Source organism: Pelecanus crispus, chromosome 5 (genome assembly GCF_030463565.1).
Source record: "Pelecanus crispus isolate bPelCri1 chromosome 5, bPelCri1.pri, whole genome shotgun sequence".
Lineage (NCBI taxonomy): Eukaryota > Metazoa > Chordata > Aves > Pelecaniformes > Pelecanidae > Pelecanus > Pelecanus crispus.
Window position 1 is genome coordinate 41,572,131 of NC_134647.1, and position 244,964 is coordinate 41,817,094.

General features: G+C 45.1%; 5 protein-coding genes across 10 annotated transcripts; 3 read left to right on the top strand and 2 right to left on the bottom strand.

Moving 5' to 3' along the window:
- Window positions 1–60,300: 60,300 nt before the first annotated feature.
- Window positions 60,301–76,313, bottom strand: MREG (melanoregulin). The gene is made up of 5 exons (XM_075711404.1): window positions 76,213–76,313; window positions 71,478–71,637; window positions 62,726–62,816; window positions 60,818–60,981; window positions 60,301–60,435 (listed from the first exon to the last, which is right to left on the bottom strand). Exons 1-5 carry the CDS (start codon window positions 76,311–76,313, stop codon window positions 60,301–60,303), a joined length of 651 nt encoding a protein of 216 aa, XP_075567519.1.
- Window positions 76,314–84,161: 7,848 nt separating this feature from the next.
- Window positions 84,162–89,501, top strand: LOC104024020 (putative methyltransferase DDB_G0268948). Its single transcript, XM_075711184.1, has 7 exons — window positions 84,162–84,263; window positions 86,124–86,252; window positions 86,541–86,701; window positions 86,978–87,191; window positions 87,845–87,945; window positions 88,690–88,827; window positions 89,411–89,501. The coding sequence occupies exons 1-7, from the start codon at window positions 84,162–84,164 to the stop codon at window positions 89,499–89,501; spliced, it is 936 nt and encodes a 311-aa protein (XP_075567299.1).
- A 6,022-nt stretch (window positions 89,502–95,523) lies between these two features.
- Window positions 95,524–96,744, top strand: LOC142593598 (interferon lambda-3-like). The gene is made up of 5 exons (XM_075711565.1): window positions 95,524–95,682; window positions 95,951–96,028; window positions 96,204–96,347; window positions 96,457–96,537; window positions 96,649–96,744. Exons 1-5 carry the CDS (start codon window positions 95,524–95,526, stop codon window positions 96,742–96,744), a joined length of 558 nt encoding a protein of 185 aa, XP_075567680.1.
- Window positions 96,745–108,034: 11,290 nt separating this feature from the next.
- On the top strand, window positions 108,035–192,954 carry UBE2F (ubiquitin conjugating enzyme E2 F (putative)). Of its 6 annotated transcripts, none has more exons than XR_012831050.1 (11): window positions 108,035–108,090; window positions 110,731–110,864; window positions 120,703–120,732; window positions 123,973–124,038; window positions 132,398–132,465; window positions 138,821–138,891; window positions 145,140–145,197; window positions 158,389–158,421; window positions 160,791–160,853; window positions 188,378–188,455; window positions 191,087–191,110. XR_012831050.1 is itself a non-coding variant. In XM_075710421.1 (11 exons), exons 2-10 carry the CDS (start codon window positions 110,747–110,749, stop codon window positions 176,161–176,163), a joined length of 594 nt encoding a protein of 197 aa, XP_075566536.1. In that variant the 5' UTR covers window positions 108,035–108,090; window positions 110,731–110,746; the 3' UTR covers window positions 176,164–176,173; window positions 191,087–191,119. The 6 variants fall into 6 exon arrangements, 5 of the variants coding, with proteins under 5 accessions (XP_075566536.1, XP_075566539.1, XP_075566538.1 ...); XM_075710421.1 differs by lacking the exon at window positions 188,378–188,455 and adding an exon at window positions 176,077–176,173 and having other exon boundaries at window positions 191,087–191,119; XM_075710424.1 differs by lacking the exon at window positions 188,378–188,455 and having other exon boundaries at window positions 191,087–192,954.
- A 2,522-nt stretch (window positions 192,955–195,476) lies between these two features.
- Window positions 195,477–239,307, bottom strand: LOC104030713 (RNA-binding protein 44). Its single transcript, XM_075711186.1, has 16 exons — window positions 237,802–239,307; window positions 237,622–237,680; window positions 236,236–236,413; window positions 235,345–235,551; window positions 235,241–235,266; window positions 234,203–234,275; window positions 233,789–233,891; window positions 232,749–232,880; window positions 231,958–232,031; window positions 231,789–231,862; window positions 231,079–231,475; window positions 230,159–230,304; window positions 229,898–230,037; window positions 224,574–224,663; window positions 205,458–205,596; window positions 195,477–195,732 (listed from the first exon to the last, which is right to left on the bottom strand). The coding sequence occupies exons 1-16, from the start codon at window positions 239,305–239,307 to the stop codon at window positions 195,477–195,479; spliced, it is 3,600 nt and encodes a 1,199-aa protein (XP_075567301.1).
- Window positions 239,308–244,964: the final 5,657 nt, after the last annotated feature.

The window sequence follows — 244,964 nt, forward strand, 5'->3', positions numbered from 1 at the left end:
TTTTTTATTCTCAAGGAATTAATGAGATTGTTAAATAAAACCAGACACCAACTTTAATCTTTTTACCACTCCCCTTAGTATCTCTGCTTTTCAGTATGGAACAGCTACTATTTCTTCTTTTTCTATGGTTCTTGCATCAGTTTGCTATCTGGATGAAGGGTTTCACATCTTCTCCACTCTAAATGTCTCTTGAGACACCATACTAAAAGTTTTATTCCTTTCACTGCAATGTCACCTTCCATTCGTTCAGGACTATTTGTCCATTTCTAAACCAGGGTTGTGGTTTATTTAATGTGATTAGTTCTCTTCCTGTGTACATGTGAATATACAAAGGAGACTAAAAATGAGCATATAAGCTTAGAACCCCTTCTGTTTCTTGTGCATAGTACTGTTTGTCTCCTGAACTATAATTTGCCCTCAAGGATGTAGCTAATGCAGGTTCCTCCTTCCCACATAATCTTCTCTCTGTTTATGGAGACAGCAGGAGACATGGGCTGACCTACTGGGTTGTGTTGTCCATCCACAGAGAAGAGGGCAGGTTGATCTTGGCAATGTTTTCCAGGACTTTGCTCAGACCACCGTGCAATGACTCAAGCTCAGGCTGTTCCCTTTGAGAGTTGATGCTACCATCTAGCAGATTTCACAGCCAGGACTCATTTTCAGCCCCTGGTTGCTTCTTTGCTCGTTTCATCCAATTCATCCAGGTGCCACATCCCGTTTCCTCACCTTTCAATTTGTCTGATGCCTCCAGCACCTCTAGGACAAGCTGCCTCCAGTTGCAAGCTTCACATCTCAGAAAATGCCCATATTTTAAAAAATATTGTGCACCCAGCCTCTTCCCTAAGGACCAATGAGAGCTGTTGAGTGCTTAGTACATGTGAATCACGGTTGATTCTAAATACTTAAACATGGACTTCAAGCCCTAACTTCTAGTTCTGAAAGTTTATGCTGTAATGTAGGACTGCAAAAGGATTCACTAAAGGAGTTGTCAGTACACATGCATCACCTATTTATCATTTATATATTGTACCAAGCTCAACCCAAAGGAGGCATCCTCCCTTTGTCTCCACTCTCTCTGACAGGCTTGAATACACTATTTCCACTGTGAGTTCATTTCTTCTGCAGGCAGCAAAGTCAGAACAAATTTTGAGAAGACATTTATTCTGCAGTTGTTACAGCCCAGGCACTTTTATATGTGGAGCAACACTGGACTGGCACTTTGGAGGTGGCATCTCTGCTCTTGACTCAGTAACCAAAGTGATGGACGACATTACCTAGGTTGTTTTGCTGCCCCTATTAGACATTTCTGAGATCTGCTAATAAGAAGGGCTGTAGTATCTGTAGTCTGTGGCCATGCAAACATACATCCACATCATATCATATAATGACTTCTTAATGCAAATGGATGCCACCTAATTCTCACAACATTTTAAAATGTAGCATAATTCTGTTTGAATGGAAGTTCTTTGGGGTCAAAACCCTATTCCCATAAAATGAATGGGAATTTCTCCTTTGGCTTTCACAGAATCCACATCTGGCAAGCCATGAATGCAGATATGTCACATTTCTTTCCCTTTCTTCATTAAGTTACTGCGGTTTTTTTTTTTTCCTGGGAATCAGATTAGTCAATTCTCATTTGACCAAATACCTCTCTGAGGTACCTCAGCGAGACTGGAACATTTCCTGTGGCTATCATATCTGCTTCAATATCCTTCGAAGTGAATGTCACAGCCTTAACCATTGAAACAGGCTTTTCTTTCACAGCAGCAAAACAGCAAACCAGCCTGGATAAGATGAGAGAGACACCATAAATATTACATAGGGTCTGAGGCATTTACTGTAAATTCAACAGGAACTTCTCCAGCTTCCCACTGGGAGAGATTTCTTGGGAATAGAAAACTCTCTGGAGTTTGTAATAGCTTCTCAAGTGATACTGGGATTTTTAACATTCCATATTACACAACAGGAAGCAGAATCTTAATAGAAACACTGTACACAGTTGCCTTTAATAGGAAACAGAGTCTATGCAGTGGCGGAAGAATATTTAAAATATTCTTTCCCTTCTTTTCTTTTTTCTTTTTAATTAAAACTGATTTTAGATAATTTTTAATTTACTGAACTTTTTATACTGCTGGATTCAAGAAAGAGCTGTGCAGGGTGAGGCATGACAGCCACAAGGACAGCCTGTTATACTCTACAGGCTAACTGGATCCTCATTCCAGTTCTCTCAAAGCTGCAGAGCTGGGCTGAGAAGCCTGGGAGAACAGACTGTCATACGAGTGCCATCAGGCTTCACCTTTGTGATTGCAGATGTTCTTGTATAGATAGGACTTCAAGCTGAATCTAGATCCAGGCATTTTTTCAATGTCAGCAGGACCTCCTAAACTTCAGGCTGAAACAAGGTGAGTTTCATGTTGAGCCCCTCTCAGAATGGGGGCAAGCTTCAAACTTCAAGTTGGCAGCGTCTAGTTTTGTTCATCTAGAGTATGAGTGTAGGATGCAAAAGCCTGACTAGGAATTGCAAGCACACATAAAGGGAATGTGATGCTGGTTAAATTTACAAGCCAGACTTCTGACTCCTTGCTTATGCTGAGTATCAGAAAAGGCAAGCAGAAAGGTAGGGTCATACCCTCACTGAAAATGCCAAATGCCTCCCCTTCCCATCTACATGCATGAAAAACTGCAGTCAGTACAACATATATAGCAAACTATAGTTAGCAACCTCTTAGTAACTTCTTCACAGAGAATTTACTCACTAAGATCCTAATTCACTGAGGCATCGCTTAGCCTTGTGCTGCTACAGAGGGGTTATATGGTTGTCTGAGGTTGAGCATGTGGTCAGGGTGGTTTGCTGAACAGGTTTTGCTGGTCATACAGACAACAACTGACAGCAAGGAAGGATTCCCCCTGCTCCTCACCCTGAACTAGCTTTGTGCTCTGGCATTCAAGAAATACCCACACCATTCAATAGTCATAAATGTTTTTCCTGACTTTCAGCTGAGAGAAATTCCTTCCAACTGATGTTGCTTTTTTATACAAACCACAGGGTACATGATCTTGAATCGAACCCAGCCCTTTTGCTTTAAGGTAATTTGTGGCTGTTTCTTGGGCCTGAGTGAAGGACGGGGCTTGAACTTCCCCTTCCCCACAAGCAAGTCGCTGGTGAGTAACACTTGTGAGTAAGCCTCATCAGATGTCTGTGCAAATGAACCTTTTCCCCACCCAGTCTGAAACACGTACAAAGTGATCCAAAGAAAGTAGAGGTTTTCTGTGAAAGCGGGCAGCCAGGAGGACTCAAGCAAGCCTTGGCAGTGGAGCTCACCTCCGACTGCAGGGAAGCTCTGACTGGAATCCAGACTCCTTGCCTCACCCTTGCTTCATTTCCAAATTTAAATGTGGGATAATGTTTACAGTAAATACAGGTCACCTCCATGTCTGGGAAGGAATTTCATCTCCATGCACTTCTGTGTTTTCGAGAGAGTTGCATTTTATAGCAAGTCTTATTTATAAGTGGTTGGAAAGGGGCTTGTCTTTTAATAAATGAGTAATCAATGGGTAGCACCCAACAGCTTTCTGTTGGTAGTGTATAATTTTCCTGTCTGTAACGTGCTCAAGGAGCTCTATTGACCATCTATTAACTCTGTGCATCACTTAGAAATCCGATCACGCTGTGAAGTGTACTTGCTTGCTGCAGAGACTGCTGAAAAGGCAAATATGAGGCTATGTATTAAAGAAATTCTCATGCCTGAGAGTTGCACTAGGTTCTGGGTGCTTTGGGATCACACTGGCAGACCACAGTGAGAAAAGGGCTCCTGTGCTTTTTCAGCCTCTCCCAAAAAGAGCAGGACAGACAGAAATTCCGTCCTGGAAGTTTGCTTGCATGGTCATCCCCACAGCCTGGTAGTTTTTGCTTGTGTTTGTAGTCAGTTCCGGGCAGAGCTGTTGTGAATGATAACTAAACTGAGATCTGGTTGCAAGCTACTGAAGAAAGCTTTTTTCCCTCTGTGCCAGAGGGTTGTATGCTGAGTTCAGATTCAGACACACCCTTACCAGACTTCCCTGGAACAAGGTTGGAGGGACAGAGCTGTAGTGGAGGGAAGACTGTTTCCAGCTAAAAACATGATTATAAAATGATGCTATGGTGGGAAGCAGCTCCGGCCAACACAGTGGCTGCTAGGGATGGATCCATGTAGCTCCCTCGGTGCTATTTCCCCTTTAAAGTGGAAGCTACCTCCTTGCCTGGAGTTGCAGGAGTCCTGTCTTCACCTGCTCCACCCTGCACCTGAGCTTTGGAGTGGCGGCCAGCACAGCCAGGCAATGGGCTTTGCAGGCTGATGAGAGGGGACATCAGCCCCAGCCAGAGCCAGGAGGGATGGGAAGGATTGGGTAACTCTATCATCTGCTTTTTGTTGCTCTGTGATGGGGTGTGGGAGGGAAAGCCGATGACAGGTCAGGCCTTTTACCTCACTCCAGCTCACACTCTTTCCTGCAGGCCATGTGTAACCTCAGTTTCAGCGTTTGTGTGCCCTTGGGACCCAGGAGATACAGGTTTCCTTTTCAGTCCCACTCCTGGCCCAGTGGCATGATTGTAAGAAGTCATTTCACAGCTGCCTGCCTTAGTTTCCCCCATGCAGTGAATTTTTCAGGATTAGTTAGCTCTTGCCTATCTCTCACGCCTCTCTAAGGGATGCTGAGCATGAGGTCTATCCAGGGTCTAAGTTACCTGTAAAAGAGATCAAAGAAAGCTCCCGTTACAAAATTAGATTCCTGGTTAGTGGCTTCTGACCTTTCCCATTTCTGGGACTGCAGTCCATTTCTGTTTGCGATTTTGAGCAAGTCTGGACAATTTTGGCAGGTTTGGTGTCAGGAGTTTCTGATCTGGAGCTGTCTGCAAGAGGATCTGGGTGTATTTTTGACTTTCCGTGACTGAAAGCTGCTGTAAGTCCCAGAAAGGCTTTTCCAACATTAATAACATTTTGTGGCTTCTATCCTGAGGCATATTTAAAAAGGTTTCATTTTCATAAGGTGGATAACAAGGTGAAAATTGTCTCCTATTACAATTTATCAAGTCTAGCCCTCCTCCCAGTTAGTATCAGAGCTGCTACTGAACATTAAATTCAACTGCTTAGACTTGGTAAAAACTCTAGGTTTAGCTTCCTGCTTAAAGCTGTGATTTTAGATCCTTTGTGGGTATAAATAGACACAAATACATAATGCAGTTATGCTGACTGACATGAACTGGGAATAAGGCCCAAACATTTATTCCTTCTCTTCACCTCTGCTGTCTGTCTTCAAATGCAGACACACACTCATACCCACACACACACTTGTACAGACCGAGACACGGGAAAGGCTTTTGGAACTTAATCTCCTGCAAAACCTATAGCTTTCCTTCTACTACAAAAATTGATCTGTAGGTTAAATCTATATATGAAATAAAATGGCCATTTTACATGACAGTTTGCAAGAATAAAAAAGTCTGCAAATTAATGTGGTGACCCACCAGAAACACTGGAAGTTTATCATTCCTTCTCCATGACTTTATGTATACAGTGTTCGGAGGAGGACGTTTTTTCTGGGGTTTTTTTTCTGTTTTGTTTAAAGAAGAATAATTATAACCTAGCAAATGCTTTTGGAGTTAAAGGGGAAATCATGTCCCATAAGCCTGGCTGCAATGACTCAGCTCTGTGTTGGGGATCTGCAGTGCAGAAATGAGGATATGAATGTGTTTCTCAGCCTTTTCTCGAGGCATAGCTGCTTCCCGCATGGCCCTGTGGGTCCTTCCTCACAGTCAGCATCCATCCACCCTGGATGAGGGCCATGCTCAGCCCTCAGGGACAGGCAGCAGAAGCAGGAGTCTGTAGAAGCTGTATACGTGCTCACGTTAGTACACATGGATGTACCCGCTTCAGCACAGGCAGATCTGTTTTTCTTGCAGAGCGAGTGAAGGCCACCTGATCTGGGGTCAGCCCTCACAGGATCAGCAGGGCACATTGGCCCCATGTTCATGGGGCACCATCCCAAAGGCTCATTTTCCAGCTTGGCTCCTGCACCTGGAGTTACCAGCCACGAGAAGGCTGTCTGTAGGCAGTGGACATTACCTATCACACATTACCTTTGCCTTCTTCCCATTGAGCTCTGGTTTTGGCAGCTCTCTGCAGCAGCCGGTCACTGCAGCCTATATGCGCACAAAGCAGCTGGTCAGAAATCTTTGGTCAAGGCTTTTGTTTTCTCCTCCTCCATGAAAAATTACTTTTAGACAAACTACTTCCCATGGAGAAATTTCCTTTTGCGTGGACATTCTTGGGGGAGGAGGGGACGCCCGAACGCTGAATTGCCTGTGGAGGATGCAAACATCTGACGATGCTTAAACAGAGGAAAATAAACGCAAACATGTCCATTTTCACTGGACTTGAGTGCTTGAGTGTGTTTTCTCATGGCAATAACGTATGATTAACCTTAAGTGGTTTCCATGACTGATAAGTCCTTTTCTAAGGGCCTGCTCTTCACTGGTTGCTTTGGGCATGAGTTCCCAGTGTTGTCACCCCTGCCCCCTCTCAAGCCTTAAATCCCTCTCAGAGAAGAATGTCTGAGGGGATCGTGCGCATCGGGCTGGATTTATAGGAAGGAGGCAAGGAAGGAGGGAGGATATTTTCACATTCTTTTGAAACATACGTTGGAAAATTTCCCTAGGAAAGAAAAGTGCTTACGCAGCTTTAGTTACTGTACATGTGCTTTGGATTGTGTGAAACCCTATCTGCTTTTTCTCAGCAGAGTCCTGATCCCCACATGAGAGAGGCAGACAGACAGGCAGACCAGCAGACCCAGCAACGGTGACTTGCTGCAGAGACCCTTCAAGATCCCGCAGGCAAGAGCTGAGAAATGCCCCCACTGCCTGCATTTGTCAGTCCAGGCGGGTGGGAGGAAGAGGAGGAGATATTCCTCCTTGGGCTCAGGCCCAAAGAACTTGTGAAAGCAAAATATCCAGGGCATAAAGTCTTTGCTAGAAAAGGTGGCTGTGGCTTCGAAATGCCTCAGACTTTTATCAGTAGATTAGTCTTAACAGTTAGAGGGTCTGTTCCCCTACTTCATGTCTTGATGCTGCTGGTGCAGCTGGATACCCCCTGCCCATGGCAGAGCGTGCTTGGGATGGCAAACCCAGGGCAAAGCCCCTAACAGCAAATATGTACAGGAGGGCAGCGAAGGACTGATCAAGCACTCAGAGCTCTGATTAGTCTCAAGTTCCCAGTACTGCTCCGGCCTACGTGTTGAAGGTCTTACCTCCTGTACTGCTTCTGGGGCTAAATGCTCAGAGAGCTTTGTTTGCCTTTCCTGGAAATGAGGAGATTTCCTCCTCTTCTGAGCACGTGTGTCTCAAAAAAGGGTCTGGGGAAAGAAATGATTGTGGGCATGTGCGTATGTGTGGGGGCAGTCACACTACCAATGTAGAAGCCAGCAAAAATGATACCTTTTTCTTGCTCCTGGCAGGATCCAAGGGCAAAGGTACCTGTGAGAGGACAGAAAAGCCCCTTCATGCTGTAATGGAAATGCAGTGCTGGAGAGAGCAAAGGGCAGCTTCCGGGAGATGACTGGGCTGGCACTATGATTTCTCCACTGCTGCTGTCCATGGAAATGTGTGTCCCTGCAGGGGCTTGGTGTATATGTGAGGAGGAGGAGACAGCTCCCTGAGAGGGGGTAAGACAGGGGAAGCATTGGGAATGTGAATACCACAAAAACAAATCTGTTAATAATCACAGCCCAGCAGTGCTGCTAGCAGCTGCTGCTTTTCAGGCTGGACTCTCACCCTAAACAGATTATCTCAGGCACCCCTGGACTCATCTTCACTGAAAGCTAAGCAGGGTCTGGTAGGGCAGCAACTCTGGGGCAGCTTCCAGTCTCCTGAATCAGCATTTCAAAGGCTATACGTGCTGAGTTACTCACCTTCCTTCCCCCAAAGTATGTGTGTATATATACAGATATAAAATACACATATAGCTATGTGCTAGTACACACACTCCCACCTCCATGAAATGTCAGCCAAAAAATAATTCAAAGATTGCTTGGCCTGGTTCAAATGGTGTTAGGCTTCAGAAATTACACCCCCCTCCAGGAATGGGTAAGAGCTGACACAAAGCAGCAATAACCAAAAATTTCCCAGCTGTTGTGTCTGGCCTTTTGAAAACAGGAATTCCTTGGTACAGAGCCTGAAACCTTACTCTTTCCATTTGGCATTGCCTGAGGGTGCTAGCATTAAAAGGATGTATGAGAAAGGATTTATTGTCAGCAAGGTGCTTGTAGCAACATTATTTTTTTAAAGACCTGAGTGTAGGCAGACGTTAGGAGAATGGGGGGTAACCATTGCTAGGTCTGTTTTTCTTCCCAAGACTGTGCATGGAGAGCCACCTGCAAGAAACATATTATGTTCCAGAGTCCAATGGCCCTACAATACTATCAGAGATGGCTCACAGCAATTCGTGGTTTAGTCAAGTTGGCTGCAGTCAGGGCTAAAGAGACACGAAGCAGAACAGGATCATCTCAGGAGAGCCCCATGGGATAACACGGTATGATATTCTGCTTGGCCTGTTTTACTTGAGTTTTCTCTTGGGACATCAATTCTCAAAGACTGGTGGAACACCACAGATGAATGCAGGAATAGTCTGTGATCCCCTTAGCTGCTGTCAGAGTATATGTAGATTATTCCTAGAACTTCAGGGACCGGGATGGGAAGCAGATTTGACCAAGACCTGGATCAAGAGTGGAAGCTGTTCTCTTTTAACCTCCTGGTGCACAGGACCCGAGGCATGTAGCATCCCCGTGAGACCATCCCTGGCCAGGGCCACAGGAGCTGTCTGGCAGCATGAAGGAGCTTTAAAATGCTCCACTGAGCCCCACTCTGCCTTCCATAGGTCTTTGGTACATGACTTGATGAACTGAAGCTTCAAGTAAACACTCAAAAGCCCAAGATACTACTGCAGGGGTTGATTACATGCTATATCTCACCTTGAGAACATAGAATTCCACAGTTTTTAAAACAGCATACATTTCCTTTAGCTTATAACACTACTGCATCTATTCCCAGGGCAGTCAAAACCTATAGTTTTTTTGACCTGGAAGTTTTCCCTTCATGGCTTGTGACATTGTCTTTAGCTCAAAAGATTGTTTGTAATGTGTCTTAAGTTGCATGAAGCATGCTGCACAGATTTATGCTAAACTTCATGCTTCCTCTGACAAAAGCAAATCCGTGGGAGCTCAGAGCTTTCCTCCTTTCAGTCTCCCCCCAGGCTGTCCACATCTTCCTTCCATCTGACAGAACAAACGTGCAGCTATTTCAGCGGAGACTCCTATTGTTCACAGAGTGCTTTGATGGTAGAAACCAAACTTTGTACTTGGAGTGCTTAATTGGGTACCAGCACAAACTCTGTTTTATAGCAGTATATATAGCCGTGTTCTACATTTTATTAATGATGTGTGCATAATCATGCCACTAAAGACAGACCCTTTCAGTCAGAACTCCATGCATGAGGCTGAATATTGGGATCTGGGCATTGTAATAAAATTTTGAATAATCAGAATCTCAAACAGTTGGAAATCACACTGATGTTTCTTCTACAAAGTGTTACTTTTAAAGGTTTCTTTCAATATATAGGTGTACGAAACAAAATCTGGTGCAAAACACTTAGATTTGGTAAGAATTTTAGAATGAGATAAATGTAAAAAATGGCCTAGATGGAAAAGTGAAAAATACAAGTCATGATTTGTCTCATGGCTTTAACGATTACTTTGATTTTTTGGTAACAAATGCTGCAAATACAAAATCCTGGAAGAGAGAGTTGAAAAGTGCCTCATGCTTATTTTGGCTCTAATAAACCTGGTTTTTGAGGTGAAGAACATCTGCAGCTCCTGTTGATTTCAGAAGGAGGACACTACCTCCAGGATTTGAACAACATACAGTGGAAACAGTTAAACACGAATCATTCATCACATAAGTCAGCACTAAGAAAATGATCTCATATTTATTTATGTCCCTAGCCAAATTTGTACTCATTTCCTTGTGAAAGGTAATACATTGCCTCAGCTAGAGTCTTCAGCATCAAGCTTTTAAGCAACATAATACCCACAATCCCTGTGGCATTGCTTGTAGTCTAAAGAAGCAGCTGAGTTGGACGGGAAGGGTCATTGTGATGGCTCCTACTCACTGCCTTTTCAGTACAACCTTTTCCCAAGGGCTGGTGGAGGCTCAGGACCACTAGTCTATCCCTTCTTACATATCTCAGGAGTAATATTTTGGAACTTGTTCTTCAGTATCTATGTGACCATGTTTCTCTGTGCCATGTTTCTCAAATTATCAAACCTTACAACTATGACACTGGCCAGCCTGCATTTCCCTTCAGCTTTGTTCTTTCAGTAGGAAAGCTGAAGACCTGGGGTCATCCTTACATCAGTGAAGTTAATCTCTAAGTGGAATATAAAGAGCTAATCCAATTAACAGTAAAAATGTAATCAATTGGCACAAGCTATTAGCAAGTCCATCTAATGAATAGGGTGCCTTTAATGAAGGCTTAAAATAATCTCCATCGTTTACCATTATTTTGTTTCTGACCATTAGTAATTCGTACCTATAGCATGTGTACAGTGTCCAATACTCATTTCTTGTTCAGCCATCCAGGGATTCATCAGGGAGCTGGGAAGAAAGATTCACTAGTATATCCAATTCTAAGAGTATTTTTTTCAGATTTTTAAGTTGATCAGTATTTCCAGTAACTGGTAGGGCTGTGTAAGTGGAGACACAGTTGGTAATATTGTAATTATAGTTACATTCCATGCTGTTTTATTTAAACTGACTTTTTTTCTTCTCCAGTCTAAGTAATGTTGCTATGTTATTTTTATGATGTAGTCCTGTGGTTTCTAAACTAAGACCCACAAAATCCTGCAGGCTGACTGTCCCAGAGCTGGTCCATGGGTTGCACCAAACTAGAGATTCAAAGAGGCCCCTTGCTAGCTGACATGAAGCTTTATGTCCCACTGCCACAGGGCTTGGCATGTTAGATGTGTACCCCAGTATGTGGTGGGCTCTGTTGCTGCTTAGTAGTTTCATGCACAAAAAAATTAAAACAGATTTGGGAACTGCTTACCTACTACATTCTTGCTCTCAAAGGAATATGGCTTTGTCAGTATTTTACATACAATTAACCCTAAGGCATGGCCCTGGAGAAAGAAGTATTTAATTGGTTCAGAAAGAGCTAAAACCTGCTCCCATAGCAATCAAAGGAGGTTTTGCCATTGTTTTACGAAGTTGGAAGAGATTCAGAGCATCCTGTGATGGCTGCTTTGGGTTATGGGAGTTATGATTATGGTTTCTGTTGCCGTTCTTTGAGTTTCAGCTTGCTCCAGATGCATGAAATTCGAAAAGTCATGGTTTTGGTGTATGAAATAGAGACAGGCTGGGGAAATGGAGGTGGATGGGATGGGATGGGATGGGATGGGATGGGATGGGATGGGATGGGATGGGATGGGATAGGATGGGGGCTCCAGGTGTGATTTCAGCCCGTGGAGTGGAAAGGATGCATGGTACCTTTCATTTCACCCACTGTGAAGCTAATCTGAAAATCTTCCCTCTATAAAATAACTTGTACTTGCTACAGAAAGGCTTCTTCACGGTGGTACCAATGATGGTTACATTGGTGTCAACCTGTGGTGGGTTGACCTTGTCTGGATGCCAGGTGCCACCAAGCCACTCTATCACTCCCTTCCTCAGCAGGACAGATGGGGAGAAAATGAGATGGAAAAAAGCCTCATGGGTCAAAATAGAGGCAGCTTGATAAAAAAAAATAAGCAAAAGCAAATGCCGTGCATGGAAGCAAAAAAAGAAAACAAAGATTTTATCCTCTACTTCCCATCAGCAGGCAATGTCCAGCCACTTCCTGGGAAGCAGGGCTTTGGTACGCATAGTGGTTGCTCCAGAAGACAAATGTAAATAATGAATGCCCCCCTCTTCCTCCTCCTTTCTCTTAGCTTTTATTGCTGACCCAACATCATATGGTATGGAATATCCCTTTGGTCAGTCTGGGTCAGCTGTCCTGGCTATGTCCCCTCCCAAGATCTTGCCAACCCCCAGCCTACTTGTGAGGGGGAAAGAATGTTGGAGAGACAGCCTTGATGCTGTGTGAGCAATACTCAGCAGTAGCCAAAACACTGGTGTGTTATCAACACCTTTCTAGCTACCAATATAAAGCACAGCACTATGAGGGCTGCTATGGGGAAGATTAATTCCATCTCAGCCGGACCCAATACACAACGCAACTGAGAGCCCCGAGACAGATGTTCTTGCCTCTAGAGCTGCTGGTGTGGCAGAAGGGCATTTTGGCAGGGGCAGATATGGGGATATGGTAACAACAGTCATTTCTTATAAGCAAGGAGTTGTCACAGAGTGCTTTTGAAAGTAGAGTCTGTCTATGTATATCTCCAGAAAGCTATGGCACCCATCTGTACAGTCACTTTTGTACACCTTTTAGAGAGGTGTTCATACATGTGTTTCACTAGAACTGTTCAGGTAATACTTTCCAACAGTGTGAGTCCAAAGGAAGTTTTCATAAACAACCCAGGCTGGAACTGGCTGAGGAGCTTACCAAGCCACTTTCCATCATCTATCAGCAGTCCTGGTTAACAGGGGAGGTCCCTGATGACTGGAGGCTTGCCAACGTGACACCCATCTACAAGAAGGGCTGGAAGGAGGATCCGGGGAACTACAGGCCTGTCAGCCTGACCTTGGCACCAGGAAAGATTATGGAGAGGTTCATCTTGAGTGAACTCAACAGGCAAGTGCAGGTCAACCAGGGGATCAGGCCCAGCCAGCATGGGTTCATGAAAAGCAGGTCCTGCTTGACCAACCTGATCTCCTTTTATGACCTGGTGACCCGCCTGGTAGATGATGGAAAGGCTGTGGATGTCATTTACCTGGACTTTAGCAAAGCTTTTGACACCGTCTCCCACAATATTCTCCTTGGGAAGCTGGCAGCTCATGGCTTGGATGGGCGTACTCTTTGCTGGGTAAAAAACTGGTTGGGTGGCCGAGCCCAGAGAGTAGTGGTAAATGGAGTTAAGTCCAGTTGGTGGCCGGTCATGAGGGGTGTTCCCCAGGGCTCTGTTTTGGGGCCAGCCTTGTTTAATATCTTTATCAATTATCTGGATAAGGGGATTGAGTGCACCCTCAGTAAGTTTGCAGACGACACCAAGTTGGGTGGGAGTGTTGATCTGCTGGAGGGTAGGATGGCCCTGCAGAAGGACCTGGACAGGCTGGACTGATGGGCCGAGGCGAACTGCATGAGGTTTAACAAGGCCAAGTGCTGGGTCCTGGACTTCGGGCACAACAGCCCCATGCAATGCTACAGGCTTGGGGAAGAGTGGCTGGAAAGCTGCCTGGCCGAAAAGCACCTGGGGATGTTGGTCGACAGCTGGCTGAACATGAGCCAGCAGTGTGCCCAGCTGTCCAAGAAGGCCAACAGCATCCTGGCTTGTATAAGGAATAGTGTGGCCAGCAGGAGCAGGGAGGTGATTGTCCCCCTGTACTCGGCGCTGGTGAGGCCGCACTTGGAATACTGTGTCCAGTTTTGGGCCCCTCAGTACAAGAAAGATATTGAGGTGCTGAAGCGTGTTCAGAAAAGGGCAACAAGGCTGGTGAAGGGTCTGGAGCACAGGCCTTATGAGGAGTGGCTGAGGAAACTGGGGTTTTTACTCTGGAGAAGAGGAGGCTGAGGGGAGACCTTATCGCTCTCCACAACTACCTGAAAGGAGGTTGTAGTGAGGTGGGTGTTGGTCTCTTCTCCCAAGTAGTTAGTGATAGGATGAGAGGAAATGGGCTCAAGCTGTGCCATGGGAGGTTTAGGTTGGAAATTAGGCAAAATTTCTTTACGGAAAGGGTTGCCAAACATTGGAACAGGCTGCCCAGAGAGGTGGTGGAGTCACCATCCCTGGAAGTGTTCGAAAAACGGGTAGATGTGGCACTTCGGGACATGGTTTAGTCTAGTCTACCCTTGATTGGTTTAGTGTGGACTTGGTAGTGTAGGTTAATGGTTGGACTGGATGATCTTAAAGGTCTTTTCCAACCTAAACGATTCTATGATTCTATGATTCTATGACTGGTTTGGAAAGCTGGTACTATGAAATTTGTAAGACTATTCCCACTCCCTATTCTGGTTAGACTTGTTTGTATGTAAACTGAATATTTTTGTGCAAAAAAATATGTATTTTCAATTTAAGGAGTCCAGGGGAGAACTCATTTTCATTAAACGATTCATGAAACAAAGGACAGCAGTGGAAAACAGGAATTCTCCCTAAATCACCAGCTCTATTAAAACCTGCTTTTTTCTAGTACACTAGGACAAGGAAGGTGCCAGCCCCATGACAGAGGAGAGGTGTGAGGTGAAGCCACATCAGTGGCATGTGCACCTTCAACCAGGCAGAAAAAAACCCACAGTTCATTTCAAAGCCTGGCATGGGGCTGTTTCTCTCTGTTAGCCTGTACAGCACTAGAGCTGATTTCTGGGTGGAGGGCACTGGGCTGGGGGAAGGGACTTCAAGAGTGTTGTAAAGGCATGTGGCTTCTGGCTTCCAGAAGCTCAGGTATGTTGCATCAAAGCTTTTGTCCATCCCTATAATAATAGGTGAGCAGCTCACTGTCTTTAACATGATCACCTCCCTCAAACCCTATATTTCAGTGTGGAAACAGCAGTAGAAGGTATCTTGTCTCTGGACATATGGGGAACTTGCTGTAAGGACTGAACCTGGGTCTCCCAAGCTCCAGGCTCTGACTCAAATCAGCAGACAACTCCTGCCCTCTTCCTCTGCAGCCGCTGATCCGGAAAAAGCTGTGGCCATAATCTGGTGCTAAATCTCTTCAGATCAAATAGCTTTGCTCTTAACAAAATAATCCTATAGAATGACTTGGCTCTCAGCTGAGAGCAGGAGGAAGATCTGGGCAGTGTATTACACTCAGGGCGCAGCACCAGGAAATTAAGCTTTATTATGTGTGCTCTGGCAACAGAGCGCACATAGAAGTGTTGTTCATGGCACTCGCACCACTGTTCTGTCTCTTATTTCTTAATCCTTTGCCCATCACAGTATGGCTGGGGAGTTTTCTTAGGGGAAAGCAAGGCTAATTTCTAGGCTTACTGTTGAGGAAAAAAAAATCTAGCTGTGAAGTTTTCCTTCTTTCTTTTTTTAAGCTGTCAGACAAGCTGACTGCTCTGCCCTGCCTGTCTCTGTTCACTTCTGGAGTGAGCGTGTCGGGTGAGGCATAAGACAGATGCATCAAGGGTAGGTTCATCACCAAAATAGCTTGATCCTGTGACACCCACTTTCCTCTTCTGCTGACAGTACTGCATGGTCATGAGGCCAAGACCACCAATGTGCCCCTTGTTTGGAGCTCAGGGCAGAATATAAATATTTTTGTGCATCACCACTGCTGCCCAGACCCACAGGGTAAGGGACAAAAGAGTGACTTTGAGACCAGCTTGTCTGCCACATGGCAGCATGTTAATAAGACTGGATTAGCAATGTGGCATTTAAAAGCATTATCGTATTTTTTCCCCCAGCCCTAGGAACATGGTAGTGGTAATGAAAGTCTGAAGCCATGGCTTTGGTTCCATTCTAATTTAAAGATTAGATACCAGACTATAAGTCAAGAGATTTGGTGGCTGGTCTTTAGCTGTACTGGAAATCTTTTTCCATTTCCTCTGGCCAAATGTGGAAAAAAAAAAGCTGGAGTCATGACCCAAAGCAAAATCCCTAGTGGCTGTCAAGTTGCTGGCATATTTCTTTGCCTCAGGGAAACTCTGTTACATTGGTGAATTCCTAGATTTTATTTTAGGGTTTCATAATACTGATAATCAGAAGACCTGTCTCTAAGGATCAGAAATATTCATGATTTTCAGAAGAATACCTTCTCTGTTAACAATAGTGTTTACCGAACTTTCAGTTAGCTTGCATCCATATTTATGAAGTATTTTGTTGAACATGGCCAAAAGGAGGTGTATAAATGGCAGATTGGTAGTTTACAGTAAAAAAGTTTTCCTGAGAGGCTTTTTTGGAGAAAATGAGGAGATGCTTTCAATATGTGAAGCCAGCTCAGCCAGCTAGACACATCCATATTCGAGATACAGTGCAGATATCCAATAAAGCAAAATACAACTCTCCCTAACTCTAGAGCTGCAAATGACACATTTATAATTGGAGCCCCAGGAACAAGGGTTTGCGGTTCAGTCCTACTCGTATAACGCTTCTCAGCCTTTATGTGAGCTTGAACTTTCAATTCATTCAACACATTAATGCTAAATATTGTTGAAACCACCAGGTCTCTCTCCAATGGATTTCCTATCAAAACTATTTATTTTACAGGAGCTCTCTGTTCCCAAATACATAGTTGTTTAAAATTGCTGGAAAACGTTTGGCTAGGCTTGTTCAGAACTGGACCTTTGCTCACTCACAAGGTTCATGAACCTTCACAACTCTCTAGGTGAACTTAGCCTAAGTATAACTAAATCCCAGTCCAGGTCAGTCTCATTTGGTTTCATATTTCACTACAGACATTTTTTTACAGCTCAAGTTTTAAAGACCTGAGCGTGGGACAGATACAGGGCTCCCATAAACACAGGCAATAGCCATGAAAATAGTTGTGCATCTCATTTGTCCTATTGATATTGAAATGTATTTCCCTGTAGCAAAATCCTGGAGTAACTGTGATGTGAATTAGTAGCAAAGCAGAAATAGAAAAGGAGTGTTTATTGTTCATATGTTAAAATAATTCCACCAAAGTTTGATTTACTCCAAACCTCCGTTTGGTCTAAGGCATTGCAAGTTTGCAGAAGTATCCAGAATGTTGAGGGAGGCAGCTCAGTTTGTTCTGAAATGACCACAAAAGGGCAAAAACATTGGCTAGAAATATACACTATAATGCATAGTATATGAAGACTGCCAAAAACTCTGAATTAGACAATTCTCTCATGCTATTTCCTTATAAGAGCCCAAAGAGGCGGTACTTTATGTCAAGAAGCATGAGTCAATCCTCAGAGGAAGATGCTCAAATGGAAAACAGATCGAAGGAGGGCTCTGCAGGCTGTGCTGCTGCAGGTCCTGTCCCTTGAAGTGAAAAGCAGAGGAAGGGAGGAAAACTGAGATCGGTAACAAATGATGTGATGGCAGAGTGTCAATCACAGTGGAATTTCATCCTGGCCTCGTATTACAGCGGCACTGGGAGTGCTGCTCCAGAGAAGGCTGCGTCAGCACTTTGTTTAGCTTATACACCGATTTATTATCTGCCCTTCGGGCTGAGGCTCATTTTTCTAGGAGTTAACCTGGCAACAGTTCTCTTCATGTATTTTCAGCTAGTGTGTAGCTCAAGAGTTGTTTAACCTCTCACACTTGCAGCCTCAGCCCCAGCTTATACTACCATGACACATTTTTCTTGGAGTGACTGGGGTTGTAAGCCTTAAATCCAGGCTCTACAGCAAAGACAATGGTTTGCGCAGAGCTCCCCTGCCCTCAGGAAAGACTTGCACTCTGTGCCCATCCTGTCCTTAGGCTGAAAGTCCTTTGTGGCTGATAGAACTGGTGGATAGATATTTTGGGACAGTTTCCAGCTAGTTTGAATACAATCATTGTGTATGCCAAGGGCAGTGATTTACAATTGCAAGCAGTGGAATTCTCCTGCCTAATTAGTTACTGTCTGTCAGAAAAGCTGGAATAAATGCATCTTCTTCATCCAATTCTGTTGTGAAGTAAAATGCAATAGCTTAAAATTCCCTGTCTTTGTAATGGGACATGAATGCAGTCAGCTTGCCTGGTGGGTGATAGCTTATTAACCCATGATAACTTGATCAGACCAAGCTGAGAGAACGAACGGCAATAAATTGCTAGAATGAGCTGCTATTCTCCTTGAAGCTCTGGTGTTGCTTAGACAGGGAAGTACAGCACTGCTTTCTGTAGTGTGAAGCCTCCTGCTTAAATCAGTCTGTGTGCCTGAAGTTTGGAGTGTGGTAAATATGTCACCAGTTCTTAAAACATCTCCCGGGACCCATATACCAGGAAGCCTGACTTCTATGTCAGACAAACTGGCAGAAATTTTAAAATTAGTAGACACTTGGATAAAACTGATAGATTGGGGAGGAGTTAGTGTGGCATTCGTAGGGAGAAATCACACTTCACAAATCTATTACAACTATTTGAAGTGTCAAACAGCCCTCAGCTAAGGCTGAGCTGGCTAACAGAGTCAGAAGGCTTTTAACAAGACCACTCACCAGGAGGGAAAGACTTTTCAACAATTACAAACTTGTAATAATAGTAAACAAAGAACAGGATGAAATCTTCAGATTTTACAGTGAAGTGTTTTACAAACACTCAGGAGTGTGGCAGGGAAAGTAATCATGTTTGCTAATAATACATAACTATTTAGTACTAAATCTGACTGCAAAGAGATGCAGAAGGATCTCCCAGTACTGAGGAGCTATTCAGTAAAATGGCAGATGAAATTTGATTTTGCCAAATGCAAGGTAAAGCACGCAGGAGAAAGGGACCCCAACTACAACCACACCCAGTTATCACTGCTCCAGAAAGTTTACTATGGATTGGCCTGTACAAACATCAGCTTAGTGTTCACTAGAGACCAAAAGGTAGGACTTTTCACAGACAAATAAGAAGCAGCACAGAAAACACTCTTTGTGATTATATAAATCCCTGGTGTAGGGATTCTGTGTGCAGTCCTATTCATCTTGTCTTATGAAGGATATAGTGGAAAGACACAGAGGAGGAAAACAAGTAAAGGAATGAGTGCCTTGAAGGAATATGAGAGGGCTTTCAATCACACATGGTGTGGAGAATACAACATAGAAACTCCTCATCAGGGACTGAAAATGTAAGAGAATTCAGCACAGTGCAGGTCAGGTTCAGGGAGGAGGAGTCCATCCATGCTGCTAGCAGTCCCTGACCTGCTGGTGGCTGCAAGGAGGAAGGCGTGCAAAGGGAAGGATCCCTGCAGGCTCCCCTCTTCTTGCCCTCACTCCCTAGCTATGGTCAGCATACTAGCTTTGATGGGCCTTTGATTTGACCTCAAAAAGAACTGTTCCTATGATACTTTCTACCCTTGCTATATCGTTAGCTGCCATTAGGGTCTGTTCATATGCTGCTTTCTAGCTGAAGACCTTACAATGCTGGCCTGCTCCAGCAGCTTGCCATGACCATCTCCTAAAGATAATCCTCCCCTTTTCCAGCACAGATTGCCCTTGGTCCTTCTCAGTCAAAGCCATATGTTGGTGAAGTCTCTTTATTTAAAGTCCTTAAGCTAAAGGGCCGTGCTTGCGCTGAAATGCTTCTGGGAATCAGCAAGCAACCTCTGCTAAAAGGAAGGTGGTGAGAAGCTAAAGGCACTGAGGCTTTTTTATGCACAGCTACAGGATGGAAGAGACTTCCCAGAAGCAGGTGTATGAACCCTCACTGGTTTATAAATCAATCCACCTCTTGGGTCGAAGATCCCATTCTGGTAAAGAAGTCTTGGGTTTATTTAAATCTGTGCCCAGTCAGTACTTACTTTTGATTTACAAAATCGAAGTCCATTCAAACTAGGTAAGGTTATCTACCCTTATTCTTAACTGCAACAGTTTAAACACTGCTCCAAGATCCTGGTGGGAAACTTTTTCTGGGAAGTCCTAAAATCTGGTGGCAGATGAACCTATGCCATGAACTGAAGGTGGCTGTTTTTAGAGCAATAAATGAAACATCTCTTGTAACCAATCTCACTGTGAAAGTCCAACAAGACAAGCAGTAGATCTTGAAAGGAGATTTGGCCAGGTAAAAGAGTATTTGATGATGAGGGAGAGGTTTGGGGCTGTAACGGGGGTGGAAATACTAATACAACACTGTACCAGAGAGGGCTATCTTTCTGCTAGAATTCAAGCTGGTTTTGTACTGTCACCCACATCACTGTCCACAGCAGCTCAGCTGCGTACCTGCATACCTCCAAAGTCTGTCACAGTTACTATTTTACAGAGGTTTTCTAGTACTTTTAACAGAGAAGTTTAGCTTTTCCAAAGAAAAACATACAAAAGTTCACCATAAATGACCAGTCCTGAAATACAAGGTTAAATGGCTAGGACTGAGGGGCCTAGTTTCCAGAAAGCAGGTGCTTCAGTTCTGCAAAGGAAAGACACCCAAATTATGAGCTAAGCTGGAGCACTGAAGCTGCACGCAGGAAGGTATCAAGTGATTGTTGGAGAATAGCTTGTCTTGGTCACTGACCAGGATGATTGCATGTTAAAGTTATTGCTCTTCCCAGATATCCACCACGCACTACGAGTCAGTGGCCAAAATCAATTAGGAGCGATCACATCACACCACAGAAGGCAAATATGCTGTCAATCTTTCAATGAGCAACAGTACTGCTTATTAGCTTATTGAGGATGTAATAGGAATAGCAACGGGTGAATTGTTCATGACAGATTATTTATGCATCAGATTTCCTCCCATTTGGTCTGTTTGCAAATTGACCTTGACTTTCCCCAATACATTCATAATTCAGAACTACTTGGTAACTAATTTTGGTGGCACAGCTCATTTGAGAAGGCTCCATTTCAGCCTTCTGATATCTGAAAAGTGGGCTGTTTTTTTTTAATGACTCTTAACTCTCTCCATTCAAAGGTTTCAAGGAGGCCTGTATCATGATAGAGATGTTTTATGGAAGCAGTATGGTGAAATACAGGGGGACCACGCAGCCAGGTGCCAGGACCAGAACCCCTCCACTGCCTTCTTTTAAGCTCAGTGCTTTAGCCCCTGAACTTGGAATTCACATATGCAAAGCCTGCTGACATCCCTGAGTGCCTTTCTGCTGACCCCTACAGGTTTTGGGTCATTGCTGGATCTCCTCGCTCCTCTGTCTCTGATATCACAGCCTGCTTTCATACAAATGAATGGTGAGGTCACACATTCAGGCCCTCAGGTCTGAAAGCACTGAGGTCAAAACTCATTTCAGTCAGGGGAAATAGAGCAGAAAAGTATTTGGCCCTACTCAGAGACAAGGGAGAGGAGAAGATGAGCTGAGCAAGAGCCCACATGTGCTTGAACAGAAAGCGTCTGATGTTTCGCAGACGTGGGGGGGAATGCTTCATGAGATGCAAGGCGCAGCCCAGGCTGGATGAGCTGTTACAGCTCTCGCTTCAGAATAAAAGCCCAACTCTCCTGAGAAAGCCAAGTGCTCACACAGAAGGGACAGGGAAACAAGCCACTTCTAGAGCCTGCCAGTGTTATCAAGTCTCGAGTGTGATAACACTCTTCCTTGGCCTGTGCAGCTGGGCCCTGCAACATTGAGAAGTGGCGAGCTTGTTCCTGACACCTAGGAAAAACCAGCTCAAAGGCGCTCCCAGCACGGGTAGTGCTGGCAGCTTCTGTTGGCGGTCTAGGGAAATTACAGACTAGACACAGCCATTTTTGCATTTTCTAGAGTGTCACAGTTTGGGGTCATTTTGATGAAAGTCTGGTTGCATTCGAAGAACTCTAATTATCCCTTCCAGCATTGTGAAGGACCAGCAGGCTGTCTGCAGCATGTAGAAAGTTCAGGGTCACCCTGACCCAAGCTCTGAGTCAGACTGCCCAAAAAGTGTCCATCTCAGTGGGCAATGTTTTTTGTGATTGCCCTGGTCCAGCCCTGAAGGCAAGTAGGGGCCTGGGACATTCCTGAAGAGGCAGATGGAACAAATGCAACACTCCTGAGGCACTTTCTGAGGTAGCTTGGGAAAAGTGCTTTTGCACTTTGGGCCAAATTGTGAAGAGCAGGAATCTGGCTGAGGATACCTGTCCTGGCTGCTAAATGGGTAGTTGATTCAGCTGCATTAGGTCCAGCCCTCCCCAACATCTCTGCTCCACCACCCAATTAGGCAGCTCTTCTTACAGGGTCAGATCTGCACCTTGACCCTTGGATCCTGCCTGTTCTCAGGAGCAGAAGGAAGAAATAACTGTCCCCAGTGACACAATTTATAACAGGTATTTATCATCTTATGATGCTGGTTTTCCTTCTGTTGTGCTGGGGCTCAGCAGTTGATTTGCAGGTATTGCACCTTTTTTTTCTGCCATCCGTCTTGCAGGGGTTTCCCAGCCAGTCTTTAGTCTGACAGTGAGTTGTTGGTAACCAAGTGGCAAATGTCATAACTGGGCACTTGGGTGTTATAATGAGACTGCTCAGGAGGTTATGTGACAGAGGACTGGAAATTATAGTGTTACTGGGAGCAAAAATAACAATTTCAGTAGGTTACATGAGAGCTCAGAGGTGTTTGGGGGACTAAGAGGTCTTGGAGCACCTGGACCTGACCCCAAAGAAGGCTTGAGTGGTGAGACTGAGGTGTGCAGACATGTATGACTGCTTCTGGGGTTTTGTCTGTTTGTGTCTCTTTTAGTCTCTATGGGAAGACAAAGTTGGTGACTTTGTATTGTGCAGCTTTCACATGTCCTCCATGCAGAAGTGCAGCACTGGTCAAATATAGACACAAAGGTGGTGTGTAAGTGCCAATGAAGTGGAGTAAACACTAGCAAAAGGGGCTGACTGCTGTGGTAGATGTTAATGATAGCCACCACCAGGAGATGGGAGTATTTTATGAAAGGGAAAGTTTTCAGCAGGATTTAAGAGCAAATAAAAGGAGCCCTTGAGAACTCCCAAATCCTACAAAGCTGTAAGTTCAGTGAGAGAGAAAAGCAAGTTCACGTGTACTGTGGTGACAAATCAGATATACGGAGATGGAAGAAGTTGCTCATACTGGCAAGCCCTTCAAGGGCATGTAGATTGCCCAAGCTCTCTTTAAAAAAATAAACAAGCTTTTTTTTTTTTTTAAAAAAAAAAAGCATTACAGCTGTTTTTGCAGGGAGTTTCTCTGTCAGGAAGTAATGAGATCTTGCTGCCTGAATGATAAAACACACACAGGTTTAGAGTAAAGAGGTTTCATCTGTTGTGGTCTTCAAGGCATCACTATATTCTGTAATATTAAAAAAAAACCCAAAAAACAAAAAAACAACAACAAAAAAACCCACTCTCTCTGCTGACTCACGGTCTGCTCTTTGGAAACTGTAGAAACTGTAGCCCTCTTGGCAATCCCCTTCCTTTCCACCCTCCACCCCTGGCATTTTTTTTTTCCTTGACAGCCGCTTTCTGATTTTTTTCTTTTTTTTTTTTTTTTTTACTCAAACTACATCCAAAAGAGTATAGCTTGTTGAAGGCAGTGTTTTGTCTCCTCTAATCCTATTGGGAACAGATGGAAGATTACAGAAAAACATGCCAGTGTGGATGGAAAAAACTCTACAATATCTATAGCTGCCCGTGTACTCTTGTCTTGCACACATCTAGCCATATGCAAGGCAGACCTGAACGGTTTTTTCCAAATTACTCCTGTAAAGTGACCTGAGTTAGGGTGAGAATTGTGAACATTTCAAAACTACTTTAATTTCAAAGCTTTCTGGAAAACAATACAATTTAAAACATTCAGTTGCTGTTTTTCCTAAGCAATGCTATTTTGGAGTGGTTTTTTTCCTATTGCACTGATGTTTTTACTTGGGCTGTGTTTGTAAGATGAAGGCTAATCTGTTCTAATGGTTGCCAAATCAAGACCTCTGATATTTTTCCCCTTTGAAAGATATTATTTTTTTTTTCCCGTGTTCTTCTCAGTGCAAGCTAATGTGGAAAGTGCTTTGCGCATCCTTGGAACATGGTTTGCTCAGGGCAGAAAAGAGTTTCGGAACCAAGTTGTGTTTCCAGAGTCCTCATATCCATGATCTCTTTTCAGCCTGGTCTTCAATGTCTAGTCTATCATTGACTGCTGTTTCCAAAATAGCAAACCTCTCAGTGGTCAGGAATTCCCAGTCAGACTTGGTGGTCTCAAGCATCTCTGCTGAGAAGCAGCAGGGTGGATAAGTGGTGGTGGGAGACCCTTAACCATGTAACATTATTAATGTTTGGGGGACTGGTTTAGAAAAAAAAAAAAAACAACTAAAAAAACCCCCAAAAAACCCCTGAGAAAGCCATAATAATACTTAACTTGCCATTATAATTCGACCATGATTACTTTGCCCTTTTTGAGATTCTTCTTATTCATCACCTAGTTGCTGCTTATCATCCGATACTTATGATAGCTTCTAGTTGATCCCCCCACCTTTAAAAACCCTTTTTCAGTTCATTGTTGTTGTCACTGTGATTATTGTTATAATAACAGCAATTATTATTTTCATAAGCAGAATGACAGACCATCTGGGTAATTTTGGCTTTTGCGATTGTATTGACTAGTTCAGAGAGCTGAACTGAAAGCATAACATCTATTGGGATTTGGAGGAGGAGAACATAATCCTATGTTTTTCCCAGGAATAGCAGGTCAAATGTGAATAAGTGTTGGCCACTCTCATACTGTTGCTAAGTTTTTCTGTATCTGTTGTGTACCTAGCCATACTTTTAAGTTTCCCCTTCCCTTTGATAGCTCAGTCATGTAAGTACTTGAGATTCTGAGGTTTTTTCTTTTATCTTAACAAAAGAAAAGTTTGTCCTCAGTGTTGCAGAGAAAGTCATGACAAATGCAAAAGCAAATCAGATATACTCAGTTGTGTGATTAGGCTGCATAATCAATGTCTTTAAAGCCTGGTGTTGCCAATAAAAATCCTTCATGTATTTTCTTCTAATAATGGCTAAGAGACTGTTAATCCAGTCAGTAGCCTGTTCAACTCAAACTTCTGCTTGATCACTTGACTATTGGGGGTTTCTTCTGTTAGAAGTGTGGTGAGTTCATGAATTCAAGCTGAAAAGAGGAAAGTGATGCTCTCCATAGGATTTGGGGGAGTCAAGTACTAACATATCTACTGACAAGCCTGTTGCAAACATTCACACATGCTCTTTGGTGCTGTAATTTGCCCCTGTTCGTTTCCTGGAATAGTAATTTTATTATGGCCTGGAAATTATAGGATATTTAGGGAGTGGTTGTATTTCTTGTAGGATGCTCAGTACAGACCAATTTTTGTCTCTTAGTGCAACTGAAGTAATGAGGGTGGGGTGAGTTTAGGGTTTTGGGGCTGGTTGTTGTGAGTTTTTTGAATTTTTTTTTTTTTCTGTGGTAGTTAAGATTTGTGATGCTATAGGCCTACCTGGCTTTTTTCCCCATCTGCTTCTGCTTAGCTTGGTGACAAAATTCACATCCTAATAGAAAGAAGGGGAATCAGCAAGAAGCCATTGACTGAAGCTGTATCTTCTGCCTTGTCTCAGAAAGGTTTCTTGTGAGAAATTGGAAGAAAAACAAAGTGGGCCAGAACTGCAGTTTACAACCTGGCCATCCGTGAACTAATCAGCAGAGTTGTTCCAGTTCATACAGGTTTGGATAGTTGAGATTCTGGCCCCAGATCTCTCTTTTCTAGAGCAGCAACAACCAACCTCCTTCAGCATTCATCTTGCATAGGAAATGACACACTTGTTTGGTTTAAGACGTTAATGCTTTTTCAGCCAAGGAGCAGCCAGATGAGCTTGCACTCTCTCTGTACAAAACAGGTGGCTTCTTATAACCATCTTAAGGGAGATAGCTTTATGGGACACTTAAATGGACTGAGAGAGAATAGAAATGTCTCTAAATGGCTTTCCTCCCTTCGGAAAGGGACAGGGGTTTGTGCCTTTTTAGGCTGGTCTTTGCTAGAGACAGAAGAGCAATAGGAAGGCAAGATCACCATCCATTTCTCCAAAACACGGGTGCACCAAGCCTGTGTGTGGGACTGTGTGATGCACTGCTATCGCAGCACCCCAGGAAAGTCACTATTTTTGCACGACCTGGAGCATTTGCCATCTGCCTGTGTTTGTCCCCTTGTGCTGGGGTGCAAGCGTTTGAGGGCAGGCACCATATTGTTTTGTTCTGTTTCATACAATACTTGGCAAAGAGGAAAGAGAAGGGTGTCTTGGCTCTCTACCAGGTCTCCAAAGTGCTAAAATAATACTAACCCTGTAATAAATCCAAAATTTTTATTATTGTCTGACACTCTGCAGCTTATTTTGGCTCTGGAAATCTGCAAATTTGGACATAAAATGTAAAAACTTGTCAATGTGGAGCAAATGAGAGCACCCAGCTTCAGTCTGTTTAGCAAGACACAACTATGAATCACCGCTCCTTGGTGAGAAGAACACAGGATTTCCTGGAAACAAATTCAAGCCTTGACAGAGCTGTTTGATCTTCAATTGATGTTTTGTTTTTGTTTTTTAAGCAGTAATATCATCATTTTAAGCTATAAACAGACCATTTTCCCTTGTCCTTGTAGTGAGTCTTTAATTAGTTAATAACATGAATTAATTACTGCCTGTGCCTAATTAAAGATGCCATATTTGTTTTATCTACTATGTTCTTTCTAGTAGTGCATTCATATTAATTGTCTCTCAATATCCAGTTCTCCTTGTCCCTCTCAGGATCAGCTCTCCCTAAAGCCTGGTATAACACCTGTGCCTGGGGTGTAATGAAATGCAACTATCAAGCTTACCCAGGGATGGGAGATGAAAAATAATTACTTTTGTATGACAAAGAGAAGCCCTGAGAGCTGGGTTCACAAAACGGTGCCTTGTTTTTTTCTTGAAGGTTGGATCCCCTGACTGCCCTGCTCACCATGAGCCACATTGTGATCTTGGGATGGGAATTTCAGTGCTGAGTTTATGGCCTGAAACTTTTCACAATTGATTCGTCGTATTTGGTGGATAAACAAATGGTTTGTCCAATTAATTACGGAGAAGATATTGTTGATGGGGCTGTGGACAGTTTATTGTGAAAAGTTCGTGTGCATATTTCAAGCTGCTAAAAGAGGACACTTAATATGTTCTCAAACAAAATAGAGCTTACTCTTTGACAGAGGTGTTCCTGGTAGACAAGCAGGGAAGAAACAAAAGCCAAGCCAGCCTAGGAGTGCCTGTCCTCTTTCTGGGAATGCAATTTAGTGCTTGGCTTGGGCTCCTTGTGCTTGGCTCTTGCCTCTTCCCTTGATGACCTGTGTCCTGTTGACACGTGCTCTGAATCAGGTGCCATGGTTTGTCCTTTGAACTAAGTTTTGGTAACCTGGTAGTAGCAATGAATGAGACATGCTGCACAGATAACAAGCATAATAACTTCCAGGAACATATCCCTCTGCCAGACTCATTCACCAAACTTGTAATGGTGAAAACCAGTGCTGAAGCAGAGTGAATCTAAAAACCTTTTCCATGCTTCACAGCATCTCTTAGCAGCTCACCCATTATGCCTTCATCGCAGCATACTAAAAATGTCTTTTTTTTTTTCCCCCCTCCAACTGAATGGAAACCTGACAAATTCAAAAGGAAAAAAATTATCTGTTGGTTTCCTTTATTGAAGTGGTAAAACTGCCTCAGTGATTCCAAATTGCTCTGTGTATTTGGGGGATAAATTCTTGCCACTCTTGTGAAACTCTTGGCCAGTCTGGGCATGGGTATGGGTAACGTGTTCAGTCCGACCAGAGTAGCTGGACAGCCCAGGAAAGTTCAGACATCTATTTTAAAAGATATGGCTTTACCAGATTTTCATCAGATCCCTGTTGTCCTTTCATTACATCCTTCCTCCCTCCATGTGGGCCTGGTTCAATTTCCACCAAAGTCTTCCAAAGTTACCTTTGGTAGGTGGGCAGGTGGATCCAGGCCAAGCATGGCCCTGTCCTGGCAGAGACAATAACCACTACTGTGTCATGTGGCCAAGAAATGAGGGGCTATTGCCTTGTTATGTTATGTCTTCTGGGGAAACAATGCATCCCCCATGCCCTAACAGCAGGAGGAGCCACAGATTTAGCACCAAGCAGTCTGTTGATCCCTAAAAGGGGTACCAGTGAGAGTAGGCAGTAGCAACCTGTTATACAGATTGCACATCCAATACTTTGCCCTGTGATTGGCCTGTGGGCATGGCAGCATCTCTACTGGGTGACATTAAAACCCACAGTGGTACTAATCTTAGCTGGGCATGGGTGAGAGACTTTGGCAAGTTTTTCTGGCTGCCTCTGGGTAGCATGGTAAAACACAGGCTATGAATAATAAGATGCTTATAGGTGATGCTAATTCCCAACCCTTCAGCCTGGCTCCTGCTCTGAAGTAGGTGATCTGTAACCTCTTAAAATGCTATGTAACAGAGTTGGGTGCCCTCGCTTTTCATAGCAGTGCATAGTTGAGATCTTGCAAGTGCTTGACTGTAGATGATGTCCTGCAGCAACAGTTCCACTAATGAGAAAAGCATTTCTGGTATTCAAGGGTAATGCATTGTTTTTATGTTTGTGTTGTTTTTTTGTTTCAGCCCTTGTCAACTTCTTCCTATAAAACAAGAAGAACCATTTCCCTTAGATAAATCCAGGCTGAGAAATAGATACTAAACACTTTTTTTGTTTCCTTTCTTTGTATTAACCACTCCTCTTTCTCTCTCCTGCTGTCCCTGAAGTGGAAGTATTTGGGGTACTTTCCTGGATTTAGCCTCTATTTTCCAGACCTACTTAATTCTGTGTTTTAAGTTGTGGTACTTCAAGGTTCAGAAGGTCATAGAAACTTGTCAAAATCCCACCTATGGACACCAGCATTGCTCAGGGCTTGCATAATTTAGTGACACACATGTGAGCTTTGCTCTTCATGTAGCATCATGCCAGTGTTCCTGTGACCATGACAAGCTTTGGGTCTGGGAGCACATCTGGTCCTCATGCAGCCATACTAGTGTGACTAGCTGGGGGCGGCAGTGGGTAGGGGAGATGCTGCTGGTGTTGTGGAGGGGTGGTAGCTTGAAGGCAGTGAAGGGGAGAAAGCTCAATGGTGAGGAAGGGTGGGATCCTGACTCCCAACCATAGCATCTTCCAGAGTCTTGCTCCAAACCTCCCTGCCTGGCTCCTCTTGCCTGTCCTGGACCTTCATGGCTCCTTATTTGTTTTTTTGTTATACTGAAAAATGTGGTGGGTTGTTTTGGTTTGTGATGTGTGTTTGTGGGGGTGTGTTTTGTTTTAGCTTTTTTCCTCTCTACATAACCAAGTGTGATCTGACTCTTGTGCTGTAGGTGACAGGCTAAATCAGAGCTCCCTTCTCCCTTGCTGCCAGCCTCCAAAGGATTTGTTATGCCCAGGAGTACTGTGTGTCAGACATCCATCCAGTGTGAACAGTTAAAAAACCTTCTTCCTTCATGCTTCTAGTGTGTCTCCCCTGGCCCTTTATAGACGCAGATCTCTTAATGCCTTGCTAAATGTGGTGCATGCCCCACACTGGCAGCCAGCTGAGACATATGTCTGAACCAAGCACTTGCTTGCACAGATGTCCACTGGGTCTTTTTTGTTGTAGGGATTTTGGGGTAGTTTTTTTATATATGCTCCAAGAATTGACAAGCTGAAGAAGTGAGACGTGGCTGGTCATCACCATGTATGATTTGTGTGGTCCTTGGTGGGACTGCAGGGAGCTCAAGGAGTGAAGTCCTCCCTCCCCTATACCGCCCACTGAAAGATTCAGCCATTGCACCAGGGTGTACAGCCCTGCAGAGACGTTTGGATGGGATCAGTGAGGGGGCTGCACCTGGAACAGTGCCTGATAGGGCTGCAATGGGGGAGTACTGAGAGGTGGCTGGGACCAGAGGAAGTTTGGGTTAGCGAGGAGGGAGTGGGGCAGCAGTCCAAGCAGATTTGAGACTCTGCCAACTACCAGCAATGGAAATCTTGCTGATAGGTGGCTATCAGCCCATCCTGTCCGGGGTCAGCTTCCCTGCAGGCGTGAGTCCTCCTTCCTGCTCATGGCCCCCAGCACGCTCTGCTCCCAAGAGAGCTGATTGCAGCTTGGCCCTTTAAGCAAGAAGATTACACCAGCATCAGCTGATGTCATCCTCTCATTCCCAAATGCTTTTCCACATGTTTGAGATGTGTTTAGCAGGTAAGGGAGAGCTGGCAACTGTCACAAGTTGCAAAACAAAAAGACTCCTCTGCTCTGTTTAGCTCCTTCCAGTTTGTTTGACTCAGAGCTCCCCGTGGGCTTAGCAAGCCATGCCGGCATCTGTGTCTTCCTCCTGGCTTTGAACCCACCCTGTGAAATGTTAATGCTGGCTTCGCTACCTGGGTGTGGGATCACATTAGCCAAAAGGGTCAAGGCATTGAAAGCATTATGGAAAGCTTCTACGGCCCCAGAGGTCCAAAGGCCACTGACTTTCCTCCATGTGTGGGATAGAGGAGTATTTGAGGGAATTGAAGAGCTGTGTGTTTGGGGTGTTTTTTCTGCTGCTGTCTCACAGGTCTCTTGGAAGATGTACTGAGCCACTCGAGTAGAGGTTGCGACCTATCTGTCCTCTGTAAGAGGCGTGCGTGTTGCCAGGAGTCAACATGGACTTGACCTCTGATTATGAGACCTTGAATGCAGAAGAAGTCCTGGGAGCTGCACAGCAGATACCAATACCCTTTCTCAGCTGCAGCTTCTTCCTCCTCCCCCTCACATCCTCTCTTTGCTCTGGAGGCCGTGAACCAGCAGTGAATATTAACACAACCAGCCCAGTAGCATGATGTTCATTCTCTGTTGTGCCAGAAGCCCTGATGACAGGAGTCTTTTGGTCCCAGCTGCAGGCATTGCAGTGGTCTGTGTGATGCCTCAGATCAACCGAAATAGTGGTGGTTAGGGCCAACGCTTGCTGTTGTTTAGTTTGGTCGGGTGAGAGCAGATCCCCTATTCCCTAATCAAGAGGGCATGAAAAATATGTCCTCATATCTAATTTGAGCTTCACAGCAGCTTGTGTGGTATGTGAGGAGTTTTAGAGGGTGTCCCAGGTGATGTTCAGTGCTTCATGCTGACACAATGCTGCTGTCCCTCATAGGCAGCACTAATCCAGCCAGCTGTAACCTGCTGCAATCCTCTCAAGCTGCGTGTGGGGCATGTGCATGCTATGGGGAATTGGGTTTTGCTCTCACAGTTGGCTGGGAAGAACCTCTCCCGCTCATCACTATGGGGAAAAAATGCGCTTTGCTTCCTGAAACAGTATTTTGCTGGTCTCCAGGGAAAGCTGAGTGTGAAGGACTGTCAACAAGTACGAGTGCTGATATTACTGCCCTCTTCCTCCTGTGAAGGAACATGGCTGTGGGCAGGCCTTGAGTTTGGACAAAGAAGTAGTGAGGACGGGCCTTATTCTCATGTTCTGCTGAACTGGCCCAGTGTGTGGCTGGGGAGGAGATGTGGCTGCATCCCCCTGTATCCAGCCCAGTTGTCAAATGTTATTGCCTCAGGCCACCTTCAACAGCAATACCTTCCTTCCTTGAAGTTCCTCTTGAAGCTTGCTCTGGTCTTAGCTGAGCACAGCTGAAAGCACGTGAGCAACTGGTGAGCTGATCCTACATCTGTTTCTAATAATGTCTTCTTAGAGAGACCACTTCTAAGTGACTCTGGTCCAAGCATGCATGCTAAGCTCAAAGTATAACTTTAGGAGACACTGTCCATATTCACTGCTGCCTTCCCTGTAGACACTCATAATCAAAGAGGCACTGGAGATTAGAGACTTGCATTTCGGTTCACAACCACTAATAGGTGGTACCTTATGTTTCCTCATGCTACTGCAGTATGTAAGAGCAAATGAAGAAATAGCTTATTAAATCCTTCTTAAAAACTTCTTTTAATGTGAAATCCTTTCTAGGAACCTGGCCTCATGCAGCATTTCTAGGCTTAACTCTCAGTTTAAGAATGGCAGAAATTGGGGCATCACTCTGATTTTTTTTTTTTTTTTCCTTCTTTATCACAGATTTCCTGGGTAAACCTGCTCAATTTTGCTTCCACTATAAAATATGAGGAAAGATAATACTTCTGTATTCCTGCAGAAATTGTAGGGGTCCACGCCAGTAGATGCTACTGGTAATGAGGCACTGTGACAATCAGCTGCTGCATGTGGTGACAGGTCCCTAATCAAAGCAGCTTGTTCCAGCCCGACCCAAGTGGAATCAGAAATGGCACTGACCAGGGAAGCAGGGCATGACTGGCTGTCACACTTGTGGGGCTTTTGGACTCAGTGCCACATGCATCTGACAAAATTTGCACAAGGTATGGGCTTGGCAGCTTCTAGGCAGCTCCTAGCAAGCTCTTAAAATGAGAAGGTAAAACAGGAATAAGCAACCTTTCTGGATGAGGGAGATTAGATTAAAAACAACCACTTAGTTCTGCCACTGGTGCAACATGGCTCTGACCCAGGGCTTTTCTTACATCCTCTAAAGCCTAGGTACTTTCCTCTTCCCCATCTTTGATTCTCAGTTCTGATGAGCGTGCCATCAAGAACTCTAATGTGAATCAATAAGCTGTTAGTATCCATTTGATACTGACTTTTCAGGCTTCAGTAAGATTGGACATGCAAATAAAAGTGCCATGAGAATCAAAAGACCTGAGGCTGAAAATACTGTATCACAGAACAGTGTTTCTATTGTGAGTGCAACCACAAAACAAGAAACTCCTCTCATGATGATTCTCTGTGTGGGCGTTCTTGTTTTTAAAGAGATTTCCATATGCAAAGATGTGGGCAGTTCCCACTTCATTTATCTTTGCTATTGAGTTCATGTACAAACAACCCAAATTCCAGATATGTTATTTCATGGTGATAAAGTGAATGGAATCCCATAATAAATAGCTAATACATAGCTAGGCTAAGTGACCCTAAAACTTTGAGGGGCAAGTTCTGAACTGATGTAAACTGAAATTAATGGGATTTCTCCTGACTCTGGCTTTCTGTATGTTGCTTTAACCATGGCAATTTCAATAGAGCTTTGCCTGTTTCTAGAGTATCTTGTTGCCCCCTCTTTTTTTTCTTTCAGCTTCTTTAAAGAAAGTAAATGTCCTGTATATCTAAAGGAGAACAACAAAGACCACCTCCAGTCTGTGGAGAGATAGCATGTTGTGGCATCCTTTAACATGGATGGGGTGGGGGGGGTGTGTGGAATATAGAACAAAAAAAAGCTGAAGAACAGGCTCTGAATTATGTTCTCTGTGTCTAACAAACTCACTCAATCTCGTGAGATATTCAGGGCATGTCTAGGCGAGGGAAGCTGGAAGAACACCTATGATTCTGGAAGAAGTGGTGTAGCAATTCATGCCTTGCCAGCACAACCAGGTACCCCTCAGGATAGCAGTGGCTGGCCATATTTGCTCTATTTCTGTCTTTTGGAAGACAGAAAACCAAGCTCCAAACAGTAGGTTCCTCTAGTATCCTCAGATACTAGTTTTCTATGGAGCATATCTACCTAGCATCAGGCTTCTTGGTGCTGTTTGCAAAACTAAGGGATTTTGTAGGAGGGAAAAAATACAAGGTCTCCTTTTCCGCCATGTTTTTCAAACAACTGGGTAAGGCATCTGAAGTGAGAAGTCTTGTCATAAATTATTGTTCTTGGCTGATTCTCATGATTCTCCAGCATGCAGCTCTTGCTTTGTGGTATGGGTTTGGTTTTGTTTGGTTTTTTTTTTTTTCCTCCTGTATCTGTGCTATGCAGATGACGTTATTTGCAATTAAATGAGAGAATACAAGGAAAAATTTAGTCAGCTGAGTAGGAAATCATATGTCTCTGCCTCAATGCCAGGCAGGCCTTAGTGAGCTTTTGGATCAAGCTATTTCATGGTCTTCAAGGCTGAAACTGGCTTCTAACAATACCCACTCTTATCATTATTCCAATGGTGGCTAATTCTAGGAACAGATGTAGTGGGGGAAAATTGGCTGAAGAGCTGCTCAGGAACATCTCAGACATTCACGCTGTGGATATAGGACTCATCAGCATTGCTGAAAAGCAAAAAGCATCTCCACTGTTATACATTCTCTTCCACAGCAGCTTTCTCTGAAACAAGAGAAACCTGAATTGGACCACTGGTTTAAAGGAGTCTTTTTCCAAAGCACAATGGAAAGGCAGGGAGGCACATGGGGGAGGAAGGGGGAACCCAAAGCTTCAGGGTGCCAAATTTAGTATCATAAGAGGCTACTGGCAAGAGGTCTGCTTTCCCCAGAGGAGCTTCCCTGCCTTTCTATGAGTACAGAGGCTGCTTCTCTACTCTGACCTTTTCTACCAACTTCTCCAGCCTGCTTGCTTTTATACATCAGCCCTTTTCAACCTCCCTACCTTGTCCTCCCGTGAGAAGGGTCCAGCCCTGGCTCTAATTAATCCTGCTCATGGCATGCCTGGAAAGGATTAATTCTTATTGTCTCCTTTCCATTCATAGTATCAGTGCCAAGAAAGGACAATTCCAAATAGGTTAGAAGGAAGAAGAGCTTGCCATTAGGTCTTCTTTGAACTGAATGATTGAAGTGTCCAACTGTCCTGCTAGGTAGTTAGCCAAAGAGTGAAAAGGGTTGTTACAAGGGCAGCAAGGAACCCTGTAGAGTAGTTGCCTGCAACTTGAGAGCCGGACATAACACAGAGTTAAAGGACTGGTTCTCAAGCCCTTTGGAGTAATAAAGGAGACCCGCACTAATGGTGGATGCAGCTCTCCATGCATTTGGGCAATAGCCACAAGTCATAGGCAGAGCTGATCTTTCCTCTGTAGTGAAGACTTTAGAAAAACAAAATGCAGGAGTGAGAAACTTAAGGCTTTTCCCCTACTTTCAAAACTAAAACTAAGCCAAGTAATGCATTTTTTCCACTGTATTTTTTTTTAACTGATCTTTTTCTCATAGCTCCATTTCCTGAAGTGATTCCATTCCTCAAGGTCATCCTAAGGCTGCAGAACCTCATGGTATCACTCTTCCAGCAGCCTCCCTGGCCTGGTGGGCCTGCATCTGAAAGTTGTTAGGGAGGGTAAGAAGCAGTGATAGCTTGTCCCTGTGCCAAGCTGTGCTTTTCTTACTATTGCCAGTATTTCCAGCTATCCCCTTCTGTGCTTTGGGGCTTGCAGACTAGCATGTTGCTTCTCATTCTCAACTGAAGATCGAGATTTGACCTCATGTTGGAGGTTTGATCTCACGTTTCAGGGTTCAGAAGTTAATCCTGAGATACTGTAACTATATTTGATACTTCAGGGTCTGTAGAACACCTGGCAGGATGGCATTCACTCCCTGACTGAAGACTACTTGAGCAAGTTTAGCCACTGGAAGGTGGGTGTGTAGTTTCTCCCACTAGTTTAGAAGGCTGGAGCTGCCTTTTGCAAGTGCCAGCCTTCATTCGGAGTGCCAGAAATCAGTGTGACAGCCTTAAAGGACTATGGGCTAAATTAATCCTTCACTGTGGAGAGGTCAGTGGTGGGGCTGAATGGTTTCCTTGTACTCAGATGACTAGTTAACTCTATTTTAGGTTCATTTTTGTTCCTGACTGACTCTTTTCTCCCTATTATTCTACCTTGTTCTCAGAATCAAATGAGTCCAAAACAAAGACTAAAACCAGGAACAGCAGCAGGGGTGAAAGCTGAGAGCATGCTTGGAAGAAAGCTGAGAGGCTGTCATGGAAGAAATCGGTTGGCCTTTGTACTCTTGAGATAAATAGCACAGGGGGATAAGAATTTGTGGCTGAAGTTTGTAAGTTCACAAATGTTATCTGCTTTGAGAAAAGCAAATATTTGATCAATCACACTGGATAGAAACTTTGGGAGGGGAAAAAAATATGTACACAATCTTGAATTTGTGCTGTCATTGTTCTGATGTGGTCAGGGATGTCTCTTTGACTTGAACTGGTGTATGAAGGGTCTAGTCAGCAGGATGTGAAATGCCTCTGATAGAGAAGGGGTAAGAAGTTCAGCATCAAAAAAGAAAACAGTCCCCACTTTCCCCAAAGGAGAAGCCTTTAGCTTCTGCTTCCACAGAGATCTTCTGGATGTAGGTAGGCATAGTGTGTTGGGGGGAGGAGATAAAAAGAAAGGGAAGTTCATAGGGTAAATCCTGCTTGCTGCAACATTTCTATGGGCTGGGAAGTGCTCATGGTCAATCTCAAGGACTGCTTGCAGTGGGAGAAACATTTTGAAAGGTATACAGAATTGCAAAGCAAGAGAATTTTCTTGTGCCTTGTTCCACGTTTGAAAACAAGACAAGGCTGCTCCTTGCACTTTATTTCCTGAAGACATTTCTGTAATGGCTGCTTTATTAGAAAGGAAGCATGGACATTTACAGGAAGGGAATAAAAGCCCGGTCTAATCATCAATGTTTACCAAATGTAGGGATATTGCTAGTGGCTCAGAGCAAAGGTTCATTTTTCCCAGCATCCTTCTTCCACAAGTGACCACTGTTGGATGTGGAGGGGAAGAATACAAGAATAGCACAATTCAGAGTGAAATGTCCATGGTCTTACCCACCCAACATCCACCAGTCCAGCCTGGGAACCTCTGGAGCCCAAAGCCTGTGCCTACATCTTTGGTCTGATTTACTCTCTCATGTATTCCAAGATGACTATCAGATACCAAATTTTAGTGTGCTCCTTTTCTACTTAACAGCATTTTACATACCAGAAATTCTTTCAACAGCATCCTTTTGTAAGGTTAAATATATTTAGATATTAATAACACCAAAATGAGTTCATTGTCAGTTTATTTTCTCCACAGCTTACTAGCAAGAAATGTATACTTTTATTATTACAATAAATCTTAAAGGCCAGATCATTTGTTGTTTTAAATCAGGGTGTTTCCATTCAGAATTATGAGTTGTTCCTTGCTTTTTCTCAACAACATACCATCTGAGAATCAGCTCATGCAACAAACCCACACATGTGGGTGTAAACCCAAAGAGGATAAAAATAGCCTTTTGCACCTCTTGGTGTACAATTCCCTGTTTTCCTTCAGCCCCCAGTGAAAACAAAAATTTAACCAAATACTGTCTTGCCTACCACAAATAGGGACTGGGAACAGGGCTCTAATGTCAACAGACACTCCCTGAGCCCCAGTAACTCTGAAGCCAGCAAATATGTCAGAGAAACAGTGAGAAGAGCTAAGTTAGGATAGGGTTGGTTAGTGGGTGTGCTTGGGAAAGCATCACTAAGATCTCCAATGCCCACCAAGGGTGTTAACTTCAAAGTATGTTTTGCAGAGGAGTGGAAGAAGTGACGGGTGAATCGCAGTCATCTCCCTCCTGTGCAGCTGAAGTGGGAGTCCAGGAACTCTCTCTGAAGTGTGAAGATAAGCCACATCCAGGGAATATTGCAGCAAGTGAATATTGCAAAACATGTCTAAGGAATATGTCTGTAGTACTTGTGGTAGATGAGAGAAACTCAGACCTTGCCATCTGTCTCTAATTCTTGCAATTTAGTGAAAATGGCTCCTGAGCTGATTCCAGCCAGGCAAATAATGTGCCTTGGACACTGTTGCTGCTTCAAGAGTCAACCTATGCAATGAACAAGACATGTATCTGTATTGGAGGTGATTTTCCACCAAGTTTTTTCCTTGACATATTTTCCACGCCAGGTCTCTCCAGTGCCAGAGCTTCTCCTGTGTGTGTCCCCTAGTTGGGACAGCATCTCTCTCATTCCCTGTGCAAAGCCATGGACTCTCTGATCTCACCCTGGCTAGATTATCCAAAATCCAGTGAGGAGCTGGGCCATGTGCTGTGGCTGACTTGGCTCCCTGCCATCAGTCCCTGTGGAAACACACCTCTCCTGGGCAGCATCTAGGCATTTCAGCCTCTCCTCCACCAACATGTGAACTGCTGTCCCCAGGTGAGCTTATGGATACACTTTTTATTCTTGTGAGCTTGATATGCCAGATAGCTGCTCATTAATAATTGCAGGCAAGGTTCCTAGTCCAACATTTGTAATAAGCCTGCTTTCAAGGGGGTTTTCTGCTGAACATGAGCTCTCTGCTCCTACTGAAGCAGTGCCAGATCAGAATTCTACAGTCTGAGGTCTAAGCAAAAAAAGACTCTTTGTCTTTTAGCTTACACATCAGACTGATGTGTAATATTTAATAGTGCCTGCTACAGGACACCAAAGAGTTAAGGTGTTGCTTTGGCTAAAACCTATCCAAGAGAAATGCAATAAATTTAATTCTTCTATATCTGGACTCTATGATAGGTCTAATGGCATGAGGTATTGTGCTGTGCAGCCATGCGGTGTTCATCCAGACTGATGTCTGCCTTACATTTTGAATTATATGTGGTAAGTACAAACATGTGCAGTGCATTTTCTTACATCTTATTCTAATATTTGTATGATTTTTTTAATATACTTCCTTCTTTTCTTCCCCCTTCTGCCATCCTGGGAATCTGGTGCTCTTCTCTTTCTGGCACAGCGGTGCTTTTTGGGACTGCAAAGCTCTTTCTTTGCTTTACCAAGGTCCACTGCAGCCTACCAGGTCTGCTCTTGCAGAGCAGCTTCATCTCACACCCTGCAGCAGGCAGAGGCAAGAGCTTTCTTGCAAAAGGAGCAGGCATTCAGACTGAAAGACGCTCTGTTTCATTGAACACATGTCCCTTTGCAATTCTAAGAGCGGAGTCCAGGAGCATGCAAAATCTGCTCTCTGGCAGTGTCACCAGCTTTTGCAAATCTTGTGTTATTTTGTGCTTGAGGACCTTGAGATAAACTGAAGAGGTGAAAAAAAAGCTAATAAAACCCTAGCTATCACAATTGCAGATCCAAAGCCTGAAAATATAACCCTACTGTCTGACAAACGGAGATGAAAAGAACCCAAGTATTACTACTTGGTAAGCCACTTGCCTCATTTCTCAAGGTTTGCTTCAGGATTGCTTGTAGTGCTTTGCAGTTGGCAAAAGGGTGGGTAGTAAAATAGCAAGTCCTGGTGTGTGCTTCAGGTGTGTAATCATACTCTGAGACAGGCTGTCAGCCTTGGGGCGAGAGTGAGCTGTCCTGAAAATTGGAAGAATTTGTATAAGCAACAGAAGTGATTGAGTGGCTCAAGAGAGACGTCCTCTTTAACTCCTAAATTGAAGATTTATGTGAACCGAACCACTAGGATTGTCAGTTAAGATACTTCTTCATTTGTTTCCCTGCTCTTTCATACACCCTCCCTCCAAAATCTTATGGTGGTGAATATAAGATGAAGGAACTAGTGCTTTGGGGGATGGAGATGCCTGTTCAGAGCATAAAACCCACTTGGGAATACCTGCTCTGTGACCAAAAGAGGCTTAGAGAAGACCAAGGTGGCAATCTGGGCACACGTGTACCAGCATCCATGCGTGCCTGTACACATGTGTGGTTGGGGACAGGGGCTGTTGTGGGCATGTTGCTTGCTTTGTTTTTTTGGTTTGGTGTTGTTTTTTTTTTTTTTTTTAATTCAAATAAACATTGTGGTCCTATTCTTTGATGGGCTGAAGGACATGGGAACCTCTTTTTCCCAGACACTTTTTCTGGGAATCTACGCTCTCTCACCAGAGCGCAGAATAAACAAACTAGAAATTTTGGGTTTTAAAAACAAAATAAATAACTATTGTTCTGCCTTTCCCCCCTGCCTCCTTCCCTTCCCACCATCTCCTCAGCTGCCTTCCCTTGACCATAGCATCCCTTGGGAACTCCTCCGTCCCAGCTGTGCTGGCAGTCCTGAGATAACACATCCCACCATCTCCTCCTGCTGAGATGCAAGGGTAGCACTTGCTATGTCCTTGCCTCCATGTCCAGGGCTATAGAAACCAGCCCCAAATCAGCAAAATGCTGTTTTGTGGTTTCAAGGGCTGCTGCAGCCCATGGATAACCAATATGGTGGTCCAATGTGGGACTGCAGCCTGGGTTAGACCTGCTGTCAGAAGCAAGTGGCAGCAGCCTGATTAGAAAAGGTGAGACTCTGGTGCAGGTGGATGATTTTCCTCTCAACTCTCAGGAGAGTTTATGGACTTTTTAAAAAAACCCTAGTATTAGAAGGACTACAGTTACCAGTACTGGTATCTGTGTTGAAGCAACTTGCAGAGGTTGCAAGGTAACTTGTAGAGTTGATGCTTTGAGTTGGTCCAGTTCTGAGAGTTGCCAGTATCTGAGCCAGAGGGTGAGTGAGATGTCATCAACTTGGGGATCAGATGCTGTCAGTATAATGGAGTTTAGCTGTTGGTGTGCTGCACAGGGGCAAGCAAACTCTTTGGGTACCACTGGGGAATAATGGACGTTGAACTTCTCTGTCTTACTCTTAAATATCATCACACAAGCTTACCCTGTGAAAGCTTTCTCTTGTCAGTGTTTCACACCAGTAGCTATTTTTATATAGTGCCTGGTATAACAGATCTCTTCTCAGGCCTTGGAGACTTGTACAGGACTTGTATTCATGAACTGTTGTGACCAGTGGTTAGAATGGGAGGAACAGGAAATGAGGGTGTCTCTGGTGTGGCAGGGATGGGGGAAAATCTATTTGCCAGAAGAAAAACCTACCCCAAACTACCAAGCCTTGGCTACTAGGAGAGGAAGAAAAGGTAGCAGGGTCTTCTGAGTCCCAGGCAATGCTAGTATGGTGTAGATGTGATGATCATAAGTTGTTATGAAAGCTGGTGACAGCTTTTCACCAAATGTTGCACTTAAGAAAAAAAAATGCAGTAGGGCACTTGACTGGCTGTAATCACTCAAGGCTATTTTGGGTGAGAGCAAAGCTTTGCTAATTCACATTAGTTGTAGTGCAGCTTGGATCCTGTTGGTTATTGCTGGATACCAAAGACATCAATCAGACAGTAGTGGCTGATTTAAACACATCAGCAAAGCTAAGATACACGGCAGCAACTGGAACAATTTGCTGCAAGCATGTACCAATGCCAAGTCTAATTACAATTGCTAACAAGCTTTGTTCTACAAGCTGTGTGATAGGTGAAGATGGGGCATCTTCACTGAGGCCCTTCTATGAATAAAACAGTCAGTGGAGCATGTCCCAACCTGTGGGCTGTGGCCACAGAGACTGTGGGAGAGGAAACAGCAGCTGTGAAATAGGTGGTTGTCTGTAAGTGCCACAATGCCACAGCTTCTCAAGTCTGTGGGCACAAGTGGTTGTAAGGAGCCATGCATTTTTCCCACACCTTCCACTTCTCAGGTGTCCCCAAGCACAGTGATCACGACCAGCAAGTCTGACTCCACACCCCTGCACAGTTCTGGGAATTACAGGGAAGGAACATTTATTTGCAGTCAACAAATGGGACTGTGCTCCCTGCCTCATCCTGGAAAGACTGAGAGGCTGCCAGCAACTGTCAGTAGTTATGCTTCTCTTGAAAATGTAAATAGCTGCAAGAGGGTCTGAGGGAAAGGAGAAGAACTGGATGATGAAGGCAGATGACCCCAAAACAAGGGGAAAGTAGAGAAATACTAGGAATACCCAAGTACAAGCACTATCCTGACCATTGCTCAGCTCCTTTCTAAAGCTCTGCAGGAGCCCAGGGAGATGTTCATGTGCCTGTGGTATAAGAAAAGATGCTTGTGCCCTTATCACAGCTGCGACTTTGTGCTGCCTCTTTAGGAGATGCACCAAAGCATCTTCCCGAGACATCTGGCAGAGTCTGTGGCTTTTTCTTATCTCATGAAGGACCATATTTTTCTCCAAGATAATAATGGGTTCTGATCCCAAAACTCCTTTCCACATGGGGACTCCTTTCATAGTAACAAGCAGATTCGTAAGTGAGGATTGCACTGGTTCTATTTTAAAAAAAAAAAACAAAACCAAAACCAACAGCAACAAAAGCCCACAAATGAATGTCTAAGGCCCCTCACGCTTACTAGGCACAAATCAACCAAAAAAAAACCCCTCCAAAACAAAAAAAAAACAAACCCCAACCATCTTGTTCTTAAAAATCCAGGGAGGAAGACTCCACAGGCAAGCTTGGAGAGCAAGTATAGGAAAGCATGAAAGTATTGCTTCATGTGTAACCAAAATCATCCTTGATGTGATTTAAGCCCATTACTACTTCTACTGTCTACCATGACTGCTGAGAAAGGATTAATCCATTCCTCTTTGTCCTGCATGTATTTGAAGGTCATAACATCCATCCTCTAGAAGAAACAACCCTTATTCTTTCACTCTTTTCTCATAAATTGTGTCTTCTGGCCCTTCTTGCTGTTCCCTTTTGGTCTTTCTCCAGCTAATTCACATCTCTGAGAGCTCAGTGCCTGGGACCGGTCACCATGTTCCCGGCTTCCTCTTTGATGTGAAATCACAGCCTGCATTTGTGAATCTGCTGGATAAAAGCAAAGGTCTGGGGTTACCCGAGGCAAGCATGGGGACAGTGGTATGTAAATTTGCCTCTTGGAAAATGAAAGTATCAAGAAAGAGTGTGGAAGCAATTGCTTGCACATTATTCATATGTTGACCAGTGCTAGTCTGCAGATGTTGGTTGCTAATACAGAGAGCAAAAGTCCCAGGAGGGAGGTGCTGTCCAAATGCCAGCCCAGAAGAAGCATATTCCATAGCAATACAAACTGGCCTCTTGATCAGGATTGCATCTGTGCTGACATCTCTGTCTTATTAACACATAATTTCTGTTTCATAACAGCTTGCACCCAAAGTGTGTATTCTTTTAAGATCAGATCTGTTCTATAGCTGATCCCAGGGGCATGACTAATAAAATCATAGCACCATTCTGTCCAGGTCCTAGTCTTTAATAGTATTTTCCTTCTTCCCCCCCAACCTCCCAGCCTTATCTATCCATTATTAATCTATAAGATAGGTATGCGTTAAAGAAAGACTGTTTTGATATTTCACTGTATGGTTAATGGATCTTAAATCTGGATCACACAGACACGTGAACATGAGCTTAATTGCTGGACTTGCATATAGAGGACAGACTTGATGATGCATGAGAAAACAGCATGATACAGAGATATTGTGGGATACCAGGCACCCAAGACATTTGCCCGATGCTGATGATCTGCATCTGCATTTACTTCGGAAGGAGCTGAGCAGTGGTGGAAAAATCCACCGTGGTGCAGCAGAGGCATGGCCTGTTGTCCCGCTGTCCTTGTTCTGGGAGCATGTGTTCTGCATGGCAGCTCTCTGATATCAACAGCTCTTTCCTCTTGTAGCATAAGGCTGACTTGGCTAAGGTGTGTTTTAAGAGAAAAATACCAAGGTAGAGAGTAAGACTTTTTTTCCCCATTGCTGAGCATTAGCTAATAGCTTAGGTTACTCCATGGCTTTACTTCTAGAAATGTGCATTTTTAAATGTTGTCTTATTTCTGTTAGGAGCATCATACTTACTGAAAGATAAGTATGAAAAAGCAAAGCAGGGGGGTGTCTGGTTTTGGTGACTTTTTCTTTTTTCCTTTTGTGTATAGCGCTGGTTCAGTGGAGATGGAAAAGGCACCATTTTATGCCCTTGGCATAGGACACCTCACTGCCTTTGGGAGCTGGGTATAATAGCGTTCCTCAGCGCTGTCAACCCCATTTAGAGATGAGACAGCAGCCAGGGTTGAGTTATCCAAATGCAGACAGCTCTGCTCAAACAGATGCTCCTTATTCAAAGCCTTGTTAATTTGTCCACCCACTTTCTAGGCCGGGCAGTGGCCAAGCAGCTGCTCCCAAGGGTACCCCTGCACACAGGGCAGCACTCAGTGTGGGTGTCATAGTCCTACCCCCGCACACACCTCCATCAGCCCCAGACAGCATCTTGGTTTGGCAGAGCACCAGCAAACAGCACCCTCAGCCCATGGGATACACAGGGTTTTGTCCCAGTTTGACCAGTGCTGAGCTTTTCTCACTGCAGCATCCTCCAGGTGCAGACAAAGCCCAGCTTTCGTGCCTGGGGTGGCCAGGCCCTCTTTGTAATTGACTCTTATTGTCAATAATCAAGTAAAAGTGCAGATAGGACTTGTTTACTTTATGTGGGTATCCCTACCTGGCTGTTACGCAAAGTCCCCGAAGAGCAAACAGAGGAGAACAGGGCTGTATCAGGAACCGCTGAAATAAAAGCAGGACGGCCACAATGTGTGTTGAGCCAAATGCTTTGCATAGTTGCGCTGTCAGCAAACACAGCGAGCCAGAGGGCAGGGAACCAGCCGCTAGCACGGCTTCTTTCTTAGCTCCTATTTGCCTTTGCATTTGTTATCTTGGACATAAAGAGGTCTGTAAGCCAGGGATTTGGGCAGTTAACCTCAAATAAACCCTAAAAGACCTACTTCAGTGAAGTGTAACAGCATCTGTTGAATTTAATGGAGCTGGGCTTGCTCTCACCAAGGGTGATTTGGACTCTGAAAGCTTGCTGTTTCCTGGAAGCTAATGGCATTTTTTGGGAGTCTCTTTTGCTTTGTGTGCAACTTTGATTACCTTTTTTTTTACCTTGGCTTTATGTCTGGCTCCTCTGCACAACTGAGAGGAGCACTACACATGTGTGAGAGAGAATAGCCAGCAGTGAAAGGATGCACCAACTGTAAAGACAGACATTTGGGTTTGCTATGAAATATCCTTTATACTCAGACAGACAGCAAATATTTGACACCGAGCAAGAAAATCAGGTATGCTGTTTGACAAAGCAGATCGCTGTGGAAAGTGGTGTTGTGACTCACCAGCAGATCATTTCATAGCCTCACCCAGCCCCGTTACTTAAAAATACTGTTCAGGATCAAAGTATCCTGCAGGCAGTCAGTTTTGTTTCTTTAAACAAAACCAAATCATGCTTTATAAGGTCAGCAAGCTCCCAAAGAGCGACTTGGTGGAATACAGCTGCAGATGGATAGCTATGGCATGAAATGAAACTGTTTGGAGAGCCTGTCAGCAGCTGACACCGTTAGTTCGCAGGGAGAACTGGGTGTGGGAGCTCTCTGTTTTCACTTTTACAGGTTGGTGATTCACTGATGGGTAAAGGAAGCTCAGAGAAATTAGAAGCACTCATCTCAGGTTTTGGCAGGTAGGGTGGCATGGATCATTTCCAGCTCTACTCGTTGATTTCTTGAGGCCTTCTGGGTGTTCAGGTGCAGGCTGTAAAATAAGCCCTATCAGGGACTGTTGGAAAGGGAGCCAGGAACTGTAGTTAGATATAGGCTTTGACCAAGCAAAATGTTATCCAAATGGGTCTGTTCTCTTGCTCTGTGTAATTACTAGCAATTGAGAGATCATTGAAACAAAATACAGATCCAGCAATTTGGAGGCCCTGGAAGATAAAAGCCTGACTGCATCTGTTGCATCTCCTAAAAGCACCAAGCTGTTTGATACAGCTTCCAGGACTTGGGACTTCTGATGTGACCCAACTAAGAGCAGCAAACCAGAGGAAATAAAGCATCCTCCACTTTGAGCGACAACTTCTGGACAAAGACCAAAGTGGCCCCACCTCCTATTGGAAAAGCTTCAACAAAGGAAGGCAGGAGCAGAAAGAGTTAAACTCTTATTGAAACCTTATTTTTAATAGGATTGGATCCAAGCCACAATTTGGGAATTCGGAAGGCCATGTCCCATTCTCTGGTTGTACCTGATGTCAAGCAGGATTTCTTACGTACTATTTTATTTATTTATAAAGATGAAGCACTGTATGCTCACAGCTCTTCTGGTAACTTCAGTAAGCCTGGACTGATACCTCTGTAGGACCACAGTGCAATCTAACATATCTCAGGTGTAATTCTCCCTTGCACTGATTTGGAACATTGTAGGACAGTCTCACTACACCATCCCGTGCCTAAATGACCTACAAAGATATGCTGGGTCCCAAACCCCAGTAACCTCAGCAGTGCCTGAGAATTAGGAGTGTGAAACAGCTGTTCTTTCCCTGGTGTCTCCTTGTAGCCTTTCACAAATCCAACAAAAGCTACTAGCGCCTTCCCAAAACCTCAACCATCTATTTGCATGGCATTTCTAAAGAAAGATGCATAAGATCTTGGGTGGTTATTCCTTTTCAAGCAAAGCTCCTGCATGTACATTTGAGCAGATAAGGATGAGGCTTACGCTGTTGCTGAAGAGAATCTGTGCATGCAGGGGCACAGCAAAGCCCTCTTCAACACATACTGCCTATTTTGAGCCTCTGCTGGCTTTCTGCTGCCCCTGGTTTGTTATTGCTGGGTGCACAGTTAAGGAAGAGGTACTGGTGGCTGTGCTTATGGGGAAGTCTGAGAGCTCTGATTTAATTCAGACAGAGCACACAAGGCAGAGTGGTTTCTCCTTCCCTCCCTGCCAAGGAGGGAAGGATGTTTATGTGCTGCTCAGCTAAAGGTACCCACAGCCTGAAAGCGTCTTACTCAATTTTGCCTGGTAATTAGGATTTCTTACTGGCATGTCCAGTATCAGTGGATCCAGCTGAAACCTGATGTCCCTAAACAAACCCTGCCTTCAAAGCCTGGCTTGCAACATCCTCCAAGAGGTTTCTGGCTTGATGTCATCCTGCTCAGAGTTTCTTTCAAACAGTCCCTTGTTAGCCCAGGAACAGGGTGCAATGCCTGGATGCACGTTCACAGCCCCCATCGCTGCTCAAGGGACAAACAGCAAGGGGATTTATGAGACACAGAGACCAGAGACCAGAGGAAAATATTGGGTAATTGGAGAAGTGGCCTCAAGGAGCCAGTTGGGCTGTTTATCTTGCCTTCAGCCTTCCCTGGGGAGGCAGCTGCACCATGTCGCCTCCGTCGCACAAATCCCTGCCCAGCCTCATTCATAAAATCCCACAAAGGCCTTATATTTGCGAAGGGAGCCCTGCCCAGGCTGGGCTGGGATTCAGCGCAGGCAAGCTCTCTTATCAGAGGGAGGCTGCGCCCGGTGCGAAAGCACAGAGAGCTCCTTTATCCCTCCGTGCCCGGATTCAGGCCAGCTCAGCTGAGGAGTGCCTTCGTCTCCTCTCACAGTGTGTGTGCAAGGTTTGGCAGCAGCAGGATCAGGCCTGCCACAAATGCTGTTTGCAGGAGGCAAGCACCAACTGCCAGCAGGTAGGACAGAAATCGCCTGCTACCAACGTCTGGAGGAAGGAGCGAGCAAGGAAATGGTGTGGGGGAGCTGGGAAGCTGCCTGCTCTGAATCAGCTCTGTGTGAGATGGAGGAGGGAGGGCTGAGCAGTTGTTTTTTTGGTGTGTTGGTTTTTTTAATACTATCACACATGGGCCTGTGGATCGTTCCTGCCCTGCAGGAGCAGCACAGCTGCAGGTCAGACCCTCAGGCCATGTAAGTAAGAATGCCCTGCCATACTGGCGCTCGCTCGATTCGGATCGAAAGCATGGTTGCCACCTGCCTGCTTTGTTAACTGGATTAGCCATTTACAGGCAGTCGCTCTTTTATGGCTTCCATGTCTGGCTTTCCAAAACAATTCTTCCTTTCCCTGTCTCAGACTCTGTTGAGTCTGGCCCCTTGCTCTCTGTAATTGAAATATAAGCATTTCTGTGCATCAGACAGACTCAGGCTTTCTTTCATGGTTTTTTTCCTTCCCCCCCCCCCCCCCCCCCCCCCAATCTCTTTCATGGTAACCCATGGGAGTATGGCTGTAACTTTAAATACCTTCCAGCACCACCAGCTGAAATGAGGTTGGGGAACAGGGAGAATTAAAATATGCTTCAAAGGAGTACACAGGAGGAATACAAATAGGAACAGATAGCCTGAATTTAATCTTTTATAGGGTCTTCCACAGAGAATAGTATCAGCTCAGGAGGGGCTAGTGCCTGTAAGGGTAGGAGGAGACAGCCGCCTGCTACCTTCTCCTCTTCCCAAAGTCTTTTATGGAGAGACTGCTGTGCTCCAGGGTGGGCAAATGTAGGGTCCTGGGGGGGGGTTCAGCTGCCCCATCAAACTGTGTTGCCTAAATGCTCACCTCTGCCTGGCAAGGAAACCTTCTTTCCTCTCAGAGCAGGCATGTGGTCCTAAAGAAGACTAAATAAAAACCTCAATTAAAATGGCAGAAACTGTTTGTACCCATTGATGGTCTCCAGCTCTATGTGCTCCAGCTGAGCAAGATGCTACCTGTGCAGTGCAAAGCAAGCAAAAAGCACATACAGCCTGTGAAAACATCACATCTGCCTTATCCTGAGGTGGAAAATCATTCAAAAAAGCTGTAACACGTACTGTAAATTCAAACTGAAAAATTAATAGCTAGGAAAGCACGTTTGCTTCTGTCCCCTTGTTTACTGAAGACTTATATCTAAGAGTCGGAGCAAATGCCCATTGCTCGTCACTGTCATATATCATGTATCAACACAGGCAAGAGGTCACCAGCTCTCAGAGGAAGCCACTGCCCTGTCTCAGTATGAAATCAGTTCTGCATATTCAAGACACAAATCATAGAATTGTTTAGGTTGGAAAAGACCTTTAAGATCATCAAGTCCAAACAATAGCCTAACACTACCAAGTCCACCACTAAACCAATTAAGGGTAGAGTAATAATTAATTTCATGTTTCCTGGCTTGCTGGCTGGACTGTTTTGTAATGAAAGGAAGACTAGGAATCATTAAGGTTGGAAAGGACCTCTAAGATCATCAGTCCAACCATCAACCCAACACCACCATGCCCACTAAAACATGTCCCAAAGTGCCATGTCTACCTGTTTTTTGAACAATTCCAGGGATGGTGACTCCACCACCTCTCTGGGCAGCCTGTTCCAATGCCTGACCACCCTTTCCGTAAAGAAATTTTTCCTAATTTCCAACCTAAACCTCCCCTGATGTACCCTGAGGCCATTTCCTCTCGTCCTATCGCTAACTACTTGGGAGAAGAGACCAACACCCACCTCACTACAACCTTCTTTCAGGTAGTTATAGAGAGCGATAAGGTCTCCCCTCAGCCTCCTCTTTTCCAGGCTAAACAACCCCAGTTCCCTCAGCCACTCCTCATAAGGCCTGTGCTCCAGACCCTTCACCAGCCTTGTTGCCCTTCTCTGAACACGCTCCAGCACCTCAATGTCTTTCTTGTACTGAGGGGCCCAAAACTGGACACAGTATTCCAGGTGCGGCCTCACCAGCGCCGAGTACAGGGGGACAATCACCTCCCTGCTCCTGCTGGCCACACTATTCCTTATAAAAGCCAGGATGCTGTTGGCCTTCTTGGCCACCTGGGCACACTGCTGGCTCATGTTCAGCCGGCTGTCAACCAACACCCCCAGGTGCTTTTCAGCCAGGCAGCTTTCCAGCCACTCTTCCCCAAGCCTGTAGCATTGCATGGGGTTGTTGTGACTGAAGTGCAGGACCCGGCACTTGGCCTTGTTAAACCTCATACAGTTGGCTTCAGCCCATTGATCCAGCCTGTCCAGGTCCTTCTGCAGGGCCTTCATACCCTCAAGCAGATCGACACTCCCACCCAGTTTGGTGTCATCTGCAAACTTACTGAGGGTGCACTCAATCCTCTCCTCCAGATTGTTGGTAAAGATATTAAACAAGACTGGCCCCAATACCCTGGCGAACACCACTTGTGACCGGTCGCCAACTGGATTTAACTCTGTTCACCACAACTCTCTGGACTCAGCCATCCAGCCAGTTTTTTGCCCAGTGAAGAGTACACCTGCCTAGGCCACGAGCCATCAGCTTCTCTAACAGAATGCTGTGGGAGACGGTATCAAAGGCTTTACTAAGTCCAGGTAGATGATATCCACAGCCTTTCCCTCATCCACTGGGTGGGTGACCAGGTCATAGAAGGAGATCAGGCTGGTCAAGCAGGACCTGTCTTTCATGAACCCATGCTGGCTGGGCCTGATCCCCTGGTTGACCTGCACATGCCTGTTGAGCGTACTCAAGATGAACTGCTCCAGAATCTTCGCTGGCACCAAGGTCAGGCTGACAGGCCTGTAGTTCCCCGGATCCTCCTTCCGGCCCTTCGTGTAGATGGGCATCACATTGGCAAGCCTGCAGTCATCTGGGACCTCCCCTGTTAACCACAACTGCCAATAGATGATGGAGAGTGGTTTGGCAAGCTCCTCTGCCAGCTCCCTCAGTACTCTCGGATGGATCCCCCATCCAGCCCCATAGACTTGTGAGTGTCCAGGTGGCGTAGGAGGTCATTAACTGCTTCCTCCTGGATTATGGGGGCTCCATTCTGCTCCCCATCCCTGTCTTTCAGCTCAGGGGGCTGAAAACCCTGGGGATAAGTGGTCTGGCTATTAAAGACTGAGGCAAAGGCGGCATTAAGTACCTCAGCCTTTTCCTCATCCTTGGTGGCAATGTTCCCTCCCGCATCCAATAAAGGATGGAGATTCTCCTTGGCTCTCTTTTTGTGGTTAATGTATTTGTAGAAACATTTTTTATTATCTTTTACAACAGTGGCCAGATTGAGTGCTAGCTGGGCTTTTGCCTTTCTAATTTCTTCTCTGTATGACCTAACAAGATCCCTGTACTCTTCTTGAGTTGCCTGCCCCTTTTTCCAAAAGTAGTAAACTCTCCTTTTTTCCCTGAGTCCCAGCAAAAGCTCCCTGTTCAGCCAGGGTGGTTGTCTTCCCCACTGGTTCGTCTTATGGCACACGGGGAAAGCCTGCTCCTGTGCCTGTAAGACTTCCTTCTTGAAGAATGCCCAGCCTTCCTGGACCCCTTTACCCTGGACCCCTTTACCCTTCAGAACTACCTCCCAAGGGACTTTCCCAACCAGTGTCCTGAACAGGCCAAAGTCTGACCTCCAGAAGTCCATGGTAGTGGTTTTGCTGGCCCTCCTCCTTACTTCGCCAGGAACTGAAAACTCTTATCATACCATGGTCGCTAAGCCCAAGATGGCCTCCATCCACAACATCTCCCATGAGTCCTTCTCTGTTTGTAAATGGCAGGCCAAGTGAGTCACCACCCGGTAGGCTCACTTACCAGCTGTGTCAGGAAGTTATCTTCCACACACCCCAAGAACCTCCAGACTGTTTCTTCTCTGCTATGTTGTATTTCCAGTAGATGTCTGGAAAGTTGAAGTCCCCCACAAGAACAAGGGCTAGTGATTGTGAGACTTCTGCCAGCTGCTTATAGAATGCCTCATCTACCTCTTCATCCTGGTTAGGTGATTCAAAGGTAGTCGGGGACGGAATAAACTGTACCGATACAGTGTTTGGGGCCAGGTCCTGAGACACCTGGAACCAGCAGAGCTGTGGTGATTTATGTGAGTGTACTCCAGGGATGGGCCCCTTCACTTGTGCATCAGTTAGAGAGTTGATCTCACCCAGGAGAGCTTGCCAAAGCCACCGAGGGACAGCTGCATCCTGAGCAACACCCATCTTCTCTGAAGGATAGGAAGGAGTCTGCTGGGATGGCATCCTGGGAACCCTGTTACATACAGGCTTGGGTATTCTCACACCACAGCTCGCCAACCTTTGAAGCTACAGAAACATCTTGATGGTGCTGCCTGCCATGAGTGATGGTGCTCCGTTGGCCTGGAGGATGCAGGCTGACATCCCGCTGAACTGGGGAGGGGTTTGAGAAAGGAATCCAAATGAAAAATAGTTTGGTGCACTTAAAGCAAGAAGATTAACTGCTTCAATCAGGTGTGTTTACAACTTAGTCACAGACATCCATGCTGACCTCTTCTTTACCCACTATTTGCTGTTCCCTGCATGTAAAACCCCCTTTCCATGCAAGATTGTAAGATTAAATAGGTATATTATCTCCTTTTGTGTATTTGGAGGAGATCGCCCTGCAGGACTAGTTCTCATAGTTGTAGCTTAACAAGGGAAAACCCAATATTAAACTGTTTACAACATCAGGACCATTGCCATCCCTCTCCAGCTCACTCATCTTCATTCTTCCCCTCCTTGAAGGCTACCTTTTTATCCAATGCTAGTTCACCAAGTGCAGCTAGTCTTTAATGTAAAAGACATGGAAAAAATGGAGAACAGCATCTCCAAAAGAAGCTGCAAACACAGGAATGAAAAGCTGGGTGGTGTGGACCACTCTTCTCTTCTGGATGTTCCTTCTTCAGTGCTGAGAAATGTGTTTATTTTTACCTAGAAACTGCATAGTGACTACCAGCCCTCCTAGATTTAAGCCTCAAGCTCTCTCCACTGAAGTCAACGGCTGTATTTGCATGAATCATCAAAAAAGGAAAGAGTTTTGTTATCTCTAGCAAGTCTTTCTGCTTAGCACAGTGAGTGGGAGACTCAGTCCCAGGCCGGCAGTTACGTCTGTACCACATATTTCACAGTATAGCTGTAGGTTTGCCGACTGTCAGTTCACATAGTTTCATGGTTACATCTTGCTCTAAATATAGCAAAAGCCTGGTAATTGCTGACGTCAGGCTGTCCTGTTCCCAGTCAGACCCCTACCACCTTATTAACTTTTAAAATAAGCAAAATTCCAAAAACTAGGAAATAGGGAGTTGTGAAATGTAAGGCTCAAAGGTAGAAAACATGTAATGGCAAACCTAACATGAAATAAGAATAATAAAATGTAAGGAAAGAATCTGAAAACAGGGTTGAAAAATGAGGCCCGGTATTTATAACTAGTAATGTAAATTGTCAGCGTTAAGAAAAATGAAGGCTGGGAGAAAAGAAACTGCTGCTCTGATCCTGCAGATACTCTGCAGTAGTGTGAGGCATGGGCATTACTGTTAAATTTCTTGAGACCTTAGATAGCACATACACATAATTTAAAGATAAATTATTATTAGCAAGTGGTATTCATGAGTATAGGAGCAAAAACTGCACTGAGCTTAACTTTGAACATCCTGCTTGTCCGTCGTCTGTCTAGCAGGGTTTACACTGGCTTGCAACCAGTCTGATTGCCCATACAGCCTTTTGAAACTGAGGTTTCTGTGTGCCGTTGCTGTCCAAAGAGCAAGTAACAGTGACACGATGCTGCGTTTGTGATCGTGTTTGACCTTTGAAGTGTGTCCAGGCTGAACTGAGCTTATGGGAGACATCAGGGCTGCAGGGGATTTGACTTGAGTCTTGCTTTCTCCTGGTGTGCAATGACCCAGGTACATAAGTATGCTCATTTCATTGGAGCTGCCCTCGTGGAGACCGGGCTGCAGCTTGCCATGCATCCGGTGTGTTCCATCAGTAGGATAGCACTAACCATCTGAGCATGGGAATGGGTTGTGCAGGTCCTGTGCGACTCCTCAGATATTTAAGCAAGAGGCAGATATAAGTACCTGTTGGGCTTTCCAAACCATTCACCATTCCTGGTATGTTTGCACGTACTTCGGGGAAGCTCCTTCCTTCTGCAAAGCAGAATTAGAGCATAAGCCGCTTTGATACTTTGAGCATGCTGTAATTCCCCTCTTTTGTCATAGTCTTTGGAGAAGTGACACAAACTGCAAACTACGCGATTACCCAAACTTGGGTAATTTCTGTGCTGCATCTTGTCCAAGGAGGTAGGAAGGAAAACTGAAAATCTCCTTCATGCAATTGGGCAAGCTAAAGCCAAACAACGCTGTAAAAGTGTGTGTCTGATTAGTTCAGGACTCGTTGCTATATATTAACTGTCTGTTCAGCAGATCTGCCAGTTCATAAATGTTCATGGAAGCAAAAGGCTGCATCTGCCTTTAATTGGGACAGATAAACTGCAGGCAAGCCAAATTCCTAGGCATGCCTGCACATGTCCTTTGCAGAGCTATAGTCTCTCTTGGTGATCTCGCTTAAACATAGTAAAAATGACTAAAAGATGCCCTTCCCTTATGTTTTGAAAGGTAATTTTCACTTGAAAAATAATCACTATACTACTGACTGCTATTCAAGCACACTTTGTTAGTAGATCTCAAAGCTGTTCTCAAAGGAGTTAAGTATTAGGCAGGGTTAGGATTTAAAACAAAACTAAACTAACTGATTTTCTGTCTGGAAACACTGATTTATCAGAACTGAAACTATTTGTGGGAATAGGTATTCCCCTGAATTAAAAAAAAAAACCCAACTGTTTTAGCACTGCTTTAAAAGGCACTGCTGTGATCTAAATTTGAAGTTTTATTTTCTGGATAGAAACAATGCTTTATTTCGGCTTATACTAAAAAGCTGGAGAGCATTAAAAAAAGTCAAAATTGAAGCAAAACATCTTGAAATTATTATAGCAGAGTCTTTTGGGTAATAGGCTTGTGAACGTTTTAGAGATACAAAGTTTTGCTTGAAGACAGATGCAGAAATATCAAGACCCTGACAATCCCTCCAGCGCAGGAAGACCATTTTGCCATCAGCTCTAGTAGGTACAATCTCCCCATCCTGCACTTGGATGACCTGAAGGGCAGACAGAGATGGGGCAGCCCTGGGAATGGAAACTGAGTTTCCAAATCCTAGGCCAGCTCCCTATCACCAAGATAACACTGTTCCCTCCCCTCCCTCCCCCTTCATCCCCAAATGGCTCAATGGGAACTGCTGACTCCACTGGTGCCGCTGGCTCCCTCCTAACCAGGTCACCCCACTGGGCACATCCCAGACAGGGTGAATCACCCCACATGGCTCCGGGCTCCCATCACTCATCTATCTGGCTCCTTCACCTAAGGAAGAATGGAAATGAATGTTTAAAGCTAACCCTGGTCGCTTGACTTAGAGGTATCAAAGGAGTATTTCATAATGGATTCATTCATTCCAAACCTGCCCTCCAGCTGAGTTTCACAAATGCTCTATTTCACCTTTTTAATTTAAAAAAAAAAGTTTAATATATTTCCTTTGTACCAACCACTAAGTCTTTGAAGTAGGTGAAATATTGTGTATGCCAATAATGTTTTCCATACAAATTGCTCACACCATTTTCAAAAGGGGAGAGATTATTTCAAGCAAGAAGGAGGTTGGCTGAGATGACCTCCTCAGGTCTCCTACAATCTGAATTTTCCCTGTAATCCCTTGGCCATGAGAAATGGTTTGGGCTTTATTTTCTTCCTCCAGACAAGTACAGGTAGCTCCTCTCATCACTTGTGGAAATCTGTTCAGAAACCATACTTGCTATTTTTGAGACTTTGATGCAGAAGAGGAATAGATGGGCAGCTGGCAGAAGTTTTGTTTTTGATTTCAGTGGTGTCTGGACTTGCCCTGGTGTTTGTGTCTCCAAAGTCTGACTCAAACCCAGTTCAAGCCAATGGAAAGAATCTGAGCAGCTTAACAGATACAAAGTTGCCACTCAAAACTCTTGGTAACGCATTGTTTCATAAATATCTCTTCTTTCTGATCTGCTGGTGAGCTATCATCAAATGGGGTTTTTAATGATGGTTATTCAGGCATACACAAACACATTTCATGCTGCTGGTGCTACCCAGATGATGCACTCTGCCACACCATCACAACATATTTTGGCACCGACACCATACCCATTGCACACAACTTTCTCCACCTGCCAAATACTCTTTCCTTTTCTTGGGCAGTGGCTGGGCTGTGCCTATTTGCCTCCGTTTGCTGCCCCCTTGTCTTTGCTTTGATATGGCTCTACCTCTTGGTCTGTTTGCTAGTTGGGCTGCCTAAATCTGTTAATTGTAATGCTGCTGGGATCCTATCATGTCAAGGGTGCCCACAGCCCCCCACGGCATCTTCCTTTCCTAATCCAAGTAAGACAAAATAGCCACCTGAATTTATTACCACTTTGCAAAATGACTGTTCTCCTTAAAGGGTAAGGATAAGGCTTATGGGGAGAGGTGGTACATTCCATTAGACCAACCGATAGAAAAAACAGACAAGCTTTTGGCCATGCAAGTCTTTGCTTGGGGCATTTAGGAGTGGTCAGTGAGCAGATTTCTCCATGGCCTCCCTTGTGCAAAGGCAGCTCCCCTACGGATGTGTCCACAACATCTGCAATTTGTAAGCCAAAGAAATGTTTCTGATAATCCATAACTTGCCTAACAAGGAATCCCCATGCAAAAATGGTTGTTTGTCTTCAAAGAAATGCTTTTGGAGAGCTATTTTGTGGCAAGTCACTCAACGTTACTGATCCTCATTAAATTAGAAAAGTACATGCTTTCCCTCCAGGAAGACTATCTAAGTGTTGGAATTTCTAACATTAGAAATTATTGAAACTGAGTGGTTTGAAATGGTAATTTTTCCTATAGCTGACATTTAAAAGATGACATTTTTCTTTCCCATGTCCAGTCTCATTATTTATCAGAACTTACGGCATGATTTACATCCATAGCAAGTAAAATGGAAAGCCTGACTCCTTTCAGGCCACTGCCTCCCATCTCCTTCGCCTGCTGCTGCTGCAGCCTTTACCAAACACCTACACTGCCACCTTCTGCCTGTCTTACACATCACAGCTGAATTTCCACCGTCATTTTTTTCCTCATCTTGCCACAGTCATGATGCATGTCCTAGGAAAATTTGGAATATAAAGAAGAAACCGTGTGTCCACATGCACAGTCAAGATGGTCTGTAAATTGATTTTTGTTTCTAGCTGGTCTCTATTACAGACAGCGATTGCACTATACCTAATTCCTAGCTCTAATTTAGAGGAAGGGAACCCTACAGTGTTGCTCCCCATGACCCAAAAACCTAAAATACTTTGCTCAGCCACTGTTAAGCCAACATATTGGCCAACGATTAGCAACAAGTGTTTTTCCAGGTTTGCTCAACAGCCTGATTGATACAGGCAATGTCTGAAATAACCAAACGGATGCTGGTGGAAGACAAAGCTTAGACCATCAGTTAGTATAAATCAGGATTTCTCACTTTGGAGAAGCTACCCTGATTCATACCCAATCATTATCTGTTTCAAGTTATCGCATGAACTGTGCTAGTTGTGTCTGCTTCTACTGTGGCCTAGGAAAAGGAAACCCAAGTGGTGCATGTCTGCAACTTATGGATGGATGAAAAATGTCCTTTTTTTTTTTCTTTCTTTCCAGTTGAAATATTAGCTAAATACAAAGTCAATCTAAGAAAAAAAAAATAATCTGAAAGCTAAGTGAACCCAGATGTACTTTAAACCCTCTCACATTGCTCTTTTTAAAGAATTCTTGGTATTTTTCCTTTCCTAGCGAAGGAAGGGGTGCCAAAGTCCCTCTATCTAGGAAAAAAAATGTCCTTCGTGAACATGCAAATTCCTGCAGCAGACAGCCCCACACTGAGTAGCAGCACTTCCAAGCAGGAGCAGAGTCCCTGGCCCCAGCCATCTGAACCTTTGAAAGAGACATGGGCTCACCACTGTCTCTCGGAAAGTGCCAGACCAATTATTAAATATCTAAACCCCAGCCTTTAACAGAAAGCCAGTTCTTGCAGCTTTCAGAGACTTGATGCTTGCAAAAAAAGGTTGGAAAAATTTCCCCTGCATTGTAAACATGATTTCCCTCAGCATGCTGCAGCATGGCTAAGGGAACAGTGGCACCTGGTGTTCGCTGAGCTCTCTTACAGCCACCGTTTCCCAGGTGGGTGCTGGCAGGCTTTGCTGGGCATGGGTGGGATTTGCCTCCCCACATGCAGGTATCTAGTGGCACCTGAGACCTGTAGGACATCAAAGACATCTGTACAAGCCTCCAGACGTGATACAGGCCACATGTGAGACTCAAGCCCATCTGAATGGCAGCTAGAGGTCTGGGTGGTGCATCCAACAACAGAAACCCAAACTTGCTTCTAGTGAAGAAGGTAATCGCTCTTGTTGAGGGATGAATTCCCCCCACCCAGGACCATGGCGGTGATGCAGTATCACCAGGGAGCCTTTGACTTGGATGCTGTTTGAGATTTATATATTTTATGAAATCTTTTTTCCATCTTTCTCAATGGAGAGGAATTCGCTCCTTAATGAGGTGCCCCAGTCCATTTGGTGAGGTAGCCTGTCCACCCAGAGGCCTATGATACTTGGTCCGTGCTGCAACAGCTCCAGGGTGTGATGCTGCCTGACTTTCTTTTACCATCTGAACGTGTCCTCACATAGGCAATTTGAGACCCAAAATGCAAGTGCTGCCCAGGAGCCTTTCCCCTGCCACGGATTTTTAACTTGCCCAAAATCTGGAAAGAGTTTCACTGGGAGATGTTTGCATTTCTTTCCCCATCTTTGTTCTTGCGCTTAAACAGGACAGTCCCACTATATCTGCTGTATAGATGTGGGTAACTTTTCCTGTGATAGAGCCTAAATACATCATTTAAACACCTCTGGCAGGTCAGTATCAATAGGCAACTGGGCAGTATCTGAACCTTATGGAGAGTGTGTGCCATCTCTGGGTTCCAGGTGGAGGGTCCTCTACTGCTGGTCCCCAAGACACAGCCAAAGGCTTGCTTGGAGACAAACTAAGCTGTGTTTCCTTCTCCTGTCAGCACAGGAAGCCCAAGTCTGAGCAAAACAGAAGTTAAAGATGTGCATCTCCCTGGTCATTTCTATGCAAATTAGAAAAGGCAAATTACTCTTCATTTTACTAACTGAAATTCAGTTTATCAGTCTTCTACCTCAAGTGCATGAAAGACAGGGCACTTCCTACTGAGATAAACAGAATGATGAACTTGAGCTTGGACCTCTACGGAAGCAATTTCTGCTGGTTTCTGTAATTTTTCAAGTGCAGATTTTTAGAATTTCTGCATCCTAATACTTAACCAAAGGCTATTTTGCAATATTTGCAGGTTCCCCCATGACCAGTTTTATCTGAGTGCTGGGACTGACAGACCTTTTTCTGTTCATGTTGTGATCAGTACATAATTTGATGCACAACTACCTCACCCTGGTTACTCCTGCCTGCCATGCAGAAGTGAGCTGCTCCACTCTGATCCAATGCTGCTGTTAATTCCTGCTCCTCCCTGTGGCTATGCTTAGGAACTTGCACTTCCCCTGCACAGGGCCTTACTTTGGTAGCTAAACTCATTCAGAGATCGTAATTATTGTCTCTTCTAGGCAGTTTCTGTCCTATTCAGTTACAACAAATTGCATTTTGTTGACATCAGAACCGGTTTCACAGCTACAAGTGACAGCAAGGTGTTTCTGTAAAGGCACCGCTTAATGGCAACCTCCATTGCGCAAACACTGCAATACGATGTCTCTTCTCCTTGCCCACGAGATTTAGAAACTCATCAGGTGGTTTTACGTAACATGTAGTACTATAAAGTGATAACATCCCAAGGGCTGACTTTTGGGTGGTGTTGTGTACTTTGGCACAGTGTTCCTCAGACCGCTGGATCTCTGTTCTGCAACAGTTTGTTCAAATCAAACCCTGGAGATGCCATGCACTGAAGTTTATTTTCTATAAAAACATCGGACGTTTTCCAAAGCACAGCTGACCTTCTGCTAAAAAAAAATCAATGGGAACTGGACACCTAACTCCAAATCCCACTGAAATTAAATTCAATCCCCATCATCTCCTATGAAGACTTTAGTCCTAGGCTGGCAAACGACCCTACTCTGACAAGTCAATGGGTAATTGTAAGTGTACGGAGAACAGGTTGCAGAGGCATATGCTTTACAACTACCCCAGCCCTTTTGCTATCAGCAGTCAAGAGAAATGTTGTTGCCTGAATAGGGTTACAGAGAGAGTAAGAAACATTGGTTTTGTAATGTGTTTTGTTTATTAAACTCAGTTTTCACTGATGTCCTGAGTTGACAAAAATGTTTCCCAGGAACACTGAGAAACAGAAACAATTCATAAATATATATATTTTTTTTTCCAAACACTGTAGGTATAAACAAATAAAAGCTCTGTTTTGCTATTTTGGGAGGTCCTCTGTAACCAGCATTTTCAACTGGCCAAATAGCAGCATGTGTTAATCAGTGAAGAACTTCCACTTGTTTTTAAAAGATCAAATCCAGTGTTTTAAAATTATTGCTCATTACAAGACAAAACCCCAAGATATCAAGGGTGTTCATTAAAAATCTTCATTAACAGCAGGGACTGCATATATTGACAGTACATGCAGCCTTATAGTGGGGGAGGGAGTTATGCAATTAAGACCAAAAATTTCAGAAATTAATTAAGATGTTGGGCAACCAATCTGAGGATATTACAGGAGCCAAATTCTCAGCAGGTCTGACCTTGGCACCTTCCTAAAATCTACCTTCTTTTAAGATGTCAGGCTGAGCACCCCCCGACACAAAAACCTCCAAACCACTAATGGCAGGGGACACAGCACCCAACTGCAACACTGCTCCAAGGCTTTGCCGCCTGGCACTAACTCCTCTCCTGGCTACACGCTGCTCCTCCCTCTTTGCCAAATCCCCTGGGACCTGCCTGGTGGGGCTGCCACGGGCTGGGGATGAGGAAGGGGACCAGTGCACAAAGAAACATCACAGAGTTGTAGACGACTGAGGTATTTTTCCTTCCTCGCTGATTCTCCCAGCTAGCAGGGTCGAGGGAGCAGACAGCGGCAGGTACCGGTGGAAACATGGACCTCCTCACAGCTCTTGTAACTAGAGGCATCTCAACTTTTGCAGCTACTGGTAGCAATGCCTGGCATGGCAGGTTCCCCTTCTGCCTACTGCATAGACGACTAGGCTAGCGGTCTCCCACCGGGGCTATGCTACGGCAGTTCTTGCTCCCTTCTGCCTGGGAGCACCTCGGGGCCAGCATCTGTCTTCCTGTGCCCTCCTGATGGGGCATGGCTCACTGACCTCCTTGCTCTGCTCCGGCTGGCCCACTTGCTTCTCTGAAGGAAAACAAGGAGTGGCACTACTTGTGCTAACCCTTCGGCAGAGGAGCCCGGTCCCGGAGGGAAAGAAACCCACTGTCCATCTTGCACCAGCAAGGCACGTTCCTCAGGGCATCATGACAGAGATGCACTGCGGGGCCTTCTGGCTATCGTCCACTCTTTCCCTGCTGGGTCTCTTTGGATACACGATGCTGGCCATCCTGAAGAACTCATCCGCAGCATCCAGAGCTATGAGCCGATCCTGCCAAAGCAACAGGATTTTACAGTCACTACAGGCTGCTTTGGGCAGCTCCTTGGTCAGGGTCCTCCCTCTAAGGCTGCTCTCAGGTTAAGCCAGGCGTTAGGTCTAATCTTTTCCCACTTCATTAACAGGCTGCAAGAGTACCCAGTTGCACAGGCTTAAAGGAACTTGGGGGGGGGGGCAAATTTACGGTACTACAGCACTGACATTTCCAAGGAAGCTGAACAGCCAAGCTACAAGTGCAACATCTGATGGGGATGCCCCAGACGCCACCATGTATTTGAGCATCCTCTGGTGCAGTTCACCTATCTGCTCCCCTTCATTTGAGCTCACTTGCAGAGATGGGGGCCACAGGGAGGAAGGCACACTCAGAGCTACTCACCACCACGAAGAGGTAGCGCTCAGAAAGCTCCCAGCTGGTCGGGAAGATGTTTGTCTCTTCAGAGAGCTTTAACAGGATGTCCCGGGCTTTGCCCATGTTCTGGGAGTCGCTGATGATGCTGAGTTTGGTCACGGACAAGAGGGAGTCCGCTTCCTTCTGGAAACCTGGGAAAGAGATGTGTTACAGAAGCGAGCCAAAACATGTGAGCAGGGTCATCCCTGAGCCCTCCAGGCTCTTGCAAGGTTCCCTATACCCCCTCCACCTTGGGCTGCTGCGTTCCCTGCTTGCTAAAACAAACTAGCATCTCGTTGAGGCACGCTCCATGGCTGCACTTGGGGCAGAGCTTGCTGTTGGGGAAAAAAAAAATATAAACCTATTCAGAGCAAGTTTGTTGTTCCAGGAAAGGCATATGAACATCCACCCCCAGGGTGCTGATTCAGCTTTTGTGTGTTCCTGATGCTGCCAGAGCTTTCATGGCTGGTGAGGCTTCCTGAGCACCCCAGCAACTAAGCCTATAAGTTGTTGGGAGGTAACAGTAATAAAAACCTGCAGCAGTAATGAATGCATGCGTAATTGTTCCTGTAGCAGTCAGCATGTCTTATAGGAAGGGTATCCAGGGAAGGAAAGGGGGAAAATGAATGCAGGGATCTTTAAATGTAATGGCTACCATTAACTCCTTGTTCAGCTCCAGGGAGCTGGTGGTATTGCGTCTCACCTGAAAACATTTATGGGGAAAGAGTGGTGGTCTTATGATTAAAGCACAGGTCTAGGTAACAAAAGATAGCAGGTTTCACATCTGGTTGCATGTGTAGCTTCGCTAAGGCCAAACGATCCCCGGCCTTGAGCTTCCCCACCCTTTGCAAAACAGCTCCGGAGCCATTGCGGACGTGAGGGAGATGTGGGAGAGCCTTTGTCAACGTGCAGTAACAGATGTAAGGATGTCAAATGATCCCTCCCATGGTTGGTCTGTACAGGCTGTGCGAGCACCTGGGTGAAGATGAACGCTGATACCTAGTTATGAATTTATAATGTTCCTCCCCTCCAGATGCCAGAACAGCAGGTAGGGCAGGAGCGGCTGAGACAGATACCCATCTCTTTTGCTCCCAGTGATAATATCCCTGAACAGCCCAACAAGTGCGCTTGACTCACACGTCCCCCTCTCATTAGCTCCCAACCACCTCCAGAGCATGATGCAAGTCACCAAGCTGATGTGCCACACGGCACACCTCCTTGGCCCGAGTGTCACGCGCTGCAAGGCAATTGGGAAAACCAGGTCACACCCGCCACTGCCTTCTCCAGAGGAGCAGCACCTGAGCACAAGGACTGGTGGGTGCAATTCACTGTTTGCAGGCTAGGAAATAGCAGGAGTAGGAGGGTCACTGTTGAGAAATTTCATGATGAAAGAATATTTCAAATTTACTTAGGAGCAGACAAAGTGGGTAGTTTAGCTCTGATCAGCTGGCATGGGCTACGGAAGGAAAACAGATGTATCTACGTTTCAAATCTGAAAGGAATAGTTATGTCACCTTGCTTATCTTGTTTAGAAAAAAACAGGATGAACCCGCAGGTATCCCTGCTAAGTTTCCACAAGGAAGCTTGAAATGGATGAGTGTGCATGCTATTATGGGCTTGAAAGGTTCTCCTGCTCATTGTGGTTTGTGGGCTTTCTGACGTGCCTGCAGACACGCTGGCCCTGTCTCTTCTCAGCTGTGCCTGAGCTCTGAGGATTCTCCCACAGGCTCGCAGCTGCCGTGTGGGCTACCTGGCAGCATTGCTCAGCAACCTTGTTTTATTTTCCTCCCCTTTTCCTCTACCAGCCTGATTTTGCAGAGCCATTCCCATCCTCAGCTATCATGGGACTTCTCATTTGGTACCACACAAATGACATCCTTTTGTCCTCTAGCTTACCTAAATCCTCCAAAATGTGTTTCCACCTGCTTCTCACTTCTTTTCGGGTCTGCCGTAAGGTATAAATATCATAGTTGAGCTTTTGCCATTCCTGTAAAGCAAAGCAGAAGGAGATACTCAGTCACTTGCATGTGGGGAGGTCTCTGCTGCTTTTCTAGGAATTTCAGCTTTTAGAAATGGAGCCAGAGTTGAACTATTGATGTTGTCACTGAGGGATCAATGTGAAGGTTGATGGCCAGGCTGCTGTTGCCCCTAGAAGAAATTATACTGACTAGCGTAGAATACTTTAGCTTGACATTTGGTAAAGTATCTCTGTAACTTCTCTCCATGTACAAAACAGGCTTCCAGTTACCTTGAAATTGGATTACAGAATTTAGCTTAGGTGTTGCTGATGACCGAAGTGGTCTCCTCGGTCAGACAGGGAGAATGTAATTCCAGCTCTGCGCTGGAAATTATAACGCTGTCCTAGGCTGGAGAACAGCATGAACTTCCAAATGTACTTCATTTGAAAGACTTCAGTCTCTTTGGTCCAAAGCCCTTTACCCCAAACCTTGACACCCCTGCTAGTATCAAAACCTGAAGTTGTGAGAATACCTTATTTGGCCTTTAACAGTTTGAGAAAGCATGACCATATATTAATAATTACCTTCTATATACTATTGCAACACCTTATTTTCATATCCGTGCAGTTAAACTGGCATGGCACATTTTCTTACAGCTGATGATAGCCCAAGGGAAACCAGAAGTTTGAAAAAAAAGTTACTGCTCTCAGTTTGGTCACACATACAGTGGCTTCTCCAAACTGCTCAGCCCTCTGGCATTTTAACTGGAATAGGCGGGTTTTCAAAAGTACTGGAAAACAAGAAAAATAGACTTGTTTTAAAGGCTGGAGTGCCCATTTTTAAACAGCAGAGCAGAGGGATGCACGTGGATGATTGAGGACTGAGCTGGAGTCGTTTGATATAATAACTATTCTTGGTGATGCCAGTTGCTGCAGTTAATGCCTCGCTTAACTATACAGCTTAAATCCTTGCACTTCACCTCAAGCTTTGTATCTGCATAATGGGACAGCATCTAAGGGGGAAGGTTTTGAGGTTATTTATTAAAGTTATACCAGCACAATTAAACACATCTGTACAAGTATGCATTCCTGTGGAAAGGCATGTATTCTGCAAGAAAACCAGGAGTATTTTTCCCAGCTGAGTTTAATCAACACACACACTGAAAAGGATGCATTTACAGAAGCATCCACACAGTGGGTCATAACATCACTCAGATAATTTCCCTGCACTAACAACCTTAATTAATCTAATTTCTCAGCAACAGATTACATAGATGGACTCTTGTAGAATAAATAGGTGTTAATCTGTGCTGTCTCCCTGGGATTTTCCGACGTGACATGCTGGGTTCAAAGGGGTTAAATAATACCCATGAAGGTAGGCTGTGCTTTAGAAATCCCGCTGGTTTTCTGATACCTGGTGCCTTAAAGAGTTTACTTGATTTGATAGAGTTGGAGATTTCTTAGTGTTTTTTTTCCTGAACCTGGCTGACATGCCACGACTGCAGAGAATTAAATGACGAGCCTGTTTTCTTGTTGTTCAGTGATAGCTGTAGGAACCCCTTGGAGATTACACTTTGGAAGAAGCAGCCGGTAGGGCTAAAACATTGGTGAATTCAGGTCAGGAGAGCCGAGGAAACATGGCTCCACCTGCAGCCACTTGCTCTGCACTGCTCATCCTCCTGGACAGCAAAATCCTCTTCATTTTTAGCTTTGTGTTGCTGCTCGCAACAAGCTAGCTTTGCCAACCAGAGCTCCGTTTCTCTCTTGACTGCAGCAGTACTTGAAAACAGCTTTTCTGTTTGCACAGGAGGGCACCTGGCTGCCAGTGCAAGGCATCAAGACGCCTCTTCAGCTCTTCGCTAGAGAAACGAGGCAGGGACAAGACTCCTCTCTCCCACAACACCAGCTTGTAGCTAGGAATTAAGCTCCTCTCAGTGAAAAAGAAAAGAGGGGTTTTGTTGTATTAAAGCTTTGTGGGAAGTTTATTGCAAACTTGAAAGTTTTAAAGAAAGAGAATAAAGGCTGCATGGTGCTGCGGTCCCCACTGGGAGGGATCCCTTGGAAACATCTCAGCCTGCTCATGACCCCACGGTATAAGCAGAAAGGAGGGCAAACCAGTCTGGGCATACCGGTAGGGAAATAAGCTGCGTGTCTCTGCCCTCCCACAGAGATAAACGAGTGCTTTAATGCAGACAATGATTGCAGGCATGCTTCACACTGCCAAATTAGTGAGCCGGGGCGGGGCGGGGGGGGTAGGACAGATGCTCCTGTCCCCAAAACACAGCTTGCCAGGCAGCAGCTTTCAGGGCTGTAAGGATTTACCCCCTCTCCCCCCCACAGTAGCGAGCCAGACTCCTCGCTATGCTGAACAGCGAGCAGTGCTTAGCATGCAGGGAAGCTGCTCCTGATTTTCTCTGGATTAACAGCAGTGTGTTTTCCCTTGTCTATTTTTGTTTTAAGAGAATCTAGGTTATGGCTTTCTTGTACGTTGTAGTTACTGAGTTGCGTTATGGAAGCGAATACAGTGCATATTTAGTCCTGCTGATGAAGAATTTGGGGAGTATGCAAAGGAGTGGCTTTGGTACAGAAAATTATGCTTAACGTTGGTGCCTGGAGGGGGGACCTCTTGTTTTGGTGGTATTTCTTTTGCCTGTGTGTGGAGCTGAATGTATTTATGTTTCCCCAGAGAAAGCTGGGAGGAGGATCCTGCACATGGTGCCAGTTGTTGAAAAGCAACTAGAGACAGCAGAGATTATCAGGGTGAGGATGGGCAGCTCCGGGCTAAGCTCTCGAAGGGACTCATGCCCTGTTCTCCATCAGCCTTAGAAAGCACCAGGTTTTTGCAGGTGAGTCCTTATAGCAGAGACACCCCAAAAGCTGTGGGCAGGGGGTAGTCCTCTGTGTTGCTTTAATGAGGGAAATAAAGCTAAGAGCATCTTTCCACCCCAAAAATTATTCTAGAAAGCATCTCCCTTTAACTACACAGCAGAGGAAGAGCAAAGCCTGCTCAGCCCTGCATCTCCGCATAGGAAAGGGCAACAATCAGAGACTTTGGGGAGGGTGTTCCCCATGCACATCCCATGAGTCACCAAGAGGTGACCTGGGGAGGGAGCGTTTGGTCGGGGCCGGGCGGCATCACGAGGCCAAGGCTGCTCAGCACCTCCTGCCAGGCAGCCCCAGGGCAGGCAGCCGGGGCTCCACACCAAACCCCGCGCTCCCTCAGCCCTTACTGCGGCTGTGACGGGGCCGCTGCGGTGTGCCAGGGCACCGGTGAGATGCAGGACAGGGCATGCCGGTCCTTGGGCAGCCCTGGGCAGAGCAAGGCCGGAGCAGGCTGCCCTCTGTGCCGCATCCCGGGCTGGCTACCCCCCCGGAATCCCTTCCAGCGAGCTGTCCGAGCCTGTATGCAGGCATGGGACAAGCAGCTCTCTCCCAAAACTTAGCTTCATTTTGCTTTTCTTGTTAACCTTCGTTCCCTGTCCTGCCTCTTGCCTAGTTAGATGTAACTTCTGGAGCGGCGAGGAGGCTTCCCGCACACAGTACTGGGAAAGTTCAGTGGGAGACTGGTCTTCACCAAACCCCTTGGTGTTTCTACAGGTCTGGGACATCCCAGTGATGAACTGAAAATCAACCCTTTAAGAAAAACACCCTTTTGCCAAAATCTGAATTAACCACAGGAAACCAAAGCAGGTTGCAGTTCCTGGCCCCGTTTTTTTGTAACCAGTTTTGCCCTTTTAAGCCTACATAGGAGGGCACAACATATACCAGTGGGGGCGGGGGAAAACCCTTTGTGGATGAGTCAAGAACATCCCAGGAGCAGCAGGGAAATCCTGCTGCCTCTCTCCTCTGAGCACTCAGCCCTTCAAATGGTTACCTGGAAAATTTCCCTGGACTCTCTAGTGTGATATACTAAATCTGCAAATGCCAAATGGAAATGAGGAAATGCTGGGCATGAAATATAAGCTAGGTTGGTACATAACCGAGCACGCTGGGAAAAAATGTGCCAAAAGAACAGGCAAGCACTGTCCAACTTTTCATCCCTGCTCATATGGAAATTTCCTAATTAGTGGGTAGCTTTCCTCATGTTGCCAAAGCAATCGTCTACCAAAGCCTTCTCCTTTATTCCCTTGAAAGCAATTGGTGTCACCATTCTGTTCAAGAGTGATTTTGGAAATGAGGTCAAAACAGAGTTATGAGGGAAAGACTGCAAAATACCAGTCCAGGCAGGTACCACGCCACATCTAGGGGTGATCCTACTCTGGCTCTGCGACTGGCCCCACTGGAAGGAGTAGAGCAAATACAAACTCTAGATCCACACTCATACACTAAACCATCAACCGACATCTCAGCTTGGAATAAGCTTAAACTGGGTTCAGTTTTAAGAGGGGCATGCAGGAGTTCATAATTTTTTGAATGTATTAAGTGGGTCAGTTCTGGGCTCCCCAACCAGCATCCCCAACCCCGGGCAAATCCCATCACCTCTCTATGCCCCAGCAACAGTGTGTCACAATACTGACCTTCTCTGTAACGTGTTTAAAAAAGAATAATCCTGCAGGAGAGCAGGAGGAAGCAAAAAAATAGGCCTTGTCAGCTTGTAATGGGCTTGCCAGGAGGATCATGCCAGCACAGCTCTGTTAGCCTGGCCCCCAGCAGATATGCAGGCTGAGGAATTGCCTTTGCTAGTGGGGTTATGATCCCACCTTCCCCAAGGGAATAACCCAAAAGAAGAAAGAAATGTTGCATTTACAACAAGCCATAAGAACAGTGTTTCTTCCTCAGTCATAAGGCAAAACCCCACCTTCAGTTTCTGTTCACAGACCTGTGGCGCAGCGGCCCTAACTCCGGGTCCTTCCCTGAAGCCAGCACCAGTGCGACAGCCCAGGCATTCTGCCTGCGGCTGGGTAACTCCACGCACCCCATCAGCAGACACTGAGGCACCAGGACCACTACAAACTGGTCTTTGTGGAGGGGGACATCTGCCACACCATGCACATAAGCCAAATAAGCCCAGCTCTTGCTGTTAACATTGGAGCCACAGCAGTCCCCCTTCCCCATAAAACACTTTTCTCCGCATTAGCAGGGTACATGCTGGAACAGTGACTTGGCCTGTACCTATGCAGCATCTTAAATAACATCCTGTTTTCCTAGTGGTCCTCATCTCACCTCCAGATTTAGCGTCTTACTTTATACCACAACAGGTTCAACGATGCCACATGGCAGGAGCAGGAAAAAAACATTTTTTCCATATTTGAAAAGTTGACCCCAGCCTTCAAAAGCTTTGATGACAGCTTTGATCTCCAAAGGCTGCATCAGCTTTACCAGCCCCCTTAAGCCAGCCCTTCAGGTGCAGCTTTTCTGGTTTTCTCTGCACACACTCTCCCTTGCCCACACTTTGCTTCCAAAAATGCATTCAAGCACACCACACTCATTGGCCTCAAGCAGAGAGAAATGCGGAGCTGCTAGTTGCTCAGTCCTCATGGTTTTAGAAGGCTCCAGCGAATCTTGCCTCATGTCCCTATCGCACAGTGGGTTTTGCAACCGCTGGGTGCTCCAGCAGGCTCCACCATGGCCAACGGCCCCCTGAGCCGTCACTCCCAGCACACAGCACTGAGCAGGACGAGCAAGCGGGCGTGAAACAGGGCACACCCGCAACGTCACAGTGCTCGCTTTGAAGAGCTTGCTGCCCTGGTTCAGCGAGGAGCATGGTGGAGCAGCCCTGCCATCCTTACTCAAGCGAAGGTCGCACGGAGTTTGGGCTGGAGCTGCCAAATTTCCTGGAGTGTGGCCATCAGAAGGGGGCAGGAAGGAGAAATGACTCCGTGTGGATTGGGTATGGGTCCAGCCCCACGGTGGGCACAAGGAACTGACCCCAAGGGAGGACACCAATGCTGTGAGTTGTTAGCAGCCCCACCACCAATGATTTAATACACGTAAAATTGATTGAGCTACAGGGTGCACTCGGCATCGGTGCGCCTGGCCCTTCATATACACAGTTTGCTTTATTGATTTACAGCAATCCACGGCGCAGAGGTACCCAGGCCAGGAGAGAGCTACCATGGACCATGCCTATTCACGTCCAGCACTGTGCCGACGTCACCATTGCACCCTGGCCCACCGCTTCTCCTGTCCTAGCTTGCAGCACCTTGTCACTATGTGAACAACCATGTTAAAAAAAAAGAAAATACCCAGGAAAGCAGAAGTGGGTTAGCTAGATTAAGAAAAACACGATACTGGTTTGAGGCTGAGGTGGTGCCATACAGGCGAAACACACGTGACATAGAATGAACTGCTCTTTGGGATCCTTCCAAAGTCCTGTCCTAGGAAATCCCAAAGATAAAGGTGGGGAATGGCAAAGCACACAGTAAGTGCACAGCATGCCGAAATTTCTTTGTTAAATGAAGGAGCAGAAATACAGGGACAAGTTCTCCTTTCAGACCAATTTTAACCAAGAAGAAAAAAGGACCTATGGTTTTGTAATGCTTGTGCCCTGCATAAACAAGAAACGGTTCCTTCGTGCCCTGTCCTGCAGCATCCACACACTCTCCCCGGGGACTTTGGGAGCAGCGCAGCTCCCAAAGCAGATTACGGCTTTTTGCAGCCCAGTGCTGTTTTCCAGTTAGACTTTTTTTCTCTCTCTCTCAGGGCTGAAGCCTCATTAGGAGGGGACGGCAATGCAATCTGGCCTAGTTTTAACATGCTCACTGGAGTAAGGAGAGATTTCGGCACCCAGGGCCGAACACAGGAATGTCGGCTTTGCCGGCCAAGTCCCTCCCTGTTCTGCCGCCCAGAAAAAGCTGCAGCTGGAAACTGCAGCAGCTTTCTGGACTTATATATTGTGCCTCAGTTTCCCTAGCGGTAAGAGAAAAACAGCAGAGAGGTTGGCAATCATTAACTGTAAAGGGACTGTGCCATAATTCAAATCAAACATATCATGTGTTGGCTTTCTTCGAAGTTGGCCTGATGTTGTACTCCTCAGGCTTTTTTATTAATTGCACTACATAAAAAAACAGGGTATGTGATCTTACATTCGTTGTGGAGAGGAGGCCCCATGCTCTCTGTGCTTTCCTTTTTCAGTGGCAGGCATGGCAACTGCACAGACCCACTAAAAACCCTACGGACATGCTGAAGGCAGAGGGAAAGCGTTGGATTTAGGACAAGCAGGCACACTGGGTTTAGGACAGGCAGGCGCATCAGGTTTAGGACAGGCAGGCGCAGGAGCGCTCTCTTGCTCACCCATAACTGATGCTCTCCTCTGCAACCTGAGCAAGGCTGACACACAACACTCCTTTGCCCAAGGAGCCATCTTTTTAGCAGACCATCCACTTATGATACTGCTTTATAAATAATAATAGCTTTTAGGAGGCCTGCCTCATAATGAGCCCTAAATCAAGTTAAAAGGCCGCTCGACTGGGCGCGACCTGAAATGATGAGCTTCAGCGCTGCCCTGAAGTACACACAGCTCTGAACAGCCCAGGACCGGCGCAGCCCCCTAAATGGAGTTGTCCTCGTTTCCTTCAGCCAGTTTGGGCTGGATGAAGCTCCCTGTCTTCCCTACAACAAGCAATTGCAAGACAGAGAAAGCGGGGGGGGGGGGGGGGGGGGGGGGCGGGAAGAGGGTATCTTCAGTTATAGCTGCAATAGCTGTGAAGGTTACATGCAGCCATGAAGACGTTGTTACAAACCCAACAATTGTAAATACCACAATTAAGTCAACCCCCACCAAAAAAAAAACCAAAAACATTAAACGGGGATTCTGGCCAACTATATACAAGGGTTGCATTATCTCATTTTAAGTTTTAAAAATTATAATTTTGATCTCAGCTGTACCTCTGGAGTTTAAGGCTTCTCGTGAAAGCTGAGCTAGCTTGTGGTTTAAGGGGACTATCACAGGAGGAAGAGTTACAGTCTTGTGGTCTCTTGGATGAAGAGGGATGATGTTGAAATTAAATGTGAAGCCTCCAGGCTTTCCTGCAAACATTTTGAAGTCTTAAAAGCAATCAGAGAGGGGAAAATGTGTCACTATTTGCTACAGCCTGCTCCTAATCAGGCCACTGAAATCTCCTTTGCGCAGAAGTGCTTTAGCGAAGGAAATCAGGGCTGCAAAACAGCCTTTATGTAACAGTGATGATTTTTCCCTTCTGTGCTAAGAGCTGTGCCAGTTCTCCGCTTCTCGATAATTGCCGTACAATCCATTAGAGGAGTATTTAACTTGACACGTCACTGGAGCGGCAGCTCAGCTCCAGGCACTGCCATTGCCAGGCAAACACCACTGCAGGCAGGGTTAATGCCAGTCTGATCATGGAAAGGCCAAACCAGAGAAATATCAGACAAAAAAAGCAGCCTGTGAAGCTAGGAAATTGAGCTGGGGGTCCCAGCACGGGTGGTGGTGGTGGTATAGAGGTGCTTGCAGGGCATCGTGCATCCCAGCTCAGGGCGGCTTTTCTGGCTCAGCTGCCGGAGTCATCCCCGAGCTTCCCAGGGATGAGATGGCTACCGATGCATCCACACCAGATACAGGATAAAATCTGGAGGGTGATGGAGCAGAGAAGATGACCTGATGCCTATGTGAGCCACACTGGGGGACCTTGGGGTCTTTATAGTGGCTTAATGGGTACTTAAATAAAGGGACGACGAAAGCACGGAGCCTTGGTCTGCAGTGAAACCCGAGCGTGAGGAACAGCACCGCCTCACCTCCGAGTCCTTGTCCAGCTGGTTCCTGACCACGATCATGTTGTACAGCACCCGGTCGTCATCCGCCTCTGTGTGGGTCACGTCGTGCGGGGTGCTCCACAGGTTCTGCTCCTCATCCCGTGCCAGCGTGGCTCCAAAGGAGGCGTAGGGGTTGTTGTTACTGCAGAGAGGGGGAGAGGCAAGGCAGCATTAGCTACTGCAGCATCGCACTGCCTCCTTTTACCTTCCCCGGGTAAAGTGCCCATTTCTGTGGCATCCCCTCTCGCAGCCCAATGTGCTGCCTGGGAGAGAGGAGGAAGAGGAGGAGGGGGAATGGGAAGGCAGTCAGAGTTTTTCACCTTAGCAAACATCCTGACCACACAAGTCATGGCTCAAACCAGGCTGTGCTGCCATGAAACCAAAGACATCAGATATTATTTGAGCAGCTAGGATGGAGGAACTGTGAGCATCCATTTGCAAGGATGAAAGGTGGCATCTCCCCGTTGCTCCTGCAGCCCCCTGCCCTGCTCCCCATCTCGCCTTCCCACCCCAAACCTGTGCAAGCCCCCCCAGCCTCTCTGAGCTTAATGTGGGAACAGTTCTAATTAACTTAGACTCAAAAATCCCAGTGGCTCCGGAGGGTATTTTCACTCTGCTCAGCTAACCCTGCAGCCGTGCCAAGATCCCAGCGGCACGATCTGTCCCCGCAGAGATTCTGTGTGCAGAGGGGTATGCCTTGAGCAGCAGGCAAGGGGATGGCCGCATGCAAGGCCGCATGCAAAGCCTCTCCCTTGCCTCTTGGCCAAAGAAGCAGCTTCTACCCATCTTCTCCTCAAAGGCAGTGCTGTTGGGCACGGTTTTATTTTGGACAAAATACGTGCCACCTTTGCTGAGGGAGCTGGGACTGCTAAGCCTGGGGAAGAGATGGCGTGGGGGGATCTTATCCATGTGTATAAATACCTGATGGGAGGGAGCGAAGGAGGTGGAGCCAGACCCTTCTCAGTGGTGGCCCATGATAGGACACACATTGAAATATAGGAAATTCTGTTTAATCATAAGAAAAAAATGTTCTACTGCAAGGGTGGGTAAACACTGGCATGGGTTTTGCAGAGAGGTTGTGTCTCCATCCTTGGAGACACTCAAAACCCAACCGGACACGGTCCTGGGCAACCTGTTCCAGCTGACCCTGCTCAAGCAGGGGTTGGACTGGATGGTCTCTAGAAGTCCCACCTCCATGACCATGTTTCTGTGTGACCCCACGGCTCTGTTTTCTCCCCAGCAGCCCAAACCCTACCGAACCAAGCAGGCAATCCCCACAGGGGAAAACACGCCCTAGCAGCTCCTACCTGAGAGGTACGGCAATGCACTGAGCTGTGCAATGACTTGTGCCAAGGCATAGAAGGGACGTGTAGCCCCATCTTTATTTTGGGGATGGAAATGTCCTCAGCCTGCTTATGAACTCCTGGCTTTATTTGCTTAGCAGTCAGCAAAGCAGAGCATCATCTTCTGGGAAGGCTGTCCCTGCCAAGGCAAGGACCTTTTCTTTGCACTGGTGGCAGTTCTGTGTTGTACGGCTTTATGTTGTTACTGGGACGTGCATTTTTTTCATATAGGATTATTTAATTCTGCTGGGAGAACTTTTAGCAGAGTATTTCCATAATGTTTCTAATCAAGACATCCAGATGCATGAGAAAAACAATGTAAACTGAGAAATATTTTTGGCCTTACTCAACAGCCTCATCAGCCATCCTGCGCCAATCCCTGCTCGCTTCTTGTTAGAACAACCCACTGTTTATTCTGTTTGCTACCCAAACCTCATTCTTTTTGCAAGGAACCCATCCAGTGAAACCTCAGATAACACTGCAGGTGCTTCAGCTGTGATGCCAAGCCATAAAAAAGATGCTAAGATGAGCTCCAGCACATAGATAAAATAGGAAAAAATCATTCACATCAGCATTCCTGGAGGAAGGCTAATTAGACTTTCAACAAGCCAAAAACCTGAGCAACAGGTAATAAGGGAAAAGATAATCTCTTACAATCTCTCATTAAAGACAAGCAACCAAACTTAACTTGGAGGGTGTGGATAGAATAACTCAGCTGTTCCTACACCAGAGCCAGCATGGGTTTACTCAAACCATTTTTCAAACATGGAGCAGGCAGGATCCCAGCCTGGAAGGGAGTAGGCAGGATCCCAGCCTGGAAGGGATCACTCAGGAGCCATCCATGCTATCAGCATGAGTTCAGTCCCATCTTGCCTTTGACAGGCTTCTTCCCGCTCAGTGAGTTACCAGTACCCTTAACATCCGACTTACTTTAAAAACCAATATTTGGCAATAACACTAACATGCCTCAGCTTTTACAAGGCACTCCCTCACAGCTTGCAAGGCGCTTCCCAATGCATCTCTATTTCCAAACCACGGCACGGAGCATCCAGCAGCCTGTAAGGAATGTGGGTAGTGCCCAGGAGTTAGCAAATCCATACAAGCATGGACAGCTCTGCCAACAGCAAGCACCCCCAGAGCGCGCTGGACTTACAACCAACATTTAAAATGAAGAACTGGAAGGAAAAAAAGGAGCACATGAATGGCAGTCTGCTTTGCGGGTTACAGGAGTCTCCATAGGACCAGAGGGGACTTGGACCATTTCACACCCTGGGCTTTATCCAGAAAATGGTGAGTGCTAATGCTTCATCAACAAATTTCTGCTCCAAGGGCCTTTCAGTCCAGATTAAACCCATTTCAGGATTCAGAGCCCAAATTCTCAGTTTATATGCATCCTGAGGACACCATCTGAGCCAGATCTCACCTCCCCACATTGAGAGACAGCCAGGCAGCCTGGATGCTTTGCTGCATTTTGGCCAGGGTTTCTTTTCCCAGCCCTGCACTAGTGCTGTGCCTATATCCGTACTCCATCTCTACCTCCACGCGCAGCACTGGCTGCTCTCACTGCCCTCGTCACGGGTTACAGCCAGCCTCATATACACTCAGGTAATATATGCACCTAATTATACACATATGACCTCCTTCTCACTGCTTCGTTCTTTGACACATCAGATTTTTGAGGCCGCAATCACTCCGCTTGGGGAAAATAAGGTGAAACGTCATAAAGTCAACATTTCGGTAGCAACACCAGGTCCCAAAAACTAAAACTCAGCTAAAAGATCTGAAATCTCAAGCAAGTCATTCATTTTAAACAAAGCTGCGATAAAAATAAAAATAGAGCAAGTGTGGTCCTGCAAGATCCCGGCTCTGAAATAAAACCCCAAAATCCTCCCAAAGAGGGACAAGCCAGCGATTAGGCTGTTGGATTAATTATGCTGGCACACTTGTACCAGAGTAGGTGCCTTTTGAATGCCCGGCATTTATACAGGCTTTCCTACTTAGAGCCAGCATTAATTGGATTGCCGGCGGAAGGCGTGTTACTAAAGAAAGGTGCTCAGCAAGGGACAGCCACTCCGGCTGACAAGGCAGCAGGAAGGAGCCTCTCCGTGCGTGTGCTCACCTCTCGTTAGGTTAATGCCAATTTCCTGGGCTGGAGGCCCCATGCTCAGGATTATCTGGTTATTATTTAGGTAACTGCTTTAACAGCACAGAATTAGGACATTCAAGCCCTGTCGCCGGCTCTGTTGTTAGCCGGTACCTATGTAGGCCACACCGGGAGCATTCCATCCTCCTTGAAATGCCTCTGTCCCACCGATGACACACGGAGAGCACGGTCCCTGCCCCGTCCCAGGGTTGGGGTACCCGCTGCAGGCTTTGGTAGCAGCCAGGACCCCGGCCGGCAGCTGGGCAAGGAGGGAGAGGTGCCGCAAAGCCCGGGCGCAGATGTTTTGCCACATGCAAAAAAACCTCCTTATGCGCCTGGATAGCTCACAGCTCTTCTCCACGACTCAGGGCTTCATCTTTTTGTACGAAATCCACCCCCCCCCCCGCCCCAGCCTCACGGCTCCATGCGCAAGACAGATGCGATCGACAGCGGGAGAGAAAAATCTGCTCCCTAGAAAGGAGCAGGCACGCCGCTTTCACACAAAGCTGGCTCCGGCAGCGTGGCGGCGTCTCCCTTCCCGCACCCCCGGGCCGGGAGCAGGGCTCTGCGCCGCACGGAGCCGCCCCGCAGCAGGACCCGACCCCCCCGCGTAGCGATGCGGGGACCGAGGCACCCCCGCTCGCAGGCGGGACCCCCTTTTTGCTCAGCCCCTCGGCCTCCCCCGTTGAAATCCCACCGCGGAAAGACAAAAGCTGAGCGGCCGCCGCGGCGAGGGGCGCAGGGGCAGCGCCGAAGAGGCACGGCTCTTGGGTCGCTTGCTGAAACTTCAGCGTAAAAAACCCCACGGCGCGCACGCCACGAGGTGTCGGAAACACGCCGGCCCCTACGGCAAGGCAGCCCCGGCGGAAAGAGAACCGAAAGCGGCTCGGTACCGCCGGGACGAGAGCCCTTGGGAGCCTCGGCCGGCTCCCGCAGGCGATGGCCAGCTCTCCCCGGAGAGCAGCGGCTGTAAAATCACTGGAAACTTGGTTTTTGGGGGGAAAATGGGGCTCGGCTTGACGCGACGGGGCAGCCAACCTGCGGGAAAGGGCTCTGGGGTCCGGACGGTGCCGGCGTGGGTGCGAAGAGGGCGTCGCGCGCGGCCGTGGACCGGGCGACCCGTCTCCGGTGGGCGCACCCCGCCTCCTGCGCAAGGCGGGGGGGGGGGGGGGCTCAGCCCCATCCCTCCAAGGGGGCTGGGGGCTAGGCGAGGGGGGTGGGGGGGTCTCACCTGAGCAAGGGCTCCTTCTCGGGCGCCGCCGCCTCCCCGCTGCAGCAGCCGCAGCAGCCGCAGCAGCCGCCCAGCGAGCGCAGCCAGGCCCCCAGCCCCATCGGCGCCGCCGGAGAGCCGCGCTGGGCGGGCCGGCCTGCGCCCTCCCCCGGCCCGCAGCGCCGCCGCCGAACGAGCGGAGCGGAGCGGAGCGGGAGCGGGGCAGGGCCGGGCTCCGCGCCCGCCGCGCCTCCCCCGCCGCCCTTCCCCGCCAGCAGCAGCCGCTCCCACGGCGGCCCTGGGCGGGCTGACTCAGGGCCAGACCCTCTGCACCCTCCTGCGCCCTTCTGTACGCTCCTGCAGCCCCCTGCAACCTCCCGCACCCTGATGCACCCTCCTGCACCCTCATGCATCTTCCCACACCCTCCTCCGTCCTCCGGCACCCTCTTGTGCCCTCCCGCGACCCCCTGCACCCTCCTGCACTCTCCAGCATCCTCCTGCACCTTCCCACACTGTCCCATACCCTGCTGCACCCTCCTGCACTCTCCAGCATCCTCCTGCACCTTCCCACACTGTCCCATATCCTGCTTCACCCTCCTGCATCCTCCTGCACCCTTCTGCATCTTCCCACACTGTCCCATACCCTGCTGCACCCTCCTGCATCCTTCTGCATCTTCCCACACTGTCCCATACCCTGCTGCACCCTCCTGCATCCTCCTGCACCCTTCTGCATCTTCCCACACAGTCCCGCGTCCTGCCGCACTCTCCCGCATCCTCCTGCACCCTCATGCATCTTCCCACACCCTCCTCCGTCCTCCGGCACCCTCTTGTGCCCTCCCGCGACCCCCTGCACCCTCCTGCACTCTCCAGCATCCTCCTGCACCTTCCCACACTGTCCCATATCCTGCTTCACCCTCCTGCATCCTCCTGCACCCTTCTGCATCTTCCCACACTGTCCCATATCCTGCTGCACCCTCCTGCATCCTCCTGCACCCTTCTGCATCTTCCCACACTGTCCCATATCCTGCTGCACCCTCCTGCATCCTCCTGCACCCTCCTGCACCTTCCCACACTGTCCCATACCCTGCTGCACCCTCCTGCACTCTCCAGCATCCTCCTGCACCTTCCCACACTGTCCCATATCCTGCTGCACCCTCCTGCATCCTCCTGCACCCTTCTGCATCTTCCCACACAGTCCTGCGTCCTGCCGCACTCTCCCGCATCCTCCTGCATCCTCCTGCGCCCTCCTCGATGCCCATTTCAGCAAGGGTGCGAGGGCCAGAGGCTGCAAACGCAACGCCTCCCAGCTGAAACGGGCCATCACTGGCCGTCCCAGCGTGCCAAAAACCAGAAACCCCCTCTTTCCAATCCTCCACACTGCTATGCTTCCAGGCTTGTTCCCGCTTGGCTTTCAGGACACAGGGCTGTGGTCCTGGGAACCGCAATGGGAGATGGGCAGGGGGGTGATGGACTCAGCCACCCTCCGGCGCAGGGGTTTTTAGAGGCAGAAGAGCCTACAAGATTGCTCCCTTCCACTTTATTTTTCCTTTTCTTACAATGAATATTCCTATCATGTGCCTAGCTCAGACCCCAAGGAAGAAGAAAAAAGCTTAAATACTGAATTAAGAGGGTCCTGGGTGTTGTTTAGTCGCCACAGGTTTGACTGCATTTCAGAACAGACCATCAAGTATCAGCCAGTCCCCAAAGCAATCGCTCTTAAGTGTGGTTGGCCACATACATCCCACAAAGTCATTTAATTTTAGTACAGCAGCTTCCTGACACCACTGAGTTTTTTGCTTATCCCAGCAGATATAATAATATAATCTACCACATCCTTGTGCCCAGCACACACACACACAAGGAAAGGTGAAATAAAATCAATTTGAACTCACATTTCTCTCCCTCTTTTCAATTCCAGGGTTTGTTAATTCATCACCAGTGAATTTATGGTCCCTTGGGATGCCCAAGAGCCCTGGATAGTGATGCTCTGTGCTAGACAAGGCACAACCATTTTGTAACAGCGCTGCAAAGTGCCCTAAAGGAACGTACTCATCTCATGGACTTTGTAGCACCCAAATCCAGCCCTAGCGAGGTTTCCCTGACAGTTATTCCACACAGGGGAATCGAGTACAGAGGCTCACAGACCCCTGCCAGGGTGCAGAAGCAGCCAGGGGCAGAAGGGGGAATTCAGCCCAAGCACATTTAGGAGTCGTCAGCCATCACGCACAAACCCAGGCAGCATCAGTGGTGGCTTCCCCTATTGACTCACCTCCCCTCTCCAGTTCTGTACCCACCAGAGGAAACAGGAGGAGGGAAACCTATGGGCACCTGAAACGCAGGGGCTGAAGCTGGAGGCAGAGGTACGTGGTGCTTCTCAGCTATTGCACAAGGTTTTCTCTTGCCAATCGCAAGCTATTTAATATAAGCAGGTGTCTAACCTTAGTATTCACATCTGATGGTCTCTGAAAAGCACTAGAGCCTGAGTCCTTTGTCTCTCTCTGAGATCTTGTTTGCTCTCAGGTGTCTAAAAAAAACCCCATTTCTGGTAAGGAGAAGAGAAACCCCGCTGCCAAAATACAGGTGTGCTGCTTCTCCCACCCAGGTCCAGCCTTCTCTCCAAGTTGCTGCATCTGGAACTGCAGATGGTGACAAATTTCAACAGCAAAAGCCAACAGCGCCACAAACCTGATGGGACTGCCAGGATCCTGTCAGGAACTGGCTGTGCCCACAAACACCAAAATCGCCATCTGGTTCTTTTGCATCGGCCACCTTGGGAACCCACTCAGCCAAGAGGGTGCAGTGCTGGATTGCAGTGCCACCAAGGTGAGTTGGGATATTCGGGTCTGTTTAAGGCCATCAGGTAACAAGAGATCAATGGCTTTACAATTACAAATGAATTGGAGACAATGATAATCTTTTGCCAGCAAATAAAGACGTAAGATGAGCCAGGAAGCATGGAGGAACCTCTGGTCCCTGCGTGGGGAACGAGAGATCTCAGTGTGCTCCGCCACAGATTCTCACCTGACTTCTTAATTTAATTTCATTCATCAGCCCCACAATCAGTGTTCCCATCTTCCTTAATTGCAAGGTGAAATCATGGGAGAAGGACTTGTTTCTTATTGCTTCTGGAAGATCCCAGCACTGAGGCTTTCCTCCCAGCCAGGGCTTTCAGCTACCCCGTGCACTGTGCATCAATCATTCATAAGGAAGGATTTTTGGCAGGATGAGCTAAGTGGGGAGAGGCAGAATTTCAAAGTCAAGGGTGCTCTGCCTCCACAGACTTCCTCCTCTGGCCTTGAGCTTGCCCCCGCCTACCTTTATTTCTTCTCCAACCTTCTGTGTGCTTGAGCATGAGAATAACCAGCCTGCGTGCCAGCTGCTATTAAAAGGATCCAGCAATTGGCCATGACACTTGCATGGGGCGCGGATGCACATTCCCCAAAATAGCCATTACTGCAGAGATTCCCTTCTCCCTCCCCTCTCCCTCGCTGGTTGATCCACTGGATTTCTCTTTCATCTGGGCTCTCTTTTCACACAAGCACTGATTTTTTCTGTGTTGCAGGTGCCAGGGAGCAGGCAGGGACAGCCCCAATCCCAGGCGAGGCCTTGAGGCACAGCTATAACACACACAGCCATACAATCAGCTGAGACATCCTTGATTTGCAGCTAACTCCCTTCTCTACAAGGAGATTTTATCCCATGCCCTGCTGCTCGTAAGCCAAGAGAATTATGTTCTTCATTAATTTAAAGTCTGAGCCCTCTAGGTTTAAAAAGAGCCGTGTAGAAATACCAAGTATTTTCTGATCCCTTTATTCCTCATTGTGATAATAAATCTTGTTCCTTTTCCATCAGAGAACAAATAAACAGGGGAAGGTCTCCCGAGAGCCAAAGCCTTACTGGGGTCTTAAAAGCAAATAATTTTCTTCACAAGGTAAGAGAAATATATCACTGGCTTCTTCACAGTGTAAATAACCCAGGCAACAGAACCAGAAGCGATGCTCCGGGGAGTAGCGTGTCCTGAGTGTTTCGCCCATTCCCCCTTGGGCGCTGTGGTCCCATTACATTTTCATATCACTGCTACCTTCTTGGCAGGGAGGGACTCCGGGAGTGAGACATTGGCACCATATTTATTTGTTCCTAGTGAGCAAGAGCCTGCTGATTACAGACTCTTTTGACGACTCGGTGTAGTTATGACCTAAATACATGTACCCCAAGCTCCAAGGCTCTTGGGTAGGAAGGAGCACAGTGCCAGCCCCATCCTGGATCAGTATTCTGGTGATGGGGAGGTCAGCCCCAGCCTGCCCAGCCCTCCTGCGGCGGCTGCTCATCCTTTCTGCCCACCCTCTAGGTATCCTCCCTCTAGCACGGTCCGGCAAAGAGCTGCCGAGCCAATTGAAGCTGAAATGAAATTTAAAACAATTAAATTTGTAAATTAAATGCAGCACTGCAACGGGGTGATTTGCCTGCTCTTCCTTTAGCTCCATGCTACACGCAATCCATTTGCAGGGTTCAGCGCCACCAAGCCAGCGCTGCGTAGGATGGGGCTGGGCATCTTCCACAGGGCATGCTGAGGAGTCAGAGCAACATCGGGTGAAATACGGCCCTGGACATCACCAGGGTGGGCACAGCGCATTCCTCGATATGCGCACTGGGTCTGGATTTCTTTTCGCAGGATAACATCTTGGAGCTCATTACAAGCAGTTACAGTGGTGCCAGCACGTGCGTCATGACTCTATTTGTCCCAGTTGCTCTTGGGGAATTGCTCGGTGTTCAAAATCTCTAAAACTGAGGCCACTTATTTCATGCCACAGTGTTGCTTTACACAGATCTGAAGGTCGGTGTGTCCCCTCCTTTGTCTTCCTCCCACAGGCAGGGGCAGGATACAGTGGTGGTGCCGAATTAAAAGCAGCAGGGCTGTGATTTGGCTGTGGGCTACAGAACTGTTGCAATTTTAAGGTCTGTGTTTAAAGACCTGGCCAAAGGGGCACCTCTGTTACCGGGGAAAAAGGTTTCAGGACTCACGTTGTCTACGAGAGGCTGAGTCCTGCAGCATCACCTCTACACAGCTGCCAGCAGCAGCAGGCAGAGACGTCCAGCCTGAGGAAAGGAGGGGAACAAGAAAACTATGAGTATCCCAAATCCCTCCAGATGCCACACATCTTCTTGGCACCTTGAGTTTAGCGAGATGTGGTTAAGTGGTGTTCCTCTCCATCTGGACAGCAAAATCCACTCGTCAGGATGCAGCTGGTCAGAGCTGGGGTTTTCCCTCAAATTCCTCTAGGTAGGTGTGAGAAAGTGACCCAGAGTGTTTTCCAGGTAGGGCATTATCCACAGAAAAGGTGGAGAACTGAACCCTCCGAACAAGACATTTCGTAATTCTCTTAGTACTTGGAGCCTCCAAAATTGGGAGATCCTCCGAAAGATGTAGCTTGGTGTATCTGGCAATGTTGGAGCCCCATGGACAGGATCCTACAGGCAGAGGCTGGTGTAGGAGTGGCATATCCTGGAGGCGAGTGGGACACTGGCTTCATTGCAGAGAAGAAGGGTGGAAGGAGGGTGAATTCCTATATTGTTAAGGAAAAGAGAAAACTCATGATTTTTTAAGCGGCCCAGATAGAAAACCAAAGGGCCCAGAGCTGCAATGTCTGGGCTTAAAATACAGTCATGGAGAAAATAAATGACAATTTGTTTTCCATTTGAGAAATAGGTATAATTAATTAGAAGGTGCTTATGAGTTTTGTAATGTATTTTGTAGCTGCAGGAAAACCAGCCGGTTAAGAGTTCTCCAAATGGAATTAGGGAAGATTCTTCTGCCAGAAAGTTATTGCTGGGGATGGCGTGAATGCAATTACAGAGCCAGGCTTGCTCCGAGACTGACATTTGTATTCTGGATAAAATGGAGCAGCTCCTCCCCACCAGCACCAAAACAAGGTAGGAGGGGAAAGGAAATCTTCAGAAATATCAAAGCATCTGGCTAAGGTGATGTCAGATGTTTTGTTTTCACAAGGCAGCACTGTTTCCCTTGGATGTCAGGTCATTACACTGAGAAAAAGAATTCAGTATCATATTTACTAATGTGCAATGAAACGAGCCACAAAAATAGAAACAAAATGGCTTTTTTCCAAATCAAGATGAGACATTTCAGCGCTGTGGAAATGACAGTGCTGTTGGTGAAAAACACTGACAAGTGATGCAGTAAGACTGACTGACAGGACTCTCATTTGGGCTTTTTTCCCCAAAATAGATTTGATTTTTTTTTTAAAACAAATTTCAGAGTGAGATGCATTCCCAATGTAAAAAAAAAAAAAAAAAGAAACATCTCTCTGGAAATGGTCCCAGTGGCTGCAGTGAAACCCCAATGGCCGAGCGGGGAGGATGGCTGCATATCTGGGCTGCTGCGGGAAGGTGAGGACATGGCGTGGGCTGGGACTGCTGGTGGTGGAGGAGCATGGGGAGGTGTCAGAAGCACTTAGGCGAGTACTTCTCTATTTCCCAAGGACAGGAATTGATCTCGTGGCCATAGATGAGGTTAGGGCTTAGCTTGCTGATGCTGTTTGGAAAAGCAAAGCTCTGGGAGCCGGTTTGCCACTGCATTCTGCAGAGGCACAAAGTTGGGGAGGAGGCAAGACTTTAAGAGTCAGTATAGAGGGATGCTGGTATCTTACGTACTCCTTTTCTGCATTAAGGTTAGGATTTGGAGGTCTATTGAGTCAGGACCCTGCTCTATAATTTAAATCCTCAGGGTCTGTAGGTCTGGGGAAGGAGCTGGTGGGAAGATCCCAGGGTGCTTCAGTGTTCCTTAAAGCCCACAGACTTAATAAGTGGGCTGGTAGGGATGATGGACAATGTCTGATTCTCTATGCCTTGGTGTCATGGTTTAGCCCCAGCCAGCAACTAAGCACCACGCAGCCACTCGCTCACTCCCCCTGCCCCGGTGGGATGGGGGAGAGAATCGGAAGAGTAAGAGCAAGAAAAAACTCCTGGGTTGAGATAAGAACAGTTTAATAATTGAAATAAAGTAAAATAGTAATGATAATAATAACAATAGAACAATAATAGTAATAATAATAATATACAAAGCAAGTGATGCACAATGCAATTGCTCACCATCCGCCGACAGATACCCAGCCAGTTCCTGAGCTGCCCCCTGGCCAACCCCCCCCAGTTTATATACTGAGCATGACGTCATATGGTATGGAATAGCCCTTTGGGCAGTTTGGATCAACTATTCTGGCTGTGCCCCCTCCCAGTTTCTTGTGCACCTGGCAGAGCATGAGAAGCTGCAAAGTCCTTGACTAGCATAAGCAGTACTTAGCAATAACTAAAACATCAGTGTGTTATCAACATTATTCTCATATTAAATCCAAAACACAGCACTATGCCAGCTACTAGGAAGAAAATGAACTCTATCCCAGCCAAAACCAGGACACTGGGGTATAACTCACATTTGTGCTAAGGCTCAGCAATCCAAAGGTCGAGGAGACCAATTTATTGCTGCATGGTGCAGGGCCATCAGAGATTATCTGTCACTTGGGGAATATAATAGACTTGGGGTAGGGAGTCAAAGGCAGCTGAATCCAGTGTCCCAAAGGCTGGGAGAGCTTAGAAAAGGACTGGTGCCATTTGCAGCCCATGCCTGGCTCATGTTTTCTTTTACTGTAGGCGTTCGGTCTCAGCTGTAGCCAGAGGATACATATGTCATCTGCAGAGCGCCCATGAGAGCAGCCTGTGCTATGGGGACCTCAGAGTTAGAAAGGGCAGGTGACTGAAGCCGAGCACATCATCCCTTCCTGTCTGCATTCATGCTCTCAGCAAAGTACAGGCAAAATTAGGGTATCTAAACCCCAAATAGGCCAGACCCTTGCCAGATACTGCAGGTTAAGAAAACACAGGGACCTTTGGTGCTTGCGTTGTATTTTCTCTTGGTGTAGCTATGTACCCCTGGTACAATTAAGCAGCAGGTGACCCAAATGAAACACTCAGCACACAAGCCCAGTAACTTCAACCCACACTTTGATTCAGCAAACTGCTTCAAAGTGGCCTCCATCTTCAGCCCCGGGGATAAGTTCCAAGTGATTGCTCTTAAAATTAGGAGGGGCTTAAAGGCCATGCTAATTAGCATAGATTCACAAGCGCTGTGCGAAATACAAACTGAAGTGAACGTGCTTCAAGTGAACCATGGCTCTGCTGGCTTCAGCTGTATGTAATAAGCATTACTCTATGTGAAGGCATAAAACCCTGCCCCAAATCAGGGGAGGGGCTTTGCCCAGTCCTTAAATACTAATGCTCTGTGCTTCTGAAGTTGCTGCTGGGGTTATACAGGCTCTATTTATGTTTTTTCCGTTCCTGCTGGACAACGGGAAGGGACTTGCCGCGCAGCCAGATCTCTGTAAGTATGGCTTTGGGTGCCTGCAGCCTTTGAATCCTGTTCTCCTGCTACCTGGCAGCACCTGCCCGCCTTCGCGTCCGCTGCCCGCGGTGTGCGGGGCCGCTGAGTACCCCCCGATTCGAGCGAAGGCCCGGCTCTCGGGCTCCAGCACCTCGGTGGGATGGAGACTCGGGAAGGCGCCTTCCAGTTGCTGCCCCCGCCCCGGCCGGGCAGCGGGGGGGGAGCAGGCGGGGCCCCGCGTCCCCCCGCCTCCCGCGGCCGGGGGGGGCGGTGCTGGGGGCGGTGCCAGCCCCTCCCCGAGCGCCGAGCTGGGGGTGCTGGGAGCAGCTGCGGGCGGTAAGAGGAGGGGTGAAGCGGGGGGCGGGGGCTGCCGGCTGGTTGAAGGCTCCTCTGAGCCCATGGGAAACACCTGGAGGACTCCCCCCAAAACAGGGCTTTGGCAGGGCAGCCCCGCCCTGCTGGGAGTGTCTGGTCCAGAGCTGGCTAAGCGTTTCTTCTTGCATCACAAGACACAATAACCCCTTGTGGCCTGATACGGGGTATTTGCGTGCCACTCGAGAAACTCGCTGCTGTTGCAGCCTGCTGCCCACCTTGCTCACCGTGAGCATGTGCGAGGGTGCCGTGCCCCGTCAAACGAGGCGGAGAGTCCTTCTGGCAGGCCCTCGGGGGCTCGTCAGACCGCGGAGCTGCCGCTCTCTCAGACGGTGCCTTAGGCACCGGGATAAACAGGATACGGCCCAGAGCCTTCCGCTGCAGCACCATGAGCAAAAAGCAGCTGCGGGGCCTCAGCCTGTGGGACCCTGCCTGGTGGGCGCAGGGACCGTGTGGGTTATAGCAGCTGGGGGGGTTGAACCGATGGGTGCGCAGGGCAGCGCCGTGCCCTGTGTCTGTGAAGGCGGCTTTGATGCCTGGGTGGCCGGCACTGCTGACGCGGGGCTGAGCTGGTGGGGGGCCTGCGGGGCCCTGTGGTGAGGCCAGGCTCACCTCTGCCTGGGCTTCTGGGTGGTGGGGTTAATGGGGCTCTGGATTTAAAGGAGGCTTTGAGCGTTTCTGGGGCAGGAAGGGGTGGGGAAGAAAAAAAAATTGGACCATTCAGAAAGCGCAGGGTGGAGTTGCTGTGATTGTGTTGCTAATACTAAAACATGGATTTCCTTAAAAAAAAAAAAAACCAAACTTCTGCTTTTAGTTTTTCTGATGCTCTGCTTGGTCCCCCCAGATTCACAGATATTCCACCTGTAATGGAGATTTATTTCAGAAGATGCCCAGGTGGGTGGGGGAAGCAAAGGAGTAAGGGAAAGAAGAGTTTAAAAATCTGGAAAGCTTTTCCTTGTCAGATGCTGCTGGTTTGCTTCTGCAATTAGCTTATACCTGTGGACGGGATGCTTGGAGAGCAGGTTCACGCTCCCTTGCTGGAGCCTCATGGACGAAGTCCTCCGTGGGGCCCTGCCAGGAACTAGAGACTTTAGCGCCTGCAGTCATAGGCTAAGGAGGCAGGAGGAGTTTGATCCTGTGGTGACAAACCTGGCTTGCTGCCCCCTCCCAGGTGCCAGGTCACCCAAGCATGGCCACCCAGATGTTTGAGGGGAGAGGGCACGCTGCCATCTACCAGAAATACAGGTTTGCGCCGGGCAAAGAGCTGCAACAAACAATCCTTGCCTACCTGCAGGAGAAGGTGAGTGGGGTATGGCCAGGCTGTAGGAAAAAACAAGGTAGTAGTATTTGTGGGTAGTTAGTAGTGTAGTGGGTAGTAGTATTTACCCTGCTGGGAGTGTTAACCTTGGTTGATGCCACAGGGAAGAATAAATCTATAACGCTCAAGGCAAGATGTGGGCGCAGAAGAGCCTTTCCAGGGGTTGTGCCCTGCCAAGGCCATTCCTGTGTGGACACTGGGGGAAGAAATGGGGTAAAATTACAGAAATTGAGTAGCTGCCTGCTGAGATGCATCTGTTCCTCCCTGCAGAGGGCAAACCCTGCTGAGCTGGTGGTGGATGTCGGCTGTGGGTCTGGACAAGGCACCCGCTTCCTCGCAGAGCACTTCAAGAAGGTGGTGGGAACGGACATCAGCAAAGCACAGATCCAAGAGGCCAGGGATGCCCCCTCCTCACCCAATGTCTCCTACCTGTGAGTGTCAGGGTAGCAAGCTCAGCTGAAGCCAAAATTCAGGTCCTCACATGGAGGTGGTGTTTTGTGAGTATGATTGTTGTAAGACCCAGCTGGCACCAAAGAAAATCCCATTTGGTGGGATTCCTGGTGTGAATGGGCATTATCCTAGATTTACAGTAGCCATGGGCTTGCATCCCAAATGGTCATCATTGACTCCAAAAAATGCCCACTGACTTCATGTCCTACTTCCTAATTCCAATATTATACACTGTCTTTTTTCCTTCCCCCTTCCAGGGTGTGCCCTGCAGAGGAGCTGCCATTCAAGGATGCCTCAGTGGATCTCCTGACTTCATTTACAGCTGTGCACTGGTTTGATATTGAGAAGTTCATGAGAGAAGCAAACCGGGTGGTTAAGCCAGGTGGTTGTGTGATCATCAGCACCTACACCATGGACATGAGTCTACGCTATGGAACCTGCTCTGAAAAGCTGACCAAAGTCTTCAGGGAGGTGAGGTGGTGAAACCTAAACCTCAGGGCTTCCCCTCCTGGTCTGGGCAGGGGGAAATATGTCGTACTTAGATGCAGAGATGAAAGCAATGGGCTTGGAGGGGGTGGGGGTACAACTACAGGACTCTTATTGGAGGATGGGGCAGAGGGATGGTTAAATACAAGGACAAGATGGGGTATTGGTGGTTCCCACACAGTGCTGGGGCTGGCTGGATGAGAAGAGGGACATCAGGACTAACAGGGCAGATTTTGGTCTGGCAAGAAGGGCTGCAGAGCAGATTTGGGGGGCTGGTATCGTAAAAGAGACTTCTTCTGTTGCCCTGATCACAGTGAAAAGAATGGGAAGTAGAAACTGTTTGGAAAGAGGTTTTCTTGGTGATATTTCTTAACAAAGAGTGTTTTAACAACTTGCTAAAAGGGGACTTTCCACTATGAGTAACAACAGTGTAGAGGACAGGACCCTTATCTCTACAAAAAAATAGGATCCTTGAATTCTTGATGCTGAGCAAGATTTGGTGAACTTTAATGCAAGGAGTATTTAAAAAAAGTACATGTATGAATGCATCAAATCTAGGGTCGAGCAAGCCTGAGTTAAGTGGAAACTGAGATCTTCAAGTGGTTTTGTGTGTGTTTTTTAATCTGCTGTCTTTACAGTCCTGGGACCTGCTTTTAAAATACTCGCATAATAGAATAAAACTTGTCTTGGAAGACTACAAAGAGATCTTTGAGGCCTTGCCATTTCCAGACAAGAAGAGGTGAGCAGAAACTCCTCGGCGCAGCACCAGGAGTGGATAGAGGTAGCGTCTTGTCTCCTCCATGGGGCTGCTCTGCCACCAGCCCAGCCAGGACACAAGGGAACTGGGTTTGCTGGAGCAAGTAGCTGCTGGGTTTCAGCAAATGTCTTTGCATCATGGCAGAGTCACATGGCTGTGTTTCCACTCTGTTGGATTTAATGCAGCTCTATGCTGGGCCAGCAAGCGTGGTCTAGGGGCTGCAAGGACCCTTCCTGCTCATGGCAGAATTCGGTTAGACTTTTTTGTTGGCTTAGAATAATTTGAGACTCCTGGGAAGATCACTTAACGGATGAAGGGGGAAACTGGAGGGGGAGAAAGAACCTGCCCCAGACCTCCAGGGAGCTGGCACCTGCCTCCCCACCAAGGCATGGGGCAGGGACTGGCTCTACAGGCAAAAAGGATGTGTTGGCAGTGGTGTTGGTGTCCCGGCTGTTGGAGGGGAATGGGCTCTGCAGGTAGGTCTGTGCTGAAAGGGCTCTTCAAGTCACAGACTATGTTAGATGGTCCCTAGGACCATCTCTGCTTCTCCAGTAGTGTATCAACTAGACTTCCTGACCCACCAATACCACAATTGCATGTTTCCATCTGTGGGACCTTTGATGGTGTCAGGTATTTTATTTACCACCACCACAATCTGTTGTCCTTGTTCCACTGCATTTGAGATTTAACTTGCCAATGCTCCTTTCTTCCCCATCTCTGTTCTAGAATCACTGATATCTTTGACAAAATTCCCATGACAGTTGCTGGTGTCATTGGTTACCTGGAGTCTGTCTCTCCATATCAAGCCTTTATGAAGACTGACCCTGAAGCTGCAAAATCCCTCCTCCAAGAGACTCAAAAGAGGTGAGAAAACCACTTGGGAAAACAAGCAGGACATGGAAGATCCCTCTTACACAGTGAATGAAGAGTAAGGTTGTAGGGACCCCTTCAAAGCTAGAAGTGAGCTGTGCAATGATATGTTCCCTCCTTCCCCCCAGGTGTGGATGGATACTTGTTGCAGGTTGAACAGCAGATCCTCAGCTGCTCACAGCATGATTGACCACAGTTTGAGTCAGTTGACTTGAACTTTAAGTCCATGTGGCTGTATGGTGTTCTTGCACTGATGTATCCATGTATCTTGAGTTTCTTTGCCTTGCTCTTGATTAGCAGAGGGGAGGAAAAACATTGACAGTTGCATCTTAACTGATGTGTGTGAGGGCCTGTCGCAAAGCTGGGAAGGGAAGGGCAGGCATCCGTGTGCCTCTGACTTGTTCACTGACCAGAACAACCCTTGTGCATGTGTTGGATGCATTGCTGCCTCTTGCATCTGCCATAAAGACCTCTGTGCTTTGGGTGGAAGAGACCTATCTCTGGTTGTGGATGTTGCACCACGTCAGGTGGGAGCTGGCTGGACAGAGTGAGACCCTTCCTCTGCTTCTTGTTTCAGGATGCTGGAGACAATGGGAGTTTCTTCTCGTGAAACCCCAGTGGAGTTCTGGGTGAGGCACGTCTGTGTGCTGGGGTGCAAGGGATGGTGAGAGGAAAACCCTTCTGATCTGGTGCTGGAAGGGAAGGAAAAAGTGGGTTGTGTCTTAATACCCCACTTGTAACCATCCTTATTCCTTGAGAAGATCAATGCTGATTTTGGTGATTTAAAATTTTGATCTTCTGTGGAAAGCAGACCTGGGTTTATGCCTGTTCTCGGGCTCCTGTTCATGTTGGTCCTGTGGTCTGACCAGCACTGCGCTATCAGCACTGGAAGGTCCAGTTTCAGGCTGTGGTGGTTGGATTGCACATGGGGATGAGAATCGCAGTAACAGCTGAGAAACTTGCTGCATTTCTTACACAATTAATAATAAAAAAAAGCTGAGAAAAAGTTGCTTGTGGTTCCTCTTAAAAAGAGGCTGTAGAGTACCTGCTGGACTGGGAATAACTGCACTTCATGGATGTTGCTTACCTAGGCCATGAGTGGCCTTCAGTTTCATGGGGTAGATGGGTTTTAGGTAGAAAGGGCCATTTGCCCCTTTCCCTGCACAGGCTAAGCTAGGAGCTGTGTGCTGTCTTTGAAGGCCAAGCTGAAAAGGGGCTGTTCTTGCCCACTATGGTGACCCTATCCCTAGTGGTTTGCTGGCTGGTGCAGGGGTATTGGCAGCTTATCTACCCCAGGTTTGCCCAGTGCTGTGCCAGCACAGCTGCTTTGGCCCTCATGAGGTCACCCACCCCCAGCACAGCTCTGGAGCCTTTCTGGGATCACTGCCACAGGTGAGCAGCTTTGTGGCTCCCCACAGTCCCAGCCTGCTATTGCTCACCCATGCTGTAAAGGCAAGATTAGTGTCTGTGTTTTGGGGAGGGGCAGATGGAGGCAAAGGGTTTCAAAGCCAGATGTATCCCAGCACAGGTCTCCTCCTGTTTGTTTTCTGGAGACTTTGTCCAGGTGCAGCCTCTGCAAGGGACCTTTCCCTTTCCTGTAATTTCTGCCCCAGGCAAGAAGGCTGCCCTGATGCCATGGGGAGGGCTGTGGTCTCACTCTGTTACACCTTGATGCATTATTAAGGAAGACAGAAGTGATGCTTCTGCCTCCCCTCTCCCCCACAAAGAGAGCACCTGGATGGAGGCTTATAGGGGGCTGAAGGTGCTTCAGCTGTGGTCCTGGGGCTCTGAAGTATGGTCCTGCCATGGGTGGAGAGACTGAACCTCCTTAATCTGGTGAAGGTGTTTGACCCAGGGCATATGTCCACTGGGGTCACCGAGTACTGTCTCAGCTTGCCCAGGGTGGGGAGCAAAGACCTTGACCCCACTTGGTGTGGCTCCCAGGAGGGTGGTGGGGTCCCAGGAGGAAAGCCCAGTGGTGATGCTAGGCTGGTCTGTGTCCATGTGCTGGAAAAGACCTCATTGAGTGGTGATGCTGGATCAACCTCTGCTGCAGGTCACTGGTGAAGAGGCTGCACCAGGTGTGGGTTGTGGTTGGGTGAGCAGCACCAGCAGAAACCTCCCTTGCTGGGTGAGGATGGGGCCGGTGGTATGTCATCTCCTGAAGCAGCACTAGAGGTCTCTCCCTGCTTGGGACTGCACCGGATAACACAGCTATGTGGAGGTGGGTGGCCTGTATGGCTGCCTCAGCTGGGGAAGCCCCAGCTTGGCTGGCAGGGCTTGTCCTGGTGAGGTGCATCCTCACAGCCACACCTGGGCATGGAGATGTCCTGAGGGAAGGGACACCACGTGTCCCTGCAGCGCTGGCACAAAGGCAGCTCTGGGGGGGAAAAAGTGCTTGTTTGGGTTTTTTCCTTGCTTTAAATTTAAAACAGCCTGTTTAAATCTGCTCACTAACTTTGCGATTAACAGCCTTTCCCTCCCCAGCATCAGTGGGATGCTTGGCATGTCCCCCAGGACGATGCAGTGGGTGACTGGCTGTGATGTAACACTAGGGATTGCATCACCAACATGCTCGGGCATGGTATTGGCAGCACGAGTCACACGTAGCCGCACAAACAGGCCCAACACTACGGCGGCTGCTGCAGATTGCATGTGCCAAGAGGCGATGAGGGGTTATGGGGTGCATAGCGGGGCTGGCAGCACTTCAGTGGCACTGACACCCCAGGCTGGTGGGGATGGGTCCAGTGACGGCTGCTGAGCGGAGGCCGCATGATGTCCCCTGCCCTGGTGCCACTGGGCCACCGGGCTCCCACACATCACCCAGGCTGGTTTTGTGTGTTTGGTGTGGGTTTTTTTAAAGCTGGCTTTTTGGGGCAGTTCTTTTGTGTTTTTTTTTTTCTCCCCCCCCACCGCCCCGTTTCTTTTCCAAGACGAGCCAAGCAGCTCCAAAAAGGGTTGGGAAGGAGCAATCTGGGCTCCTCTTTGCCACCTCACTCCAGTGGCATGGCTAGCAGCCAAGGCTTTTGCATGCCTGTGCCATGTGGGAGCTGATGAGTCACGGGGCGATTGCCTCACATGGTGCCTGTCCCAAGCCTGCCCGCAGCCCTGCCCATTTTCACTTTCCTTCTTGCACCCGGGACCTCCCACACCTGGGATTTCTTGCTCCGAGAAAGTTCCAAGTGGCTCCAGCTCGCTGGGCTGCATGAATCTGAGGAGGGGGCTCCATCGCTGCCACCTGCACTGCCTTCCTAGCATGGTGCTGTCAGCAGTCAGGGCTGGGACCTGTTGGGGCTGGAGTGATGACTGCCATGGATCCCCAGCGCCCTGCAGACCCTGCCAGGCATGGCATGGCGTCCCCAGCCCGTGCCAGCTTTGGGGGATCCTCTGCTGCCATCGCAGGAGCCAGCACTCGTGCCGTTTGGAGGAGCTGTGCCAAATGCAGCCAGGCTTTGCTGGCCAGGCTGGGGACCGGAGTATGGTGGAGTGTGGTGAGATGTGTGCCAATTCCCAGGATGGCAAGACCATGTGCTGTCAGGGAAAAGCCCTCACTGCTGCTCAGCCAGGCACCAACAGGCTTAGCTATGACTGGCAGCAAGTGAGGTGCAAATGCCTGAGCAAATTGCCCAGGAGATCTTCAAACCCTCATCACGGGCACCCGAAATGCTGGGAGGGCTGCGCTGGTGGCTCTGGCTTCCCCACTCAGCTTTGACTTTTCCTTTGGTGCCTCTGGATCTCCTTTTGCATGTGCAAAGAGATGAGGTTTCGCTTTACTTCAACCAGAAATGACACCTAGGAGACAAAAGCTGCAGCGACAGGGAAGAGGAGCTCAAAGGAGCTGGGCCCTGCAGGGATGTGATGCTGCTCTGGGACCTGATGGGTGTCCCCAAGCACTGGCGCCAGCCTCGTGTGGGGCAGCCTTCCAGCCCTGCTCTGGGAGCACGGGCTGCAGATGGGGCTGTTCTGGCACAGCAGGTGCTGGACATCGCTGTCTGGGTGCTGGGGACCCTGCTCCAGACCCACTGGCAGCTGCTGGAGACCCCAACCTGTGTGCTGAAACACCCCAGCCTGGCTGGTACCGTGGTCTGGAGGAGGAAATACCCCGTGGTGCCTGTCCCGTGAACTTGGCCAGGCTCCACCCTGAGCCAGCACCAGGACCGCTGCTCCTTCCCCTCCCTCACCAGGCCCAAGTTTATTTCTACATCTGTAGGGATTTTCTGCTAAGGTGCTGTCTATTCCAGTTGAGGTGTGCCTCGCTTGGGTGATATATGTGAAGTTATTTGTGCTGGCTTGGGCTTTTACTTCATGGTTGTATTGATCATGGACTTGTTGCATTGAATAAAAATTATTCTTCTAAATCTGTGCATTTCTTTAATGGGAGAGAAAGGAAAGACAGCGTTGTTGTCCTGTTCACTGAGAGACCCCTGGCTGGGGCTCAGGCTTTTAATTACAGACTTGGTGCAACCTGCTGCAGTGGGGTGATGTCACTGATGACACAAAATTGTGCGGAGTGGGTGATACACCAGAGGCTTGTGCTGGTATCCAGAGGGACCTCAGCAGGCTGGAGAAATGGGCTAAAAGGAACATCATGCAGTTCAACAAGGTGCAAAGTCCTGCACCTGGAGAGGAACAATCCCAGGCACCAGAATGTGCTGGGGACCATCCAGCTGGAAAGCAGCTGTTCAGAAAAGGCCCTAGGGGTCATGGTGGACACCAGGCTGACTGTGAGCCAGCAATGTGCCCTTGCAGCAGAGAAGATGAATGGTGTCTGGGGCTGCACTGGGAGGAGTGTTTCCAGCAGATCGAGGGAGGTGATCATTCCCCTCTACTCAGCACTGGTGAGGCCATCCCTGGAGTGCTGGGTCCAGTTCTGGGCTCCCCAGTGTGAGAGAAACAAGGACATACTGGAGAGAGTCCAGCGAAGGGCTGTGAAGATGCTGAGGGGTCTGGAGCATCTCTCCTATGAGGAAAGGCTGAGAGAGCTGTGGCTGTTCAGCCTGGAGAAGAGAAGGCTTGGGGGATCTTGGTGGCACATACTGACAGGACAGCAGACAATGGGCACAACCTGAAACAAGTGAAAGTCCATCTGACAGCAAGAAAATGCTTTTTTACTATGAGGGTGGTCAAACACTGGAACAGGTTGCCCAGAGAGGCTGTGGAGTCTCCATCCTTGGAAATATTTGGAACTGGACAACATCCTGGGCAGCCTGCGCTGGCTGACCCTGCTAGAGCAGGGGTTGGACTGGACGGCATCCAGAGGTCCCAGCCTGCCTCCGTGACTTGGCACAGCACATCCGTGCTGCTCTGCTCACCTGTAGGTATATCTTTCCACAGCCTTGTGTAAGAACTTTTCTCATTCGCTTGGACTCCTTGAAGTCAGCAGTTTAATTACAAATACGAACACTAAAAATTGGATCCTTCTGGAGCCGTGTTCTTCTATAGCCACCGCATGAGGCACTGCAAAGTGCATTTATGCGTGTTGCTGCGCTATTGTGTATTTGTTTTTTAGATACAGGGATTGCCTAATTTGCTATATGTAACGCTTGATGAATGCATGAAACTAAAAGCACAGCAATGATGGCTTCATGTCACGGGAGGTTACCTCGGGGGAAGGATGGGTTGTGCTGAATGGGGGCACCGTTCCAGCTGTCAGCGGAGAGATGCCAATACGTGATATTTGCATTTCCAGGATAAATGGGGGAAGCCCCAGCCAGCTCTGCAGCGGGGCAGCCCGTTCACCTCTGGCAGTCTCTTGGCACAAACCTACATCCCACCTGGAAAATGGTAGGTGGAAGTGCTTCCGCTTTCACCCTTTTCCCTGCTTTTGTAGCGAGTCTGGTCCCTGAGGATAATACCTACGTAAAGACGATGCCCGCAGCCTTCACTGAGCCGTGCCTGCACCCGGCTGCTGCTTCTGCCCCCTCCCTGCCCCGGCCCTTGTGCTGCTTCCCGCGGGGAAACTGAGGCAGGACCAGCCGCTGTGCGGGGGGCACCGAAACCCTCCCGGCCGCCCCGGGCCCCGCACGGGGTGCCGGCCCGGGGCGCTCCCGCAGCTTTCGGTGCGGCACCGGCCCGGGTCGTGCCCAGGCTTCCCCGCACCTCTGTGCCGCTCGGTGTGACCGCAGCATCCCCTCGCCTGCCCCCCTTGGAGGGGTGCATGCCGGGGGCAGCCTGAGCACTCCCCGCATCCCCGGGGCGCTGCGTGAGCTCACCCCGCCGGGGCGGACAGCGGGGCAGGCAGCGGGGCAGGGGGGCAGGCAGCGGGGCAGGCAGCGGGGCAGGCAGCGGGGCAGGCAGTGGGGCAGGCAGCGGGAGGCGGGCACTGCCCGCACCTGCCGCACCTGCGGCAGCGGGATTTCCTCCGCTGCCGCTTTCGCTTTCCTCTTTCCAGAGCTGCCAGGCCACGGATTTTCCTGCCAACCTGAAAGCGCAATCGTGCCAGGCAGGCGGCATAAAAGCCGGGGAGATGGGACAGCGAGGCAGCCACTGCGAGAGAGGCGAAGTAGCTCCCCGAGACCGGCCACCAGCCCTGCACCCCCCGAGCCACCCGCGGCAAGACCGTCAGGCATCTCCACAGCAAGGATTTAGCGGACCTGGCCCGGAGCGCTCCGGTTTGTCCTTTCCGGCTTCTTGCATCGCAGCCCACTCGCCCCATCGTAACCCGCTCGCCTGTGGGCTCTCATCGGCAAAATGCCGCACCTCGGATTCACCCCGCTGCTTGTGCTGGCGCTGGGGGCCAGCCTGGGGGCCGCCTTCCCCCAGGGCACCCTGAAGAGCTGCAGCCTGTCCAAGTACCAGTTCCCTGTGCCCCACGAGCTGAAGGCTGTGCAGAAGATGAAGGATCAGTTTGTGAGTACCGCTAGCAACGGGGGGCTGTGGGCTGGTGGGGGCAAGGCAGAGGGGATGCCGAACTGGAGACCCTGAGTGACAAGGTGGAAGTTTTCTGCAGCAGTTTGGGGACGACGAGGATGTTTTTCCAAGGGAGTTTGGGGACAAGGAGGATGCTGGGCCAGATTTCATCCTGGTTTCAAACCCCTCAAGGCTGACTGGGGTTGCACAACATCGCCAAAAGTCAAGATGACCGTTTTTCAATCTCTCTCTTGGTTTATGCCTGCAGGAGGGCACCATGCTGCTGTCGGACCGCAAATGCAACACCAGGCTCTTCCATCGGAAATGGAGGACGGCAGAGCTGTCGGTAAGAGCGAGGCGATGCTGTAAAAAGGGGGTACACCCCCCCCTCCAGCCAGGACCTCCCATCAGCCGGTCCTACCTCCCTCTGCACCCCCGGGCAGGTCTTCGAGACCCCCGTCCTCCAGCCCGCGGCTGGCCCTGGCGCTTTGTGTCCCTAACCAGGATGCTCCTGCCCGCAGGTGCCCGACCGAGTGATGCTGGTGGAAGCCGAGCTGGACCTCGCCACCGCCATGCTGGCGCTCCCCACCACCCCCGAGTTCACCGAGATGCGCCAGCGGCCCCTGGCCTTCCTCACCCAAGCCCGGGAGGACCTGCGAGGCTGCGTGAGTGCTCCCCCCAAAACCTGCCGGCCCCGTGCCGGCTCGGCAGCCCCAGTGCTGGCGGCAGCGCCGCGGGGCATCACCGGTCCTCACACAGCCGCCTTCCTTGCAGATGGCCAGGGAGGCTCCTTCGCATCAGCCCTCCGGGAAACTGAGGCACTGGCTGCAGAAGCTGCAGATGGCCAAGAACACAGTAAGTCAGGCCAGCAGGACAAGGGGGTTTTGGGGTGTTAGAGGCCACACAGCTGCACGGGGCCCGCTGCACCCTGTCTCAGTGCTAACCCATCCCTTCTTCCCACCGCAGGAGACCGCCGGCTGCCTGGAGTCCTCCACCATTCTCCACCTCTTCCAAGTGCTGCATGACCTGCGGTGTGCGGCCCTCCGGGAGCAATGCACTTAGCCACCGCCGGCAGCGTGGCCAGCACGGCACGGCGCTCACCGGCCCCAAAGGAAGCCTCGAGGACTGGGAAAAATTATTTTTATTGCATCACTGGACTGTATTTCCTATTTAATATTTTTTCTTATTTATGTGAGCTCAGGGAGCAATTTTTTTTTCACAGTCTTTTAAATTATTGGGGTTTATTGTGTATTTATAAGTGGTTCGGGAGGAGGTAAAGAAATGCCTTTCCTCAAAGATGCTGTTCAGTGGGGATAAATGTATTTATTGGATAGCTTTGTTTTGCTGGTTTTCAAAACACTGACTATTTTTAAGGAAATCTATTTTTTTACCTGCTATTTATTACAGAGTATATTATGTATATTTACTTGCATAAATTATTTTTTTACATGCTATTTAATATGAAAAATAAAATAGACACCATAAACAGACAAGCTGCCATCATATGTTTTTACTGCATTTTGTTATAATGTCATCCCTTCAGAAAAGTGAGTTATTGTGGGGGTGGGGTGAGGGAGGACATCAAGGCGAATTTTGAGCATTTGAAAATTAGCAAACCTTTGGCGCTCATGTTCATGTCCAGCTGTCTGGGGTGCACCCTGACCACCCCCGGGGGTCTGTCCTGGGGGACAGATGGATGCTGCTGTGGCTGGGGCCATTCCTGCCCGCTCGGGGACAGGAGCCTTCCGGCCACCCGTTTCCAGGACGGATGCCCGTGTTGGGTGGTGCACACCAGGTCATGAAGCCTGGAGGAGCCCACAGCCTAACATGATGCTTGCATCCCGGTAGAGGCTGGGCAAGCCTCCAGGTCTGGACATCCCGGGAGCTCTCAGAAGATCCCTGAATGATTTTACCACCAAACCAGTGGTCGGGATGACTGAGAAGCCGGGGAAGGCAGGCACCCAGTGGGGAGAGGAGGAAAAGGACCCGTGAGCAGACCCAAACCTCATTCAATCTCTATATTCTCAGGTCAGGGAGAAGTTTTGTTGGAGACAGGTCACCAGGGGAGGGGAGCTGGCAAGAGCGGCCACATGTACGTGTGATGGCCACACCTGGGGTCAGCAATCTCCTGAACCCAGGGCCCACCCAAGGCCTGGGGACCCAAAAGGCGCAGGTTTTGGTGGCAGGAAGGAGAGGAGCGCAGGGGAGCTGTTGGGCGCTTCAGGCTGGGGTAATTTTAAGGTTGCTGCTTTTAGGTTGCAGGGTTGGGGGCTGAGCTGCCAGCGGCCGAGCCGCAGCATGGCCACAGCTTCCCGCAAAGAGACAGCCGGGAATGTGAGGCACAAACGCTTGTCACGCAGCGCATCCCAGGTACCGCCCGCTCGTCCTGCTCAGGCTTTGCAAGGATGCTGTCAAAATGAAATTTTATTGCTGATGGGGAGGAGAAAAAAGCTTTCTTTCCCCTTCTTCCTCTCCAAACCATGCTTCATACTAAGGCACAAAAGTGGGGAAATGCTGTTTTCTTTTGCAACTGGCCTTAACCTGCTTCTGCCGGAGTGATGGGCCCTGGTTGCTCGGGACAGCCCCAAGCACGCGCCTTCAAGCAGACACCAGCACGCTTGGGCTGTATCGACTTCAAAGGGTGAGGAAAGCACACCCGGAGGGGAGAGGGAAGCCTGTCCTGCTGCAAGCACGCGAATGCATGCCACCCCAAAACCAGAAACCCTGGGCAAGAGGCATTTCTGCGCTATGTGGAGCGGCTTTGCCGGGACACAGAGAAGCCAGCGACCAGACGCTGGGCTCTTTGGGGAGCTTTAATAGACTTTATCATCTGGCCATGCCCCAGGTGCTACCCATCTGCTGCCACCTAATGCCAGGAGCTACACCCAAGGTGATGAAAAGCCATCAGGAGGGAAATGTCATAGGGCCAACAATGGCTGGGCAGGCAAAGCCCCAGCGGTGGGTCTGGTATTGCACATTGGCTCCTGCTTTCGGTTAAAACGAGGCACAGCTCATCTCTCAAAAAACAGGCTGCAGCAATACTTTGCCTGTCTGGCCACATGCTCCCAGGAAAAGGCAGATGCCATCAGTGCCTGCTTCAGAGGGGTCTGCCCCAGCAACCCCGTCTGACACTGCTCGCAGTTTCACCCCTCAGTTTTGAAGCCTTGCAAGAAATCCCTCTCCACGGCGCCTGCGTATAGTCAACATCCATGCAGGGAGGTTGTTTTTAAAACATATCTGGCCAAAAGCGCTACACTGCAATAGCCAAATGATACATGGATCTCGAGGTGAAAGACTCATGAGGGCAGAAGGTGTTTATTCATCCTGCAAAACAGATATATTTAGATTATCCCACCCTCATTAAGGTATCTACCAAGTCATTGCAAAATGCCGCTGCCACAAAATGATATGTGATGCTGCTGTGGGTGCCCAGGAGGAAGGTGCAGGGCTGTCGGGTATCCACCTCCAGGGAAGGAAATTAGCTCTATTCCCTGAGCAGCAGCAGGGTTGCAGCACGGCTCTCCTGAGCAGAAGGTGAGGGCAGAAATCACTCCTGGGAAACAGCACTCCCTCTTTATCTCTCTGCCGGGTTCACAAGGCATCATGTCTCTCACGGTGCTCCTTGCTTTGCATGTCCTGTAAGGGCAGGAAATCAAAGATGTGCCAATACCTTCCCTGCTCCCCTGCACAGCTGCCTTTGGTGGGTTAACCTTCTGGTATCTCCCACGCAAAGCAAGTTCACTGCAAATGAAGGCTGGGGAGACTTTTTGTTCCTGTGCCAGATGGGCCAGGCTTTGCTGACAGGGGGGCCAGGCTCCTCGGGGTGCTGGGAGTGGAGCTGATGGGGACAGGGACGGGGATGGAGCTGCAAGTGCCTCAGCTGGCCAGCATTAGCCTAAGGCCCCTGCCAGCTTTTTGTAGCTCAGGATGAGCCCCTCTGTTCCTCCTTGATGGTGCTCACCTGTGGGCAAGAAGTGCTTTAGCTTTCCCTGCAGGATCAGATGAGGGGTGCTGGGAGGGCAATGTGAGGGAGTTGGAGCCTTTCCGAGTATGGCCTAGTGCTTGGCTTGTGAACACAGAGGGCTGTTAATGGCAGTTTCCCAGCCTCCCCAGGGAAAAGGGGAGAGGTGTGCTCTTCCCTGTGCTGGTTTTAGTTCGGACACAGAAACAGCAGGACAGGCAGAAAGCCTTGGTTTTGCTGTGACTCCGTACGGCCCCGGCACTTGGGAGGCACCTACTGTAGTTCCCATGCAGACTCTGATCTCTGCCCAAGGGCAAAATTTACTGGAAAGAAACACAAAGGGGTGGGTAGACAGATGCATGTTTAACCTGTGATGGAGGGGAGCTTTCTGTGCCAAGCTCTGCTGGAAAATGATTGGGAAAGAATTGAGGTAGACCAAGCGGTTGGAAAAGGAGGATGAGGGCAAGGCTGCAACTCCTGGAAAGGTCGCCCTGAGCCAGCTGCTTGTTTGTGATCTGTAGCATCATGGGAAAAATACTGGTGGTGTGGAAGAGACTGAACTGTTGGAGGGCAAAACATAAAGGCCATCGTGAGAAGACAGGTCTGTGGCTGAAGAGCACAAAACACCTTGTGGCAGTGGTGATTGTGGCTCCCCTCTAGCGACCGATGGGCAGAAGGCGTCAAGATCTTGTTTGCATTAAATCTCTGCTCTCGTTGCCTCAAGCCTGGGCACCTCCGCTGGCTTCAGAGATCTCCTGGCATCCCACAGGATGTAAATAAAACAGGATAAGGTCCTGTGGGATTTGGCAGATGTCTGGCTAAGGTAAGGCAGTAACAAACTACCTGATTGCTGCTCTTTTCTGCTGAGGTTTTTGTGCCACTTTCAACATTATCTAAATATCCTGGTTGGGCGATGAGCGACATGGCCAAGATGTACTGGTGAGATACGTTTCATTTTCTCCCTCCAAGAACTGTTTATGCAATGAAGTTTTATTTTGGTAGCATTGTTTTTATTTCATGTATATACAGAGTTTTGTACGTCTATGGAATAATCAGGGGAAATGTTTACCAAATTACAGAAAAGACAGTGGAGTTTGGGAATTCTTCAGTTCAGCCTGCTTTACACTGGTCCCGAGTGGCAAAAACTCTTCAGCTTTGCAGGGAGCGTTGCCTAACATGTTGCAGATGACGTTTCTGCAGGCAAATCAAGAAAACTGACAGCTGAGTTTTATTGATGGATATCAATATATATGCTCCTGGGTCATAAATTTCTGCTCCAAACCCTCTGACTGGAATGCAGGTTGATAATACATAAGGAATAAATGTGCTCTCACCTGTTAGCAGAAACATTTGTTGGGGATGCTTGGCACTCTGAGAAATAGGGAAAAGAAGTTGCTGCTTGTGTTGTGGGAACTTACTGCTTTGAAATACACTAGATACTGCTGCTGTTGATGTTGTAATTTCTCCTCCCTTTTGGTGCTGTTTGTAATTCAAAATAATAATTCCTGTCTATCAGCAATCATACTGGGAATCATTTTGTGATGTTCCTATGTTGCCATCCAGGGAGAGAGTGTTCAGTAAGATCTGCCTGCTTTTGATTTGCTTTGACAAAAAAGGTTATTTGAAAAATAACCTTCACTTTGAACTGCAGATTACTTCAGCTGCACATGTATGAGTGGCAGATGGGTTACTCATTTTACTGCAAAAAAATGGACTTTGGACTAGAGGAACAGGCCAAAAGATAGCTGCTGAAGGCTCCTGGGACTCCAAACTGCTGCCTCAATTAGTAATGATTTGCTTCCTCTGCACTCCAGAAGTCTCATTTTGGCTGTCACCTTTGTAGCCACGATTGAACCATTTCTCCGTTTCCGGAGAATTTCCCCCAGCAACCCCCATCCCCTGACTCTCCCTTTGCACTCATGCTCTGACAGAAGTGCTTGCGGACCGGGCCGGGACAGCTTTCTGGCTCCAGGGAAGATGCCCCTGCCCCAGGGTATTCTTCATTTTCTTTTTTATTAAAGAAATCTGTTTGTTTTCGATGTTCTCCTCAGAAAGCTGCTCCTTTCTGCCCCAAGACTGCTAGGGAAGGGGTGGCAGGCCTGCGTGGTTCTTTGTGCACTATCACTCCTTCCACTGCACAGACCCCTCTGTCCCCAGGTGCTTCAGGTAAAAGCCTGAAATCTTTGGGCACAGCACTGATAGATGTGACAGATAAATGTAATAGCCTTTGAGAAGGAAAAACTGTAGATTTACAAACCAGGCTGAGATTTATGCTAAACATGCCAGAAATGGGAGAAGGCGTGTTAGGAAAATGTAGTAATTTAAATGCCCGCACCAAAGGCTCAGGTTTGGTGCCTCTTGCATCTGCTAGAGTATAACTGTGAGCTGCCAAAGTAATAAGGGAATTCCAGCTGGCTTATGGGAAAGCTCTGAGAAAAGGCATTGGCCTTCACACGTCCAAGATAATGGTCCCATCCCTAAATGCTGGAATTAAAAAAGATGAAGGAGAAAAGTTCAGATGTTTCATAAATACTTCTCCAAGTCATTCCAGGTTCCTTGTTTGCTCCATGGTCTCTTGTCCAGGAGGATGTGTCTGGGTTGGGGTGGAGGACCACGACTGTGCTTTCTTGATGCTGCTTCAGGTGCAATTTCCACAAGGAATCACTTTACGTAGCGAAAGAGAGGTCCACAACCCATTGGAGCGAAGGAGCTCTCAGTCCCTGTGCTGTCCATTGCTCCTTAAATTTCTAAAGGCTGTTTCTCTCCCTAAAAGCTGACAAGCTGAGGGCTTCCCAGATCACTGGCTGTTGTAGTGTAGCTTTGTAGGTGCAAGAGAGTCAGAGTTAATCCCAAGCACCCTGACTGCACACCAGTGCTACCAGGTATGCCTGTAGTCTCAAACTGCTTGGCTTTCCATCCCTGCAAAATGTGGCCTAAAACTTGCCTTGGTTACTGTCATCTCAATAGACTGCAGCGCTGTCGGTCACCTGTTTTGACCATCCAAACTGAATAGGCAATGTGTCACACCATGTTGGCACGTAGATATGGGCCTTTAGGATGTTTATGGGTAACAGATTAGGGGATGGACTAAAAACCTTAAGGTCTGCTTCACAGACAGGGGCAGGCATGCCCTGCTAAAAAAAACCCAGAATCTCTTTTTAAAGGACAAAAAGGGTTCTGGGTTAACCATCAAGCAAGCCAAAAGCTGAAAATGTAACACCCTCTCATGGTGCTGGGCTGGCTCTGCAGTAGTTTAACCCCAGCTCCAAGGTCCAGGTTGTCACTGGGGGCTGTGACCGCCATGAATGTGAAGTCCTGCAGGCAGACTATGTTTCAGGAGATGGAGAGAGGATTACTCTGTCCAAGAAAAAAGTCAAGATTAGGACTGTCTAGACAAGAAACCCAAGCCTTCAAAAAAACAAACAAAATCAGTGTGAGGCTTTTGGCTTCCTCCCCCCCCCCCCCCCCCCCAGACCTGCAGGCAAACCCTGGCTTTCTAATCTGATTCTGAGCATTTCTCTGGTGTTTTGTTCTCTGGTTTTAGCAGTGCCCATGGGAAGCAGCAGCTGAATCCCTGGTCAATGCAGTCTCTGATAGGTATCAGCAGCCAAACATGTACACTGATTTTAATCAGAGGGTTGTGTGATTGTTTGTTATAAAGTATACATCAAATCTCAGCTGCTTGGTAATCCTCATGAGATGCAGCCCATGGGGCTGTTATGCTCTTCTCTTGGCATGTTTCTCCTTTGGTGCTCTGCTTATAACTGTCCACAGTGATGCACAATTATTGACTAATGGGAAGCCAGTTGTTACTGCAAGAGCTCTTGAGATCCCCTTTTCATATGACTTTAATAAAGCTGTGTGTGGAAAAAATGCTCCGATATTGCCATCACGACCACAATGAAATTACAGCGATCTGCTCTTCTTCCAAATGGCTTGCAGCAGATGCGGGTTGAAGTGTGCAGGAGGCGGAGGCAAAGTGTTACACGTGGCAACGATCTCACGTGCCTCACATCAGTGATATTTACTTTTTCTTGGCTATGTGGATATGAACTAGCAGCTGTGTTACTGCAAGCGCCATTGCTATAGTTACTGTGGTACAACATCCTCTTCCTTCTGATACGCCAAAGCCAGTTTCAGGTCTGGTGTGACAGGTCAGTGTCTAATGATTTCAGTCTAAAAGCAGAATGCTCTTATTTAAGAGAGGGAGGGGAGAAAGTCAACACAGGCTAAACTCAAGGAAGTAAACAAGGTGGTGGAAAGCTAAGACTATTAGTGAGCACATTTTCTGCCAGACCAGAATGTCCTGCTTGCTCATTGGCTTCCTTCACTGTTTAAACACTGCAAATTGTGCGATACCACATTGCTTTTAACCTTGTACTTAAAATCAGATCCCTTATCTAAAAAGAGTCTTAAAAACCAGATACATCCTTAACCTGCCCCTGTTTTAAGGCCTAAAACCGTATGGCCTGCTCCATTAAGGTCTACTCTCTTGCTTTTCTGTAGGCAAAGTGTGTGATCCCAGCTGTCCGAGCTTGCTGAGCGCTTGAGTAGAAACACAGAACTAGCATCTCTTTGGAGATCGCAAACTCTGGGACCGAACAGTGAGCAGCAGGGACTTCTGCTTTGTTTTTCAGCAGATGGAATGCGTCTGGATATAGAGCTAAGGTTTTTAAAGTAAGAGCACAGAAAAGCTGTGTTTAGAGAACCCATGAGGTAGTTAAGATACTGGTTGGTTCTCTTTGTTCCTGACAATATGAGAACTTCCACAATTGCTCATTAAGGCAGGAGCTGATACTTAAACACAAAGCAGATGTCCTCTACTTCACCCCCAGCAGAGAGACGTTATGTGTTAAATAAAAGCATGAGAAAAGGACAGAAGATGACACAAATACTCTTTAAATGGTGGTATAGTTTAAATGCAAGATGCTTGTTTCATCTTCTTTAGCTTTAAAAACAGTCACAACTGAGTAATGGAAAATGGCTGGGTAATTGCCTGAAATCCAACAGAAGAGAAATCTTGGTTTTGTTTGCTGCACCAGGTGATGTCTGCAACTGCTCAGATTCTTGCTATATGAAATACTTGACAGGTCACAGACACAGTGATGGGAAAACAAAATACTCCATCATGTATGCATCAACTGAAAGTGGGTTTTAGCTATTAACGATTTTCAACCAGTCATTAGTGTTTTTAAGTACTGATACAGAGGTATAGATATAACATTATGAAATTACTTTATAAACTACTCTCACCAGTGGTTATTTCCTTGGGTGCTGAACCCTTGAGACTCTCACCTCTTCAGCAGCACCTTTGGAAATATCTTGGTTTGATGCCTCGAACATGCAGTGTAGTGCCTGATTTGGGGCATCCACCAGGAAAGTTTTCAGTGGAGCAATTTGAATTTGCCCCAGATCAGCTGGTACTTGTGAAAAATCAAGGTTCTCTGTAAGCACACAGTATTTCTCAAGACCCTGGTCTCCTGAGAGATCAGCTTCAGGAGTAGCTTACGCTACACTCCTGAAGCCAAAAGGGATAAAAGGTGAGAGAATGAGAAAAACATCTTGTCAAACACAAAATAAAAGCATTTTGAGTTGAGAACACGTGGCAGTGGGAAGTGTGCGCATGCGCCATGTATCCCTTATGGTACATATTTTGGGTATATACAACACGTTCGCTTCATTTTTCCCAGAGTAGATGTTGTGTGGGTAGAGAGGGATCACAGTAAAAATAGGAGACTCTTGCTTCCAGTAAACAGCACTGCTGTCTCACTGTCTAGACTTACAACAACACTGTCTGAAGAAAAAGAATAACTGGGCTGTGGGTTTAGATTAATCTGATTTTCAAAGACTTTTCTTCAGGCCGCTGTAAACTGATATTGTTAAGTACTTCCAGAAGGTCACCGAACATCGGATGCTGAATTTTGCTCATCACTAATAACAGGAACTGGCAGAGGGTGCAAGGAGTCCTGACATCATTACAGCCTGTGCTGGACAGCATTGGCTCAGCTTTGATTAGTCTTTAGAGGAGGTGGCAGTTTGTTGACAGCAGCTTTATGAATTGGCTCATAAAAACATTTTATTAATCCCAGCACAGGTCACAGTGACCAGATATTAACTGAACTACTGCACCGCAAAAAAAGGAAGGGCAGCTGGCAATATCTGAAGGTAAAACAGAAGCAGGTTTCTTGACTTTTCTAAAGAGCCGCTAAGCTGCTTATTAAGGTAGAGCATTTTAAGCCTAACTAATAATAATGCTGTTGTGACTCTGGCCTGCTTACTGACTTGGACTTCGGTAGTGGGCAATACCCTTCAGGAGAGAAAAAAATATCAGCAGAAGATACATCAGTATCTTGAATATTCAAAGCTGTATTTCCAGGGTGTTGCTATTAAAAGGCAAGTGAGCTGGGAAATACCATTGCTGAGGTTGACTTTGCAACCTTTGTTTGCCCTGCTATGCCCCAGTAGGCTTTATGACAGGATCATGAAATTGTATTGTAGGGTCCATAGTCTGCTGCAGGTGTGAAACAGCTTCATCTTATTGCTGTGGGAAGTACAGCCATCCTCAGGCCATCTTGTCGGTTCCTAGCTGCACCAGCATGAGAATCTGGAAGCAGAATCACACAGATGCTTTTCTAAGACACTTGGTGTCTGTGTCACTCACAAACACAGTCCCCATCCACCTGGCAAAGGAGGAGGGACCCGCTGCTGTGGCACAGCCAGGGAGGAGGCAGGCGGCGAGGTCTGAACAGACGTACTCACTGGTGTGAGGTGGCCTGTCAGGGTCCTGGCTGTCTCCTGCATCTCTACAGCTAGCTGATGTGCTCATTTTGGATCAATCTGCACTTGGATTAATCTGTAATCAGAAAAAAAAGCCCTAGGATTTAGTGTTTTGGATAATTTTTGAGATTATTTTCTTCTTAAAGTTGGCAATTTTTAAACATCCCAGCTGGTGCATCTGTGTGGTGTAGCCACGGAGCCAGAGTACGAAAAGGAGGACTGTCATGTTCGCCGTTTCTAGCCGTTGGTGGCATATATACACCTGTTGGGTTCATTTTTTAATTCCCCTCTTGCCTTCTACCCTGCTGAAGCCAAAGAGTGGAAAGCAGGTTTTTCTCAACACACACTTTTTTTTTTCCCTTCACCTTTTGGTTAGTTTTTTCCAGCTGAAAACCAAAGCGTTCACTGTCCAATTGGCAGTGGACAGGCTGTTACTAAAAAGAACTGTGGAAAAGGCAAATGTTTTTCAGTCAATTCCGCTGGGTGCTCGTCTTTCGCATTAAGCTTGTGAAAGGGTTAAGGCAGTTTAAGGCCTCCGAGTTGCAGTTCTGCACTGGTTTAACTAGGTTTGACTAAGATAAATTCCAGTCATCTTGTGGTGAAGGGGAAGCAGTATCATTTCAGTGAATGTTCAGGATGCTGTATTTCAATAGCTGTCTACCAAACTTGCCTTGTGTCTGGTCTCTAGCTTTACTTTATAAAACCTTCTAACCTGGACGCTTCTCTAACGGCTTCACTTCAGTTCCCTTATTCATTGGAAGCTAATGCATGGAAGACCTCGTTAAAAGTTATGCACATATTTAAGTCTTACAGATTGAGGGTCTGATCTAATCTGATTGTGAAGGAGTTTCTGAAGATTCAACTGGTCGTTAGTCTAGAGTCACGGTATCAGTCATTTACTCTCCAATATTAAATGCACCCTTGCCAGTTTTTTACACTCATTACACTGATTGACCATTGCTTCCACTCATCTGGTGCTAACATGTACAGCTTACGTGAATTAATTTAAGCAGGCACTAGTGCAAAGGCTACAGCAAGCCAGATGTTTAGCTCCCCTTCTGAAATCATGCTGATCATTGTTGGTTTTTCCCCTCTCGTGACGCAGCCATTTATCACATCTCCCTGGTGACTCAATGTAATTAACACTGCAGCCGAATCAAACCGCACTTTGCAGCCCTGCAAGGGGACGTAAGAAGACGACACCGGTGGTGTGGGAAGGCCGCGCTCTGGGCCGGGGCTTGGCCCTTCCCGCTGGCAGGGGGCCGATTTTCCTCAGGCGCAGCGAGAGCCCTCGCCCAGGAGGCGCGGGGCCGGGACCCGCCAGCCCGCTCGGCTGGCAGAGCCGCACCGCCGCCGCCCGCCCGCCGCTGCGCCCCAAGATGGCGCCGCCCTGCCGGGGGCGAACGCCCTCCCCACCGGCAACTCTCGCGAGAACTCGACAGGGGCACGCACCCCCCCCAAACTCTCGCGAGATCGCCGCGCGCTGCCGACAAAGCTGTTGTTGACGGGCGCGCGCCCCGCGGCGGCTGCGGCCCCGCCCCCGGCGCTGCCCACTTCCGGCGCCGCCGCCGAGGGAGGGAGGGAGGAGCCGCGCCGCCGCCCCCTGCCCCGGGCCAGCCCCGGGGATGGTGTTGGCCGTGGGAGCCGGGCCCTGACGCCGCCGCGCTCAGGTAAGTGCGGGCCGCCCCCTCTCCCCCCACCCTGGGCCGGGGCTAGCCCCCTCAGCTCAGGCCCGGCCCCTCCCGCCCCGCCTCAGGCCCGGCCCCTTCCCTCCCCCACCCGGTGCCCCCACATCTCCCGGGGCAGCCCTGGCCCGCCAGGCCTCGGGGCCCCGGCGACAGCGGGGGGGGGGGCCCGCTGGCCCCCCGGAACTACTCCCTGGCCCAGCAGGGTCGTACCCCCTGCGCAGGAGCCCAGCGATCCTCCCTGCCCCCTGCGGAGGGGCTTCCCGGTAGCGGCGGCGGCGGCGGCGGCGCAGGGAGCGGGCACCCTCCCGCAGGGCGGCCCCGCGCTGCCTCCGCTCCCAAGGGAGCCGGCGAAATCCCGGGGCTCTCTTGCGCTTCCCTATAAATAAGCACAGCACCCTTCCCTCCCCTGTCTCCGCCGTGTCGCGCAGCGGTACAGCCTTGCTTGCCCCATGCGGTTGGCAAGTTTTGGGTGCTTCCTCGCGGTGCTCCCTTGATGAAATCTGGGTATAGCTGGAGCGAATCACCTCGTTTCCCCACTGGTCACACTCCTCTTCGGTTTCCTAGTTTTTTAGAACAAGCAGTGAGGAAACAGTTCTATAAAGGTATTTATGCATTTAATTCCCATTGAAGTTGATTTCATTTGGACTTGGCACCTAAAAGGGTTTTGGGGGGGGAGGGGTTGCCTGCAGGTTTTTTTGTTTTGTTTTGTTTTGTTTTTTCTTTTAGGACCCTGTGTCATTACTTCCCAGACTCCCCTACTCCCTTCCTCCTTATGTATTTATTTATGTTTTTAAACCAGCTGATGTCTTTCTTTTCTCTAAGGAAAAAAGGACTGTTTTGTCCGCTTATTCTTTCTTTCTCTGGGGTAGTGGGAGAAAAAAAACTACTGAATGTTTCAGTTGAGCAAGCGGGATTTACATTTGCCCTGAATTTTACTTTTTCTTTTTTTAAAAAAATCTGGATCTTGATGCTAACATGCATACTTGTCAACTTCAGAGAACTTGACCTTCTTGTAGATCTTGCCAGAATTTCATCCTGTTAGGTACCATTGTGAAATATATGCTTTCCTTTTTTTTAAACCTTGTTACTCGCTTATCTGTTGTGTTTTTCTCAACATCCAAGTGTCATGTCAGTTGTTTCATTTCTCCTTCTTGCCCCTTCATTGGTGTTTTGGTGTTGGCTTGATGTTTGGTATAAAGCTGTCAGCTTTCTCACAACCTTGAGAAAGCAATAGGGCTGTCTTACAGATATAGTGACTAGATTGGCAGGCCAGAGGCTTTATCTCCTGTTTTCTCTGGGGCAAGAACAAAGGAAATGAACAAGTGAAGTACCTGCTGTTGCAATGGACCTGTTAAACTTCACTTCAGGGCTTGCTTACAAGAAGGAAGGAAACATTGAGACACATATTGCTGAAGCTGACAGAGATAAATCTTCTATCAAGTCTTGTCATTTTATAGTGTGATTGTCTTCATCTCAGTGGTTTACTGGACTTTATCACTTGCCTTATTAGTATCTCGTCTGATTCTCCATTTTATACTATGAGAGCTGATGTTACCTGAGCATCTGTTTCATGTCTTGCTAACTGCTGCATCATACCTGTCTGGTGGTCTATGCAAGCTAGCTAGTGTAAAGACTATATTCTGACTTCCTACTTTTTTTCCTTTATTTTGTTTAATTAACTCATATGACTAAAGGATAAATGTTTCTTCTACCATTTTACTGGTGGTGGGGACTAAAGGGTATGGATTTTGTCAGCATTATGTTGGCTTTGGCCCAGCTATTAAGAAGAATGAGTTGCCTTCAACTAGGAGTAGTGTAAAAATGTATTAAGCCACGACAGACCGAATGTTTTGGTTTTGTGACTTTGACATTCTGTCTACCTTTTACTGTAATTTATTTATCAGTGCAGTTATCTTTTGTAGTGGAGGACTGACACAGCAAAAAATCTCTTCATTTCAGTTATCAAATCTCCATGTGTAACTTTCTCCACTGTTGCTTCGCACTGTGCAGAGTTACTGTTGTGCAGCTGCATAGATAATTGCACTATTTGCAGTTTAAGTCCATTTCCTTTCCTGGTAGCTGACTGAAAGCTCACTTCCTAGTGTTAGAGAATTGTTCCAGTAACATATTCCCCACCCCCACCCCCCCGCCTTTTCCTTGACCAGATGAAAAATAGCTCTGAATATTGTCACTTGAAGTGTGGATGAGAATGGTCGTAGCAGGTTGTCTGGCCAGGAATCTGGCAGGGTTATTTTCACACCAATTCTTTCAAAGGAGCGATGTCAAGCAGTGGTATACTGTGGTAGATGGTGCAGTGAAACTGGATTGTAAACAACGATGAAGATCTGACCTTTCTCCAGCAAAACTGAACTTCCTCTTGGCCTAATATACTGTAACTCTCTCAGTATTCACATCTGAAACAAACTCGCATTCTTCAAGTACTCTAGGCCATCCTCATCTTTAATCGCAGTCATGTTAACTGTGTGTGTCATATTCTTTGTTTGACTGCTAAGAATATGATGATAGTTGTTGAATAAGGCACTGACTGTAACTTGGTTTTGTACTACCTTGCCCTAGTGATTTAGTTCTGGTAATTGACTTTGTTCTAATATTGTGTTCTAGAGTGAAGACAGCAGTAATGCTAACTCTGGCAAGCAAGTTGAAGCGGGATGATGGTGTCAGAGGACCCCGTGCATCTAATCCAGCTTCTGATTCAACTCGGAGGGTGTCTGTTCGAGATAAATTACTCGTTAAAGGTGAAAGGAACTTATATTAAAATATTTTGGGACTTACAGTTTGCAGGTGTGTTGCCGGTAAACAATACTAAATTGCACATAAAATGGTTTCCAGAAGTATTTTTAAAATTGCTTGTGCCTTACCTAAGGATTTATACCATAGGGTATATATTGGCATACGTCGCATCTCCCATAGCTCTTTGCCTGTAGGACACTTATTTTCATTGAATAATGCAAAATACAAAAAGCCTTCTCCTTACTCTGCTGAAAGGTTAATCCATCACTGGGAACTGTGTCATCAGTTAAAACATTATGATACAAAACTGTCACATAACTGTCACTGAATATATAGGAGAGTATCAGAATTGACTTGATAGGAAGGTATTTTTTGAGCAAAACCATAACTGTCTGTGACAGGAAAGAAAGTCCTAAAAGTAACATCAGTGATCTGGTGGTCTTTAATGGTATAGATCAGAGGCAGTAGACTTTAAAAAGCTTAAAAAAGCAATGCAAAGCTATATTTTTCATAGGCCTGGAGTCATTTGAAGTTCAGTATGAAGTAGTGAATAAAAAAACCCACTCATTTTTTTTGTAGTATGATATGGTCTGTTCTAGGAAGGCTGCTGTAGGTTGTTACTAGCTGGCTTGCCATTAGTGGGGAAAAAAAACCCCAACTTCTACTTTGTGGCAGTTCTGGGTAAATGAGGTAGTTTGTGAGAAAATAATTAAACTATTTTATAGTAAAACTGGGGACAGCTTTTTCTTGCTTTTCATTTTTTCTGTAGCATAGATAATCTTATATTTATAAATCTATACACGCTGACACTTCTCAGTTACTGTGGGCTTAAGCTCAGGTTTACTCCCTCTGGTAATAGTTGAGTGTTTTAGTGCTCGAGCTGTGCAGCTTGATCTAGTGGCAAGGAATATGTAGTTGATGTTTCTGCTAAAAATGATCAATAGTGAATATAGTGCTGTTGATGTGTAAGCTGTCACCGTTAGGATTCATGCCGGTCAAATGAAGTGTGGTCATTTCCTGGTCTGATTTGAGAATGGCTTGAGATTGATGCTGGTATATTTGCCTGAATGATATTACTTAACCATAGTGTTACATATGGCTTTTTTGAATTAGGGTAGATTCTGCCATATAACTGTATCCTGGAGCAAGGTTCCACTGCAATGCTGCTGCCTCAGTGCACTGGGAAGCACCTCAGCTAGACTGTAGGAACGTTATGGTCACAATTTTCTCTCTTTGCATTGTTCTAAGGACAGGGAGTTTTAATTCTCTTTAAATGCTGATGTGATAACTCTTGCAAAGAGCTTGCTTTAGACTTCCAGTTTGGAAATCCTCAGTTAACTCCAATTCTGAGAGGAAAGTTATCAGGCAGGAGAAATAAGCTCTTTAACCAGGCTAAGCTACAAAGCCAAATTACTAAATATATATAATCCGAGATTTTTATTAACCTACAAGTGTAGACTTGGTACAGGGAAAATAGCAGTGTAATATAAATACACTTCAAGTACAATGCCTGGTATAGCATGATGTGCCATAAGAAATTTTACTGTACCCTTCGAGTAATCGTGTTTTTCACTTTTATGACTAAAACCTTACCTATGTCTGCAGGGGAAGAAAAGAATGTAAGCTATAGAAAATTAGTATTGACATTGTAATTGCTACGGCTACCATTAGCAAGCCAGCAGAGACTAAGTATTGAACGAGTTGAGTCCCAAACTAACAAATGTTAAAAGCAGGTCACTGCCGGCATCCTTCTGACAAGTGTGAGTGTTGGATTGTGATCTCATTGTGTGTGAAGGTTGTATCACGTGGCTCTCCAAAAAGAGTTGTGGGAGTGGCTGTCAGTCTGGTTAGAATGGTTTCTAGACCAAAAGGGGAACTGACAGTTGGAGTGGATTACTTTGGTCTAACTACACTGAAAGTGAGGTGAAAATCTAGTAGTTAGTCTGGAAAAGACTTGTTGGGGATACTCTCTTTTAAGCTACACTTCAAAGTAAATGTAGACCATTCAATTACAAAAGTTTCTAGAATGTGCTCTAGCTCTTAAAGCTAGATCAGCTGAAGCAGCATCTACAATGTTGAGAGCCTGAGTGAAGATGGTCTTCTGATGTTGACAGGCTTTTTTAGGTCACGTTGTCTAGATCTGCAGGAATGAGTGTGATAGGGAGTAAAGAACTGCCTGCTGAAGGTGTGCATACAGTGAAGATCCCGTTTACTGCTTGATGGTATGAAACTGTAATAGGCTGTTGTATTAGACTTGAAACAAAGTTGGTGGGAGCCCGTAAGAATAGTTGTAAGTAGAAGTTGTTACTGATGTTTGTTTAGACTGGAGTTACCAAACAGATGACAGATGCAGAATGAGTGAAAGGCTCAATCAGGTCAGTCTCCTGGCAACTGTGAATTAAAAAATAATCTGTTCTACAAAAAAGAAAAGAAATGCTGGCTATCAGTAAGGAAGGAGGAGGAGGAGGAGATGTGAAAAGGCCCGGCATGTTCTGTTCTTGTTTGCCCCAGCAGTTGTGTTGAGGTTAGTGCTGGTTCAGTTGTACTCTTAATGGTGTTAGTGGTGGTGGTTTTATTCTACTGTGTAAAGCCTCTGAGTTGAAAGAATAAGGGACCGCGGTCACATACATTAGAAAGCTCAGTGATAGCTATGCTCTTTCTGTAGTACATCTGAATCCTTTTTGGCCTCAAATAAGTCTATAGCTTCTGAGTCAATAGGAGAACAGTGGGCAGCTGGTCTGTGCAGTATCCCCCACAGCAGTTTAGACACATGGTGTGCTGTCCTGGAAGTTTATCTGAGGGTGATTTTTGGCATAGTACCCTAAATCCCACCTGACCCTGAGAGCTGGTGATAGTGTATGAACCACAGTCAGATAGCTGTTCGCCTGATCGAGTGGTGATGATGATGATGTGCTGGAGAGATAATCTCCTATTCCTCATGCACGGTAAATTGGTGACAGTCTCATAAATTCTGCAGACAGATGTCTGCCAGTTTTACTAGAGGTATTGCCAGACACAGACAGTGTCTGTTTTTTATCTGGAGGCAAATTAAAGACAGCCTTGTTTTTGTTGATAGAGTCCTGTCCAGGGAGGCATTATAGGATCTCTTTGAAGGATGTGTCGTCATGCTGATAACCCTGCAGTCCTCAAATGTGTTGTGTACACTGACTGGTAAATAGATCAATGACATTTTGATTATGGGGTGGATAGCTGTGACCCCAGCCACTGGTAAGTGTAGATGATGCTTACAAGATTTTAAAAAGTTGGCATAGACCAACTACATATGTCCGCTAACTGATATTGCCTTGAAGTAGGGGGGGAAAAAGTGATAATTTAGGTATGATGTTAGCTATTTGCACCGTATGGATGAGAAGAAAATTCAAAGTTGGCATTTGAAATACTTTTACTAAAACTGGAAGTATGGAAGCTGTGAGCTGAGCGTTGTCAGGTGCTGTCCTTGGCTTTAGTGATAGGTGCAAGTTAAACAGGCTTTATTCCCACTTCGATGCAAAAAGTTACTATTAAAATACTGGTGCCCTTTATTAGTTTTTCTAAGCTGTGCCTTTGATTGCTTACACGTCCAATATTGGTATATATTCAGTTACCAATCAAGGCTCAGGCACTGTTTTGTTGGGTTATTTCATGGACATATTATGAAAGGAAAAACCTCTATCCCTGAAGTTTTAGGTAGGGAAATAACTCAGAGCCAGCTGGATATTCTCTTCCAGCTGTTTTTCCTCTGGAGTGTTAAAGTCATGGCTGCTAAACAGGATTTGGTAGCAGCCTGTCCCCTGCTGATTGTCTCAGCAACTAGTGGAGCACATTTTGGAGGTTAGCAGGGCACATATATCTGGGCCAAGGAGCACGGTGGTAATTCTGCTCTGAAACCCTGAGAAGTCTCAGGAAAACATCCACCACTTAGAAGTCGCTGAGGGCAGAAGTGTCTGAGGGAGTGGGAGGGCGAGGACTAGTAATTCAGACTGACAGTTTTTGGAGAGGGTCTTTCTGGCCAAGGAGGAGTGGACTGGAGAGAGACCAAGCAGTGACTAACGTGTTTCAAGACAAATCAAAGGGAGGAAATGTGAACAACTGGAGAAGGCAGAAAGCAAATACTGATGTGGGGAGGAGGAGCCAGACAGAAATGGTGCTTGAAGGGACTTTGCTGCCTCTCTGGCAGGGAGAGAGGCTTTAATAAAGCACAACTTTGTTAAAATTTCAGGGTGACTTGTTCTTGCATCTCTGTTTTCACTGGATTTTCAATAGGCTCAGTTGGAGAGTAAGGCCCGAATTCTGTAGACGTAGTACTCAAAATGATCAAGCAGTACACTTACTTTAGCAGTTTTCAGTTTGTTGTGTGCTGCAGAGGCAATTTTTGATGTTGAATTCATCTCTAAGGGGGAACTTAATGAAGTTAGGAATAGGGGCCGCATGACTGCTCCTGCAGAATGCTCTGAGCCATGCAGTCCTGAACTTGAAAGGCAGATCCTTTCTGAAAATTTGAAAGGAGTTGAGGACAAGTCAAAGTACTCCTAAGTTTAATATTGTATAATGAACGTGACTACTAAATTGAATTAAAGAACATGCAAGGATGTCAGTATTAGCAGCGATGTATGCGCTTCTTGATCACAAAGGTTATCCCTCAAAATGCTTTTTTTTATAGTGCATCTAAACATCGTTCAGTTTTATATTATCAGTGCTGCTTAGTTTGTTTATAAGTGACAGCTTGAAATAACTTAATATCTAAGAAAATGAGTTAGCATGGTTTATTCCTTAGTTGTCTTCAACATTTGTGGGTTTTACAACCAGATTTATGTAACTGGAAAATGTTTCAAGTGTGCATTTGTAGAAGGAAGTGGGAAGCTGATCATAAAAGTGAGGTAAATATGCATTGTAAGTAAAAATGAGGAGAATCCATATATTTGCTTTCTTTAAACCTTCAGGTATGGTAATACCCCTCCTCACAATAGCAGGTGAGGAAAATTGAGAGGGGGGAAAAATACTTTTTTTTGAGAATTAATAAAAACCTTCCTTCATTAACGCTCTTGAAATTACTTGAGGCATTGTTTTGGAAATGCTGCATTAACTTCTGCACATTGCACAACTTAAATCACAAAAGCATTTCCTTTTCAGTGATGCTTCTTAGCGCCCCCCCCAATGAAATCCTTTATTGTGGAAGAAGACAGTGGAAAGCTGCTTGATGAATGAGTAATTTGTATTTATTAGAGGAAACTAGTAGTTTACACTAAAATGCTTGCAGCCTAACTGTGATAGATAATGTAAAGCAAAAGACACAACAAGAATTGAAGCTAATTTGAAAAATTATTATTGAGACTTTTTCTAGGATTTCACTGACAAAGGGACGCCTGGTTCAATGTATTGCATCACTTCTTATGTCTCTGATTTTCAGCATATCTAAAGTATGAATTGATACAGTACAGTCTTAAGAGATTTCCAACCACAGTGGCTTTTTCTAGTTTTTGATGTCAGGATAATAAGTTTTCTAATAGTGTCTAGAAGCTGAAGCATGTGATTTGATAGTGTCTTGTTTAAAATAAACATTTGGAAGTGGAAGGAAAATATGTATCTCTTAACTCTATTGAGAAACTGGCAGAATTAGGCAGCTTGTTTGACTTTTAATACCGGTATGTGCAGTTGTACAGCTCAGAGGAGCTAAGTAGGGAAAGCTATAAAGATAGATGGATAAAATGAGGAAGCAAACAGCATTATACAGCTAGAATTAATACTTAGAAAATGGGGGTTTTGTTAAGAGTGTCAAGGTATTTATCTTAATCTCTAGCAGTCTTAAAGATGCACATTAAATGGAGGGTGTAAACAGGAGAGGGAGGCTTTTTGGACAAAACCAGAGAGAAGTAAGTATTGCTGTGGATGAGAATGTTTTTTTTCAGTTGAGGAAATAATGCTTTCGTTTTGTGTACTTAAAAAGAAACTCCAGTGGGAAGCATATGGCCTGACTTTTTGTGGCAAGGCTAGTGAACAAAGCACTTCTATATTCTGACTTTTTGAGTTGGGGTGGGGGGGAAGGGGAGGGAGCGAGCAGAACAACGTGATTATAGTCTGTGCGTTACTGAATATAACATTCACGTGGGTCTCTCATAAACCATATGCCTGTACACACATCAGGAGTGTCTGTTCCTATTTCTGTCCTGAGAATTGTCATGGGTAGGGAGAGTTATTGTTTGTGAAATCATTTATAAATAGCTCTGGTTGCTTGTGTTAGGCTTAGTTTCCCCTGTTCTGTTTCTGAGACATAATCAGTTTGCATTCAACTCTTCCAAAGGCTGTGGTAGGTTTAAGTTTAACCCTTGCCTTTTTACTCTTTTTATGGTTTAAAATATCATTCGGAGCTGTTCAAGCAAGTGCATACTGGGTCAAGAGCAGCGCCCCGCAAATACACCTGCTGCTTGGGTGTGCTCCTTCCTGCACCAGGTCAAATAAGGTTTCAGGAACAGCAGACTGGCTGGTCGGGAGCTAGTCTGGGTCTGGGCTGACGGCAGCCGAGATTGTTCCCTGCAGAAGCTCTGGCACGTGTCTGCACTTACACTACGGCCTTTTGGACCTACCTGGGAGGGCTTATCAACATGGGTGCACGGCCTTGCGGTGCTCCCGGGTTTGCTGCTTCTTGGCAATCAGCCCTCTTGACTGCGGGCGGAATTCAGATGGTCTGCAGTGTTTCTGCACCTCCGCTAAGCCAGTGAAAGTTCTGGAGTGCTTTCACACAATATTTCCTGAGACTTGGGTTATCCAGTTGTTTGCATCTTAAGGAACGGTGAGGTGCCTGGCTGTGAATTGAGACAGAGGTACTGATTATCCACAAAACATAATGAAAAGCAGTCAGATTGGATTTTCTTTACTGTTCAGCTGTAGTTACAGTAGTTTTTTGAAAGAGGAGGTCAGAAAGTGAGATTAAGTTTGTTTAATTTAGTGAGGCTTTTGGAGCTCTTGGAAGTTCAGTGCATTGGAGCTCTAATTGTTGCTTCTACATTCTGCTTATTTACAAATCTGTTAAACCATGCCAATAAGTTGGCAGGCTGCACAAGGGGCATTTTCTTACGGAGAATATTCTTGCCAGTGGTATTGCTTTATGTAGAAAATACTTAACTTAAAAATCAGAATCTTAATGGAGCTTGAATGATGTCAAGATGTTTGCTTTCTGAGCAGCAAAATACAAAAGTGATTTCGATGTCAAGACTGACACTACCAAAGAGTCATAGAATTCAGAAAACTCACAAACACTGTAGCTTTGGCCCATTAAATGTGCTAGTTATTGTTAATCACCAATGTTTATATGGCACAGTTGATAATAACATGTTTCCTTACTTGATGTTACTTTAAAAGCTTAGAGTATTGAAGAAGGTCTTTACCTGCTTTTTTGATTTTTATAAAGTTGTTTTCTTAGTTTCAGTGGTTTGTTGCAGAGTTGATTAGAAACCTTAATTTTGGGGAACTTGCCTTTGTTCACAAAGCTTTCCTGTGGATTAGTTACCGTAGTCTTCCCACGTGTTTGCACACCTTCAGAGAAAGAGCTCGAGCACGCTGTTCCATACTCATGGGTGTGAGCACCTTTGTTTTCATGTCTTCACATGAAAACCTGCTCATTCTTGTGCCAAGACAAAGGGAAACACAGAAGTGTGAATGCATTACAGGACATTTTTCATGCTTCAAAGGAGCTGTGGTGATCAGTAAATTCCCTACTGAACCTGGTTCAGTAGAGAAGTGAGGCTCTGGCTCAGGAGAGCTGCTGCAGCCCGGTCATTGCTGGCTTTGAACATGTTCTGTCCTTTGGTATCTCCCTTTTCCTTGCCTGCCCTTTTCTCAGAATTGAAGCAAAGGGCGGGCAGGATTCATTAAGCTGAACAACACACAAGCACAGAAAGCAATAAAGAAAGGAGGCACCACCTTAAAATAAGAGCCAGGTCCTTAAACTCTACTGTCTAGTGAAGATTGATAGTGCCTCCCACTGTGAAAGGCTGGTGAGTTTAAAGAGAAAGGGGTGGGGGAATACTCCTACGATGGGTTTGAATAGCTGCAGCCTTCAGTAGTTGGTTATGTCTTTTTTTTGTCTTTTTTTTTTAACCAGAAAGGGAAAGTAAAAATGAAGTCCTTGATTATAGCTGAAGTTACATTTTTGGTATATTATAAAGACAGTCCTGTTTTGGGGGCATACTTTTGCTAAAAGTTTTCAGTGTCATGTGCCTTTAGTGCACAACTTTGGTTAAATCAGCTGTGGCTGCTTGAGTGCTGCCGAGTGTGGGATTTTAAACAGTGCAGTTGTGAACTTCTCAGGTAAGTGTGAAACACAGTGCTTCTGGTTTGGTGGGGTTTTCTCTCTTGGTATAGTAGCCTGCAGATGCAGGCATACCAGGGCTGTGCCAAGCAAGTGGGAAGTGGGAGTCAAATAAGCATCATGCTTGCTGCAGAGGATGCAAGAAAAGTTCTGGGAAATTAGTGAGCTCTTAATTGTGATGAGATCAGTTTGGATTCTGTGCCAAGAAATTGCTCCCCATATCTTAAACTGAATTACAGTTTTCTTTAGAAGTTTGTTTTTGAGAGTTGGTGTTGAAATCTCTTACATGTTGTTGTTAGCCCAGATAAATGGGCCGTGTCTTTGCAGACCAGAAAGCGAAGTTAGAAATCAAGTGGAAAAAAAGACTACAGGAAATGCGAAAATATAGTTAGTTAGCTTTCCTAGAAAGTAAAAGGGGGGAGGTATCTTGATACATCTCATTCATACTTCTGTGAAATACAAGTAGTTAAAAGTAAGACTTCAATAAAGTACACAAAAGAGGGAGAAAGCAGGGGGTCTTCCAGAGAAAGTAGTGTGGCAGAGAAGGGGCTTAGAAGCAAACTTCCATTCTTAGGAGCAATGCAACTGAATCAGGTTACTTCCTTTCTTTTATGAATAACTTTTAAGCGTTATGCATGGGAAATACAATAAATAAAAAGTCTTAATTGAACAAGAGTGCATATCTATAGCAAACTGTGCTCTGAGGGGAAATACCCAACAGGGACAGGAGCAAAAAATCTTAATGCTCTTGAGTTTGTTCAACAGTGCAGAGGTTTTGAGGGGAGGAGTAGTGCAATGGATGCAGTTTTTTTTGCTTCCCTGTGCATGCTGCTGTGCTGGGTGCTTGAGGTGAACGTTTGTCTTTTTCGGTTCTTTCGGTGCTCTTAATGCTAGCTTCTGCAGACAGGACAACATCTAGTGTGACAGTGCCACTGAAGTAGGGTTTCAGTAGCAGTTTCGAAGTGTGCAGTACGTGGTAATTGTGCTTGGAGGCTTCTCCACAAAAACAGTGTGTAATCTGAGGGAGTCCGTAGCTGATGGTGGAAGAGGGTTAGCAGTTAGATGCGGGAGAGCGGCAATGCTTATGCAGGCTGTGAACCTCCTGTGCTTGTTTTTATTATTGGACTGACACCCCAATTCTTGAGGTTTTTCTGCTCTTGTGTTTTGCAGGCTGCAGAGTTATGGCTTTCTGTGTTTTAGTGCTTTATGTGGACAACTTTGGAGGTTTGGATAACGCCACCTTTTGAAATGCCATTGCTCTGCGTATTAGAAGCTCTGGTGCTTCAGTTTTGGCAGAGCTGAACCTCCTAATCACAGTAACATAGATACATTTGTGTTGCCTGTAGGGCAGCTGAGTGTTTTTAGTAATGAATTCTGTGGCCTAAAGAGAAATTTCAAGGTAAACCTCCAGTGCAGCTTAATTATATTTTTAAGTGAAATTTCATTTACAGGGTGGTTTAAATTAAATCTGCCAATTTGGACTTCAAGAATGGCTTTATGCTTGCATAAATAACAGTATTTTTTTTTTCTTTCAACAGAGGTTGCAGAACTTGAAGCTAACTTACCTTGTAAGTATAGCATTTAATGGCATGCATTTTAAGGGGAAAAGGACCGTTGAACTGAATGTTTTGACTGAAGTATGAACGCTAATGATATTTGTTAACTCTAGGCAAAGCTGTGCAAAACTGCTACTCAGGCTTGAACAGGTTTTCTTTGTTGCTCCCCCTTACGGGGTTGTGGAGAGGTGGATCCCTTATTAGTGTCCTTTGGAAGCAGTATTGATCATTTGGCTCTAGAATTTGATTGGTGGTGGAATGGGAGCTTCCCTTATAAACCACTGAAAAGGTACCTGGAACTGAAGAGTGCATTTACTGCCTTACTCCTGTTTTAACTCCATTTTCTCATTTTCAAAACAGGAGGTGCTGTTTTAGGGGCAGAGCAAATAGTTCAGTTCTTGGGAAACATCTTAAGTCAACCTAGTGCTTTTTCACTTCACATGCAAGCTGTAACCTGCTGTGTTTGTTAATAGTGAAAATACTAATGAAAATTTGTTTTTTAAAAAAGTAATACATATTCCTTAAAAAAAAAAAAAAGGCAAGATAATGTGGTTTTAGCTCTGGAATCTAACTTGTATGCTATCCTAAAAGCTGAAAATGGCCAATTTAAAATAGGCTTTTAAGAGCATAGGGTAAATGGCTTGTTGCTTCTAAAGCTGAGGATAGATAGTTAAAAATCAAGTATATGTTTTCTGCTCTTTAGCTTTAGAAAGCCTAGTTCTGTAGTGGACAGCAAAACACAAAGCCCTTTTCTAGAGGGGAGTAAAGTTCCTACTGCTCTGTATTTGTTGGTGAGGGTGGGTGTTGACAGTGAAGCTGAGTTGTTGCTGAGCTCTCTTTCCCTTCAAGCGTTGACCAGAACAGCATCATTCTACCATGAGTTCTTGGAATACAGGCAAGCACAAGAAGTTATTGCCTAGTATGCTCAGAGGTACTGTCGTGGTTTAGCCCCAGCCAGCAACTAAGCACTATGCAGCCGCTCGCTCACTCCCCCTACCCTGATGGGATGGGGGAGAGAATTGGAGGAGTAAGAGTGAGAAACACTCCTGGGTTGAGATAAGAACAGTTTAGTAATTGAAATAAAGTAAAATGGTAATGATAATAATATCAATATAATAATGATAATAATAATAATATACAAAGCAAGTGACACACAATGCAATTGCTCACCACCCACCAACCGATACCCAGACAGTTCCCGAGCAGTGATCACTGCTCCCCGGCCAACCCCCCCCCCCCCCACCTAGTTTCTATACTGAGCATGACGTCATATGGTATGGAATAGCCCTTTGGTCAGTTTGGATCAGCTATTCTGGCCGTGCCCCCTCCCCCGCCTAGTTTATATACTGAGCATGACGTCATATGGTATGGAATAGCCCTTTGGTCAGTTTGGATCAGCTATTCTGGCTGTGCCCCCTCCCAGTTTCTTGTGTACCTGGCAGAGCATGGGAAGCTGAAAAAGTCCTTGACTAGCATAAGCAGTACTTAGCAACAACTAAAACATCAGTGTGTTCTCAACATTCTTCTCCTACTAAATCCAAAACACAGCACTATGCCAGCTACTAGGAAGGAAATTAACTCTTTCCCAGCTGAAACCAGGACATTGGGTACATTCAGAGCCCATCACTTGCTTTACAGAACTTGCTGTGGTGCATGTTCCTGTTTCAGAGTAATCTAAGATGTTTTCCCTGCAGGGAAAGAGGCATGAGCTGCTTGCAGCAGACCGAGAATGTATGTGCAGGTTACTACCGTGCTGTGCATTCACGCTGTCTTGCCCATATGCTTATCTTACAAAGAAAAGCAGTGAATATTCTCTCTGATTACACTGGCAGGTAGCTTGTGATATTTCTAGCCTTTCCCTATCTGAGGGCAGCTTTGACCATGTTTTCTTCTCTCCAGGTTAAGCTTCTGAGTGCTAATTCCGAGTGCTGCTTCTGATGAGCATCTTCTATTTGCTAATGATTCTAAGTCAAGATCAATGCTCAGATCTTAAAAATCATGCTTTTCAGTGTACAGGCTGCCTGATGGGAGGAATTACAAGGGGGGAAAAATACAAAACAGAAGCAGCAAAAAGGGAGGGCAGGAAAAGGCATTATTTAACTCTTCATTTCTCTATGCTCTTCTTTCTTAATGGCAATTATAGAGATTTTTACGCTGAGTAATTTTAATTTTTGTTAAACTTTTTTGTGTAGACTCTTCTATGGAATAACGAACGCCTGAGAAATATGTATCAGGGTTTGTAGTTACTACAATGCGAATGCCTTACTAGGGTTTGTGTATGGTTCTAGTTATTTTTTCAAGCAAATACCGATACTATTTAGTTCCTTGACTACAGAAAAAGAACAGCCAGTTTGATGGATGAAGAAGGTAAAGGCTGCATAATATGGATAATAATGTATCCACGGACATATGCATCTCCTAGTGTCAGCTTGACAGCTCGTCTCTGCCATAGTCAAGAAAGGCCAGTTTTGTGCATGGAAAGGCAACTTAGTTTGTGTCATCAAATGCGAACAAAGGGCTGTTATGCTGTGAACTTTTATCTATTGAACTGAAACCAGATTCATCAGATTGATGTTTTATCTTTTTTTTTTTTCCCCACACTTGTTCTTCATTCTCACTATTCTCCTTAAATTCATCTTGTCTGAGAATAAAAACATACTGTTTGGTTTGTAATGATAGTCCATAACCTTTGCTGTTAATGTGTGTAACTGGTTACGCAGAAGAAACTTGTTCAACATGACAGCCGAACAGAGACTTCACTGGCTTTTGGATGAGGCTTTCAGTAAACCTTGTATCTCATTATACCTTACAGGTATAAATAATCCTTTGTTAGCGTAGGGCTGTGGTGGCATGACTTCTTGCAAACTGCAGTGTATGACCAAATATTAAGATACACACATTGCCATTACAGAACTTGTAAGGAAAAGATGCTTGTTACGTATGCTGTCGTCTTAACATGTAGCTAGCATATATACAAAAGACCAAATCCTTTGGCATTTTAAGAGCTTTGAGACAGCATGGTTTACTGAAAGGAAATAAACTTCCTCACAGCTCAAAGAAGTGAAGTTCCATTGCTGCAGGTGACCTGTAACTGTATAGGGAAGATGTGCTTAGAGGCAAAGTATAGGAGGGAATCACTTGACTGGAAGGGTTAATCAGAGGGTGAATTTGGAGAGTATGAAAGATGATACACTTGCTTTCCTTACAGTGGAAAAACAACTGTCTGATGTAAATTATTCTTTTGCTTTGCAGGTACATGTAAAGTGAATTTTCCTGACCCAAACAAGCTTCATTACTTTCAGCTAACTGTAATCCCAGGTAAGTTGTTAAACATGTTACTTTTGTTTCTGTGTGTGTTGGTGTTTAGGAAATGTGATTCCAAGAGTTTGCTCAAGAATCCAATAAACTTTTAGTCAAAGAAAGACTGGCTGCAACACAGTGATTATTTTATAGAGGTAATGGAGGAATTAGGCCATCGAAATTGAGTAGGTTTAGGAAGTATTCAGGTCTTGTTTACTCACTTTGGTTGATAACATTTTGTTTCCTCTCAGCCAATTTCAAACCAACTTGTTTTATTTGCTGAGAAAAATCCTAGACTAGGTCTAGAGAAATTACTCTGTTACAGCCCTGTTGCATATTATTCTTTTCTACTGATTGCTTGAGTCTGCAGAGTTGAAAAGGTAGATGACAGATGTAATGCTATGGAAAACTCAAATCTATGCTTAACAAGTAGGTGTCTCTTAGTCTTTGAATATTCAAGTATGTGGAAATTAGATCTTTTAATAAAACTAATGTAAATATACTGTGAAGCTTCTGCTGGCATACTGTTCAATAAAAACAAAACCTCAGGACTACATTTTCAGAATTTGTCATTTCCACGTAAGTTTCCTAATAGCCATCTGAAACTACAGAGTTTGCTCACATGGTTGTCCATTTTAGAACAGAAAGTTGTGTTTGTGTTTTATGGATGATTTTGCATGGAAGATTATTTAGATTTCATATACACTGCTTATTTTTGCTGTGTGTTACCTTTGAGACTGTGCAACTACTTGAATGTGAACATTGATGGACATTCAGGAGACTGAATTGTTTGAGTTAGATGTGCTGACATCAGGATCTCCCTGCCAATTAATCTTGGAGATGCACATTTTCTGTAGGTGCTTATTGACAACAGAATTTGGATGCAGTATGGCAGTCATCCTGATGTCTTACCTATACAAATAATGGTTTACACTTAACAGGGTGATAGGAATTTTTCTGGTAATCCAGTATCTTTAAGTCAGATGGGCGCTAGATGTCACTGTTGCTGCTTATTGGCCAAAATCAACTAGCAGTTCCTCGGCAGGAGAAATCTTGGGTGGTCTTTGTTAACACGTCCATTCATGTGACTCCTTTTTGTGATGGAAAAATGAGTAAGACTGCCCTAGTCAGTGTAATAAAAAATAAATGCAAGTGCTATTATAGAACTTTTAACCTCTCATTCTGTGTAGGAGATGTAGTCATGTTTACTTGGTGAGTGTTTGCTTGAACCGAATGTCATTCAGTTGATATGATGCTGCTTTATTATATTTCGGAAATGAGTTGAGTTTACAAGATCATCACCGTGTGAATTAGGGATGTCTTGAATATGAGGCAATGATAACTTCTTCATACTAATTCTAAGGTGTCTAAATAGTCATTTTTTTGTCTGTTAATGGCTGAATGGCAGGGTGTTGCAGTCAGAAGACAGTTGGTGAGTGCAGAGCATGTTTTTTGTGCTGGCTTCGTTGCTGAAATGATCTTTGGAATGACATGATATTAATTAACATTTTCTTACTCTAAATATAGCTGCACAGCTGAAGTCTCTGCAGTAGCAGTCTGACCGAAGTAAACATCTATTTTCAGCTGTGCATAATTCAGGTATAGAATCTTGTGAGCAGCTACAGTTTAGCACAGCTCTCTAAAGGCAGAACGTAACACATACCAAGAAAATCTTTGTAGCTTTCTGATTCCCTTCATTATTGAGGTTTTTCTTTAGAGTATGCTAAATCTTAGTTTTCTTTGGGATAACAGAGAGGCAGCTAAGTGGCTGTCACAGAATTTTTCTGACTCAAATGGGCCAAAACCTTTGCTTGAGGCAACCTTTTGCAATGTCTAAGCAATGTTGCGTGAATCTTGACAGTCTGGAGTAAGAGCCAGTTTTCCTCCTTCTGCCTGGAACTGCCTCTTGCATTGAGGAGCTGAGTTGCTTCTAGAAATCCTGCTCATACACCTGGCTCTTAAGGGAGCACTTTGCAAATATCTCTGCAGCTTTCCAATTGCGGAACAAGAGCTGGGCTCAGCACAGCTGCGGGTGCCAGGGAATGTCTAATGCCACCTTGCGGTTCTCACTGTTAGGACTTACATAGTAAGTATGGGTAAGTAGGGTTGGTAGTCTGCACAGAGAAGAAATTCTTCCTGGCTCACTTCTTGGGGTTCTCAGTTTGCTTATCTGCAGTTACAGAGATTGCATCCTTCTATGACAGATCTGTTACAGGGATGCTAGTTATTTTATATTCATATTTTACATTAAGTTCTCTTATATTCTCATTAACATTAGAGCTTGAATTCTGTAACCATATTTTATAAGGAATCTTACACCAAGGCAGTTTCTGCAAGTAGCTGGCTGTCAGGGTACCATGAAGGTACTGACTGAACGTGTTTTTTAAAACAGAAGTGCCTTTTGTGGTCAAAGTTCTAGCCTTATGTTATTGACAAAGCTTGTTCTCAGGTGTTTTGTTTTATGCAGTCATTTAGAATGTGGCTGGTCTTGAAAGGACAGTGAAAGAAGTTTCTTTATGTTCTCACAAAAAGACTAATTTGAATAGAAAATAAACTTTACCACCAAGCAGAAATACTTTCAGCTCCCTTGCTCTGCACTTCTCATAATAACCTTTCTTAATAAGTATTTAATGTCACAAAATTATCCTGGTGACAGTGAGTTTTAAATTAAAATGAATTTGTAGAAAATCTTGATGAGAGTGACTGCTTATTTCACATAAAAAGTTACTTGTCCTCAGGAAATTCTGATTCCTTTGTTACAGCTTTCTGCAGTGCACCATGAGTGGATATATAGTAGCACACGATAGAAAATGGGTAAGACTTAGATTTTACTGCCATGATGGGCAAACTGTGTGTTCCTGAGGCAGGTACTGATGGCTTTCTCTGCTGTCTGAAGCTTCTTTTTCCTTTTGTCATGTGAAACAATCATTCTGTTGTTGAAAAATGCCCTTATGCCACCACTTGACTCTGTTCTTATTTTTGACCCAATAAGGTACTGGCACAAAAGCTAGGAAAAACAAGGAGATAGATGCTTATAATATGGGCAGAGTCCTGCCTGCTGCACTGATATTTGGAGCACAAAATTGAAGCTGAGGCTAAAACATGGTAATGACCTAGAAAAAAAAAAAGAAGGTGAGTTTAAGTACCTTGTGCATGAAGAAAACTAGAGGAATATGTAGAGTTAATGCAATTTTCCTGCAGTTCCCAGACAGTTGGGGTAGTTTGGGGTTAGTGTGATTATTTTAGAGCCCCGTTCTTCAGGGAATTAATAAAGAGCCTGTTTTCTGGTTTGCGTGCCATGAAATGACAAATGTTGGTGAGCATGGCTGAGCATTTCAACGCTGCTGATTCAAGGACTACTATGAAAAGCACATCCCTTGTGGCCTGTCCCAATTATCTTGCATTTTCTTTTAAAGTTATAAAATAATTTAGTTTAGTATTTTCACAGCACTTATTAGCCATCAAAACACCTTACAAATGCAAACTAAGATTAGAGTCAAGTTGTTGATAATGAAATTTGAGACTGAAGTGGGAGGGATGCTTGCTCTGTTAATACAGCTTGAAGACATAAATTTAAGGAGTAGGAGGAAAACTGGAGCTCAGACATACTCCCTTTTTGTAAAAGTCTCATCAGTGGCCAACTTCCTAAGTTATGTGCTAAAGCTAGTTTATTTGACTGTTTTATTTATAGCACTTTCCTCACAGTTAACTTTGCCAGAACTTCAGTTTTTCCCACTGCTGTTACATGCCTATAAAATTGAGGGTCTTTGTCCCAGTCTGCATGGGTATTGTGGGACACAGGGAGGAAACTACCATGTGGGAGAACCTATTTACTTGCTTGAGATGCTGTAAGATGACTTCGTTGTGAAGGCTTATCTTGTTAATGCATTGCAAGATTTCTGGCTGGGTACTGAAGCTCTCCAGAGATATGAATTTTTAATATACGTTTGAGTGAGTGATAATGAGTAGCATGCTTTATTGTTGTTCAGTGAAAAGATTTACAAACATACAAGGAGAGTTATAAAAAAAGGGGTGGGAGAGATGCTTTACTTTTCTGATTTGGTAAATATGTCCTTGCATATTTTACAACAGAATGAGTAGGGTACCCAGTGTGCTTTTTGGTTAGTGCTAGCATGGATTCATGCCAAGGTAAACCTGAAACATAAAATGAGAAGTTTTAATGCAAGACAGTGATGAGTATTGATTTGTGTTTGAGGGAGACTCAGTCATGTATGTGGAAGTGACCTGCAGTGTGAGGTACAATGTCTAAAGCACTCTAAGTCTTCCAGAGATTTCTCAGCCTTATGTAGAACACAGAAAGACAAATAAAAGAAAATGGCAGTAATACATGAGGAATCTCTTATGGCCTGCAGAGGTGTTAATATGTGGTTAGAAAGTGCTTGAGCTAATCTAAAACATTTGTGCAGAGAAAAAGGGGCGTTCTTTCACCATCTGGACCTGCTACTTCTCTTCTGATGACACTGGTGATAATTCAACCCCTCTGCACGCCAGTTCATCTCAGTATTCCTGCAGGAAACTCTGCACTCCTTTTGCCGTGATGGTTTTATATAGTGAGAAAGGGCTTGCCCCCTGCAGCTGAGCTTACCTTGTCTAATTTCATCCTGCACTTGGACACTCGGAGTTTCTGCCGTGGCTGGGTGGAAGTGGAGCTACCCTGAGCTAGGTCTGCATGGCGAGGAAGGGCAGAGAAAGTTCAGCCTTTCCACCTCTGCCCCGTGCATCTCTTGAGCAATGTCAGAGTGATCTTGCTGTCTGTGCTTGGAAGTTGAGGGCCTACCATAATATTCCTTCATGCTGCAGAGGCTGTGGGCCTGGTGTTTTCAGTGTGCAGAGAGATGTGGAGTGTGGCTTTTCTCCTGCTGCTTGACTGGCAGGACTCTGACAGTCTTTTGGCAAGCTCTCCTCCCTCGGAGCCATGCTCGAATGTTTCTTTTGGACAATTGTATTACAGTGAGGACTCATTAAATCTGAGGATTTTCTTTTACATAAGGCACATGTAGATACATCCATCAACAGGCATCTATTTCACATTAGCAGGGGTGGAATAGCAAGAGCTGCTGCGTGCTTCGCTCCAAGTCCATGAAATCAAGGAACTATTGAATTTAAGCCAAGGAAAATAACTTTCTGCTGCTGGACTTCCAGAGCAACCTTAACAGTGTTGGTGTTTTTCCTTTACCTGACAGCAGGGTTCTCCCTGCACACACACATGTGGGCTTTTCATGTGATTGCTTATATTGGGCAGTGATAGCTTGATAAGTGCTTGTAAGCTGGAGGGTAGTGGGGAGGCCTGTGGAAGGCTTTGAGGTACATGGCTTGCACTATAACAAATGCTGAATTCCTGTATGGTGTTGCTTGTTTGTTTTAGTACGATTACTAAAAGACCTGTGTGTCTTATTCTTCTGAGTATGGTTTTTACAAGAAATGGTATCATACATGGAAATCATGAGGATTCAAGAGGCTTGGTTAAAAAACTATTATAATGTGCTAGATGGTGGATAAGGTGCAGTTAGCTGTGTCCTGAAGGGTAACTCGGTGGTGCTTTAGCTGTTTGAACTACCAGAGGGATATTGGACATTTCCCTAATCATTCCTTCCTGGAACAGTCAGTGTCTTGCTTTGAGTGCTTTGCACATTTGACAGGGAGCAGCTTCATCACAAGGGTATTGGTATAACTCACCTCTTACACCTCATTCTTTAGAAATGGCTTACTTCACTGACTTTTATCTCAGTATATTTGAAAACAATAGATAAATGCTTTTATCTTGCTTTTTTTCCCCCCATAAAAATCAGTGCATGTGCGTTTACTTCCTGGTAAAGCGTAGCATGCCTGAGAAGACTGCTTAATAAATCAAATACACTTCAAAATTGAATTGGAGGGAAATGGAGAATGTATTTGAAAAGTGTATGTTCTCGACAGGTTATTAAAATGAGATTTGCAATGGCTAAGGCTTGCAGCTTTGCACTGCACAGTTCAGTGTGGAGGCAGCTGTAAACATTACTGTGTGGGGTGGGGAAGACTAGCCATGTTCTGTTTCCATACTCTGTGCCTATGCTGCTTTTGCAGTCCAAAATTTCTGATGCTGTTCATGTGCTGAACCTGTCAGTGGTCTGAACAGGCTCCTGGAAGAAGCTGGACCATGCAACTCTTTCGCTGTCCTGCAGGCACAGGTCTTTTGGAGTGGCTTGCCAGGCATAGTGTGCAGTTGAGTCTCTGGCAGCATCAGCTTTTACTGGCTCACTTCCTTCTACAACTGAGGGTTTGTGTTATTTAACAGGGTGATGCCCTCTCCTTTTCAGTAAGTCAACTGATACGGGATTGCAAAGAGGAGGAGGGTAGGAGCTGACTGCTCTCTTGTGATTATGGCAATTACAGTGTGGAAGCTACAGGCTTGTGCTGACAGTGGTGAGATTGTAGCGTGGAGTGAAACCTGAGCAAGTGGATGTGGTGCGTTTGTTGGTAGGAGAAAATAGAAGGTCACGCTAGATCTGTGTAGGGACTAGGAAGGCAGCAGGTCCAGAAGACAGCATCCTGAAAGAGGATTTTGATGACCTATAGGAGAGGATTTAGGTTTTTTGTGGTTTGGAACAAGCTAGATAATAAGAAAACTCTTCTTAATCTTTCTGTAAACTATGGATTGTTTCACAGAAGTTCCTTTGCAATGTTGGTTTAAAAAATACGAAAAAAATATTGTCATACAGTGTGTCCTGGTTTCAGCTGGGATAGAGTTAATTTTTTTCCTAGTAGCAGGCATAGTGCTGTGTTTTGGATTTATTATCATAGAATCATAGGATCATTTAGGTTGGAAAAGACCTTTAAGATCATCCAGTCCAACCATTAACCTACACTACCATTAACCTACACTAGAGAAGAATGAGACGAATATTGATAACACAGTGATGTTTTAGTTGTTGCTAAGTACTGCTTATGCTAGTCAAGGACTTTTCAGCTTCTCATGCTCTACCAGGTAAAGAAGAAAACTGGGAGGGGGCACAGCCAGGATAGTTGATCCAAACTGCCCAAAGGGCTATTCCATACCATATGATGTCATGCTCAGTATATAAACGGGGGGGGGGGGGGGGGGGAGGGGGAGGGGTTGGCCAGGGGGCAGCGATTGCTGCTCAGGAACTGTCTGAGTATCGGTCGGCGGGTGGTGAGCAATTGCATTGTGCATCACTTTCTTTGTATATTATTATTATTACTATTATTATTCTATTGTTATTATTATCATCACTATTTTACTTTATTTCAATTATTAAACTGTTCTTGTCTCAACCCAGGAGTGTTTCTCGCTCTTACTCCTCCGATTCTCTCCCCCATCCCATCGGGGTAGGGGGAGTGAGCGAGCGGCTGCGTGGTGCTTAGTTACTGGCTGGAGCTAGACCAGGACACAGTGATAACCAGCCTTCCTGACCTTCAAGCCTTCACTGTGGCTGCGTGATACAGAGAGCTAGAGTACTTGAGGTAGTTTGAGCCTGAGCATTTCTCGGGTGTCCCAAACCCCCAGTGCAGGCTGGGTACCTTTCTGTTTCCCTTTCTTAATGAAAAAACTCAATAATGCCAATGGCAGACAGACACATTTCAGAATACTTGCAAGCATTTCAGCTTCCAAGCACAGGCATCTCAAGAGTTGCAGGCCGACTATTATCCTATTATATTACCTCTGGTTAAATGCAACTAAATATTTTCAGATTTCATAGTCTAAAATTTAGCCATTTTAATAATTCAGTATTGAGTCTGAGGTTGACGGAGAGGCAGGCAGGTTTTCCTAACTGATATAGCATCCTAAGATAATTACAACAAAAGAGCTAACTTGCACTTTTATTGTAGTACGCTCTGAAGCATGCTCTTGCACACCATTACTGATACTACTCATGATATGTGATTGCTAGCACAAGTCTGGGAAGGTGTGCTAAATCCTTGAGCAGGGTTTAGCACGCGTTAGCAAGTGAAATATGTGTCCAGCTCATTCCAAGTGTTGGTGTTGTGGTACTGCATGCCATATGGCTGACGTGTGGCAGAATTTTGTTCATACAGACATGAAAAGTTCAGTCAAAGGTTCCTCTAGCTTGGTATTGCCCGATACTCTGATCAGGAAGGTGTTTAATCTGGGGTCACTGGGGGACTATTGACTCTTCTGACTTAAATCAATTTCTGCTGTAAAGGTTTTGGGAGTAAGGGAAGACACTATGTTCACACTCTTTGGACTAGGACGCAGCTAGTGTTACGGTGTAACTAGGTTAAGTATTTCATGATAACCCCGTGCTGTTATTTTATCTTTGTAATACAGATATTTCATATTATATGGCATACGTTATTTTCTTTTATTTAACTATTTTTCTTGTTTTTTCTTTGCTAGATGAGGGCTATTACCAAGGTGGAAAGTTTCAGTTCGAAACTGAAGTTCCTGATGCCTACAATATGGTGGTGAGTATTTGTCATTAATCTAGTAATTGTCACTTTATATTGCCTTTCCCGGTAATAAGACTTCAGAGGGAACTTGGCATTGAGACAAGGAAGGATCTTCTGTCTGTTATGAAAGTATCATGGGATTGTAGAAAAATCTTGGTTGCCTGGAATTTTTGGAGTTCATCTAAACTCCTGCTCAAAGCTGGGGTAGTGTTAAAGTGGGAGTTGGTTGCTCAAGGCCTAGGACAGTTGGCATTTCAAAATCTCTTAGGATGGAGATTCCACTGCCTCTCTGGGCCTCTGTTCCGATGTTTAATTACCTTTGTTGTGATTTCCTGTGTGTATCGTGTGTCGTTTCCCTCCCCCCCATCAGATCAGAATTTCCGTTTTTGCAGCTTGTCTGTTGCCTCTTGCTTTATCACTGTGCACATCTAAGAGCCTGACTCCATCTCCTCTATACCCTCCCATTAGGTAGCTGTAGACAGCAATAGGGTCCCCACCTTCCGCCTTCTCTTCTCCAGGCTGAACTAGTACAGGTCCCTCAACTCTCCCTGTACTGCCTGTGCTCCGGTTTCATCACCATCTTGGTGGCTGTCTGCTGTGCTCGCTCCAGTTTGCTGATATATCTGGTACTGGGGAGTTCAAAGTGGGACACAATATTCCACATGCAGTGTCATGAATCTCATGGAGTGGGAATAATAATTTCTCTGGTTATTCTTTTACAGTTCAGTGTTTGTAACCAAACAGCCTTGAGGCTTTTATTGCCTCAGTGATATTATTACTTAAAGGAAAAATTAGTATTTGCAACTGTCTGTCAGAAGCTGCTCAGAAGCTCAGATGAGTCGGACCTGAGAATCTTCCTTCTGGTTGAGGTTCCACTCTCATGTGTTCTCTCCCGTTAATTATTCTTGAGACGTGCACTTAATCATTATTCTTACAAAAAATGATATATCTAAGAGAAAGAATGAAATAAGTGAACAGAAAGGCAAAGTTTTTTTCTTTTTCTTCCTCTGGGACCTTCAAACTGGTGCTTATAGTTCTGATATTGGACTTAGGTGCTTAATCCCTTTTGAGAACATGCAATAGAGAACATGGAAAGCACAGATGCGGTGGCAAGTGGCGTCCTTCAGTGCACTCCGCCAGTTCTACTGGTTGTCTCCCCATCTGTTTAGTTAAGTATCATTAAAAAATAACAATTTCAATGGTTATTAAGCAAACAGCTTTCCAGAGGACCTACGGTATTGCAGTATCTTATTGTAGTTAAATAGAAAGCTCCAGACAACTTGGCCTTTTCAAGCATAAGAAACGTTGGTATAATTGTACTTCATTAAAATTGTAGAACCTTGCAAGGGAGGGGAGGTGCAATTACAATAAAATAACTTCAGATATTGTTTTCAGAGTTCAGCTGTCAAAAGAACAAGATTGACTCCAAAAAGTGGAAAACAATCAGGACCCATGTCTGGTTCTCAGGAATTATGCCTGCCATTCTGTGTTCTGATAGTTTGATATGTAAGAAAACTAGAATTATTTGAGCATTTGAGTTGCAATATCTGCATTTAGCTATATGAATTGCAGGAAGAAGGAAGTCTCACTTTTTTTTTTCTTTAGTTTGTATGTTTTTTGATAATTTTGCTTACTTTTGTAACTTTTTTCCCATACTTCTGCTTTCTGTTTTACTTTTGGTGTTGATAGTTCAGAACTCTTCTTTCAGGGAGGCTGAAGAATGTGTAGGGGACAATACTAGAGAAAAGTGTCCGGGAAGACCTTTGGCTTTTGTGTTCAGATACACCAAGCCTAAATTCAGCATCATATATATGTCGTAGTTGCAGCCACAGCATTGTTTATATACATGTATGAAGTAGGTGCAGTGGTCTGGTATGTAATAGCTTGAATTCCCAGACCAAGCTTGGAGAACAGCGTGTTAACACTGCTGGTAGACTAGAAAGGTTATGTTTCTGAAAGCAGAGGAGTTGGGTTCACATTCAGAACATACCTTCACAAGTTTCCTAATACTCCTTTATTTATAGTCTATGAATACATGGGACATGCACTATATCTTAGGAGAAAGTTCATGCTTGTAGAGGACCATAGCACTTCTAAAAGAGCTTTGAATTTTCCTCCTTCTTCTTCTCATAGTTGTGCTCTCCTTTCATAGTAATATTAGTCAAGGATTATCTACTCAAGCTATTATTTTTTTGAAGTGTTTAGGATCCTGGCGGTCTTTATTGATATACTTGTATCTAAAATATCTACATGCACTAATAGTGTTTGCAGTTGTATGGTTTTGATTGTGGGGTTTTTTTAAAGTTCCCTTTAACCTCACTGAAGAATTTCATACTGTAATACAGGCCATTTTTACTAGCTTGTGTAAGGTTATGCACACACACTATGAAGACAAAGGTGGTCATTTAAGGTTGACTACATCCTTGTTCTAATTTGAATAAATTGTGCCATTGCATACCTGAGAAACATGGCCTTCAGTATAAAGGGGGAAACCCTGTCATGTTCTCTGCTGTTCAATTTTTTAGTCATCTTCAGTAGTAGTAGTTTAACCACTGCGGCAATGCTGGGCACAGGGGAACATACACAATAAAAACTAATTTTAATTTCTTAACCTTTTGTTAACAGCACTGTTAACACCTTCTTAACAACACTGCTGCAGGAAAGTATTTCCTCTGTGTTAGCAGGAGAGCTGAATGATAATTTTGATCTGGGGTTTTTTGATTCTCAATTGCTATAATTAAAAAAAAAAACTTCTGGTTTGTTATGGTTCCCTGCTCAGCACTGGCAGAAAATCTACTGCAAATGTTAATTAGAAATTTTTAAATTCTGAGCACCTCTCATTCAACACAAAAGTAAAAAGTTTGCCTTTGCAGTTTAGAAAAAATTGCAGTGGGTTGAATGTTGGGTTATGGTTAGGTTATTAATGAAAATGCATATGTATGTTTAAAAATAGATGTTCTTTTTTTCTGTAGGCTAAATGACTTGCCAGTCTTGTCCAGTATTTTCAGTCCCAACACAAACATACCTTGAGGTGCAGCTAATGAAATAATGGGTGCTACAGGACTAGGGACCTGGTGCTTTTAAGGAATGGAAACTGATTAATAGTACAGATCCGGTTTAATGTTCACATAAAACTAAACTGTCTGCCACCACAAGCCAGGCCTTGTTTGCAGCTCCTGTGGTTCTGACGTATGGTGTTGTAGGAGTAGACAGTCTTAGGGACTCTCCAGCTTAGCAAGTTTTTATGACATGAGGTGCCTTAGGCAGTGGTCAAAAGTCAGGAATTTAACAGCAGAGCTGCTAATCTTGGTCCTTTTTCTGGCCAATGTGTTAGTTGTGGAAAAAGCAAACAACCGAAAGGGATTCGGTTCCTGAAGGATCAGATGTCACAATTAAGGGGCTTCCATCTACCTCTTTGGTGACCCTACTTTATACAAGTCTTGGGTTGGAACTGATGAAATGGGAGTTGTGCTCATGCCCCATCATGCCTCCATCTGGAAATTTTGAGGTGGTGCAAGGAACCCCAGGGACCTGAAGTGCATGCCTTGGGCAGTTCTTGTGTCGAGGCCCACGCCTACTTTAAGGCAATGCCTCTTCCACTTGTTGAGCTGGGTGATCCACTCCATCAAAACCACAGGGCAGCGTGGTTTAATTTTCCTCAACTTGTTTCTTTGTACTAAGTGCTTAGCCATGTTTGGTGTTCAGTTTCAGCCAATATGAAGAAATTTGTCAGGAACTGGTAGGGAAGAGTGACTGGCAAGAAATATCTTAGGGCTACATTGTAGCTTGGTCTCTGGAATCCATATGCCTGTTAATGCCTCTTTTGGGTATTCTGGTTTGTAAAAACTGTAAAGAAAAACCTGTAGTTGTAGTTGCAGGGTAATTCATAAGAATGCTTTGGGACTATCTAGAGTCTAGAGAAAACACTTGAAATAACATTGATTCCAAATTTCTGCTAGGAACCCCATCCCTTCTCTAGGGAAAAGGTTGTGAAGTGAAAAACTACAGCTACAGGACAGATAAAACATATCTGTACTAGTAGACCTGTCACATTAGAGTGATTGGCTTGCCAAATTGATCGAGATCTGAAACTGTTAATTAAGTTCATTTATTGATTAGCACTTTATATCCAGTCTCTCATTTGGCGAGAATAATGGAGGGGAGAGATTACTTGCTGCATTTTTTAAAGAAACGAGACAAACTTGATCTGAAGGTTGTTCTGCAAAACTTTACCAAAACTGAAGTCAGTATATGTGTAGTTTTCAAATGCTTGCAATGCTTTCTTGTACGATCTGTATATATTCACCGATATGTTGAAGTGGATGGAGAATGTATGTGTAAGTCAGACAGTTTCTGTTACCAAAACTAACAGGAGATCCTAAAAGATAAGTGGATGCTTAGAAAAAGAGAAGAAAATCCGTTCACTGTCGTGACCCCCAGTTGAGGTTGGATCTACCTGTGCAGCTTTCAGTATCTGAGGTAAAGGATGAGTTTGAGCAATGAAATAAATGGATTTTGTAAGCTTTGTGGTACAAAGTGTTGCATGTATGACCTGGAGGTGTTTGGAGATATTCAAGTGAAACATTGTCTCGAGGAAATCTTGTGTGGATTTGGTGATCTAAGGAAGACTCAAAGATGACTTGGAACAAACTTGAAGGAGAAGTTTTGTTTGAAGATAAATTTTGTGATACTACTGCAGTTGTCCTGTCTATCTAACAGAGGCAGAAGGAGAGAGAAGGAGAAAACCTTTGTCTTGCTGTCAGGAGTGGTCAGTGATGAAAAACACTTTGATGAAAGGATAAAGGAACTCTTTTGTTTCCACAATACAAAAAATGAGACACCAGTTAATTCACTCTGACTGTGAGGATTTGGGGATTTTTTTTTTTTTTTTTTTTTGTAGATTTAGTTTGTATAAAGCTTACTTTTTTTTCTACTCATCAATACCTTCCCTGTTTGAAGGTGCGTGTGGTAGAAATTTACTCTTTCATCTGGATCTACCAGCATGGAATAAATACTGCTGCTTTCCCTTTCTTGAGAACTAGACATAATCTTTCAAAACAATGTGAAGGTGTAGCTAATGAAAAGCTGTGCTGTTAGAAAACTTCTTAGAAAAACATTTGTTTTGAAGGTAAAAAGTTTGATACTGTTTTCTGCATGCCACTTAATTTTCAATAATGCTGTGATTCAGCACTGGGGCAGTCAGTGTCACTTGAGTTATTGGACAAACATGAAATAAGAGTGGAGAAAAGTCAATGTCTGCATTATAAATTCCAGATGTGTTGTGGTGATAAGTATTTCTTCTTTTAGTGCTGGACAGGTACATTATTGGTAGTTCAGTACCATGCATATTTTCTTACCTTTTCTCCAAGGAGTCGTGGTTAAAAAAAAAATTCTTTACTAAAAAGATAATTGGGAAGTTGAGAACAAAGTGATGAGACAAAACACCTCATGCTGCTATGCAAATACAGCTGTTTGAGCTATTTTGTCTCTTGACTGAAGACTCCATGGGAAGCAGTGGAGGAAAATAGCTCCACATCTATACTATGTGATTTAATTGAAGTTATGAAAGGTACTGGTCTGTGCTGATGTATTCCAGTACACTTACTATAAGAAATCATCTGCTTGATTGAAAGCTGTGAATTGTAATTTGGAGAGCATGGATGGAACAACATGCTGTTGCTAAGCTACCAGAATTTTTATGACTTGCTCTTTATTTACTTCACAAAACTATAGCAAATGAGACTGTATTTTAAGAATCTGTATTTCAAAACTGGCTATGGAATTCAGAAATCTGGTGATCTTGCCTGGAAATAAGTTTGGTGGCTTTTTATGTTAGTGTCTTAAGTTTGGATATGACATGCCTTCTTGATGCTTCTTGTGATACTTTCTATTCAATTGTGAACAGGAAGATCTGCATTTAAAAGAAGCTGTTCTTTTGATGTAGTGATTATCATTGCATCCTCTGCTGGTTTTTAACAAACCCCTGACTTGGATAAGCCTTGGGGGAAAACAGTTGGTAGTTTTCCATTTTAAATCATTGTCTTACGGGTTAAGTGTTAAGAAACTGAATGACATATGGGTTTTTTTCCCCTGAAGTAGACGGGAGAAGAGAGTAAATTTTCTTGGCTTTCTTTAAAATTATCTTTTTCTAAGAAAAAAACCTAATACCAGCCCAGCTTTTGTAAACAGCTGAGAGAAACTAAAAGGGCAGAGAAAGCTAGTGTAACTCTTGTAGGTTATATTATCCAGGTCTTTAACATTCAAACATAGGCTGTGAATATCAAATATATTCGCCTTTTTCAGTTCTGTGACTTAGTGATACAGTTTTATTTTAAATGATAACATTGTAACTTGTTTTCTCTCCTGGCAGCCTCCAAAGGTAAAATGCTTGACAAGAATCTGGCATCCGAACATTACAGAAACGGGAGAAATCTGCCTAAGGTAGCAACAGTATTCTGGTTTTTTTACCTTGGAGATTTTTCTGTGTGATAAAACATTGTACATAATTTTCATGCCAGTACTTTTTTTCAACAGATTCTGCAAATCAGTGGCACATGACCCTTAGGAACTTAGAAATCTACTGAAAGTATTGTTCTTGCTGTGTGTTAGAGACCATGTAGAGCCTGGCTCTTCAGGTTCAGACTTAAAGTTTTGTTCTGCTTAGGGTAAAAAGGTAACTCCAACCTGAACAAAACTTACTTTTTTTTTTTTTCCCCTCCCTCCATAGATTAATAGTCCTCAGGCCCTGAGAGGGCTTAAAGCTTTACTTGTTTAATGCCTGAATGTGTTAAGCGCTCGAAAACCATTTATATTTCAAAAGGAAGGAAAAAGTGTTCCTTAAACTTGGACAGTAACTATTCTATATTTGCCATTTGTTTATTTTAACATCTAATATCCATTGTGAGACACATGTACCAGTTATAACAAAACAGAGTTGGGGGAGTATGAGTCAAAATACAAAGCGCAAAAGCTTTGCTTTGCCAAAGTGAGAGGTTTAGGTTGCTGGGTGGTTTTGCTTGATAGTAAGTAAATGTTTCTTCTTCAAAATCAGTTTCTGAAACTTTGTAATTTCAGGTACTCATGATGAAACACTGATGGTGAAATTGGCCAGAAACCAAACATAAACAGAAGCAAGAAGCATGGCTGTCATTTTTCAAGTTAATGGGGCATAAAAGAAAAAGTAGATGAAGCAGAAGCAGTGAATCTAAGTGAGATTGAAAGTTGTTCTGAAAATCTAAAGCAGTTGCCACCATGTGTGGCAAATTGGCGCTTAAAAAAAAAAAAAAGCTAATTTTTTCCTCTAGACTTTTAAATCTGATTTAAATCTCTAGATTTAAAAAGCTGTGTTCAAGGTCCTGGTGAAAATGAAGTTTTCACAGGGTAATCTGTCACACTTCATAGGGAGGTCAGGCTCATCAGCTGATAACAGCTAAAGAGCTGATATCAGTTCTTTTAGCCACAGTGCTCTGTTCCATGCTTCCAAGAAGCTCGTATCATCAAAGGCTGATAGAAACCAGTCTCGGGAGGCTGTAGTAGGTTCCTGGTGCTCGGTAGTGCCAGACTGCAGCAGGAATACAGGCAGTGAGGGCTAGCATCCATAGACTTTACCTCACTTTGGGATTGGAGGATTTAAAAGTGGTGGAAAATGTACTAAATCATCTGAGATAACTGTGGAAAACCAGGTTTTTTAGGTAATTTGGAGCTATATGCAGGTGATACAGGAAGGTTGTTTTGGCAAATAGGTATTGCTACTTTTAGAAAATTTGCCAGACCTGTGGTGTTTCTCAGTGCTTCCTAGGACTGTTGCATTTTACACAGCTGAACTTGACAGATCATATTTTTACAGTTTAAATTCCACCAGAGTTCTTGTGGCTTAGTCACTGGAGAAAGCTTAGACACTTTGAGTCAAGTAGTGTTAAGTAAAGGAATGAGTAAGTGAGCTGTTTGGAACCAGGGAACAAGAAATACTAGAGATCAAATGATGGCCAAAAGTTCAAGCTCTGACTACAGTGCTACATCTTCTGAGGTTAAACAAAGCCTCCTCACCCTCCTGAGGATATTTCACTGTTTCTTGTCTTTAAATGGTTTTAATTATGAAATATGAACGTAGCGTTGGAACATCATGATTCTATTTAATGAAGTTATTTTTCAGCATCTGCACTGAAACATCAGCTTTATTTGATTGTCACATACTTTAACAGATCAAATCTTTGAAATGTCTTAACGTTTAGATGGAAAAACTAAAATAACTTAGATTGCTTTATGCCTGTTATAATGGAGAATGCACTCTATATATAGTACCTGCAATCAGCTTGTACAAAAGTCTTTACATGAAAATAGCTTCAGTTATTTTTAAAAGCAGAAAAAAAAATCCTTATCAGTATTTTTCCTAACTGTCTTTTACATACCTCACACTATGGTATGTGTTGGTTTGACAATCATCCCTGAATTAAAACATAACAAATGATTAAACTTGTGGTCAAGTATAATAGTTTTGGGCAGGAAAAGTGTTGTTTCTCTGTGCTTCATGGATTACAGTTACTCTGGACAATATTAATTAGGTTTGGACCATACTTGTGGATATTGCCTCCATTGCACATGTGTATAGAAAACATCAAGATACCTAGAAAGGATATGCTTGCTTACTAAATACACCAGTTGACTACTTTCTTGACAATGTGTAATGCATGTCACTGACTTCACCCCCTGCCCCCCCCCCCCAATGTGATCTCTGCCTGAGGTGTTTTTTTCCTCCTTGACTGCATAAGCTTTTAGAATAGTTCAATTGCTCAGAAATTTCACTGCTTTTCTGCTACATGGTGAGGTGGTCAGCATTGTTGGATGTATCTTTTTTGGCAATAGGTGTTGTTGGTTAAGGTTTGGTTGCTTCATGATGCAATATTAAAGGGTGCTGAATGGAGAAGTGTTTGAAGACTGATTAATTGTATGGTCTAGTATAGCTCAGTGTTGCAATTTCTCCAGTTAGAAAACCTGATTAAGTTGATGGCTTGTTTCTGTTCCCCAGTGCTGTTCCCAGTCTCCTCAGCTGTGCCAATGTGGAAATAAAAAGCTCTTTAGAAAGACTTTGTATACCAATTGCTCCACTCATGCAGTCTATAGTATGGCCTCCAGAATGGTTACGCTGGCAGTGCTGGGTTGAGCAGGGAGGTAGGCAGTGGGAAGTGAGCAAGAGAATAACCTCTATAACATGTCCCTGCTAGCTGAGGGTTTCTGAAGTCGATTTACAGCTTTTTAATTCAAACTTAACTTGAATGATACTTTCTGTTGGCAAAAGGAAGGCAAAAGTTTTGTTGGAACTGACATTTTATGTTGATAAAAGTGTTCATCTGAGGTCTTTACATAAAGCAGATTTTTTTTTTTTCATGGACTGATTTCCCCATTACAGTAATTTTTAGTCACTTAAGCTGTGAATCATGTCAGCTGGAGTTTCAGAAAGTTTTAAGCTTGCTAGAGCCATGCAGTTCCCAGTTCAGTAGATGTTTTTGCAAGATCTCTTTAGGATGCTGTATATTTAAAAAGAAAAAATTCCTCAAAGCTTTTCTCCATGCTGGAATTACTCACAGAATGAGAAGATATTTGTGGAAACAAAAGCTAAGCATCTGGCTGGTCACATCAGTGGCTGTTTTGGTTGCTACAGCTTCAAAAATAGCGATTTTGCAGTCTTCCCACAAGAACAAGGATTTGAAATCATGTTCTGGGAGGTCTCCTTAGATACAAACACCAGATGTTAAGGTGTGGTTATCAGTTCCAGTCCCCCCATGACTGAGGGGACACTTGGCTTTTCTCAGACCCTGTTACAGCTGAAGACAAAGCAAATGGAAATAGTGTTTTACTGTCCTTCCCCATTCCTGGTGAAGTTCCCGCCTGACAAATTCCTGGTGAAGTTCCCGCCTGGCAAACTCCTGCTCATACCACAGTGCTGCCCCTCCTGTCAGCCCTGCTGTTCTTCCCCAAGGCATGCACACACTCACCAGCTTTAGTAATCTGAAATGCTGCAGAAATTGTTCAGTTGGTTTACCCCTCTCTTTACTTTTGCAAATTCATTCTCAAGCATCACAAGGGAAGCTTCTGAATGCTTATTCAATCTAAATAATCTTAGATGAGTTTTCTGGCACTCCTGTATGAGAAAGTGAAGTCCTGGCAATTTTAGAATAGTCACTTCAAGTAAACAGGTTTTCCTGCCTATCAGGTGTCCCGAAACCTGGTAGAACAGGTGGCTTTTGTGGTATATCTGGCAGCTGGTCAAAAGCAGCCTCTTGAAGCACTGAGCGGGCAAGAAAAATTCTGCTGGTTATGCCATTTGAGAACTTCCTAGTAACCCAACTCCTCTGTGGCAGCAGGACCTGTGGATGACAGGTCTTTGAACAGAAGCTACATGCAGATGCTTGTTCATCCACTAAACTAGTTCATGATGTATTTTGTGTATTTCTGCTCACTTAAGTGTTCATTCTGCTGTTTGTTTGTATGATGATCTGAGAGCAGATCACCATTCAGACCTCCCAACCGTCTGGCAGCTGTATCTAGGTCATCCCCATGGAGAGTATGAGATGTGGTTTCTCTAGACGCCCTGTACTGGGAAAAGGTTTTGATTAGGGGCCTAATGGTCGTTCCCAGTCTGTAGGAAGAAAGAGGATGCTGCTCTGAAAATGAATTATATCAGCAAATTGGAAATATGTGGCAGAGGTATACTTATCTATCTTCACTGCTTTTCTGCCAGAGCTCTATGAGGGGTATGAGTGTCTTCTTTCAAGTCCTGGCTGCTGATGTCCACAGCTGGAGATATGCTGAGAGAGCGAGCTCTGAGGCTTTGGGAAGGTGGAGGGATATTACAGGGCTTAGCTGACATGCTCAGACACTTTGAGCCCTATCACTGGATATTTTTATGCTTTTTTTTATGTGTGTTAACTTATTCCTCACTCTTAAGTTCACAGTGAGCTATATGAAAAGGTGAATGGTAGTAATGTAGCAAAATTTTATGAGGAGCAGACAGATAGCAAGCTAAAAAGTCTGTTATTCGCTCAAAACATGAAAATTCTGGCTCTTGCTTGGTCAGCATTTTTGCTTTGACTTTTGTAATATGAACAAAAATCGCAGCCACAAGATGCTCTTTTTAACGTTCTTTAGTTTTGAGCTGCACTAGTGGTAATGGCATATTTTATCTTTTTAAAGGCACAGAAATGAGATTAGCATCACAGTTAAGATGGAAAAGTCTTGTCCAGTATCATCAACCTGTTCCTAGCCTCTCTACATTGAAGAAGGAGTAATGCTAGTCATAGTGTATTTCCTTGGATTAAAAACTCAGCGCATTCAATAAATAACTATATGGATAGCCTGTGTGGTCCGGTCATCTGCTGTAATTTAAAAATGACTTAATACATGTCGTCCTGAATGTTGGTAAAACCTAATAGTTTAAGACTATTTCACTTTAACACTATCATTTCAGTAGTAGAAGCTGCTGGTGGTGATGAATTTTTGTGCTTTGCTACTTTGCTGTATGAGTTTTCAGTTTTAGATTACTTCTTCACAGAGGAAGATGTGATTGTGAAATGATGCTTCAAGGAGTTTTCCAGGCTTTCTCATTCAGATTATTACTTTTTTTTTCACGAATGTGAGCAAGACTTTAGCTCATTTCTCAATTGTGCTCTGGTCTCCAATATTTTGACTTCATAACTGCTGATATTTTGACCTGAAAGGTCCAGGAATGCCTAACCAACTGACTACAGCTCAATTTCAACTGGTAAATAGGTCAACAGCTTGTAGCATAATATGCAGGTCATATAAAATTTCTATACAGTATGTGTGTATATAGGAAAGTCTGTATCTTAATTATCTATATTAATATTCCTGTGTATTTACATTAAAATTCAAAAGCATGTATTATAGTTTACAAGGAACCTTTTCCTCCTGTAAGCAATCTCTTTTGCCCAGAGTAGTCTTCATGATTTCCAGTTGGGGATGTATGCTGTTGAGTTTGCCTGTAAAGCCTTAAAATGTTCTATGTGCAATATAGCTCAACCTGCTGGAAGAGGACTGTAGGACCCTGATGCTAGACTGTCCTGTGCTGTGTCCCCAGAGGCCTGAGATGCATCTGCTCATTTCGGCTATTGCACAACCTTCCTGAGCAGACAGACCAAAACTATCTCACTTTCCTATGCCTGCCTCTGAGAAGTTGAGTCCTTTCACAGATGAGAGGATGGTAATCCTCTTTCTTCCTAATTAGATATCCCACCAAAAATACCCTTTTTTGGATTGAATTGTGCCAGGTTTGGTGAGAGATGGGTCATTCTGCAAACCTGTCTGTTCACCAAAGATGAACATGTTCTAAACTGGAGCATATGTGTCTGTGTGCTCAGGGGAAAATAAAGGTTCAATGTTGAGACTGCATCACAAGGATTTCTGTCACGCTTGTTTTGCTTGATGAAAATAATTCAGTTTTTTTGACAAAGGTTGAGCTCAGATCAGGAGATCTGTAATGACGCTACGTAGAATGTAATTCTAGGAAGACATGCCAATTCTTGTGCTGTAAAATCCCAGTACCTAGATGTAGTGCAAGAGGCAATTCTTATGTTGCAATTACTTCTGAAGTTCTTAATGTTTTCTGAGAAGATTTCTGACAAAGGTTGTTTAACTAGAAGTTGCACTGTATAATATCTGTGTCTTTTTTCCAGTTTATTGAGAGAACATTCAATTGATGGCACTGGCTGGGCTCCAACTAGAACATTAAAGGTACTATTTCCTTTTAGATACATATATTGAACTAGATATATCTTTTAAAATACTGCTGTGGACTTGAAAGAGACAGATAATGCAGTTCGCTCTAGAAACAGCTGGGGTTTTTTGTCTTTCAAGAAGTGTTGGTGGCAATACTGAAACAAGTACAGTGCTAACTGATTTATAGAAATGTTTGCTAGTTTTAACATAGCTGCACAAATACTGCTTTGACTGATAAAAAGTTTTGTAGAATGGTATGACTGCAGGTGACCCTGAGAAACCATGCTCAGTAAGAGTGGTCTGCTTTTTTTTCTTGTTTTTTTCTTTACCCAGGCAACAAATACAAGACCATGATGTGAGCAGGACTAACAGTAATCCATAACACTTGTAATTTCCATTGTATTGACATTCCTGATGAATCAACAGTCTGTCTTCCCACTCCCCAAGTTCCTCTGAGTAGAGGAACTTGGAAAAGTGAAAGGCAAGTTGCATTTGGGAGAAGTGCCATGTGGAACAGAATTAGAGTGTAGTTACTGCACCATCTTGAATTCTGTTTCATCCCATCCTTCTGTTCAAAGGGGGGAGCAGCGCACCTGCACTTAGGTATTGTGTAAAGCAGGCCACTCCTGGCTGTTTTCGTCACTCCTGTAGGGAACTAACTGCCTCTGCCCTTTAACTTTGCCTCAAATGTCATTTTACCTGAGTCACTAAAATGTAAGTGAAACCTGGCCCCTGTAAAATTGTTGGTAGTTGTGCCACTGTGATTGCAGAATGACTTCAGAGGTTGGTCCCACCACAGCTGGGCAGTGTTAACAAATTCGGAGTCATAGTTCCTGTATGAAATGCTCTAAGGGAGATTGTCACAAAGGACATGTGCGTCAGCGCAGTGACTGCTCTTGTCTTGCTACGTGAAGCAGTTGGTTGTCAATTTACTGTTACATGACCTTGCTGTCAGAAGAGTCTTGCAGAGCACTGAGCAATAATCTCCCTTTTGCTTTTACCAGGAACCCTGCCAGAATTGGTTGTTAAAGAACGTTAGCTACATTAGGTAGATAAAGGGTACACGTCAGCCATTTGTTTCTTTTCAAAAGGCAAATTGAAGATGAGTTTTATCTAATACTTGATTTCCTTTTTGGCACTATGAATGATGAATGAGATCTGTGACTTTCTTCATCTGTAAAATCTCTTCATGAGCATCTGACTTTCTAGAAAGTGAAGTAGAATATGTGTGTGTGGTTTTGTGGGTTTTCATAAACACCTTTTCCCTATTTTTTATCAGCTAGTATGATTTTGGTTTGCCCTTGTGTTTCTGTTTTCATATTAGGTTGAATCAAGACACTGACTGGGTAATTAAGTTAACAGGTTCTGTTCCTGTCCCTGTATTTCACTCCTAGAGAAAGTTTTTGGACTACAAGTTTTACGCTTCAGCTGCTAGAAAATTAGTACACCAATAGTGCAACTGGACAAGAATGTACATATATTTTTATCTGTTCTCCTAGCTTTGTTCATGGTATCTTTCTTACAGAGATTAAAATACTGCCACATGTTAAGACTGTGGGTGGGAATAACTGCTGACACTATGTGTACTTAACTTCCTATCCTCAGTGATGATGGAAGATGTGTATTAATCTTCTTTTCCATTTTATTCTTGCATCAGTTTGCTAATTGCATGTGATTAATTTCATAGAATAAACATGCAGGAATCTCAAATACCGGGAGACTCAAATTACTGATTATGAAGCATTTTAGGGTGTTTTTACCTTCAAGTTAAAGAGGAAAAAAACCTCCACAACCCCAAACAAAAAAAACCCAGGAACTTTGTCTATGGGTGTTGAAATGGAAGATTCAGCAAGAGAAAAGGACATAGTAGCTTAACTTTAAAAAGAAAACATAAAATCCAACATCCCCCTTGGATTTTGTTTTTTCCCCATGGGGCACTGAAGCACCACAATTGCAAGCTCACATTTTATAGCTTAAAAAAAAAAAAAAAAAAAAAAAAACAAAAAAACCCCACACTAAAAAAACAAATTGCAAAATTTTAATTCTTTACTTTTTGTCTTCAGAGTCTCCATTTTAAACAAATGTGCGGTTTCAGTAAGTGTTCTCTGACTTGTCACGTTGTCACTTCATGTGTTTTGAAGTGTCATCACAAAAAGTAAGTACCACATGTTGGTCCTAACTTCCAAGTTGTGCTTCTGTAGAAATGCTGTTGTTACACCGTGCCTCCAGTACAAAAGGAGCTTAAAAAAATTTGAGCATAAATAGCCATTGGGGATGTTGGTAAGCTGCAAGGCTATTCCCCAGACAGTGTTTTTGCTTGGGATACAGATTGTAATTAGGTGGTAACTAGCATCTAGAGTGAGTCTGTTCTTTGAAGACATTCTTCATCCGTTCCAAGTGTGCCCTTTGAAAGGACTAATAAACATGGGAAAGGTGGGTCTCAGTCAGATCCAGGGTTCCTGATGGATACTCTATCAGGTGCTCTTTCAGGTCTTTGGCTGACTGTCACCTGTAAAGCTTCGTGCATACCTTCCTATGTGTTTTGAAGCTTGATTAGTGTCCAAGTGCTTAGATTCCAGGCTACACACGCTTCTGAGATGGAAAATATGGAATTGGACTGGCTTATTAACAATATGGCTACACAGTCAAGTTATTTGTGATTGTGCATTAATAATTGTGGTAGGTACATGTTAACTGTAGACCACAGAATTACATGACGAAGTGAGAGACTGGTAGCAAATGAAAGCCATGAGATGTAACCCAGGTTACTTTTATCTCTTAACACTCCATTTGCACCCACTAATCCAGCCTTCCTGAATCCTTTGTTTCCAACACTTGGACAGCATGGTTTGGAGAATGTGCTCATCTCCACAAGTGGAATATTGTGTGAATTTGCACAGTAGCGCTATAGATAGTATCCGGTCTTGGCCAATGATGGACGTGAAAGTCAGTATTTCATCTTCCACTCATCAATTATATGAAGGCAGCCTGGTTTTCTGGAGGAATAGTACCCAAATTTGTCCAATAAAGCACTCTAAAACACTGCTAAAATATTTGAGAATGGGGCTGTACTGTATTTCTGTGACAAAAGTTGGCAGGCATTACTAATGCAGCCATTCCAAGTGCATTAGTAAAACCATTCAAATAGGTAACACAAAACCTCAAAAGCCACGTGCACAAACCAGCTCTGCTGTATGTTACTGATGCAGTCATGTTATGTGCTTAACCTTCTAGAAGGCTTAAGTTTTAGAAGTTTTAGATTGTCTCTTTCATCTTCTGTATCCTTGTGGTGGCAGCAGAGCTCTTATATGAAAAATCCTTCAAAACAAACTGCTGTGACCTTTTTAACACTTTCTTTAGTATCAAATGGGTGGAAACTTGAAGAGGCATTTAAATTATGCCTTTTAACTTTCAGAAATAACTAACTTTTAAAAAGTGTTTAGGAGACTTTATTTGATAAAATGTGTTTTAACAGTGTAGAGAATTCTTAAGGGGGAAAAAAAAAGCTAACTCAATTTTATTTTCTAGCATTTTGTTGCACTCGCTGTCATCTCATCCATGATTGAATTCTCTTTAAGTTACTAAGTGTGTTGAGCTTTATCTTTTTTCCACTTTACGTTGTCTTGCTACTGAGTGCATTTCCATGGACCCCTGTTAACAGCAGTCTGTGTACTAGTGAAGGTGCTAAAGAATGTGCTATCTCTGAATTCCTGTATTAGATACTTTTAAAATGAGGTTAAGTTTGGCTTTAACCCTGAAACTGATCATTGATGGGTTAATGTTTTAAAACAATCTATGTAGACTTTTTTAATCACTGTTGATACAATTGTAGCTGTTTCCTTTATCCATAGAAACACTCCTGAATCCTAAATTCTTAGATAATTTGTGGTAGCAGTTTGGTTATGGGTTGTGTAAAAACTGATACAATGCTTTCTAACTGATCTTTGTGTAACCTTTCATTTCTTTATAGCTAGCTATGAGTTAGCAACAGGAGCTTATTTACCTTTCAGTCTCCATTCTGTTATGTTCTGCATCATTTTATTGCATACTTCTTTCTTCTCTAAAACAGAGGATTCATGAAGCAGAGGACTGCTGAAGTTATTTTGGGCCTCTGCTCAGACTGTCTGAACTTGCTTTTCTCCTGCTTTTAGGTCTGATGGTCAAAGCTGAAGTTTTGCAGGCAGAGAGCAAATAGGTGGTTTTAGTTCCATTCTGTTCTCAGATTTTTATTTCACTGACAATACCAGCTTTTTAATGCCTAGTATGAAATAATGCTATTCTTGCTCTGATACCCTGCTTCTTCCCCCTCAATAGTTCCAATTTCAAACTCAAAAGTGCTTCAGTAGCTCCTGTTAGTCCTCAACATGCACTTCCTTGTACCTTGCTCACCATGAGTATCATCTGCCTACTTAAGATAGGCCTCCCTAGTATTCATCAGCTTTCTCTCAAATGCTTGTTTTCACTCTGCTATAAAATTATCTTGGATGATTGATTTTAAAAAAATAAAGGAAGAAGTGGAACTGTGTATTGTGATTGTCTAATTGGTTCTAAAAGTCAAGCTGTTCCATCTGCAATTATCTCTAACAAACTACAACTGGAAATTGGTCAGTGACTGATTTATGAACCATAAAAATAATCACAGCACACTTGTGCAACTCTGACTGACTCTGGAGGGCTGAGTATAGTAAAGTTAAAACCACTATTTTAAAATGTATGATGAATGTGCATATGGAATATTTGGTCCTTTTTTTGTAACCCTGTTCTGATGGAGCTACAGTTGGTTTCAGATAATTGGAGAACTATTTTCTGTAGGATTTTCATGTTGTATATATGCATTTCATCTCTTCATTGAGGTATTTTAAAGAGCTGGTTTTTGCCATTTTCATGTTACTGCTGTTGGGAGAGACAGGAGCAGGAATGGGAAACATCAAGATATTCTTAAACTATAGATATGCAGACAGCTTTTTATACCCACCTATAGGAAAATATCTTTTTTTTTAGGAATTCCTTTCCCATTACTTCAGATACTAGGTTACAAAGTATCTGTCTGTGTTATTAGATAATCTAACTGAAAAGGAATTAGGACTAGTTTATGATAAATTATTGCTATTTGGAGTTTATCCATAAGAGGCTTGCTTATTTAATTAGCATTTAATACTAAATGGGAAAATATGCCCTATTTGTTGTGTCAGGCAGTAAAATTCATTTATTTAAAATCAAGCAAATGTCAAACTGTAATCTCTTGGAGAAATAAATCAGATGGTCTTGACTTAGTTTTTCTGGTTACCTTTACCTCAACGTTTAAGCATAAGCCTGAGTAGTTTTAAAAGCATCAGTATAAGCACAAAACTTTCATTCATTGTCTTAGTGAAAACAGGTGGTCTGCCATCAAAATTACATGTAATTAGTGTAGAGGAATATTTTAAACAGACAATAACTGTTGCTGTCTTCAGGATGAAGGGAAAACAGTAAACCTCTTACGTTCTGTGGTGTTCTTATTAATTCTTGTGCTGATACTGATCTGCTGCAAACTGCTTTATGTTGCAAGTAAAGTGGACTCCTTCAAAGTTCTATTCTGTTCTCAGCGCAGTGGGAGCAGAACCACCCCCACCACTCCCTCCAAAAAAACCACAAACAAACAAACAAAACCAACCAACCAAAAAATCACAACAGCCCTTCCCCCCTCCTCCCCCCAATCATGGCCTAAGCTGCTCATGCCTTCTTGTATTTTTTGGGGATACTGAAGGGGATATCAGCATTGCAGAAGACAGCCCTACAGAAGCAGTGAAACACAAGGGGATAAATACAGAAGGAACACTAATTTAGTGAGGGGGTAGGGAATGGCAGCAGAAGGTAGAGGCAGGTATGGAAGAGAGAGATTTTTGAACCAGTAAAGAGGTAGATGAGGAAGGACAGAAGAGTCACAACCCTATGAGGGCTGTTGGTTGTCAGCAAATATGAAAGGACATGCACCATTTGTCTCTTTCCATAATGTAGGAAGTACTTCAGGGTGTTGTAGGAGCTCCCACTGGTTCAGAGCCTTCTTTTTGTAGAATCATAGAATTGTTTAGGTTGGAAGACACCTTTAAGATCATCCAGTCCAACCGTTAACCTAACATTACCAAGTCCACCACTAAATCAGTTAAGGGTAGAGTAGCAATTTCATGTTTCCTGGCTTGGTGGCTGGATTAGTTTATAATGCAAGTAAAAACTAGGAATCAGGTAATGTCCTCTTTGTTGGTCCAGATCTCTGCATCCCTGCTTGGTGCTGGAGCCCACATGATATGCATCTGCAGCAGGACGTCTGGCCTGACTTTATCCAGAAGTTTTTCACACACACCACAACTGCTCTGACCCCACGGGCAGTGGGGACAGGGGCAGGTTCTGCTTCAAGATGGCACGGCTGCTCTGAACCGAATGTGGACCTGTTCATTGGTGCCCTGCTTGCTGTGCAAGGGCCTGGCTGGGACTGGGACTGGGGAGAGCCTGTGCATGTTCAGCAAAAACCAAGTGAGGGAGCTGTAGTTGTCATAGTCAAAGAGGTTTCTGAATGTCCTTGTTGATCACAATTTAGATAGATATTTGTAGCTGTTGCAAAAGGCACAGCTTTACCACAAGGTACCTTTCAAGTCTCCCTCTGTAGAGGAAGTCATCTAAAGAAAAGTGCAGAGCAACAGTTATATTCTTCAATACCTTTGCTCTCTAAAGTGTTTAAAATGTCCATTGTTACTGCTTTCATTTCTTTGCCTTTCTTTTCCACCTCCAAAAATTGAATAAGCAGCAGACAAAAAAACTTCAGATCTGGTATTTGGTAAAGAGAAGTTATAAGCCACTGAATACAATCATCTATGTAGATCTGACATTTTTTTAAAAAATAAGCTCCTGGAAATTTTTCTGCAGGGATATATTGTGTTGTTTTCATTTTATAAATTGGCTTTATCAGTTTTGTAAAAAGTGATTTCCCCCCCCCACCCCGTGCCGGTACATGCCCAGGCTGGTGAAAATACTTACACAAATCAATGTCTTGTAATACCATTTGCTTCATAAAAGATGTGCAGAAAATTTATTTTTCTCTCTTTAATGGCTTCTGACAAAACCTAATCTTTGTTTTAAAAACAGTAGCTGTTATTACTAGCAGACTTTTAAAGAGTGATTCAGTAGAACAGTACAGTACATTAGTAAGTCTAATTAAACTATGCTTGTTTTCCCCAAATTGTTGATTTCTGAATATGCAATTTGTGTCAACTTTAATCAGTTGAGTAGACTGGTTTCCAGAGGGCAATTGCTTTAGTATTCATAATCACTGTAGTGTAGTTCATTAAGAAGCTATCACAGAATTCCCCTGGGAACAATTTATAAAAGATTATCTGCTTGCTCTGAAGTAACCTTGGGGACAAATGTCAAGGAGTTAGTAACAAAAGTAAGGGATTTTAGACGAGTGCTCCTGTATTCTTGGCAATTCATAACTGTCTTGGTCTGGGAGAAGAACAGACTATAACTGTTCCTGTTTTCTTCCCTCTAGTATATTTGAGCACAGAAGAAATCGTTTTCCAGCCTTCCTCCTTTTTTTTGTGTTTGCTAACTGGAGCAGTTCATGCCATTTAAATTACCCAAAGCCCTCTAAGTAAGCTGCTGTTGTGTTTGGGTGGGAAGCATGAGATGAGATTGCAGGCACGTGAGAATTGAGATGGCCTTTGTGTCTGATTAAACAAAGCTGACACTACACTCTTCATCACCTTATTCCAGGTGGAAATGGTGTTTTACCTGCTGTAGGAATTTTACAAGATACTGTAGCAGTGTTACATGCAAGATTAGAGAGGAGCAGGACAGGGAGAGGAAATGTGAAAGAGAACATTTTATTTGCGAGAAGACTTTAGGAGGGAAGCAGTTTTTTCACAAGCTAAGAAATGCCTACCATCTCTGGTGTGAAAACATACTTTTTTTTAACCCCTTGGACCAGTGATAAGTTTTGTGCAGTTGGTTACATTGTGGTGGTTGCAAACGGGTGGTTAGTCCATGAGGAGAAATCGAGATGGTTGAGGAGGCAGAAAGAGAAGCCCAACAGAGCCTGGGGAAGGTGGGGCTGGGTGGGGTGAAGACTGCTTGGTTTTCTAGGCTGCAATGAAGAGAGAAAGAAGCTGGGCTTGTTTGTAAGAGATGATGGAGGAAGGTGAATGGAAGTGGAGAATCATCTTGAGCTGGTGTGTAGGCAGACAGGACAGCAGAGAGCTGCCCCAGGAGACAGCCATGCAGTGGCCTGACTCAGCATGCTGAGTTTTTGGGTATAATTTCAAGCCCTTTTCCAAACTGTGACGTACAAAGCTTGGCACTTGTTTTATTGGAGATACTGCTTCAGTTTGTTAAAAAGAAATTGCTTCAGACATCTGCTTGTATAAATGACTACTGTTCCTTTCATTGATCTGAATGGGTTAAATTGTATATAAAAAATGGTTTAGCAGCGAGCTTTAATTTAATCAGTCTATTAGATCAGAAATGCTCCTTGGATCTCCAGAGAAGTTTCTTTGATTAGAAGTTCATTAGCTGCTTTTGTCTGGGTTGTTCTCTGCTTAAATTAATGTATTAAATATACTTCGCCTGTTAAAGGAAAATCTTAATTTACAATTCACGTGCTTACTCTCTCTTCCAAAGCAGCGCTGTGTGGTTTTATTTCCAAATATTGGCAAGCATAGCTAAACACTTGTCTGTTACACGGTTTCAATGGTATTGCTTTTGTGAAGTGGTTGTGAGAACTGCCACTTGGGAAGATTTGGTGACTAACTGAATTAGGACCTCCTACAAATGCAATGCTTTGAGACTCTCTAGCCTCAGGAGAGGATATTTCAAAAGCTGTATTTAGTATTTTGATTCATTGCTCTTGAACTTTAAACATTGCTGTAGCGGCAGATTTTTTTTTTTCCCTCATTTGGCATGCTGTAAATAAATCTGTGGGCAGGGGTTTAATGTAACTTTTCACTCAAATGCAACACAAAAATACTCAAGAATGAAAAGGGGTGATTATAAAGGGTTATTTATAACAGTCTGTTGATCTCCTGACTTGCTTGTGTTGAGTTCCCCATGCTTGAGTTCAAAATAGTGACAGTGCTAAGGAGCAGAGCATGTTTCCTTCGTTACCCCCTCTTCCACTATGGATTTAACCAGGTACTGCTCTTTAGTTCAAGTACGATGCTTGAATCTTCTAAACTAACATAGTAGAGGGGAATTGAAAACACTTGCTTACTGGAGACCTGCAGTTGGCTCGCCAGGGCCTCTAACCTCGTGGGTGACGCCTGTGCTGATGCAAAGCCTCTGGGAGACCAGGGGGACAGGGAGGGTGCCTGCCTGGGCACAGCTGGAGCAGAAACCAGATAAAGCATTTTGGGGAATTCTGCAGCCTTTTCTGCAGGGTCCACCCTGAGCAGACTGTGCCACTTCATTATGAAAAGTGCAAGAGGTCCTTGGTTTTGCTCTGAGGTTACCCCTCAGTAGTGGGTTTACTTGTACTGTGTAACTTTGATGTTAAGCGTGTAGAAGAAAGTAAACAAAAAGAAGCATTGTAAAGGAAACAGCCTTGTCAAGTATTTGCCATGTGAACAGGCAGATCCCTATGTCTGGTTCTTCTTTTGCAAGTAGATTCTCTCATTGAAGTGGAGCAGCATAAAGGCGTGCGTTATTAACACTTTAAGGTGACATCTGCCCTGCTCCTATGTGTGAAGATAACCTTTAAAAATTCTTGTACATAAGGTTAACTTTCTGTTTTCAGAATATTTAAGCCAGAAGCTTAGTAAATGTTTGAAGCCAAGGATGATGCTTTATTACATTGAAAGGAAAACAGAAGTTTTTGAACTGTTAAATCTGACGGGATCTTCCGTGGCTTGCAAGTCCTTTTAGTTCATCAGGAAAATTTGTAGCAAGTGTTTAGGCAAGCGCTTATCTGCATGCAGCAAGCAGCTCTGCTGAAGTCAATAATGCAAAGTGATTATTTTTGCAGTGCGACAGTGTTGAGTTCTTCAAATATGAAATACTTGCTTCACTCCTGCTCATCTGTTCCATCCCACTTCCCTTTCTCAAGATCCTAGATTTAAATCCAGGCTAGCCTCAAACTCATTACAAAAAGTGTTGCCCTGTGGTAGTAATTTAGCATTATTTTTTATGGAGCCGTGCAAGGTATAAAATGAATCCAGCAAATCATAAAACTTGAATAGGTGGAAACATCAGAAATTATATTAAGAATTTCACACATAAGTTATTCAGTAATAATAATAACCTTTTATGCTTTTTGGTGTCTAGAATGGCTGTAAAAATGTACAGCACTGAAAACTCAGAGCCTTATGAGGTTTTTGCTGGGGTTTTTTGTGGAGTGTGGTTTGGTGTGGTTTTTTTTTTTTTTTTTTTTTTTAATAGAACTGTGTGCAAAGCCAACCTGAATGAGTCAAGTGTCCCAAAGTCTTAAAACCAGGGGTCAGCAAATGAGAATTTGGGATTTAGGTAATTTAGGTAAACTTCAAAAGTGGGTATTTATGGAATGGGAAAATAATTTTATATAGTTTACATTTCTGTTTTGAGTTGCAGCATTTAATTGTGTAAGGTATGGTTTGTTGCTGCTTATATAGGAGCAGAATCTGTTTTGTCTGGAGAGACAATCTGCCTCCCCACCAGGACACTTGCAAATTGTCTGGGAGACTGGGGGCTCCAGCACTGTTAAATGTAAAGAGAAGGCGAGCTCTTCAGGATTTCAGAATCAATGGGACTGACTTGCTCTTTTGTTTATTTCTTTTTAGCCATGCTGGTAAGTGGTTGAACAGTTGTGAACAGTTTGCAACCCTGTGAATGCTGTTTTGGCGTTCAGGCAGGATTTAGAAATGGACAGACCCCAGGGTGCTAGTGTGAGCTCCTCATACCTCTTTAGGATGTTTTTTAACGCTCAATATTGTAATTCTGCATCACATTCTCCAGCTACAGTCTGCTGTCACATGGTGTAGGTGAAAGATGACCCTTAAAAAGTTAATTTATTCCTGTTTCTTCAAGTGGAAGAAAGCAAATTACCGTGCTTTAGTAAGGTCCTATTATCAAAGGTTGTGGGAAACACACAGTGGGTTAAAATCGGACGCAAGAAACTTTTAACACTCCCGAGACATTCACTCTGCCTCCCTGAAGGACAGTACAGCCTTTGAGGGCAGCAGTGGAAGGGGCTCCTGACCTCCAGGGGTCAGAGCATCTCCTGGGGCAGAGAGGCTGGTGGGAGACAGAGGCACTCCCAGCTGCCCCTGGCTACACACCCTGCATCAGTCAGTCCTTGGGCTGCATCCATGCCGGGGCAGCGTACGTGGGGGCACTGGAGCAGAACAGACCCCAAGAGTGGTGATGCCTTGTCAGCCTGTGCTGTGCACCCTCTCATGCCCGAATGTGGGAGAGTGAAGTGGAAGCTGAGACCTTCGTGCCTGTTCCCACTCTCCAGGCTCTCCGCACCACTGAAATCCTCCTTTAATCAGTGACTTTGGCTATTTTTTTCTCTAGCACCACTGCACTGTACAAATAATTTATCCCCAGGATTGCTTAATACAGGTTTCCTTAATGCCTTGTTTTGCTAACCTCTGCTGCCCAGTTTCTGTGACAGTAGTTGTAGTTGAGCAAGCACAGAACTTAGTGTGAAACTATGACTTCCATCTGTTATTTGAAATAGTCCATTTTCTCATACTTGCCAAAGAACTGACGGTATGGTCATTTGGGAGTGGGGGTGACTGCTCAGCACTATAGTCTTAAATGGTATGGATAACTGTAATTCTTGGGTGTCTCGGGTGTGCTCTTTTTTGCAGTTTATGTGTCTGTGTCGCCACTGAAGATGATGAGTACATTTGAAAGAGTTGCTGGTTTTGCCACACCTGATGATTTCAGAAGCTCCATTAGGAGAAGATGCTGAAACTGAAAACTGTGTCTTACAATATCAGCTTTGCTGGGCAGATTCACATTATTGAAAACAGATAAACTGAGTAGGTTTTTTGCAAGATCAAAGGAAAATTGGATCGTGAGAGGCTGTTGTCCGGATAATGCTAACATCATGTCTTTTTCATGAGGACATAATTGGATAGTGTTCTTAAGGGATATGGATTTCTGTGGTCCACTGCCCTCAGCAGAGGGCCTGGAACAGGAAACAAATGAAACATGCTCATTTATTGAAGTTTTGCTGTGGATAGGAAGTTTTTACTTTGAGGCTTTATCTTTATTATAAAAGGTACATCCTAGCTGTGAAATGACTTGACATACAGTGTTTGTCAAGCTATTGGAAATCAGGCAGTGTGGGTTTCATGGGTAGGCAATCAAGTGCTAGCAGGCTGTAAGGGCAGCATTTAATTGTCTGGTAGGTGTGAGCTCCAGTGTCCAGACTTCAGTGGGATTTTGCAGTAGGGTAGCTTAGTTATGCTGCTACTAAAGAAAATAGTCTTTCCTCTAGGCAGAAAAGCTTAGCCTTGGAGTTGGTGGTAGGTGATGTTTTTAAGTCTCTTCCTGTAATATTTGGATCTTGTGCATTTTCTTGTTCTCTGAAGGTTGTAACTGAGGATGTGGACTCTTAGGTCAGTGCTAGAGGAACCCTTTTGGAGATGCCCACCCCAAAATAAGCTGCGTTTGATGACATCGTTTGGAGGCATATTCCCCTGAAGCTTCCTGTTTGCAGGAATTGCAAACCCTCTCTATTCAGCTGTGTTTAAATAGATACTTAAAGGCAGATATGAGACATACGCTTATACAAGAATGGTATTTCTCCATCCTCATACTACACCTAAATCTCTTTTCTCTGGTATTTTGACACAGTTTCAAATATTTGTCTAACACCATTTCAATTTTTTAATGGATTGCTGAATTAAGTTTTATACCCACCCTTTGAACTAAGCAGTGCAGTCAGTTGATGGCATATACTAAGGTATTATACCTCTCTTTGAGCAGAGAAGCAGCACAAATAAGGCTCCTATACACACAGAAAGATCTGAACTTGTATTTGAATATGCAGTATTTGTCTTCTGGTGACTTCTAAATATCAAGCATCCATGAAACGGGAAAGCTTTTTCAATATTTTGATTTAAATTAGTAAAACATCACCCTTAATCTAGATTTATTTCCAGTAATTTCATGGTTTAATAGAAAAATAAAATATGTGAACGTGTTCAAAACACCTGAAATGCCTGCCTAACTGAATGTGCTTTTCCTTTGCAGGATGTCGTCTGGGGGTTAAACTCTTTATTTACTGTAAGTAAATGAATATTTTGCATACCCACTTTCCTTTTCCTACCTGGTTTGGTTTCAGCATCACCTAATGTGGACACTGTCTGTTGCCTCTTAAATTTAAGGTCATTATTTCCTTTGGCTTCAGTGGGTGTTGTACAAGTGTGAAATCAGTTTGTGCTTTTATTTGTATAACTGCAACACTCATACAGATGGTCTGAAATGCCAGCTTTGTCGTACATTGTTTTTACTTCTGTTACAAATCTATTATGGGATATTTTGGTAACAAGTTACTTGGGATCTTCCACACTGTATGAAAATTATTCTGCTGGTTTGCAGGAAATAGAAATTCATATTGCTCTGAGAAGGAATTGTGTTGGTTTTAATGTTTTTTAAAAAGGATATTTAGGAATTGATGACTGCCCTGCAGTCTCATTCCTGTTTTGAACACTTATGTTCCTGTTCAGGGGCCTCGGTACCCACCCGCAGAATTTGCATAAGCCTCGACTTGTTGCAGAAATGATATGATTTTGTTCAGGGATCCCATTTTCCCCCTTTTCCTTAGATTGACAGGAGCAAGAAACCTGTGCCTCGTAATTACAGAAGCAACTTAAAAATGGAGGAGAGGGCAGGAAGCTGCAAGAAGCAGGCAGGATGCAGCATCCGCTTTGCCCTAAAAGCGAAGAAAGGCTAAGTCTTTACTGTACAAAAGCTGCCTTTTTTAGGGAGTCCAGGGTTATAGTTCCCTTCCACAGCCATTGCTGCTGGGTAGGAAGGTCAGAAGAAAGCAAAGAAAGGCACTAACTTGGTTACCATGTTTGTCATTGACTGTGGAGAGAACTACCCCAGCCACTCCAGGGTGTCCAGAGGAGGCTGTGAAAAGCTTTGGATGAGGAACATCGCTGTGGGCTTTGCTAGCCCGAGCCTGTTTTCAGAGAGAGCAATTCCTTCCACTGCTACCTGCAGGAGGAGGGGCAGAGCAGTGACCATGCTCTCAGCACTATCACCAGGATCATGGTGTGTTTCTAAAACCTCTAGCATAGACCGAGCTGGTGACTGGCTACGATTTCCTAAGCTTTCCTGGCATCCAAAGGCTAGATTTTTTTCAACAACTTCTTTGGTAAATTGATTTTGAAGATTGGAGAGCATTTGCCTTTGCAACAAAGAGTAATTGCATTTCACAGTTAGTCTCCCACTGCATGCTAAATAACTGGAAGAAAGCAAAATCCACTGGAGGTACAAAGAAGTGCCTTCAGAGGCAGAACTGCACGTAAAAATAATCCGTTGGGCAAACAGCTGCAAAGAGCGATGGTCACGCATCAGAGACCACGGGGATTTGTCATGGCCAGTAAGAGCCATGCTTCCCAGCTTGCCTCTTGGATTTCCCTCACACCCAGCTGCTTATAAATAATTAGGCTTTGAAAAGCTGGCATTGGATTGTACTGGCCTTGCAGATTCTTTTGGGGTGTTCTTGAAGACAGTGAGTGAAAATAAGGTGGATTGGTGTCCTGGTTTGAATAAAATGGGAGGCTTGCTGCTTGAGAATGAGTCGGAGAGCGACATGAACCTTTCACACTTGTGAAACGATGGCATTTCACTGCTTGCAGGCTAACCTTAAACTGGAGAAAGTGTTCTGGGCTGCAGGCAGAATAGGGGTTTTTGTGATTCAATGTTATTTTTTATGATAATTCTTCTTTTATCAGCATCTTGGTTTCCTTTGGTTTTAACCCTAGACCCTTTCTCCTTCTGAAGTTAATATTTATTGAGATTAAACTGACAGACCTGAGATTTATTTTGATTATTTCTGCTCCCTGGCCCCACGTGCCCGTAGCTCTCGGGGTCGTTGCACTCCCTTTCCTCTCGGCCCTGTTTTTTGCATTGCACTAAAACTTTACTGTCTGTCAGGCTCCAGGTTATGTAGTTTCTTCACAGAGGGAATTAAATTGCTTTGCTATGGTGTTAAGAAAGCTCTTCCTGCTTTATCACCAGGCTGTTTGCAGGGGTTTTTTAAGGGTTTACTTCACCCTTGAACAAAAATCAATAGGAATTGTGCCTTCTGAAACTTTGAATGTTCCTTCAAAATTTGATTTAAAACTGTCTCAGTTTTCAAATAGAAATGCACCACTGCCAGAGAGAAGTGTCACAGGGGTGTGTGTGGCTTGACACCAGATGGGGTCGAGTGTCTTGCTGCTGTTGTCCTTTAATTGACTTGTAATTTGGTTTGCAGTCATCAAACTCTACCTTTGGCAGGGATACTATCAAGGTAGTTGGAAAATGGCACTACGCTTGCTGGTCTTGTTTGCTTTGTTTCACTATCTTGTTCATTAGGGCTTTGGATTCCTGGTATGACGCAGTGAGTGGGAACCCTATAATGTTCTCTGTTTCTTTTCTAGGATCTTTTGAATTTTGACGATCCTTTGAATATTGAGGCTGCAGAGCATCATCTGCGTGACAAGGTGAGTCAGTGGTTTATTTAAAGCATCTTGTTCCTAAACAAATACTACATACTGTAGTCGGCGATTCCCAGTCAGTCCTTTTAAAGCATTTGAGCTGGTACTTCATGCAGTTGAGTGACTCATTGTTTCAGCAACCAGTTATTCAAACAAAATGTGTTTTATCTGGGAAAGTAAACTCGACACAGTAGTGTTATTCACCATATGCTAGAATTGTTGACCATAATGTAGTCATATCCCCCAAACAGATGAGATTTTCCTTCTTGTTTCTGGGACTTTCCCTGAAGTTGTACATGTTCTGTGCAGCAAATGATAGGGAATTTGTTTGGCACAGTTAGATGAGTAGCCTTTACCTTAACAGGCCTGCAAAAAGATCTCATCGGTCTGTGTCTCTTTCAAAATGCAACTTTTTTCTTCACAACTCTTACATGTTGCATGCTTTTATTAAGCCAGGAGAAATCTGAGCACATTTGAAAGACAGGAGTGGAAACTTTATTTTCTTTTTACTGATCCTATTTGTTTGGTGTGTATTATGGACTGGGCAAAGCAAAACATGGTGTTGTTTAATGGCCTGATGAATATCTATGAGATGCACCTCTCAACTGAGATTGAGCGTGGAGGTAGAGGGAAACAAAGTACTAACTTCCCTCTTGTATGGATCTCTGAAGTTGTGTCATGTTACATTGTATAGATGCATACCTCAAGCATATAGAAATTACACTTGGCATGTTCAAGATCTCGTTTTAATTAAAAACTTCTGATACTTTTGCTGAAGTTAACCTTAAAACTTGAAGAAAGTTTCCAGGTAAATGTTGATTTGAAGAGTTCATTGAAAATGCAAAGTTAGGCAGTGCACTTAATTTATCTCATTTTTACAAGAGGAAATATCAGGATTGCAAGTTCATATTTTAGCTGTTTTCTTGTTTAATGAGATCTTGTAGCTATTCTGGTATTTGTCAGTGTTTGTAGGGCTGGGATGAGACTATAAGCCCAAAGTGAGAAAAATTTAGTAGGCACCTACTCTGGAAGAGGTTTTTTTAATGGTTTTGTTATATCATTTTGGCAAAGAGTGCCAGGAAGCCTTCCAAGCCATAAAACACTGAAAGGAGTCACAGAGGGGATACAGCCCAAGAAACAAAACCGGTGTAGTGAAGGTAGCAGGCTGAATCATTTTCTTTGTTTGCATTGTTAGACTGAATTATTCTCTAATATCTTGCCAGCGAAATTTGTAGCTCTTTGGGAATGGCAAAGCTACACACCTATTGCTGAGTGTTGAATTTGGCACTTGATTTCTTCTAACTGCCAGAGGGAAAGTGGTTTGTCTGGTGTCTGGGTAGGTTTTTGTAAGGAGACATGCTCTCATAGTACTAGTACAGTCTTGTGTCAGATGTGCTGAGGCTGTGGTAGATGAGCCTTATCGGTTCTTCAAGTAAATTATTAGACCTCAGACCAGCCAGACAGTAACATCCTCTTCCCAGAGAGTGATGAAATGCTAAGAAATCGCTGTCCTGCATGTTTCAACCTCATTCAGAAATTGGAAATCTTGTGAATCCACAGAAATGAAGTGTTACCTGCTTTTAAAAACACACCTCCCTCAAAAACGGAGAGGTGAGTACTCAAAAGACGTATTGCTACACTAATAGCATGGAAGGTGGGTTTGGTTTTTTTCTTTCCCCCAGATAAAAGCAGCTGTGGAAGAAGTGAGAGGGAAATCGAGGTTTTTTTAGTCTTCTCAATTAAAAATATTTTTGGAACAAACTTTTTTTTATTTAGTAAACTCTAAGTAGTCTCCACAGGCATCTGTAAAATTCATGTTCTGCCATGTTAACTTTTTTTCTGGAGCTTATCTGAATTTAGGTTGGGTATTTCATTGATAGTGACAGCACCAGGTAGTGCTGGATTTTCCATAGGACATCTTACAGCAACATCAAGACAAAACCAATAATGCTTGTCTGGAGAGAATAAATTATGCAAGGGAGAGAAATGGCTGCCTTTACAATTAGCCTCAAAGAATGCAATTGCAGCATGAGTTAGTTTTTGTCTCTCTCGGGCATAGATGTCATGCGGTGTATAAGCACTTTGTTGTGAAGTCAAACTGCTGTGGTTCTGTCCTGTCTCTCAAGAAAATACTTGCAATGCGCAATATGATTAATGTGTGAATGCTAATAAATTTTCCCTGAGACATTTTTACGTAGTACAATTATACAAATAGTGTATAAGTAATATGTATGCCCGCATGCACAGTTTATATACAAACAGATGTGCAAATATATCTATATACAAATAGTTTTGTATACAAATATCTGTGTTTAACAGATACTGTAAAAGAATGCCTTTGGTCATTTGACAGCGTGGGAGTATATGGCTTGTAACAGCCAAACCAAATGTACCTCAAGCTGTCTTCTGTGGTTCTCCTGGAAGAGATGATTCAGTATTTCACTGATGCCATTTCAGATTTCAAATCCTGGGATCCCTTTGCTGACATTCCAGGCTAAGTGTGGCTGCCCGAGAGGTTAACAGCTACTCTGAAGCCTGCCTCTGGTTACTGAAAATGTGAAACTGGAGTTTGTTCAGTTCTGTAGGCTGCTATTAAGTCATCAAAAATGTCTGCCGCCTTGCAGATGATGGAAGAAGTCACATCATAGATATGAAATCCTGATTATTGGTTCTTGGAAAACAGTTGTGCTGTGAATGTTTGTGTTACAGATCAGGCTGTGAGGGAGTTATGATCTCTTCCTGCATAAGGAACCTCTTAATTTTTGCATCAAATCTATGGCTTATACCTGAGCACGTAGTTGTGGTTTTGGGGAAAGCAGCCTTGTTCTAGGATGTAAAAATGATTAAAAAATTTCAAGCTCAAGTTGTTCAATTAATTGCTTTAAAAAAACTGTGTCTTGTCTGAGACCTGAGTTCGTGCAGCTTCAGCTGCACAGGTCCTTGGGGGCCTCCTTCAGCTCAAGGAAGGAGATGTCAGTTACTGAACCTCTTCCCTTGCAGCTTCGTTCAGCCAGTGATCATCAAGTCAGTTTTAAACAAATTATTTTTTTAAAGTACGTACGAATGTCTGTGCAGCTTGAGTAATTCTACAGTTCTTCCACACACACTTTGCAAGATGTCAGTAACTTTTTGGAACGTTGTACAATAAATTTAGGCAGAGTCATCAAACGTGCATTTTCACAAATGCTAGATAAAGAGATTATCTCAATATTTAGGCTTGCTAGCCCTCTACTTGTATATCTGAAACTTACCGTCTTATCAGCTACAGAATTGATCTGGAGACCTATGTTGTAATTGGCTGTTTTCATCAAAAGACCTTTTCAGTGACAGAGGATGCTGTCTGCCACCTTGTGTAACTTAAATTTTTCAGAGATAGGATGCCCGTATTTGCCGGCATTAAATGGTCCTGTTCAAGTGATTTCATTGTCATTGCAATCAATTTTGTAAGGCTTTGGTTTTGCCAATTGTGAGTTTATCTTATGATTGTCATCAAGTGATATTGGATCCTCCAAAGCTTAGTTACCCGCACCATAATCTTTTTCCATATCCGCAGTCAGATGTTCCCCCTTTCAGCTCATGAGCTCAACCTCATGTTCTCTTGCCATGCACCTGCGAGAAGGCTCTGTCCTCTTGGTAACCTCCTCCACAGTACTGGGAGGCTGCTTTTAGGTCCCCCCAAAGCCGCCTCCTCTCCACCAACACACCCTGTTCCTCAGCCTCTCCTCGCTCTGAGGCCTTCCCAGCAGAGCTGTCCCCAGCCTGCCATCTGGGACTGTCTCCGTGCAGGGGCTGAGTGTGTCCCAGGGGCAGGGCTTCGCATTTGGCCTTGCTGAGCCTCCCGAGGCTGCTGTCAGCCTTTCTTCCAGCCCACGCAGGTCCCTCTGTAGGGTGGATTTGCCCTCCAGCATGTTGACTGCGTCCTCTTTAGTGACTGTATTTCTGTAGACCTGGTGCCAACTTTCACACTCAGCCAGTTTTTAAACTCAAACCTTCTTACAAGCTTGTTGACAATGGCTTTCAGCATTTAATAAAGCATTCAGATAAAATTGTAGTTTCCCTTCACTCTTCTCCCACCCCCTCTCCCTGCCTTTGTTTAACTCATAATTGTTTCCAGCTAAAGAAAAGTTTGCATCGTTTATATTTGTAGTGTTACTTTTTAGAATATTCCTGATGCCCACATTGCACTGCAGTTAGGTCACAATCACTGGAAGATAAGCAACCATCCTCTCTTGGTTTAGAGCTCTATAAATCAGAATAATGAGATGATTGATATCTCTATGTAAACTAAGTAGGTGTTTCCCAACATTCAGTCTTCTCATGCTGATACAATCTCCTTAGTTTGGTAGTATGAGTTTTCCTGTGGAATTTAAAGAACTGCTTAGCTGTGGGACCACTTTGGATTTAGCAGAGAAGTCAGCCTGTCAGTAATTATGTGGATGGCCAGAGCCATTAATCGTCAATAGAATTGATTCCACAGATTCTTAAGCAATGAGCAAGTGTTTAAGTTTTAATGACTACTCACTTAAGAATTATGTGCTAAAAATTGAAGGATTTGCTTTTTGTACAGTGAACAAATAGGGCTCTCTTGATTTGCTTTCTGTGGCAGCCAGCTAGGCTGAATACTGAAAGAATAGGGATACACCTTGGTAATACAAAACAGAATCAGCTTAGTAGCTCAGGACTTGTGTATTCTTTAGCCAGAGGTGCTATGGGCACTGTGTCTGCTATTTGTTAGCTGAAATCTAGAAAATACTTTCCATGTGTACATCTGTCATGGTTGTTTTGAGATACTATCTCAGAACATTGCAATTCACTGGGTTCCTTAAAAGCCATTATATTTCCTAGTAGTGGTTGCCTTTACAAAAAAAAAAAAAAAAATTTCAAAGCCATATGTGCAGTACACAATGAGAAAATTCATTATACTGTTCATGTGGCTTAAAGCAGAAACATTTTTCCAAATATTCCTTAGCTTTCTTCCTTGCCGAGGCCTGCCATATCAAGAATGCTAATGCTGTGTCCTATTTTAATTGTATTCACCTGTTGTATTTGGTGTAATTTAAAAGGCTAAAGCAATTTTTGTCATTCTGCAGATTAACAAACACTCATTTACTTGTTCATCCATGCGGTCTTGAGTTGTTTTAATAGGAGAAGCTGAGTAACCTCACCCTGTGTTGTTTTCCTGCACAATCTTTCCATCTTCTCAGTGAAACTCATCTGTCAGTATTCAGTGCATGGAAATGCTTCCTGCTGTGTCATTGTGAGAGAGTAAGATAGATAGCACTCTGGGTGGGATTTTCCCCCCGCCTTGTGAAAATCTAGCATGTCTTCTTCTATGGGGCTTTTACCAGCAGCTCTGAAGTGCTAAAGCTGAGAAATCTAATGGGAATAACTGTGTGTTTCCCAAGGATCCATCTTAAACACAAATGTTTTAATTCAGCAAGCCCTGATTTTGTTTCCATCTTCCTTGGAAGGCAGCATTGTATGTTTCCAATTACAGAGCACAGGAATGTACTGAACAGTAGGAGTGTCACCTCTTTTCATTGCCTCCAGGTAAATGGCAATTGTGTCAAAAGAAGATCATTAATGCCATGGTTTTGTGGCCCTCTCTTTGCTTGTCCTAGCCAGAGGAATGAGGGCTGTTGTCAGACTCAATGTAATTATTGCTGGAAACACCCAGTTGCTCTGGGACATGGAGGGGTCAGCATGCTGCTTCCAACAGGCATTCCAGGTGCCGATCATCCCGATCTGTACCTGTGTTGTATTTCCCAATTGTCCGCCTGGTTTTAAAGAACATGTGGCACAACAACCCTATGTAAAAGGGGTCTTGGTTTTGCCTTTTTTCCCCTAGCTATCTTCTGCTGCTGTCAGCAGAGGGAGTTTTAATTGTTTCTGTGCCTTTTCCATGGCTAAATCGATAGCAAAGCTTGTAGCTGTTGTTTTGATACTTTAATGATGAATTATTTTGCATAGGTTTGTGTGTGGGAGCTTGGTTCTGGCTCAGGTTTTAGAAAGCATGTGTTTTAACTACAGCTGCTGAATTTTAGCAGCTCCATTTGTCACTGACTGTATTTCTTGTCCATCTGTTTTCAGGTAGATTTATAAGCTGTTATGATGCTGTTCATAGACATTGTGCTTTTACTCTAAGGGAGGAGGGTTGTACAACAAGAATATTAAGGGGAAAATTCAGGAGAGTTGGGATTTGTATGTAACAGTGCAGTTAAACATGACTCTGGACAATTCATAATGTTCTTACAGCTGTCTTTAGTCTCTAATAGATCATACTTACAGTTGCATTTTCTAGTCCTGCTCAAATCATGTCATTCTGATTCCTCACCACAGTAATACTAGCACACTAGCAAAAAGAAGACACCAAGGACGGTATTGCCAGCCTCATTTCACGTGGGATAATGCTATGTTTTCATGAACTGCACCCTCAGATAAATCACACAGTCAGCGCTGGCACCAGTGATACGTGGGGCCAGAAGCTATTGCAGAAGAGGAGTGTTGGGGCAGACTTTTCCCTGTGTCACTTGCTTGCTGCTGTGACAGCTATTGAATCTTTTTTCTTTTCTTTTATACAAGAAAAAAACATTACTGCTTGGCTTTTGCTAGTTTTTTTTTTTTATTTAAGACTTCTCTTGGTAATAAAGAAAAGAAGGTTTTTATTTCAAGATCGTTTCTGTGGAGATGGATTTATAATGTTCATGCTGTTATGGCATCTGAAGCTGCCTCTTAAGGTTTCCTTTTAGGATTTTAGTTGCCCTACATAGCCTTAGTTCCTTAGGAAACTAGGCTTAAAAAAAGTCTCTCCTCTCAGTTGCTTGCAGTCTTTGGAGGTTGTTCTAATGAGTCTTCTGGGATGAACATTTTCCTTGAATTTCTTGAGGACTGTCTTCTTGTCTTTACAAGTGAGGATACTAATCTAACGCCATTAGAAATTCCATTGATAATTAGGAACAGTTGCCAACTATGTATTTCACTGAAGAGCTTTTATAACCTTTCATAATTGTATGCATGTTTTTTGAGTCCTTAAATAGCAAACAGTTTAGGATCTTTATAGAATTTATCTTAATTTCTCAAACCCTTCCTCTGGTAACTGGGCAAGAACCAGCATCATCTGACAAAATGTCAGTGCGTGGGCCAGATCCTGGAGAGGATGTTAATGTATCTTCTGAAAACAAGTCAGTCATTGAAGGAGAAAGTTGTCAGCAAGAGGTCTGCCTGTAAGTAATGATCATAAGTAAGAAACAACTACAGATCTGTCTGCAGAAGATCTTTAGGCATCACTTTGGAAATATAGTAAGTTGAATTTCCCCCAAAATTTTCCCTCTGCATCAAAAACTGTTGTTTCCCAGCATAGCCTCTTTAGTTCTGGAGCCACCAAGAACCAGCAGCAGCTTGAAATTGTAAAACTTCTTTTTCACCAAGAGTGATTTCATCTTTGCTGTGTTTATTTGCTTGTGGGATTTCTTTTTTTTTTTTTTTTTTTTTTTATATCAGTGTTGTGTTTTAACCCGGTAGGCAGCTAAACACCACACAGCCATTTGCTCACTCCCCACTCTCCCCAGTGGGATGGGGGAGAGAATCAGGAAACAAAAAAAAGTAAAATTCATGGGTTGAGATAAAGACAGTTTACTAGGACAGAAAAGGAAGGGAAAATAATAATAATAATATACAAAATAAGTGATGCACTATGCAATTGCTCACCACCTGCTGACTGATACCCAGCCAGTTCCCAGGCAGTGACTGCAGCCCCCTGGCCAACCCCCCCCACCCCCAGTTTATATAGTGAGCATGACATCATGTGGTATAGAATACCCCTTTGGTCAGTTTGGATCAACTATTCTGGCTGTGCTCCCTCCCAGCTTCTTGTGCACCTGGCAGAGCATGGGAAGCTGCAAAGTCCTTGACTAGCATAAGCAGTACTTAGCAACAACTAAAACATCAGTGTGTTATCAACATTATTCTCCTACTAAATCCAAAACACAGCACTATGCCAGCTACTAGGAAGAAAATTAACTCTATCCCAGCTGAAACCAGGACAATCAGAAACCACTAAGTCTGGCTTGTGAAGCACGTTCTCAGAGTAGAAGGGGGTTACTGTTCTTCTGGCTCACCTCCGATTTTATCAAACACTATAAACCAATCTGCCACACAGACCAGAAGCCCTATGCTTTCTGAGCTACCCTGTGGGGTACTAAATACAGAAGCTGGCAGATTTGGGATCTTTCATCTCTGCTGAAGTTTACAGTAATGTTGTCCTCAGACTGGTAATGCCTTCAGACAGTTAAAAAGTTGCAGAGCTTGCTGCCTGTGTATCATTTCAGATTTGATCCTTCTAAAGAGTCTTCCAAAATAATGTCATGGCCAGCTGTACTTTTAACCCCCTGGCTTTTTATTTCTGTGCTTATACATAATAAGGGCATAATTACATTTAGATTTAAGTCTACCTTGAAAATCCATTTTTCTGTGTAGCTGAAGAAAGGCATTTGAAACTAAATAGTGTCTTGAAATTTGGATTCTTTTTGATCTCTTGTCATTGATCACTTTGAATTTAGTTTTCTTCTATTAATGTAATTTCATATATCAGAAGATTAGTCTGTTTGAAATGTTATTTGATGCATCTGAATGAAAAGCAAGATATAAATGCTAGCATGTTGCAGGTGTGTTGGATCCTGTAAGGAGACAAACAGTAATGCAAAAAATAGAATTAAAACTTGGAAGTTTGGAAAAAAAAAACCCCAAACCATTATTTATATTGCTTCCTCAGGTCTTCTGGTTTCAAGTAATTCATTTAACTGATTTTACAGTAACTTCTCTGTTTCTCTGTCATACCTGCTCTTTCTTTGTTATAATTTTTATATCAAAGGCATTTGAGTATACATTTGAGTACTTGCTCCTGCAGTGATTCTTCCTGTTCAGAAGAGACCAGGTCTTTTCCCTTGCCACTTCTCCAGAACCATCCCAAACTTAACAGAAACATAAAGAGCAGCTGGCAGTGAATGCCAGCCAGCACAGGCTCCTTCACAGATTGGCATCTTCAATGCATATCAACACTGTTGCTTATTGAAACAACTGAGTTAGGTGAACTGTTGCCCTTCAGTTGAGACACTAGCTAACATCTGTGTTGGAAATGAATGAAACGTCTGCAGGAGGATTCTAATAAATAACTTCTCCCCCCCCCCACCTCCAAACTGCTTAGGATCTGCTTTTTTGTTGTTGTTGTTGTTTTTATCTTTGGCTTTATGTAAAACTCAAGGTCAGAGTGGCTTAGTTCTTTGGGACTTAGGCTGCAGAGCCCAAGAGTAGAGGTACCATGACCATTGTAGGGAATGCATCATTTAGTGCATTAGCTCTTCTTCCTTGAAGCATTTGGGTTGGTTCACCTCTTCATAAATGGAAACTGAATGACCTGCAAGAACGTTTCTTCCAGCTTTGAGTTAATTGGGTTTGTGTGGCTGGCAGCAAAAGCTTTCCTGTGGATGTTCTTCACTGGGTTTCCTGCTTGCTAGATTTAATAGTTAGCAGTTAAATATCTTGAGGTAAATCTGTCTGAGAATTAGAAATATTATCCACTGATCTATAGTGACTGTTGGTGAATTTGGGTGCAAAAGAGTTTGTTGGGATAGTACTCACCAAAATTGCCCAAGATTCTGTAAAAGACATTTCAATATAAAACTATATACTATATAAAATATTATAAATAAAATTTCATGGTCCATGGTTGCTACATCTTGTCACTGTACACTTCAGATGAGATACTATATGCAGTAAAAAGCACTAGAAATAGCTCTAAACAAGTATTTTATTTTCCAGATAATTACGAATTATGTGACATAGCATAGGTAGTGTTCCTTGAAGAAACCAAAAACAGTTGAAATGGTTTTATTTTGCAAAGGAGTCAAAAGCATATGGGTAGGTCAAAGGTCAAATACCCGCTATGTATACCTGAGTTTATATCCTGTTTCTATCTGAATGCTTGTTTCTTTATTGGATTGGGTCCAGGCAATGCACTCCAAAGGCTTTTACTGGCAAACAGTTTTTTCTAATACCTTCCCCAAGGAATTTTTAAAAAATAATGCTCATTTAATTCATTAATGCATTATTGTTAGCCCAATTCTCTTTGTCAAACTTGTTGCCCTTGCCAACAGTTTCCCATCATAGCCATAGATGTCATTAAACTTTTCCAGTTTCCCAGACATATCCCCATGAAATTTTGTATGCAAATGGTGCTAATGATATTTGAAGAATTCTGATCATTACTATTTTCATTTTTTAAGGTCAGATGCCTAAAGTTTAGTGATGGCTCAAGACAGCTTAGAACAGAGAAATTATTTTGAAAACATTTACTTGAAGTTTATTTCAGGTGGTCTTTAAAAAAAAAAGTATTTTATTATTATTAATGTGTTTGAGCTGGTGCTAGATGAGCAACCATGCATGAGGTTGGTTGTGCTAGGTGCTCTTAAGTGATGAGCAGTTTCTCAGCTGTACCCTGCTGGTTTAACTGCAGGGAGACGTGATGGGGAGAAGTGATGGAGCATGCAAAACTTGTGTTGTCACATTGGTAACACAGTACAGAGGGAAAACCTTTGCTTTGCTTGTTTCTGAAGGTAGCGTACTGGAGCCTGACTGGTTTTTCTTTGCACCACTTCCCTGAGGCTTCAAGTCACAAGGAGCAGGGGAGATGCTCCTCTGAGTCAAAGCTTCCCCAGAGCTGGCAGAACTCTTCCCCCACTGCAGCAACTGGAAGAGTTGCCACGGGGAAGCAGTAGATCTAACTAGATGGCTCTTGCTTCTGTTTGATGTGGGAGGCTCTTCAGTCCCTTCTACCAGATTGTACTGAAGAGCCTTCTCACTAAATTATCTTTTACACTTCATTATAATAAGCTTGACAGTTCTGTTGGGTGAAAATGCTTTTGATGAAAGCGGAAATTTTTGAGTTTGCAGCTTGGCTAAAGAGGCAGTCATGTTTCTTGGTAGCTCTCCTGTTCTGTGTTGTGCTCACTGCTTTTTCACGAAGTAGCATTTCCTGGATGCACAGTCCAAGTGAAGTCCAGTAGGTGGTGTGGAAACGTCTGGCTAGGTACTTATGTTTAGAACAAAGCAGTAACAATGACCCTATGTCCAGTCTGGAAATCAACGCTACAGTATGCACGTTTGCAAGTGGAGGGCTCTGAGAGTTCAGAGTCCACAACTGTTGCCTCTTTTAGTACTGCGCAAGCTTTTTCATGCTTGTGAGACCTATGTGGGGATTTAAAAGGTCAGTATGGTTGTGTGATACTCCCCACAGTTTTACAAGCTTACCTATGCAGGTCAGAATACATTGGAGTCCATCTTTCAAGATGTGTCTTTCTTGTCGTTCTCTTCGTTAAATGCCAGGCTCTGTACTGTAGTCCCTCTCTGAAAATATCCAACTGTTAGATGCTTTGAAGTTTTACTGAATTATTTTTAAGGAGTTAAGATGTGGGCACATTCTTGTATCATTTTCAAAGTTTGTTCCATAAATCCTGGCCAATAAAATAATGGTATAACAAACTGAAAGCTGAAAATGTTTTAATAATAAACCTCTGCTTTCATCTGTCAAGCCAATCAAATAGAGAATGTAGATGATCAAAGCATTATTTGTCAGCCTCTTCAGAATATTGGGAAGGCATCTTTGTCAATTATTGGCAGGGCAGAAGGATCAGATTGGAGTTTGACACTTCATGGTAGCTTGGAAGACACAAGTAAGTCACACTGTGCATCTAAATGTGCAAGGTGCTGAATGCCCTCGGTTTCTCCTTCAATTCAAAAAGAACTGAGAGCATTCAGAGTTTTTCAGAATGGGTCTTAAGGTTTGCATTCATCTTGTAGCTAATGGTATTTTGTGGAACAGCTGCTAACTGTCCTTCCTCCGTTTCAGCATGGCACATAAAAATGTATTAACTATTCCTACAACACCCAGGGGTGCAATGAAGTGCAAATACAGATTACCTGCCGTTCATTCCTGTCTCCTGTATACAAGAGCAAAGGCTGATCACAGTATGGAGAGCGATCGCAAGCTGTTAGTGACATGCTGGGTTAACGTACCCTGATGTAATCTTGCATAAATGCATGGAGATAAAAACAAAATGTAAATTTGGTGTTACTGGAAGGATGTAATATAATATCCAGCTCCAAGGTGATGTTGGTGGCCTGGTGTTTTGCTAATTGTGCAGAGAGTTACGAGATCTGGCATGTCATGTTACCAGCCTGTTCCCTGCTGTGTGCTTGTCAGAAACCTCAAATTCATGACTGACAGCTCTGTGCTGCTTGCTTGAATTTCTGCCTTCATCCAATTTATTTTGTAATTTATTGAGACAGAGTAGCTTCCTGCTCTAAAACAACTCAAGGAGCAACAGATGCAGGCACACCTGTCATGCAAAAGCAATGCTGGAGAATTTTGGTATGCAGTTGTCAAAAATGGAGTCAAGCAACATCCTCCACCTTGTGTAGAGTACCTGGTGGTGCTGGCTGTTTCTTAATTAAAGGCAGAGATTTCCTTACTCATGCTCTTGTGTATCCACAGCATGAGCCTCTGCCAGTGCTTTTGGGTATGGTGGCTGATGGCTCACTGGGCACAGTGTGAAGGGATAATGCCTGACAGTGTCTTGCTTGTTGTGTTCTTAGCTACTAAACCAAGTTTGCATACACATCATTCAAGGGAGGATAGGACAGTGAATGTTTGTCAAAACAGTCTGAAATTTCATTTGACCTGTTGAATGTGGCATAAGAAAGTGATAGATCAGCAATAAATGAATTTTTCTGGAATCTCTTCCCAGCACCATGCTGCTCCTGACTTAAATGTTGCCTTGTTTAGCCTCGTATTCATTTTGGCAAAGTAGTCTATCTTTGGAGAGAATTGAATTGGTTACAGTTGCCAAATGAAGTGTTGTCAGGGAGTGGGTCTTTTCTATGGATTCCAGCCCTGTGTTGGTCGACTTAAGAGGAAACTAAAAACCTCACCTTGTCGTTGTGTACCAACTACCTTGTCAATAGTGTGAATATTCAGTAACAAAATCTGTAAAGCCAGAATATTTTTTTTTCTGGTGTCTAAAAAGAGCTTTATTTCCGTAGTAAAACATTTACCATGTAACCTGCAAATTACTTGCCATGTAATATATTTTATTACTCAGCAGAACCTACAAATAAGTTACTACTTTTGAGGCCATGGCCTTCTAGTGAGTGTATGGATTGATCTTATCTGCCATTCTTACAGATACGCGGTTGTGTGGCCAGCCCTGTCCTTTGGAGTCAGCAGTTGTTAACATTGACAGCAATTTCAGCAGATTTTGTACTTGTTTTTAGCACTGGAAAAAAATCAGGCTTTCTGTGAGTTTCCTAGGAACAATTCAACAGCCACATCTATTTAGAGCCCTTTAATCAAGGATCCTACTGGATTTTCTCATCTGAGGGTGTCATAAGGATGCTCATTATTACATGACTTCTCTGATAAGGTAGTACTCTCCACTATGTCAGCTTATGGTTGGGCACTCTAATTTTGTGATTATATTACAGATACTTGTCCTGGAGGATTGGGCAATTGCTTTTACTGTGTTTTATTTGGCTGTGACAACAGAAGCAACTTTTAATGGTGCTGCTGTCCAAAAGAACCTGATGGGGTACATCCTTACCAGCAGTGAAATCTATAGGGACAAGATAGCTAACGATTGCTGTAGCTGTAGGTAGCTGGATTTCTTGCATTACTGCAGTGAAGCACTGCTCTAACACCACTGGGGTGCGTATCACTCAACTAAAAATAAGTCCTTTATAACTTCCAAAGTACTTATAGTGCTTGTTGTAGAAAACAGCTGGTTTTGATCCTTTAGTATCATTGAGCATATGAACCTATGAGCTGAAATCCCTCTTGAACAATAAACAGGAGTTACATTTTACAGGGAAAAGAGGCAGTAAACCAGGTTTGGACATATTTTGAATATTCTGTTTATTTCATGTTGTCTGAAAATTCACAGATGTCTGTCTGCAAAGCTTAAATAGGTAGATAACCCTGAAAATTTAATAGACAGCAACAAAGATGATCCTTTGCTTTAAGACTCTTATTTGCTTCATCAGGAATGAAAATTAACGTTTCACCACTGCAAATTTGTGGGTTTGTTTTTTTTTTCTCCACTGGCTGTGGTCAAGCCAAGCTTTTCACCTTGTCTTGATTTTTCTTATAATGATTAGTAGTAATGGTAAGTGATTTCATTTTGATATCTTTAATAATAAACTGGAGAGACAGATTTAAAGAAAAATAGTTCAGGGTTTTTTTTTTTTTTTACTTTCAGTATCATGAAGCTGGTTAATGTTGATTACAGTAGAATTTGTAGATATGTTTGACACTTATTTTTGTGTGAATAGAACAGGATCTGATGTCTACGAATTTAGTTTGATCATCCGGCATTGCAATTTTGAGCATAGTTTCTTGTAGATGGGACTTAAAGTTATAAAAATGCCTGGAGCCCTGAAGCAGATGAGGACACGCTATCATGGTAATAGGATGTAGTTACCTCCTCTCACTGCCTAGGTAGCAAAGGGCCACAGATGCTCAGGCATTCTCAGTTCACTCTTGAGTCTGTGTTAAATTTGAGATCTAATGCCTAGATCTTATTCAGGACTTTTAATCAGTGGAAACAAAGCACACCAATGGAGAGCTCATCATGGTTTTACCACTTTGCAGGTGGGAATGTACTGATGTAGAGAAGGAAATTATTCACCCTGGGTAGGACAATAAAGCAGTGGGGGTCTGGGCATTCATTTGGATGCTCTTAGTCCTGGATTAATACCCTGGCATTTAAATTACATTCTGTTTCTTATCTTTTCTTTAATTTTGACTTGAATGAGTCTCAGTTTCTCTGTAATGTTCCTACACAGACAACCTTTCTCACCTATTTTATCTCTGCTCAGGCAAGTTCAGTTTTGAAGGAGTAGAGACAGACCACTTTGCTGTGCTGTGCTGCCCTTCTTACTTGTAGGTGCCAAAGGTTCCCATTATATGGAAAAGCTAAAATGCACAAAGGAAGAAGAAACCAATTTTGTAATTTAAGCGTGATGCTCTACTTTTTTTTTTTTTTTAATCTGCTTGCAAAATAAATCTCTTTTCTGGTTTTCAGAACTGAGATTGGACTGTTGTTTAAATCAGCACTGTGCTGCCCTGACTGCAATCGCAGCTGAGACTCTTGTCCAATGGGTTTTCTTTCTTGCCTCTTAGAAACTTCAACCCTACAGTCAGCCTATGTTTGTGATAAACAGAGTAGAGAATGTTTGGCAGGGAAATCAGTGTGAATCTTACGATTGAGTCCCTAACAGTAGGTAACTCTTGTGTCTGAATTCGTTCAGACAGCAGTTCTCCCTTGAGGAGCCCCTCTTTGGCACTGTGTAACACTGACAAAAAGAGGCTTCACCTGGGTGTTTTAAACTGTTCTTGTGCTGCTGAGAGGAAAGTTGCTCTTAATGGCTTGGCAGTGGCTCCACACCATTCACTCATCCTTACGATAAGTGGTGACTCGTCCATGATATAAATTAATGTATTCTACAGGCAGTCCCAGCTATAATTCCTTGGCTGAAAGGAAGTGTTCTCTTGTGTGTGATTAAAGTTGGTGGCTATCTTTTTAAAAATAAAAGCTGCCATCAGGAGGATAATTTCCTGAACAAGGCAGCACAGTACAGATAGCTACTAAACTAGGTGGAAAGGAAAAGAAAGTTTTTGCCTTGATCATTAGAAGCAATCAATTTAACATAATTAATGTAAATTATTGTAAGTGGGGAGAGATACAGAACTGCAGGGCACTTCAGGTTTAAAGTAATTTTTTTATTAAAGTTTCCTAGGCTGTAAAACTGGAATTGGGTAGGGGAAGGAGGGGAATTTCTCCGTATATTATAAGCTCAACAATCTGGTCTCAAACATATTGGAATATGAGATAATAGTAATTAGGTGTAGAACAAAAGAGTTTCTGTGGAGCTGAGAGCAAGGGAATTACTGAGTTGACAAGCCTGACACATTCCTCCTCTGTTCTCAAGACTAAAAATTATACTTTTAACAAAATGTTCCTGTGTTTGGTGCATCACTTTGCTGTGGATAGATGTGTCAACCTCAGTGCCTCTATAGTTTTTGAAGGATTTCTGTTTTCTTATCCTTTCACTTCTCTGATAAAAATTGGATATTGTTTTGGAGACTGTCAGTCTAATATTCTTGTAACAGCAGCAGAATAATTTGAAGAAATATAAAATGATGGATAATGATGAAATTGAGTAAGGAGACACTGGAAAACTTTGTTAGGCAGCTGGCAGGTTACATGAAAATAAGCTTGTGTTTTTAATGTAATTGCAAGTTAAAGGTCTTGATAGAAACATTTATTTGTTCTTTCTTGCTTATGCCCAGTGTAACCAAGTAAACAGTGATTCTGAATCACATTAGGGGGGCTGTTTGTTCTGTAACCGTAGGTTTTCTAGCACTTCATCCTTGAGATGTTTTCAGAAGGTGTTTCACAGAACCAGAAGGTCGCTGAGGTTGGCAAGGACCTCCAGAGGTCGTCTAGTCTAGCCCCTGTGCTCATGGTAGAGTCAGCTGGAGCAGGTTGCCCAGGACTGTGTCCAGTCAGATTTTGAGTATCTCCAAGGACAGAGACGCCGCAACCTCTCTGGGCAACGTGTTCCCATGTTCTACCACCCTTACAGTAAAAAACCCCTTTTTCTAATGTTGAAAAGAATTTTCCTGTATTTCACTTTGTTCGCACTGCCTCTCACCCTGTCACTGTGTACCACTGAGAAGAGTCTCTCTTTTTTGCACCCTCCTATCAGGTATTTATATCCATTGAGGTCCCCCCAAGCCTTCTGTTCTCCAGACTGAACAGTCCTGGTCAGTCACTCAGTCTCTCCTCGTATGAGAGATGCTCCAATTTATTAATCATCTCTGTGACCCTTTGCTAGGCTCATTCCAGTAAGTCCCTATCTCTCTAGTCCTGGTGAGCCTGGAACTGGGCACAGCACTCCAGATGCGTCTCATCAGGCCTGAGTGGAGTGAAAGGATCACCTCCCTTGTCCTGCTGCCAGTGCTCTTCATAGTACAGCCCAGGATGCTCGTGGTTGTCTTTGGTGGTTCATGGTCGCCTTGGTGACCACCAGGACCCCAAGGTCTTTCTCTGCAAAGCTGCTTGCCATGCAGCCAGCCCCCAGCATGTACTGGTGGATGGTGTTATTCATGGGCAGGACTTCGCGTTTCCCCTTGTTGAACTTCACGAGGTTCCTCTCTGTCAAGTTCTCGAGCCTGAGGTCCTTCTGAATGGCAGCACACGTATGTGGTGTTTCAGCTGCTCGTCCCGGTTTTGTATCATCAGCAAACTCTGCCTCTTCATCCAGGTCATTAATGAAGAGGTTAAGCAGTATTGGCCCCAATATAAATCCCTTGACTACTGCAGCAGGACTTTGTGCCACTGATCACAACCCTTTGAGCCCAGCAGTTCAGCTGGTTCAGTCCACCTCACTGTCCATTTATCTAGTCCATACTTAATCACTTTGTCTTGGAGCTTCACTGAAGTGAACCTTTAGCAATTGTTTTGCTTTTTAGTCTTTTTTTGTAAAGGAATAAGGCTTATGCAGTGATGCCATCCATCTGTCCCCTTCCCTCATCCCAGCCTCCCCCTCAATCCCTGTAGCTTTTGAATGCACACATCAATTTCTATCAAATTTGACAGAGCAGCAGAGTCTTTACATCCAGTTCCCATAACTGTCACAAAAATTGTCAGCAGCAGCAAAGAGAGGATGGTCTGCGAGTGAGCCACCAGGAAAATCTCTTATGTAAGCTCAGCCAGGACCCACTCTTGAGTGGGATGTCATCGGGTCCATGTGGGCACGTGCAGCTCAGAGCAGACCACGCACTTTACCTTTCTCCCAGCTGGCGGCAAGGAGACCTGGGTGCAACCTAAGAGGGCTGCAGGAGGGTAAGGGAACTGGAGTTCTTGCTGGGAGAGAGAAGGTTGTAAAGAGTATCAAGGAAAAGCTGTATTGTGGTGGGGGGAGGAAGGCAGTAATGATAGTCTGCAAATCTGTAGGCAGTCAGATTTTGCTATCTTTGCTTGCTGAATGTGTCTTTTAAAGCCCTTTCTTGATTTTGCTAGATATTCCCTAGCTGTATAGGTGAAAATGTGTGGGTTGCAAATAGACTCTTGCGCACTAAGTGAAGCTTTATTCTGGTAAAGAGAACTACCCGCAAGCTATTCAAACGCCACAGGGAGTCCCATTACTTCATACTGATCATGAGATCTGCATATTTTTACTTGTATTTGTCTTTTTTCCTATTCCATATTTAGCCACATTTGAAGTAATTAGTAATCGGACTACTGTATATGTTAATTTTTAGGGGATTTTTGCACAAGTCTTATTTTTTTTCATTTTCAGTACTGCTGGCTCTTACTCCAACAATAGAAAGATATATGCTATTAAGATTGCTTAAGAAGTAATTGAGGTCAAGGCTTTGAAGCTACAGCTTCTTCATCTTGCACTACTAATTCTCAAGGTTTACAGAAAGAGTGGTATTGTAAAACCCATTGTAAAATTGTGTACCGTATCATACTAGCTGCTCTGTTTGCATGAATTCTGCTATCCTTTTCATAATGTCTGAACATGTCATTGGATTACCCCTTATAGTTTTTAGTTGTTTTCAATTTGTCTGTAAGTTAGATTTCTCCTTCCCTACTTTCACTCTTCCCTATGATCTTGCAGTTACTCTGATGTGAAGTTTGTGAGCTCACGGTCTTTCTTGGCAAGAAATTACAGTGAAAAAGAAAGTTCCCAAGAGTTTGCTGTGGGATGCAGGGCTGTGGCAGAAGATAGTTTAATGCAATACAGCTACTTCTGGACCCATAGAAACAGTAAGAAGGTAGTATTTTTAAAACTTAGTCGTGTAAGAAATGTTTTGCCAACTATGGCAATTGCTACAGCACTTCAGGAATCCCTTGGTCTTCGCTGGGTTTCCTGATGCTTCCTCTCCAGTTGCAGTATGTCAGGAGATTGCAGGACAGCTCTCCAGACAGTTCTTTCTACATGATGATCCAATTAATCTTTGCAAAAGAAATGCCTAAAGACATAGGTAAGCTATAACTTGACCTCTTTACTATCTTTCTCTCTTCCTAAGTGTTTTGTTTCTTCTTGGTGTCTGTTTATTTTACCAGGGATCTCAGCTGGTTGTCCCAGAGCTTGTAACACTGATACATCATACTTTTAAGCATGATGTAATTGCTTTGCGGGGTCATCATTACAAATAGTCTCTCTAAGACTTGCAGCGTTTCAGACTGGAGTGCCGATCTCGCCTTTCTTTTCAGTGCTACCTTTTGAACTGTAAACACGCAGCAGATTTCTCCACCCAGGACAGTCATCTCCATTCCTTTGACCCATTCTGTGTGCATTTTCTCCCACTGCTCTTCCAGAGAGACTCGGAAAGAGCTACCAGGGTAGATCTGGGCCTCCAGGAGCTCCTCCGGCTTTTGATTTGTGATCTGGGTCCAGGAATTTAGGATGCAAATTAATGTTTTCATCTTCAACTTGTTCAGTGCTGACTTTGTCAACAACTCGGTTGATGCAGTTGGCTCTTAGCTGAAGGAAGGGCAGCCAACAGAAAGGCTGTGTAGTACTTGTCAAGACAGGGATACCGTTCAAGCTGACAAGGGGAGGTACACCCAGATATCGCTCTCATGTTTGCTTCTGGCTGGCTTTGTCAGGCCCTTGTTTTTTAGGTTGTTTGCATTGTAGAATACTTGAGTCAATGCGTTGCTTAAATTAGTGTAGTCTCATCCTTGCTGTGCTGTTTTACTTACTCATGTTTGAGTTTCTCATGGACTGGGATCTGTCTTTGTCTGTTGCCTAGTATGAGGTTTTCCTCTTAACCTCATTCCCTTGTTCAAATGGATAGCCCTGCACCAGCCCTCAACATCCTCAAGTCTCTCTTCCGAGTAGAAAGTAGCTAGTTCTGAACATTTTCTTCAAGAACACTGTTTTTTATTTCTAACAGTAAAAAACTGTGGTGTGATGAAAGTGTGAAGTTTTTTTTAACCTTCTTCAAGTAAAATAAGAAACTCGCATTTATTCCTGGATACTGACTCAAGTATCTACATCCTGATTTCTTCTAAAAGGGGTTACGAAACATTGAAGAATTGTTCTAATTAAATGCACCCACAAGGTGTATATGAGGAACTGAAGTATATATTCACCTTTGGCCAGACAAACCTGTCATCGCTGTGCAAGCAAACTTTTTTTTCCCTTATTTGTAATGAATCTCACAGTACTTGTAACTGATCTAGAACTTGCAGCCTCGCTTTCCTGACGTACGCTGCCACCACTCAAACATCAGCTGCTCCACACAATGATTTGATTTCAGGCTGATGATGGGGATGTGTGCGTATCACTGTGACACATGAAGACAGCAGGGCAGTAGCCAACAGTCGGTGTGTGTGTCATTGCCTTTGCCTTCCCTAGCCCTCCAAATCCAGAGATCTGGAGGGCTAGGGAAGGCAAATCAGAGGTAGAGCCCCAGCATCTTCACTGTCCTGAAATTCTCTTCAAGCCGTTTGTTTCAGACCATGTGTCTCCAGCCAGTACGAGTGCCTGTGGACACCACATTCACGGTTTATGAGTTGGTAAGCAGCAGAAGGAGCTTCTCGAGAAAAGAACTTGATCTATTGCATTAAAGGCTAACCTTAGCTTTTCAAGCTTTTACCAAACTGGAAAAGAATTTAGCCCTAAAAGGATTTCAAACTTGATATATTTTTTTTTTGGAAGCTGTTTAATTTTTGTTGTGGGGTTTTTATTACTCTTTGATTACAGCTTAACCGTCTTATTAAGAACAACAGTACCATCCCAGTCCAAAAACATCTTTTCATAAGAATTCTCCATGTGAGTCATTGTATTTATTTATCTCTGTATTTATTGCAGTAAATCCTTCACTTCCTCTGTGCACCGAACCACCTTGTTTGGTGTTTGTTGTTCTCACTGAAATTGTGGCAGCCACAGTAGAATACATACTTTTTTTTTTCTGCAATATTCCTGCATTTAGAAAACTGCACTGGGGTTTTTCTTGGATTGCCTCCCCATTTTATGTTCTGTGTCCGTGTTACAGCCTTTGAAACCTTTTCCCAGTGAGCACAAAGTACATTAAGCAGCATGTGCAAATGAGCAACAGCACAGCTGCTAATTGTGCTAACAGATGTAAATAGGAAAAACATTACTTTTCTAATGCTAAAAGTATTTATAGAAACCATAATCCATCTTTCGTAACACTTTGATTATGGATAGAGCCTCTTTCAGGTTCAGCAAAGTTGATTAAGCTTTTGCAGATGGTTTGACTTGCTGAGGTAATGATAGAAATGTGGAAGAAATGCAGATTTTTTTAAAGGTTTTGTTTTACATGCTTTAGGCAAATAAGCGGTTTTACATGCTTTAGGCAAATAAGTGGCTTAAAAGGAAAGCTTTTGCTTTGCATTCTTTAGAAAAATGCATGGCTTTAAAATGGAAATATACAGGAGGGTTGTTGAATGCAAACAAGGAGTCTGACCTCTTTGAGCTGAGTGCCCCATGTGCCTCACCTGCCCAGTCAGGTTTGAACATCTGCTTGCCTTGAGCAGGGTATGACTTGCAAAAACCCTCTTGCCAGACCCAGGCAGCTCCCATTTCCTCTGCGCTGGTAATTTATCTCTTGAGATCGCAGATCCCGAGGACATATCCTCTCTTGGGAATGAGTGGGTGGAAGTGCATTTGCAGCACAGAGGAGATCAACATCAGTGTAATTGGGATGATTCAGGTGATTTTCTGGAAGGGCTCCCTCTATAACCCTTTCCAACAACTGCATCAACAAGATGGCCAGTGTGCCAGGTGCCAGCCCTGAGCTGACCCCAGTAGCGTTGGAGGAGTGGAGAGACAAGCGCCTGGCATTAGGCACTGAGTGACGCAGCAACCTTCATGCTCCCTGGCTTAACTCCCAGGAGGTTTTCTTTGTTTTCAGCAACCTGGGCAAAATCATAAATGGTAATAAGCAAATCGGCCACAGTCAGGGCAAATCCCGAGTCATTTGGCGTTGCGGCCGTATGACCAGAGGACTTGCAAAAGCCTCCACCATCTGCCTCCAGCCGAGTTCCTCCATAAGCCAAAGGGCAAATTTAGCAAGAGTGTCAGGACCAGCACTGCATTTGATTCAGGGAACTATTTGCTTTGGGACGCTGCTTGGCCCTCTTCAGACATCTCTGTTCCCTCACCTTCGCACAAATGGGATTTACATGTAGTTATCCCTGACTACCCCAGCAGCTTTCATACCCTGCCTCCTAACCCGTAGCCCTTTCCTCTTCCCATAACTTCAGAGAGTGCTTTTTTTCCCCTTTATCTCTGCTTCACTGGCAAACAACAGAAAGTTTGTGGAAGCATGAGGGAAATGGTTCCTACCTAAGATCTGAGAATCTCGAACAAATGGATGTGCAGTTTCATGTTCAGCGTGCTAATGCTTCACTCTATCTTTGCAATGCATCTTCAACTTCTCCCCAGAGCAGTGTCCCAGCAGGCAGGTTTCTACTTTTCACATCAATTCTGTAACGTACCTATATGTGCAGATATTTTTCAAAAAAGGTCCAAAACTTACTGTTTCTCTTCTTCCCCACAAGGCTGCTTTTTTCCAAATAGTCGCAGTAAAAACAGTGGTGTTTTTGGGGTTTTTGGGGGTTCTGTGTTTTGGTTTGTTTTTTTTTTTTTTTTTACCCTGCAGTAAAAATTCCATAGTTTTTTACCCTTAGGACTTAGCTACCAAAGAGATCTATTAAAGCATTTTCTCATCATTTTGCAAAATCAGAATTGCTTGATGTCTAGAAATGGTGTTTCAAATCTGAAGTAGAGAACACAGGCCTGCACCTGCTAGGCATGGGAGCCTGTGGGAGATGCCTATGTATAGGTTTTTCACCCCCCATTCTTCTCTTTCTTCATAGAACTAAAATTTAATTACAGAGCCGGGAAACTCTTCAGATGGTGGTAGAGGCTGAGATACATAAGACAATGACAGGGAAATGATAGCAAGGCAGGAACGTGAATTGGAAAAACACCTCATACTTGAGATTTTTGTATTACTCAAAGGTTTCATTCAGCTCCTTTTTAAATGGGAGTGGGTGTGTGGGGGTTGATGGGTGTGAACACTCATTATTTCCTGCAAGATGGAAAAGAAAGAGAAGGTCGCTGTAAATGTAATTCATAGGGCTAATGGGTAAATCTACCTGGTTATTATATCTTCCTCCTAAAGCTTTGGCTGGAGCTGAGTAATGTCATGTTCCTGGTGCTCAGAAGACCCCTTTACTAAACTGCACTTCAAGTAAAACCTCAAGTAAGGTCCTGATAGAAAATGTTTGGAATTCAATGTTGGTGATAAACTTTGGATTAAAATAGTGTTGTGTTGAAACAGCATGCTTTTTATTATTATTATTTCACTGTTTTCTTTAACACAAAGGAGGGAAGGGCAGGAGCAATTGAGTATTTTCGTGATCTTTTTTTGTCTCCATTTGAATTTTACAGAATTGTAAAATCTAAATGATGTGAAGGTGGATCAGAGTTTGTCACAGTATCTGGGTGGTTGTAGTCACGATCGAGGGACAGAGGCGGTACACTGCACATTTTTCTGCAGGGTCTGGCCAGTATGCCTTCAACCTTGTGAACACAGCCCCCAACAAGGGGGGAATAGTCGCTGGTCTCTAACATACTTGAGGGCAGAAACTGAGGTCTATGTTGTGAGTAGGAAGAAGAAAAATTTTGCCAAATACTGCAGTGTGTGAAGTGGTACCAGTAGTGATTATAGTAAGGATAATGAGCTAAATCTGCTTTGTTTTGATTTTTTTTTTAAACTGTGTAATTCTTACATATACATTGGTTTTAAATAAGTTCAAAAAAAGATTCCCGAGACAAAGTTTCCAGTATGACTTTTCCAAATTTCTCTGGTAGCTGTCACAGAGAAGTATTGTGTTTCCTTTGGATAACTGAGCAGATGTTCCTTTTTCAGATTAAAAGCTTATTAATAGACAAGCACTTAATCAGTACAACTCAGTGTAGTATAAGTTGTTGAAAAAATAGTCTCCTGTCTTAGAGGTGCCAAATCAGGTCAAACCCCAGTTTTCAAAAAAGTACCTAGTTCTTGAGTGCATGCTTCAGTGTGCTTTTACAAATTGCAGACTGTGCTTCTCTTCTGGGGTTTTGGGGTGGCTGTTTTCCTTTTGTTTCCATAATTGTCTATATATCTTCTCCCAAGTGCTCCTCAAAGATACATAATTTGTGATAGATTACCACTCAGGCCAGGTACTGGAGTTGTTTATGCCTTCAGTGTAAAATATCTCGTAGTAACAACTTTTTATAGTCTGCCATATTTTTTTAATCTCATTTCAGTGTGGCATGTTTTTAAGACGAGAAGTCATCAGTTGAGACTTAAGTGAATTGTTTTAATATTACATCCGTCAGGTTTTTTTATCTAAAGCTAATTAGATAAGGATTTGCTTTTTAATATTTTCTTAATGCAAGTCATTGCATATTACGCTGTCTGGTAGGAACATACAGTACAAATGAAACTTGTGAAATCAGTTAAGTTGTTTGAAATTGATGTCTTTGGCCAGAGTTCTTACTAAAAAATATATTTATTTATTTATCTGCTTTAAGGTTATGTGTAAAACTTCTTTGTATAAACAAAACTTCTTTATATAAGTACAAAAATACACCCAGGAGAAGTTCAGTGGGATGAATATTTTAACTTTACGATCTGTGCTGTAACCCAGTTTTCAGCTAATGACATTGTGAAATGTCGTGGCTTATAGTCCATACTCTTCATTCGCTGATGGATTTTGAATTTCCCTTCAACTGATTGTCCCCATATGATTTTCCTCAAATGAAGCGGTGATTTGGCCAGCATTACTCATGCAGCAAATACTTCCCACAGGGCTACTTACATATCACTCTTCTCTCCCTCTCACCTCCCTGCAGCTCAGGGCAAAGCTGCTTTGGGTCTGCTCCAAAATTGTATAAAGCTCTCCCATTTTAGGTGGTTTCTTCTCATACATGGATTTGAGCTGAGTACCTTCAGAGCTGGATTTCCACCAGGGCCCTGTGTATCCGGGGTGAGGACTGGGATAGGGCAGGGACCTGGAGGTGGGGCAGGGGGACATGCTGCAGCCCGGTGCCCGGGAGCTGTAGGGGTGGCATGTGGGGCAGGGCAGTGAGGCCCTCAGTCCCTGTGGAGCTGTGTCCAGGCTCATCTGTACCTCTTTAACACCCAGCTGGAGCTGGGAAAGTACCTGCTGTGCTCTTTTGGAGTATGCTTAGAGTTACGATGTTTTGTATACATTTTTATTAGTTTCCTATTCGCAGCTGATCATCATATACCTTTTTTTCCTTTAAAAGGTATGGGGGAGGTATTTGTTGAATTGTTTAATGTGGTACTTGTACTGTCCATCCAGTTACTGGGCTGTGTGATGGGATGGCCATTGTGCTAAGGGGATACTGGCACTGTCTGAACTTCAATTTCCCATACTGTCTATGAGGCCAGCACCTAATTTAGGTCCCTTAATCACATCACACTGTTTTGCACGGAAGAGGTCTATCTCCTGGCTTAGCACCAGGCACAGACCTCTCTGGTCAGGTCTGTGTGTCCTTCCACCCTAGACAAGGCAAGGCAGCAGGTACTGCTCCTGGATAGAAACCCAAGCTTTGTTCCTCCCTACCACTCAGCACATCTCCAGAGAACCCAAGGGCAGTTTTGTTCGCCTCTTACTCCGTCTATTGTCTATCTTGAAATCTGTGAAGGTAATACTGTACAGTGAGGTTGGTGAAGGGTAAATGATGGTAGTTTAAAAGTAGATTTCACCTGTGAACAGCTCTTCCAGGTGGTATTTCCAGAGCTCAGTGGCCTATCAGGGCTTAATGGCTGGCTGAGTTGTTCCTGATGATGTTTCATGTGTTACAGCATCAGTGCTTCTGTAGTAAAACATCACAGTAACAGTCAACCCTCTCCCCCTTCATCTGTCTTTGGCCTGACAACTGTGGTGACATGGGAAACTACTTCAGCATAGAGGCAGGCAGCTGTGCCTCTGGCCAAGCTAGCAGTGGGATGTGATCCAGGTCCGGAGGGACATGGCAGGAGCCCTTCCAGGCAAAGCAACCACCACCATCAGCTAGATGAGTGTTCTGGCAGGTGCATAAACGGTCATTGACATGAACTGCTTTGATGGTGGGGGATTTCCAGCAGCAAACCTCTTGACTCTTCTCCCTCTTAGCATCAAGACCACAGGATGTGGTATGCTTTTTCTCATCAGTGTCTGTCTTGGTGTCAAAGGATGGTTGGGGCTCAGGGCACTAATGCAGACTTGGGGTTGGGTACAGTTCCTTGAAGTCTCCAGCAGAAAGAATCAGAGAAAGAAGCTCCATTCAAGTGGGTAGGCTTTGCTTTTTTAATAAGAGTAGGTGTTTTGCACAACCTGCTTTCTAACCCATCCTTCTAGTAGTCCTACACTTAGGATCTGTCCTTGAAGGCAAGCTAAGAGAGGGTAAAATGCACTGCTTTATGTTGCAGAGTGTATCAGGGCATGTATGTACGATGTGTGCTTGCACACGCAGCAGCATCCATGTGCCAGGTGAACAATGCGTCTCCAGCTCTGCTCCCTGTGAAACGAGTCCCTCTTCTTTCCCTTAGCATTCCTAGAAGGATTTTGTGTGCTGCTCTTTATAATGCAGAATATGTGCTGCTCTGATTAATTTTTTTTTTTTACTTCTGATTATTCAGTACTGCACATAAACAGGTGTGCATATAGAAAAGTGCCCCCTGTTAATCAGGAACTGTTAAGCCATATGGCATGTGAGGATAGAATATTACAGCTATGGGATGAGAACCTCCTGTTCAGCAACGAGGTTCACATGCAGCGAGTACAGTGTTAATACATTCTTGGCAATGCTGTCAGTTCCATCATCTGGCAAGTCAGCCTAAGTGATGGCGTGAGTTTCTGGGGTGTCCCTTCTCCGCTGAGGTCCTGCTTCTGTTAAGTCAGTGCCAAGAGCTTTTCTTCCCATTTAAAAACTTTGTAAAGGTATGGGTGAAAAAGCGGAGGATGCTCTGAGCTGCCTGTACTGCATTGATTGCTCTTAGATATTGTAGACACAGTGAAGATGCAGTTGGCCCTATTGCATGTCCAGTGGTATTTTCTTTGCCCAGTTTCTTTTAGTGACCTGTCTCTCAGAGAATCACAAGAGTAGGAAAGTCCAAGAGGCTTCATGTATCAGGTGCAGTGTTGTGACCGACGTGCTCTAATGTTGTGAGTGCCCAAGAACAGGGTGACATCAAGTGTTGCTGCTGCAAGTGATCAGTCCATAATACTGAGAATGACCATCATAACCAGTAAATGAGAGGTTTCCAGCATTGTTTGCCATTATGAGTAATTGTTCTAGTTTGCATCAATGTATCAGAGCTGAAAACAAATTCAGAAGGTCACTTTTCTTTTGTTTGTGTGATATTTTAACAGACTCGAGGTACCTAGAGATTATTCTTGCCTGAGGCAGCCTGAGATGTGGGAAACACTCTAATAGACTGTTGTTTACAGGTAGTTACTTCAAAAACACTTTAATGTGATACTGTGCTATCATAACTGCCATCACAGGATTGAAGTTGCCTGAAATCTTATTTAAAATGAAGACAGCGTTAGCTCTGTAGCTTAGTTTCTTAGCACACTTAACGTATGGTTGTACAAGCATGTGTGTTTGCAGTGGAGTTTTAAGTCACTGCACAGAATATTGCCTTTAGCAGGTGCCATGTTGTACCAAAATAGCTGTTCCTTTCTCCTAAGAAGTGCAGGCAGCCTGTCGCTAAGGAGGAAAGGGATTTCTGCAGCCGTAAAGGGTTGGTTTCTTTTAGCAGTCAGTCCTTGCAGGGTTCCTCTCTGCATCTGGGCTCCTAGTGCCCGATGCCAAGGTGTCAAGCATCTTACAGTGATTTCCTGTAATGGATGCTCTCTGCTTTTATTTATTCCAAACCACAGATCTGTACCTCTCTTGAGAAGAGCCATTAGCAGTGGGTGTGTTTTCCCTAAAGTGTATTTATACTCTTGTTTCCACGCCTGTGATATTTTTGTCCTTAAACCATGTTTGAGATTTCTTTGAGATTCAGAGCACTTTGCATATAGTTCATGGACATCTCTGTGATGCACTTTATCAGTTGGAAAATGAGATCACAGACAACGTTGCGGATAGATCATAGTTTTTCTTTCATCCTTTGATTTGGGACTTTAACCATGAGATGACCTTTATCCTTTTGCTGATAGGAAAAACTCACTGGCAGAGAAACCAAGCCATTGTAAAAGGAGCTGAACAGGAACTGTTTGAAGCATGGTGTTGGGGACAAGGAAATATCGATGCATTCCAAGGCTAGCTTTAGCAAAAAGGCTGTATTACTGTTTTATTCTGGTGCGATGTGATGTCTAGCAAAAGTTTTAGTGGCAGCATATAACTAAATGCTGATCAAGACATGGGGGGAAATCCAGATTTTTTTTTTTTTTTTTTTAAAAAGGAGGACACACAGCTGATGTAGTCAAGCTAGAAGCAGGCAAAGTTGGCTTGGGGAGGGGACATTTTAGCTTTGACGATTTCTGTTTCTATTTTAAGTATCTTACCATATATTCCAAATTTCAGAATGTGTTACTGCATGCCCCTGCAAGGGAAGACAGCTCTCTCCCCATTTTTAAAACAAGCAACTACTTTCCAGTATTTTCCAGACCTTCTTAGCAGTATTAGTACAAAGTCATGGTGCATATTGCTGGTGCCCAGCTTTTACCTACTGTTAACAAAAAAGTAAAAAAGACCCAATATTGAAGTCCTTGAACAACGAATGGCCATTATTTATATGGGACATTAAATCAATGAACTGCTGCTCTGTCTGTAAACTTCATTTTGTTTAGCACTGTGCTGAGTGGACTGTACCGGCCCACTCAGTGTGTGTTTGAAGGGCATCATTTTATGTATCGGAAAACCTGGAGCTGCTCTCTTTGACAAGGTACGTTGTTTAAGGCAGGAGTGTGCCTTGCTGTGATACTTCAGTTCATGGCAGCGAGACTTTGTGCCCTTTCTAGTAAAAGCAGAGCCTTCACTCGGTGGGCAGAGGGTTTTAGTGCTTCCATGGCCCCTGCTCTCCAGGCAGCTCCACCGCACCGGGACACTGCGTGCAAAACCTCTTCATCTGTTGTGTGTGTTGGTGTTTTATATTCTAGCCAGCAGGCAAAACTGGGAGCTGGAAGTCAAGTGAGAAGCACTTTGCTGTGAACCCCCCACTTGAATCTGGAGCACAGGCCACTTGGTGTGTTTGTGCTGAACATATTAATAACAGGCTGTAAGCGTGCGAGGCAAGGTTCAGACTGAGAATAACATTACAGGAATGTAGCATCTGTCTGACATCCCAGCTTGGACAAGTATCAAATGAGGAAAGTATGTCAGAATTTCTTTTGCTCGGCATCTCCGTGCTTTATGAAGATAAGCTACCAGAAATGTGTGCTTTTCCATAGATACAGAGGTTATAGAATAGTCCTGTAGGTTTTCTGTGGAGGGCTACGAGTGTAAGCATGTTCCCTCTGAACCACTTTAACAAACGAGTGACTTGAATTTTTAATTCTCTAGTCTGTAACATGACAAAAAAAAAAAAAAAGCAGTGATTGATTATGTGTTTAATTATGTGCTAGCTGTGATATCATGCAGTTACCAGGGGAGGCCAGAATGAATACTTGGGACAGAGCTGCCTTAGGGCACACAGCTTTTCTAACAGTTCCTGCTGTAGCCTTGCCTCTTTTATCCAGTAAGGACAGCTTCCCTTCCTTCTCTAAAACCATGGCCAGATCTTTGCTGTGCCACTGGCTGGGACCCGGCCTCTCGGCACCAGCGACCTGTCAGACGGAGTCTGTTTGTACCCACCTTGATAGCTGGCAATGGCAAACTCTTTGTTCAGTTCAATCCCCAGAGGAGATCCCCGGCAGAGCACGGACATCTGCTTGCAAGGACTCGAGTGGTCACCCCAGTTCTCGTACACCGTGTCGGAAACATGTACTGGGTGTCAGGGAGAGCAGTGTGGGCCTTTCACTTGGTGGAAATTTGACCCTACTGGTGCTAATGTGGGAATCCACCACCGCTGTAGTTCTACGTGAGTCCCTCTCTGACATGCTTGGCGTAATTCTGACTGTGCTTTCCTCTAGGAGGACTTTCGGAATAAAGTTGAAGATTACATTAAGCGCTATGCGAGATGATGAAGGGAGATGGATGGCAGGACCATGGCTTCCACACTAGAGTTGTCCTTAACTTCAACAACAACAACAACAACAAAACCAGCCCGGATTGTACTAGTCCTGTGTCCATGTTGTACCGAAGAAGAAAACTAACTTCATAACTTGTCCATGTTAAAAGGAGAGTTCAGCATAAATACAGCAAGAAATTGTGTATGTTGGTTGAAAAAGTTGTTTGCTTACTTTTAAAAATGTTTACTCTTCTGAACTGTACTGTATATCCTGTTGATGAGATATGCTTGAGAAGTTAAAAGAAATCACTATTGAAATTGTAATTACACTTTTTTTAAACTCTTGCCTAGTTTGGAGGGGGGAAGGAAAAAAAAAACAAACAAACAGTAAAGGTGGCGTGTTTTTGGAACACTTCAAGTTGGCAATAAAATGGTCTCCTGTGAACCAAATCACAATACTGTTGCCTTTGATGAGCAGAAACAATACAAGCTTTTTCCACGAGTCATTCAGCTAAGGCTTAGAGCTTGCCAGAATGCAAGTGCTAAATGAAATTCTACTTCTGATATTGCAATTCTTGATGATATTTAATGTAAGTACGTTTTTGTCACACGTTTGGAATTTTTACATTGTAATTTTCAGCTCCTGTTTGGGGTACAATTTTTTTGTTTGTTTGTTTCTATTAATTGTGTGAAGTAGTTAAATAGAGGCTAAACCATAACTTAAGTAAATGTGTAGTATTAGTAAAATTATATATATATTATATATATTATATATTTCTGTGAAAATTTAATGCAAGGCAGATTTTTTTGGTTTTTTTTAAGAAATCTGCCTTTGGCTTTCCAATCTGGATGTGGTGAGGGAGCATCAGACACTGTTTGATCTGATGAAAGTAAATTCAAGCACTGTTACCTGGAGAACACCTAACTGTGTTCTTCAAACTTCTGCACTGAAAGTGAATGACTAATAATGCAGCTGAGAATAATAATGCACTGCACCCTCTTTTAAACACTCGTGCGCGCCTGGCTTTTTTGGTAATTTGAAAGGATATGATGCTATAATTGCCTTTTCTGTAAGTAGCTGTATATCAAACACATAGTATGTGCAAGCAGAAATCCTTCAGAAGAGAGGAGCATGTACCTCAGGAATCACTTCAGAGTAAATGCCGTGCGAAGTCTGCTGCCTGTCGTGTGCCAGGGCTCCCTGCTGCTCACCCGCCGACCCAGGCGATGCCCGGGGCTGCCGAGCGGGGGGGCCTTGGCGTAGCCTCAGAGACCGAAACGCCTTTCGCTTGTGGGATCACGCAGAGGAGGTGCAATGGAACCGATTCAAGCTTTTATAAATAGATAAACCATAGAAATAAATGTTTGTGTGGTTTCATACGGGGCAAGCGTGTGTGTGTGTGTGATGGTTGGGCATTGACTGTTGGGTTTTTTTATCCCCCTGAATGATTATGCTTCATTCTTTCCTCTGCAGACACTGAAGGAAACGAAAATTGTCTCCATCATTAGCATGGCAGAGCTGGGTTGCAAATTTTAAGCATGGTGCAGCCTTGCTTGTTAAGTTTTCCCTGTGCCTTTTCCCTTACAGCTTCACAGGCTCCTGTACGCATTACTGGAGGCTTAGGAAAGCAGGGAAATGAAATGCAGAGATTGGCATGCAAGAGGAGAGCCTTATCGTGAGCTTCATCTTCGCATAATATTGCCACTGTGTCTACCTAAAATGAAACATCGATCGGTATATTATTTTAAGCAGGCAACTGTGGTGAGAGATCTTTGCTGCCAAAATAATAATATCAGGGAAGGTAAGGAATAAAGCACTCAAAAATAGAAAGGTTGGAAAATGTGTCCAGTTTTTGTGTATTGAATCAGAAGGATTCTGTTATTTTCAAGCTGGAAATGCTGAACCGGTTTGCTTTAATGAAGCTGAGCGCTCCTTGCTGTAGCGGCACCGCGGTACTGTTGTCACCTTTCATTCTTCAGCACGCTCCACTCTTGCCTGGAAGCCACTGCAGATGCGCCCAGGGCAGAGCACATGCAGGGTGCTGCTACGGAGAGCCGGGAGAGCGTGCAGCAGGTTTGGGGTGCCAGCAGCGTCTGTGAGCACAGAGCTAGAGATGCAGCCATCAAAGGCAATCCCCTGTATAATCCTGCTGTATAATCCCTTCAGTGTGTCTTTGCTTATCTAGAGGAGATGAACAGAATATTCAAGTTGGAATACTGTTAAATACTGTTCAGGAAGGCTGAAGCATCAGTTTCTTTGCATCCAGAATACATGGGGGAAAAAATGTTACACCTTATCCTCACCCTAGAAGAGCCCATCAGCTCACAGTCCAGCAAAATAAATGATTTATTTTTCCTGAACATGAGGAGCTGGTTTTATATATGTATATTTATTTTATATGTATTTTTATATATATTTACATATATATTTGTATAGATGCAACTAATCTGTACTCCAGCCATCCTCGATTTCTGCCTAAGCATGAAGCCGGTTGTGCCTGGGGGACCATGGTTCACTGCACATGGCCAAAATACTTCAATGGAAATCTCATGGGGAGCTCACCACCATCCTGCACCCACATGGATCCCCTGCGATGGCAGAAAGCATATATCCCTATATATATACACACATCCCCAAAGTGTCACCTTCCCTTGGGGCCGGTCAGTGGATGGAGGCTCATCAGCAAACAGTGCTTGTGCAGGAATCGGCTGTTGTAACTCGCGGGCAGCTTTTGGAACAACCTGCTGCTTTTTACTTGGGTGGTTGGTTTTTTGGGTTTTTTTTTAAACATGTTTTTATCCTAGGCTGGTAGCCATCTTCCAGAAAGCTTCTTCCACTCTTCCTGGCTGCAGGGACAATAGCCTCCAGAGCCCTGGCTGCTCCCCATCAAATAATGCTGATTTTATTTTTTTTCTTAATTGTTCAACTGCCCCTGAAAAAAAAGCCCCAAATGGCAAAGGAAAAATATGCTGCGGTGTCCTGAAAGAGGAACAGGAGTTGGGACCGGGCAGTCTGGGGTGGGCTGGGCATCCTGCTGCCCGGCAGGTGCAGTTTTGCGGTTTTGTTTTGAAACATGAAGGCCAAGGAGGGGACAGCAGCTGGGTCTCCCTGGGGGACCCCTCCGGGAGCTAGCAAGGCCCTGAAGGGGATCTGGAGGGGTCTGGAGCTGTGGGGGACAGCAGAGACCAGCGCTGGGGTCGGGGGCCCCCGCCTCATCCCAGATGCTGCCCAGTCCCCCCCCCCTCCAGGGACCCACCCCACTCCTGGCCCCTGCCGCAGGGGCGGGCCCCTGACCTGCGCACCCACCCAGGGCCCCTAGGGACCCTCCCAAGGACTCTGCTGCCTCGCAGGGGCAAACCCCACTCAGCCAGCCCTCCCAATCCACCCCCAGGGCCCCCCATGCCACCCCAAAGGGTGCCCATGGGGTGGGGGTCAACAATACCGGGGGGGCTCCGGAATCACAGAGGCTCCTTCAGGGCAGTGAGGGAGGCATCCGGGGGGTCCCCTCAACCCACCGGGACCCCTGCTTTCACGGAGGGGGCGAGTGCCAAGGATTCACACCAGAGACGGGCACCTGGCTTATTTATGTATTTATTTAGGTTGGAAAAGCACCTTATTCCCGTTGCTCATTAGCCCAGGGTACCGCCAAGGCCACCACCCGTGCCACCAGCTCCCGCTGCCGAATGTCACCCATTGCTCCCCACCTCCCAGGTAAAACCCACCCCATGCGGGCCTCGGCCTCGTGCTGGGGGCCGGGGGAGGAGATGCCTTTCCTGGTGTGAAAAAAAAAAAAAAAGACAAAAAGAGAAAGCCGTGACAGTTTCATAACCCGGGATTGCACCCAGACCCGCCGACCTTGCAGTTACGCCCACCGGCACCTCCCGACGCCGTGCCAGCACCGCGGGGCCGGCGGGATTTCAAACCACACCCCCCTCCCCCTCCGCCTTTTTCTTATTTTTTAAAAAATGTTCCTCTTCCAGCAAAACGTGATGCTGTTGGGTGCCGGGAGGGAAGCAGGTGGGAAGGATGCGGCAGTGCCGATGCCCGAGGTGAGCCATGCTCCCTGGTACCCCGAAAGGGCTCCCTGCTGCTGGGGCAGCCTGCGGCAGCCTTGCCAGCCACCGACACCCCGTTATCGCCAAACCACCGAGTCTTAAATGATGGATTTATTTGGAAACTGCTGGGCGAGCGGCATGTGCACGGTGCGGAGGGTACTGGCGAGGGAGGAGCGGTGGCGTTACCGTCTCTGCCTCCCGGACTTGGTACCCCCCAGGATGCTCCTCTGCCAGGGTCTTCGCAAAGCAATGGGTGCTTTCGGGGTGGGTGCCCCTGCACCGGTGGCACGGCGTCCCTACACGATGCCCTCGCTGCGTTTGCTCCTCCACACCACCAGCGCAGTCATCAGCAGGGTGACGAGGACGGGCAGCAGGATGAAGGGGCAGAGGATGCCATTGGGGGGGTCGTGTAGCGCCCGGCCGGAGGGGGAGCAGTTCCTGAAGTACTGCTTGTGGACGGCCACGAAGAACTCGTCCACCAGCCGGTTGGGCCAGTAGCAGTCGAGCCTCTCGGCGATCAGCGCCGTGCAGTTCGTCAGCTCTCCGTAGGTGCTGCAACACAGACATGGGCATGGGGGGGGTGGCATCAGGGACCAGCACCCAGCCATGGGCATGCCGCCTCCCCGCCCCATATGGTATAAAATATACTTTCTATTATACATGTGCATACGTGTTGCTTGAGATTGTATTGTAGATTATTATCTGAGTTGTGTGAAATTTTTAGCGTGGGGGTTTTTTTGAGATTGTAGGTAGACAGGTATAAAAATATACATGTGGGTTTTTTTTAAATTCCCATCAAGTTTTGCCACTTTGAGCACACTTTAAGTGCTCACTCACAGCCAAAAGCAGAAGTTTTCATTTACAGAGGGAAATGACTAGAAGCATACTACTTATATTCTCCTTTTAATTGCCTAAAAATGGAGGGCTTTGCATATGAACCAAGGGCATGCTTTTGAAGCTCATCTCTCTCTGTAGTACCCTACTTTGCAGGTCCACAGGACCATGACCCATCCCACCCCTCCAAGGCCAGCAAGTCCATTTTTTGAGGGTTGGGTTGTGTGTCATTCCCCCCCACCCCAAATATTTAGAAAACAAGGAACAGCCCTGAGCAAGAGGCACCACAGAGAGAGGACAGCCCTTGCACTGGTGCAACCAGCCACTCTCTGGAAGGACAGGTATTACCATGGGTGTCAAATCCTATGTGCTTTAAAATTGGCTATGCATTAAAAAAAAAAAAAAGAAAAAAAAAACGCATATATAATTTTTTTTCCCAATCCCAGTTACTCACATCTAATCCTAGAGAAGCAGAGCTAACCAAAACACAGCTAGCCAATTAAAAACCCGCCTGGGGAAGAAGGATTTTACAAGCAGCTTCCCAGCTACGCGCTGCAGCCTCTGCATCTCATGAGCTGGGTTTTCGGGCAGGCGGTGGTTGCTTTGCTTTGCCCATCGGCACACAGCAGCACCAGAGGGATGCCCTGCGGAGTCCGGTGATTTAATTAATGAGGTGCCTGGAGCTACTAAAAGCAGCTTCTGCTCAGTATCCCAATGTGCAAAATTACCATTTCCCATTCATCATCAGCCTTAGCAGCTCTCGGGAGCTAAAGCATCTTCAGGAACCAAAGGGAAAGAGTTAACAGAGAAGTGAATAAAAGCTATTTTTAAAACTGAAGGGCCGTACAACAGCTGGCTTAGCCCTTCCTTGGCTCCGGCCACACTTTCGTACTGATAAATAGCTGCTCCTATCATCATATGTGAAAATGTGCAAGTAACCAAAGCAAATGGTGTCAGCAAATGAAAGGCTAAATTGTAATTACACTTTGCACTTGGGCAGCATCCATAGTTCAGAGCTCAGCCAGCTCCACGCGCGCTGGCTGGGGAGAGGATGGACCCGAGCAGAGGAGCCGAGCGGCTACAGCCCTGCGAGCAGCGCAGGAGGGCGAGGAGGCGGCCGTGGGGCTACGACCACCTGTCCGGGCATGGAAGGAGGGCCTGCCATCCTGATGGGCGCTCTGCAGCTGTGGCTTAAGCTACCCTAAGTCTCTTGTCCCTTTTATTTTCACATCCCATGTCTTCGTTATAGCAACCCTGCTCTGGATGGGATTGTGTCCTCAGCAGGGCAGCACGTCCTCAGCAGGAGCAGGGTGGCACCGCGGGCGCTGCCACCCCCTGGCCACGCGCACCCCCAGAGCCCAGCGGGGAGTGAGCAGGAGGGGCCTGGAGGGAAAAGACAACATTTTCAGCAACAGCTAGAAGTGTAGAAGTGACAACGAGGGCTGCTGAGCTCTTGGCCAAGGGGAAGCAAGTCTGGCTGCTCTTCAAGAGGTGATTTTCTGCCCTTTGCTTACACCAAGCACTTATTATGAACAGCCAACAAAAAGCAAAGTTGAAATCTCAGCTGTAGCCAAGTGCTTTAATATCTTTCACTTTATCTCACAGACCCTTGGCCATCCATAGACGTGAGCTGCCAACCACCAGCCAAGTCCATCCCCGCCAGCTGCACAGGTCCTGATCTGCCATGCCTCGCGGTGTTCGGAGAACGGTCCTGCGGGACTCCGTCCATCTTCTGCCCTCATGTGCAAAGCACCAAGACACGTGGCATGGAGGACCTTCTCATTACGGCTGCACCACCAGCTACCGTAGAGGGCTACCAAAGGGATCCATGTGCTGGGATATGGATAGACCAGTGCGGTCGGACCCAGGCTGCTGCCTGTGATGCCTTGTCAGAAGGGATCACAATCCCGCTGGAGAGCAGCAGTGCTGATGCCCAGGGCTGAGCGTGCGCTTCCCTGTCACAGCCGCAGCGAATGTTGGTCCCATTGTATCTCCAAAGCGGTATCTGGGTCTCTCTCCCCGCAAGCAGAGACATTATGGCATGTTAGCACCATGGCATTATGTTAGCACCATGCCAGCGTGGTCCCGCTGGGGAATTCAGCCCATGCTGATGGTGAAACCTCCTGGGGGGGTTGTTTTGCTGCCCAGTACAACTGCTCTGCCCTCCCCTTGCCACCCACCTCCCACCCCACGGCCCAGGAGGGCGGCACCCGCCCCCCGCCATGCTCAGCCAGACAAAGCTGAGCCGAGCTCCAGGAGCCGCAGGGATGATCACGCTATTTCTGGTGTCCAGAAACAGGTGTAATCCTCAGTCACAGAGTGAAAACTCTCTTTGGAGCGAAGGTAGAGTGCACAAATCTTCCAAAACAAAGCCTCCAGAGATAGAATCATAGAATCGTTTAGGTTGGAAAAGATGATATCCTTACAAGCAGGAGAAAGCCACATCTCAGCCCCATGTCCCATGCTACAGAGGACCACACACCGTGCCCCATTGTGCTGGGGACGGTGCTGGGGTCAGGGTGCTGCTGCCGGCTACAGCCCAGGGAGGGACCCTGCTGCTGCTGCAGCTGAAGCAAAAACGTGACACCAGTGACCAACGCAGCTGCAGAAATAGAGCGGCACGGCATGCCACCAGCTCTGCCGCCGCGGCCCTGGACGTGGCAGGGCTCAGGCTGTCACCTGCTGCCAGGGCAGGCGGCAGGGGGAAGAGAGGGGCCGGGTGTTTAGGGAGCCCCCAGCGTGCAGCTGGGACCACCCTGGAGATGATGATGAGGACAGAAACCCAAGTTGGCGGCATCAGGGATGTCTGGGGATTGCAATGCCTGGCAAAACACCCAGACAATTTTTTGGGGGAGGACCTGAACACCACCAACCCCCAAATCGGACCCGAGGTGGAGTGTGCAGAGAAATACCCGTGCCCTGCATCCTCTCCTCCCTCGCCCCGCAGACCAGGGGCTGGCTGCCCTCTAAAACCAGCTGAGCAGGGCCTTATGGCCATTCCTGAAAGTGGGGGGATTAACCACCGGGCAGATTCCTGGCTGGGCTTCCCGTAAGCTCCACGATGGGCTGGTCCTGCTTTCCCCAATCCCGAGGAGAACTCAGCGGCTTCAAGGAGAAGCGTCCCCAAGTCATGCTCCCTTTTCCCAACTGGGCTTGGACTTCTCTGGGATCTTTCCTGGTGCCAAAAAAATCACCCACAGACCAGTGAGGGCTCCCCTGGGACCAGCAGCTCTCGGGGGCTCGCCTGCCCAAGATGGGGGATGGATGGATGCCTGCAGCTGGAGAAGTGCTGAGCATGGAGGGCATCCTTAGCTCCCCATGATGGTCAGCGTGTCCCCAGAGACCACCAGACATGGGGCAGAGGGAAAGAAGAAGTGGTCTGCACCCATGCCACCTCCTCCTGCCCCTCTCCTCTCCCTCGGTTTTGCCTTAAATACCAGCATCTTAATTTAAAATCCTTAAAAATGCCTTAAAAGACTAGCTTTAATTAGTAAAAAAAAGATTAAAAAATTGTGATTATTGAGCTGATGTAGGACAGCACCAGGAACACGGCATGTTTTCCTAAGCCATCCCACCACCACAGGCTGAGGGCAGGGAGACAGGCAGCCTGCCCTGAAAAGTAACGGCTTTGCTTAGTTCTAAATATTTTTTCCCCCTACCCAATGTGAACTGCAATTAAAACTGTTTTTCTCGTTGCCATGGAAATGGTTTGAGTTTAAAGGATGCTGTGGCAGGAGGAGGTGGAGCAGCAAGGGGACAACGTGGGGACAAACGCCTGCGGGCAGGACGGGGATGGGGCTGGGTCGCTGGTGGGAAGCAATCGAGGACTGATTTATTGTTTGACGGGATCCGAATGCTTACACCGCTGTAAATCCTAAGCAATGCCTCTGGGTTTTTTACCACTGCAACTGAGACTGGAATTTGATCTGCCATTTACTCCTTGCCAGCACCTTGGTGTGGACGGTGTTACGCTACAGATACCAGTTAGGGTTCACAGAATTGCCAGTTCTCCCTTTTGCCACGAGTATCAGGATTTTTTCCTATCCTTCCCAAATCCCTAGCTTCAGAAGGGAAAAAAAAAATACCACAAGGCTTTCCTTTTGCTTTGTAAATTAAAAGCAAAAATTGATTTCTTCCTCTGCAAGGTTCCAGGAGGAGCCTGGAGACGTGATAAAGGGGTATCCAGAAAGGATCTGGCAACCTGAAGGTAAGTAAGTAGATATTGAGATAATAGGACAATGGGTCAATCTGTTGTCTATAAGATAATGGATAAATAACCTGAAGACACACTGTGAGTGTATTCACAGCTGTGAGAGCAGCCCCGCAGCGGGGCTAGGAGCAGGGCAGGGTACCAGGCGTGCCGGGATCCGGCAGCATCGGCACATTTCTGGACCCAGCTGCAGCTGTCAGACTGGCAGGCGAAACCCCACGCCGGTGAGCTCCTTCCCCACAAGATGCCCACGGCGACGGGAAAGCATTCCCTGGAGATTTTTAGGCATGCCACAGGGCGGATATATTTGGGATGAAGGCGCCTGGCTCAGCTGGAGTGACACCCGCAGCTGCAGCACTGCTCAGCACAGCGAGCATCCTCCCGTCCTGCTCACTGCTGCCCAATGCACCAACACTGTGCCAAAACTGCCGTGCCAAGCCGTACCCCAGCCACAGCCCACTGGCGAGCTAAAACCATGCAGGAAAAGTATCTACAAGTCATCAGCTCCTGCTGATGCATTTGTGGGTGAGCGGCCGGCAGCCTGACCCCTCTAGCAGCTCCGGCTCTCCCTGCAGCACTCTGCCTCCCCAAAATAGCTGCCCCAAGGGAGACCACAGCTAATCCCCTGGCTCAGTCGCTGCGCCGATGAACCTGGACCTGGAATCAAAATAGCCAAATTGATCTTCAGGATAATTGGTAACGCACAGCTGAGCTCCCGGTCAAAGCAGCTCGGCCATCACTGTGAAGCAGAGGAGACCATGATACAGCTCCAACTTTAAATAACAGGGTGGCTGCAAGCCCTGGAAAACAGCACCGGGGTGCTTCGTCTAAATTGCTCTCAGGCCAGGGATCCACGGGGCAAGACCACGGAGGGGCTGAGGCCAGCTTGCAGCACGTGAGCAGGCAGGTGGGCAGCTGACCCAGCAGGCACCAGCACGCGCAGCTCCAGCAGGAGCATCCGAGGCCACCCCGGATCACTTGGCCTTTGGGGAGGAAGAGAGGGAAGGAAACCAGACGACCCAAGGGAAAACACCTCTCAGAGCAGTCCTCCTCCCTTCCCAGGAGACAGCATTCAGGGCCAACTTCTGGAACTTTTTATTAAAACCACCCGGCATCCCATTCCTGAAGCGTGTAACGGCTCACACAAGTTCCCCGGTACATGATTTTGCATATCAAAAACCATCAACTTTCCCCAAATAAGCACAGCTGAGAAAGCCAGCAGAGCTCAGCAGTGTTGGACAAACCACAGCGAGTTGGTGCTTGTTCACATGGTCCAAGCCCAACCTCAGCAAACACTCCTGGCCCAAAGAGACTCCTCTGTTACATCTGAACTCATCAGTACCAGCAATGCAGGAGCTCAGTTAATACTTCTGAGGGTAAGAAGAGAGGATAATCTGCAGCCTCTAAATAGGACCATTAAACCACAATTACAAACTCTGCTGAGACAACTCATTTATCCAGATGTTCCCATCATGTCATTCTCAATTGAGCAGTAAATGATGGGCCTAACTGGCATTTCTCTGCTAAATGCTGTATGCAAGAAATCACAGGTCCAAAACCGATGCTGCTGATGATACAGGACCTGTCAGAGGCAAAAACTTCAAATATTTCTCATTCTCGTTTTGGACAGGTTTCAAGCATCAAATTCCTCGGTTTGGGGGAAGATATGGAAAGGAGACAAGGCTCTAGGGAGGTGGTTTATTTCCATTTCTTCGTCTCACACCTGGTGGAAGTCAAGTCCTTTCCTCTAAAGCCAGAGGGGCGACCTGCCAGCCTATGCCACCCCCTGCCCACTCCTGCTGGGACGTCTCCTAACAGTACTTTTTCTGCTAAAAGGGGATGATGAATCCTATGCACACCCAGGGAGCAGGGGTGTTGAGCAAGGTGGCCACCCAAAACCCATATCCTTGCAGAGCAGCTTATTTACAGCAGAGGCTGAGCTATTGCTACGTGATTCTTCCAGCGTCCTGAGGGCACAGAAGGATCAGAGGAATGTCATCTCTTAAATAACCCAAGCCTTGTGTTTGCACGGAGCAAATGGACTCACGCAATCAAATTAAACACTGCAAGTTTATCAACATTTCCTCCAAGTGCCTCAAGGATAACAAGTTTAGCAGCAGCTGTTTAGAAGAAAATCAGAATGTTGGAGATAAAGAACAAGCTCTTTATACACCTCCGCTTCCTGTGCAATGGCTTCGCTAAAGGCCTGGAGGAGGAGATGGATTGCATCTCATCAGGCTTGCAGATAGCACCGAGCCAGGACCAAAAGCAAAGCCCTGCCCCTGGGACACACTCAGCCCCTGCACGGGGACAGCCCGGGTTGGGGACAGCTCTGCTGGGATGGCTGCAGGGGTGGGAGTGCACCCCCAGCACAGCCGGGAGACCCAGGGAGGTGGTTATCCCCTTCTCCTGCCACTCACCACATCTGGACCACAGCTGGATGCTGCCTCCAAAGGTGTTGACAGAGGGGGACAGGTCCCGCAGAGACCCCTATGGTGGCCAGGGTCTGGAGCAATGGCAGCAGCCCTGGATATTTGTGAGGACCAGATGAGGTTTCTCAGAACCACAAAACCTCCCATAGTCTTTCCACTCTCTTTTCTTCCCCTCCATTTTGTCACCAATAAAGGGGAAGGAAAACCAAAGCTGTCCTTTTCAAAAGCGCGCTCACTCTCTCTATGTTTACACACACACATATAGAGATTTTAATGCAGCACAGAAGAAAGGGGCATGAAGCAGGAAATCAACCAAAATCTTGCAAAAACTCTAATTTTTTGTGCAAAACACTCATGGCATATGGCAACATCTGCTCGCCATTTCCAACTGACCTCAATCCCCGCCCTGTGTCACAAGAGCTCATTTTTGTCCGCCACTTTGTTTTCCTGGAGAAAGGCCACGGCACAACAACGCTGTACAACGTAGAAAGCCAGCTCAGAGTGGAAAACAGGTTTTTATTTTCTCTTTTCAGGCCCTCACGCCAATACACAGACACCCCTGACCAGACTTTGCAACTTTAATCAAAACCATCTCACCAGGAGAATGATTTACACCATGGCAGTACCAAAAAACTCAGCTCTGTTGATTATAAATAGGGAAGAGCTAATCCAAAGAGAGCATTGTTTAGGTGGTTTGCAATAAAAAAAAAAACCAAAAGAAATGCCCAAAAAGAAAAAAAAACCCTACAGAGAAGCATGTTCCCCATATGCAACATCCCTGCTCTCCCTGAGGCTGCTGCATTAAGTAGGGTTCCCTTATCAGCCTCATTATCCCCCCGAAGGATGTCGCCGAGCGCTCCACCAGCAAAGCGGACTGCATCTCCAGTTCTCCTAAGTCATAAATCACCGCTAATTCCCTGACACTGATTACAAACAGGAGGCTTAGCAGAAAACTGCCATGCCGTACCATGCCAGCCTCTCCCTCTAGTTGCTAAGAAAAATCAACACGCAACTTTTGGAAGTAGCGGGCGAGCCAGCAGGTCCAGTGGGACAGCCTGGGATTTTCTCATAGGGTCTGAGAGCATCTCAGTGGATTGTGGGTTTTTCAAGCTGAGTTAGGGCATTTTGGACTGTCTGGAGAACCTGAGTGCTAAGAAAAAAGAAAAATGTCATGGAAAATATGTCCATCAAGCAGCAAGTCGCCAGAAGAGGTAATGGAGCCATGACGGGGATCCCAATCTACTGCCTTATTAACACACTGAATCCCAGCATGTAGCAGACAGTGAGAAAAGTGGTCTTCTCCTGTTCAAGCTCTGCCACCGGGGTGTGTGGTTTCTTCATACACACATAACTGTATGGAGCAAGACCACCATCCTGATTTCCAAACACCGCTTAGGTTGGGCTCCTTGAAAGCCCATTTAATCACAGAATGGTGAGGTTGGAGAGGACCTCTGGACGTCCACCTCATCTTGTCCAAATGCCGCTGCTCAAGCAGGGCTGCCTAGAGCTGGTTGCTCATGACTGTGTCCAGATGGCTTTTGAATATCTCCAAGGATGGAGACTCCACAACCTCCCTGGGAGACCGGTGATAGCGCTCGGTCACCCTCGCGGTGAAAAAGTGTTTCCTGATGTTCAGAGGGAACCTCCTGTGTTTCAGTTTGTGCCCATTGCCTCTGGTCCTGTCACTGGGCACCACTAAGAAGAGCCTGGCTCCATCCTCTTTGCACCCTCCCTGCAGATATTTATATCCCTGAATAAGATCCCCCAAGCCTTCTCTTCTCCAGGCTGAACAGCCGCAGCTCTCTCAGCCTTTTCTCATAGGAGAGATGCTCCAGACCCCTCAGCATCTTCACAGCCCTTCGCTGGACTCTCTCCAGTATGTCCTTGTTTCTCTCACACTGGTGAGCCCAGAACTGGACCCAGCACTCCAGGGGTGGCCTCACCAGTGCTGAGTAGAGGGGATCACCTCCCTTGATCCGCTGGAAACACTCCTCCCAGTGCAGCCCCAGACACCATTCTTTGCTGCCAGGGCACGTTGCTGGCTCACAGTCAGCCTGGTGTCCACCAGGACCCCTAGGGCTTTTTCTGAAAAGCTGCTTTCCAGCTGGATGGTCCCCAGCGCGTTCTGGTGCCTGGGGTTGCTCCTCCCCAAGTGCAGGACTTTGCACTTCCCTTTGTTGAACTGCATGATGTTCCTTTCAGCCCATTTCTCCAGCCTGTCGAGGTCCCTCTGGATGCCAGCACGATCCTCTGGTGTGTCACCCACTCCCCTCAGTCTGGTGTCATCTGCAAACTCCGCCCCATCACCCTGACCATTAATGAAGAGGTTAAGCAGGACTGGACCAGCATTGACCCCTAGGGTACAGCGCTAGTTGCTGGCCTCCAACTAGTCTTTGTCCAATGATCACCACCCTCTGGGCCTGGCCGTTCAGCCAGTTTTTGACCCACCTCACTGTCTGCTCACCCAGCCCACCCTTCATCAGCTTGTCTGTGACAATCTTAGGGGAGATGGTGTCAAAAGCCTCACTGAAGTCCAGGCAGACAACATCCGCTGCTCTCCCCTCCAAGCCCACCTTGTGGCCCCTCCACAAGCAACTGGGATGGGGAAGCCCCTTCAGCTGGACCCAGCAGGGATGGAGCCAGGGCAGCACCAGCACTTGCAAAGTGGAATGAAATGGCACATTTGTTCCCCCCATGAGATGAAACCTACCACTGACCTCCTTACACCCCAGAATCAAAGATGGGTGCAGGCAGTCCCAGGACGCCGGGAAGGGAAGGGCGAGCAGAGGGACCTCACTTACCCCACAGTCTCGTCCCAGTCACACCAGAGCCGCTGCCCGATGCCCTCCATGCTGAGCTGGAACTGCTTCAGGCAGTAGTGCCGGATCATCCAGCCGTAGTCTGCCTCCTGGCACGCCGTCGCTGCGATGAAGTGATGGGCTGGAAGACAAGCAAAGGGCAAGCGGGGTTAGGCTCTGCCGGGGCGGGTCATGGCCGACAGCCCCTTGCCCCCCGCCATGTGGTCCCCTCGCAGCTTTTCAAGCAGAGGGCATCTGCCAAAGCAAAGCTGGGCATCAAAGCAACCCCACTCTCGGCCAGCTTCTTCAAAGCCTCATTCTCAGGGTTTTATTTCCCTCTTCACATCCCTCTGACCCTGCAGCATCATCCTCCGTTACCCTCCCAAGTGCCTGACGCTACATAAATCAATTATTCAAAATATGCCAGGTAAGTCATAAATAAGTAAGGACTCAGATTTATTCTCTGCTGATCACTTGACACGTCTTTGGATTTTAAATTCCCAGTTTTTCTGTTTACAAAAAGAGTAAGGGTGTGGGGGAAGTTGGGGAATAACCCCACAGCTCCCAGCCAGATCCTTGCTGCTGCTGAACAAAGGACCCCTTATTATTATCTGCACGGGGCCACGCTTGGAAACCAATATCCATCTCTGATGGAGCGCAGGGACAAGTGTGGTGAAATTAATCTCTGGCTGCACAGCACTGATTTAATTCCCTCTGAGTACACGTCCCTGCTACACGGTGCCTTCTGGTTTGGGACCAGAGAAGGAAGAGATGCTGCCTACTTCCCTACAAATTTGTGCACAATTAGTGCAATGTTGCTAGCAAGTGGAAAGGGGAAAGGACAGTAATGCTAGAAAGGGAAGAGGGATCAGGCTCAAAGGAAAAAAAAACGAACGTTTCGAGGAATGATTTACAGAGCCTGGCTATAAATAATATCTTTCCCTTGCTACCAAAGTGCCAGCTAGTGCCTTTGCAGCTCCTGGAGTACACTGCAGGCAGGCATCGCATACCAGCTCTATTTTTTGCTACACGTGAATAATTCTGTGCAAAAGAGTGAGGCTTTGCTTTTTTTTATTTTATTTTTTTTCTTGTTTTTTAACAAAACAGAATTTAGCTACTTATTTAGCAGTCTGCATATGAAAGCCATGGGATATCACTAGTGGCTCCTGCCTGGGGGATGCCCTCCTTGAGCAGTCCCTCTGCAGCCCCCAAATCCTCGGAGCGCTTAGGCAACAGCATCCTATGGCAACGGGTGAGAATTCAGGACCCGCTGGGGGATCGGGTGGTGAGGGGCCCCCCCGACCCTTGGGCAAGGTTTCTGGATGGCTGCAAGGCTTCCACGCTGACCCCACCATGGCAGCCACTTCAGTCCGGCTCGAGATAAGACAACGAGTTATGAAGCCAAGGGAAGGGCGTTAAGGAGCTTTAAGCCCTCACCATTGCAATAATAAAACTGAGTTTATTGTAATCTAAAGCTCCCCCCAATTGATACTGCTAAGAGGCTCACCCTACAGCACCTGCGCAACACAACCTCAGCCAGAGACAAGCCCTGCTCTGAAATGGGAAGGTTTGGGATGCTGAAGCAAAGTGCTAAGCAAGAAGGAGGAGAAGGAGGAGGAGGAGGAGAAGGAAGAAGAGGAGGAGTAGGAGGGAAGGTGCAATAATTTTACATGAGAGCTGGACTGCACATCTCAGTCTGGGCTGGCTTAAGGATGATTGATGGCTGGGAGGCTTTTCTCCCCTTCCCATCCCTTCAAATCTGGATGAATCAAGTGAACAAGTGACACGGCTGAGCAAGCACCAGCATCCAAGGGAGATTCAGGTGCCACCCCTCGGGGGTCACCCCTTGGTGAGGACCAGGCACTGGAGTGCAAAGGACAAGCACCCTGCAAACATTCTGCCCATCACACGGCTGGACAAACAGCTTGCAGAGAAAATGCTGCCGGTGAATGCGTCGAGTGTGGAGCAGGAGAGAGCTGCATAAGGGGCGAAAGGAGAGCAGGGCAGGTGAACAGATTAAAAAGCAGCCGGATGAGCAGCTGAGGGGATCGAGGACCCAAAGGAGGAAATGGAGCCAGGCAGAAATGAATGAGACAGGCAAAGAGCAGAGAAAAGTTGAGGAAGACAAAGCCGCTTTAAGAAATTCAATGGTGATACAGCACAAGAAGAAAGAGAAGTTAACTGCATATGGCCAGGCTGCCCTTCGCCTGGCTTCGCTCCTCCCCACTCCCAGTTAGCATGGATGAGCCTAGAGACAAGTCGTCCCTTGCACCACAAAACCAACTATCCTTAGAGATGCCCAAACATTTCCTGACGACCACAGAGCTGCTCCTGCAGAACAGACCTAGAGGAAAACACCTTAGCAGGCAGCTCCACCTTGGGTGGAGAGACGAGAAACACTAAATAAACCACGGGGATGAAGCAACTGAGAACTGCAAACTGGCTGCAATGCCTGCTTGAGTAGCTGCAAGCCACATATATCTGGTAGTCAGCGTGAAAATGAGCCCTCTATTAAAAGAAAAAAACAACCCAAACCAAATGAAAACAAAAACCCAGGGAGCTTTAAGCACTTGCCAGTCAAAGCAGCTCCAAAGACACCACTGGGTTGGCCGTGGCCGTGGGCTGAGTACAGGCGTGGGCAGCCAGGAGAGCGCCAGCCCAAGAGATTCGTCATTCCTGAGAGCACGACTCGTATGCCTGCACTTTGTTCCTGCCTCTTGCCTCAGCTCTGACAGTCCTTCGCAGGCATGGCACCACCTTTCTTTCGCCCTCCAGCACCTCTTCACAATGTTCTCCAGGAGCTCTGCCTTCCCCACGAGGCCTTGCCTTCTGCAGCGGTGAACATTGCAGACGCCGACAGCCAAGGCTTGGCTTGGTAACGCCAAGGAGCGGTGCAGAGACTGCGCTCCTAGAAGACGTCTCTCCCGCTGCATCTCCCATACTTACACGTGGAGATGCAAATCCCGCAAATCCTTTTCCCTGGGGGACTGGGGAAACCAGACCCAGCCAGTAACTGAGACATTTCACGAGGACATTTGATTTTTAACATCATGAAGGGTTCTTTTGTTTCCGACATTAGAGGCAAAGAGCGGCCAAGAGGAGAATGCTCAACAGAGCCCGTTGTGTAAATGCTGTGAGGACAGAGCTGGTCACAGTGAGGCCAAAAAGCTCTTTTGTTTTCAGCTGGCCAGGGAGAATTGGCTTTAGCTTTAAATGCACATTTTAAGATCAAAGCGAGGAGAAGCTCCTGCCATGTTTCCACACAGTCCCCACCTAAAACCACAGATATCTTCCTGCTGCTTCCCAGATTTCCCCCAAACCCACGTTTATCAACACGTCAGGCTGGGACAGGCTCAGAGTTTGTAACAACAGGGGGAAAAAAAGCAGGGAGGGATTTTTCTATCTCCTCGCTCTCATTCCAGAAGGTTTTCCTTCCCCCCTCGGCCCTGCTGACAGAGGCGGTGTAAGTCAGCTGCAGTGAGCTGTAAATAACTGAGCTCCAGAGCGGTCACGTCTCTGTACTTAGCAGCATCCATTTGTGAAGGCTATAAGGAGCTGCTGAATAAATGAACTCCAAAACCTGACTATACTGAGGATGAGCTGCCTCCAAGAGCTCCCGTCCTGCGTGCCCTCGAGGCTCCTGTTCCCTTAGGAAAAAGGGCATTGGGAGCTGCAGGAATGCAGTGGTCCCCTGGGACATCCCACCAGAGCCATGCGGTACCTCCAAAGCCCCTCTTGGTCTTCAGGTGCTGCCTAGACACAGAGCGGGGGTTATCTCCGTCTTCCCATGTCTCCCCAGCCTGTGCATCCATATCGGTGATACCACTGCAAGCCACCCAAAATTCATCCTTGCAGCACATGTGCACGCTGCCTTCTGCGTGCAAAGACATCTTCTGCTGGATGGCGGCACCATCCGACGTTGTGTTTATCTCAGCGCGAGGACCTGCGTGACTGTTGATGAACGCCCTTCCCTGCCGAGAGGAGCACTGATTGCCTGCTAAAAGACGCAACTTTAAGGATCCTTAATTTGCCTCCTCACAGGGAACATCCGGAGAGCGGCCATGAGGAAGTGATTGGAGGGAAGGCTTTTTCAGGCATCCCAGATCCTCTTGATTGCCCTGGAATTGATGTTGTGAAGAGTCCCAGCAAACATCTGCTAGGGTTCAGCTTACTGAGGGTTAGCTGCAAACAACCCAAGTTGCTCATGTATTTCAGCAGAAAAACAGTGTTGGCCCTGAATTGCTACAAAAATTTGGGGAAAATAACTGGACTTTCTTCCATTGCACTTCTTATAGCTGGAGTCTGGGTCAAGAGCTCTGGGCTCACAGCTCCGGAAAACAACTTGGTGGATACCACCTCCTCCTTCTCCTCCTGCCACCGCTGCAGAGCCCACACACTTGCCACAATAATGGTTCACCAGCAGAAAGCCCCGAGCTTTCTCTGCAATAAAAATTTTGCATTTCATATCACTGTCCCCTCTGCATAATTCTTTGGTCTCTGGCCATTTTCTCCTCAGTTTTCTGGGACTTCTTGGGCTCGTCTTGCTGAGACATGCAGCCAACCCGAGGGGAGGACTGCAGACCCTGAGAACAGATGAGCATTTCAGGCTGGCATGGCACAGGAGGTCAAAGCAATGCCAGCGCTGACAGACCCGGTTCCCAGGCATCACAACAGCACCTGTCAGCATTTTTTGCAAGCCTCGCCGCTCCGGCCCTCTGCCATTCAACCTCTGGATGCTGCCCACGACACGTGTGTGCTGGCAATATATGGAGAGTTTGGGGCAGCAAGTCCCAAGTGAGGCAGCCTCATTTTTGGGGAGATCCCACCAAGGTGGACTCACATGTTGTGTCCTTCTGGGCTTGCTGGGTTTCTCCAGATGCAGCTGGAGCAGCCCCAAGCCATCAGCCATGTGGCTTCTGCAGATGAAGGCTCCTCACCCAGCACCTGGACTGTGCCCTCTGTCTGCAGCCTCATCCAAGAAAGAAGCCCTTGATGGAGGCTCTTGTATAGGATGGGAACTGTAGACACCCTAATTTGTGAAACTTTTCAGTGGCACCCACTGGGTGCTGTCGGAGGTGCTGCCAGACTCACGCCTCATGGCTGTAGCTCACTGCTGTTCAGCAAACGGGGGAGCTTGACTCCCTCCAGCACACGACACACCTTGATGGTGCTGGATGAAGGATGAAACTATTTGACTACGTGTGCAGAGCAGTCACCAGACCATCCTGGCTACAGCTGGACCGGCATGTTTTTTTTGGTGGAAACCATTCAGGGCTTCATAGCAAAGAGCAGAAAATAGCCAGTTACTCATCTAAAACTTTAGAGGTCTCATTAAACCCCAAAAGATCACACATAATTGCAAAGTGACACTCACAGCAGGGCTAGCAACGAACAAGCCACACATAGCTAAACCTGACCACCAGCAAAGCTCTGGGCTCAAAGAACAAACATCCCAATATCTTCTCCTGGGCTTCTCCTAAATGCTGTGAACCCCACTCTGAAATAGTTCTATCAACAAGCCTGAGATGAAAACAATCTGCTTTCCCCTCCTTTTTGGTGTGGTCATTTGCTCTGTTTTATTGAGAACAAGCCTTGTGGTCTGGACCCAGTTGCAAAATAAAACCCAGTAAGAGCTGGAAATCTGGAGCTCATTTGCTGAGCGTGCTTCAAGCCCTGCCTTTGCCACGTCCCCATCCAGCGGGACAAATCCTGCCTGAGCATGGAGATTAAACCAGGTAAAACCCAGCTGGACAGACATGCTGCAATGCTGCCAAGCTCACCAGCTGGGAACGATGCTGGGAAGGAGATAGTTGCTTGTGGCTAAACCCAAACCTGACTTTGTCCCACTCTCTCATAGCCAACATCCCCTGGCCACCTCGGACTCACAGATGTCCCTGCCAGGCCACTCACCCTGGTGACAAAAACCTCCAGTGGGGACCACAGCCCCGTGTCCCAGCTGGAGGTACTGCATGGCTCCTGAAAAGCAGGTTTTATGCGAGGGAATTTTGCAGGCACAGCCCTGGGAAGGCTTGAAAGCAGCTCTGTACATGGGGAGCACACATCCATTAGCCTCAGGCTGCCTCATTTTGCTTTTCAACCCTTCCCTTCTTGTTGGACTCACATTTACAAACAGACCAGCTGAGCCAGTCCTCACCAAGTGCATTTCTCAGCATCTTCGCTTTCACTCAGCAGAGCCGCCATGTCCACTGCTAATTAGTAATTAAGCTCCAGTTAATTAATAATTAAGCTCCAGTTTTCATCTTAAGCCTGGTGAGTACCTGGCACACCCCAAAGGGGCTTGCGCACCCCTTGGGGCATCCCTGGGTCACATCAGAGCAAGCCCCCTCCCAGCACCCCGGTGCTCTGCCTGGATTGAAGCATGAAGCCAAGGGAAGGATCACACCCAGCGAAAAATTTCTCATCCAAAACAATCGTGGGAGGGTGGGGAGAGGACATGGGGGCAGGAGGCAGAAGATGAGCGCGAAAAACATCCCGGTTTGCGGCCAAAAGAATTGAGATCTTGGGACGGGTTTTGCTTTGTTGACTCAAAGCCAACAAACCAGCCCCGCTGGAGGCAGCAGATGGTTACGTGGGGGACAGAGCAAGTGCTCGCAGGACTAAAAATAAACCCAGCAGCACTCTCACGTAAAGAGCTGGGCTGGGCTCCGGCTGGCGCCCACAAACTGCCAACATGGGAACTGGCGGCGTCGCTGCAAACCTGCTCCGGGGACGTCCCTGACCACCTGCCTGTACCTATCCACACCTTCTCCTAAGCCTGGTTTTGTGCTCCCCAGACAGAGCCAGACTGGGCATGGGGGACATTTCCAGCCTGCTGCTTTGTATGGAGCCTCTGGCCACCATGGTGGTGTCAGGTGTTTCCTCCAAAAGGCAAGGTGAGCCCCAACAGAGGTACAAGCCCGGCGATGGGACCAACCTCTGCACCTCACCCATCCGAGGAGCACCTTCTTCACCAGGCTCTGAACACCCTCATGTGGTACAGCTCCAGGTAGGGCTTAAAAACCAAACCACTGCGTAACTTAGCAGGAAGCTCAGGTGTTGTGCAAGAAACCTCATGCCAAGAAACACGAAAGTCACCTACGCCAGCTGGGGAGAAGTGGGAAGAAAGGCACAACTGCCCATTCCCGCAGCTGCAGCCCCATAACCCCCAGGAAGAGGCCGGTGCCCTCTGCTTAAAAATATACCTCCCGTTGGGGCTACTTCGGGCAGCTGCCAGCTCAGCAAAGGCTTCAGAGCTTGCAAATGCTCTCTTGGTTCACCAGGAAAAAATGAAGCTGGTGCTTAGCAATCATGCACCCCCCCTTCAGCTGGAGCTGGGTGGGCAGAAAAATGTAGATGTTAGTGCTGGAGAACAACAGAGTAGCTGGCTCAACACTATTTATTTCTCTATCAGAAAGGAAGGAGCCATCCGCTAACACCTCTGCTTGCTGACAGCCTGGGACGCGTCCCCCGCAGTCAAACGAAACCTCCGAGCCCTGGCAGGGGATGCTATTTCTGTCCCCATTTTGCACAGGGAATGTATTTTTAAAGCCTCTCCTCCCTGGCTGGCTGGGTCAGGCCCCACGCTGCTGGGATCCAACAGTGTCTCCTAGGGCTGTGAGGGCCATGCAGTGGCTTGGGAACAGCAAGATGGATGGAGGCACCCAAACTCTGCAGGCGATTGTGGGGGAGATAAGAGACCTGTCCCCAAATCAAGCAGCCTGCCTGAGCCCCGCTGCCAGCACAGGATCATCCCATGCCATGCCATCCCACCCCCTCCCATGAAGGCTGAGTCCAACTTCTCCCCAGGCAGCTCCTCCTCTCCTCTAAGCTTGGCAATATTTCATCTCCAGCATCTTTCCCTCTCGTTACCAGCCCGCTGCACAGGAACATCTGTGGAAGCTTTCAGCATCTCCTTCGTGGTGATTTCTGAGCCCAGGTTAGAGAAGCATTGGCCTCAGGACACCTTTTCCACCCGAGCCCAGCAAATGCAGTGGGAGGAGAGCACGGAGCTCTCCCCTCTGCCCTCCCCAGGCATAGCCCCCCTTGCTCAAGGCACTCTCCTGACCCAAAACCCAGCTTTTAACTCAAAGCACCTCCCTTTCCTCAACTGCAGGCAAGGACCATCACCTTGGTCCTTCTGTAAAGCACTTGGAGATGCAAAAAAGCCATAACTGTTATTTAACAGGCAGAAAAGGAACCCACAGCCATCTACGCACCCAGCCTGCAGCTGCCAGAGCTACCCTGCCACCACCTCTGACCAACTAAATTTGGCCAAGGAAAATGGATGATACGTAGCACTTCAAGCATCTCAAAAACTTCATTTATTAATGCACCATCGGATGAGCTGCTGCTGCTTTCACCACAGCAAAGCACCCCGCATCCAGTTTAGGGACCTTGAAAATATGTGGAGGTCTTCAAAGTCCTCGCAGAGATGCTCCTACTTCCCGATCCCTGCAGGGATGCAGGTGCTTAGCAGGTGACAGGTGAGCCTGTGGGAAGAGCCTCTCCCCTCCACCGGCAACCCACAGGCACACAGCCTGATTCAGGCTTGGGGACATTAGGACAAGGAGGGACTCATTGGCCACCCAAAGCAGTCGCCCCCACATCTTGTTTAAGGTGAGAAGGGAATTTCTCATCTCAGCAGCATTAATTCAGAGACCTGCTCTGTCCCAAACCTGCTCCCTGATACCTGGAGTATCCTCAGGTCCCAAAACCAGGCAGCCTCTGCCTCCCCCACCTGCTGCATCCTTGTTCACTTGGTGTGTTGTGACACTGTCCCTTAATCTGCAGGATTTTCCTTCCCAACGTAGCCATTCAGGATGTAAATTAAGAGAGAATTAATGCGATTCAGGGGTTTTCATGTGCTGAAAGCGAGTGGGGATTTTTCAACACGCTGCTGAGTCACTGCGCAGCAAGGATTTCAGAGGCAGAGCAGATACTGGGAGGTGGGGGGAACATCTGCCTGTCTCCCAGCACCTGGGAAGGCTGATCCCAGGATGTCCTGGACATGCTGCTACAGCTCACTTTGCTGAAGAGAAGGAGGATTCCCCTCTCCCTGCCTCCCTCCACCCCAGGGGGCTGCAGATGGAGCAGCAGAAGGAAACTACCCGGCTACTACTTGAATGAAGTGGTCTGTAAGCACGACATGGACACAGTTATAAAGCGTGGCCGGAGCTCTCCAGCGAGGTCTGCAGATGGAGGACTCACCCTCTATTTTACCTGTCTGACAGCCTCACTGCCACGAAGCAACAGGATTGTTCAAAGGGCTCAAGGGCTCGGGAAACTTGGATGGGAGAGAAGCCACTCAGGCTGTGGGAAGGGTGGGGGGAAGCCTTGCAGCAGGGAAGAAAATGTTAAATGAAAAGAGACAGGTCTAGGAAAGCCCAATTTTATGAAAACAGCTATTCCCCTGGAAAGCATGCATGTGGTTGTGGCTTTGCTTGTGCTGCTTTGGGCAGCGAGCTGCAGGCACTGCAGTCCCAGGACAGAGCATCACCGTGGGCCTCCCCCCAGCCTCCCCAGGTCTGTGCGCCGCATCTCCCTCCATCCGGGCTTGTTCACAAAACAGCCTCCCCCAACCCTAAATAAATGCTTGCCGGCTAATTCCATTAAATCCCAGTGAAAAGAGACCACTGTGGCGGGAGGTGCCATGGCATAAGTGCCGTGCCAGGGGCATAAGCTGCGGTGAGGGTCAGTGTAAAACATTGCTGGCTTGGGAGACAGTGGGTACCTGAATGTAAAATTGATAGAGAAAGTCAGTCCCTGCTCAGCCAGGCTGGGGATGGTCCCCTGTTAGGGACCTGGCCACGTGGAAAGCTCAGGCAGCCAACGCCCTCCAAAGAGGCCAAAGGCTTCCACGTCTTCGGGAACGAAGCACAACATGCGGTGGGTCTGAAGAGCATGCTGCAGTCCTGCCAGAGCCATCCCACCACTGCTTCCAGAGGAGTATCCCCAGAAGTCCCATTTCTGGGGGGCCATGGCGTGGATGAGCGTGGGAGCAGAGCCAGTGCCAAGGGCTGTGCCTCGCAAAAGCCAGGCTGGAGGCAGCGCGATGATGCTCCAGAAACACCTTCTGGGGATAAACATCACCAGGCATGAAGACTTATTTACGGTAAAAGGCAGTAACAGGAGAAGGTCAAACGGAAACAAGCAGATCATGAATAAGCATCGGCTCCAGCTCAGCTGCACACCGGCAGCCAGACGTGGCTCTCTGCACAAACGCCAGCCCAGCGACTGCAGCAGCCTCGTACCGGCACGCTGCGTTTCCCGGTCCCCTCCTCGTACCTGCCAACGGGGCACGCAGCACCAAAGCGCTACCGTTTCTGCCCAGGACTACATCCCTACCTATTTTTTGGCAGCCCGATGATTGTTCAATAAACGCGCCGTCTACGACTCACTCTGAAGCGATACCGGGCGCCACTTTTTTACCAAAGCACGGTGCACCCGAGCGCTGCAATTGCTTTCCCCTGGCCACGGCGGGAGGTGAGCGGAGCAGCTCCGGTCCCCACTTGCTGGAGCCAGCACCTGGACCCTGCCGCCCCATCCTGGCTCTGCGGCCCCACAAGGAGCAGGGCTGCAGTACGCTCCGCTGCGCCCGGCAATCAGCTCCATAGCTAGGTCCCTAATTAGCGCCACTTTGTGAGCGGCGGGCTAATGAAGCTGGATGGTACATGGGCCAGGAGTCCTTTGTCCTCACCTCTCTTCCCAGCGTGACACCTCCTCCCCGCATCCCAGCTCTCGCTGCCTGCCCAAGGGACCGCACAGTAACAGAGATTTCCCTGCCCGTGCCCCCGGGGACCTGCACCTGCCCTGCCTGCCGCAGCAGCTGCTTTCCCACGGGACGAGGGACCTGGCCTGAAGCACCTTTTGGAGATGGCTGCACCTCTCCCCAGGCATTGGGGGTCCTGCTGCCAGAGACGGGGCCCCCCACACCCAGGGCAGGAGCTCTGCAGGGAGGAAAACAATTTGGGAGACTGAAATGAAAACCCCTACAGCCTTCAGCTTGCCCACGCAGGACTTCACTTGCCTACCACTGCCAATAACATCACCCACCTCCTGCCTGAAATCCACGTGGCAGAGCTCCTGCCTTGCCATCCCCCCTGCCCATGGGTGACCCGTGCTGCCCTGTCCCTGCTCCCCCCACAAACTCACAGTCCAGCCTGAGCAGGAACCCTGACCACCAATTAACAAAAATACAATCAAATCTGCTGGTTGAAAATGTCCTGCCTCAGCAGCTTAATAAGGCGCTTGCTTTAAAAAAAAAAAAAAAAAAAAAAAAAAGAAAAGAAAAAAAAAAGAAAAAAAAAAGAAAAAAGAAAAAAGCCCCCAAACAGGCATTGCTTTCAGGCAGCTGGCTTCTACCTCAACTTCAAGAAATAATTCACTGGCAGCTATTTTTACACATTTTATTTTGTGCCCTCTTGTAATGCTTGGGATTAACTATAAAACGACAGCAAAAACTCAAAACACCCCCACCCTAGCAAAAAACTAAATGACTACAAATCATCAAAGTATCAGCTCGATGGGATAAATCACCATGTTCCTTCACAGGCACAACAGGATGCCAAAATTAAAACCTCGGATATCCTTTTGGGTGATTATGCTCAGCTGAATGCAAAATATCTCGTTAGTACTGGCTGGAAAAAAAAGCTATCTATTTATTTTGCTTTGTAATAAAATGAAGGGGAATAACTGTTCCAGGAGCAGTGTCCCACTGTGTGAAGTCCCCCTTTTCTACACCAAGTTAATAAATCAGATTAAAGGCATTTAGGTTCTGCATGGAAAAGGACAAATCCAGTTCTCCTAAATATTAAAGTAATTCGTTCTCTGAGGATTTGAGGGATTTAAGAAACATGGAAACGCTTTGGGATGGTGTAAGGCTTCCAAAGCACTAAATTACCACAAGATATAGTGACTCACAGAAGTACCAAGCGATTGCCTCAACAACCCCACGGAATTTCCCCAGCCCCTCTGGCTGGATCCCTGCCATACTCAGGAGATGCTTGGGTAGCACAGATACTGCTGTGCTCTGTTATTCCTCTTCCAAGTTCAATATTCTACGGAGCACCTCAGAAAGCAGCTTTCCTGCACCTAGAACACAACAGCTGACCCCTCCCCAAACAAAGTATAATTTAACATCATTCTGATACAGGCTTCCACATAACAGCTCCCATAAGATGCAGAGTATTTGACTAAAATTAAAATGCACAATAAACGCTGGTACTTTGCAACACATCACCCAGTGCACGACAGTCCTGCTTAGCTGGGTCACAAGGGATTCACTTTTTGCTATATAGTATTGCTGTCAAATAATATGAACTACTAAGAACACTGAAATAGGCTGTTCAAAGAGCCAGGACCCTGGTCTAGTTTCTCTCCTCGCCTCAGTTTCCCAGAGGTATCAGCATGAGTTATGGTATGTCCTCGTTACCCATCAGCGGCTGCCAAGCACATTTCCAGGAACAGGACTTATCTTACATGTCCCCAGACTTGATTTTGCGTAGGGTAGAATGACAAATACTTTTCTTTCCTCCAAAAAATTAATTTAGTAAGTAAAATAAAATCAAAACTAGCTGAGAAGGGAGGAAGGAGAATGGGAATCAAAACCCAGGCATGCTGAAAACCAACAGCTGGCTGACTGCAAATCAGGGGAGGGAAAAAACCTGCCATGAGCAGTTAGTTATTATATCCTTAATGAATAGCGGGGCTCTTTTTAAGAATAATTCGCCTTGATTAAATTAATGGAGGAAAAACGCAGGTTTTAGACACACACTGGAGATGTGGGATGGTACAGTCCTGACTTCACTGGCTTCACCCATTCCTAGTTCAAATCGGGTCTGACCATTATCACCATCAATTACCTGCTCGCTGACCTAGATGAGCTGAATCAGGATCCCCATTTAATTCTGCATGCCCATCTTCTGCAAACAGCCCGCGCGGTTGGCAGCAGCTTCCAAGGGCTGAAGAGATGCCACCCCTGGGAACCAGCTGCCTCTCCCCTGCCTACCAGGGGAGGACAGCGGTTTCCAGCATCGTCATCCCAGCACCTTAACCCGGCATTAGAGCCGTGCTATAGAGTTATTTTTAAAACATCAACAAAACATGAGAGGCCAAAAGAGGCCAGATGTCGGCTGAGTCTCAAAGCTGGGCTGGTCTTGTTGCAGAAAACCACAGAGAAACAAGCAGCCACCACGCTCAAGATCTCAAGAACGTGCTAAATGCAAAAGCGCTTTTCTCCCCCCACCCCCAGACTATTTTTTCCTTCAGCTATTTCAGCTGATTGAGGCTATAATAAGAACCAGGAAACTAACACCAAGGTTAAAAGTGCCCTGCATCGGTTTGGAGACAACACTCTTCGATCCTGTTGGTTCAGGTTTCAACGGGTTTGTGTGCATTAAACACGGATCATTCTGGTTAGAGGGACTACGAACCATTTTACTGAACTACCCTGGAGACAAAAAAAATGGGTTCCTGGGCAAGTGTTATTCACTCAAACAGACTGCCTATAAAAAAGCACATAATAAATAAATATAAAAATTTGTTAGGGAATAGTCGTACTGTCTTGTTGGTGAATTCATCATCACAGGCTGCAAAGAATAGCAGCTTAACTAAATACTTTCAATATACAGTTTCCAGACTAAAACCTGTTGCTGAGACACGTGAGCAGCCTGGGAACAATATACTTTCCTTTCTAACAGAGGTTTCTCGACGCAGTTTTCTTTCCTTCCAGATGAATAACGCACAGATATGGCACTTCTCTGCAACTCACCCACACAGAATGCTGCCGTCTTCCCAACAAACGTTACCTAAAGGATATGGGGAAGCCTGGATGGATTGCATCCCACCCTCAGTTGAAATCCAGCACTGCCAGAGGTTTTCACCCAGGCTGCTGCCCATTGCCCAGTGCAGAGCCCCGCTGGGATGCTTTCCTCGAGGTGTCAGGCTGTGGTTTTAAATCCTGAAAAGAACAAGTTGTAGAAGCACAGAGACAGGGGACTGAAACCATTAAGCAGGTTCATTACTGGATTTGCTGATTAAAAGCACTGAGCTCACAGGCAGCATCCACAGCAGCACCATGGCAGAGCAACGGCGCCTCGGGCTCAGGATTCCCGGTACTCACCCATCCACAGCAGGAATCTGCCCAGCAAACCCTAGCCATGATTTCCTTTTAGAAGAGAAAAAGGTATTTAGCTTTTGACTAAGTCGAAACATGCTGCATATCCCCTATATAAGCAGTTTTGATGCCAAAACCTCCACCAAACGTGCCCGCTAATACCGACAGAGCCAGACAGACTTTGCAGCCGGTTAGGGAGGCAGAAGCAACTTGCTAGCACAAAGCAATAACTCCGGATTTCCACCTGCAGGTTTCCAAGACCTCCCTCGACTCTGTAATGACCCAATATTGATTTCCAGCCCTTTGAAAACATGAAGGATGACAACCCCATTTTTAGCGATTATGAAGTCTCTAATTTCATTCCAGGTCATGGCATTTATATTTTCATTACCCACAACCTCCACAGTCATTACAAATATGAGATTACAGTGTCAGTGCTTAATGGCTGTTTAATTCAACAGCATTTCAGAGTTAATAAATGCAATTCATTTTCTCAAAGCCAAGTGGCTTCCTGACCAGATAACACAGCCTGTATCCAGCTGACCAAACCCATACACCGCTGGTTTCTATAGGAATAGAGCTGGTACATAAGGGAGCGGTACGTGAAATTACACGGTGGAAGTAATTTCCTTTGCACTACTCACATGCTTTTTCTTTTAATGTATAGGAAGCCTTGAGTCCTCTCCACCTCAGAGATGCTCTGAAATGGAGGAGGAACGTTTTACTTCATTGTCAGGGATTTATAACATGACATGCTCTAAATATTTAGGAGGATTTTCCCAGAAACGTGGTAGCCCTCAATAAGTCTTTAAAGCAAGACTAAGTATTTTTCTAAAAGAGATGCTCGAGCTCAAATAACACGCAGGCATTACTGAGTGTGATTCGGGGTGAAGGAAGACACAAATAAACCTAACACACAGCAAAATTTTGCAGTAGCAGTGCAGACACCTGCCTTACAAAGCTGCTCCTGCTGACAGGCAGAGGTTTCCCTTTCTTGTTACTTTCGGTGTTAATCTCTTCTTATTACTATTATTTTTGAGTCCAGGAAATCCAAGTGATCAGCTAACTACAGCCTGCAAAGCACTGATTGATGGTATTTAGGTGTAAGGTGTAACGGCTTAAGGATGGTTACAGGGCAAAGGGAATATACGGGTACCCAGGTACGTAGAGAAAACCCAAAGCATCCCCTCTCACTGCTGCCTCCTTTCCTGGAGGCACCCTGAACCAAAGTCCAAGGGTCAAAGTCACAATGTTTACATGTGGAGTTAAGACAATGTAAACCACTCCGAAGAACGCCAAAGGTTTTAAGTTGTTACCTTTTCTTCCAACTCCAGGGGTCCCAGCAGCTGAACAGAGGATACACAGACATTTGTAATTTCTTATTTTCCAGGAGACATCATAAATAGTGCCAGTAACTGTTTTGTTTTCTAAGAAAGCATCATTTTCTGTAGAATATGCAAACACAATGCTGGACAGCAAAGACAGAAGACACAGGGAATCAATATAATACTAATGTTTTACTGGCCTTATTTGCAATTCCCTCTGATCTCTTCCAATAATACAGCTATCTAAACCCAAAAGAAATCAGAGCAGCATAGCACAGCACTGCGTGCAACCAGAAACGGGCACAGGAAGCGACAGCAAATGCTGGCATGGAGAGCATCCATCCCCGCGGGACCTCCAGCCGCCTGCTAGCACGTTTGCGAGAGGCACCACAGCTCCACAGCCAACAGCACCGAGCGTCACCCAGCCCTTCTCAGGCCAGCCAGCATCCCTGGCTATGCACACGGGGGCATGGGAGGGATGCTACCAGCACATCCCTGCACCACCTCCAGCAAGCGGTGCAGCAGAAGCACCATCAGCGTGGGCCCGTCTCTCTGCAAACCCGCGTGGGGTTTAGCAGGACTAAGAGGGTTTGCCTGTTAACTCTCAGCTGCACGACCTTGACCTGACTCACGAGCCCCAGTCCCCCATCATCCATCATCACCAGCAATAACGAGTCTCCTTGTGAAACCCAGCCCTCAGGTAACCCCTTAAACACTGAAGTAAGGCTGCAGAGCAGAGCGTGGTGCTAATCACCACCACTCCCGGTAACAATGAGTATGGCTCATTCCCTCCTCTCTGAGCAGCTTCTGCAGGGAACTGCAGCCAAAAACCAGAAAAAGCCTAATTTTACCTCTAATGGAAGTGGCTACCTTAGGATACAGCTGGATCTCAGGCTGGCTAAATGAGACGGGGGTTATTTTTAGGCAGTCGATACCCTGACCATCACTGCTTTTTAAGGACTCCACAGCCGGTTGCAAAGTTGCTTAAAGATTGAGCTTCACAAGAAAGGCTTGAGCTTTAAGAGAAAGGCTTTTCTTGCATAGGAGGAAAGCTCAGCTGATCCTGCCAGGATCTGAACCCCGGCTTTGGTACAGCTGGGGGGTTACGGTGGCAGGGAGAGGGTCTGTGGCCCAGACTGCATGCAAATTTGGGAGTCAACAGCTTTGAGCTGCCAGGGGAAAGCTCTCCAGTCGGGCAGTACGGCTCTCACAGCTTTAGGCCAGGGGCTTGGTCCCTACCACCAAGAAGTCCTGCAGAGGCTGTGGTCACACGGCAGGGAGGATGCTCCCAACTGCTGGCAGAAGTTGCTGCACTCTGTCTTGAAGCAGAAATAACCAACTCAACAAAGGCACAACGAAGCACTATCAGCCTTAGCCTTGCTGCCCGTTTTATTCTGGATGCTATCCAGGCATCTCAAGAGGTATCTATTTCTTTTGAAACAGAAACACAGCCTCCCCGGACCACTTCTGCATCCTGCTGTGGGCTGCAGCGGCAGACCACAGCTAAACACAGCAAAAGCAGCTGGGGCAGGACCAGGCTTGGCAAAGGCCCCTGAGCCTACAGAGGCAGACACATCTCCAGAAGTACAGATCCAGGAAGGAGAGCAGCATAAGCCACCACCCAACACTCATCGTTCATAAAGCTCTCAACAATTTGCGAGGGAAGGTGCTTTAGTGACAAAGGCAGCTGTCCAAGAGCACGTCCCAAGGCAGTGGCAGGGCTCACGAGCCGGCAGCAAAAATGCCAACACACAGCTATAAAACTCATCCTCCCTACCTGCTGCCTGTCCAAAGAGACTGCAACAGTGCCTGCCATGATTTACAGGAACAGAGACAATGCTCCCCATGTGAGCGTTAAGACTTGGTGTTGAGCAGAGGCACTCCGGGTTTGTTTGCTACCTCAGTGCTCATGTTAGCAAGATCCTGGCACATCTATTAGCTGAGCTTTTTTTCCCCCTTTTATCTTTCCCTTTTAAAAAAATGGTTCTTTTCATTTTAAAACACCTGCTTCCTCAGAAGCATCAGCAACCTCAAAATTCACGACCCCACTGTGACTTCTGAGCTCTCTCAGTTGTCACCTGCAAGTTCAGTGCAGCCCTGCCTGTGTGCGGGGCCGTAAAGCAGAAAGACACAAACAGGGGTTTTTTGGGGGTTTGTTTTTTTTTTTTTTAAATAGTGCAGAACATGCTCAGAAAAAAAAAAATGCAGGAGGAGGATGCAGCAAAGACAAATGCATACACCACTCGACACCACGATTAGCTATCATCTATCACGGTTAAGTGGCTTGCGCAGAGGCAGACATCCTGCTGCGATCGAGCCTCCTGGAGATGGAGAAGAGCAGCCTGGAGCATCACCAGCTCCTGCTCTCTTCACTTTCAAAAGTTACAGTGCCCAAACCAAGAGAAGGAAGGGGCAGGAAAAGAGGAAAGGGACTGGGAAAACAGAGCAGAGATAAGTCCTAAGTAAGCAGGAATTAGTGCTACCCTGGCTGCAATATCAGCCACAGGTTTCTGCACGGGATGGCTCCCTCCTCAGCCAGGTACCCGGAGCCTTTCCCTGCAACCGAGCACGGAGAATGCGCCTCATCTAACAGCACAGCCACCTTCTCCCCATGAATAACTGCCAGCTAAAGAGTAGTAAATAGTTAATTACGTGGTACAGGTAAGACCATTACATGCAGCACAGCTCAATGCATTATTCACCAGGGTTTAGAGGAGAAAACCAGCAAGAGAAGGAAGGAGAAGAAAGAGAAACCCACATTTCCTCAAAGCTCAAAGAGCACTTTGATTTCATGGAAGATCAGCATTAGGATGAGGGTATGTGGTTTCCCTTTTAACCTTAAATAACCTTAAACAAACACACTTCTTCTCATACCAAGTATCAATACGCGATCCGAGCTTTCTGCTGCAGATACACAGGTTACAAGCACAGCACAAGACTCTACCTGTTGCGCCTGAAATGCTGGGGACATCAAAGCAATCAGGGCACGCTGTGCCTGGTGAAAATAATCAGTCAACACGAGAATTTCCAAACTGATTTTAAGTCGATCATCTGCTAAACCCAGAACTCCCGACCTCAGCTTAGAAACGCTTGCCTGAATGAGCACTTCTGGCTGCGTCCCCTCCCCGTGGCTCAGAAATAGGAAAATAGAGACTCCTAAAGCCATCTCTTAGTAATTAATTTCTACTTTTGAAATAAATGGCAGAAGACATCTCCCAGCATGAGCATGCCTCAGTAAATCTCACCCACCCAGTAGGAGATCCCCCACAAAACAGACTGCGTCCTATTGCACTGTTCTCTGACATTATTCAGAAGCCAAGTTAGACGTTTTATTATTTCCCAGTGCTTCGGAACGATTTCTCCTTATAATTTCCACCCGCCTTCTGTGTTGCCAGCAAAGCCCAGCCGGAGACTTCGCAGATGTGGGGAATGCTCAGGTCAGCGAAGTCGGCGCTGCCCGGCGGTTCTCAGCGCAGAGGCAGCGCGCACCTCCCGGCCCCGCTCGGGAAGGCAGAGGACTGCCCGCAGCCGCCACCGCCGCCGCCGGGCTGCGCCGGGGCTTCCAGGGGCGCTTCTCCCGCCGGCACCGGTGCCAGCGCGCTCCCCGAGTCCTGCCCGGCGCCGGCCCCCACCCGCTGCAGCGGCAGCCGGGGCAGCGTGCTGCCGGGGCCGCGCACTTACCCAGCACGAAGCAGAGGAACCGCCGCGGGAGCAGGGCCATCGCCGCCGCCGCCGCGCTCTGCCCCGCGCACCCCGCCCGCCTGCGGGGCGCTGCCGGCGGCCCACGGACAGGCGCGGGGCGGCGGGGCGGGATCCTCCCCCCGCGCCCGTGGCGGCTCCGCTCCGCTCCCCGGGGCCGAGGGCCCTGCGCGCAGGGGCGGGCCCGGGCCGGCACAGCGCCCCGCTCCCGCCGCCCCGCCTGCCGCCCGCCCTGCCCCGGAGCCCGCCGCGCCGCCGGCTGCGCCTCCCCCGGTGCGCCCCTGCCCCGGCTCCGGGCGCTTCGCTCCTCGCCGGGCTCGCCTGTCCACAGCCGCCGCCTTATTCGGCACGACCGAGGGCAGGTGACCTTCCCGGTGACTTCAGCAGGCTTTAGCCGAGGCTGTCGCGCCCGGTAAGACAGCGTTATCTCCATCTCCGCACCGTGGACCGGGCAGGTGGGGGCCTGGAGACACGGCAAAGGGAACAGAAACAGTTCAGCAGGACAGCGCTGACAAACCCTTTTTTCTCACGCGTGTCCTCAGCCCTCCTTCCATCTCCACCGAAGGCGTTGCTCTCTAGCCTAAGGCTAAAAACCGTATCTTCCCTTTCTTTTTACAGTGTTGAATATGAACATAGAGAATGTAATGCAGTTTTAGGAGGAAAATAAATGTTTTGTGATTTGGTTTTGGGGGGGAGGGGGGGGCTGGGGTGGTTTTTTTTTTTTTTACTGAGTGGAAAATCATCTCGTACAGCTCCACCTGCAGCTGATAACTGAATTCGAGCCTGAACATGAGACTGCCTGCTTGGGCTCTTCAGGAGCACATTTAGGATTAGGATATGCCATTAGAAGCATATCATCCCGGTGAGCGAGGCTCCAGCTGCAGGGAGGTCATCACCCCACAAATCGGTTCTCTCACATTTTAACTTCGCTTTTCCTTTCAAAGGGAGAAGAATAAGAAACAAGAAAACTTGAATGAAAACACAGCGTGCTAACTTAAGTATTTCATATCATACCCGTTTCTGCTTTCTCAACAGAAACAAAACAGCCTGCATGCCAGAAAGCCAGTTCTATCCTAAACTATTAATAACACCCGCCTAATTACAGAATCAAGTCTGGGGAACACAAAGGGCAGCATTTGCTATTAATAATGTGGCAAAGCAAAGCCTACACCTGCTTTCATCTTAACACGAACAGGGAAGAAACCAAAGTTGAGGCCTCACCTGCAGCTTCAGGACGAAGTTTACACTACTGGCTGTCGAAGACAAGGCTGGGGCTCTGAAAGCATTACCTACAGTGGTTCTGCTAAGAGGAGAGGGAACGGATGAGATCTGAAAACAGCAGAACACCAGCACAACTTTCTGAAGAAGGAATTTTAACCTTTATTCACAGCTAAGTAAGGCTACTATTTCCAGCAGCAAATGCAGCCGGGATCTAGAACAAAGTACAACAGAGACACAAAGATGGACAACAACAATGTACAGTCTTGTCGTGCAATATCTCAGCATGAGCCTGTCTGTGTCAATCACGGATAATTCTCCTCACCCCCTGACCAGACACGTACACCTAAGCTGCCTTTCCTTTGTTTACCAGAAGAGGATTTAAAACGTAGACCTCTTCTGTACAGTAACAACACACACAAACATAAAAGACTGGATATTCCCAGCTTTCCTCCTTCTCCCCCCTGTATCAACCCAAACCAAAAGTCTCAGGGAGCGTGTGCTTCCCACTACACCAGGCCATGGGACACAAAAAGAGGATTTAGAAGCCCATTCTCTGCTTGCAGCAACGTAAGTGGAATATAAGACAACAAAATGCCATGTTCTGAAAAAAAAATAAAAATTAAATTAAATTAAAATCTAGGCTTCATCCCAAAGGAAACATTTGGCCATATCACTGCTGTGCAGTTTACAACACGCTTCTGAGTCAAACACGGACACACGATGACTCTGCTCCTGAGCAAGCGCTGCTGCTGCGGCATCAGGGTTATGCAACCACGTCCACCAGCACTGCCAGCTCCGAAGCCTTGTTTTCTAAAATGAAGCCCTTGCTGCCTCCCCCGCACCTCCCTGGTATTCAAAGGATACATGGAATTTCTACAGACTATTCAGAATCAAATTATCTAGAAAGCACAAGCGTGTTGGCTGTTTATTAACATCTTAGCAGCTACCATCATGCTTAAAATTAAGTGGCACGCAAGAACTGGGGGTTGTGTACTTCAGCCTAGAAAAGCTCTACCAGTATTACAGAAGTCTTGCTTCACTGAAGGATGACCTTTCTACCTTAGAGAAACCTGCTGAAACGCTTGAACCAACTATGGAGAAAAACAAAACTGGGAAGAATCATTTAGTATCTGCATAAACAGAAAAACAAACTGACCTTCAGGTTATATTCTCTCGGATAAGACTGCATTATCATACAGTGATGCTACATGAGTTTTCATTAACATCTGCTGAAATAAATCAAACAAGAAATACAGTATGATCCTGGAACAATCTGGAGTATAGAATTTGCAAAAATCTTCCAGAGGGAGATGATCAATTCTTCATAATCGGAAAGCCGTCTACTTAAAAAGAAAAACACACACAAAAAAAGCAGCAGGTAAATTTTGCATGTACACACTCCAACTGAAATAAAAGGAACATCAGCAGTTTTAATACCCCAGGAAACCACTAGAAGCTATATTAATTTTGCTATGTACTGCAGAAGTACACAGAGGAGTGAGGTCTCCTACCTTCAAGAACCACATGAAAGAAATGACTACAATAAAATATATAATCTCTGTGCAACAAATCATATCTGGTGGTCATGTTTTTATTAATTAATTCCAAATTAAGTTACCAAATCATCATTTAGGAGTATGTAGACTCTATGCATTTCTTTTTCTCAAAGCACTGTTTTAGTTATGCTTTGATAAGACCCCTCTCCATTGGTCTGTTTTAAAATTTTTACTATGCAGATTATTAGTTTCACAGAAAGCTTCCAAGCATGGACATCTGGTACTGATAAAACTTAAGGAAACAGCCATTTTTAATGCTGCACTGAATAACTTTTATAGCATCACGATTCCTGTTAACTTCTGCCAACCATTAGGTTTAGAAAACAGAAAAAGGTTAAGTGTATGGTTCAGGTAAATATGACAGCCGGTCACTAATGAGAATAAAAGGACTTTCCAGTCCAAAACCTAACTTCCCTAATGAAGTTACTCCTTCAAAATTAACAAACATACAAGATCTATAAACATTCAGATGTCCAACTTGGGGCTAAGTCAGCCAAAGAAAAAAGCAAGATTATATTGTGCTTTACTTTAAAGCTGAATTTAAGTTGTTATACATTAAATACTACGTAATACAGCTTGACATAAAAGTATTATCTATACAACTCTGGACATTTCATCAGCTTGCAAGAACATAAGGCTCTGAGGTGGTATTTCTCAGTGGACACTTATCCTTCAGGGAAGTCTGAAGCTATACACATACCAGAATTAGTATAGATGAGCTTTGAGCAGAATCATCTTTTCTTAAACATATTACATACTTGTTTCTTACTGTGGAAAGATGAGAATTCTTTTTCCCCATTACTTACTAATGACTTGGTTATTTCACGGTCCCTCATGACAAAAGTAAAAACTGCTATAGGTCATCATCTCTTTAGCAAAGCAACAGAAAAAAAAAGCTATCATAGGAACAATTACAGCTGTAAAGCCCACACACCATTTAAAAAAAAAAAAAACCAACCACTTGACAAGGAAAGTTCAACACATTTGAGGCTGTTAAAACCTTACTAATTGAAAATACTTTCAAGTGTAAGATTTTTTTTTAAAATGAGTTTCTGTCCATATCTGCAGTCCTGCAGAAGTCAATCAGTAGGTTACTATGAAGACTTTTTTATTTTGATTCATAGAGGCATCTGTAAAAGCTCACAGGGCAGTCAAATGACAAACTAACAAACTTTATGTTACACTAATCCTTTCAAAAGGAACTTGGCTAAACATGCATATTGGTTGAGATTCTTTCATGTTCTTCATCACTATGGGAGGTATAATCATGCTGTATGTAAAATCCTATCCTGTGCCTCTGTGTAGTTAACACAATCTACAGTCAGTCTTTCTGAAGGACTTTTCTGGTCACTGATATTACTTCCCAGAACAAGGACTGAGATGAATGACCTATAAGCATCTATTTGTATATTTAATGCATCTATGAAAGCTTTTCTAGCCGAGGCTTCTGCTTCAACTTACTGGGCACAATCACTCTATTACAGTTCTAGTATGTAATGTACAGCAGTTCTGTTCAAGTTAAAGCTGTGTTATGGTTCACTCATGCACTACAGTAACACGTGCATAGGCATCTGGCCAGGAGAATTTAGTCTGATAAGCAGGATTCAATGGGTGGGAAAGATACTTGGATATGTAAAACCATCGGCATAAATACTACTCATCTTGGAAGAGGTGGTATCAGTTAAAACTAAACTGACGCCTGGACATCCTTGAAACAGGAGCTTCGAGACCAAAATCAGAGCATTAAGAATTTGATGCAGTTTTGGGAAGAAACACTACAGAAGAATAAGTATCGGGCAGATTATGTTTGCGGGCAAAAGTGAAGCTGGAGCATTGCTAAGAGTATGTGGGAAACATGGTACTGGCACTGCTAGCAGCCCTAAAGCAAGCAGAATACCAAGCTTAGTAGGAGACTGAAACAAGTGCCAACTCAAGGATGTCTCCTACAGGAGAATATATATACACATCCCTGGAATTCCGGGCTGTGGTTTTAGGAAGTTCAGCTTGCTGCAGCTTCCTGCAGCATCCAGTGCTGTGTCATCATGTGAGATGTCCTTTAACATGAAAAAACTAAAAGACATACAATCTTACTCTGTTAGATTTCTAGTCCAGAACTGAAGCTCGTACGCCAGATCATCCACCAAATCACCAATTTTTAAACCAAAATTGAGTCTATGCTGGGATTTCTTTATGAACTGCTACACAAGGACTGGCCATTAGGTGTCACCTTTGTACAGAATATGTATGATGATGTTCTCCACTAAGTTAATCAATAAAACAGTTTGCATAATAAAACCCCCAGAATACCAAGTTTTATAGAGTGCATAGAGCTAGCAAGCCAATCTGTCTAAAGATGTTCTGCAAAACAGCTAACAATCCTTAGAAACCACTGTTTCGGTGGATTCATTCCACTACTTCTTGCAGAGCTTTATACTAAGTTACTTACTAATCTAGTCAGGCTATACAGCTACGCAAATTCAAGTGTTTTTATTTCAATATTTCTGTAGGCTAGAATACTCACTTATTTACATTGCTTTTTCCACCCACAACTGGGTGTCGATTTCCTTAGAATGACAGAGGTCCTTTCCACAATAGAATTGATGGACAAGCCACTCAGGACACCTTTGTTGTTTTTCCTCACCTTCAGCAGAGCATCCACAATTTTGTCTCTGTATGAATAAAAGAAAGAACTATTTACATCACATCTTGTGCAACATATTTAGCACTTAGTTACCATGGATACTGGATCCACTACAAATCAGGGCAGAAATAAAATCCAAATAGTCTCACCTGCTAGCCTCTGGATGAATTTCTTGAAGTTTCTTCATTAATTTGGTAAAGCTGCTCAAGTTCAACGTATTAGGAGAAATAAAGGCATCATATGAATTAATGAAGAATGGAGCAGATGTTTTCTGCATGAAATTTTCTCCAGTATCCTAGAATTGCATCAAAATAAGCAAAAAGTGAATGGGTTAAGTATCGTACAAGCAATACAATGTGTCTTTACTACTAATAAATATTCCTGTTATGGAAAAAGAAAAAATGACAGATACAGATTCAGATCAATAAGTTATTCTAATACAACCAGTCATATTATCTAATCTGTAAATTAAAACTACTACATGCATTTTTGTGTAACTGACATTCCTGCTCCTTTAAATTAGATCAGATTTATATTTCCCAGAGGAGTAGCATGTTTACAGTTAAAGCCCCAAAGGTAGCAATATAGTTTATGAGAGCAACACCAGCAATTGCTAACTTTGCCTTATCCTCCAAGGACAAACCTGAGCGAATACAAAATACTGTATTTATACATAGATGTTTCTTATATTTGTATTAAAAACCCCAAGTTTCCCCTCCAGTATCCCAAAAATCTTTCCTGTATAAAATCACAAGACATTCACATAAAAAAGTGTTGCAAGCAGAAACTCAAAAGAGGAGAAAAGCAAGATGAAAAATCTAGTGCTAATGGCTAGGTTCCCAAGTGGCTTAGGATTAGGAAAAAAAGATGGAGTACCACAATTTGATGCACGGGCAAATGAATGGTGCTCTCACTCCTCTGCAGCATGCCAGAAATTTATTACTGACACGTAAAACGTTTTCCTATCCTAACATCATTCTATATATATATTAAATATAACATGTTATGGGACAAGAGTTTTAAGGCTCTTAATCTGCCATATAAAGGTGCCTTAGTAATAACTATTTACCTTTTGATTAACTCCAAGCAAATAATGGACGGAATCTTCAGTAGATGATTTCAGACCAGGGCACTTTGTTTCTGAAGGTACTTGTGTAGAGCAAGAAATTTTTGAAGAAGTTATGGGAAGGAGAGGCATTTTCTCAGAAGCAGAGGTGTCGTCATGTGTTTTCTCAGAATTGGAGGCTGAAGTGAGTGTTTTATCTTGAGCATTTCTTTGACTGTTATCAACAGGTTGGATTTCATGCCAAAGCTTTTTTGTAAGTACTTGGGAAACCAAATATTTGTTCTCTGATGAAGTATTTACAAGTTCAACACTTACTGGTTTTCCTTTTATTTTTTTCTGGTTCATTTCCTCTACAGCTAACTTTGCTTTATCAGTGTCTTTAAAGGAAAGAAATGCATATCTAAGGCATAAAATTTAAAAAAAAAAAAAAAAAAAGGAAACTAAGTAAAACATAAATTACTATCAGTAAGAACACATGATGGGTCTCATCTTTTGAATATTAACTGTATCTCCATTAAACTCAACAGAAAATTTCAGACTCCTTAACTTCTTATAAGATGAGAAGCTGCCTGGAATGGCAAGTTTTTGTCAACCTATCTATATCTACATTGACTACTGAAACAAATTAATGAACAACACCCTCCCCTCTCCCATGATTCACTTCATTTGACAGAAAAAAATATCTGAAACAAGTAAAACTTGTATTAATATACCTGTAGTTGCTAGAATCCACTGAGGTAAGAGTATCAGAAATCGGATACTTCTGGAAATGGGATCTTAAATCACCCTACAAAATAGAAGCATATTTCGTTGCAAAGGTGTACTATGGAAGAATTCAGAAAAGACACAACATTACTACTATGTAAATGAGAACAGGCATACCTCTGACACTGAGGAACTTAGGCCACCAACATGAATAAAAGAACACTCATTTCCACTCTCCATTACCTTCGCTTCTAATAATAAACATAAGAAAGCAAAGTGTAACTAACTATTCTTGTTTCAGTTCAGGCTAACATCTTCTCTGTAGATTTTGGAAAGCACAGATAGAAAACCTTTAAAAAACCTAAAAGAATGAAGAGTGTCTTCTGAGAGAAAATGAGAGTGCCATGAGAAGCAGAACAGTTCAGTTTGTGAAATCTCTTTTCCCTGAGTATTTCCTGAGGGTTGAAGAGGCAGAAGAGGTACAACCAGAGAAAACACTGGTCTGAACTAACAGGTACCACTGCTAAAGCATGGGTAGTGTACTGTGATTCCCCACCACAGAACACACAAGCTCTCTGCTTTCAACACACTGGGACTTCTAACCATGCCCGTCACTGGGACCCAAGTCTCCAAACACAGACCATTCCCAGCTAACTGTTAAGAAGCCAGTAGGGGGAAGGCAGCAGAAAGAGGAGGAAGAGAAAAAAAGATAGATTTCCAGCTACATGACTGGCTGGACATTTACTAAGTTGAGTTTAACCACTGTAGGTCAAGTTTTCAAGAAAAAAATGTGGATTAAAAGAGCTGAATATCTGTACAAGCATTGACTGCAAGTCAATGAAAAAGTAAGTCTGAAAACCCAGCTAGCATTTTTTCCAAGTTTAGTTATGCTTGTAGAAGGAACAGAATACTCAAATAAACAACAAACACCATTATTAGGTATGGCAGCTTAAAGCACATGACCTCACCTCTTACATCAACCGTGTCTTGTTTTTCTTGTTGCTTTTTTGTTTCTTCAGATATTACTGAAAAATCTGCTACTGTCAAGTCCTCTTTAGCATCAAACCAATATTCATTCCCTTCTTCATTTTTCACACAGCCTTGACAGTCGAAATAAATTTCAGTGTGTTAAAATTCAGACCATGGTATGTCATAGAAATGAATATCAAATTTCTGTGTTCTTAAGAGGATTCCAGCTACCTACGTGACTTGGTACTACATTACAAAGAGGTGACACATGCTAGTTTTCACTTCTGATTTAAACAGCTGTCCTGGTTTCAACTGGGATAGAGTTAATTTTCTTCCTAGTAGCTGGCATAGTGCTGTGTTTTGGATTTAGGATGAGAATAATGCTGATAGCAACAACTAAAACATCAATGTGTTAAGTAGTACTTGAAGTCAAGGACTTTTCAGCTTCCCATGCTCTGCCAGGTGCACAAGAAATTAGGAGGGTGCACAGCCAAGACAGTTGATCCAAACTGACCAAAGGGCCATTCCATGCCATATGACATCATACTCAGCATATAAACTGGGGGGGGGGGGTTGGCTGGTGGGGCAGCGTCGCTGCTCGAGGACTGGCTGGGCGTCGGCCAGCAGGTGGTAAGGGGTTGCATCACTTGTTTTTCCTGGGTTTTGTTTCTCTCTCTCTCTTTGTTCTCCTTTTCATTACAATTTTTATTACTATTATTTTCTTTCAATTATTAAACTGTTCTTATCTCCACCCATGAGCTTTCTTACTTTTGCCCTTCCGATTCGGTCCCCTGTCCCACCAGCGGTGAGTGTGAGTGAGTGGCTGTGTGGTGCCTGGTTGCCAACAGGGGCTAAACCACAACAGTAGCAAAATTTTTTTCAAGATGTGAAGTATAATATAGAGCTGATATAATGTTAAGCATGCCATCACAGAAAGAACAGTTGAGTATCCATATGTGTTTTACGCAGGGTTTGTTTTTTCCCCCAACAACTTCACTAACAAATAATGTAGTATTTGTACTAGAAGCAGATGGCTTACCACATTCTACATCCTGACCTTTATGTTGTTCTTCAAAAGCCTTGAAGGAAGCAGAGTCACTTGGCTGACGGCCATCAATTAAACATACAGTCTGTGGATTGTCCTACAAACATGTTTCAGTTATGTGATAGCACCTGGACCTGATTATACATTATTTTTCTGAGCTTCAGAATACTAACTGATTAAACAGGTAAATTTTAAAAAGTTAACCTAGTGATTGTCTTTAAGAACCCCCAAGTTATTTTATTTTGAAAGGACGATCAAAATTCTGGTCACATCAGCTGCATTTGTAATTACTGGCAGAGAATTGCAGCCTGACCCTTGAAGACTCTGATTGTATTTGCATATACCTAAAAGGAGACTATGCTTTACAACATTAATGTGTATGAAGTTCAGTAATGAAGTAGTCCCTACCATATTGACAGAAATCTTCCTTTCTTGCAGTTTTGGTGCTTCAAAGTCAGCTTTTCTTGCGCCTGAGACAGAACTAAAACCGATCCAAGAATTTCATACAAAATACGGCACAACAATTTTAAATTCTACAATGATACCAAGTACTCTGAAAGATTAATTTAAGTATTTCCAAAAGCTCACAGTGAAATAAATATGTGCTTAATAAATCTTAGCTTAAAATGAGAACCAAAGTTTTTTTCACACCTGTATTTTATAATTGCATTGGTTGCAACCTGAAACATAAAGCTATATTCTAGGTTTTTGTTAGGCTATTTTTCCTTTATATCTAAATGGCTTTCTGTGTGACGTTTCGATGTATGTCTTTTACAAGTTGAAATCTCTATGCAATTTTTGATTAATTTTATTAATGCGTAACAAGAAAGTTGAAAAAGATCTTTAGGTGTTTACCTGATGCAGTAAAAACTTATTGCCAAATTCATTTTAATCTCCACTTATGTAAAGTGGAGGACATGATTCTGAATATGCAGTACCATACATCTGCCTGAAATATGAAGTTATTTTTCTATCATTCTTCATAACTGAATGATAATCTTGGCAGAACAGCTGCTTATATGCTTAATGTTATCTTTGTTGGCAGCAAAGTCTTTTTGTTTTGGTGGGTTTTTTGGTGGTGGGGTTTTTTGTTTGTTTTGGGTATTTGCTTTGTTTTGTTTTTTAAAGACAGACAGCATAAAGATTAGAGACAAAGGTTTTAGTAGTGCAAGTAGGGAACCAGGAAAATTACCTGTAAATTGAAAACTTTTGCTATAAAGATAGTAAAAAAATACAACTCCACAGTTTGCATATTAGAACACTACAGAGTAAAAATTTCCTTAAAATAAAATCACTGCACCCAAAGAGCTATGCTAGTCTTTCAGCTAAACAGTTTGGAGCAACATCACACATCCTGAAATAAAGAAATTCTAAGTTTAACATATTTTAAATTCACTTCTCATTTATTTTGAACTTTAATAAATACCACAAGTGAGGACTACTTACTTGTAGCAACGATCATCCCTGAACAACTGCCAAAAAAAGAAAAGATTTGTCTTAATCTTCTGAAGACAATTTATATTAAAAACAAAAAGCAATTAAGAAATTACCTTGCATGGGACATAAGAGGAGGAGATTGGGAACAACTTCATCTCAACTGATAGCGGTGGAAGTGAATTTAAAGGTATGCCCATTTTTATTTTCATTCTCATACTGTTGTAATTCTTTTTTAGCTCTTCCAAAACCAACACGAGAGATGATCCTAATTCAGTATTTCCATTACATCTGTTAAAATATGTATTAGAAAATAAGATCAACTTACACGGACGTTTCATTTCTTTTACTGCTTCCAGAACTGCCCAAACATTTTATAGTGTTTAAAGACTCCTCCACATCCTGCATGAACAGGAGCTCGCACCCAACGCACACAGTAGCTCTCTGGAGCCATACTCTGTTTCACAGCATTACTAGGTGCTCTCTTGAACCCCCTCCTAAGCTATGGAGCAGACACTATGGTAATGAGGTTTTATAGCTATCCGTGGCACAGTAAAGTGTTCAGAGGCAGGACTTCCTGGTTGAATTCCAGGTTCATTACAGAGCGTATGCTTTAACAGCTAGAGACTCTGCAATCACCACTCCCTTCCTGCCTCACCTCCTCTTTCTTTCTCTTTTACCTCCTCCTCCCCAGCTCCCCCTCTATGCATCTTGTCCATTCCTGAATGGATTCATTTTGGACAGATCTGTACTATTCCTTCTGTACTTTTCCTCCTGTACAGAAATACTTTCCTGGAAACAAACTGTATTTTGCTGGGTCTGTGAATGCTACAGAAAAAATTAGCCTGAAGATAAGACTTGGCAGTTAGGAGAATGTAACCTCTTTTGGACAACAATGCCAACTATAAACACTATTACAAGCCATGGATAGAATACATCAGTAACATTTAGCAATTAATGCCATTTAACAAAAGTTACTCATTTCATTTAAAAGGACATTAAAGTACATGCCTGCTGAAACATGTGTTTTCCTCCAAAGCCAGTTTGTAAATCTTCAAGCAGTGCTGATAACACATCTGATAATGAGTGTTTAGAATCTGCAATTCTGCTTCAATTGCCCTTTGCAGTATTTCTTGACAGTAGCCTGATGCAGAATTCTTCACAGCTTGTTTGAGGTGTACCGTCCTTTAAAATAATAATAATAAACAAAGTCTTGAAGCTCTTGAATCAATATTTTACAGTCATTATGTTTTATTTTGAAACAAGCAGCTTTCCAGAAGCTATTTCTAACACGATTTAAGGAAAAAAGAAAAATGAAATCAGTTCCTCCTATTTAGCATACAGAAAAAAATTACGTCTTACAGTAGCTTTCACATTATAATCAGCCTTAACTGAGAGGCAGAAACTGCATGACCACCATAATCATTTCTATCCAAAAAGTGCAGTCATAAGAACAAAAAGAAACTTAGCAACTCTGTTGATCTACAGACACACTTACTTTGTTTCCACAGTTGCAGAATAATTTAGGTTGGAAGGGATCTCTGGAGGTCTGCAGTACAAACCTCTGTTCAAAGCAGGGCTAACTTCAAAATTAGCTTGGGGTCTTACGCAGTCCAGCTTTGGGTTTGGAGATTTTTTTGTTTGTTTTAACAAGAAAGGAGACTGTGCCATCTCTCCAACACTGTTCCAACGCTACTCTAAGAAACTTTTTCTTATACCCACTTAGAATTCCCCTCACTGGAACTGCTAGCTCTTGCCCTTTCAAAACACACCTCTGCAATGAATTTAATTCTGTCTTCTTGGCAACCACCACCAGACTGCCAAGAACTGCAGGGAGGTTCCCCACCTCCCCAGCCTTCCCTTCTCTGGGCTGACCAAACCCAGTTCCCTCAGCTTTCCCCACACACCAGGTGCTCCACCAGCTCCCCTCGCCATCTCCATGGTCCTCTGGTGGGCTTTCTCTAGCCTGCCAATCTCTTTCTTGCACTACAAAGCCCACAGCTGGAGATACCTTTCAAGATGAAACCTCACGAGCACCAAACCGAGAAGAATCAGCACTTCCCTCCATCCACTGGCTGCACTCTCGCTAATGCAGCCCCAGAATGTGGCTTCCCTTCTTCACCATATGGGAGCACTGCTGACACACACTCAACTTGTACTTGGCCAGTCTGCAACTGCAGACCAAGACTGCTTTGGTCTGTTCAATTTCAGGATGTCTTCATCTCATTCTTCTGACTTGTCCTGGTCCTTCTGAAAGACTCCACTGTAGGAGCTGCTGCCCAGCAATCTTCTAGTACCATCAGTTTTGGTAAGTCATGGACAACCTTTCAAACGTGAAAAAAAAATCTTATCCAGAATGTAGAATTCCAAACCAAGAACAATTCATGACCCACCTGTCAGTGCTTATCTTTAAATCGCTGCTACAGAGCTCATTTTTTGATTCCTGCTGTTCCTAAACAAAAAAACATTTTAAAAAGTTACAGATTAACATTGGTATAGACAAGTTCCAAGCAACTTTAAGTTAAAAAAAGTTCTATGTATCACAATTGTTTGGTTGTGGTTTTTTAAATTACCTGAATTTTTGAACTTCTTTCAGCTGTTGCAGTATTGCCAACTGAGTGTTTTTCCAGCATCTCAGTAAGCTGTGGCCGAATTTCCTCTGTACTATTGGTTCCACATGACCAGTCTGTATTGCAAGCAATGTCTGCACAGGTTTCACGGCACCATCCCACAGGTCGAGATTTGTTCATCATTGTTATCTCTGTATTAATAGCCCTGGACAAGAGACAAACCTGAGCACTGGTACTTCTGCTTGTTGTAAAGCAAGCTCTAAAATCAGAGCTCACATCAACAGCCTGGTTAACCACAGAGTGACTGCTAACGTTTTTCAGGTTTTCCTGATGCTCCAACTCTGAGTTCAGACAGCTGGTATTTCCACAGGAGGATTTATCTGCAAGTTCCACCTCAAAAAAGGGATTCTTGCTAGTGAGAATTGCACAGACTGGAAATTGGGTTTCAGCATCCTTTGCAGTGCGGTCAACGCAGCTGGCACCACGTGTGCACACACTGGATTCTTCACAACTGTAGAAAGCAGGGTCCCCTGTACATTCGCAAAATTGCGTGGCTACTGCAGGGGCCCTCTCCCGTGGTGATGCTAAAGGATTGTCTTGCTTCACTGAGATGCTGTGAATGTGTCTGTCATTGTTTTCAGACACTTCTTCACTTGTAGCCGTTTGGGGTGACAGTGTGCCATCAATCAGTGGGACGTCTTTCAGCTCTCCGTTTTCTAAACTGTCACATACAAGCAGATTTGGACAGACCCTTTCTTTACTCCCACAAGAATGACTTTCAAGTATACTTCCACAAACAACACTATGATACTCTGTTTGCTCTTCCTGATGATCACAAGTCACGCCATTGCAATCTGGCAGAGACAGAGAGTCCTGAAGCAGGTGGGGAAGCTCTGGCATAGCTGCTTCTGGGCAGGTCTGGTCACCTACACCATACTCAGAAGCAGGAGAACAATCTTCTGACACATCAACAAGATTTTGTTCCTTTATGACTCCATCCCGTGAAACTTCATGAACTGGATCTATCAGCTTTAAGGTTTCAATTCGTATAGTTTCCCTTTGCTCAGAAAACTCACTTGAGCTATTCCTATCATCAAAATCTTGCTCATTAGCACTGAGATACTCCAGCTGTGAATCTTCACCTAAATGGCTTTGTCTGCAATCATCACACACCCCGCAATTAGAGTGTGTACTGTCATATGCCCTTTCCAATAGATCAGCTGCTTTCTTGCTTTCATCTACCCAGGCACAGCAAATTCTCATTCTCCGTTTATTATACATTTCAATATCTGCATCTAAAGATGAACTTAAGTAAGGCAAGCTTTCCTCTGACAACTTTAATTCTGAAACATTGACAGAATGTGCCTGGCCAAAATCAGAGTGGTTAGCTCCTGTTGCAACATCTCCGACGAGCGTGCGCTTGGCTTCCTCAGAATAAGAAAAAAGACGCGAGGTCTGATTGAAGCATCTCCTTTCACTTTTAACATCGCTGTTCTTTTCTAATTCCATGGTACAAACACCTAAGTCCTCCTCCTCCTCAGAGGTTATCCACAGAACTCACTTCCACTGCAGCCTCTCAAAGTCATTGGCTTGTCTCTTCCTATGTTTCTCACCTTAATAAAAATTAAGAGAAGTTTGAGATACTCATGGTATACAAGAGGATATTGCTGTTTAAAAAAATGTTAAAGTAACCATCTCATTTTTACCTACTGCATGCTGGTAGAAGCTAGGACTTTTACAGTACATTCTCAAAAGAAATCCTAAGAGCTCACAGAAGGCTGTTAAAAGAATTTGCTGTTCTTGCTCAGGTGATTTCAATTGAGTAAAAGCATCCTCAGAGACCAATCAATCCTATTTTCTTAACTCTTGGGCAAAGTTTCCATCCTCTTACCACTGAAGCATTTCTTGGCTGAATCATCAGAATCCCTGTTGATACACAGCGGGCTATTTACATCGTACGTTAACTTCATGACAGTGCACAAGGCGTTTCGATGTATGCACTGACTCCAGGAGTCAGGATGCTGATGTTGTCCTGGATTCAGTGACCACAAACTGACCTTACGTCATTCCTGATTGTACACTTGGCCTGTAAGCACTCCTTGCCACAGAAAGCTTACAGCTTCTTGATTCAAGACCAGCATATTTACTGTAGGAAACATCCTCCAGCCCAGGAGCTATAAAATTTTTTAAAAACTACTTAAATGAGGGAAGAGGTGAACTTAGAGCTCTGTGCCTTCTGAGAACTAAAAAAGCCTTCAGATATTGGACAAGGGAGAAACAGAAGCACATTCTTATAATTCTGGGGAAACAAGAAGAAATGGTTATCGAGCACAGAACTGTAAGAAAACCTGAGAATCTTTACAACCAAGAACCGTAAGACATAAGGGAAAACAGGAAGATGGTTTCTTGGATCAGAGCGCTTCTTTTAGCTAGAGCAGAAAGCCAGACAATACACCAACCCAAAACAATACACCTGCTCTGGACTTGCAACAAACCTAGTTTTATAGCAAACATTAACGAAAAGCAGAGAAAAAGCATATAGGGATGGAAGACACTCTTTGTGAAGCTTGCGTCTTATAAATGGTTGTCATCTCTTCTCTGCCTTCCCTAAAAGCTCATAATTAAGATAAGGATACATAGAAACATTAGACATATTCCTCAGTTAGGTATGCTTTCTAAACTACTGAACAAAACATACCAATTTTATACTACTGTCACAGGTCTTCAAGCTGACTATAACCTTACATAAAGCACAGCAAATTACAGTCCCGTCTGTGACTCTTCTCCCTGCGAGGGCATGCGGACCAACTGACAGGCCCGTAAGCTGGGTTTCATACCCTTCTAAAGACACAAGTCACTGGTTCATTCTCCAGAGGAAGTTTCCAGCTTGGTGAAACACAGTCCATAAGGAACTAAGTGAAGTACTGAAGTGAGAGACAGGCTGCTGGTGGAGCATGAGGGGAGACTGGAAACTCAAGCCTGTTTCTTGGCCACTGCTCCGGGATTAACATACAAGTTACATGAGCTCTGTCTGCTCCAGATATAAACAGTGTGACCCAGGCCTTGTATCTGCACAGGAAGGTTTGCAGAATGGACCCCTAAGAGATATTTCTTGACAGCCCTACCTCACAGGGAAAAATGTCTTGTCCCTCAAATCTGCATCCACTCATTCTCCTCCGCTAAGGATCAGCATTAAAATGACATAATTTAAAATCACTTAATAAAAATCATTGAAATCACTTAACAGAAATCATCAATATAAGTCAGTCACCCTCCAAAAAAACCTTACCATGATTGCATTATGCACTTCTACAGCTATTTTTGTTTCACAAAAGCTTTCTTACTACACTAACTTTACCTTTATCTCCCAAATGAAGCTTTGAGCAACTAATTAATGTGAAATTAAAAATCTTGCTGTAATGCTGCCAAAGCACATCTCAGATGCCTACACACAAATTACAACATATTATCGCAGAGAAGTGACCTCCCACCCCTTCACTTTTTTCCTTAAGAACGAGTTAAGAAACAAGAACCACAATAGCTTTAGGTATGCCCTAGATAAATAACAAAAACCTTGTTGTTACTACTACTGACGCAGCTAGATGCTTAACAACAGCCAAGTCGGTAAGAAACCAGCACTGATATCCGCAGTGCAGCGTGGAGAGCCACAGATGAGCCCCCGGGGAGCCCTCACAGCTGCCCGGTGCCCCCGCTCGCCCAAGGGGACCGCCTAGGCAGGGAACCGCCGCTCACGGCGCTCACCCCTGCTCCAGGGAAGGCTGAGCAACCTTCCTGCTGCCTAAACGAATCCCCGCCTCCCGTAACGCCTGCGTACCAGCGCCGAACCGCGGCCGGCATCCCACACCCGCCGCCTCCGCCCCGGCCGAGCGACAACGGACGCGCCGAGCACGCGCTCAACGGCCGCCAGCCGCCACTCCCCGCCCGCGCCTCCAGCCCATTGGCTGCAACGGAGGCGCTCGAGCCCCTGATTGGCCGGCGCGGCGCCTGCGCCCCCCCCCCTCCCCGCGTGCTGCCCGCCCCTTCGAGGCCCGCCGCGGCCATGTCGCCTCGGGGGCGCCGGGGCCTTGCTCCTCCGCCGCCCTCCCGGCGGCCGGCGGTTCGCCCAGCGCTTAGCACGGAAGGCGCAAGCCGCAGCCTGCGGCGGACAGCAGCATGTCTTCTCGTACAGTTATTAAAACCTACCAGCAGCTGGAAGGCTTCCAGCGTGAAGGAGCGTATTACAGGCACTGGAGAACGTCACCCTGTAAATACCAGTTTCTGCTACGCGGGCTACTGATCTTAAATGTACACGTTGTTTTTACAAGGCTGGTTCGGGCCCTTACTCCTCTTTTAAACACATACGTGTAAAGTTCTTAAAGTGTGCAAGGCATTGCTTAGCTGCCTAAACCAAACTAAACCCCAAACCCACATAATTCATTGTTTAAAGGATTTAAAAAAGCAGACAAGTACTAACCTCCTCCTCAACATATTACATCTAAGTGACTGCTCTGCGACAATGCCCATGATCAGTGCAAGATGCAATGGCATACTAAAATTGACATGGCTGATGAACCTAGTTGGCTCCTGTTGTGGAAGATTCTTCTGTTGGAAGTTACCACGTGGGTTACCTGTATGTTCACCATAAATACGTAAGTGGAGAATGAATTCCATTAGCGATACCATTCAAATTTCTCCTGATGGGACACTGTCCCTGTCCCCCCACCTGCCCAAGTGTACCCTGCCATCAAAAATGTTAATATTTAGGAGTATGTCTCACACCCATGCCCTTAACTCACACCAAGCCCCTGCCTTTGTCCATTTTACAACCAGTGTTGCTCGCGTTTGTGTGCCTGCAGTAATATATTAAGGAAAATGAGTCCGTTACACTGGTATCATCCAAAAAGTCTGTATTTTCCAAGAGAACTTTTACCAGTAACATCATCATGACAGACCACTCCATAAAAACTACCCAAACAAGTGACATCTTTATTGGCAAGTTCTGCTAATGAATGTCCTTTTCCACGCTCATATCTTCTAACAGATTTGATTTTAAGAAACAAAACAAAAAATCTCAGGTAACATTCCATTTGCAAACAATAAAATTATTTAACATTTAAAATTAAAACAAAGGATAGCAATTTTAAATACAAATTCTAGGAAACTCGTCCTGGTTTCCCCAGGAGCCATTCCTCACTGGGCTGCCACCACCACAGCTCCACTCTGAATCAGCGGGCTGGGTACCGAGGCTCTCCCGTTTGGAGCTCAATTAAAAGGACCGGGGCATGTGCTATTATTACCGTTCAAAGCCCTGTTGCGGTACATTCTTCTCAGGAAAACATAGAACAGTTTGCAATAAACCAACCAGTACTTTTTCATTCCCTTCTTATTCTAAAGCTAAGTCATACTGAAAGTTAGGGGGGGAAAAAAATGTGACTTCAACATTCAGCTACTTTATCACACACAAAGATTTCTACTAAGAGCATATCCAGGTTGAAATACACATCTGATTTCTGTCACGAGGTTAATGCTTATGGGGTGCAAGATGCAATCTACTTCAAAATAATAAACACACCACTTCTTGATGAGCAAAGTATTATTTTTAGCCTTTTGGACCAACACTTAGTTGCTAGGTTGTTTCTCTTGAACCTTGCGAGGAGAGACAGTCTTCACCACTACCACAAATAAAAAGATGACTGGTGGCAATCATACACCTTATCATCAGTTTGATGTTGTATTTAGCACATTTGTTTGCATTCTAAAAAACCCTTACTTTTTAGGCCCCAGAGGCTTTGTACACCAGAAATTACACAAGTCAACCACAGAAAATTGTAAATTGGTATCCACAGCAATTTTGAGGTATTCCACAAGAAACCTGGCTCTGCACCTGAATGTTCCTCTCAAAAACAACAAAAGAGAAAAAGAACCCAAAGCCCTAACTGGAGTGGAAATTTCATTTAAAAGATTCCTTTAATCCTCATGTTCCACCACATTTGATCAACAAGGACATACTTATTTCCCCAGGGACACAAAAAAAGCCTTCTTCATCCTTTTCCTGGAATATTAATTTCAGTACTTCATTCCTAAATTTCCAGGTGCACTCAGAAGAGATGAAGAGAAAGGTGTTTCTTTCTAGCCAAACCAGAGAAACACATTCAGACACTGGTTTTGGTTTATTTAATTTGTGAAGGTGCTCTAAGAAGATACCGGCCATCCCCTTAACATTGAAAATAGCAGCGGTTTATACTCTAACCTCCAGCCTGCGATGAAGAGGCTGGGGAAAGATCTGGACCAGAGAGTCTGAAGACCAAGTTAAGAAGAAATGGCCTCTCGCGGGTCTGGATTTGGCTTGATAGAACCGTAACTACTGAGGCAGTCAGTATCAACAGAAGGTTGCTCCTGTTGAACAGGAGATGGTGCTTCATAGTGTGAGCAGGTTCCTAAGGGACTGGTCGCCTGCCTTACTCGCAAGCTTTTCTGTTAGGGCTGAAGGGGGAAGGACACCTTTATTCTTCAGGTAACTGCTGTTCTCCTTTGAGTAGTACATTCAGAATAATTTCCAATAAACCAGAGCTGCAGTGCTAGTTGTGTATAATAAACTGCCTGCAACATTTCAATTGGTTATTGTTCATGAGAAATGGAAAACCGTTACAATGACCTTAGAAGGAAATAATTCGCTACTTCTGTATTTGTAGAAAAACCATAGGCAGTAATATTTTCTAAAGTGCTTCTTTACTTATCAGTTATTTTTTTAAAAATTAGACCTGTATTTTGTAGCGGCATAGTTCCCTAGTAGTTCATGGACCAGTAGATAGCTTTTGATGTAAAAAAACCATTACATATTTTGTTTAAGCAAGTGATAACTTGCTTTGACAAATGCACTGAAGTGAGTGATCTAAGTGCAAAACCCACCATTTCTTAAAACACGGCCTTATGCTGGTTTATTAATGCAACTTTACATCCTTTAAAAGTAGTTTACTTCAATTCCAAGAGCAGGGATTAAATAATACAAATAAAAGTTGAAAATTCAATGAAGCTATTGCCTATTTACCCCGAAATAAAATAGTCTTATGATTCAACTGGTGCAAAAATCCCTCCAAACACCTTTGTTTTATTGGCAAAGTCATTTAAGGTCACTTTTGCTTCCAAGACCATCTTCTTCCATGGTT

Bases quoted from the DNA above. Each gene is read 5' to 3' on its own strand.
- MREG (XM_075711404.1), bottom strand. From the start codon at position 76,313: ATGGGGCTGGGGGCCTGGCTGCGCTCGCTGGGCGGCTGCTGCGGCTGC. The intron at 62,817-71,477 runs GTGAGGCGGTGC...TTTGCTTTACAG, and splicing joins AGCTGGACAAGGACTCGGAG to GAATGGCAAAAGCTCAACTA. The intron at 60,982-62,725 runs GTAAGCTAGAGG...TCTCTTTCCCAG, and splicing joins ACACATTTTGGAGGATTTAG to GTTTCCAGAAGGAAGCGGAC.
- LOC104024020 (XM_075711184.1), top strand. From the start codon at position 84,162: ATGAAACACTCAGCACACAAGCCCAGTAACTTCAACCCACACTTTGAT. The intron at 87,192-87,844 runs GTGAGGTGGTGA...CTGTCTTTACAG, and splicing joins TGACCAAAGTCTTCAGGGAG to TCCTGGGACCTGCTTTTAAA. The intron at 88,828-89,410 runs GTGAGAAAACCA...TTCTTGTTTCAG, and splicing joins CTCCAAGAGACTCAAAAGAG to GATGCTGGAGACAATGGGAG.
- LOC142593598 (XM_075711565.1), top strand. From the start codon at position 95,524: ATGCCGCACCTCGGATTCACCCCGCTGCTTGTGCTGGCGCTGGGGGCC. The intron at 95,683-95,950 runs GTGAGTACCGCT...TTATGCCTGCAG, and splicing joins AGAAGATGAAGGATCAGTTT to GAGGGCACCATGCTGCTGTC. The intron at 96,538-96,648 runs GTAAGTCAGGCC...TTCCCACCGCAG, and splicing joins TGCAGATGGCCAAGAACACA to GAGACCGCCGGCTGCCTGGA.
- UBE2F (XM_075710421.1), top strand. From the start codon at position 110,747: ATGCTAACTCTGGCAAGCAAGTTGAAGCGGGATGATGGTGTCAGAGGA. The intron at 124,039-132,397 runs GTAAGTTGTTAA...TTTCTTTGCTAG, and splicing joins TCAGCTAACTGTAATCCCAG to ATGAGGGCTATTACCAAGGT. The intron at 158,422-160,790 runs GTAAGTAAATGA...TTTCTTTTCTAG, and splicing joins GGTTAAACTCTTTATTTACT to GATCTTTTGAATTTTGACGA.
- LOC104030713 (XM_075711186.1), bottom strand. From the start codon at position 239,307: ATGGAATTAGAAAAGAACAGCGATGTTAAAAGTGAAAGGAGATGCTTC. The intron at 235,552-236,235 runs GTACTTTAATGT...CGTCCGTGTAAG, and splicing joins ACACATGTTTCAGCAGGCAT to TTGATCTTATTTTCTAATAC. The intron at 205,597-224,573 runs GTAAGTGCGCGG...CTTGTCTTCCAG, and splicing joins GTTCCTCTGCTTCGTGCTGG to CCCATCACTTCATCGCAGCG.